Below are 288,358 nucleotides of genomic sequence, written 5' to 3'. Positions count from 1 at the left end.
AGTGTGCTTGTTGCTACTGGGGTGTCACTGCTACTAGGCCCTCTCAGCTGACAGGGAAAGGAAATACATAGGTGTATACTAACCCATATTGATGCATATATCTTTAAGTATTTCTGTATGTAACCATCATCACTATCTGCATCCATATAAGCTAAACATGAATTCATACTGAGGTCTCCAACTTTAACCCATTACTACATGGACCATTTGAGCCTTTTCCCTTTGCTTGACTGTAAATGATCACTTCACTAATAAGAAAGCTGTCTTCCACCATTCACCATTTATTTATTTAATTGTTTAACTTATGTACATATGTATAATGATTTCATAGGTATTAATTCATAGCCTTATGGAGAATAACATTATCAAGTAGAGTACGTTGTCCACATACAGTCCCGTTCGTCTTTGGTCTTACAGACTTGACTCATTTCCAAAGTCATTTAGGTGAACCCTTTCCTACACCTTGATCTCCTCAGCGATTCTGATTTGTAATACAGTGAAATTCTTTTGTCACATTCTGCAAGCCATCCTTTTATCCTCATGCTCCTAAATGATTTTTAAACCATTGCATACATTAAGATTCATGTTTTGAGCTTCCTAAAACATGCCTTGTACTTCATCTTCTGAACTCTTACATCTTGTACCTCTGGCAACCACTGGTCTGTTTATTGAGTCTCTGTAGTGTTTTCTTTTTCCAGAATATCATATAAATCACATAGTATGTAGCCTTTTCAGAGAAGAGAATTCAATTCTTGTCTCTTTTAGCTATGGAGACTGCAGGTATTCCTCAGTTTGTGGCCAAACAACTTTAATGTCTGTTTCCTGTGTAACATAAGCTTCTGCTGTAGTCAAGTTTCCCTCTGCCTCTCTCTTAAAATGACTTCTGTGATTATATTAGGCCTACCTTGCTCATCCAAGATAAACTCTCATCTCAACGTTCTTAATTACGTCTATATGCTACCATATATATGAGGTAGCATACATATGAAGTAGCATAATCGCAGGTTCTAGGTTTTAGAATTTGGAGGGTTGGGATCATTATTCAGTTTACTACCATATTTATGAAATATATTGAACTGTAATATTCTTCTTTGGTAATGTCTTTGTCTGGTTTCGATGTTAGGGTAATATTGACATTATAGAATGAGTTAGAAAGTCCTCCCTCTGCTTCTATGTTCTGGAAGACATAATTGGTTTTATTTCTTAAATATTTGGTAGAATAATCAGTGAACCCATGTGGATATGATGCTTCCTTTTCTGGAAAGTATTAATTGATGATTCAGTCTTTAATAGACACAGAGCTATTCAGGCTATGTGTTTTTCTTTGTGCGAGTTTTGATAGTTTGTGTCTTTCAAGGAAATGGCCTATTTCATCTAAATTGTCAAAATTGTGAAGGTAGAGTTGTTCATAGTATTCCTTTATTATTCTTTTAATGTTTATACGATCAATAGTAAGAACTCCTCTTTGATATTGCTAATTTACTTCTCTTTTTGGACTAGCTAGAAATTTATCAATTTTATTAATCTTTTTAAAAACCAGCTTGTGGATTCATTAATTTTCTCTATGATTTTCTTGTTTTTGATTTTATCAATTTCTACTCTAATTTTAAATGTCTTTTCTTCTGTTTCCTTTAGGCTTAAACAGCTTTTCTTTCTTTAGTTTTCTAAAGAGGAAACTTAGGTTACTGACTTTAGCTTTTTTCTGATATATGCATTCAGTGCTACACATTTTCCTCTCAGTACTGCTTTTCTCACTTTCTACAGATTTTAATAAGCTGTACTTTTCTCTTTATTGAGCTCAAATATTTTTTAATGTCCCTTGAGATTTATTCTTTTGCTTGTGGTGGGTTATTTAAATGAGTGCTGTATAATTCCAGATACACAGAAATTTCCATCTGTTTCTGTAATTGATTTACAGTTTAATTAATTCCATTGTGATCTATGGATATACCTTGTATAATTTATACTTTTATACCTTTTAAGATGTATTTTTGGCCCAGTATGTGAATGATCTTGGTAAAAGTTCTATGTATGCTTGAGAAGAATAAGTATTCTGCTATGGTTGGAAAAAGAATTCTAAAAATGTCTACTAGATCAAGTTGATTGATAATATTGTTCATGTCATCTATATCCTTACTAATTTTTGCTTGCTATCTTGCAATGACTTAAAAAGGAATGTGGTGTATAGTATATAGTTTCCAACTATAATAGTGGATTTATCTGTTTCTCCTAGCAGTTCTATCAGTTTTTGCTTTATATATTTTAACATCTTGATGTTAATTACATACACATTTAGGATTGTTACATATTTTTGGAGAATTGGCTCCTTTATCATTATTTAATGTCCAGCTTTATTACTGATAGACTTCTTTGCTTTGAATTCTGCTTTTTCTGAAATAAATATAGCTACTCCAGGGTTTTTTTGGTATGTGTTAGTATATTATATCTTTTTCTATCCCTTTATTCCTAGCCTATCTGAGTCTTTTAAAGAGCACGTTTCTTGTGGACAACATATAGTGGGTCTCGTTTTCTTATCAACTCTGTACTTTTCTCTTTATTTCTTAATTTCTGACATTTGATTGGTCCATTTATGGTATTCACATTTTAAGTAATAAAGTGATTATTCCTATAGTTATTTGTAACTAGCAAGGTATTTTCTTTTCTTTTTTATTTTTATTTTTGAGATGGAGTCTCGCTCTGTTTCCCAGGCTAGAGTGCAGTGGCGCGATCTCGGCTCACTGCAAGCTCCGCCTCCTGGGTTCACGCCATTCTCCTGCCTCAGCCTCCCGAGTAGCTGGGACTACAGGCGCCCACCACCACGCCCAGATAATTTTTTTCATTTTTAGTAGAGACGGGGTTTCACCGTGTTAGCCAGGATGGTCTTTATCTCCTGACCTCGTGATCCACCTGCCTCGGCCTCCCAAAGTGCTGGAATTACAGGCATGAGCCACCGCGCCCGGCACCTAGCAAGGTATTTTCTTTTCTAATTTCTCACTTTTTTCCTTCTCTTGTTTTAGTTGAACACTTTATATAACTCTGTCTTATCTCCATTTTTCAGGTGTAAATTATACTTTGGTTATACAGATTTTTAAAGTGCTTATCTTAGTTACAACGTACATTCTTAAGGAATGTAAGTTCCATTTCTTGTTACATTACACTCATTCATTTTATTTATCCCTATACTATATTTACGAAAACATTTTTACTATTGTTGTCTTGAACAATGTTTACATTTTAAGTCATTAAAAAAATAAATGTTTTATCTTCACTTTGTCTTTATCCAATGCTTTTCTTTTTTAAATATATAGATCCAAGTTTTTCATAAATATTATTTTACTTCAGTTTAAAAACTTTCAAGATTTCTTCTAGTGCAGGTATATTAACAATAAATTCCCTCAATTTGCGTTTCTGAGGAACTCATTATTCCTGCTTCAGTTTTTGTTGTTGTTGTTGTTGTTGTTGTTGAGACAGAGTTTTGTTCTGTCACCCAGGCTGGAGTGCAGTGGTGTGAACTCGGCTCACTGCAACCTCTGTCCCCCAGATTCAAGTGATTCCACTGCCTCAGCCTCCCGAGTAGCTGGGACTACAGGCACCTGACCTTAGGTGATCCACCTGCCTTGGCTTCCCAAAGTGCTAGGATTACAGGCATGAGCCACCGTGCCCGGCCTCCTGGTTCAGTTTTGAAGAATAATTTCACTGAATCTAGAATTCTAGATTGGCGATTTTTTTTTCTTTTAACTCTTTAAAATATGTCACTTCTCTCTCTTCTTGCTTCCATGCTTTCTAGTTAAAAGTTTGTAATTCTTATTTTTGTTCCTTTATAGGTAAGTTGCCTTTTTCTCTGGCTTCTTTTAAGACTTTTTCTGCCTTCCATTTTCTGTAGTTTAAATATAATATGCCTAAGTTTTTTTATTGTTGTTTTGTTTTAATATGTAGTTTAAGATCTATCATTAATCTTGGCAATTTTACTTCAAACATTTCTCTTACTTTGTTTTCTCTTTCTTCTCCTTCAGAAGTATTCCAATTATGTATTTGTTGTGCTTTTTGAAATTATCCCACAGTTCTTAGATTTTTTTTCATTATTTTTCTCTTTATATTTCAGTTTGAGTTTTTATTGACCTATCTTCAAGTTCACGGATCCTTTACTTGACAGTGTCCCATCTAAAGTGAGTCAACTGAGGGCATGCTTCACTTCTATTACTATGTTTTAAATTCCTAGCATTCCGTTTTGATTCTTCCTTAGAATTTCCATCTCTCTACTGAGATAAACCACCTATTTTTGCATGCTGTCAATTTTTCCTGCTAAGGTTCTTAACAAATTAATTATAATTATTTTAAATTCCTTGTTTGATCATTCCAATATCTGTGTCATTTCCCAGTTTGGTTCTGATGATTGCTTTCTCTCTTAAGATTGTGTTTTTTCTTGATTTTTGGTGTGATTTGTAATTTTTTGTTGAAAGTTGCACATGTTTTGCAACTGGGCAACTGAGATCAATAGACTTTCATTGTGAGGATTTAGAAAATCTGACTAGAAGTTTGACTGTGTTTAATATGTGCTGTTACCAGAGGTACCAGAGGTTCAAATTTCTCTATTGTTATTTATTTATTTATTTTTTCTCCCTCCTTGATTTTGGGCTTTTCTAATATTCCTCCTCAGAGAAAGTGTGTATCTTGCAGGTCTTTCAGTTGTAATGCATTGCTATCACATCAAAGCCCTATTGATATAGTGGTAAAATGTGGCGAAGGTGAAAAATTCTACTGTCTTCTGATAATGGCTTGGTGTGTCAGTGGGCCTTTGTCTTGGGGATGTGGCCTTCAGAAGTGTTTCTCTAGTGCTCTAACTCCCTCATCCTCTCCCCTCTGTTCTCTTCCCTGACTATGGAGTTTCCAGTCTATTTCCTTGAAGCCCTAACTGTTTGAAATATTTTCTTTCTTAGATAAAACAGGGAGGCTATAGGGCGTGAGGTGGAATGAATGCCCTGCCTCTGAATGGGATAAGTCTCAGACAAGATCTTTATTACAAAGAAGGCTCTAAGAAAATTTCATAAAGACTGCTCTTCCTCCTGCTGCCAGAGCTATGAGTGTAACTTTCAGATCTTTGTAGTGAGATACTGATGGGGTTCTTGGAAGTAAATCCCATCAAAGTGTTCCCAAAAATTAACTACTCTCTGGCAATCCAAATTTAATTCATGAAAATTATCCTTTAAGAATTTGTATTAGTTTATGGCTCCAGTGGCTTCTGCTCTGCTTAAGTACATCTCGTTGCAGTATCTCAGGATGTTGTTCTTCAGATATCAGGATGATGATTTTCCCTGCAACCTTGGTTGTCTGAGAAGTCCAAGGAAAGTGATGGATTTTCAGATTGGTCAGATTTTTTCCTGCTGTATGGAAACAGTGATGACTTTTATGGTCCTTATGTACTGGAGCGGCAATTAGAAGTCTGTATCTATTAATTTAATGTTTTTCTATATTTGTAATGCATGGCCTCAGTGATATAGGTTGGATTTATACCATCATGATTATTTCTACAGTTGTAATTTCTTTCTTACTTTTTTTTCTTTGCCCATGTTGGAAACAGAATATTTACTCATTAGAACCTCCATAAGACTTAATCTCTTTGCTCTGGAAGTCTTTTCATTTGATAGGTAAAAATCAGCTAAATAAATTCTAGGTGAGACACAAACTGGAACAAGTTTTCTACCCTAGAAGAGTTCAAGGTCTAGTGTTATAAATAGACAAGTACCAGGATAAATGAATGGGTAGGGTGCTAAGAGAGCAAGAAGGCATATAAGTTAGACTCCAGGTCAGGGAAAGGTTCTGGAAGAAGTTGATGGAATCAAGAGTAGAGCTTAGGTAGGTAGAATGAAGGTTGAGGAAGAAGGGAAGAGAAACATTTAGGTTTGGGAAACACCATATGGAAGCATGAAGGATCAACAAAGAAGCATGAAAATCACTAGGTACAGTGTGAAGAAGAGTACTATCTGTGGCAGAGTGGTGGGCTCCACCAAGGCATTTGAATTTTATCCTGAAATCTATGTAGGAGCCATTGAAGGCTACTGAGCTGCAGTATGCTTGACACTCCATTTTGTATTGAAGACTGCCTATCAAAGGGAGGACAGGCAGGTTCAGGGGCCAAGGCCTTTGTGGAGAATTCAAGAGGGTCTGAATTAAGACAGTGACAGGTGGGTGAAATAAGGGACAAATATATAAGATATTAAGGAGCACATATTGTGTATGTGTGGAAAGTGGGAAAAGAACGTGTATAGGGGTTTAGGTGAATCACAGGTTTCTGTGATTTCAGTGATGGGGGATATCATAGTGACATGCACTGAGATGGGGCACAGGAGGAGGAGCAGGTTCTGTTTGGAAAGTGAGGAGGAAAGGCATGCTATTGCCTTTGCAATATTATGTCTATATATTTCAAGAGTACAATAAGAATTTCTTATTTAAGTATTCTAAAATAGACTATAGGGTGAAGAAGAGGTATGAAATTGCTGCTGTCATTTTGACGAATCAAGTTGCACTATATTCTACTCTTGAACAGAAATTGGAAACCATTATCATAACTAAGTTCCAAAATCAAACGCAGTGTCTTATATCAGACCATATCTTCACAGAGAGGTCATGTCCTACTCATCTATGGTAACTCCAGGAAGAATTCTCTTTTGGACAACAGCATACTACTGGACTCAAAGACCTGCTTAAAAGGATAAGAAAATAGGCAATGGAAACAGCCACAGACTAAATACTTTCTTTGATTACTTTTTGACTGATTAATGAGGGAAACTAGATAAGAAAATTTCTGACTTTGGCAAAAATTCCATCAAATACACAGAATTGTGAAAAATCCACCTAAAACTCTGAAGGGCATCTAATCTAGAAAAACTAGACTTTTTACTGATTAATGAATAGAGTTTAAGAAGCACTTTTTTTATAGTAAATGATAGGTACATTTCCTACCCACCAACCTCCCTGGTAACCGTCATTGTAATATTGCTCATATAGCATTTGAGTTTTCTTCTTTGCTTTATGTTTATTTTATATATTAGTCTTATTTTCATTTTTAGACTATGAGCTTCCTAGGAGAAGGAATGAGTAACACATAATAGGTATTTAGTTAAAAGTAATCTTTTAAACAAACATTTACTGACTATTCATAATGTGCTTAAGAAATATGCCTTTAATGGAATGGCATGTTAGTGAGTTGAGTAAGTAAATTTTGATTGTGATGTTTTTAAATAATCAATGCCATCTTTTGAAGGAGATCTTATTAAGTAAATAATTAAACCAGATTCTCATTCTTTGAAATTGAGAAAATCATCATTTGATTTTGATCCACCAGAGAAAGTAGACCTTTTTGTTTTAAAAATAAACGTATTTTTAAAAATAGACAAATTTTTGTAGACAAAATGCAAACAGAAGTACATAATGGGTCATTGTAAAGAGATAGAATAAACTTTTAAAAACCTGAGAGTACTGATATTGGAGCACACAAACTGTCGTCAAGAAGATAAGTCTCATTTCAGAGTGATACACTAACACATAAACAAATGTCAGTTAGGGACATATTTACACCTAAAGTTATAAGGTTTTTGTGCCATAATGAGAACTTATATGTCTAATATTACTTCATATTGGTCAACAACAATGAGCTCCCTTTTACATGGAGCTACAGAGGTGTAGGGTTTTACTGACATTCATTTTCAGTTATGCATCAGCAGGTTCACCTCTGTTTTGTTTAATTCACAGAATGAATGGAAACCATAAACTAAGCATATACTGTATCAGTTAAAGGTTTACCAAATGAGTTCCCATGGTTTCCTTTTCTCACTAAATGCATGCCTGCATGGTGGAAAAGTTCTCTGAAATGGAATGCATCCTGGCCTTTAGGCCTGGGGATACATTATTTCAAGCATATCAGGCTGCTTGGTCTAGTGCCTTTTACATGGGAAACATCTAAAGACCTTGTTCCCTCACAAAGATTTTAATAAAAATCCAAATAAAATTGATTCTGTGTTTGGCTTTGTTTTGATTTGGGGGATAGAAACTTTGATATGTTTATTCATTTATATTGTTTTAGCTCCCATAACTAACCACAAGGAAGAGGAAGGGACCACAGATAGTTTGTTTACATGAATCATGGCTTTAAAAAATCATGTGCCACATTTCATTTTTATTAAAATAAGTGTATTATAAATCTATTAGTAGGAACTATGTGTATGATCTACCAATTATTAAAAATAATATAAAATAAAAGTAATCGTCTCTTGCAAACATTTAAAGTGTCATAATTTTACAAGACTAATGAGTATAACAATAGTGTTCTGTAAATCAGATAAACACCGTGTTTCAATTTCATTATTTTTCCTAAATCCCTGTTTTCTTTTCCTTCCTTAATTTGTGAATAAAGTCATATATCATGCCTTAAACTTCCAAGGTAAACTTGTTGGTTAATTACATAAACTGTGATATCAGATTAAAGGTGATTTGCCTGGTTTGGGAACGTCATTTGATGATGTTCTGATTAATGCGCTACCATGAGCAAAGGCAACAGATTAACTATAGCATGAACAGTAACACACTAATTCCTCACTGAAACTCTCAACAGTTGAGTCACATGCAGATTCAATTGTTTTACATGTTTTGCAATCTTTTTTTCCCTAATGGAACAATAAACATTAACTCATTACTCTGAAAGCACCTTAAGAAAATCTGGCTGACATACATCACTATTAAAATTTTTTTCTTGATTATAGTGCCAACTTTCCTTTTTGCAACACGATAGAGTTGTATTTTGTTTTAAAAGAAACATGATTAAACTTCCCCACAAATATTTCAGATTTGTTATGGGCCACTAAAACGTCAGATCTCTGATAGTTCTGTCAATTCATTCTTTTTCAAGATGATACATGAAACATACTGGAGAGTGGGGTATATTATAATCTGGAATTTAGCACTTGAACAGAGACTTTTTTAAGGCACTAAGATTACTTAAAAAAAAAAAAGGCACAGTGCCTTTTTGTTCCAAATGTGTTTTCCAACACCAAACATTCCTAGAAATACTTAAATCATAATCTCAATGTCCTTGCAGTTACAACCATGATACTTTTAACGTGGAAGTTCATGCTACATTTTTCCGTTTTTCAGTTTTACTGAAAACACAGAAGAGATCAGTGGAAACTCTCTGCAGGCTTTTTAGAGGCAAAGCTGAAGTCCAGGAAAACTTTGGTGGGAGGCCTTTGCTGCCCAAATCCCTTGTGAAGGAACCTTCTGTCCTGTAGTGGGATTGCAGCTTCTTGGAAAGGGGAGCCATTTATCACAGTCCTAAATGAAAGCATTCTTTAAACACAAATGTCTTTTTTCCCCTTTGTCTAATTACTGAGAGGAAAAGTGAGAAGGAAATGTCAAAACAGAGAAACAGTGGTGTATAGAGAGAGCAGCCACTCTGGAGCTCAACCAGCTTTTGTGAGGGTCTGGGCGATTTGTCAAATGGTTGTGGCATAAGTCAAGCTCTGAGGTTGAAAGGTCTTGACCTAAGGAGTCCTGGAATCAGACAGTGTAAGCAAGGGGTCTGCTACAATTTTCAGCTGTAGTGGAGATGAACAATGATGGGAGCTGGACATAACAAAACCTCATTTGCATAATTCAGGTAAGTAATTTTATTGAAACTGACAAGGATGTGACAGGCTAAGAAAGAGAAGAGAACACACTCTTGCTGGGAACCACTAAGGCTCCTCAGTTAGGTATGTGAAAATAAATGACAGCTAATCTCTTCACTAAGAAATCTGTAAACAATGCCATTTTACCCAGGACTCACCCATGACCTTTGTAGAGCTGGCTATAGATTCCCTAGTCCAGTCTTCCAGAATATAGCAGATGGAATGGGCTAAATTCAAATTATGTTTTAGGCTTTAAATTATAGTAATTACTTACCTAAATAGAAGTTCCCTCCAAAGCAGGTCTACATTGAGAAAGAAAGAGTAGAAACTTTTCAAAGTGGAAGGTGATCAAATATTTGAGATCGATGCTATATAAAACAATATTTTTACTTAAGAATTGATATTTTGGGGGGAACAATTTTAACTTGAGTAGCTTGTACAAAGAATGAATAAAGGTGAAATGCTTTCAGAGCTTTAGTTTACTGATGTGTGTTACAGATATGACTAATCTTTACCAGTTGATTTTTTTCAGCTGTTTTTTCCTTTCTATTGTAAAAGGTGTGGATTTAAGCAAGGCATGAATTTAATATTGATGCATGTTATTTAACAATTAAAATATTTAATGCCTAATAAATACTGTCATTGAATTTTGATAAAGTCTTATAACATCAACAAGATCTACAAATTAGATTTTATGTAGCCAGGATATACCTATCCATAAAAAAGTATCACAAATGATAAGGTTATCAGTAAAAGGGTTTCCTCGTTTTAGATAAGAGAAACTAAATTCTTAAAAGCACTTTCCATGTTTTTTATATTTGGCTTTGATTTTGTGTGTGGATTGCCAGGAGATAGCTACATATCTTTTGTAATCCAGGCTGCTTACCAGTCATTGGTGACTTTTATAGGCAAGGGCAGTAATGGATGGAAATAGTAATCAGGCTAGGGAAGAATGCTACTCTAACCTCGTTTTACAGAGGAGAACCATGTCTGCAATGCCCTTCAAACAAGCAAAAAATATGAAACCCACTTAGTCAGATGTGAGGTGCAAAATCTCCAAGCCTTTTTGATGGCAAATATACAGGCAGTCCTTCTGCAGTGTATGGAACACATGTACAGTTTGACCAAAATGTGGATCGTTTCGTTGAATGGAAAGCAGAGAGTTCTGGCTAGATTAAATGTGGATCTCAGGATTATAAGCAGGCTAATGCATAATTCATGAGGCTTAATGAATATTCCAATTCATGACAGCCAACTGGCTCCATAGGTCACACCTCCCAGTCTCATATAAATAAAGAATGAGATACTGGAAAGCATACCAGCTGAACCAAACTGAGTGCCAAAAACATGCATATTAATGAGGCACTATAATAGATACTTGACTCTTTGGAAGTGCCTATATTGGTTTCCAACTACAGAGGGAAAGAAAGTTCACAATGTACCTTTAAACACACCATACTGTGCACCATAAAATACAGCTCTTTCTATGAAATATGGAATCAAATTATACTGATGTGATTTCAGATTCAGTCATTAACTCCATAACATCCTCTGACACTCCATCAACATTGAAACATTCTGGAAAGATCCCCACCCCCTGCTCCCATGTGCCTTTGCAAGTCTCAACTTGGTAACTAGGGAGAGGAAGTCCTTCAACAGTGCCGTTCTTTTATGTGTTCTGTTTAGACCTTGGATCAGGATGAATGGTAGCTCAGATGAATGCATTTGTGCCATTTTTCTTGGCCCCAGACTATGTTTCCTCACTACCATGACATCTGAACAGAAGGAGAAAACATCTCCCTTTTGTAGCAGTCTAATTTAATTTGTACCTTCCACCTAGGGGTAAATATGTTTGTCTGTCTGTCTGAGCTTTTTGCCCACTTTCTTTTCTCACGGGAAACCCTTCTGAGTAGAAAGCAGGAAATTGCTTACTCCTCTAACTTTATTTTACAGTAATTTAATTTTAAGCCTTCTCACATCCACCCTAAAGTGAAGCAACTGTTGGAACTCCCTCGGGATACCCTTAATGACTTCTGCATGTCTCCTGTGTCACAGATGTCAAAGGCTTGTTGTTTCCAAGATATTTTATCTTTTGGTATAGATGGTTTAAAAGACACTGCTTTGGGCTGTTTTACCCGCAGAAGATGTGCATTCGTTTTAAAATAATGAAGAAAAAAATCTTGCAGCTTTTACATTGACCCACGTCCTTTCAAATCCATATTTCAAGTCATTGATCTTTACTAGATTTTTAGTTGATCTGGGGCATTATTTGTGGCTTGACCTTATTTGATGTGGAGAGTTTGTCAAAGATCTAAATAAGCAACCAACAAACACATCTTTCCCTAAGTAAAATAGCAGTAAAAATGTCTAAGTATTTGATGTAAATATTGTTACTATGTCTTAAGGTATACAAGATATGGTGAACCTCAAATTAAAATTATGGCTAGTAGCAAAATAATCTACTTATTCATAAAGTTTAAATAGGGCCAAATTTCTTATTTACATTAAATGGATTTATCAAAAGGCATTCTGTTTCCCTTAATTCTTGTAATAGTTTTTAAAGAATTTTAAGGGAAAAATTGCTTCTTTTTCTTATGTTTGTGAGTACACATTTAAATTGAATTCTCTTTTATGGTACTTATATCTCTCTAATAAATATTAAACTTCTTTCAATATTCAATTCACAATTAATAATTACACATTACAACAAATAAGACTTATGCTTGACATTGCATTATAAGCACAATTATTTGTTTAGAAGAGAAAAATAATTTTTCTAAAGTTATTTTATTAATTTCTATTTAATATAAAAGATAATTCCTGAATATAATAAAACATTCCTGTATTGCAATATAAAAGATAGGTATTTTTTATATTCCTATTGTAATACAGGAATCTTTAGCTACCCATGGCCAGACTAATCTTATTTTTTGGTTTCATGCTATAATTTAGATTAATATGCATTTAATTTAATATGAATATTAATTATAATCATGTTAATGATAAAGTTGTATTAATCGAACTTGAATTTTGAACTACATGGAGTTAGTTCACAAGATAGATAAGCATAGTAAAAGGATTTTGTTTTATTGAACAAGTATTTAAATTTCTTAGATTCAAAGCATTTAGGTATTTTTATGTAAAGCTACATCTTAAAAATCATATGAAGAGATTTGTGTTTTTTTCTGAAGAAGAATTAATGAATTAATGAAAAAGAATATTACAGTTGGGTATAAGAATTTTTCGTTGCTTTCAACAAATATCAGTTTTCACCTCAGATCCATGTGTCTTCTAAATATGTCGAATGAATTGCTCAATTCTAGAATATCCCTAGATGACTACATTTCTAAGGCATTACTTTTGATAAAGGAGCAAATCTAGTTAGTGTGATTTTGAACGTTTAATTTGTTGCTAGGGAAATTTTTCATGTTTTCAGTACAAATGGACTGTACCAGAAGAGAGCTGTTTTTAGTAAAATGACATGGCATTTCCAACTTAATCCAAAACTGCACGTGAAGGCTAGCTACCAGTCCATTAGAATGTAAATCTGGGGTTGGGAGAGTATTTCTGCAAATGGCCAGATAATAAATATTTTAAGGTTTGGGTTGGGGGGCCTCATATGGTTTCTGTCACATATCCCTCTTTGTTTTGTTTTACAGTCCTTTAAAAATTTAAAAACCTTACTTAGCTTGAGGGACACGCAAAAACAGACTACTGGCCAGATTCAGAGATGGCCAGTTTGTTAACCCCTAATCTAAGGTTTTAAGACTTTGTTTAACATAGCAAAACATTTTTTCTCAGACATAGTTGTTTTACAGATGCTAATTTCAAGCTCAGGGTTTCTTTCTGAGTTGATTTTATACTGTGCTATGATTAATGCAAGGATATTTTGATCGATAAGGCTCAATACAGGTATTCTAACTGGTGGAATTTAAAAAATATAACTTCCAGTAATTATTCACAACAATCCCAGACTGCTATTATGTATCTTACTATACATGATATTCTTCTATTGGAAAATAAATTTGTTGTTGTGATGGTGGTTGGGCATCTGGACAGCTTTCCACAGGACTTTTGCTTTCCCATGTTGCTGCAAAGTGAAAAATTCTATGTAAACATTTCCTCAATTCACTTTAAGGTAAAATAACTAAGATATTACACCATATGTTTTGTACTTTTGAGATTTTTCTTTAACACACATTTAAGGCCAAAGACTTTTAATACTAAATTACCATAAGAGTTTAAATAATTCAGGGTATTTTGCCAACAATTACTCTTAATATACCAGTAAAATGTATATATTTTTAAATTTTCTGACTAATGTGATATAGATTGTTCTGACATATTCAAAATAATACGTCTGAAAAGGCAAATCCCTCCTGTTTATAAGAATGACTTTCTTTAAATAAAAACAGTTTGATGATGTGAAGACTACCTTTAAAATATCAAAATGCATAATTCAGCTCACCTTTCCCAACTTCCCTGTCAAAATAGTGTATATTTAATGATTGTGCTTTTGGGTCAAATTTTTGAAATCCACAGCATTTAGATCTTTCTGCATTGCCTCTCTCGAAGGTTCTGTACTCAGTATGTTCTCATGGTTCTCTCTCAGTGTCTGGGGATGCAACATGCACCAAACAAGTGCTGAATGTGAAATAGACATTCAGAGTGTGATGGGAGGAAGAGAATTTTGCCTTTAGGCAGGTTGTTATTTTAAACGCAGTGCCAAGGATATTATTTCATTTTACAGCAATACTTAAGCTCTAACATTTTGTCTTAAGACAAAAGAGAGCATGGTCTCATGACCTTAGGGTTGAGCCAAACCAACAGTAGCAATATGAAGACTACTCAGGCCCAGCCAGTGGCGGTTGAGAATGCAAGGGAATGGATCCAATGGAGAGTCTTTACCTTAGAAGTATTATAAGAACCATTTAGCAGCAGGCAAAGAACCATGGACATGAATATTTAGTTGGTGGCTTATCCTGGACCTTTGCTTTTTTTCAATGAAGGTCACTTTGCACCTATATCTATGCTGGGGATTGCTTTTGGACACAGGGATGTTAAGATGAAAAAGGTGATCCTTGCCCTTAAGTATGACAGAATTATTTTTCTTTTATCTTCATTGGCATTTTAAAAAAGGACATTTTCAAATCCTACCTTTATGGTTATTATAAAGTGGCCTAAGATCCTAAAGTGTGTGTAGTATATCCCAAGTCTTCTAAATATCGCAATCTTGCAAGTAATAGCATTTACTGTATTTTTCTGTAATCGTTAGTGAACTTGATTGTCTCCTGTATTAACCAGAATAGCAGTTTAAAAATCCTCTAATTGGCCAGGTGCAGTGGCTCATGCCTGTAATCTCAGCACTTTGGGAGGCCGAGGTGGGCAGATCACCTGAAGTTGGGAGTTCCAGACCAGCCTGGCCAACATGGAGAAACCCCATGGAGAAACATGGAGAAAATTAGCCGGGCGTGGTGGTGCATGCCTGTAATCCTAGCTATTCGGGAGGCTGAGGCAGGAGAATCGCTTCAATCCACGAGGCGGAGGTTGCAGTGAGCTGAGATCACGCCATTGTACTCCAGCCTGGGCAACAAGAGGGGAACTCCATCAAAAAAACAAAAAAAAATTTCTAATCTGTATAAAAATGTGTGTAAATCTGTATGTGCACTATTCTATAGAGGGGGACCCACAACTTTATTTTGTGTTTCAGAATTCCATGATCCAAAAGAGATTAAGAGACAATGAATTTGACCAAATATTTCTGAAAGGCAGACTCCTTAACAAAAATAATTAGAATGTCAGTTTACTTATTTACCAGTAGAAATATATAACTATAAAAATACTACATTTTTGAGTTTGTAGTTTATAGTATTGTACTATAGGTATATTAACCAAGGAATTGAAATTATAATTATCCTCTATGTAAACTTTTACATCCTCAGCAATTTCATTCCAAAGTATTTTCTTAATGACTTAAGTGAGACTTGTGATGTTTTGTTTCAAATTGTATTTTAACAGACTGACAAAATAGTATAAAATTCATATTACCTTTGAAAGGTGATCCTTTCTAAATGTTCAAAAAATATTTGTCAGTAATGATAAGTGGCATTACATAAAAACCTTCATTATCTATTGTAGACTTTTAACATAAGATGGATATTTTTAGCTCTGGATGCTGTTAAAAGGGATATTTTAAGCCCAATATTCACTGGGGAACAGGACAGAAAGCCTTGTCACTGGAGTGCAAGCTGTGTGAGGGAAGAGACATATTTCACTCATTTTAATAAGCTCAATATCTAGCACTATATTTTAGACACAGTGGGACCAAAGCAAAATCCTTTTGGCTTATTGAATAAAAGAATGAATAAAGATGTTCTGCCTAAAGAAAAAAATTAGATGGAACTTCTGAGTGAATTTCAAGTTCCCACAGTGAAATTTGGATATTCATTTGAAGGGGAATACATTCTCTGGAATGTCTTTATCTTTTAAAATTCTGCTCATACAGTAAGACAAAACAACAAAAAGGTGATAAAATGAGTGAAATACGTGCCTTCCCTCACAGAGCTTGCACTCCAGTGACAGAGCTTGCTGTCCTGTTCTCCAATGCATATTGGGCTTAAAGCATCCCCTTTAAAGAGCATCCACAGTTAAAAATATCTGTCTTATGTTAAAAATTTACAATAGATAGGCCAGGCATGGTGGCTCACACCTGTAATCCCAGAACTTTGGGAGGCCGAGGTGGGTAGATCACCTGAGGTCAGGAGTTCGAGACCAGCCTGGCCAACATGGTGAAACCCCATTTCTACTAAAAATACAAAAATTAGCTGGGTGTAGTGGCATATGCCTGTAATCCTAGCTACTTGGGAGGCTGAGGCAGGAGAATTGCTTGAACCTGGGAGGCAGAGTTTGCAGTGAACCGAGACTGCACCACTGCACTCCAGCGTGGGCAACAGAGCAAGACTACTTCTAAAAAAAAAAAAAAAGTTTACAATAGATAAAAACAAACAAACAAACAAAAGGCTACAAATTGCAAATTGAAACACAATGAAAACATCTTAAATCCCCTTTGATGTGGTTTGGATCTGTGTCCCACCAAATCTCATGAGTTCTCATGAGATCTGGTTGTTTAGAAGTATGTAGCACCTCCCCACTCACTCTCTCTTGCTCCTGCTCTTGCCATGTAAGATGTGCCTGCTCCCCCTTCACCTTCTGTCATCATTGTTAAGTTTCCTGAGGCTTCTTCAGAAGCCAAGCAGATTCCAGCATCATGCTTTCTGTACGGCCTGCAGAACCATGAGCCAATTAAACCTCTTTTCTTTACAAATTTCCCAGTCTCAGGTATTTATAGTAATGCAAGAACAGACTAATACCCCCCGCCTCTTTGAAATCTCCCTGATAGCTTCAGCTGGAAGTGATTCTTCCCTGCTTTAATATCATATAGTATTGTGAATGTCTCTCAATGCATTTTTTTCTTATTTACCATGTGTTAGATTTAATTGTGCATGTAGCTGGCCCAGCTGAAGTCTCCTGTTTCCTCTGCCATCTTGGTAGATTTGACTAGAACTCTAAGTTCCACAGCCTATGACTGGTCAAATTAATCCAACTTTCATGGATTTCTGAGGGTTTTCGTTTTGATAAGATACTGAGTACTGCCTCCTCTATCTTTGCCTGCTCTGACAGCTGCATGTGATATCTCTCTTTTACCCTGAGCCAAACTGAGCTTAAAATTTGTTTCTTTCACTGGTTTCCACAAAGATCCACACACATACAGCTTTTGGCAAATTGAAAATATTCCACAGACTAACTGAAGGTAATGGAGAGGTAGGCTTGTCATCTTATAATTTTTTATCTTGAACCTTTTCTTGAATCTCTGCTCCTCTTTCCCTCCCTCAAAGATTTCCTCCACCTGCAGTTGCATGTTCATCTTATCTATGATACAAAACAGCTTCCTCTTCCTTCCATGCCCTTTTCCTGCTGACCCTCAAACTTAGAACACTTATCAATGCATTTTCCCAGAGAAATATAACCCTGTGCCTCAGAAGAATTCTGGTGTCAGTTGCTCAAGTCATTATACTTTCAGCCCTGTGCATGTAAACTTATCCTTTATTTGTATTTCTCATCTGCAAGCTTCTTATGGCTTTATGTGGAGCTTCTCAACAATGTCTTGCATAGATGTAACACAGTCCATTAAGTGTGTTTGCATTTGCTGCCTCCTTGGATCCTTCAAATAACTATGTAATTGACAAAGATATCCTACTTTAAAGCAACAATTACTGTCCGAAACAGGTTAAATGAACTTTTACAAGGTCACATGACTTAATCAACAGTAGAGCAAAAATTAGACCCAGGTCTTAGATGTCACATTAAGAGCATTCTCTTACATCAAGCTAAAATTAATGTTAGCTGGATAAATGAATATTTAAATATAGTCACCAGAATACATCTACAGCCAAATGAATGTGGTAATTGAAAAAAATATTTGATTTATTCATTCTCTACCTTCCTTTAGTGTAGACAATAATTACTTCACTATATTAATACCAAAATCCACACACGTGGCACAAAAGAAAACAAATGCTTATAAGTGAATATAAAATCACTTTCAGATTTGTTTATTTTCAATGCCAGCTAGTGCCAGACTATTTTTGGTATGGTCAGAGTAATCAAGCTTCTACAAACAGCGTGTAGAGATTGATAGATTTTTAGATATTGGCACATGTACATTTATAGCTATTGACAAAGCTTAACTCTTTTCAAGAACATTTCAACTAATATTGGCAATCTGTTTTATCCGTTGACACTCAACATGATGTACTGTGGAAGACTTTAAGACTTTCAATGTTTGACTAAGCTTCACAGTCATTAATGTTTAATCACTTACAATTCGGAAAGCATTGTGCTTTCATTTTTTATGTGGCTTGTTTATCTATGTAAAGTAAATCAACAGTGCCTTTCTGATAGTCTCCCAGTACATTTATAATCAGTCCCATTTGATGATTGGTGATGAATATGGATACAACTGCTATTTGGAATTACTTTATCATTCTATACAGATTCTAAATTCAATTTTTTTCTTTAAAACAATTATAATACATGGAAATACCAGCCAAAAATTCCAAAGCTATGAATATCTTGGGGAGGGGCAAAGATAATGTCATCCTTTTTTGTATAATGTGCTACTCAAAATGTCTGGTATTGGCATGCAGCATTTCTAGCCTATAAATAAGAAAATGGTTACATTAAAACATCTCTTGGACTAAAGAGTTTTTAGCTATGGAGAGAGTCAAAATTCTGTGATGTCCATCCTTAAGGGCAAATAAACTCACTCCTTGGAATGGTTATCCCGAGGAAGCAATGAAGAGATCTTCAACTACAGCTCTGTACATGCCACTGCAATGAATGCACACCATTGTATCATCATCATCAGGGCAATAGTGAGAGACAAAATGCTCTTGGCCAAGGTTGGGGGAAACAGGGACACAAAGAACCCAATTCAAGCAAAGCATAGTGGGTAGTGGACACATTTGTAGAATTTTAACAGATTCCTGGCATTTGTATTTACTCTTTGTTTACATTTGGGCTTTTAACAGAAATACTGAAGTGATTTTGCAAGTCCTTTTGGTATACTGAAAAACTGGAAATGTAGATAAAAGATAATGTATTACTTAAGAAAATTTATTAAAGTTCTCAGAAAATTTTTTTAAAACTGGCTTCAAAAGAAGCTAAGAAACAATAGAAAACTATTCAGATAACAAATAAAAATGTCCTCTCCTTTTTACAGCTCTGCAAATGGAAAAATACACTTCTATTATTCCTGTTCATGAAACTGGCCTGAAGTGTGAACAAACAAGCCACAGCCAAGTTGACAGATACTCAGTTATACTTTATTACAGCCAGTGTCCTACAGTCATGTCAGATATCATATTCCCCATTCACCTGTCTACATCGTCAGGAAAAAGGATTCTTAGGTACAGCTTTTAAAAATACAAGTCTGAATTCATTCTTTCTTTTGTGCCATAGAATTTGAATACGTCCTCATCCTTTACTGACATGCAATTCATGGTCACAGAGAACAGCAGGAAGATGTGGCAATAAGGAGTTCAGAAAATTGATTGCATGTGACTTTTGAGAGAATAAGGCAAAAGGCTGATGCCAAAGTGGCTTTGTGCCTACCCAAAGGGACAGCCGTGAATGAATTGCCTATAGGGGATGGCACATCTGGTCTCCTACCATCCTTACCAGATTTGGCTGGTGACTACCTCTACCTCTGGCATTGTCTGACTGCCCCCACTTTAGCCTCAGTTCTTACAGCTATCTGGGAAGTCAGCTGCCAAGGTTAAACCCAAGGTCTATTCTTGGAGGCCATCCTCTGGGCTCCAAGGCTGATTTCCCCAGGGCCTTTATAAGTGGCAATGCCTTACTTCATGTGCTTGCTGCTTTACAGATGTATGTTCTTGAGTCATGTCTATGACTCCTGATGTATGCCAGTCATGGATTAAATTTTTCTGTTTCCATCCCCTGGGAAGGTAACTCTCAAACTTGTATGTATCAGCAACTACTGGGAGTTTGTTAGAAATTCAGGTTCCCAGGCTTGACTAGGTCTGGGTGAGATCCAGGACATCACTGGACTTTATTTTGTGAAATTACTCCCCGGACCCTGTAATCTATGCTAATTATGATAAAGAATTTAAAAAATTCTTTTTAAAAATGAATTTAGGAAAAGCAACATCAATTATCTGAAGTACTGGCAAATGACTCAGATAATAATTAAATCTTTACCCATTATAGACTAAAATATTGATTGAAGTCACTTTAAATTAATTTCATTTTGTATAAGGATAAGGTTGTGGAGGATTTTTCTTTGTTATGAAGGGGACCCTGATTTGGTAAGAGCCATCCTTTTATGAGAGAAACTCTCTAAGGAAGCAATGTCTATGGCACCAGATTATCGCTGTCTCACTAATCACTCAGCAGTACTGATGAGGAGTGATTTTTTTTCTTGTTCGTTTGTTTATCTGCTAGGCTAATACAGGGTTTGATGGCTGATTTAATTTTTATTTCTTTTATTACTAGAGAAGTTAAATATTTCTTGTGCTAATTGATCATTTATTTTTCTGCCTCTTTAGATTTTATTGCTTATTTTTGCCCACTTTTTCACTTTCCATGGAGGTGATAGAGTTTTAATTATTGGTTTGAAAGAGGTCTCAATATATTAAGGATATTAATCCTTTATTATATTTCTTGAAAATTTTGTTACTCTTACATTTTAAAAAGACATTGCAGATGTTTACCAAGATGAAGTTTTGGAAACATTGTCAACACATCAGTCAGATGTGCAGTTAGAGTTTCTGCACAAATTGAAACAACCTATTTTATACTCTTGTTACACGGTTTTATTTTTTGCACTCTTTTTGTCAGATTTGTAATTAAATACCATTAAAATGTTCTAAAGCAGATTTGCTAATATGAGAGTTAACTCTTCTGTAAGTTCGAAGAAATCTTGAGAAAATCATTCTGGCTCTGGAATCTTTTGTGGAAGAATATATATTCTGTAACCCATACTTTTAGTAGCTGAAAATATTGTAGGTCTACTTCTGCAGTCTTACCTTTTGGCTGACTATCATTTGGTTCATTTGGTTCTGCTTTTAACAGTGGCGGTTTCCCAGTGCTACCAACTTGGGACTTTTTTAAATTAATTTTTGACATCCTTTTTGTGGGGAGGGGAAGAGCATACATATCATGTTCCAGCCATCTATTACTACATTAAAATGACCACAAAACCTAGTAACTTAAAGCATATATATTTTGCTCATGATTTTGTGGGTCAGAAATTCAGGAAGCGTTTATATGGGTAGTTGGCCTCTGATTCCCATGGTGTCATCTAGGGCAGCTAAAGCTGGAGAAACAAAATCCAAGAATTTTTTTTTTTTTTTTTTTTTTTGTGCTTGGTGTCTTGGTCCTGGTTGGCTTTTTTAAATTTATTTTTATTTATTTTTTAAATTTCCACAAGGCTCTAGGACCTCTCCATGTGTTTTTTTGCTTCTCCCAATGATGGTCTCAGAGCAGTTGCTCCTCTTTAATGGCAATAGGCTTCCAAAAGATAGGAAGCAGAAGCTTCCAGGCCAATCAATGGTGATATCCAGGACTGGAATAACTTCACCACTGGTAATCCTACTGGCTAACATAGTTACAGGGTCTGCTCAGATTCAATGGGTCAGAGAACTAGACTTGACCTTTTTTTTTTTTTTTCAGACGGAGTCTTGCTCTGTCACCCAGGCTGGAGTGCAGTGGCTGATCTCGGCTCACTGCAAGCTCTGCCTCCCAGGTTCAGGCCATTCTCCTGCCTCAGCCTCCTGAGTAGCTGGGACTACAGGTGCCTGCCACCACACCCAGCTAATTTTTTGTATTTTTGGTAGAGATGGGGTTTCACCATGTTAGCCAGGATGGTCTTGATCTCCTCACCTGGTGATCCACCTGCCTCGACCTCCCAAAGTGCTGGGATTACAGGCGTGAGCCACCACGCCCGGCCTAGACTTGACCTCTTGATGTGGAAGTGGTCAGAAGAACGTGTGGGATGGGAGATATTGTTGCAGTCATGTTTAGATAATATTTTGTCACAGAGAATATGACTTCCTGCCCCTCATTCATGTGAGGTTGGGCTTGTTTTTGTGAATTCTTAGAAAAGACTGAGGTGAGACACGCTTTCTCACTATCTTCCTTAAAGGGGTGAGTATTTCTCTAATTTAATCCTGAAGGTGATCACCATCATGTCTTATCTTGACTGTAGTAATATTCTCCTAATTTACCTTGGTGCTCCCACTCGTGACACATTATTGTCCATTCTCCATTCAGCAACCAGAGGGATCTTTTAGAAAACCATATTATTTAATGCAATTCTTCTATTCTAAACCATCTAGCAAAGCCCCATTATACTCGGAATAAAATTATTTCAAGGACATATATGCTGTCAACTTTTATCACTAGCTGCCTCACACAACTTCTCAAGGCATAGTGGCCTTCTTATTGTTCGTAAAATAACCCAAATGCACTTCAGCATCAGGGCCTTTGCACTTGCTATTCCACGATCTTCCCCTAGACTTATCTTGCATGATTCAACCTATCATTTCACTGAAGTCTCTGCTTGAATTAGAAATTCCTTAGAGCAGTGGTATCCAACCATTTTGGCACCAGGGACCAGTTTCATGGAAGACAATTTTTCCACATATGGACAGCAGTGAGTTAAGGAGGGATTTTGGGATGGAATTGTTCTACCTCAGATCATCAGGCATTAGACTCTCATAAGGAGTGTGAATCTTAGATCCCTTGCATGCAGAGTTCACAATAGGGTTTGTGCTCCTATGAAAATCTAATGCCACCGCTGATCTGACAGGAGGCAGAGCACAGGCAGTAATGCTTGCTTGACAGCCACTCACCTCCTGCTCTGCAGCCTGGTTCCTAACAGGCCACAGACTCCTGCCTTAGAGCATTTTAAAAAGAATGTCTACCCATGTATTATTCTGCTTCACTTTTCTCAAAGCACTTTCTATTGCCTAACAATTCTGATATAATATGTAATTTATGATTTATTATATACATTGATTTATCTTCCTATGTTATATTCACTGTGGTATCCCCAGTTCCTAAAATATTTGTTGAGCTAACAAATGTATAAACAGATCAAAAGGAATAGAATTAAATTCTATATAATCTCTTACGGTCTTTAACTTCAAGTGTTACCAATTTGAGATAATATCAACACAAAAGGGAATGGGACAAGAAGTGTGAAGATCCTGAGTATAAATTTACCTTGATGCCTTGAAGCTCAGCTTATTATATCTAATGTAATTATAAAAAACACGTTATATAAAATAGTAAAATTACGCACATTAATAAAAACTAATGATAATAATGAATGTTATCTTAACAATTCATTAGCATCTACTTGATAAGATCATCAAGATGATTTTTAGCAAATAACACTTTCATTCTTTGTGTACCTAAACTCCTCTTTGTCAGTTCACGGCTCTGGGCACTATCCATGCATCTGCTAAAAGAGGCTATTGATTATACAATTATAGCTCAATTGTTACTTTTGTTTAAAATGATCTCCACCTCTCCCATAGCTTATTGATATAAGCTATTTCCCAGAAGCAAATTGTAATCTAATACTTGACATTGGGCTTCTGAGGCTATTCAGATTCTTGCTTGTACTAACTCGTTTTATGATCGGCTTTTTTCAGCTCATCAAATATAAATTGATTTTCTGAAGTTACTGAATATTTAGATAGTGGTAAAATGGCTGTTTTCTGACAGTTTACTATTTATCTTTATGTATGAATATGAGATGTTGTAGATAAAATATTAAAGAAATCATCTCTCTCATTTATACACACATATACATATCTAGTTCTGCATTTTTATCAGCTATTGAATGCTATTACTATTCACTTCTATGAACTCTGTCTCCTCTAAACCCCCTATTTGATTGCCTTTATTATTCATTTGATACTTAATTGTCTTCTGTTAAATATAGTTGCTATGTATTATTTTAACTAGATAGTTCTTTAAGGGCAGGAATCATGCTTCACTCTTCCTAATTGATATCTTCCAATGCCCTGTACAATGTCTAAGATGGTGTCTAACATGTGATAGGCAGTCAATATTTTTCTTGAGCAATTTGAGTTTGATCTGTAGTTTTGTGTCCCCATGATTCTGTCATTACTGCTACTGATATGATACTATTAATAATAATAAGTACTTATATTTGAGTGATTCTTATTTACCAGGATAATACAAAATGTTTTCAATACATTTTTTAGCCTGAATCTCACATCAACTTTATTATGTAGCATCCTTTTACAGTTGGAGAAACTAAGCCTTAGAGAGGCTGGCACTGAACACATAGGCTTTAAGTCTTGGTCAAGCTCTGATTACAATGCAAAAGGCTAATAGGGTTCATGAAACTAAACACTCAAGTTTTCTTCCTGAACACTTGAACCCTGTGTCTCTAAACAGAGAGCAGACTAATAAATAAAGACCTTGACACATACTGATTTTTCATGGTTCTGATGAACTGTTTCTCTATCTTCTCTCTTCTTTCTTAGCTTACATGTAAAACAGAAAATTGTTGTTTTACATCTTGAGAATGATATAGTACACAAATCAGGAAAAGGAATACGAAGTCAATATACAAATAATAGTGTGATAATAAGCATTAATAAAAGCTAATTTGACGATTAAGTCTTTCCCCAAAACCCTGAGTGATAAAAGAGTAATGGGTTAGCTTATGATAGGCAGGTTAAAATTGTTTTAAAAGAATTTTAATTAAAGTTGTAATCTTTTGGCATTTTTCATGGCAATACTCACAAAATAAAACAAGGACAACCTCAAACATGAAACAAATAGCCTTCTTTAAATCAGTAAGCTTATTTAAAATGTTCCTTTTATTGTGAATGCAATAAAATATCTTTGCATCTTTCCAAGTGTGTTTTTCCTACCCCAGGGGAAAATCACTTTGAAGAAAGCAACAAATTATTTTGTATACTACATCCAAGGCTACTGAACCAGAAGAATAAGGACATACTGCTTGTGAGTTCAGCTGGGTCAATAGCTCAGCCCTGGGATTTGCCTGTCTGCTGGATACTGGATGGAAAGCACTAAGCTGCCAGTTTGTACTGTGCATATTTAAGACCCCAATACAGCCAACTGACATTTTTCATAAGACAGAAAGTAACTTACCTGTAAAAATGTTTAGATATATGAGCACATATAATACAAAGACTATGAAATGTCTTGGCACACTATGTAGGAAATTTTCCCTTGCTGTCATCCTATTACTCAAGAGAAAGAGCACACACACACACACACACACTCACTCACACTTTCACACACACACAGACACATGCACACTTCTGTACCTAAAAATATGTATTTGTAGAATGCCTCAAAGCACTCCACAGACAATATGAAATCCATTCTTCCATCTTTTTCCTGCTAGAAAGCATTACACAGCTGGCCAAGCAGGCTCAGAAGCCAGTTTTCTTCATCTCTTACTTTCTTGATACACTCTCCACCACTGTAGACTGTCTGGGTGCATAATGTGTGATGTGTGTGCAATTTGATGAGTCATTACATCAGAGTTCTGATGAGGACTCATTCCTGTCTGCTTTTATGCCATTTCTAGTTTTTCCTCAGTAAGTATCCATGTAGGTCCTAATATCATAGTAGCAAGATATTCAAGCAGGCCTATTAGACAGGATGAAATTATCTGATATCTCACTAGAAGATACTAGAGACAGGCTTTTCTGCTGAGCTTGAGAGCTTTGTGGTACTGTCACTGTTCTGAACATAAAAGACTCTCCAAAATGGTATTTAAAAACTGCCACGAGAAAAGAGGCACTACAAACAAAGGAATTAAAAATGAAAAAATAAGTTATGCAGCTAAAAAACAGATATGCACTGAGGCAACAAAAAGTTTTAGGCTGTTGGCTGTACTTATTATTCTGTCCTTTCCATCCATACTCAGAGCAGAAGCTTGCAATCCAGAATGATAGGATAAGTGAAAGCTTTCAACATCTATTCAGGCTCAGTTGTCATTGTGAGGACCTAGCAGTGTTTTCCTGGCACATGGCCCAGCCAGGGTCAGCAAGAGAGGGAGAGCTGCCACTTGAATCTCTTTGTCATTGCAAAGTGGCCCTTGCCTTTGGTATTCCTCTAACTTCAGCTTCTGCTTCAAGCAGTGCTACAGTGACTAAACTGAAGGACATAAAAAAAGAATAATAATCTTTGGTAAGACAACTCCTTCCACTGTAGAGAAAAGGAAAATTCTGCTTCGATTTGACAAATTGCCTGTGCATTTGGCCTGGTAATAAACCAAGGAAGTCAGGAGGATTTTTTTCTTCTTCTCTCTTCTCTAGCTCTTTGTTTCTCTCTCTTTTTTCTTTCATATGGTGCTTTGATACTTTTAGGAAGTGATTAGTAAAAATTTGCTATACCTGTCCTGAGAAAGTTATTTTGAGTCACATAGCTCTCATTCTCTCTCTCTACTCAAGATGTCTTTTCAAGTAGAAGCATACCTGAATGGCCTCCGTGCAGCGTGACCAAGTGGTTAATGTAGCACAATCTCCGTAATCAATCAAATGTGAGTCCAGTTTTTCACTCACACTGTTAAGCTGTATGAGGTTGGGTAAATTGTGTCATGTCTCCAAGCCTTAAATTTCTCCTCATTAAATTACCAGTAATAATGTTTATATTATAAAGTGGTTGTGGGGATTAAATTAGAGACTGATGTGGTTTGGTTGTGTCCCTACCCAAATCTCATCTTGAATTATAGCTCCCATAATTCTCACATGTTGTGGGAGGAACCTGGTGGGAGATAATTAAATCATGGGGCAGTTTCCCCCATACTGTTCTGGTGGTAGTGAATAATTCTCATGAGATCTGATAGTTTTATAAGGGGAACTCCTTTCACTTCAATCTCATGCTATCTCTTGCCTGCCACCATATAAGACATGCCTTTAGCCTTCCACCAGGATTGTGAGGCCTCCTACGCCACGTGTAACTATGAGTCTGTTAAATCTCCTTTTCTTTATAAATTGCCCAATCTCGGGTATGCCTTATCAGTATGTGGAAAGGAACTAATACAGATACCGTATCTAAATAGCGAAATTCAGTGTCAGGCATTAATTAAGTCCTTAGTAAATGGTGAGCAATCAGTATTTCTTGATGGTCCAACATTGTTCTTTTCCCATCACCAATGAAAAGCTTTTAAATCAGTGGATTGCCAAAAATTGTTTTGCTCATGGCAAGGGAACATTGATCTGTGTAACATGACTGTTTGTAAAAGTTTCTCCTCACAGCTACAGTTTATATGGGATTATGCACGTTCATTTAGAGTATATCTTGATAGGAAACAAGGAAAGGCACAAAAAGACAAAAAATAATGGAAATTTAAAAAGAAAACAAGTTGAAAATAATTTCTAGGAATGGGGAAGAATAATGTGTAACACGAAATGTTACCTTATTAAAGAGCTAGTTCTATACTGAAGCACATGGTGTGGAGGTTAAAAACAAGGAGTAAAGATTTAGACCCAACTAGCTTCAAATTTTGCCTCTAACACTTACCGTTTGTAAGACCATGGGTAAATCATTCACCTTGTCTGACTTTACAGTTTTTTCCCTTTGTGTCATTGATATTAGAACATTAACTACTTCAGAAAGTGTTGGAAGTATTAATGAAGGATACTTTACATTGATTAAACTAAGAACTTTCTTCTCTACCTTCTCTGTTGAAAATAATAACCCTAAATACCCTGTGTAACCAAGCTCATTCAATCACTCAATACTGTAAAATAAAGATGTACACAGTGTTAAAAAAGTGGCTATATAAAAACATATTTAACACATTTAGGTATAAAATTATTTAAATATAATCTTAATATTATGTGTTCTAGTATTTGTTTAAATTCTCCAAACAAAATGAAATGTTCAATTTAATATTAAATATGAGGGTACAGTATTTCAAGCCTTCAACCACCATGACATTGTGTTTTCACAAATGAATTTGAAAGTCTATCCAAAGCAACTAAACAAAGGTATTTGTACCGACACCCATTTCAACACGGTTGTTGACTGAGCATGGACTGTTTGATTTTATTGGGAAGTGGGATTGAGGTTGTAAGAAACAACCAGCTCATCAATGCTACAAAACATTGTTTTTTAAGTGAATTGCAAATTGTGCTGAGCTCAAATACTATTTAGCCCAGTAAATGCTGTATAAAGTATAGCTTTTTTATCATGCTTTCAAATATCTGGAAGAAAAATGCTATAAATAATAAAAATATTTTAAATGGAAAGCATTGCAAATGTCTACCTCAGGTCATATCTAAAGAGTGAGCGCTAGAAATAAGAGTGTTTCAAATAGACTTTATTATTTTGCCTTATGGATAGTATAGTGATTTTTTTAAAGGTAAAACTATAGAAAATGGCCCTTAGCATTCCAGTTGTCTCTTAAGTTACCTGTTATCTTTGGAAGTACAAAAAGTTTTTATAGAACTACTAATGTCAGTATAGGTTTTAGGCATAGGAAATGATTAGATTTGATTACAAAGACTTGAGCCTTACTTTAGTTAAATAAAAAACTTCAGTAGTAAGTTGTAACGGGGATAAAAACATTTTCTGCTTGTTATTCCAAGTCTCTCTAATGAAACTTCTATTTCTAATTGATAACACATTTTCAAGCAGCCAGCAAAATATCACAGAAAACCTTTTCTATATTAACAAGACACATTCCAATTCTACAGAAATCATTTTTGATCATTTAAAACAAATATTCTAGTTTAGTTTTAAACTGGCATCATTTGAGGGGGAATTAGGAGTGTTTGTTTAGATCAGCTGACATTAAAAATAGGGAGATCTGAAAATAAGTCATAAATATTTTACAATAAATGTAATTAACTTTTCCAAATTATTTTTAGTTATATTGATAATTTAGTAGGAAAGTGGTACATGATAATTATAAATATAACCCAAGTGTTCGTGAGATTTCTGGTAGCCATTACAAAGCAAACCTTTTTAAAATGTCAGTTTGATCACCAGTATCCAAACATGTATCATGGCTAAATGTGGTGACTGGAATTTTCAACTTAAAATTTCCCCACATGCTATGGTTTTATCTCTCTGTTCTCTTACATTATGTGTTTTATTAAAAGAGCCAAAAGCGTTCCCCTAAAGTCCATCTCCCAAATTCTCTTACATTTTGGTTGCTTTAGGGATCTTAATCTGATACAGTTAGTCTATAAAGATGATGCATTTCAGGATAAAGAGTTGATACCCCTGCTTCTGATGGGACACTAAAGAGAGGACAATCTGTACCTTGAATGTTCGCAGATGTCTTCAGACTATCTGTGGCTTCCATAGTGTCATGATGGTTACCTTCCTGTCACTATATCTAGATAGTTTTATAATCCTCCACCGTGAATTTTGACCTTTAGTGAAGAGCTTGGCTTTTAGTCCTGATCTCAGGTTCTTTCTTCTCTCTCTAGAATGAAAGTAATTTTCTCTTTCGTCTTCCAGTTAGGTGGGAACTTGCCTCTGCCATGTTAGTTTTTCTTCCATCACTTTCTTTGAAATCCCCTTCTTTAAGCATTCTGGCTTGCTGTTAGTAAGAGAAAAAGTACGGATTTAATGTTTTCAAAATCGTATCCCCAAAATATTATAAATGTGTCTGATATTGGGATGGGTTCTAGAAAACCAAGAAGAAAAGGCATATCCCCTAACTTCAAAGAGGTCACTCCTTACCGACCAGACAAGATTGATTGGGGACACACTAGAAGGCTTATAGTAGAGAGCAGTGACATGGAAGGCTTTTCAGGGGTAGCATTTCAGTTGAGACCTGAGGCGTTTTCTCCTAAATTTTCATTCTAGGCAGAAGGAACCGAATTTCAAAAGTGCGGAAGGCATAAGAGAGCATGGGGTATGTAGGAAATGAGTTCAGTGCGTCTGGAGCTTAAAGCGTGAAGGGGAAATGATTAGAAATGAATTTGGATAGATAGGCAGGGCCCCTTCATAAGGTTTTCAGTATGTCATGGAGCCTGTTGTCATTAGAAGCCTCTGAAGTTTTTGGGGGAGATCAGATTTGCATACTAGAAAGAGCTCCCTAATGGTAGAATGAAAGGTAAGTTGAAGGTAAGGGTTGGAATTGGGTGGGGAAAATTAGACTTCGAGAGACCAGGAAGGAAGTCTGATCTGAGTAACCCAGTTGTGTGCTGATGACTGTCAAGACAGGGTAGATGTGAATTCTTTGGCAAGGTGGAATTGATAGATTCAGGGGTTAACTGTGAAAGTTAAGAGTGAGGAAATATTAATGATAAAGTATTGTATATTTCAAAATTGTGAACAGATTTTAAATGTTTTGACTATAAAAATGATAAGCATGTGAAATGATGAACATGTTAATTAGCTTAATAGAATAATTTCACAATGTACATGTATTTCGAAACATCACATTGTACCCCATAAATATGTATAACTATTATTTATAAATTAAAAATAAAACAAAAATAAATGAATAAATAAGAAGTTTTTAAAAAACACTGCTTTACTCTTCAAAAAATAAAAAAGAGGAATGAGACTGACTTCTAGGATTCTGGCTCAAACACTGAGTAGATACCTTTATTTCCCTTAAGATTCAGAATAAGTGAGGGGTTGTTGGGGCAGATTTGGTGGGGGAGGGGACTGAAATGAGTTTGGCATTGGATGTCTAGAATTCCATGTACATACGAAAGGACCCAGTGGCAGATAGAAGACTGATAGCTACCATGATACACATACTTATTTTTAATACCTATTGGCTGAGTTCTATAATTTAATGGTTATGATAAAGCCAGGACAAAAATCTCATCTCTGATTAGAATTTGTTAGAGTTGTAATTTTATACAAAGTACATAATCTCTCTGAACCTTAGTTCGCTCTAATGGATGTAATTCTAACTTTGTAGAATTGCCACAGGCTTGTTATTGTGTAGAGCCTAGCAGAAGGCGTATACATAGTAGGTACATAAAATGTTATAGCTATTACTATTAATAAAAGGAAATTAGGGCAAGAGGAAGAAAGCACATCTTTGTTACTTTAATCTGATGATTTCAGAATTTAAAGGTTAAATTTTTTCCTATATGTTGGTTTATTGCAACAATACATTTCTATGATATTATTCTGGAGTCTTCATTTGTATGTGATGGAAACCAATGCAAAGTAGTTTTAGGAAAAATAAAATCCACTGGCTCATGTAACTGGTGAACTCAGCGTGGGATTGCATTTGGCTTCTGTGGACCTAGAGACTCAAACAATGTTGTCAGGCTGCTCTAGCTCTCTTGCTCTGGCTCTAGCTCCCCTTCTCTCACTTGTTCTTCTCTGCTCCTTGTAAAGCGGTCTCCTTCCCTCCTATGCAGACAGACACCCTCCAGGTAGGTAAGGAACACACTCACCACCGGTTCCAGGTTTACATCATTCCAACTTGACACAGTGGAAAGAAAGTTGCTGTTTCCTGACATTTGTGATTAAATCTGCTGGGATTCCCCCTCACCCCCAATCACAGTCCAGCCAGCTTTCCTCAGGAGCACTAAACCCTAAAGCATCCATTGCATGTAGTAAATGAACTTGTCTCTTTTGCTTCTAAAATGGTGCAATTTTGTCACCTGAATTATTTTGTTCTGAGTTCTGTGGCCCAGGTGAGGAACTCTGAGAAAAGCTGGGTGCACATGCTGTGAATGCACAGGCCAAGGTCAGAGAGATAATCAGAAATATGAGTTTGAGAAATCTTCTCGGATATCCAAAAAACGAATAAATACCACCTATGCTTAGATGATGACATTTTAGAGAACATTGCCTGTGTGCCTCGAAGAACATAGATGTGTTGGTTTCTCCTGTAAAGATTCCCTGCCACCCTCCACCCCACAAGTGAAGCTGTTATCATCCCTACCTCCCCAGGCACAGAGGAAGCAGGGATATGCCAAGTACATTCTTCTGGCTGGCTTCCCAGGTCCTCTTCTTGAGCTCTTTATTGAAGCGCCTCAAAAAGCGGGGGGAGAATTTTGAGGTGAAAAAGCAGTAATATTCGGTTGGTTGCTAGAGTAACATTCACGCTCTGCCACAAAACGTCCCTTGGTGCCACTGTCAGAGCTGTAATAAGGCTCATTTGTCAGTTCCAATGTGACATTTCTTATGTTTCTATATAATGCTTCTTAGATTACGATCCTTAGACAATAATCATTGTCAGCGTGATCATCTTTAAAAACAAAGGAAAACATGAGCATCCAACGCCCCATATCTGAACTGTTCCATTTGCTCTAAGCAGTGTGCGCCTGCTAAGGTGTTAGCCTGCTGTCTTCAGTGTCCTTTCAGTGAGTAATGTGATTGACTATTCTTCTGCAATCAAAGAGGCCCAGATTTTACTTCACTTCTAGGGCTGTTGGACTGGCCTTCCTTTTTTCTTCTGTGTATATGTGTGTGGCAGGTTTTTGCTAAGAAAGCTATTACCCCTTTGATTTTGTTTTGAAATTTACAAGGCCCATTATGCAAGAACTGCAGATTTTGCCAGATCCTTGGTAAAAGGCAATCATCGCTGGTCAGTTTCCTTCATTGATACTTACATAAACAAAGAGGGTGCTTTAGCCCAAATTATGTTGTCTTGTTTGCTCCTTCATCTTATGCTAAAAATCCCAATTTTAGATATAAAAAAATCCAAATCAAGATAAAGTCCCAGAGGCCAGTTAGCAGGTAGTGATTTCTAGTTTGTTTTATTTTTAAATAGCCTCTTTTAAAGAAGGTAAATCATTTGTAGCCGGTCTGTGTCAGTCAACTGAGAAAAGCTGACAAAATTAATCTGACAATAGAGTTTTTAATATATACATATATATATATATATATTAGAGACTCTTTTGTATAAAAGATCTAGCTAATTTATACTAAAGCTTTTGTGTGGATATTTAATTATTCAGATAATTACCTTAATTTGCCAATGGAAATTCAGCTATGCCTAAATGGCGTTAAGTTTGGGAATATAGGCCAGTGCTTTTCATTTTGTTTTATTACCTTACTCAGAACATTGGTTTGTTCAGTCTTCTATTGTTCTTTTTACACTTTTATTCCAGGTTAATTTATTTTTACAGCTCCAAATTGCCCCTTTGTGTGAATAAAGTCTAAACTATGGATATTTTCCATTTTATCTTCTCAGACAACATCAATTCCCATCTTTTTAGATGTCTGCTGGACATTTCCTTTTAAATAGCTCATCACAATCTTGAGGTCCATGTGCCTAAAATCAAACTGGTAATCTAAAAATCACATTTCATTTTTTGACCCCAAACCAGCTAGCTTCACTGTGGTACCAACCTTCACTTTTCCTTTCACCCCTTTCTCTTCCATTCCTTTAAGCAAAATTCCTCAGAGTTGTTCATCCTTTCTGTTTTCAAACTTTCTTGCCTCTTTCTCTCTTTAATCCAACCTAATGAGGCTTTTGCTTCTACTCCTCCAAGAAAACAGCTATCATGTAAGACCTCCATGTTGTTAATTCAGTGGTCAAATCCGGACTCATTTTACTCTCATCTGAATCTTGATATGTTTTCTTTCTTTGGAATCTCCTGGTATCTTTCTGGTTGATCCTGCACAGTCACCTAAGCTGGTGTGTATCACCTGACACCTATAGTTTGGAAGTAGGCTCAGTGTTTAGACTTCTCTTTTATAATTTACACGTCATATGTGGATTTTTTTCTTTCAGTTTTATGGCTCCAATTACCATTCAAATGTTGAAAACTCCAAACTTACATCTCCAACCTGAAATGCTCCTTCAAAAACTCCAGACATCTCTATTTGGATGCTCTAGACATCCCACACTTTATAGATCCAAAATCAAGCTTTTGATCCTTCTTCCATAATTTTGTGTCTTCCATTCTTTTCCATCTTAGTAAACCTATTCTTCCAAGTGATCAGGGCAAACATTTTGGAGCAATCATTGACTCCTCTCTTTTCTCTCACATAATCCCAACTCCAATATTATCAGCAAATCCTGTCATATCTGCATTCACAATCAAAACTGCCTACATAATTTGTGGAGTCTTATGCAAAATAAAAATGTAGGATTATCTATTCAAAAATCACCAAGAATTTCAAGACTATGACAGCAGAGCATTAAACTAAGTGCAGAGCCCTCTGCAACTGCCTAGGACACCTTTCTATAAAAACCTGTATACAATACACTCATTCCAACTGCTTTTCACCTTTTCCAATATCATGGGGCCCAAAGCCACCATCATTTCTCTTTGAACTATTTAAATAATATCCTACCAGGTATTCCTGATCCCCCATTGACGCTCTGCATTTATTCTCAACTGAGCAGTCAGAGTGACCTATTAAAAGATAAGTCAGATCCTATAACTTGTCTGCTCAAAATTCTCTAGTGACTCCTGTTTCACTCACAGTGAAGCCTCCATTTCTCTTTTGCATCCTAAGTTAGTATGTCATAATTTCACACCTAGATAACTACAATATCTTCCAAGTCTACTTATTCTACTGTCTTCTGATTTTGATCTGCGTGGATGCCTTATTAAGGACAATCTTTATAAAACACTGTTTACATCACCTCATTTAATAATACACAATCCTTATCTCATAGTATTTCAAGCAAAGTCTCCTCTGGATCATAAGTATTCCACTGCCTACCCCAACTCTACAAAAGAATACCATTGTCTATTTTTTTTCTCCAAAAGACATCAATCACAGGTTGTTGTTCTTGTACTTTCTGCCATGTAATGAGACAACAAGAAGGCATTTCTACCATGTCATGAGACAAGATTAAGATGCCAACATCCTAATCTTTGACTTCACAGTTTCAGAACTACATGTATTACTGTGTTGGGTTGAGCAAGTTGGGAGCTAAGGGAATATTGCTTTCAATGCATTTTGTCATAGCAGCCCTTATTATAAAGAAAGGGGCTCAAGATGGTCGACTGTAGGCATCTGGTACTTAGCTCCTCCCCAAAGAATAACCAGAAGAGTAAGAATAGTAAGTAGATAATAGTAAGTAAGTAGATAATCACACTTAATAATAGATTATCTAAGAGAACACTGAAATCCAACAGTTAAGTGACAGAAAACACCTAAAGTGTGGACAGAAAGGAAAGTGAGGCAGCCTGCTTGGTAGGGATTAGTTGAAACCTGGAAAGACTCCTCAATGTGGGGAGAGGGTAAGTGAGAGTATCTTTGTAGTGGTCTAAATTCCCACCATAAACTCCTGCAATCCTAGCCACAGGAGAGCCCCTAAACCTCATAGGCTTTGAGACTAACATAGGAATCTGCCTGAATACTGTGTGAAGGCACTGCTCCAAGGAGGAAGCTCACACCATGTCCCACGTACCTCCCAGCCCCCCGAGTCCTACTCAGCTACAGTAAGATACCACATTGAGATCCCAGCCCCTACCAGAACACATTCTTCCCAGAGACCCAACAGCACTTTCATCTCCACAACCCTGAAGCCTTATTAACATTCCCTGCCCATGGCCATCACTATGGCTGACTGCTGATGCCAGGGCTGAAGTGTGAGCCATTGGTAAGGGCACTGCTCCCTCCAGCAGCAAAGCCACCATGCATTTTTATGTGCCCCAAGAACAAACTTCCCCACCCGCAGCCATCATGCTTCTGGCTGCCACCACCAGGGCCAAAGCATGAGAGAAGGATGAACTCCCCAGCCACCTAAATGTGCTGCTGCCACTAAAAGCAATGTCACCCTCCCCAGTAGCAGGGCTTCAGTGTAGCTTCTGCCACTCCCACTGGATTATTCTGCTGGTGGTGTGGAGATCACTGTGTCCCTGCCTACCACAGCCAATACCTGCATGCACAAGTAGGGGGCCTGAGGACAGGTCCACCTAACCTGACTCTGTCTCCCCAGTGCCTGAGCATGCCATCTGGGGACATGAGGACCACGTAGGCCACTTCGCCATCACTAGTGCTTGCGTACATCTCCTGGGGCCTGAGATTGGTCCCACCCAACCTACCTCTACTACCATAGCTGGCATCCATCTGCATGTGTGCCACCTGCAGGCCAGGGGATTAGCCCACTCAGCTCATTGCAGCCACTGTCAACATCAGTGCAGACTGCTTGGGAACCAGAGAATTCACTCACCTGCCTGGCCCGTTGCTGCTACTACTACCACCTAAGCTCAAGAATCAGGTCACCTAGTCCAGCTAATACTGGTTACGGCATATGCTACACTAGGGCCCAAGGACGAGTATGCTTGGCCTGCTGCTGCCATGACTGGAGCACAAGGACAAGCCCACTTGACATCCACATGCTCAGATAAACTTCACACAGCCTCACTAACAACCACACCCTAAGCCACTGAGGAAATCACTGACACTGTTTATAGCTGAAGAAATCATATGGAGACTACACTACTGCATGGGCTTAGAATCAAAGCAAATGTATCCTACTCAAACAACACCACAGATATATCTTCAGGGAAAACTTCTATCCTACAAAAGCAAATTCAAAAAATTGGAAGAGACAACTGTTATACCGGATGCACAAATATTGATTTAAAGACACAAGAAACATAAAAGAGCAAGAAAATATGACACCTCCAAAGGAATACAATAATTTAATAGCAGACTACAATCAAAAAGACATTTATAAAACCCAGCAAAAATAATTCAAAATAATACTAAAGGATCTCAGTGAGATACAAGAGAATAGAGAACAAAATAAAATAAAAAAATCAGAAAAACAATTCAGGATATGAATGAAAAATTTACCAAAGAGATGCCACAAAAAAGAACCAAACAGAAATTCTGGAACTGAAGAATTCATTTTGTGAAATACAAAATACATTAGAAGACTTCAATAATAGACTAGATCAAATGGAAGAAAGAATTTCATAACTTGAAAAAAGGTATTTTGAAATAACCCAGTCAAACACAAATAAATAAAAAAGAATTGAAAAGAAGGAGCAAGGCCTACATAATTATGGAACACAATAAAGTGACCCAATATTCAAATTTTCAAGTGTCCCAGAACACATAGAAAAAACAAAAAAGATAGAAATCCTATTTAATAAAATGATAGCTACAAATTTCCCAAGACTAGCAGGAGATTTAGATATCCAGATACAGAAAGATCAAAGATACTTAAAAACATGCAGTTCAAAAATATCTTCATGGCACATTATGGTAAAACTGTCAAATGTCAAAAAAAAGAAGAGAATTCTAAAAACAGCAAGAGAATAGTATATAGTTACTTATAAGGGAACCCCCATTGGACTAGTAGCAAATTTCTCAGTAGAAACCTTACAAGCCCAGAGAGAATAGGAAGATATATTTAAAGTGTGGAAAGAAAATAGTTGGCAGCCAAAGATACTATACAAAGCAAATTTGCCATTCATAAATGAGGGAGAAATAGTTTTTCCCAGACAAGCAAAAGCTGAGAGAATTCATTACCACTAGACCAGCCCTATAAGAAATACTTAAGGGAGTCCTACATCTGCAGTCAAAATGTTGGCATCTACCATCATCAAAATTCATGAAAGTATAAAACCCACTGGTAGAGCAAACACACAAATAAGGATGAGAAAGGACTAAAGTGTTACCACTACAGAAAACCACCAAACCACAGTGATAAAAATAAGATAGGAAGAAAAGAACAAAGGATATACAAAACAACCAGAAATTAATTCATAAAATAATAGGAATAAGCCATCACATATCAATAATAACCCTGAATGTAAATGGCTAAAACTTTCCACTTAAAAGATATAGACTGGCTGAATGGATTAAAAAATAAAAACCATAACCCCACTGTATATTGTCTTCAAGAAACTCATCTTATATGTAAAGACACACATAGACTGAAAGTAAAGAGATGGAAAAAATTATTCAATGCAAGCACAAAACAAAAGGGGGCAGGAGTAGCTATACTCGGGTAATACAGACTTTAAGTCAAAAACATTAGAAAAAAAGAAAGACAAAAAGTCATTGTATAATGATAAAGGAATAAATTCAATAAAATGATATAACAATCTAAACATATATGCACCCAACACTGGAGCAGCCCAATATATAAGCAAATATTATTGACCTAAAGGGAGAGATAGACTCCAATACAATAATATTTGGGGAATTTAACACCCCCCTCTCAACATTAGACAGACCATCTAGACAGAAAATTAACAAGGAAACACTGGATTTAAACTGTGCTTTATACCAAGTGGACTTACAGACATTTACAGAACATTTCACCCAATAGCTTCAAAATATACATTCTTCTCATTAGCACTGATATGGTTTGGCTCTGTGTCCCCACCTAAATCTCATATTGAATTGTAATTCACTTTGTTGGGGGGAGGAACCAGGTGGGTGGTTATTGGATCATGGGGGCTGACTTCCCCCATGCTTTTCTTATGATAGGGTGAGTTCTCCTGAAATCTCATGGTTTGAAAGTGTGTGGCACTTCCCTCCTTGGTATCTCTCTCTCTTTCTCTCCTGCCACCATGTGAAGAAGGTGCTTGCTTCCCCTTCACCTCCTGCCATAATTGTAAGCTAACTGAGGCCTCCCAGTCATGCTTCCTGTTGAGCCTGCAGAACTGTGAATCAATTAAACCTATTTTCTTCATAGATTATCCAGTCTCAGGTAGTTCTTTATAGCAGTATGAAAATGAACTAATACAAGCACATTGAACATTATCCCATATTGACCCATATGTTAGGCATGAAACAAGTCTTAAAATTTTTTAAAAAGTTGAAATCACATCAAATATCTTCTCAGATGACAGTAGAATAAAACAAGAAATCAATAACAAGAATTTGAGAAACTGTACAAAATACATGGAAATTAAACAACGTGCTCCTGAATGACCTTTGGGTCAAGGAAGGAATTAAGGAGGAAATTAAAAATTTTCTTGAAACAAATAAGAATTGAAACATGACATTCCAAAACCTATGAGATATAGCAAAAGTAGTGTTAAGAGGGAAGTTTACAGCAATAAATGCCTACATCAAAGAAGAAGGATTCCAGATAGACAACCTAACAATGTACCTTAAGGAATCAGAAGAGCTGCATAGTATTCTCTTCTGATTCCTTAAGGTACATTGTTAGGTTGTCTATCTGGAATCCTTCTTCTTTGATGTAGGCATTTATTGCTGTAAACTTCCCTCTTAACACTACTTTTGCTATATCTCATAGGTTTTGGAATGTCATGTTTCAATTCTTATGAAACAGAATACTATGCAGCCATAAAAAATGATGAGTTCATGTCCTTTGTAGGGACATGGATGAAATTGGAAACCATCATTCTCAGTAAACTATTGCAAGAACAAAAAACCAAACACCGCATATTCTCACTCATAGGTGGGAATTGAACAATGAGAACACATGGACACAGGAAGGGGAACATCACAATTCGGGGACTGTTGTGGGGTGGGGGGAGGGGGGAGGGATAGCATTGGGAGATATCCCTAATGCTAGATGACGAGTTGGTGGGTGCAGCGCACCAGCATGGCACATGTATACATATGTAACTTACCTGCACGTTGCGCACACGTACCATAGAGCCTAAAGTATAATAATAATAATAATAATAATAATAATAATAATAAAAAGAAAAAAAAAAGGAATCAGAAGAGCAAGAATGAACCAAACTCAAAACTAGTAGAAGGAAAGAAATAATAAAGATAGGAGCAGAACTAAATGAAATAGAGACTAAAACAAAAAATACAAAGGATCAATTCAATGAAAAGTTGGTTTTTTGAAAATATAAACAAAATCCGTAAACTGGTAGCTAGACTAATCAAGACATAAAGAGAGATGACTAAAAGAAATAAAATAAAAAATGAAAAAGGTGACATTTCAACTGATACTACAAAAAGACAAAAGATCATCAGAGACTATTACATACTGGGAAACCTAGATAAAATGGATACATTGCTGGACACATGCAGTCTACCAAGATTGGGTCAGGAAAAAATAGAAAACATTAATAGACTGTAACAAGCAATGAGATTGATTCACTAATAAAAAGTCTATTAATAAAGAAAAGTCCAAGACTGATGGCTTCATTGCTGTATTCTACCAAACATTCAAAGTAGAACTAACAACAATTCTAAAATTATTCAGAAAATTTGGAGGGAATACCCTCTAGCTGGGTCTGTGAGGCCAACAGTACGCTGACACCAAGAACAGACAAGGACACAACAACAAAAAAAGAGAACTATGAGTCAATATCTCTAATGAATAAAGATGCAAAAATTCTCAATAAAACACAAAACTGAATCCAACAGCTAATCAAAAAGATAATACATCATGACCAAATGAAATTTATCTCAGGAATGCAAGAGCAGTTCCACATACTCAAATAAATAAATGTGATATATCATGTCAACAGAATGAGGGACAAAAGTCAAATAATCATCTAAATAGACACAGGAAAAGCATTTGCTAAAATTTAATATTCTTTCATGTTAAAACTCCCTAGAAATTAAGTATAGTAGGTATGTACTTCAACACAATAAAGACCATGTATAACAAACCCCAGCTAAAATTATATTAAATGGGGGAAAAGCTGAAAACCTACCTGTAAGAACTGGAACAAGGCAAGGATTCCGACTTTCATCAGTCCCATTGAACATAGTCCTGGAAGTCCTAGCCAGAGCAATTAAGAAAGAGAAAGAAATAAAAGGCAACCAAATTGGAAAGGAAGAAGTCAAATTGTTTCTCTTTGTAGATGACATGTTTTCATATCTAGAAAAGCCTGAAGACTCCAGCAAAAAAAAAAATTTTTTATATCTGATAAGTAAATTCAGTAAAGTTGCAAGATACAAAATTAGCATACTAAAACAAATAGCATTTTGATACACCAACAATGAACTAGCTGAAAAAGAACTCAAGAAGGCAATCCCATTTACAATAGCTACAAAAAATTAAAATACCTAGAAATAAATTTAACCAAGAAGGTGAATGACCTTTATAAGAAAAACTGTAAAACACTGATGAAAGAAATCAAAGGGGACACAAACAAATAAAAAGATATCTCATGTTCATGGACTGGAAACATTAATATTGTTAAAATGACCATACTGCCCAAAGCAATCTACAGACTCAATGCAATCTCTATTAAAATACCAATCCTAAAATTTATATAGAAGAAAAATGAGCTTGAATATCTAAAGCAATCCTGAACAAAAGAAAAAAAGCTGGAGGCATCACACTATCTGACTTGAAAATATATTAAAAAGCTATAGTAACCAAAACAGCATGGTATTGGTATAAAAACAGACACAAAAACCAGTGGAATAGAAAAGAGAACCCAGAAATAAATTCATGTATTTACAGCCAACTGATTTTCAACAAAGGCACCAAGAACATACATTGGGAAAAGGACAATAAATAAATACACGTTGGGAAAATTAGATATCCATATGCAGAAGAACGAAACTGGAGCCTTATTTCTCACCATACACAAAAATCAATGTAAGATGGATTAAAGACTTAAATGTAAGACCAGAAACGTTAAAACTACTAGAATAAAACATAGGGGAAACACTTCAGGACATTGATCTAGGCAAGGATTTTATGGTTACAATCTTGAAAGCACAGGCAACAAAAACAAAAATAGATGAATGGGATAATATTAAACTAAAGAGCTTCTCCCAACACAGAAAACAATCAACAGAGTAAAGAGACAACCTGTTGATTGAGAGAAATTATTTGCAAACTATTCATCTGACAGGGGACTAATATTTAAAATATATGAGGAACTCAAACAATGAAACAGTGAAAATTTCCCATTAGAAAGTGGACAAAGGACACAAATAGATATTTCTCCAAAGAAGACACACAAATAGCCAACAGATATATGACAAAATGCTTAACATCACTAATCATTAGGGAAATGCAAATCAAAACCAAAATGAGATATCATTTTACCTCAGTTGAAATGGCTACTATTGAAAAGAAAAAAAAAAACAAAACAGATGCTGGCAAGAATGTGGAAAACAGGTAACTCATGCACTGTTGGTGGGAAAGCAAACTAGTTTAGCCAATATAGAAAATAATATGAACATTTCTCATAAAACTAAAAGAAATACCACATGGTCCAGTAATCTCACTACTGGGTATTTATCCAAAGGAAATCAGTAAATCAAAGGAATATCTGCATTTGTGTGTTTATCACACCACTATTCACAATAAGAAAGATGTGAAATCCACCGAAATGTCTATCAGCGGACGTCAGGATAGAGAAAATGTGGTTTATATGCACAGTGGAATACTATTCAGGAATAAAGAAAAATGGGATTATGTCATTTGCAGCAACATGGATGGAAATGGATGACATTATGTTCAGTGAAATAAGCCAGGAACAGAAAAATAAATATTGCATGTTCTCACTCATATGTGGGAGCTTAAAAAGTTAATTTCATAAATGAAGAGAATAGAATGATAGATACCAGAGGCTGGGAAGAGTGTGTGTGTGTGTGTGTTTGGTGGAGGTGGAAGGAGGATAAAGAGAGTTTAGTTAATGAGTACAAACACAGTTAGATAGAAGAAATAAGCTCTAATATTCCATAGCAAAGTAGGGTGACTGTAGTTAATAATGTATTGTAAATATCAAAATAGCTAGATGAGAGGACTTGAAATGTTCCCAAAACAGGAATGATAAATACTTGAGGTGATGGACACCCCAACACCCTGCCTTGATCATTACACAGTTTATGAATGTAACAAAATACCACATGTACCCAATAATTATGTATAAATATAATGTATCAATAAAAATATTTTTAAAACTCCATTCATATTAGTCAAGCCAATGTCAAATATACTCCATATTCACCCATAATCCTGCTAACATCATTTCCTTTAATAGAAAGTATGTCTCATTGCTTGACGTCTGTGTTACTTATACACATCCTCCAAGGTGTCCTTTATTTTCTACCTCCTCCCTTAAGCCTTCTCTGGTCATCTCATTCTCACTGATTTACCCTGCACTCTAATAGTTTTTTTTTTTTTTTATTGAGACAGGATCTTACTCCGTCGCACAGGCTGGAGTGCAGCGGTGTGATCTCGGCTTACTGCAACTTTCACCTCCCCTGTTCAAGCAATTCTCCTGCCTCAGCCTCCTGAGTAGCTGGGACTAAAGGCGCCCGGCACCAGGCCTGGCTAATTTTTGTATTTTTAGTAGAGGCAGGGTCTCACTATGTTGGTCAGCCTGGTCTCAAACACCTGACCTCAGGTGATCCACCCACCTTGGCCTCTCAAAGTGCTAGGATTACAGGCGTAAGCCACCACACAGGGCCTCTTATAGATTTTTGTACTACCTACTTTAACATAAAGTTTTACTCTCTGAAATTGGTCACAAATTAATTCACTTAATAAGCACTTTTTGGGTAGGGTCCATATATTTACTGTTCAATTTCCATTGTACTCTTAGCCCAAGGAAAGTACTCAACGTACATTTATTTATTGACTGATTGTAGACATGATCTTAGCTTATCTAATAGTTATTGATTTATTAAACACATTATATGTATTAACAAAGCACTAAATATTAAACAAACTGAAGTAGATCTTTCTGGAATAGTGCCAGAGAGGATATTCAATATACACAGAATAAGAAGAGCTATCATTTACTGGTCACTTGGCAAGCGCTTTACTAAGGATTTTACATAGGTAAGCTCATTTAATCTCAATAATCCTGAGTTAGACATCATTATGATTCGCATTTTATTTATGAGTAATCTGAAATTCAAAGGGACCCTCTTAAGGCACAAAGCTGGGAAGTGTTAGAATGGGTTTTAAATATAAGTGGTCTCACAGCTGAGCCCATACATTGAGCAGAATTTTCTCTCATAGTCTACATTTGTTTACTGTAAAATTTTAAGACCTAGGTCACTATCATAATTTGAATACAAAGTTCCCCTATATGCTTTGCTAAATACAAATAATAAATTTCCCTTTTTGCTTTATCAGAGGAGTATCAAGACTTTGTACTTTGTTTTCGTCAGATATCAGAGAGAAAACCACTAGTCAAATGTTCACCTATTTTTCAGTTAAGTCCACTTTATAAACAGCTCTTGGCAGCACAGAGGCCCACATGGTGAGTGCATAGTGCTGTCTTTCAGTCATTCCACCACTGGGACAAGAGTTTCAAGGATCTGCCAGTCTTACAAATTAGTTTCAGAAAGACTTGTTTTCAATAGTTGAGTTTAAAAACATTCTAAATTACATTTACTACAGTTTGTTTAAAGCTTTTTTTTCTGGCCTATCTTTTGGAGTTGCAGCTTAATTTTTCACTGTCTCATTATAATTTCTCTCTTTTTTCTGGATTTCATCCTCTCATTCATTATTCTTTGTCTCCTCTCTTGTTTCTGGCTTTTCTTCCTGCAGCTGGGCTTTGGTTAGAAGGGGTGGACGCAGCTGCCCAACCGTTTTCACATTCTTTACTGATATGATTTTCTTGAGGTAAAACATCATTTAAGAAGTATTACTCAACAATTAAATGTTTCTGCCCTCCTCAAATTCTGTGTGTGAAAGTCTGCCAAGAAGATCCTTTGCAGTTGTTTGTATTGGTTTGGATCCCTTCCTGTTATGCATTATTTTATTTGTTCTGTGCTTGTTTGCCTTTTATGTAATATTTTGTCATAGTTCTAATTTCCTGTTTCTATTTAATCTTCACCACTGACTTGGTTCAACTGTTATCTTTCCTTTTTTTTTTCAGGAGGAAGGGGTTCAAAGGCTACTTTTCACTATAAGTTTTGACACTTATTAAAACTACATGTTTCTTCAATGTAATGGGCTAAATTTTTACAGAGTTCAGGGGCAATTGTGAAGCTAGGAGTTGTATTCCTGCTTAGTGTTGAAGAGTCTAACTTGTCCACTGTGCTCTTGGTTTGAAGCAGCAGCAATTTTTGTTGATATTACTACCTAAGAGTACAAAATTGTGCCCATGAGAAAGTGATCCGCTGTGGAAACCTTACACTATCTGGACTTGAGTGCTATTTCTAACTGGAAGTGCCTTAATCTTTCAAAAATTACAGTAGGTTTTTTCAGCATAGCATCTTAGCTGACTTTTCAATGGAACACTGAATAATTAAATATCAAGTTCTTCCTAAGTAATTGAACAAACCTTATTCATCATGCCTAGCTTATCTTTAGATAAATAGGGATGTATCAGGGTACTTAAATGCTGTTCTTCAACATTTACAGAAGGGAAAGGGATGGGATGGGTCCAGGGATAATAATAACATATTTAACAATTATAAGCACCAATAATCAGAATGGAAGCCAGTCTTAGAGAAAGAGTTGGAAACCTTTGTCATGTCAGTACTTCCCACCTTGTTCGCTGAATTATTGGGAGGCTGGGGTCTTAGCAGTGGGGAACAGAGGGTGCACTTAAGAGCCTTGAGCTAGTGTGGAATTATCTTAATACTTTAATAAGTGGCTACATTTTAGTCTTGGGTGAGAATGTGCTCATTGTTGATTTATGTTCAATTCAAATGCAGCAATCCCTTCCAATTTATACATTGTGTTAGATTGGCCCTCAGACACTATTGGGATGGCAAGTGGTTTTCTACAGTGGTTCCTGGTGAAATCCTGTGTGCAGGTCAAGTTTAGATTTTTATTAATTGAGCTTCTCGACTCTATGGGAATCAGAGCCTACCACTGTCTATAGAAATAAAATTAAATATATATATATATATATATATATATTTATTTCAAAATGCACTGAACTTGAGGTTGAGTTTTGGCCATACCAGTTATTAACTGTAATTTTGGGCAATTGCTTAATAACTTCGTTTTCACCGTCCTTCATCAGTAAAAGTGAGAGGATTGGATCAGATGAGTTCTAAGTTCCCTTCAAGATCCAGCATTCTCTAATTCTATTTAAATACCAATAAGAAGACTTCTTTTGCCTGATATTTAATAGATAATTGAATAAAAATCAACTTACATTTCAGGACATGCAGGAAAAAGTACCGCATGACAAACTTCTGGGCATATAATCCATTCCTGATAACTACTTATTCATTTCTCTCCACAGGTTTCCAACAGTGTTTAAAGACTATCTGGATAAACTTTTTTTTATTTGTATACAAAGGCAAATAATAATTATATAAAATAAAATACTTTTTCTCTATATGCTTAGCATCCAATTATTTTCTGAAGCATCACTATAGTCTTTCTGCAACGAAGGTGTCGTTATCCTAAACTCTTCCCCCGTCTCATATGGAAGACAGAATTTTCAATGTTTATTTCATTTTAAGAATGGGTTGAACTTTTTGAAAGTGCATTGCTAAGACAGCATTTCTCATTTTCAGAACAATGGCAAAATCTGTTGTTTTCACATTCATCAATTCATCATCATCAAAAAAAAGTGAGAACTTTTTTTTACTTTTTTTAAATTGTATTTTTATCTTAGTCACTAGACTACCAGGAACAGAACTATTAATATATGGTATAAACCATTCTTACCCAAACTAAATAAATAAACAAACAAGAAAGAGTAATTTCTTCTTAAACCTTAAAAACTGCTCTGAAATTATCTGAATTGCACACTAGATTTCTTTTAGCCTTTGGCATTTCCACAGGTCTCTGATGTGCAACAGCTAAATTGTTTAGGTCATATGGTTCTACCTTCCTACTGATACCTGTTTTACAAGACAGTAGTGTTAGTGCCTAATCATCACATTTTGATAATGCCCTTATTCAAAAGATAAATCATGTTCTTTCACACAAAACAAAAAATATTCCCCTTAAGCTGAAAAGACCAATTTTGCCTTTTCTAGCTAAAGTATTAGTTATCGTGCTATAGGTCCTCTGTGACAAATATGCCTCCCATGAGGGAAACAGCTCTAAGACAATGAGTGCCTTGTTTATGGTTGTGGTTCAATACATTTCTATTGACTTTAGGTGTAAGCTTTGTTGGTTTTAATTTAACTGGAGTGTATATGTTTATTAAAGACTGTCCAAACCAAACTGAGAGGGAAAATAGGCTAGAAACTAGAAAGAAGAACTGGGGCTAAAAACGAGAAAGAAGAACCAGGCCAGGAAGAGATTCAGCCTGCTGGTTTGGTTAAAAATGTATTCATTTGTTTTTCCATCTATTTATCCATACAGCACCAAAGAAATATTTATTCAGGGCCTAATATTTCCTAGGAAAACAAATGTTGGTCCCATGTAATTCATCTATTGAAGATACACGAAAGATATAAATTATTATGTAATATATATAATTTATTAAGATATAAATTTTTTATTCAGATTTGTGAAACTAGAGGAATATAAAGTACAGTGGTGATAATAGTAACAAAGATTTATATAGGTCTTATCTATGCCAGGCAATCTTCTAATCAGTTTACATTTACTCTTTACAATAAGACGTATTAGGCAAATAATTACAACTGTCATTCCCATTTTACGGGTGGAAAACTGAAGCACAGGAGGGTCCCTGTCTAGTGTCAGTGAATTCTGGGTCCGTTGAGAGAAATCACTTCTCACAGAGTGGAGACTGAGTTATCTCAGAGAAGAGATTTCAGTTACAAAGGATCTTGTGTGTGGCAACCACTGAGCCAAGCAGATCTTTCCAAAATCATGCCCCATGGAAGGGCATTTTTATCCGGAAAGTCCAGGATATCACTTGTACGCCTGAGGAAAGCTGCCATGGATACTAGTCCTACCATCACATTTCTCTTCCCAGTTATTAGTAGGCCCCACTTGGTAATTTTTAAAGATTGTTTCTTGAAAAGAGCTCAGTTACTGACAAATTCCCCCTGTATCCCGTCTTGATTAATCCTGATGCATGAAGCATCTGATCAGAGCCCCTTTTATCAGGGACCTAAAGAGGGAGAGGCCCAGAGCCGCTAGCAGGCTTCCAGGTATTCACCTGCCATGCCACCGGCATCTTTGGATGGTTCCTGTTGCTTCCTCTTACAGTTTCTGACTCTGAGGCATTGCTAGAGAAACCTGTCCTGCCAGTCAGTAAAAAAAAAAAAAAAAAAAAAAATTAAGAAAAATTACTATTCAGGCCAGGCGCAGTGGCTCACGCCTGGAATCCTGGCATTTGGGGAGGCTGAGGCGGTGGATAACGTGAGGTCAGGAGTTTGAGACCAGCCTAGACAACATGGTGAAACACTGTTTCTGCTAAAAATGCATAAAATTAGCCGGGTGTGGTGGTGGATGTCTGTAGTCCCAGCTACTTGGGAGGCTGAGGCAGGAGAATCGCTTGAGCCCAGGAGGTGGAGGTTGCAGCAGTGAGCAAGACTCTGCCTCAAAAAAAAAAAAAAAAAAAAAGAAAAAAGAAAAAGACTATCTAGCTCATATGTGTGAAAGTTTACCTGGTATATATGAAAGCAAGACTTATTTTGTGAAGTTTAAATTATTACACAATCTATTTTTTCACCTAAAATAATTACAGAGAATGATTATGTCCAATTTTGTTGAGAATGCAGGGAAATGAATTTGCTTATCACAGTTGTAGAGCTGTAAATTGGCACAACAATGGGGATATATTTTGATATAATAAGATATAATAGATGTGTGCAAAGATCAATGAACAGTTGTTAATTATAGATACTGTATTGTAAAGAAAAAACTGGGAAAATTTACCTAGTAATAGGGAACTGTCCAGTTAAATTATGTTATCTCCAAACAATGAGATACCATGTAGGCATTGAAATTCACATTGTGAAAGATTACTGATGGGAAACAGTTAATTATGTATTTAGTATTGAGTTAAAAAATTGACTATCAAATAATATATGCAGTATATCATTTTTATAAAGCATGGTAAATATATATAATGCAAATGCATAGGCATGTAAAATTGTACTTATAGATAAATATGTGTGTATGTGTATAAATAGATTTAGTTTAGAAAATTATTGACTAACATTTTACTAGTGATGGAATTATGAGAATTTTTAAAAATCTGCATTTAGCAATTAGAGCAAAGTAATTACTATATAAGATTGTTACTAGATAAAGAGTAAGAAATTCAGATAAAATAAAATGTCTCACTCTCTTCATAACATCACTTATTATTATTATTATTTTTAAATAAACCTGGCCCTTTGCATTCACATTTGATCTACAATTTGCCCACATCAGTTACCTGTCCTTTGGCTGATACCCTTCCCTAAGGTCTTTATTAAGGGATATTATAGATTTTTTAAATTGACTAGTCTACATTATTGCCATCCTGTTCACCTATGAGAAAACAGCTTAGATCTCACAATTAATGAAGGGTAGTGATCCAGCAATGGTATTTGTTTTATTTGAATATTATTCTAGATCAGAGGTCATTATGTGGCAGTGCTTAGGCTGAGGCTGGGCCATAGGTGTTGGGCTTAGCTTCCGTAGTGTTCTCTAATATTTAAAAAGCATAAGATTATTTCACATAAAAATCCAGATATGAGGATTCCTTTGAAAAACAGATAGGCCTTATAATGCAGAACTTGAATTTCCACCAGACAGTGATTAGCTGGAGACTAGTAGACATTTTCCTTTATAAATGGGCACACATGCTCCAGTTAGCCATGGCTGCAGCCACTCCTTACTTTACCTTATTTTGGCTAAAATTCCTTGTCTAAGTTTATAGGCATTTTTGTTGCTGTCTCTCTTTTGGATCACCCCTATTTTCATCATATTTAAAGATTAAGATGAAATTAATAAATTGATAACATAATTTGATGAGTATTTTCTTTATCATCTTAAGTAGCATCATCCAGATGACAATTGACCCTCTAATTTCAGAGTATGTTTCTATTTTATTTCCCTAAAAATAATAAGAGAGAGAGATATAGAAAGCAGGGGCTAGACAGAGAGAGAACATAGCAAAAGCATTTATCAGAGGAACACATGTAATGTCAAGAAAACTGGTAATTGAAAGATTTTGGTTGTCTGGTTTACAATTTTCTCAGCCATAAAAAATTACTTTATTTGTATTTGAACAACTCAATATTCAGTTTGTGTTTTAAAGTAAATTACTGAGCCTTTTTTCCCAACTGCCTCTGAGAATAGGAGAAGGAAATTAATGAAATATTAAAAAGAAACTAGCTTCACAAATTTATAGAAATTAAAAAAAACAGAAAAACAGATTTGCTGGGAATATTACAAGGGTGCAATGATCCCCTGGCCTGTTAGGACATGAGGTATCAACTAATGTGCAATTAAAAAATAAAACCTGTGAGAAGGCAGTGTGGGAGAATAAAAGCCTATTAATGCACTCCTAAGAGTTGAGGTTCTTGCCAGCAGAGCCATCTGTCAAGAGATTACAGAGAAGGAAATTTCTGCAGGAATCTTCCCCTGGGACCAGATAAAGTGCCAAGAAAAGGTGTGTGGCATCAGGAGTGAGGACAAACTCTGAGAGTCCTCTGCAGTGCTTATCACAGACAGAGAGGAAACCATCTACCCACTGGTACTCAGGGAAGAGGAAGAGAAGAGAGGGAAGTCTCTGGATTGCTTTTGACCAGAGAAGTGAGGTCGTATTGAAAAGAGTTTACAAAAACAAATTCCTTATAAGGTAAGTTAAACTTTGTTGTACTACACTCTTAAAATTTTCCAAAATACAACGTTTTATACTAAGGGCACTAATGAGAAAATGAATATTAATTTTATGAGTCACATTACAGAAGATGATCAGAAATAGTTGAGGAAAAGTAAAATGTCATTTTTCTTGAAATCTTGAATCTTTGAAGTTTGTGAAAATGCCCAAGATATTATTTAGATAAAATGTTGTACTAATATGCTATTTTCACTTATTTCTTCAAAATAAATGCTGTTTAAAAAGTAATCAAGACAAACTCATGATTATTTGCCTCTTGAGAATTAAGAACATGTCATGCTGTGAAATAATTAAAAATCATATGACCATGAAAGTTACAAGACTTGATAATAGAGAAACATATTTTTTAAAGTTTCTAGAATCATGGCAGGAAATGATACCTTAATTTTAAGATTCTAAATAGATCTTAGTTCATTTCCTGATCTATGTTTCTATATGGTAGCATTCTGTATATTTTAATAATTATTATTCCTATTTCCTTTGGTGATTGATTTTATTTTTTTCTAAGATGAGAAAAAATGTTGATTATAAAGCAGGAAAAAATATCACAAATTTATTATCTTGAGAATTAGATAAGCATTATGCATTTTTTCTTTCAGACTTTTGTCAGAAAAAGAGCCATCTGTTTAAATGCAATAAAATAAACATGTTAGAAGGTATGTCTTGTGCTAATTTACAAATGTTTTTAAACTTATAATATTGGTAAGAAATTGTTACTCAGAAATTAGGACTAAACATGCTTTAATTAAATTTTATTTTGCATTGATCAAAATGGAGATATTCTCCTTAAGTCACTGGTCACTTAAGGAAATGGAGACGTGCAGACATAAACATAAGTTCTAGACAGGGAGAAGAAATAAATCTTATCTGTTGGGAAAGAACACAAAGTCAAATAACACAGTGCTAAGTCTGGCTGATCACAGCGATCCAGTGTTCATGCTGGCACTGTGCCCATAGCAGATTATTGCATTTGTAATTGGAGAGAAATTAACCTGTGAATTTAAGTCAAGTTATTCTGTGAATTCAATTAGAGTGGACAATTAATTTTAATAACCCAGGGTTTTGAATCTTCCTTCCACTCCTACAAATGAACAATTTTTCCTGATTTATCAGAATATTATTTAAATTCTACTTTCTATTTAATTATTTTATTCATTCCTCCATTTACTTGTTCATTCAACCAATATTCAATGAATAATGTCCAGGTGGAAGGCACTATTTGCCTAGGCATGAAATAATGAGCTGATGTGGTCCCTGCTCTCAAAGGGCTTATAGACCAGTACACTGCACACAAAGTTTCCCTTTAGCTTCATAATAATTTAACAAACAAAATTTAAATCTATTTTACCAACATGAATTTGAGGTTGACAGAAGGTAAGTGATAGCAGTAGGAAGTATCTATGTTAACATTATAATTCAAGACTTTCAGTACACTGGTTTTATTTGTTCTTTAGTATTTTTTTTTCCTGATAGATTTTTTTTTTATTATACTTTAAGTTTTAAGTTACATGTGCACAACGTGCAGGTTAGTTACATATGTATACATGTGCCATGTTGGTGTGCTGCACCCATTTACTCGTCATTTAACATTAGGTATATCTCCTAATGCTATCTCTCCCCGCTCCCCCCACCCCACAACAGGCCCCAGTGTGTGATGTTCCCCTTCTTGTGTCCATGTGTTCTCATTGTTCAATTCCCACCTATGAGTGAGAACATGCGGTGTTTGGTTTTTTTGTCCTTGCGATAGTTTGCTGAGAATGATGGTTTCCAGCTTCATCCATGTCCCTACAAAGGACGTGAACTCATCCTTTTTTATGGCTGCATAGTATTCCATGGTGTATATGTGCCACATTTTCTTAATCCAGTATTTTTTTATTTGTTTAAAGTAGCAAGGACTGAGCATTATTTACTCTGCTCTTGGGTTCTCATTAAATTCGTTACTTTAATAAACATGAAACAGATTAGTTTTTACATAGAAGAGGACAAGAATTCTTGTGCAACAAAATGTCCTCTTCTATGTAAAAACCAACCTCTAAATATTGTCTATTTAAAATTGGAAAATAGATTCTTACCTACTATATTCATTGTTATTCCTACAATTAATTTTGGGTAATGTGCATTTCTATCATTTTTGGCAGTATTATGATGGCTTATCCTGAACAAAAGTGATATTTAAGTTTTTGAGTTATGAAGATCCTCTCTGGGATCCTTGCCAGAAATAATGAAGTTCTTGCTTGGACCAGAGGGTCCGGAAACTGTCACTTCAAATAAAATGTGTTTATAAGAGAGCACTGTCTTCATATCTTTTCCAAATAATAAAGTACTAAATTCAATAGCCAATATTTTGATAATGCAACATATGTACTATAATATAAATATAGTATCCTTGTCATAGAAAATGAGTTAGTCAAAATAAAACAAGTTGCAGTAATATAAGTGTGCAACTATTAGGAACAGAATCTTTAACATTAAAATAGTATAGTAGTTCAAAGGCACATAATAAAAGAGAACAACTGATTACTTTTGACTCTTTCTATCAGATGAGATCTATATTAGGCTTTTAGTTAGAGTTTGATATTTTTAGACTTCAAAGAACATTTACTGGTCACAGAACATTTTCTTATATTATGTATTTTTGAATATTGATCCTTTTTGTCTCTTTATGTATATACAGTTGGAGAATACATTATTTTTGAGGTTGCCAGATAATTAAAAGAAATTCTCACAGTCTCCTGTCTGCCTAGTACCTAAATGCTTTTTATCTAGAAAGTGACAGATCCCCAGCCAAAACAATCTCTGAACTACTGTTGAAGTACAGTCACATGAAGGGATGTGGACACACAGATGTACAGAAAGCTGAGCATGAAATACCAGACCTCCTGGGTTTCAGTCTTAACTCTGCTGATTACCACTTTGTGGGGACAGGTCTCTTACTCACTTTCCCAGCTGTAAAATAGAGATAATAATAGCACTATTGTTATTATGTGGATCAAATGAGATAATGTATGCATGCCTTTATCATATTGTGGTGGTGGTGATGATGATGATGATGATGATGATGATTGTGGTGGGGATAATGATGAGATTCTGAAGAAATTCAAGCATTTCCAGGGCTTGTGTGGATTTTTACATTAGCCCTTCACTGTGTCCAGTTTTGAGTTTCTTTATTGCATCCCATGCAAGCCACCAGAGATAGCTTTCTAAAGAGCAAATCTGGTTGTGTCACTTCCACAGAGTGGCTCTCCATCACCTTTGTCTAAAGACTCACACTCTTTAGTGTGGGATATAAGGCTCTTCTCTCATGCCCCTTCAGTTTCTCACACCCTGAGTCTTGGCACATATTCTGGTCTCTCTGCCTGGAACACCTACTCTTTGGTCCCACCTGTGTAATTTGAATTTAACCTTCAACACTGAGCTCAAGCTGCCAAAAAGACTTTTCTGATTCCAGCTTCACCGACCTCCCTCCATACCCAGGACTGTGCATAGGTCTATCTTGGCTCAAATTTTAGTCGGTCAGCTTGTCATTTCCTTAAAAAAAAAGCCTTGTGAATTATTTGGAAACAGAGGCTGTATCTTTTTTTCATTAACTAGGAATTACAATTTCTACCACATAGAAGGTGCATAATAAATGTTAATAGATACCTGGATGTTCTAGTGAGCAGGTAGGAAGCCTCTCCTTTTACAACTCTGTGTTCATTTTCTGGATACTGATGTCATGCAGGGGTGTTGATATAAAGACAGAGATTCATGAAAGGTAAGGCAAGAACGTCCATAAGTACGACTTGTGGATGTGGCTTTTGATCTTTTAAATAAAATTTTAAAATCTGTTATTTTATCTTTTTATGCTACTTGGCTGGAATAAGAGAATTCATTATAGTGTTTTTAATTTTAAACATAATTTTCAAAATAGTACTTTACCAGTAAAGAATGAATTATTTTTGTTGAAATTTTTGATCAAACTACGTGGCCCATTATGTCACCAAAGTGGTACTAAGAAAGTTCTGGGTCTTTGCTGTTCACTCTTCTCTGTGGAGGTGTTATGCTGAATCTTGTACTTGGATGTCATGATTGTAATGGTGCTTAGAATGATTTTATCAGTCTGGGGGTAAAGATGTGGTCTTAGGAAATGAGATTAATATCTCCAAAATACCATATCAGGTTATTAGTGTTGTTATGAATAATTTCAATCTGTTTATGGAAATATTGAACTGTGTTATGAGACTCTTTTAAAAATTTCCATGCTATACTCAGAGAGGTGAAGCAAGACAAAAATTTTAAAGGAAAAAATGAGGAGGATTAACGTAATTGTTTTGAGATCTTGGCTACAAAGGTCAATAACAAGGGTGACACCAGTCTGAACTTGGACAGGCAGTTGTTGGGCAGATGCCCTGGCACAAGTATTTTTGGTGTGGGATTGTGACAGCCTTTGTGCAAGGTTGTGCACTTTGTGGAGTCTTTTGTGATAGTTTAAAAAGAAAATTCCCATGCTACACTTACATTTTCAATATGAATTGGAATTTTAATGTGGTTTGCATATGTTTGAATAAGCAAATGTACAGAACTTAGATATGCTCTCCATCCCCTCCCTATCAATAGTGAGCTGCTTTCAGGAGCTTTAATCTTAAATTTCTTGCACTCTGAAAGAAAAAAATGTTTTCAAAGAACAATAAGAGCTTATGTTTCGAGGTTCTTTCCAGCTCTCTCCTTTAGCACCTGTGTTGTTCGGGGTCTTTTCTGCTGCTATAACTAGAAAAGCGTAAGAGGAAAAATACCTTATTACAGCCAGGTACTCACTGCCTCACTGCTTTTTCTCCTGCCAGATTCTGCTAATGTGGCTCTATCTTCTCTTGCTGTCCATATAGATAAGACCCTTCTTGGAGTCTCCCTTTTGAGGTTCTATATCCTCATTACAGTGCAATAAACCAAAATCAGCACTAATTAGTTGCATAGGTCTTGTTCTAACACTAAACTTTTTAGACAGCTGCGCTGTCCCCATGGATTTTCTTAGTTGGTCTTTTACTTAACATGTAAAGCAATTGTGGCACAAACTGATTTGGGATGAAAATAGAAGCACAACCCCAAATGTAAGTGCTATGTCAGTAAGTAATACTACAGTAATAGTGAGTTAGCATAAAATTACATTACTTTCTAGATAGGTGTTTAGTTTTCTTCTATTCTTTATGCTCTATTCAGGTACCAAGGATTCTTTCTTATTTGTATTTTTTTCTTTCAACAATATTTATTGAAGTTCTACTGTGTAGATGCATTATGATTCAAATTATACTTACTGAATAAATGAATCTACATGGTGAATTTTTAAAATGCTTCTTTGTGGTTCTAGGACCTAGCATAAGTCTTGGCGCAAGTATATACTTAATCTTTGTCAATACTTGAATACACCAAACAAAGTTGGACTACATGCCATGAGTAGGCAGCTTGGAGAAAGTAAGTAGGTCCTATTTAATTTTCAGGAAGAAAGATGAACAACTTCATAAAATAACATCCATCAAACCATTGAGTTTCTCTGAGACATTTTCAGGGGAGGATAATCACAGGAGGAAGCCTTTAAGCCCCATTCTGGGACCTCTGAAGCTGTCAGTTTTAAAGCCTGCCTCTAAGGTTACACAGGAACACAACTGTAAGGGAGAGTCACAAAATTCTATTTAATTCCATGGAATGCAATTCAACATTGCCTAGGAAAAATATCTAAATAAAATAAAATACTATGATAAAGTAAAATTCTACATAAAGTAAAATACTGTTCTATGAAATTGAAAAGTCTAGATTAATAGAATAACGATTAAAGTGAAAAATTGGGAAATCAAATGACAAATTTCAGCTATGTAAATTCCTATTTCTTTCTTTCTTTCTTTCTTTTTGTTTGTTTGTTTGTTTCAATAGCAGTTTTCTTGTTGCTGTTTCTCAAAAAATTGCTGAGGTAAACTCCTTACCATTAGACAGTATATTTTGTGGAGCATGTAGTTATAGAATTACTTTATTATTATTACTAATGAGGAACACCATAGAAGTTCACATTTATATAACAGTTTATTATTTCTTAGTCATAAATGTTAGCAACGTAAGGGACCTTAGCAGCATTCTAAATAAATTCCCTTCTTTTTACAGATGAGGGAACCGAATGATACAGTGATTAACTTATTGGTTTTATTTCAGGGAAAAATGAATGAAAATTGTCATTCAGAATTATGTTTTCAGTTATATGAAAAGTGGTTGTCAATGAGACACTCAAGGTCGAGTTGATATCTGGCTTTATCTTCTTTTAAAAATGAATTTAATAACTTCATTAAAATCTAAGAATATATAAAGGCAGCAATACCATTATTCAGTTAACAGAGATTTACTTATCATAATTTCAAACAAGGAATTCATCAAGTTGAAAATTCTTTCCAAGGAACTGTCCAGTATTCAAAGAACATGAGGGCCATATCACCCGTCACGCCCTTGATGAAAATCCCGACAACGTATTCTATATGTGGCTGAAAGAGGGCTGTTTTATGTCTCAGCTAGCTCAAGGTATAGCTGAACAAGAGACAGAGTTAAAGACTTCCTTCTTTTTAGAGAATCAAGATGTGCATAGTGTCCTGGGGTGTCTATTCAGAGTCAGATTTCCATAGTCTCAAGTTAACATGTCTAGACGTCCTTAAGGCTGTTTATCCTAGGTGTCCTTAAGCTTGAGAACCGGTCTTTAGAGGAGAGTCAACTCTCACAGTGGCTCAAGACCCAAGGCCATTTGAGAGAAAAAACAGAATCAAGCACAGGAAGACAGTGCCTAAGACACTGACAGACAGCCACGGAAGGAAAAGCAACACACACATACACACACACACACACACACACACACACACACACACAAACATATATACACACACACACATAATTTATGGACAGAAGGAGATATACTATGGCAGTGACATCTTTATCTTTAATAAGGTACTAACTTTTTAAAAAATATATAGCATGATTAGAATAAAACTATCTTGACTCAAATAACGAATATTTGAAAACATTTTCTTCCTTTGCATCTAGCTTAAGATAGCATTTCTGAATATCTGTACTGTGGGAACACCAGCTTTATGGAATGTCGTCCTACAATACTTCCCCAACCCCCACATTCTAAGAATTTGGTGATCACATAACTTTGGGAAATATTGGTTTCAACAAAGACAGATAGCCATCTTTGGTTTGGGGCTTAAAAAAATCATTGTAAATTTGTAAGGGAAGTATTTAAGATGCAGAATTTTCTGTATCAACTACAGAAACTTTTGTGGTTTGAAGCATCTCATAGTACCAGTGTTCCATGAAACACACTTAGGAAGTAGTGACTTCCATCATTTAACGATGCAGTAGGAATTGAGGTTAGCCAAGACATCTTTTCGTCTTGTGTGGAGCTTACATTTTAATACCATGAAGAGGAGTCCTAATTTGATAATTGTTATGACTGTATAAGTAGTATGACATCACTAATGATCTCTGTGTTTATTCAGAATAGACCGCCAGAAGTCTAATGAGTTGTTCAGAACTTAGACAACCTAGGTTACCAGTATTTCAACTTTCTTAAGCAGCAGCAGACCTTTTATTTAAGCACATTCTTTTATAGACATTCAATATGCAAAAGAGATAAAAGACAGGCTGGTTTGATTGATTTGGGGGTAGAGTGATAGACTTTGGTCCTTTGACTTCTATAGTGGTCTGTGATTTGTATATTTGAAGATCAGCAATTACAAGAATTTTGCATAAAGTTCTCCTCAATAAAAAAAATTCTGGATATTTTAACAATTTTGGTTCATAAAGCACCAAAAAGCAAGGGTTATTTTTATAAAATATTTGATTCAGTTTGATTCTTTTTTTTTGCAATAAAGTTTCTATGTTATAGCAAGTGTTCAAGAATTATAGAGCGGGTTTATACTTGTCAGTCTTCTTGAAGTGAATTTTTGAAGATTCAAACAAAGTGAGATTTCTCTTATAAGTTGTTCTCTTACATTTTTTTAAAGTAAAGGGTGTATAAATAAGAAGAGAATGACAACTTCTAAAAAAACTTGTGTTGGTTTTCTATTGCTATTGTAACAAATTACAGTTTAAAACAATGCAAATGTATTGTTTTATAATTCTATAGGCCAGAAATCTCACATGGGTCTTACTTGCCCATTGATCAAAACTTTGGCAAGGCTATTTTCCTTCCAGAAGCTCTAGGGAAGAATTTTTCTCCTTGTTTTTCTTTTGGCTTCTAGAGGTTTTCTGCATTCTTTCACCCATGTACTCCTTCCTCCATGTTCAAGACCAGTAAATTTGCCTCTTCCTGACCCTGCCTCCCTCGTAACATCTTTCTCTGATGACAGCCAGGCAAAGAACTCCACTTTGAAGAACTCATGTGATTACATTGGGTCGCTTGGATAACCCAGGATGTCAAGATCTACATCCATAAACACATCTGCAAAGGCCCCTTTGCCATGAAAGGTAATATTCACAGATTCTTGGGATTAGGATGTGAACATTTTTAAGAATCCATTATTCTGCCTATCAGAGTATTTTAAATTCCTTCCCAAAATGCTAAATCACTAAATGTATTATAGCTTCATAAAATTAAATAAAGTATGAGTCTTTTGTTTCCTCTTTGCATGTGAGCCCTTTCCAAGTGACCAGGAAGATACTACTCATTCTTCAAGGTCCTGGACCAATAAGCCCTACTCTGGGACCTCTTTCTCTACCGCATCTAGTTGCTGCCCCTTCTGAATTTCTTCTCCATTTATAGGTGGTAGCTTCTGTGTCCATCTCCAATGTGTCTTCCAGGCTCCTGTCAATAACAGGAGCTCATAAAAACAGGGACTTAATCCAATTCAGCTTTTTAAAAATGGCAGACATTGTAGGTGATATTCCTAGAGACACTTCCTAGGGGACCCTCCCACATTTTAGACTATCATCCATATGCCCATGACTCTCAAAATCATTATCTCCTGTTTTGATTCCTCCTAGAATTCTCAATTCACTTAGCCAACAGCCTATAAAATATCTCCTCTTTGATACCCAATAAACATGTGTTGTGGGTCTCCAAATCTATTCTCAGATTCAATGGTTTTCCAGAAGGACTCATTGAACTCAGAAAAGCTTTTGTACTCATGGTGACAGTTTGTTACAGTGAATGGATAAAGATTGCAATCAGAAAAAAAAAAATGGTACACAGGGCAAAGTGCAGAGGAAATCAGATGCAGCTTCCAGTTGTTTTCTCTGGGTAACATTGTATGGCCAGCACTTAATTCTCCCAACAATAATGTGTGATAATACATGAAAAGTACTGCCAACCAGGGAAGCTCACCTGAGTCCTGATGTCCATGGTTTTGACTGTGAGTCGCTCATATAGGCAAGCAGCACCTATATGATTAACCTTAGGTCAAACGGATATAGTCTCAGGGACCCAGGAAACAAAAGCAGGTGTTTACCATAAATCACATTGTTAGCAAGGCCCCAGGTATACAAAGACAGTCTTATCACACAGAATATTTCAAGAGCTTATAGCTCTATCTCAGAAGCTGGTCAAGAGCCAGTCCTTTTTTGGAAGGTGAAGGGTTTGAACACCACAAGTCTGAGTTAACCCTTTACTGAACAGTGTCTCCAATTCAACATGGCTAAATCCAGAACACTTCATTTTCCCCCCAAACCTGCTCTTACATGAGTCCTTCCCACTTAGGTAAAAAGTATTAGTATCCATCCAGTGGCTCAAATAAACAAAACACAAACAAAAACATCTAAAATTATTATTATCATTCTCCTCATCCTTTATGTCAGTTTCATCAGCAAGTGCTAGCAATTCTCCTTTTAAAACTTTTCTAAAACGATCCCCAAATTTCCCACTTCTTTGTATCTCTACCATGATCATAGTCCAAGCCACTTTGGCTATAGTCTCCTAAATGGTTTCCTCTTTTAACCTCCAATCTTTTCTACACAGAGCATCCAGAATGATATTTTAGAATAATGGAGATCGTGCCATTACCATGCTTAAATCCTCCAGTGGCTTTCCATCATCAGACCCAAAGCTTTCTCTGAATTAAAAAGCTTTATTCTAACCCCTGCTTGCTTCTTTAACCACCCCTCAATTACTCTTTATATCTCCACCTATGATCCTATCAAAATGGTCTTCTTTTTATTGCTTGGACTTGGAAAACTTGTTTTGCTTCAACTGTTCTGCTACTTGAAATACTTTCTCTATTTTTACATGGCTGACTTCTTGTCATCATTTGTAATTTTCAGCTTAAATATCAACCTCCTCAGAGAGGCTTTTTCTGCCCATCCTAAAGCAGGTAGCTGATTACTCACCTGACATCATCCAGTTTTAATTCTTTGCATTGCATTATAGTTATTGATATCTAACCGTTTCTATTGTTTATCTTTAAAAAAATTTATGTCTTAACTTTTCTTTTCTTGTGCATAATATAAGATCCCATGAAGGCTTGGTCTTGCTTGTTCCTTTTGTATTTCTTGGTTGACATATAACAGACACCCAATGAATATATTTACTCAGTGGATAAACTTTTTAGCATCATCATGAGAGATTACAAAGTTGCTTGGGATTACAACTTTTAGTGAAAAGCAGTTTAACTGAATTTTTGGTCTAATAAGAATCAGAAGAATTCCAATAAAGTTATCTGCCTTTAACTCTCATAATTTTTTTTTGGCATTTTCTTTCCACTTACTCATTTGTATGCAGCAGCCTTGATTTTTGGTCTTAGCTATTTAAAAACACCAAAATGATTCTTACATCTTGGTGAGTTTTAGCAACACGTTAAAAATTTGATTTTAAGGCTGAGATAGTTTCTACATATTTTATAGTTGATTAAAAATCAACCAGAACAACATTGAAGAGTCAGGTTTATAAAAATCTCTTACTTTTTTTTTGATATGGCTAGGCTTTTAGACTAGGAATATCACCTTTGTACTAAGACTGTCATGCCATTGTTTGTATATTGTTGTGTTGCATATTGCTTTTCTTTTAATTTTATTACTCATGTTGTTTACTTCTACTGAATGACAATGATAGAGGAATGTCACTGGAGCTTAATTCAGAGTTTAGTTATCATGGATTTGTGATGATAAGCAGAATCAGTGACAAGCAAGCTAACTTATTTTCATACTGAACTGAATTATAATTGCCAAACATTTATTTATTCTTGGCAAATCTAGTAAACTTCTAAAATAACCTCACTTTGAAAACCTTCTATTGACATTAAGAGCACATTGTGGCATCTGATTCCAAAAAGTATTGAGTAATTTACTTTAATATGCTGACAACAAATGCACACCAATTGCTGAAAACACTGGAAGCAGATGAAAGCTCAAGAAATGAAAAGAGGATATATGGGTAGCTATAACACACCTCATTATCAAACCTGAGATTGGCACATACTAAAAAATGTTGCTAACTCAATCTTCCATGCCAGTATGTTTCAAAATATTGCATAACCAATCACTAGCTTAGGAAAAACTTTCTAGGTCCAATCTCTTTCTGCCTATTAACACACATGCCTGTGAGTTGATCCTGATGCTGCTGTTCTTGCAAGAGTATGACAAAACACAAACAAACAAACAAACAAACAAAACCCAAGTGAGGTGCACTGTCCTCCACTGCACCCTGGCTCCTGATGTCCAGCCAGATTTTGCTGACATTAAACAAAGTCTTTAGAGTTCAGGAAGGCTGGGCAGGTGCACCAGACACATCAGAGGCAAATGTATAACAGCATGGAGCATTTCTGCTGGGCCTGTTGGGTTTGACATGCCAAAATAGCCCAGAAGGAATAGCAGTGCCTTTTGAAGTAGCTGAGATGCTTCCCTGATGTCACTTCTCTGAGTTTTAGATCAATGGCTGGAAGATGAATCAGAACATGTGAGGAGAGTCACTGAGGGGAAAGGTGGTAGAAAGGTTGCAGGAGTGAAGCACCCAAGCCCAGAGAAAAGGTGCAGTGAGTTGTGCAAGCAGGAAAAACAAAGGACTGAGTCATTGGAGGCCTAATTGACAATGGCACAGCTGTGACAACAATTTGCCGGCGGCCTGGCCTATTTGATGAAAGGGCCTCTGCTTTCCTTGGAACCCTGGAGTTGCAGTGGCTCATAGGAACGCGCCATTCATGTTTCCAGCTGGCTTAGCCTCATAAATACCTAAACTCACAGATGACATTTTTAATGCTCTGCAATTGCTATTCTGCATTTATATTTATTGCAATTCAACATTTCCATTAGTGAATCTATCACTGATAAATTTGTCACTGCTTCAGGAATACAGTCCATCATGCTGCATCAATTTCACTTTACAAGCTATTAATGTACTATAATGCAGCTTAAAATATCATGTGGATATATTTGATTAGAGAGGTACCAGAGTCAGTCAGATTGAACTGAGAATTGTCAGAGAATCCAAATTCTTAACTTATTTATTGTAAAGATGAACAGCCTCGGTGATCAGTGAATGTGTTAATATAACAGGTGTATCTCTTTCACTTTTTCAAACAGGCACTGGAAAGAACAAATTTTAGGAATCTATTTTGACTCAGTTAGTTTGAAGCACAGCAGACTTACAGTATTTTGTTGACACTTGACATGTTTATTCTTTTAGCAGACTCATAATCATATTTTAATATTTTCTGCATTCAATTAGCAGCTTGATTCAAGAAACAATGATGGCATATGAGTCCAGGAGATAGGACCAACTATGGCTTTCTGAAATAGGGTAAATAAAAATATTAAACCTTTCTAAATAAAACACAGATTTTTCAATACAAGATGAGATATTTCTGGATACTCTAACAATTTGTGTTAAAAATAAACAAAAACAAAAGGCACCTGTGCAATGAAACTTTGTATAGAAATTAACAATGCTCAGGAATATAGACTACATTCGTTCATTAGCAGTTAGAATCTGGCAACTCACTGTGTCCACAGACTCTAAAAGCTGAACTAGAGCAGGTCAATCTGAGCAATTTTAATATTTCTGGCAATTGTCAAATGCTCAAACCATTTTCTAAATCTCATTTTTCCTATTTTAAAATATAGAGGAAGACCTGTTACATACTTAGAAAAATCTGCTTGTGAAGTGCTGTGAAATTCACCAGTGAAAATTATTTTTCTAGAGAGGTGATTAATAGCACATATGTGTAGAATGATATGCATTTCAAACCTTACTGAGTTATTTTCAAATGAGTGGCAGCAGGCAAGGTAATAATTTTTTAAAACCTCAGTTTTCTACATGTTTAATGAAGATAATAAGATCCAATCTGTGGAAATTTTCTTAAATTATATGAGATGCAAGTTGTGGTACGTTCACAAAATGACATGCAGGCAGATACTCATCCGGTTAAGATGGCTCTATGTGTGATGTGCAAAATGATTACCAAGAATTAGTTAGACTAAAACATTTAAGACCAGAGTACTATACATATAATATATAAACTAGGTATACAATATATATGCACAGAAATTTTGGTAAGATATAGGAAACACAGAAATCTGCAGTTTCTGTGGGATAGGAAGGTGAGACATATTTTCATATTATGTCCTTTTAGGCTATTTGATGCATTGCTGTTTGTTCATATTACTTTTATAATAAAATTAACAGTTTAATTTTTTTCAGGGTACAATGTCTTAAAAAGATTAACACATTGTCTAGCATGTAACTAGGGCTCAATCAATGTTGGCTCTTTGTATAATGCCAATAATAATTGCTCCTTTCTCCATGAATGTAGTAGATACCTTTGCAGCTGCTCCAATAACTATGTTAAGTTTGATTCTGAAGTTAAAGAAGAAGGCTGCATGGAGACACATGGATTTGCAAAGTCCATTTGTTTCCAAATGTGGGTACATTATAAACTCAGGAAGCACCAGTAGTATGAAAGTCTGCTTAAAAATGTGGCTAGCAATTTGAAGGTGTCTTCATAAACACAGAGTGCACGGAGTGAGGGAAGCAGTAGTTCCTGTCTGCTTTCTATCAGTCATAGCACTCAGGAACCCTGTGTTGTGGGTGGGTTTTCTATGTTGTGGGTGGGCTTTCTATGTTGCGAGAGATCTGAGGAGTTAGAGCCTGGGCAGAGGAAAATGACCAGGACAGTGCAAGGGAGCAGACTCCACATCAACATGAATAGCTAAAGGAACTGAGGGGGCGCTGAAGAACTCAAGGGAGCCCTTATAATGACAGTTCAAGGGCTGCCACACAAGAGGGATTCAACTTAATCTGTGTTAGTTCCTGAGGGCAGAACTGGGACCACTGGGTAGAAGTTAAAAAGAGACATATTTCAGCTTAGAGCCACAGCTAAAACCCAGCACGTCATGATTTATAGCAACAAATGACACCCTAGGCAAGGATAGACTTTTCTGTTAAATTCTGAAGATAAAAGGTACCAAAGCATCTGGATTCTCACAAGGATAATGTCCCAAACCTAAACTAAATAAATAATCCCTGCATGTACAGCTTTACAAAGGTTAGATACATATGGTGGATGAACCTTGTGTCTGCTGCAGTTAAGCAGGCTGCAGAACTCCTTGCTAACCTTGGCTCCATCTCGTCGCTGCCCCACCTGTATGCAACAAAACACATCATCCTTTTGATTTTGCCTCTTCAGTGCTTTTAGCCCCCATAGCTTCATTCTAGTATCACAAACCTACAGAGTTTAGATATCAGGCACCACTCTGCTCTGATACTGGACTTGTTTCTTTGCCTTCAATTTTATCCCTTTTTTCATCCTCAGTGCCCTTATGGCTGTGCGCTTTTGCTTCTGCTGTTATATTTAGCTTCTGCCTTGCATCAACATTAGTTGGGTAATATGGGTTTCCTCTCACTGAAATATAAGCTCCTTGAGGGTTGAAGAGTGATATATTATTGTATCCTAGAATAGAGTAATCCTCAGTAGATTAAATCACACCCCTTTATGAAGAGTAACAGGAGCAAAGACAAGTAGATTTAAATGTTTATTAGTAAACTATTCACCACCAGCTTCCAGCCCTTAGTTTTTCCACAGATCATCTATCTCTAATGGTTGTAAGCAACAACAAAATACAAAATACAATACATAGTTGGAAGACAATCTTTAGATAATAATGCATGTGTCAAACTTGTGTCATTCATTAAGGAAACCTACAATCCACATGTATGTTATTTTCCAAATTTCTGGAATTGCTATTATGGGTAATTTTAGATTTATCCAAGGGTGATATTGCAAATTTTTTGCAGCCATAGCTGCATAAGAACTAACAAATAGTCTTTAATGCTGCAGCAGAGTTTGTTTGGGGGTCCCCCGCTGTGCTAGACATTAACCCTTTGACTTAGGAAACTCTTTATCAGCACTGGAAGTACCAATTGAGGCAAACCTCAAGAAAACATGGTGGTATGTGCTCAGATTACAATGGGTATTCAAACTACTTTCCTAAGGGTTACTGAGCCCTTCAGATGTGTCATTTATCATTGTAGGCCAGTGGAATCCTATGGGGTGTCAGGGCTTTTCAATAGGTGGCTTCAGTTTTCTCTCTGACTTCTGGTACCCTGTTTAAAAGTATATTTGATAGTTTTAAACAATAAAAGCATGTTTCATAAGCACATTGCCTAAAATGAGAGAAGCAGTATAGGATTGCAGCCTCCGTATCAAAGAGTGGGACCTCAGAGTTAAGATCATTGTTACAGTGAACTATACCAAATGTTTGCCCTAGATTTCCAAAAGTATAGCTCAAATCTGAAAATCTAGCACACTAAAAATAGTCTGTTTCACCAAGAAATATTCATTTTTCTAAACTTTCAATACTACCGAAAAAATGAAAAGCAAATATGTTGATGGGAGGGAAAAGGCAGTATTACAGAAATTTCACAAATCAAATTATTCTTAAAATTGTTTTAACAATCTTACAAGAAATTGTTCTTACACTCATTAGCTCAATTTAAGAAACTATTGTTTATTAGGCATCTGCTCTGTGCCAGACATAGTCCTGATTGTCACTGGATATACATAGATGGGATGAGTCAGTCTAGACAAGGACTACAGTCTAGGAAACTGGCATTTCTTCATAACACTTATCAGAATTATAATTTTCACAGCAATTTAGTTAATTTTTGAAACGTCTATCATTCTGAACTGTGACTCCATGAAGGCAGGAATCTTTTCTGTCTTGTCACCAACAGGTAACACCTAGTACAGTGACTGGCACATGATAAAAGTTCAAAAAATGTTCACGGAATGAATCAATTAGTGGATGAAAAATTACTATATTTCAAAGCAGAGTAATAGACATTTTGTGAGAAAAATACTCATGAAGTACCGGGATCCGAAGATAAGAATCTTACCTGTTAGGGTGGGAATTCGTGAGTGTGTCATTTGAGATATCCACTAATTATATATGCTGCATTTAAATAGACTTAATTATATTGAGATTATACCCACCCCAACACTTCATCCAAAAACATTCTAAAATTAAGGTTTCATGCTTCAGTCCCCAAAACATCTCATGAAGTGCAGGCAGGGAATGTTTAAAAAAAACAAACAAACTGTGCTTAATTATTGCCCCAACTTTCATCTACCTGCAAATCCTGTGCAGTCATTGTCACTGTCCTTCCTAACCACAGGGAGAGGGAGTGATCTTGGTTTGTATTTACAGATAACAGAGCTGAAGGAATTTCAAGCCATGTGTGAGTGCAGACCACAAGATCAATGGAGCCCTGCAGAGACTTCCACAGGCACAGCATGAATGACTTAGTCCTTTCCTAGCCTAGGAACTGCTGGTGGGGAATCTTTTTGCTGTCAGCAATCCTACTGTGTGTTCACTCTTGGGCAGTGTGACATTATTTCTATAGTGTGAGCCACCCCATTTCTGATTGCTACATGCCAGCACGCACTCCTGTTGCTATCCAGAAAATGACAGCTTTTCCTTGTTGCCTCTGGTGGTGTCTCACAGCATCCCTATCGCTTGTGATCAACAGCTTTAGCTCCCCTTCCTACTGTTTCTTTAACATCTGTCTCTGTCAGTCCTCCTCACACTCTTAGTTCAGCAGTCCTTGGTGGCGATGGGCTTGGCTTTGATACCAGTTGGCTTGCAGAGTAGGAACTCAGTACTGCTGACCCCTTCTTGTCATTTGAGGTTATACACAGTTGTTACTGACAAAATGAACACAAGATATCCTGAACTGGAATGTGACTCTGGAAGTGCTATTCACTGCAAGGCTGGATCTAGTCAAGAATTTGGGGGTGATTCCATTTTCTAGGAGTTAGGAGTTTGAACCTTGTGCATCAGTGCATCTTTTGAAAGGATCTAATTAGCTCTGAATTGCCTATTGGTATTCTGAATATATGCTACTCCTCTGATGAATGCAGATAATATATATTTCCTTTAGATTTTTGAAGAACAACACCTTGTAAACCTCACAAACAATCCATAGTCACGGATTGATTCTTCTCTTTCTGGAGATTAATCAATATGTATTGATGGTCATTGAGCTTTAGAAACTCACACCCTAATGATATGGAAGATCGCTTGATGAATTTTCAAGTGGCATTTCCATGCTCTTCGTCATATCTTATAGCACAGTCAACAAAAACTGCACTTCACTTTCTAATGCCATTTTGATATCAAAGTAAGGGTCATACTAAATTTAACTCAGAAACGTAATACCACTGATAACCACAGTCTCTACTAATATTGGCTTCAATTATACATTTTTTTAATTAAAAATCTCATTTTGTAATTTTTTTTTTTCCAAGACACAGTTTTGTTTTGTCACCCAGGCTGGAGTGCAATGGCATGATCTTGGCTTACTGCAACCTCCGCCTCCCTGGGTTCAATCAATTCTCCTGCTTCAGCCTCCTGAGTAGCTGGGATTACAGGCACATGCCACCATGATCAGCTAACTTTTGTATTTTTAGTAGAGATGGGGTTTCACCATTTTGGTCAGGCTGGTCTTGAACTCCTGACCTCGTGATCTGCCCACATTGACCTCCCAAAGTGCTGGGATTATTTTGTAATTTCTAATGATCATTTACTAATTAAATCTATTTTCAGCCATGATAATCAGTGTTAGAAAGTGCCATCATTGATTATGAAATTCAGGACTGTGTGTTTTTCCAGAGAATTTACTATATTTCACAAAGTTCTTTTTCCTATCTGAGTCAGTGAAGTGGTTGAAGTATGTCATTGTTTGGTGGTTGACAAATGTAATTGTTCTGTCAGGAAAGATGTGTTCAGCTTGGATAATTTTAAATGTTAAATCCAAATGTGAGCTTTCGATTTATTTCAATGAGCAGTGCTATCTCTTTAATATCAAACTATTAGCATATTTGAAATTGTGAAAAAGGCTAAATATGCAATATTTTAATCTACTTAAAATTCTTCTTTTGACCTGGTATTGAATGTCCTACTTATATTAACTAGACCTCTTTTGATTAAGTCCAGTGGATACTCATTTAATCTGCTTCCACATAACCAAATCTCTAGATTGATAGGTACCCTCTATTTCCCTTATAAAATGCACCAATGCCACCAACATGCTAAATGCAAGAATTAGGTTGTTATTCTCTAATATGCTGATGCACTGTTTCTCCTACCAGTGAGCTGAATGCTTAAGAATGAATAATTATGTAATTTAATTTAATATCTATTTCCTTATGAATTATCATTGTGAAAAAGAGTTGTCATGGGTATTAAAACTAAATGAGTATTTGGGAAAATTTGGTAATGGCAAATCATTGAAAAATGCTCAGGAATCGGGGTGTAGGTAAAACAATGAAAAATCTGGAAATAATCCTTAAAATTTGAAAGGGTTCTTTATCCACATTGCTTTATAATTAGCTTAAAATTCCCATTTCACTTTGAAGAAATTTAAACTGGAAATCACAATTATTGTATTTTGACTGTGGTTTACACAAGAATAACTATGGAAATTTTAATTAGAATATATAAAGTTAATTTGGAACTATGTATACATTTCCTTATTTCAAATAAAAATAAAAGGTTTGAAGTGTTCAGCACTTGTACGGCTTCCCACTTGAAATTAATGATTTTTAGATTAATCAATCATCTACTGATCTAGATAATTTTGGAAAATACTTTTCTATGGTAGCAAGAACTGACTCTGGCTAGAGGATTTACTGGAATAATACTAAGAATCTTACTGTATCCAAGCATGAGCTGAACCAAGGCCCTGCAAGGGAAGGAAGCTCTGGAGAGCTCAGAAGCAGGAGTTTGTGACTACTCTTATTGCATCTCTGCTCATGTTGAGCCCTGGCAAATCTCAGTCTGTGTCTCTAGATTATAAGTTTCAAGTTTCTGAGAAAGAGAAGCTGATTCTACCAGCTTGGATTCGCTACTCTTGTATCAATCAACCATCCTGGACCAATCATCTATATCCCAGAGGAAAGGCCTGATTTGACAGTTATGAATCAAATAGCCACCTCTGGAAAGAAGGATGTGCTACACTCTTAAAATGAATGACTTGAGGATTCTAAAGAAAAATTGGAAAGAAGTTTTAGTGGTAAATATATGATGACGATGGGGAATTTTATCCACTAGAATTCTGGAAATCTGCTTCCAAAGCTAAGGGAGGTCAGAGTAGAATATTCGAGTGTAATTCCTGAAGACAGGAGAAGCAGAGGGGGTCACACAGAGGTGAAGTAGGGCTTTTGGAGGGGTAGAATATGAGCAGCAATTGTCTAGAAGGAGGGAATAAAGAAGACAGCAAAAACTGAGGAGAAAGGGACAGAGGAAGAGCGAGAGAGATATCTTGACATCTGTCCTGTATACGGGACACTGGAGAGAGAGAAGAATTATGTTTTCATAACATTTTCAGGATGAAGCACTACATATATACTGTCTCCTCTATTTCAAGAAAGCCAAAACAAATGTCTACACTTTTTTAAAGGATTTAGTTGTTAGATTGGACAAATACAAGCCCATCTCAATAAGGCAGTCTAGAATTTTTCATGTTTAAATATCTATACTGTAATAAACACTTTAAAAAAGATTTTAGATTTAGTATTGCTTTTGGAATCATTTCTATTCTTCTCTACTCATGCTGATATGAAGAAGAAAAAGTAAAAACAAACACATTTATACCATTCAAGGAAAAGTGGACAGTTAGAAACTCAGGTTCTAGTCTTTGCTTCTCCAATTAATGGATCTATCAAGTAGTAGTTATAAGCCTCATTTTTCTGACTCATAAAATGTGGTGCACTAATATAAATATTAAATAAGGTGACATATACAAATACGTACAGTACAAAAGCAAAATACTATTCTAGTGTGAAGTTATAAATGGCTTCTTATCCATATATCCTTAATCATTACAAAACCTGAAATTCTAGAGAGGTAGAATAAAACAAATATTAATAAGTATTATTAATAAAGTAATATAATTTCATTTTGAACCTTTTACTTTCCTGCCCTTTATTATTTCTTCTGGAAGATTACGATGATTACTTATCCTTTTTTTTTCTTCTCCAGCATCCCCCAAACATTTAGATCTTCTAGAGTTCCTCCCCACGCACCTCCATAATATGATAAAAATGTGGTTCTCTCTTTCTCTATTACCCCAAAATAAATGTGTAGGGACCTTTTGTTTTGGGCTTTTACTGTTAAGGACTACCTGGAAATAAACACTAAAAGCAAATATAACTCATATTGAAGTTACCAATCCTTAAGACACCTCGACATATTTTTAGGACATTTGGGCCCGGACTATAGGGAAGTGTACATGTGGCTAGCCCTTCACCATTTCCCGTGATCTCTTCCCTAACTTTAGAAGGTCTTGGGGATGTTATTATTCCTTTAATGTTTTATTTCCTTATTTTTGGGCTTGGTTCTCCTAAAGATATCAATGAAAGATTTCCAGTTCTTGAAGAGAACATCGTTTGAGGAACCTCCTACTTGCTTTCCTTTGTCCTTTCTCTCCCTGCCCCAATACTCTTTCTATCTCTGGTGTAGAACCCTCTCATTCCAGAAGATGATCTGAAAAACCTATTAGGACAAAACTAAGACATCCCAGTGCACCCAGAGTCAAGCAGATCATTTATAAATTAAGCAAACTCTTGGCAAATACCTGCAATTTTAATATTCCCTTGTTCCTCTCAGAAAAAAGAAATCACGTTAGGTCATTTCTGACATATAATTTGGGCCTCCTGTATATACCCAAGATAAAAAGAAACATGCATGAGTTAGTTTATATTACACTCTGTATTGCAGAAAGATTATAGCTTTCCATAAACTCAACTCATAAAATGACATTCAACATAAGTTCTTTCTTTCTAGAGAAATTCCCATGGAATGCCTGTAGTTTTAAAATAGTACTCATTGTGTATTGAACTACTTAAAGAAATCAAAAGTGATTCTGCTTATGTTTTCTTAAAGAAGAAAAGAAGTTAAGTTTTCATCTATCCATGTTTCCTCCATGAGAGTATGTTCCAACTGAGAAATGGGACAAAACAGGAAAATTTTATAGTTTCTAATGTGAAAGGAGGACTATAACCATCACTTCTGTTTAGCTTTCAATTTTTCAAGTTTTGCCAGCCTTTCATCTCCTCCTGATGAGGCATTTCTTAACATTCCTCATACATAGTTATACGAATTGGTATTAACAAGCAAAAATACATGAATTATTTACACAATACAAATGCTTTAAACATTGCTGTGAAAAATAATATTTCAACATTATCCTTATCATCTTTTGTGTGTGAAAAGCCAACATTTACTTACTCTGGGAGAAATAATATATGTTCTTATGGCAAACTCATTGAAAAAAAAATATATAAATATATGTATATTTTCTAATCAACTGAATTTTTAAATGAAATATTATGTCTATATATTGTATGTGTGAGTGGTATTTAAACATATTTAATTCCTCCATAGTAATTCCTTTCATATAATGTAAATTATTTGAACCACAATTGTTAAAGTGCTTTTAAACAGTAAGGTTCTATATAAGCAGGCAGTATTGCCGTTACTTCTATGGCTTATTTACACCCTTATGGACTGTTTTCTGCATTTGATATAATTTTTTATTTTTAAAAATTATTGACAACACAGTGAAATTTTCAAATACCACCAACTATGATGTTTGCAAGCACTGAGAATCATTCAGAATTTTTGAATCATAAGAAATGAAATCAACCCCTACTTGTGCAAATTCCTAGTATGTTATGAATGCAATGCGATCTTGGTATTTGCTTATCAAAGGAATGTACTAAAATATTGCAGAAAAGGCCATGGGCCATGATGGACTTCATTTTATTACTTCACTTTCTTTTGCCTATTAATTCCACATTCCTCTCTCTTCTATTGGTCTTATTAATGGACTTTAACAATGAGATAAAAGTCTTCAGTCCAGTGTTTAGCAAAAAATTGCCGAATTTCAACATGAATGAGACTTCATTTTATAGAAGATATTGTGGTTAATGAATTGTCTGCATTTTGATGTTTTCAGATCTTATTAGGAAAGTCTAACTCAATGAATAGTTTCCTTATTTGATGATTACTTTATTTTCTTATGTAGTCCTTGAATTCAAAATTAATTCAACAGATATTGATTGAATTTGTATATAGGCTTCTGATGTGGTCCTTTAAAATGATTGCTTTTAGTCTTTTCTTCTGTGCTTGTTCTTGTATTCTGTTCTTGTATTTTCCTGTTCAAGATTTAAAGCCCCAGTAAAGAGGCTTCATTTAGCCAAGCTCACATGAAGGTAAAGCAAGGTGAGAGGAGAGTTTTGGAAAAGAAAGAGATGAAGGAACCCCTGATTTTCTTACGGGTAAGACAGAAACCTGGGTTTTTTCCATGAAAACTGCACTCATTAGGGAAAAGACAATCTGCAAAAGTAAGATGGAGTGTGGTAAACAAAGGGGGATAAAGAATGGGTTCTATAATCAGGAAGTGTATATGGAGCTGGTGGAAATATACCGTAGCCTTGATGAAAGTGTGGGTTTCAGATTGGTGTAGACAGAGAGCCAAAAGCATTTCAAGGATGAATTAATTTGGAACACTGATGTTCAATTGTTCATTTTCTTACATTCTGTTGAAACAGGCATGAATCAAACAATCACAGAGACAATAGCATTATGAACTATAAGAAGTGCTTTTCCTTGAGTGTAGTAAGTGAAGCCACTTTGCAGCATGAGTCTTGGTAAAAGTCCTGGTTTACTCTCTTTATCTGAATTTCACTTGGTCATTACTAGCCTTATTGTGAAATACTAACATATGTACAATTTTTTACCTTCCTTACAAGGAAACTGAGATTACTGTGAGTTTATTAATGACTCTGATGCCCTCAGAGGGAGGTTCAAAGTATTGCAAACAAGGGATATAAGAAAATGATTTTCTCCAATTGTTTTTCAATTCAAGCTTCAGTTGTGTCCTTTATTTGTTATGTGACCTTGAGCAAATGTCTTAAATTCTCTGAGTCTTCAATTCATACATGAATACATAATATTCATTTTGATTGCTTAATGTTGATATTGAATATAATAGTTTTTAAAAAATTATTTGTAGAACTAAGTATGTTGCTAATTACATTCCTTACATTAAACTTCAGGGGAGAAATAAATGCATTCTGGAAGAAAAATACCCCAATTTTGAAAATTCTATGCCATTTTACAGGAAAAACAAACACACCATTCAACATAAAATATACATGCACAGTATAACAATGAAGTTGAGGCTTTAATGTCTCAAAAATAATTTTTAATATTTATCTTTTAATACTAAAAACATATTCATCAAAATTTATATAACTGCCATCTCTACTTTGTCCAGTGTTTTGTAGGCCAGTAAAATGACAACTCATTTTCAATTATTAATAGTATCAGATTTCTTAGTTTAAATAACTAGTGAGAACAAATAAACATATAGTTTTTTCTCAATTATCTTCACCAAGGAAACAATGATATGAACACTCTAAAACAGCAGATAACACAAGTAATGCTGTTATCACTGGCTTGGCAAGCCTTGCTGCAATCACATTTTAATTCAGGTATTTCTGAACTTCGGAGAATTATTAATCAGAACTAGATTTCCACAAGTGGGTCAGCAGTTGATAGCTTGGTTATGTGATGTAATTTGAGGGGGCAAATCCCGAAGTATCTCCCTAGTGTACATAGTACCTGAAAATCTCACAAAACTCATTGAAATACCTACCTGGTTGATAGAGTTTGGCTCTGTGTTGCACCCAAATCTCATCTCAAATTGTAATCCCCGCATGTCCATAGAGAGAAGTGATTGTATTATGGGGGAGGTTTCCCCTATGCTGTTCTCATGATAGTGAGTGAATTCTCATGAGATCTGTTGGTTTTATAAGTGGTAGTTTTTCCTGCATGTTCTCTCTCACTCTCTCTGTCTCACCTGCCGCCATGTAAGACGTTCTCGCTTCTCCTTCCACCATGATTGTAAGTTTCTTGAGGCCTCCCCAGCCATGTGGAACTGTGAGTCAATTAAACCTGTTTTCTTTTTAAATTACCCAGTCTCAGGTACATGTCTTCATAGCAGTATAAGAACAGACTAATACACTGGTTATGAATTATAGCTTTATCACAGAAGAGCAGAAAATTAAGTCACTAATGGCCAGCAAATGTTTTTCTCCCTCCCTTCCTGGGCCTTCTCTTTACTCCTTTCCAAAAAAAAAGCTTCTTTCATTCTTCCCCAAATATTCCTGTAACTATCCAACTTCCATTTCTTCTTATTCTGGAATTGGCTCTCCCTTTTCCTCCACTTGTTACCATTCTACATCAGCCTTTAAATTTCAGTTTAAAGCCCAGCTTCCATAAAACCTTTATTACCAACTCAAGTTGAAAGGCACTGTTCTGTCTCTGAACACTTACAAGCTTTGTGGTCTGTGTGATTCATTTGGTGTTTAATCATTTGGTTTTGCCTTCTGATATTTATCTGATTACACGTTTGGATTTTTAAAAATTGTTCTTTTCTCCTTCTTATTTTTTTTATTTTCTCCCCATTTTTCTGGTTCAAGTCATTCTTTACACAACTTCCAGAAGGGTCATTCTAAATGGCACTCTTCTGCTTAAAACACATTGCATACCCAGTTAAGTCTACATTTCTTACTTTGACTTGTGAAGTCACATGAGTCTTCCTTCAAATCATATAATACAATGAGCTACTTCTTGCCATAGGGCCATTGCCAATACTCTTCTTTCAGCTTAGAATTTTCTCTGCCTGTGTCTTTGCATGGTTGGCTCTGTTCTTCAATGTTTCACCTATGTGTTATCTCCTCTATATTTTTCTCCAACTTTATTACAAAAATGAGATCCTTTCTGGGCTCTTTATCTTATGGCCTTATTCCTTTTTTTTTATGTCTATTCTAGCATTTTCCATTTATGTCTCAGAATCCACTCTTCACCATTCTGCATCCTGCTCTCTGCTCTGGAGACTCCCTGGGAACTGTATCCATGCTCTCCTGCCTTCCAGACTGGGGTTGGATTTGTCCATTGTGAGGTGAGGTGAAATACAGAAAGTGGAGAGTGAGGGCTGGGCATTTATTCTCCTGGCTCCCTTCCCTCCACATAATCCAGTGTTGGTTGTTTCCTGTAAAGTAGTTACTATTTATTTTTATTTTACAGATGAAAAAAGTGAACTCAGAATAGTTGGCTGAATGCAGTGGCTCATGCCTGTAATCCTAGCACTTTGGGAGGCTGAGGTGGGCAGATTGTGTGAGGTCAGGATTTCAAGATCAGCCTGATCAACATGGCGAAACCCCATCTCTACTAAAAATAGAAAAATTAGCCGGGTATGGTGGTGCACACCTGTAGTCCCAGCTATTCAGGAGGCTGAGGTACAAGAGAATTGTTTGAACCCAGGTGGCAGAGGTTGCAGTGAGCTGAGATTGCGCCACCACACTCCTGCCTGGGTGACAGACGGAGACTCTATCTCAAAGCAAACAAAGAATGGTTAAGAGATTTATACAATTAACAGCGACTGAGTGGCACTGTCAGGATTTGTATTTCAGCATTTAAAAAAATCACTCTGCCTCATTTAACAATCGGATAATCACAAGTTATTTCTCAGACTAGTTAGAAACATCAGTCTGAAATTAATTTCTCTACCACTGAATTCATTGTTTTTTTAAACTTATGCTCACAGCAAAGGATGAGGAACAAGTTACCATAGCATTTACTCCATGCATGTTGAGCTGTAGAATCCTACAGAATTTGTTATCCAATGTGTTAAAAATCATCTAGCTTTATAACAAAAAACCAAGAGTTGACCACATTTTCAAAAAAGCGTAATAACTGTCTTGAAACATGTCCTGAATACAACTATAATAAGATGTCTTAATTATAACTTACTTTAAAGAATTATTTGAACTTAATTTTTAGGTTAAATAATAAAAATTTGTTAAAGGTCTTAACAATATTGAATTACATGTATTGTCTAACTAAATAATGTTGACCAAACTCTCAATGAGAGAGTTTTAAAAATCATGTGGCAAACCCTTTAGCAGAAGTGTTTCTGTATTATATGTGTTAACTAGAAAAAGACACTACTTTACTTTATTAGTTTAGAGAACAAATGCAAAAGATAGAAAGTAAATTTAGGCACAATGCAAAATGTTGAGGGGTTTTAAATCTTAGGAATAGTCTTGTGGGAAATAATTGTTTAGGTCTTGAAAATTCTTCTACACATTTTGCTAAAACATGATATGTCCAATATCTCTACTCTTCCCTCAAACATGAGTAGCTTCATAAAAAGGTGTTCATTCACATAAGGACATCCGTGAGTTTCCTTAGATATGAAAAGGCAAAAAACGTGAAAGATGAGAATGAACTCCAGTGTAAATACAGATAAATATGGCGACAGCTGTTGCTGAATAGTTACAGAATTAGCTTGAGAAATGAAACCTCTGTAGTTCACACACATACACACACATGCACACACATACACACACACACTTTGGATTTATTTATGAAACAGCATCTTCTAAACACAGAATCTTGCATTGCAGAAAAGGCAATTAAATAGAACAGCATGAGGTTGTCAATCACTTCAACAACTAACAAAAGCATTGACTATCAAAGCAAATAATGTAAATGTGCAAAAAGGTACCTTGCTATCAAAGCAAATAATGTAAACATGCAAAGGCAAAGAATTCTCTGTATCAAATGTCACCATTTTAATGTTCACCATTTTTGTGACTGTTTTTGCATATGCATGATACTACATCAGTAATTCTGAAATTTGATATAGAATTGGCCATTATCATTTCTTAGAGGATTTGGTCATCCTGTGATGCTTTTGTAAGAGGTGGGGACTTTCTTTTTCCTTCTTTTCTTTCTTTTTTGTGTTGTTGCTAGTGTTGTACAAATAAATGGACAGTCACAGCTTATCATCATTTAAAGATGCATGTGCATGCTGCAGTTTACTGAAACATGATTGGCTGCTACATAAATCAATCTGATAGAGATCGGTTCCATGAAGAAGAGATAAATCATTAGCCAGAGCTTTTAGAATGTAATTCATTTTAGATAGTGATTATTGATGATTTAATTTTAGCAGTACATGTACAAGTCTAGACCATGGTTTTATATAAAATGTTAACACAGAAGAATGTATTCATCTTAAAAGTGAGTATAAAGAAACCAATTAGAAATTTACATGCAAAACATGTTAATGAAGTGGCAGAGTTGTGAAGTCCACAAAGTTCTATTTATTAAATAAGTTAGAATGTTAGCATATTTCTCGGGAAATTTTTAAGAAATATTTCCTTAAGACTCAGTGGTACAAAGAAGTGTCCTCAAACTTCATTTGACTTATCACACTCAGATGACTGAAGCTCAGGAATATTTTAGATGTACATCTTATGCATCTTGGCCTCTAAAAAACAATAGTTCTTCGTGCCCTTAGACCTACCACTTCTATTCATTTCAATTGAACGGCGTTTAGTAGGAGTCCACCTGAGCCAAGATCCTGTGCTTTGAGATGCACTTTTTATTTTCTGTCATGTAGATAAGCAGGGAAGAAGGTATATGTGTTCAATGGTACTAACATCAATAACTCCAGGAGGCACTGGTATGAGACTGGCCAAGTCATATTGAGAAGTGAACCAGCTGGGCAGTGCCCAGGGCTGCTGTCTTTAAGGGTACTAGGACATTATTAGAAAATTAACAAGATGGAAGAATTATATTTATCAGAAAAATTCCAAGGAACATAATACATGTACACTTTTGGGTGAAATACTTTGAAAAGCCACTCGGAGTGAGGATGAACTGGTCAAATAACAGTAGCTGGTCAACAACATATTTTCCCAGAAATGTCTTCAGTTTACTGAGTGGGGTATTTGAGTTCTAGGTCAGAGGTGAAAGCTGCTTCCAATGGGACTCTTCTTTCTTAATCTTTCCCTCATGAAGTCCTACTCTGAATAAATGGGAACAAATATTTTAACTATACTGGTTTGCAGAGAAACCAAATTATTGCCCTGTCCGAGTGCCTACATGTTTAAGTCCCTGCAGACAAGGGGAGGTAAAAGCATAATGACAGACTTCAGAGAAACGTTTTATGTCATGTCTCTCATCTTTACCCCAGGCTAACTCAGAGTTAACCTTCCCGGATTTTTCTAATCAACCCCTAGTCTTTACAAAGAAAATTCCATTCCACCAAGGAGACATAATATATGTTAAAAATCTGAGTTTCTGATCACTTTTGCAGTTTTCTTTTCCATCTCATGTCTCTCCATACACAGTCACTCGCTTTTCCCCCAAAAGTGTTGCTATCCTCAGTCTACACTGGCTAAGGCGAGAACTAGGGGACTCGTCAGCCTGCAGACTCCAGTTCTTGCCTTATCCCTTTATACTTGCAACTTTGATATTTGCATATTGCCTTTGATTCTGAGTGATCTCAAGATGCCAGGACCTCTCCTTAAATCACACTGGGTGCTTCATTTTAGACAGGAACTTACCAGTGAAACAGGGTACCCAGGTGGTCACCAAAATTTGTTTGAAAATTCACTACTGGAAGAAAGGAACATCCTGTCCTTTAAACTGCATAGCTTTTCCTCCCATCTTGATCAAAATAAGATAAAGCAAATATTTTATTTTGAATGAGAAATTTTGATATATTGGTGAGATAAGCTGCCATATATGATAATACAAATAATCATATTCTTTGCAGATCACATCATGTTTTCTGTCAAGAAAATAAAGTTTCCCCCTGTGGAGGTCACAAAGAATTTGAGGGTCTTAATTCTAGATGAGACAGAAGCAGGCTAGCCAGTTATAACGTGAAGTAGGAAGGGTGTGTGTGTGTGTATAAAGGAGAGAGACGTTTAGTAGGAAGCTTCTGGAGGTGTGCACACTTGGGGAAGTCATATAAATCTAGTGTCTTATTCTATATTTATTTTCTTTCTTTTTTTTTCTTATTATTTCTTTCTTACTGTTATCCCTAAGCCTTCAGCAAAATTTTGTTAGATATTTGAACCTGCTATTGACTGTGCTGTGGGGAATAATGAGACAGACTCATGTTCACACTTAGCACAAAATGGCATGAAGGGAGCAGAAATGGCTTGAGGGAAGTCAGACTCAGGCAGCCAGAGGGTGCCGGCGGAGGGTGTGACTGTAGACAAAGACAGATGGCTGGGAGGGGTGAAAGCGACCACCAGCACAGGTTCTGAGACATATAAGCAGTCTCTGGAATTCTCAGAGTTACTAGGGCACGAGAAATTGCTAAAAGACTAAAGTCCCTGAGGGTGGGGGTCTCATAATATTGTTGTATAGTCATTAAAGGGAAGGGTGACCCCTGGAGGCGAGAGCAGCCTACAGCGCAAGCTGTCTTCAGTAGCAAATTCCTTCAAGATGCATTCCTTAGTAAATAATAAAAATGCCCACCCCCTCCCCAAATGCCAGCTAAGCATTTTGAAAATACATTATTTTATTAGACTATCTTATTGAATTAATGCACAGATACAGCTAAAGGAATAAATGCAGACTTAGCAGTGTTTAGCCTCCCAGGCACCACCTGCTCCTTGATTCTCCTGAGCTAGGGATTCAAGAGCCCCACTCTTCCCGAAGACACTACAAAACATTTGCAATGGCACACTTATCCTCTCACCCCTCTCCAATCCTGTCTACCACCAGAGAGTCTCGGTTTGTTAATGCAGTACATTTTCTGGAGTTAATTTTTTTTTTTTCCCTTATAGTCTAGTGAATAAGCTTCTTAACAAGATTGGAACATATTACGTACTTTGGCTTCCCCATCAAGCCTATTGCAGAGAATTCTGGATGCAGTGGTGAGACTTTCTGAACTGAAACTGCACAGCTAGGAATTTATATTTTCAGCTTGATCTCAAAGTTTGTAAACTGGTCTGTTCACAGGGATGCAGAGGTGTCCACAGTAGCTCTAGTGAATGTAGAGCTGTATCCAGGCCTGGTAGAATATCTTTGAACCTTTGAAAATGCGTTAGTCTCTCTCTACTAACATTCTCAATTTCACCAGCTCAGAAACAGATTTTGTATCTTAAGCATAAGTTATGATCCCCAACTGTCTCACAACTTAAGTTCTGATCAAAAGTAGATTTGTTCTATAGCCTGGCTACCGAAAAGGCCTGCTTCCTCTGTATCCTCATTCAAAACTTAAAATAAATAGTATAATGTATGTGTATGCAATTTCTAATGGAAGTATTTTCTGAAAGGCAAAACTCAAGAATTATTTGTTTAGTTTTGATTAAAGTTGTTAAAGGCATTCTACTGAAGTAAAATAAATTATATTTATATAATATTGATTGTTTTAATCTAATAATTTTATTTTTAAAATGTTGGTCAGTGCAGCTGTTTAGGCACCAAATGATCAGGTAGTGATGATTGTCTGAAACTTCAAAAATAAGAGCAAGAAATTGTCATTTATTGTGTTCTGACTTTATGGAAGTCTCAATGAATGCTACAAACTTTTCCAAGTGATGTTTTACAGAATTGCTTTTAAAAACCCCAGAGGGTAAACAGTATTCTCAGAATAAACAGAAAAATGCTGACCTTGTCAGATTTAGCTGCTGAAAGCCAAGCTGTTTTAAGACTTGGAAGATCAAGGGTCACAGTTATAAACAACACAGATGAAAAAAGAAGAAAAAAGAGGAAGAAAGTAAGAAAGCTGAAAGGAAAAATATAGTGAGTTACACCACGAATATAAGTAATAAATACATTGACCTTGACAAAAAGGGAATGAGATACTTATGTGGAAATATAAAATAAAAACAAGGCAAATTTTTTTTTAAAAACTCGCAGCCCAAAACTACTTGAAAAAGATGTTTCTTAGAGTATATTTAGAACCGGAAATGAGTCACTTTAACTTCATCTGTTTTTGGTTTCAGAAGGGGAGAAAGGTCAAAGCTTCTTTGTTTTAAGTGAGCTGGTCACTCCTTCTGAAGTGTAACATGATAGGGGTCAGGAGTCCTAATGAAACAGGCATTTCCCAGACACCCAGAGCTGCAGAAGAGGTCTCCATAGTGGCAGGCCAAGAACTGGGCTTCAAAAAGGTGTTTTAAACAAAGGCAAGGTGGAGCTTGACCCTTTCTTGACTTTCACCATATGGACAACAGGATGTAGAAATTGGCCATTCCTTTCTATATTTTCATAAATTATCACACATTATAGCCCCACAACCAAACCATTATAGTGCCATTCACACCTAGACCCTAGACACAGAGATATATTTTTTATGTTGGCCTGGTACAGGTGATGTTTTCCGTTAAGCCTAGATGAACTGAAACAATATTAGGGAGAAATTCTCATTGCTGAGAACAAAAGTATGCACTTATAAAAAAAAAGTGACTGTTCCTAAACCTACTGGATTCAACATCCTTTGAATGGGAATGTTAAAATATAATACATCCAAAACAGTGTTGGGCTCAAGCTGACTGAAGAGACAGATTTTAAGAAGTGAGCCCTATCTTTACTGTGAGCCCGGAAGGCCAAAACAATCTGTCTTCTTCAGCAAGAAAGTAAGAATAAATTTCTTTCTATGTCTTCACCAGATTTGTCAAGGTAAAGAGGTCTGGACTGTGGAGAAGATGGAGTGTGGAAGGATATGCAGCTTATAAATGCAGTTAGACAGAGAGGATTTCCATTGCATCTCCAGTTTGTTGGTGGCTGACTCCTCCTTTGCTGGTCTCTTTTATTCCATCTGGAAGATTCTGCTCATGTACACCTCTGAACTCTAAACTAGTTGTTCCTAACTTTGACTCTGCAACATTTTTTCAGGCCTGTTGTATTCCTGACCTTGCTTCCTCTGTGTAATATATTTACTCCAGGTCATCTCTACCATGCCTGTCACCATTTTGCTTAATGGTTGGGGTTTGATGTTTTTGACCCTGGGTTGAACCCAGGAAAGAATAACTTCTCTATACTAGCTCAGTGGCTGAATTATCAGTGTCTTTCCCTCACAATGTGCATGTTTTCAATGATTAGAAATGCAGCCTCCAAATAAGGAAAAAGGATAATATTTGCATAGGCTGTGCTTAGTTACAGGTTTTGGAGCCGGAGATGTTCCAGCATAGATGCCAGTTCATAGAAGTGCTCCAAAATTGTATTTAGTGTAATGACACATCCTCTTTAAAACCTTTATAATTTTCTTCTTCCCTGGCCCCTTAAGAGGATAGAGAAATGTGTCTTGGCCATTACATGCGACTCTTTACAGGTTATCATATTCATCATGTCATTAGATTTACCACAATCCTGAAAACTTAATAGAGAAATTACTATCTCTAAAAGTTATACCACTAGCAGGTGGCAGGTCTGGAACAAACATCCATGCCCTATTGACTACAATACCAGTACTCTTAGTAACATGCTGTGCCTCTCTCCCATATTATTATAAGAATAATAAACCTATAGTTGCAGAGTTGTAGAGCTAGCTGTATGAAGCCTTAAATATCATCTAACTTAGCCACATTATTGTTACAAAAGAGCAAATGTGACTCTGAAGAAGTGGCTTACACAGAATTATTGGCAGAAAACATCATATCTTCTGACTTCAAATCACACACACACACACACACACATACGGGAGATGACAAAAGGAAAAGAGATTGAGTCAGAAACTAATAAAACTTAGGAAACACTAATGCAGCCAGGTGCAGTTGTTCATGCTTGTAATCCCAGGACTTTTGGGAGGCTGATACAGGAGGATTGCTTGAAGCTAGGAGTTCAAGGAAACAGAAATGAGAAAATTTTCAATATAGTCATGGTTTCATGGTAGAAAAGTTTAGTAAAGACTAGATTCTGTATAAAAAAACTTCAAAATCATTAGTTTAATTTTTCTTAACTACAGAGACTATGAAAAAAAGGCTAAGTTTTTAATAATTGTTTTCAAAGCTAATGCCTTATTGACTCTTTTAAAAATTATTTATTGAGTATCTTCTGATCTATAAGATGTTGTTGATGATATAACTGTGACTAGCATATAGTGTTCACTCTCAAGGGATTCTTTGTGTCATAGAGGATTGTGGCAGTTTTAAGCCATGGCTACAATTACTTGACACTCCACCCATCAAAAGATGGGCTCTATGTCCCCTCCCATGCACCTGAGTGGGCCTACAATTACTTTCCTTCTGAGGCTGAGTAATATAAGGTCATGCACTTGGGAACTTGAGCTAGTAAGAAGCCCAACTACCATGACGTCACCATCCTGGAGGGACAAGACACATACTCCATATGTAGGCGATGGCACTCTTACTGACACTCCCATCCATGCCCAATATTCCCACTAGTGCTGCCAAGGCACCAAACATGTGAGTAAAGTTTGACTTTCCATGTCCATCTGCTGGGTGAATGCCACCAAGTAACTCTGTCACTTGTCAGTGACCTGGAATAGAAGAATCACTCAGCTATGTTCTATCCAAATTTTTGAATCACAGAAATTACGAGACTTAATAAGATGGCTGTCATTTAAGTTACTAAGTTTTGCGATTGTATATTATATAGCAATAAACAACCATAACAATGAGATAATAAATATATTTTAAGGAATTCAGAAATAATAGAAGGCATGATCCCTGATCTCTATGAATTTACAGTTCACTTGAGGGAAAGGGGTAAGAATCACTAATGAAGCAATTAGAGAGATCAATAAGAGCCAGAAAAATCAAGGAAGTATAGGAACAAGTCAAAATTGAAATGGGTCTTAGAGAGGCAACTTGCCCTAGTGATGGAGCAATTCAGAAGAAAACAATGATATTTAGTAAACTTTAAAACTGATATTATTAACAGTAACAATAACAGCAATTGTGCTTATTATGAGCAAATAACTCTCCAAGGTTCTTTATATATTATTTCAGTTGCCTTTTAATGAACTTTCAAAATACGAATTAGCATGCCTTTTGTACCTAGGAGGAAATAGAGCAGCTTCCCAGGTAACATAGGTAGTGTGGCAAGACCATGATTCAAACGGACTATGTTGTGACTCATGATTTTAACAGGGGTTCTACACTACTCCTGTGAAATCACTTTTCACCAAATTAAGAAATATAACTGTATTATATCCATAGCTTACATAGAACTTGATTCATATTAACAAAATTCAAAATAAATCCTTTAATTTTTAAATACTTAGTAAGTAAATAAAAGGGCACATATTTTTACCTTGTCTTGAGTCCACAATACAAATATGATTATTAAAATTCTTTTATCAATATTTCTGAAAAGTCATATAAATGTGTGATTCATTTTACAGAAGTTTCAGTAAGTCTCATTTTTTTAATTGCCACATTTCAGGTTTTTTTCAAAAAAATAATCTTTTATTTTAATGGAGACATACTAACATTTCTAAAAGGTACTCTTTTGGGAATTTTCCTTACAAATCCTAAAAAAATACCCTCTGTTGCATAGTAGAATGAGTACAAGATTGGTTATTTCATTGAAAGTATTTTAACCTCTATAAGCAATTAAACCAACGTGAAATAAGTTGAAGGAGCTCAAGTTTTAACAGACCAAAATAAATGAATAATCAAAAACATATTTTTTTTGTTTTAACTTAAAGAAAACACATGGGAAAAGGTGCAAAGATCTGCAGAAAAATAACATTTAAGTGGCCACCCGATGTAGATAGGATATCAGTGGCTTGGTCAGTATTGTTCTCTGTGATTTAAAGTGCCAGTAAAAACAGTTTCAATTTTGAAGCGATAATCACAAACTTTATATCACTTTCTCTGAAACCTCCTCTCTCGGGAGGAGAAGGAAGAGCAGTACAATGTGCTCATTGAAGAAGACAGCTCTGTACAGGCAGAAGAAGAAGCAGAGTCCTATGCAGCTTCATTCTAATGTAGACTAAAGTGCACGGCACTGTTAGTGAGAAAAGTTCTACAAATAGAGATAATGCTTTATCCAGGAGAAATGAAAAGAAATTACAACATAGCCAGCATAGGAGTGTTTCAAAAGTAGAAATCTGTGATGCACACACACACACACACACACCCCCAAATGTCAATGGTCTATTTTTCATTAAATAATTGAATTAAGAATACTTGAAAATAGATTCAATGTTTGTTGAAAGAAGTAAAATACCTGTAGTTGTATTATTGTTTGACAACATGGGTATTATCAACATTTATTCTTTCATTATTTATTCTGTTATATGGAAATATCAAAATTTATTAATTTAACCCTCTACTAGTTGGGCATAGATTATTTTTCTTTCTTTCACTAGTACACATAACTCAACTGAATAAAAATTTTTGTGCACATTCATAATACTTTCTTTAAATATATTTTTATAAATTAACTGACTGGTCAAAGGCACATTTTTCAGGCATTTCTTAAATATGCCAATTTGCCTTAGAGGAAGGTTGTGCCACTTTATAATCCTATAGCCTAAGAGAGCACTTGTATTTTTTTCCAATGAGTATAACAATTTAAGGCTTTTTTCTAATGTGAAAAATATCTTATTTTAAAAATGTGTAAATTTACTAAACCTCATTCTTTCATATGTTGTCTTTTAATTTTCTAAATGCATTTTTTCTGATACATTATTTTTTAACCAATTGTTTTAATATGCTCCTTAAAGTTTCTCACTTTGTTGTTATAATAAGTCAGCTATAATTTATTCTGTATTTTTATGGTTTAATTATAAAAATACATTTTTAGTTCACCTAGATTCCATTTTGATGTATAGTGTTTGAAAAAAACCCTAGTTTTTTCTCCTTTTAAAAAAAGTACATTAAAAGCTATACATCCAAATGAATTTTTTCTTCAAAGTCATTATCTTAGGTAGTTAATAACATATTTTAATGATACTCAGAACATATTTGTAAGTTTTCTCTAAAATTGTCTTTAATGCCAGTAGAAACTTATAAAGCCACATAAACACGTCACTCTGGGATTTATAACCATGCTTTGATTTTGATCAGAAGTGAAAAGACTCAGCTTGATCACTTATCTCATTCAGCAGACTTGGCTTTGATTGGCTTTCTGCTCTCTCTAAAAATAAAATCTGACCTCAATTGATGAAGATGCACCATCACTAACAATATTTCAAAGGGTCTATGCCAAAGACACCTAAGAATTCCTGAAAGAGGACTTCCAAAAATATTCGGAACAGTGGAATAAGGGTCTGCCCTCTTATAGTGACTAACTTGAAATTGGCAATACTCATTTTATTGTATCCATTCTGGTTTTGTTGTTTAAACTTTGTTTTCATTATTTAATAATTTTACTCTTTATATTTCCTCTAAGAATCAACTTGCTAAGTGAGCAATCTTGTGTATTAAACATCTCTTGTGTGATTTTAAGATGTCAATATACTTTTAAAAAACAAAACAATCCAAAACATATTTATACCAAAGCAGTATGTGTGTGTGTTTTAACCAGTAGATCTTGGACATATATAGCACAGTATCTCACACATAGGAATACAATTATAAACAACATTCTTATTAAACATATATTCTTCTTCTAGTACATTTAGTAATGAGAAACAGCAGTAAACATAGGACAAAAATAATACGTAAAGCTAGTTAATAAAATATATATTCTAACAATACTTTTTTGAGGCAGAAACTTCATTTCCATAAATATTAAATAAAACATAGGATATGTTCTAAGATTTCAGAAAAGGAAAGAGAAGTTTTATTCAAAGATGACAAACTAGTGGACCTGAATTCTTCCTGTGCACTTAAATTTACTTTTCTTTAATGTAAATGCTATTGAGTGAGCCCTATACCCTGAAGCCACAGCTGGACCCTTACCTGGCCCCCAAGGTATTTGAGTTTGCAATTTCCAAATTGGAATTTTCCAAAAACATTAAGCACAAATTAAATAAGTAAAACCTCATAAATTTGAGAATTCTTTTCATTCTTTTGAAAAAGGGGCTGTGATTTAAAAAGGAGAGTACAGGATTTATCCTTTTTTTCTTTATTTTATTTTATTATTATTATACTTTAAGTTTTAGGGTACATGTGCACAATGTGCAGGTTAGTATGAAATGAAGGATTTATTGATTCTTGATTTTTGGAGTACACTAACCTTATGAACTATAGCTGCTTAATCCCTACGTGGAAGTTCAAGCACACCTCAGGCTTGGGGGTCAAATTTCTCTTTGGTCAGGGAAGTTTGAGGAGCACCAGGCCAAGAGCACAGATGGAATTCCCCTGGCCATCCCTGCTTCTCTTCCCACTCCTAGCATCATTCTGCACCTTGAAGGGTCTTGTGTGTCCATGGATGGATATTATAGTCACATATCCAAATTCAAGCTCTGTTCATCTTTCGCCTTTCTCCAACAGCCACCTCACAGCTACAGCTCAGGACTAGCGGTGCCCACACAGGTGGTGCTGTCAGTTTCCTTACGATAAACCAAGACATTGCTATTCAGGCCCCAGAAGTGGGCTCAAGGTCATTTGAGCAGAGTCTAGAAGGATGACTGCAGGTTCTAAATGGACATGTCTTCTTGGCATGGTCTGGAAGGCTAGACACAGGCCCCAGATGAGTTGTCTTAGCAGGATGTACCCCTTACTCCATGGGAAGCCGCATGGCTGGAGGAAGGCCCAGAGGAGTTCTCTAAAGCACAGGATTCAGGGCACAGGCCCTTCTTGCTTCAGTATAAGTTTTATTCATTTTATTTTATTTTATTATTTTTTTGAGATGGAGTCTCGCTCTGTTGTCCAGGCTGGAGTGCAGTGGTGTGATCTTGGCTCACTGCAACCTCCACCTCCTGGTTCAAGTGATTCTTCTGCCTCAGCCTCCCAAGTAGCTGGGATTACAGGTGCCCGCCACCATGTCCAGCTAATTTTTTGTATTTTTTTTTTTTAGTAGAGACAGGGTTTCACCATGTTGGCCAGGCTGGTTTCAAACTCCTGACCTTAAGTGATCCGCCCGCCTTGGCCCCACAAAGTGCTAGGATAACAGGTATAAGCCACCGCACCCAGACAGTAGAAGTTTTCTTGTTTCCATGAATTAGAAGCCTAGTCTTGGTTCTCAAAGCAGCACTTTCATTCTGCTGTGTTCTTCTCAGAGACCAAGTTTTGCCTGGGACGCTCATTCTAAAGATTATGTCTCCACTTCTTTCTTCTGATGACCTGGATTTAACAGGGTCTCAGTTCCTTCTGAACCTATTCTCCCTAAGTCATTAAAAGGCCAATGCAAAAAGAGGACTTTTGTCCCTTCTGAGCATATATACAATTATCCTAAAAGAAGTCCAGCAGACTTACCTTCAGAGTTGGCCTTACTCTCAAAAGGAAGGCCAATTTACTTGGAGATGCCCAAAATTCCTTTAATGGAGTTGCAGTATTTTATTCCATAATTAGAGACAAAAGGATTAATATAACTGGACCTGACCATGGTTAGACACTTACAAAAGCTCATTCACAATCAAGGGTCATTCTTCAATCAACCAGTTAACATCTATAACTGGCAGACTTTAGAGCCCTTCCTGTTTCGATGAGTGGGTGGGGGTTAGATAATAGAAAGAATCTTAGAAAATCAAAGCTTCTGCATATACGGGTAGACTAACCACTGAGATGGGGAAAGAGGAATTTAAACGGAAAGTTGAAACACTGAAAACTTCACAGATTTGCCCACCTTGTCATTACCAGACTGAGTGTGGAAGGGTCACACAATCTCTCTAAGGACATAGGATTCAAAGAACATAATCTAGGGATGATTAGTCAGTGATGCCATCATGTTTGAAGAACAGAATATTACACTACAGATTCTGCAGCCAGGAGGCAATGGATATCTTTGATTTACATTTTGAAGAATGAACGCATAGATGTAAAGCAGCTATTCACATTGTGTGGAGTCTGTGGGTAAGTCACAAATCAAAGCATGGAACCTCAGCTGTGGTACCATGACTAAAGATCTTGTGGCTACTCTGAATAGTTACCCATTATCTGCTATTATCTTTAGTTGGCAGCTTAGGGTAAACCAGTTTTATAAAATAAAAATAATAGTATCTAACAATTTTTGAACAAAGTCTTGAGCTAAACAAGCTACTTGGACTACATTATTTAATCCTTATAGCAACCCTAGGAAACAAGTTTGAGGAAACTGAGGGGTAGAAAATTTACTAACATTTGAGGGTCACAGAGAGAACCCGACAGCACCAGAATTCTAATCTGGGCAATTTGATCTCATGAAAGCTCGTGGAAATTTTCATTGTTCCCCACTAAGCATAATAGTAAGAGCTGTACTTGGTGGTTTCTTCTATGTAGTTTTCTGCTCATGTCATTGTTTGCTTTAGGACTTTGGGTTGAAGAGAGTGTTTTGCAACAGTAAAGGGATGACTAGATAAGCATCATTATTGCCTATGTTTTGACAGTTTCCAGTATAACATGTTTTCAGCTGATATGACTCTTCAGTAAGTGGAATAAAAATAAGTGGTACAAAACTATCCTTAACATGGCTAGCAATAAATGAATGCAACAAGAAACTGAATATGGTCTCCCTATAGGAAACCAGGCAGAACCACTTACTTGAAATGCAAAGTATTGGAGCATGCAAAAAAGTTTGATTTAAACCTGCTTTTCTCAGAATCTTTTCAAGTTTTTATTCTTCATAAGTAAACAAGCTAGAAGGCTCTGATTAGAAGTAGGCTAGACTCCTGATAGAACTTTTGAGGGAAGCAATATTTTTGTCATAACAGCCTCATTCCTGGAACTTCAGCTAATACTACAGTTATTGTGGGCATTGAAGGGTTATTGAAAAGTAGCCATTAATTTATTAATTACTTTGCTTACTAATTACACAAACATTTATTGAGCATCGATGAACTTGACAATGTAAAATGTACTATGCTTTGATCTATGGAAGATACAAATATTGGCCATATAAAGGCTAAATTTTCCTGGTTGTATCAAGAGAAACTAGCTGAAGCTAACATTGATTTAAGGGCGATTCATTATAAGGATAAATGGAAACCTGAGAAAGAAAGTATACAAAAGCTGAGGAAAGGATATTCCAATAGTCCATGGAACTTTTCCTTTTATTATTGTAGCCATGAATAACAACCTAGTGCCTTGGCACTTTGTTTAGAGTTGCAGAATAAATTAAGGGCTGACCCAGGAACAGAAAAGTCTGCAGCAAGAAACCCAGAAAGCGGCCAATTTCCAGGTTTCATCTCTTTACCTTTGCATTTGTAATCTCTCTATTCACTTGACAGAGAATATGACTGCTCTACTATGCCTGGAGCTTAGATATTGCAATCCACCTATCCTTAACTGCTTGTCATTCTAATAGGCTCAAAGAGGATGCCCAGTCATAAGAGTTGGCTTACCAGTAGTGGCCAGGTGTGAGAAGATGTGGAAAAAATAGGGCTGCCGGAGGCTTACCTTAGAGAGAAGGAAGCAGTTCTGAGGGTGATGTTTATTGCAGACTTGGCAAGTAACTTAGTATTTATTCCAAACTAAAAGTGGACACTGCAGTAAGCAGAGCCTTTGGATATGTACATAAATATACATTGTTTCTCAGTGTTCTACATTTGAAACATCTCACTGTATTCATTCTCCTTGCAAATATGCTGCTTACACCCATGTTTTTAATAACCTCTTATAAACTGATAATTTTTAAATCTATATTTTCAGCATAAACTTCTTTCCTGAGCTCCAGGTCCAATATTATACTTCTTAACAATGCATGACTCCTATGCATGACTCTAAGATATCACAAATTCCATATGTTCAAAACTGAAATCATCTTCCCTCCAAAATGTGTACCTCCTTCAGTATTCTCTCTCTTTAGCATGTAAAAATAATATTTTTAACTCACAGCAAAGACCATAGCAGATATTGGGAAATCATCCTCATTAGAGGCAAAAATATGAGAGTCCAAAAAGGGCATCTTGAAAATTGGAACAGAAAACTAGAATCTGAAAACTGCCAGGAATACTACACATTAATAAAGTGTGTGTTCATACATAGCCTGAAAACAATGCATAATTGGGAGTCCAAATAAATTAATTTGGCCATTGGAGTAAAATTTAGTAGTAGGGTGACTGTATATCCTAGTCTTCCTGAAATAGTTCCAATTTATTTTATGTTGGCCCAGCATTCTGTCTGGTTTCATATTTGTTTCCAATGTTTTATTTATAATGAAGTATTATTAGCAGTTTAATTAAAGTAGTCTTGGCTGGGCTTAGCAGAACTTCACTTTTTTATCCAAGCTTCTGCCATAGGCTTGCCCACTAATGTGGAAGATGCATGTACAGTGAACAGAGTTCTCATTCTAATATGTGGTAAAAATAAGATAAGGCTAGTGATTACCCATTTCTCTTTACTAAACTTTTTCCAGACACAGTATGGCTAAATTCCCCTTTCTTCTCAGGGCAGATCACTCCATGTGGTATCAAGTGGTAATGGGAGCAGGTATTCTACCCTAATGCCCTTGATGACACTTGCTATATTTATCAGTTGTTCTAGGGTCCATAGAGCGGTTGATGAGATGTAAAAACACATCAGTCAGTGGAGTCAATGAGAAACATGGAAATTATAAGCTGGGTATACATGAAACATAGGCAGGTAATAAAGGCTGAGTAGCCCAGACATGGAGGACATGAAAAGTAATTTAAATACTGTTTCTAGAATGAGTTTGGCATTTATGTACGGTGCAAATCTAAATATTCAATTGTTTTACTTTTGGTAATGTCTTTAAATGTTGCAATATATTCTCTTTTAAGCAAGAAATTAAAATGAAAAAATAACAGTACATGTTTATTGAACAAATAAGTACTGGTTTTCCATATCTTAAGCTATTTTGATGTTGAATATATAACTTGCACAAAATGTTGACATTTGCCATCAACCATCATCAGGAGACATAATTGAACATATGTAAATAGAAGATGACAAATTTGCTAAGGCAGCATCATTGTGTACTACAAAAGTTAATACATCTCTTTCAGAGATTGTGTCCAAAGAAAACTCTTTAACATTAGCACATGCAGTCGAGTGTGTTTTTGTATCACTCTTTGAAAAGTGACATTTCATTCAGATTAGATGACTGCTCATCCCAATTAATTTCACTTATTTTGATCCCAACATTCCTTTTGCGTATAAAATAAACTGATAGCTATTATCTTTGACCCATTAGTAGAAGCAAAATTGCACAAACAATTAAATATGTCAATTTTATGTCATGTCATCAGATACTTCAAATAGAAAATTCATTCCAAAAGTGGTTTGATTGTTTTTTCATTCAATTCATGGAATCTAAGTGAAGCTTTTGGAAGTACGTTTGTCATAGATGAAACACATGACATTATTGGAAATGCAATTGTAAATATTTTACAAAGAACAACAATATTTTACAAACATTAAAGATAAAATTATTTGTTTTGCAGTGATCATAAGTCAATAAAACTTGGAGTAGTTCAGCATCATAGTAAAAACCATGTTCTGAACAAACTAAGAAAGTTAGGGCAGAAACATATTTTGAATTGATCATGGATATATTCACAGTTATGTATAAATAGGCTTATATATTCTATAAATCAAAATGTAAGTGGTAATTTTTAGAAATAATTTTATTTTTGAAGTTCATTTTTGAAGAGAACTATTTTATGGTTCCACTAATAAAATAAAAACAATTAATTCATCAATGTGAAATAATTTTAAAATTCTAGACTTTTCATTATTTTTAGCATTCTATTTGGCTGTCAAATCTATCTTGGTTTGGATGACCAATTATATGGTTATTCTACCTATTTTAGATAGGATATGTATTGCCCATTCATTGAATCAAGACATAAACCTGAAAGTCATTTGAGACTCTTTCCCCTCACTGAAACATCCAGTTACTAAGTAATCTTGATGAACTAAGTTCCAATTTCTCTGTTACTATCTGAGTTCAATGCTTTAGTGCTTATCTCCAAAATTACTTCAAAAGACCTCTGCCTAGTCTCACAATCCCCAATCTTTCATCCTTTCAACCCATCCTTCATACTTCTGTCAAAGTGATAGCTCCTTAAAATCCTTTGAAAAGTCTCAATTTCCTACAGAATAAAGTTCAAACTTCCTGTCAGAGAAGGTTTCTGCCTACCTTCCACAGCTTATTTCTTGCCTCTTCCCTCCATGTACCCTTTACTCCTGTTTTATCTATGCATCACATACATTATCCTCCCTTAGGACATGAGGCAGATGAAATGTGCTTAGCCTATACATATATTTTTTCTTCTTCTTTGCTTGTATCTCTTACCATAAGTTACCATCCTCTACCATAGCAGTCAATATGTACCGTACTTAACTCCACTAGAGTCATGAATTTGTTATCTTCCTCTCTAAACTGTGACTTTTATGAGAACACAAAGTCTGTCATTCCTTCCACATTCCCAGTACTAAAAGTATTCCCTTACACATCAGAGACATGAAATAAATATGTCTTGAATACAAGGTAATTCAAGATTGATTCAAGTCCTGAGGCACGGGTAAAGTGTTATATTTGAAGAAGCAAAGGGATAAAGTATTTCCAGTTAGGAGGAAAGAGGGTGAGAAATATTTGAAAGACCTAGATCAAGATTCCTGAATGACAGCTATCCTAAAATTTAGACATTATTTTCTTAATAATGATAAATATTCTGAGTTTTTTGAATAGGAATAATGTGTCAACACATAGAACTATATGTGAGATGGTTTGCACAGAAGAAAAAAAGGAACCTAGTTAGAAAATTATTGGGCAAGCTAGGTGAACGATAAGCAGGGCTGTCCTGGAACCAGTTTGTACTGGTTTGTGAGAGCCAATTGCTAAGTTTTGGAAGCGTTGTGAGCCAGTTTTTACATATAATCATTATTAAAAGCTAAATCATGTAAATTTATAATTAAATAATTTATATAAAAAATAAACATAATAAATACCCCTGAACTACTCACTTTATAATTATTTTACTATATTTTACTGTTATCTATGTGCTCAAGATAACATGTACCTGTATGGTGGAAATAATATAAAATGGGGTACTCATGTACATTTCTTCCCAATTCAGTGTTTCGTAACATTATGATGGTAGCTTGAAATTGGTCATGATGAGAGTATTTACACTATAGCAACTGGCAACTACTACAACTATGACTTGAGTTATTATTTTGTTGATTGTCTAGATTTAAGGAAAAAAGAAGACAATTATAAAAATATGGATTAAATTTAAAACTGTGTCATGTTTATACCCATTCCTTTCTGAGTAGCACAAAAATTTATGGAAGTCTTCTATTATAATGTCAAAAATTATTATCAAGATGTTGATAATGAACAAAATTTTAACACATATCTTTACATTTACACAACATTTATGTTAGGACTGCATTTATTCATCAATTGCAACCATAGATTGGTTGCTATAGGTACAAGGACTTGGCAAAAATTGATAAAAACATTGTATAAGAATAAATTGGATTTATAAAATTTACATTAAACAGTATTGTGTATTTTATCATAATTTTTAAATTGTGAGCTACACATCCTTTACATCAATAAAACAATATTATAGCTGTCTTTTTTTTTTTGGGGGTTGTATTTTATTTTTTTATTTTTTATTTTTATTTTTATCTTTATTATTATTATTATTATTATTATTATTATACTTTAGGTTTTATGGTACATGTGCGCAATGTGCAGGTAAGTTACATATGTATACATGTGCCATGCTGGTGCGCTGCACCCACCAACTCGTCATCTAGCATTAGGTATATCTCTCAATGCTATCCCTCCCCCCTCCCCCCACCCCACAACAGTCCCCGAAGTGTGATGTTCCCCTTCCTGTGTCCATGTGTTCTCGTTGTTCAATTCCCACCTATGAGTGAGAATATGCGGTGTTTGGTTTTTTGTTCTTGCGATAGTTTACTGAGAATGATGATTTCCAATTTCATCCATGTCCCTACAAAGGACATGAACTCATCATTTTTTATGGCTGCATAGTATTCCATGGTGTATATGTGCCACATTTTCTTCATCCAGTCTATCATTGTTGGACATTTGGGTTGGTTCCAAGTCTTTGCTATTGTGAATAATGCGGCAATAAACATACGTGTGCATGTGTCTTTATAGCAGCATGATTTATAGTCCTTTGGGTATATACCCAGTAATGGGATGGCTGGGTCGAATGGAATTTCTAGTTCTAGATCCCTGAGGAATCGCCACACTGACTTCCACAAGGGTTGAACTAGTTTACAATCCCACCAACAGTGTAAAAGTGTTCCTATTTCTCCACATCCTCTCCAGCACCTGTTGTTTCCTGACTTTTTAATGGTTGCCATTCTAACTGGTGTGAGATGGTATCTCATTGTGGTTTTGATTTGCATTTCTCTGATGGCCAGTGATGGTGAGCATTTTTTCGTGTGTTTTTTGGCTGCATAAATATCTTCTTTTGAGAAGTGTCTGTTCATGTCCTTCGCCCACTTTTTGATGGGGTTGTTTGTTTTTTTCTTGTAAATTTGTTGGAGTTCATTGTAGATTCTGGATATTAGCCCTTTGTCAGATGAGTAGGTTGTGAAAATTTTCTCCCATTTTGTAGGTTGCCTGTTCACTCTGATGGTAGTTTCTTTTGCTGTGCAGAAGCTCTTGAGTTTAATTAGATCCCATTTGTCAATTTTGGCTTTTGTTGCCATTGCTTTTGGTGTTTTAGACATGAAGTCCTTGCCCATGCCTATGTCCTGAATGGTAATGCCTAGGTTTTCTTCTAGAGTTTTTATGGTTTCAGGTCTAACATTTAAGTCTTTAATCCATCTTGAATTGATTTTTGTATAAGGTGTAAGGAAGGGATCCAGTTTCAGCTTTCTACATATGGCTAGCCAGTTTTCCCAGCACCATTTATTAAATAGGGAATCCTTTCCCCATTTCTTGTTTTTGTCAGGTTTGTCAAAGATCAGATACTTGTAGATATGTGGCATTATTTCTGATGGCTCTGTTCTGTTCCATTGATCTATATCTCTGTTTTGGTACCAGTACCATGCTGTTTTGGTTACTGTAGCCTTGTAGTATAGTTTGAAGTCAGGTAGTGTGATGCCTCCAGCTTTGTTCTTTTGGCTTAGGATTGACTTGGCGATGCGGGCTCTTTTTTGGTTCCATATGAACTTTAAAGTAGTTTTTTCCAATTCTGTGAAGAAAGTCATTGGTAGCTTGATGGGGATGGCATTGAATCTGTAAATTACCTTGGGAAGGATGGCCATTTTCATGATATTGATTCTTCCTACCCATGAGCATGGAATGTTCTTCCATTTGTTTGTATCCTCTTTTATTTCCTTGAGCAGTGGTTTGTAGTTCTCCTTGAAGAGGTCTTTCACATCCTTTGTAAGTTGGATTCCTAGGTATTTTATTCTCTTTGAAGCTATTGTGAATGGGAGTTCACTCATGATTTGGCTCTCTGTTTGTCTGTTATTGATGTATAAGAATGCTTGTGATTTTTGCACATTGATTTTGTATCCTGAGACTTTGCTGAAGTTGCTTATCAGCTTAAGGAGATTTTGGGCTGAGACAATGGGGTTTTCTAGATATACTATCATGTCATCTGCAAACAGGGACAATTTGACTTCCTCTTTTCCTAATTGAATACCCTTGATTTCCTTCTCCTGCCTAATTGCCCTGGCCAGAACTTCCAACACTATGTTGAATAGAAGTGGTGAGAGAGGGCATCCCTGTCTTGTGCCAGTTTTCAAAGGGAATGCTTCCAGTTTTTGCCCATTCAGTATGATATTGGCTGTGGGTTTGTCATAAATAGCTCTTATTATTTTGAGATACGTCCCATCAATTCCTAATTTATTGAGAGTTTTTAGCATGAAGGGTTGTTGAATTTTGTCAAAGGCCTTTTCTGCATCTATTGAGATAATCATGTGGTTTTTGTCTTTGGTTCTGTTTATATGCTGGATTACATTTATTGATTTGCGTATATTGAACCAGCCTTGCATCCCAGGGATGAAGCCCACCTGATCATGGTGGATAAGCTTTTTGATGTGCTGCTGGATTCTGTTTGCCAGTATTTTATTGAGGATTTTTGCATCAATGTTCATCAAGGATATTGGTCTAAAATTCTCTTTTTTTGTTGTGTCTCTGCCAGGCTTTGGTATCAGGGTGATGCTGGCTTCATAAAATGAGTTAGGGAGGATTCTCTCTTTTTCTATTGATTGGAATAGTTTCAGAAGGAATGGTACCAGCTCATCCTTGTACCTCTGGTAGAATTCGGCTGTGAACCCATCTGGTCCTGGACTTTTTTTGGTTGGTAAGCTGTTGATTATTGCCACAATTTCAGCTCCTGTTATTGGTCTATTCAGAGATTCAACTTCTTCCTGGTTTAGTCTTGGGAGGGTGTATGTGTTGAGGAATTTATCCATTTCTTCTAGATTTTCTAGTTTATTTGCATAGAGGTGTTTGTAATATTCTCTGATGGTAGTTTGTATTTCTGTGGGATCGGTGGTGATATCCCCTTTATCATTTTTTATTGCATCTATTTGATTCTTCTCTCTTTTTTTCTTTATTAATCTTGCTAGCGGTCTATCAATTTTGTTGATCCTTTCAAAAAACCAGCTCCTGGATTCATTTATTTTTTGAAGGGTTTTTTGTGTCTCTATTTCCTTCAGTTCTGCTCTGATTTTAGTTATTTCTTGCCTTCTGCTAGCTTTTGAATGTGTTTGCTCTTGCTTTTCTAGTTCTTTTAATTGTGATGTTAGGGTGTCAATTTTGGATCTTTCCTGCTTTCTCTTGTGGGCATTTAGTGCTATAAATTTCCCTCTACACACTGCTTTGAATGCATCCCAGAGATTCTGGTATGTTGTGTCTTGGTTCTCATTGGTTTCAAAGAACATCTTTATTTCTGCCTTCATTTCTTTATGTACCCAGTAGTCATTCAGGAGCAGGTTGTTCAGTTTCCACGTAGTTGAGCGGTTTTGAGTGAGATTCTTAATCCTGAGTTCTAGCTTGATTGCACTGTGATCTGAGAGACAGTTTGTTACAATTTCTGTTCTTTTACATTTATTGAGGAGAGCTTTACTTCCAAGTATATGGTCAATTTTGGAATAGGTGTGGTGTGGTGCTGAAAAAAATGTATATTCTGTTGATTTGGGGTGGAGAGTTCTGTAGATGTTTATTAGGTCCGCTTGGTGCAGAGCTGAGTTCAATTCCTGGGTATCCTTGTTGACTTTCTGTCTCGTTGATCTGTCTAATGTTGACAGTGGGGTGTTAAAGTCTCCCATTATTAATGTGTGGGAGTCTAAGTCTCTTTGTAGGTCACTCAGGACTTGCTTTATGAATCTGGGTGCTCCTGTATTGGGTGCATATATATTTAGGATAGTTAGCTCTTCTTGTTGAATTAATCCCTTTACCATTATGTAATGGCCTTCTTTGTCTCTTTTGATCTTTGTTGGTTTAAAGTCTGTTTTATCAGAGACTAGGATTGCAACCCCTGCCTTTTTTTGTTTTCCATTTGCTTGGTAGATCTTCCTCCATCCTTTTATTTTGAGCCTATGTGTGTCTCTGCACGTGAGATGGGTTTCCTGAATACAGCACACTGATGGGTCTTGAGTCTTTATCCAATTTGCCAGTCTGTGTCTTTTAATTGGAGCATTTAGTCCATTTACATCTAAAGTTAATATTGTTATGTGTGAATTTGATCCTGTCATTATGATGTTAGCTGGATATTTTGCTCGTTAGTTGATGCAGTCTCTTCCTAGTCTCGATGGTCTTTACATTTCAGTATGATTTTGCAGTGGCTGGTACCGGTTGTGCCTTTCCATGTTTAGCGCTTCCTTCAGGAGCTCTTTTAGGGCAGGCCTGGTGGTGACAAAATCTCTCAGCATTTGCTTGTCTGTAAAGTATTTTATTTCTCCTTCACTTATGAAGCTTAGTTTGGCAGGATATGAAATTCTGGGTTGAAAATTCTTTTCTTTAAGAATGTTGAATATTGGCCCCCACTCTCTTCTGGCTTGTAGGGTTTCTGCCGAGAGATCCGCTGTTAGTCTGATGGGCTTCCCTTTGATGGTAACCCGACCTTTCTCTCTGGCTGCCCTTAACATTTTTTCCTTCATTTCAACTTTGGTGAATCTGACAATTATGTGTCTTGGAGTTGCTCTTCTCGGGGAGTATCTTTGTGGCGTTCTCTGTATTTCCTGAATCTGAATGTTGGCCTGCCTTGCTAGATTGGGGAAGTTCTCCTGGATAATATCCTGCAGAGTGTTTTCCAACTTGTTTCCGTTCTCCCCGTCACTTTCAGGTACACCAATCAGACGTAGATTTGGTCTTTTCACATAGTCCCACATTTCTTGGAGGCTTTGCTCGTTTCTTTTTATTCTTTTTTCTCTAAACTTCCCTTCTCGCTTCATTTCATTCATTTCATCTTCCAGGGCTGATACCCTTTCTTCCATTTGATCGCATCGGCTTCTGAGGCTTCTGCATTCTTCACGTAGTTCTCGAGCCTTGGTTTTCAGCTCCATCAGCTCCTTTAAGCACTTCTCTGTATTGGTTATTCTAGTTATACATTCTTCTAAATTTTTTTCAAAGTTTTCAACTTCTTTGCCTTTGGTTTGAATATCCTCCCGTAGCTCGGAGTAATTTGATCGTCTGAAGCCTTCTCTCAGCTCGTCAAAGTCATTCTCCGTCCAGCTTTGTTCCATTGCTGGTGAGGAACTGCGTTCCTTTGGAGGAGGAGAGGTACTCTGGTTTTTAGAGTTTCCAGTTTTTCTGCTCTGTTTTTTCCCCATCTTTGTGGTTTTATCTACTTTTGGTCTTTGATGATGGTGATGTACAGATGGGTTTTTGGTGTGGATGTCCTTTCTGTTAGTTTTCCTTCTAACAGACAGAACCCTCAGCTGCAGGTCTGTTGGAGTACCTGGCCGGCCGTGTGAGGTGTCAGTCTGCCCCTGCTGGGGGGTGCCTCCCAGTTAGGCTGCTCGGGGGTCAGGGGTCAGGGACCCACTTGAGGAGGCAGTCAGCCCGTTCTCAGATCTCCAGCTGCGTGCTGGGAGAACCACTGCTCTCCTCACAGCTGTCAGACAGGGACATTTAAGTCTGCAGAGGTTACTGCTGTCTTTTTGTTTGTCTGTGCCCTGCCCCCAGAGGTGGAGCCTACAGAGGCAGGCAGGCCTCCTTGAGCTGTGGTGGGCTCCACCCAGTTCAAGCTTCCAGGCTGCTTTGTTTACCTAAGCGAGCCTGGGCAATGGCGGGCGCCCCTCCCCCAGCCTCGCTGCCGACTTGCTGTTTGATCTCAGACTGCTGTGCTAGCAATCAGCAAGACTCTGTGGGCGTAGGACCCTCTGAGCCAGGTGCGGGCTATACTCTCCTGGGGCACCGTTTCCTAAGCCCGTCGGAAAAGCACAGTATTCGGGTGGGAGTGGCCCGATTTTCCAGGTGCCGTCTGTCACCCCTGGAAGGGGAACTCCCTGACCCCTTGCGCTTCCCGAGTGAGGCAATGCCTCGCCCCTGCTTCGGCTGGTGCACGGTGCACTCACCCACTGACCTGCGCCCACTGTCTGGCACTCCCTAGTGAGATGAACACGGTACCTCAGATGGAAATGCAGAAATCACCCATCTTCTGCGTCGCTCGCGCTGGGAGCTGTAGACCGGAGCTGTTCCTATTCCGCCATCTTGGCTCCTCTCCCCGCTGTCATTTTTTTGAGACAGAGTTTTGCTCTTGTTGCCCAGTCTGGAGTGCAATGGCACCACCTTGGCTCACTGCAACCTCTGCCTCCTGGGTTCAAATGATACTCTTGCCTCAGCCTCCCGAGTAGCTGGGATTACAGGCATGCACCACTACGTCCGGCTAATTTTGTAGAGCCGGGGTTTTATTGTGTTGGTCATGCTGGTCTTGAACTCCTGACCTCAGGTGATCCACCCACCTCGGCCTCCCAAAGTGCTGGGATTACAGACATGAGCCACTGAGCCCAGCCATTCAGAAATCTTGATCTGGATAATTAAACAATAATGATCATATATATATGTTTTTATATACATATGCAGGAACGCTGACAGTTAAACATTTAGCATCACACTGCTTGTAATATGACCTTAGTAGTAGAAATGGGGGGGAAAAGGATACTTTTAAAAATACTTGAAGGTGTAAAAACTGATTAAATGTGATTCAGAGGTAAATATGGTTTTGAGGCCTATTGACATATGTAGTTTGGAGAAATATAAAGAACAAGAAGAAAAGACTTATGAGAAATAATGTTCAATTATTGATTATTGATTGTTGCAGCTTCCATTGGAATGTGCTCAGTAGATCAGGGTGAAATATTCATATTGAGGGATGTACAGATTTGGGAGTTACCTATGTGCCCTCAAAGTCATTGCAGAAATGATAAAAGAAAGAAATTGGCCTAGAAAAATATTTGAGAGAAAATCCAGTACTAGGGGAAATAAGAAAAAGGAGATGCAGAGAAGGAATCAGGAGTAGCCAGAGAAATAGGACGAGAATTGGAAAACCGGAGAAGCCTGGTGAAGAAAGAATCTCAAAAAGGACCTTATTGATAGAGATAATGACATGAAGAATTCATCATCAGGCCCTTGTTAGTGTTTTGTTTGAAAATAGCAACCTAGAGGGGAAAAAAAAAAGGATTTAGATTGGAACAGGTCAGCACAGTGGACACTAAAAGAGCATATGATGTAAATATTCTCTTAAAAGAATCAAGAGCACCCAGGTAATTTCTCTTTCAGAATATCTGTAGATTTGTCCTTGGGAGCTATCGGTCCACTCTTTAAACATTAGAACTACTAATCCCCAATAAAACTCTAGAGGGTTACATTTAGATTATCTTGGCAGAATCATGAAGGTAGGCTGTAGATTCGGAGACCGGAAGAGTCCTTGAGAGAATTTGCATGCCAAATACCTCAAAATTGAGTCATAGCAGTTGGCAACTTCTGGTATAATCTCAAATATTCACATGATAGCAAAATCCAGTAGTTAATCCAATTGCTTATAAGATAAAAGCCATGTGGACTGCACCTAACACAGACACATACTCAAAACTGCAGTGAAAACTTTAATTTGATAAGCGCTGTAACAAAAAGTGCATGTGGGTGCAGGGCACTGTGGATTGCTGGGTAGCCAGGACACAGAGAAGAGAGGACGAGCAGCTGGCCACTAAATAAGCTTCTTAAATGATGCCCACACCAGTTATACTGTTGGAAGGGGGGACTGATAGCCCCCAAAGCATCCCCCAGCTTGTGAGTAACATCAGTGCCTGACAGGTGATTGCTGAGGGTAGAAGAACCACCCTGGGTTCTCATGGCACAGACAAGCTTATTACGGATGGCAGAGGCAAGCAACAATCTTCTTGAAGCTTCTTGAAGTTGTCCATCCTGCAGCAAAGACTTCGATGGACATTGCCAAATATCAAGATGCCGAGGTGGGTGATGGCACCACCTCAGTGACCTTGCTAGCTGCAGAGTTTCTGAAGCAGGTGAAACCTTATGTGGAGGAAGGTTTGCACCCAAAGATCATCATTCAAGCTTTATGCACAGCCATCCAATTGGCAGTTAATGATAACAAAGAGATCACTGTGACCATGAAGAAGACAGAAAAAGTGGAGCAGAAGAAGCTGCTTGGAGAAGTGTGCCATCCTGCTCTGAACTCCAAGCTCATCTCCCAGCAGAAAGCCTTCTTTGCAAAGATGGTGGTTGATGCAGTGATGATGCTTGATGGTTTGCTGCAGCTTAAAATGATTGGAATTAAGAAGATACAGGGTGGAGCCCTAGAGGATTCCCATCTGTTAGCTGGTGTTGCACTCAAGAATTTCTTTTATGCTGGGTTGGAAATGCAACCCCTAAAGTGCCATGATCCCAAGATTGAACTTTTAAATTTTGAGCTTGATTTGAAAGTTAAGAAAGATAATGCTGAGATCAGAGTCCTCACAATGGGGAATTACCAGGCAATTGTTGATGCTGAGTGGAACATTCTCTATGACAAGTTAGCAAGGATCCATCATTCTGGAGCCAAAGTTGTTTTGTCCAAACTCTCCAATGGGGATGTGGTCACTCAGTACTTTGCTGACAGGGGCAGGTTTGGTGCTGGCCGATTACCTGAAAAGGATCTGAATAGGACAATGATGGCCTACAGAGGGTCGATCCAGACCATTGTGAATGCTCTGTCAGCAGACATGCTGGGCAGCTGCCAGGTGTTTGAGGAGACCCTGACTGGAAGTGAGAGGCACAATTTCTTTACTGGCCTCCCAAGGCCAAGACATGCACCTTTATCCTCCACAGTGATGCCACAACTTTGGAGGAGACAGAACAGTTCATGCCTAATGCCATCATGATTTTCAGGAGGGCCATTGAAAATGATTTGGTGGTGGCTGGTGGTGGGGCCATTCAGATAAAGCTCTCCAAGTACCTATAAGATTAGCAAGGACTATTCCAGGAACACAGCAGCTAGATTGGGGGGTATGCTGAGGCTTTGGAGATTATCCCATGGCAGCTAAGTGACAATACTGGCTTTGATACCACAAACATTCTCAACAAGCTGTGGGCATAGCATGCCCAGAGAGGCACATGGTATGGCATGGACCTCAATGACGAGGATATTGCTGACAACTCTGAGGCCTTTGTGTGGGAGCCAGCTATGTGCCAGGAAGAACACCGTCATCAGAGAAATGAATTGTCTTGCACCTTGATTTTGGACTTCCCAGCCTCCAGAACTGTGAGAGAAAATTTCCCCTTGTTTAAGCCATCCAGTCTATAGTATTTTGTTATGACAGTTCAAGCTGACTAATACAATATAATTTTGTTAATTGAGGTAACTCTGATAGTTTTCAGGGCACTCATAGGGCTGCCACAAAAAATATGACAAACCGGGTGGGTTATAACAACAGACATTTATTCTCTCACAGCTTGGAAGGTTAGATGTTCAAAAATCAAGGTGTTGACAGAGCCATGCTCCATCTAAATGCTCTAGAGAAGAATTCTTTCTTGCCACTCCCTGAGTTTCTGATGTTCCTTGGGTTGTAGCTTCATTGCTGTGTTCTCTGCCTCCATCTTCAGATGGCTTTCTTTTCTGTGCATGTCTCTGTGTGTCTGTCTTATAAGGATACTAGTCATTGGACTTAGGTTCACCGTAATCCAGTATGTCCTCATTTTAAGTTAATTATATCTATAAAACCCTATTTCCAAATAAGGTCACACTCAGAGGTTCTGGGTGGATATAAATTTTTGGAGGATATTATTCAATCCCCTACAGCTGATAGTGAAGTAGAAATTTTCAGTAAATATTAAAATACTTCTAAAAATTACAGATCTGAATTTTCTAAGTAATAAAAATTATATTCTGATTTATTTTGTGTCACATTCTAACTCATTTTTTCCATTTCATTTAATTTCTCTTTCCTTCATTGCCCCTGTCTCAGAAGGCTATGGCTTACCCATGAGAAACGATAAACTCTCTCTTGTGGTTGATATTTATGGGAATGCAAGCTGACAGGTAAGCTGATGCACTCTTTCTTAAATATTTGACCCACAAATGTAGCCAGACACTTGAAAAAAAATCTGTGTTTCCTAGCTGGTGTGGTTATATTAATATCAGACAAAGTAGACCTCCAGACAAGGAAAATTGCCAGAAATAAAGAGGACACTTCATAATGATAAAAGGGTCAATTCATCAGGAAGACATATCTTAAATGTGTATGTGCCTAATAAAAAAAGTTTCAAAATTCGTGAAGCAAAACAAGATATAATCAAATCAATAATCATAGTTGGGCATTTTTAACACTCCACTATTGGTAATTGATGGACTATCCAGACAAAGAATATTGATAAAGAGATAGAAAATTTGAACAGCATTGTCAACATATCTGGCCTAAATAACATTTACAGAACATTTCACTGAACACTGCAAAATACCCGTTCTTTTCAAGTTTACATGAGATATTCACCAATATAGGCAACAGGAAAGACCAAAAGAAGTCTCAACAAATTAAAAAAAAAAAGGAAAACTTATTGAGTATTCTCTAACTGCAATAGAATTACATTAGAAATCAATACAATATATAAAAATCTCCAAATAGTATAAAATGGAAAAAAATATGTTTTATCATCTCATATTTAAAAATGAATGTCAGTGAAAGCTCTTATTCAACTCTATGAATACCAAGTGGGTAACGAAAAATCTCCACTAAATTGTTCAAGAAAATTAACTCTCAAAACCAATTAATCTTTTTAAAATTTATTGTTTATAGAGCTCTTTACAGTTGTCTTATGTATTGCCATTGACCACTCGCTTGCTACATCAAGAAAAATGTATTCAGCAATATAAATAATGCTTTCATATAGCCCAAGATTATTTACATGAATATTCTATATTACTTTTCATGGTCTCATTTATTTAAAACCTCTAGGATCTCAAAGTCTTTCTGGAACCAGAGAGGGGATTGCTAATTGTTCTGGAAATGTGAAATAAACAATTTTTCTACATATGTTAGTGCCACTGTTTATTGACTATTTGCTCAGCTCTGATGTAATTGGGGTCACTAGGGAAGCAAAAACAGCTCCCATTCTGTCAGTACCTGACCTTTAAACTGGTCGTACATTCTGTGTTACTGGATGTTAAACAAGCTAGCCCTTTCATGGCATGGTAGCTGTTGTTGCAATGCAAGCAGGAGTAGAGAGGTGCCATTCCTTGTTGAAAACTTTTTTGGAAAAAAAAAGTCTTTTGCTGCAGACATGGTGTTCCAAAAATCAGACAAAATATATTTCATGGAAAATCTATTTTGAGTTCGACATTCATTTGAAAAGCTAAAACTAGCATCCGGATAAAAAAAGGAAGGGATGAAACATCAAACTGAAAATATCTTCCTATATTGTGACATTTTAGCAAATGTAAATGAAACCACCTTTAAGGCTGTCACAAGCAAAGAAATCCAACTGGGGTCTTGATGACTGAAGGAATGTTAAAGAATCTCTCATCAGCAGACCATAAAGAATAAAGCAAAAGCTATCAGTAATGTGCAGATGTTATCAGGATGTGACTACAGCACAACCCCGCATCCCGATGAAGAGACAAAACTGCAGATGTTTAACATATTACAGGAACTAACCGCAAATTCTGTTTTGCTTCTCCTACTTTATAGTGTTTAATTTTTTTTTTTTTAAAGACACATGAATTGCACTTTGGAAGAACTTCCTCCACCTCAATCACTTTGTAAGTCTAAATGCTTCCTACTAGAATGGAGGGAGTTCTGGGGAAAGTGGCATATAAATTACTACACGGGTGTGGGCAGTGGGAAATATGCAGGGAAGGGATGTGTTTAAGCATTTATATGGAGGTGGTGGGAAGAGAGTGCTCATCATTGTGTGATAATGGAAGCCTAGGTGTGAGATAGAGACCCATACACTGATTTGACAACAAACCTACTTTAAATCTGCTTCAATCCTGGCAAACCAAAAGAACTCATTGAAACTTCAATTTGTTAAACAAAGTAGAACACATTTGAAGATGTGAAGCCAATAATTCTGCCCAGATGACTTTTTTCTTTTAAAGTTATAGATAGAGTAACAGTTTGATAGATAATTTATTTAGCTTTCAAAGGAATTGTTTATCTTTCAGTAACTGCCCCTCCTTGGTGAGAATTATTTTAGTGGGACAGCTGGGTTTTCATTATGTTCTTGAAAACGGCCAATTATCAAATCATGAAAAGGTATACTAAGACATATATTTCTTCCATTCTGATTAGTTAGTTTAGACATACTCATGTTCCAGGAAAATTTTGTTTTCCAAAAAGAACCCAGCCTATCTCTTGTGCTCAGCTGCTGGTTTGATCCCAGGTCAAAGTGGGGGGTCAGCAGCTGGGGTGAGTAGGTCAGTTTGCTGGTGCCCTCTCCTGTCCGACACAGGTCTCTTCTGGCCTCTGTCCCCTCTGCTCTCCCTCTGCAGTTCTGTTCTCTCCCAAGGAGCCTGCATGACCTTGCCCTTCAGGGCCTTTATTCAGAACTGGTCAACATCAGCTGGGTCACATGGACTGAAGACTACAGAAGAAAAACAAAAAAAGAAGGGAGTACTTTTTTAAAAAGAACAAGATGACCTCTTTGAGATTAAAAACATAAAACACACTGAAACACACAAATCAGTTTTGGCGATGGGCTTTTACTTCAGTGAAAAACATGTAATTTACATTGGAAAAAATAAATATGTACCAAAGAATGACACTCTACTTTTGGTGAAAATGATTAAGTCTGTATGTTTATAAGGATGAAAACTCATAGATAGATATCACCTAGAACGAAGAGTGGCTTAATATGTATTCTCAAAATAATTTTCTTTGAGATTCAGGAAAGAATAAGGCCAGAAAATGGGAGTTAACATATTGTACTTTCCGAAGGAAAGAGACAGAAGAGATATACAATAAAAAAGATAGTCCTGTTTGATGTTACAAGGCTTGAGTAAGTAATTCCAAACCGATGATTTAAAAACAAACCAAATCAATGACAAAAACAATTTTCAGTTTTAAAGCACACTCATCTATTTATGTCCACATGGACTAAATACAGTAGAAAGTAAACACAGTTCATCTTAAAGGTTGTTTAATAATGGGCTCAATACATTCTGTTCATCTCTCTCCATTCCTAGTGCCTGGAACAGCATTTGGCACATTGAGAGTGTCCAATAATGTTGGTTAAACTGAATTATTGAACAAGAGTAAAGAACCCTGTTGTGAATACTGAACAAAGTAAAATATTCAAATATTTGAATATTCCAATGCTTTCTGTCTCAGGGACCATCTCAGCTTGTAAGAAGATTTCATGTATTTTTTATGCCAGGGTAGGCAACTACAGAGGGAATGAAAGAAATTCTTTAGCGTAAGGTTGTTCCACCTTTTGCCAAGTTGTGACCGGCTGAAAAACTCAAAACGTTTTGAGGAGATGCTATCTGCCATGGGGATTACCACAATACATGTAGGATCAAAGAAAATTCCACATTTTACCCTGGTGATTAGCTGTAATTAAATAAAGTAAGTCTTTTTAAACTTCATTAGCAGCAAGATGTTTGCTACAGCAGAGTGGGCACAAATCATCCATTCTTAATTAAAAGATAATCCACAGGATGGCCATAATCTTCTTCTAAAAATACACCATTTCCCCCTGAAAGATTTTCCCATCAAAAAGGATAAATAACAGTTTCTATGAGTTTCAGCCATGAAGGAAGGATGCTCCTCCCGTTTGCTTGAGTGAGTGCTGAATGTGGCTGATAACATCACTTTGGCATGCTATTATCTAAAATGGTAGAATACCTCACTTCAGCAAAGTCTGACATAAATCTTTGAAAACAAAGACATTGCATATGTATGAGCTGAAATAGATATGACAGTGTTGGAACATTAATATTCCTGTCACTAGGGGGTTTCAAACTTTTAAGGAGAGGATGGGAATGAATTCAGACTGTAGCTGGTAAAATAGGGCAACATACAGTAGGACAATTAGGCATGAGGAACCATCATAAAATACGCACAGAGAAGGATTCCCATGCTCCCTGCCTGTGGTTAAAAAAATGACTGTAGGATCATTTCTTGGGAATGCCAAGAATAATTAATTTGGCTTAGAGATCTGCATGGTTGTTCTAAGCATACTAATAGGAATATTCCACAAAGACCAGTCCCAATCAATAGAAGAGAGAACTGTTTTTTCATGTGTAGCCACTCTGGTGGTTCGTGGTAACAGATGTTTCCACTTATTCCACAACAACTGTCATTAAAAGTAACTGCGGGTCCTAATTGAACAGTTCTCCACATAGTTGGATCTGTGCAGAAATTAGTTCTGTTATTGTATGTCCTACAATTACTTTCTTTTCCTGCTTTTGATTGCTGATATGATAAGCTTTACCATGATCTTTATACTGAATTTCTCTGGAAGAAGTAAATGAATGAAAAATAAATTTGTTTTTAACTCCATCTTATCCTATAGAGTATTACTGTGTGTTGGAAAACCATCTACTTAGAGATGCCAACCATTTTTAGAATAGCCTTGTAAATCATCAAATTCTAGAAAATCACCACTTAACAAGGAAGATGACATAACTGTTGTATTAGATTACATTCTGCATGGGTAATTCTGTATGCTAAGAGTTATTCAACACTAGGTCTTAATGAAAAATAGTCACTAAGTTACAGTTCTGGTGTTTGAAACTTATGTTGAAATGTTAGAATTTTTCTTTTGATAAAACATATGTGTTGATCTGGTGAGTGGAAATGAGGGGCTGGACTGCTTAAAGGCTTTTTACCAAAAGCTTTTTGGACACAGTGCTCTAGCCCTGGGAGATTTGGTCTGAGCCCTGACAGCAGTCACCCAGATGGAGAAAAAACGCTTCAAAACCTCCCGTTTTGACAAAGAGACATGAAATAATATCTGACAAAGGCATCTCAAGCAAATATGGTGGCAAGCCAGCAATTATGTAGGCTACAAAGGAGAGTACATCTCACTTCCAAGTGTCTTTTTTTTCCTTCAAATTTTACTTATAACAACTCATAGAGGCTCTTAGGTCAGTATTTTTAGAAACAATTTAATATGTGACTGTGCTTTAGGTTTGGTTTATCTCCTTTATTACACTAATGCTATTTGTCATTTCATGCATATGTCAGCATTGTTTTTGAATGGCAAAATGGTTGGGAAGAAACCAAGCACAAAGAAAGGCTCTTGCAGCTCACTATATACAACTTTGTTTTAGAAAGAAAGAAATATTCCAAGGAGATATGTTATATGACACTTGCAAAATGTTGGGATCTCTTAAATGGAGTTATATGTTGAAAGAAATAAATTAAATAATATTGGCCAAAAAAATGACAGCAAAATTGACCAGGTCAAGCTGCATAGCTTCCCTCTTTAATCTCAGACTGTCTGCAAATGTATTATTCTTGATCTTGGAAAAGCTTTTCCAAAGATCTGAAAATACTTTGTTGTGTTAGTACAGTACTAAACTGTGAAGAATTTACATGTACAAAATGAATTTTGATTCAATCTTATACATAAATCATCATTAAAAGCATATATACCCCATGAATTGAAGCCCAAGTTTCAACTAGGATGAATAGTAATAATAATAATAATGATAAATGAGATGAAACACATACTTCACAAATAACTGCAACATATGCTTCCTCAAAATGTTTGCTTTTTTGTTTCGTAATAATCAAGCTGTTCCTGATGGAAGATACATCTCAAACAGGCAAAGTGCTCATGGTATAAAATTATTGATATGAACTGTAAATGAAAACAAAGCTACTTGGTCCTTTAAAATGTTCTCTTTCATGTTGATTTATTGCAGAAAAATAATAAATTGCAGCTTCTTCTTCTTCCTCTGACATATTTGGGATACTTTACATGACTTTGAAATGGCTTAATTATTTTACCACCCACTGTAGAATATTCTGAAGAGGGGAAGAAAAACATGTATTTACTTTCCTGTGGCCATTTCTTACTGTCTGATCCAGTACTTGGGAATACCAAAGAAGTACTGTTTAATGGGAAAGAAAAAAATAAATCAAAGGTATAAAAAATTATACTAGAAGTTACTTGATAAGAGGTAATCAATCCATTCACCACGTGGTCTGTAGTATAAAGACACTGCAAGTTCTCTGATACCCACATCTGCTAATCAAGTTACCACTAAAGGGGCTGTAGATAAGGATGCTCCTGAAATTGACTATAAATACTAGTTACCATTTAAAAAGCACTAGAAAGATGTAGTCTTTTCTACCACATTCACACAAAGAAGTTTCTTTATACCCTCACTATTTCTTTCTTGGGATAACCTCTTTTATTCTATCAGATTGTGCAGATTGAATTTGCTGTGAAATTATGTTTTCTGCTAGCTATGAAAGAACAAGAATTTCAGTATACCACTGATAAAGCCATCATATTCTTTTATTTATTATGTACAAAGCATCTATTATGGTTTAGACCCTTACAAAAGCTAGCATTTATTAAAACATTTCATATATTTACATATGTTTGGTTTCAAAGATAAAATATATTATATCTTGTTTGTTTGAATAAAATGTTTGTCTCACTTTTTAGCACAGCAGATGCATTTCCTTGTTTGACTTAAACAAAAACGGTCATGGGTTTGATTTTATATGGAGTTAAACATTTAGTAAAAGAGCTGTTTTATATGAAATGCAGAACACAAATATCTGCAAACAAATGTGAATTTGGTATTACCAATGAAGAATATACCCTAAGTCACTGGTACCATTTAATCTTATGTGCGATAGCATTTTCTTATCTAGCAAAACAAGTCCTCCATCATCTGTTACCATTTTATATAAAATAAATAAAAGACCAACTTCTTTTCTTATCCATGCATTGCTTATGCCTTGAAAAAACAGATACGTTTTATAAAAGAAGTTGTTATATTAAGATGTATGTCTGCTTTTCTTCAGAAGACAGATTAGAGTGCTTCAGCTGCCACTAAAGTTGTCGCTCTTTGTAACAAAATGTAATGCTGCATATATAAAAATGCAAAGTGTAATGTAGAGTCAAATGTCTCTCAGCACAAGAGTTGTTCGTTTTAGCACCCATTTTGTTGGTATTTATCAACTTACTAATTATAGGCAAATTGCTTCCAACACGAAAACTGTGATGATTAGCAGTTTTTTCTGCTAACTCTAGTCTACTGTAGTTCCGGTAAAGAATGTCAATAATCCAGATTCCTTTCTTTTTCCTGGCTTAGAATGTGTAAAAATAAATTCATCAGGCTAGCATTTCTCAACTTTTGGGAAACGTGGTTTTGAAGGACGGGGGTGGGAAGAGGAAAAGGAATGGATATCTAATCAAGAAGGTCTACATGCCTCTTCCCATCAATTGGGCAATCTTGAAGACATACTTGAGACTAATCTATCTATTACATAATGGAATTAGGTAATCCCAGTTTTACTAACAGAGTAATGCATTTGTGTATTGCAAGGGAAGTGCATCAATCACTAGAACCCAGCATAGAATACCTATATTAAAGAAGGGAGTAAGAAGAGTTTTAAGAACTAGCTCACATACTATCACTGATAACCAGAAAATGGCTGGCATATATTGTTTTAAACCTTTCATAGAACTATGCAGCAGAGCTACATGATATTGCTTGGTCAGACATAAAACAGTTTGTAACCTTCAGCCTTCCATTACAATCCTTTAAAGTGAGCTCAAGTGAAAATGGGAGTAACATGCCAATCTAGAAAATGTTTTCATAACATGCAACACAATAAAAGGTTGAATTTTCTATCACCATTGCTAATTTCACCCATTTGTTTCTCATTATAATAAGGAAACAGGATTCAATGGAAAATTTTACAGTTCACAGAATACATTACACTGCAGAAATGACTGTAGCAAATACTGACTTAGTGTCTTAACCAACTTACATGCCTCTAAGTGACTATTTCTCCCTGCTATGAAGTTTTTATAATTTTAAAGTTATATTGGCAGGTTCCAGTCAACAATGATATCTACAATGTCCTTCTTTCTCCAATACATTGCTTTTAGTCTAATTGCTTATTTGCAGTCTCAGCAAGCAGAGAGAAGAATTTTATCCTCTTTGCCTTGTCTCTGAATACTAACTAGCTGGCCAAGCCAAGGCTCTCTAAAGAGAGAAACTGCATGGGAGACACACTGCATTTGACACAGTCAAGAGGTAAAAGAAAGAGCAAAACAAAAGTCTATTCAGAACTGAATCCTGTGATATTCTCCCCCAACCCCCAACCCCTTTAAAAATAAAGAGAAAGGGGCGAAATACCCATAAATCCATGCCTGAATGCCTGAGGTTGTCAGAATAAAGGACAATGAATGACAGGTGACTGTCAGTCTAATTCTCAGTCTCCAAGTTATCACTTTTTGGCATTGTTGAACAAAAAAAGTGTATACATAACAAGGAAATATGTCATAAAAAAAGTTCTCTATGAATGCGCAGACAGGTTCAATATGGGAGAAGAACTTAAGTATTTCCACATGGGCACATGCATTTCCTTGCAGTTCTGTGTATTTTTCCTGGAAAATGTTCTGAAATTATTGTTTTTCTAATGACAAGAATGCTAAATAACTTTGGGGAAAATGCTGAAGGGTTATTAAACTGCTTGCCTTTTAATTCTTTTTTTAAGAATGGGAGATATAACTTGATATATAAAACTCCTTGCACATGTTGCTACATTTTTAAAAAAGAAATAAGAACCAACTGATGAGAGTTTTTCTGTTTGATTTTTAAAAGGCTCTTCTCAAGCTATTTTCCCTCAAGATCTCTTTATACTTTCATCCTTGCAGACTGCCTTAATCCTCCTGTCTTTGTTGTTCCAATGTCTGATCAGCTTGTTCTACCCCACATTTTCTAGAACTGAAACTTGACTTCAGGCACTTGCAGTTATAAATCCCTATAAACCTACAGGGTTTCCAGAGAAAGGTGGAGAGTGCTGGAGCAGGAAAGGTTTTGATGGTTATTTAAATAATGTATATTAACTTGTCTGTTGCATTTACTACAGGTACGGAGAGATAAATGTGGAGTGATGGAGTAATTTGTAATTAAAATAAGTTTGGCCTCTTCTCAGATTACTGGCACACTCCAGTCTGTTGACCATCTGTAGTAGGACAAAGATTCTATTCTGAGTTCCATTGGGCTGGGTAAGAGACACAACTACACAGAGCCCGAAGTTTCTACATCTTACCAAGGTGGGCATGAAGAAAGTTCACTGTGGCCAGCCTTCTGATGTCAGATATAACCAGGTGATTAGAGGAGTATAGAGACAGTAATCTGTATCACTGCAAACACATGGCACTATTCTGGGGAAGTGCCGCTGGTGGTATCACCCCAGCAGGTGTTACTAAACGTTCTAAGCCTTTTGAGAGAAATTAAGAAGGGAAAGTGTGTAACTGAAATGAATTTAAAAAAAAAACAGGAGTAAGTTATATCTTTTTTTCCTTTTCCTTGCTGTAAAGGAAAAATAAATCTTTAAAGTAGGAACATGACAGAATTCTATTTCACTGTTAAACATGAACAATAGTTTTTTCACATTAACAGTGAAATACACAGAATTCTCTCATATGTACAATAATTTGTTCATATTTAACAGTGAAATACACAGAATTCTCTCATGTTCCTACTTTTAAAGTTTGGAAATTAAAAGTACTTGATAGGAAACCGTCATCTTAGTCTTCAAGAAATTAATTTGTATGGGAGGATGAGGCGGGCAGATCACGAGGTCAGGAGTTTGAGACTAGCCTGGCCAACATAGTGAAACCCCGTCTCTACTAAAAATACAAAAAATTAGCCGGGCGTGGCGGCGGTCGCCTGTAATCCCAGCTACTTGGGAGGCTGAGGCAGGAGAATGGCTTGAACCCAGGAGGCGGATGTTGCAATGAGCCGAGATCATGCCATTGCACTCCTGCCTGGGTGACAGAGTGAGACTCCATCTCAAAAACAACAACCAAATAAATAAATAAATAAATTAATTAATTTGTAGATTATTTGACAAACTGATAATATGAGAACCATCCTTGATTTCATATAAAATTTATTTTTGCACAGAAGTGAACAAGATTCCTGGATTCTATTTTTTTTTTTCCCCCATTAACTTAAACTGCTTCGTCTGAGTATTTGTTTCAGGAGTTCAAGCAGAAATGATTATGTCTAACACCTGAAAATGTTTTCATATATAGTTGTAATTATTTGTACTTATTTGTAGTAATTCTGTTTCTACCTCTTATTTATGATGGTTCTCATAAAAAAAATCTCCTGGGGAAACAGTAATTAAAAAATCTTCCTGTTATAATTGATATCGACAGGTTTACAGAAACTAAACTTGAAAGTCACAGATAAAATTGTTTTAAACTTCAGGATTTTAGTCTACTATTATTTTTGGTTAATAGAAAATACATGGGTATGAAAATTACATATGACCGGTGATATGAGGAAAAGGTTTCATTTGAGAAGAAATTGGAGGCTAACTTCTAATACATAAAATTAAATCTACGCACATTTAAAGAGTGTGTTTTTGAGGGGGGATCAAATGATCAAAAATCCAAGTTTGCTACTGAGTAGTTGCATGAAAATATTTTGTAATGAAAAGAGAATAATTGTTATTTTTAAACCAATGGTTTTTTTGTGTGGAATGTGTATGTGTATAGGGATGTGTGTGTAGGGGTGTGTGTGTGTGTGTGTGTGTGTGTTTGTGGTGGAATGATAATGAGAAAGTAGGAAGAGTTATGTTGGGAATAATATTGTTTCATACTAGAGACATTTCAAAATGAAGATATATAATTCTGCATTTCATTTATATTTAACAAGACCTACTATACAGTTGAGGGAATCCCAATTATTTTGAAAAATAATGACCTATGGGTCAGTCGCATCTTGACAACTCCTGATGAGGGTTCAAGGAAAAATTCAGGGTCTTAAAAATACAGAAATCTAAGTAGATCACCATCATCATGTGACGACAGCAAGTTTTACACATTTTCTGAAAGATAATTATTTTATGAGCTAGTTATATCTATGAAGACTGATAATTTCTTTTCTAATAACAAAGAACAATGTGGTCAGAAGGGATGAAATACTCAGCTGATCATCATTCTTAAATAGTAGCTAATAAATGCTTTCCTTCTAAAAGCAATTAAGCTTAAATGCATTAGTAACTGTATCTTAGCCAATATTTATCCTCTAGGTTGTAACGATGCAGTGTCAGGGATAAGAAGCGGAGAAATGATTACTATGAGCCAGATAGACAGGCAGCATGGCAGGGGTGAGGTTTGTCCTCTGGATAGAAGAATGGGAAGTTAACAATAGGTCTGGGAAAGGAGGAAGAGCATGGTGGAAGAGGAATGAAATGAGCAAAGACACAGATATGAGGATGAATATAGGTGTAAAATGTTCAAACCCTGACCTTCCCTTTGTAGGGATAGGTAGGTAGGTAGATAGACAGATAGAGATGGATACGTATGGAATGGAGAACCTCATGGTGGAAGTAAAATTCTGTGATGATATTTTAGGAAAGTCCATTCTTCTGTATTGATATTATTTACATTTTATAAGTAATAGAGTGACATCAACAATGGCTGGCTAGAGTTACCTGGTACTTGTCCTCCCCACAAAAAGGAACCAAAAAATGAGTAAACAACTATATTTTGAGTACAATGACTAACGAAGTAGGCTGGGGAACACCAGGGTAATGACAAAAATCCCTGTGTTGCACAGAAAACCAGAATAGCAACATAAAGAGGTGAGCAAGACATTCTGCCTTTGCCACACCGCCTTGTCCACTGGGCTCAGCTCAGAGTCAGTGGAGACATCTTCTTACGAAGGAAAGGTAAGCTGGAGTTACCAGAGGTCCCCATGGCAGCCACAAACATCAGCAATCCTGGGTGCAGGAGAGTCCCACAGTCCTCATAGGCCTTTACTCCAGTTTGTACAGTAGCCAGGAGTTGTGCAGCTCATTGCCTCAGAGTAGAAGCCCACCTTGAACAGTCTCCACCCCCATGGCCTAAGCTGCTATGGCTCAGCTTCATCTTGAAACTGGATGCACTACTAGAGTGCATTCTTCCCTGGGGGCCAATAGCAACCAATTCTTTCTATGGCTGAAGCCCCACTGTCTTATTATCATGTTCACACTGGTGTCTGCAATACCATGACCCTTGCTGCCAAGAGCCTAGGCTAGATGGAATGAATAAGACCCCAACATGTAAACCCATGTGGCACACAACCCCTTCAGGGAACAAGCAGAATGGTGGCCACTAAACAGTCAACTGGGTGCCTCACCCATGCACACTTGTGTTGAACAACTGACTGGCCCACTTATCCTGCACATGTCCAGCCTGAAAGCTGGTCCTATGGTGATCTGATCCACTCAACAGACCACTGCAAATAAACTCAGCCCTGCCATATTTGTGCTCACCTGTGTCCAGCTTGGCAGCTGGTCCAGTGGTGGCTACATGTCCCTGGAAAGACTTCTGCAAGGCCACCCAGTCCTGCTGCACCTGCATGCACCTGCATACAATGGCACCTGGCCTGACAACCAGTGCTGCTGTGGCTTGAACCTGTGGACAGACTTCCTCAAGGCTGCATGGCATGGCCATGCTCACATGCACCTATGCCCAGCACAACTAGTTGTCTGGTTGCAGCTTCATTCCCCTGAAAGACTGCTGCAGAACCATCTGGCCCTGCTGTGCTCATGTACACCTGACTCAATAGCAAGTCCAGTGGTATCTCCACTTTCCCAGAAAGACAGCCACACAGCTGCTCAGCCAGTTGTACCCTGTCCAACAGCCAGTCTAGCAGGAGCCACTGCCTTCATGGAAAGCCCACAGGACAGCCTGTCAATTTCTTTGCCTGCCCACATCTGCCCCTGCAACCAGCCTGATGTCTCCCCTACCCCCAGCAAAACTGCACCACAACCATCATAAACTCACATAGACTAGGCCACTGAAGCAATCACAGGTGTTGCTGACAAGGATTATAGTTAAATAAACTGACAGAGACCATGCTACTGAGTCCACCAGAATGAAAGTTAATGCATCATACCCAATTGACACCCTAAGACCTATCTACAGAAAAACTCCCTATGTAAGCTACTCCATAAAATTGGAAAAAGTGACTGTTTCTCTCGATGTGCACATAAAAATGTAGGAAATAAGAAAAGTTTAAAAAGAAGGAAACATGACACCCTCAAAGGAACACAATAAATCTCATAGTAACAGACTTCAAAGAAAGAACATTTATAAAATGACTATAAAGGAATTCAGGCATTTATGAAATGCCTTTAAAAGGTTATTATTATAAAATAAAAATCTTAAGAAAGAAAGATACAAGAACATAAACAAAAGACAACCAATTCAAGGAAATCAGTAAAACAATTCATCATCTGAATGAGAAATTCAACAAAGAAATAGAGATAATAAAAAGGAACCAACAAAAATCTTGGAGCTGAAGAATTCAATTAATAAAATAAAAACACCATTGAAAGCTTCAACAACTGACTAGCTCAGGCAGAATAAAAAGTCTCTGAACTTGAATACAGGTCTTTCGAAATAACCTTGTCAGAAGAGAAAGAAGAATAAGAAAGAATAATGAAAGCCTATTGGATGTACAGAATAACACTGAGCAAACAAAATTTGCATCAGAGAAGTATCAGAAGGAGAAGAGATGGTAAAACACACAGAAAACCTATTTAACAAAATAATAGCAAAAATTTCCCAAGTATTGAGAGAGACATGGATATTCAAACTCAGGGAGCTCAAAGACCCAAAATTATATTAAACGCCAAAAAAATCCTCTTCAAGATGCATTATAATCAAATTTTTAAAAGTGAGAGAAAGAATTCTGAAAGCAGCAAGAAAAAAGCATCAAGTCAAATATAAGACAATTATTATTAGACTATCAGCAGGCTTCTCAGCATAAATCTTGCAGGCTAGGAGAGAATAGGATTATATATTCAAATTTATATATTCAATTTAGCAAAGCTATCCCAGAAGTAAGGGAGAAATCAAGACCTTCCAAGATAGGCAAAAACCGAAGAAATATATAATCACTAGACTGGCCTTACAAAAAGTGTTTAAGGGAGCATTATAGCTGTAAACAAAAGAACTATAATTACTATCATGAAAATATAGGAAGGTATAGAAATCACCAGTAGAGGTAAATCCATGTATCAAACTAAGAATACCCCAGTGATGTAATTGCACTGTGAAAATTTCTCAATACTCTAGTATGAAGGTTTAAAATAAAAATGATGAAAAACAACAACAGCTACAATTAGGAGCTAAGGAATATATAATAGATAAGAAAGTAAATTAAGGCAACAAAAATACAAATTATAGGGTGGGAGGAAAAAAGTCTAGAGTACTCTTATGTGAGCAAAATTAAGTTGCTTTCAGCTTAAAATAGTCTATTATTACTATATGACTCTTGATGTTAGCCCCGTGATAACCAGAAAGCAAGAAATTACAGCAGATAAACAATGAGAAAAAAGGAAACTAAGATTAGCACCAAAGAAAACCACCAAGGCACTGAGGTAAATAAGTGAGGAAGAAAGGAACAAAGGACCCAGAAATATTCTTGGACCTAAAGGGAGAACTAGACTGCAATACAACAATAATAGGAGCCTTCAACACTCCCAGTTTCAACAGTAAACATATTATTTCGATTAAAAATCAACAAGGAAGCATTGGACTTAATTATACCATAGAGTAAATTAACCTAACAGATATTTACAAAACAACCAGAAAACAATTAACAAAATTGTAGGAGTAAATCCTTACATATTAATAACCTTGAATGTAAATGGATTCAATTCCCCAAATTAAAAGATGTAAAGTAGCTGAACAGATACGAAAAATAGGAATAAACTGTATGTTTCCTACAAGAGACTCACCTCGTTGTTAAAGACAAACAGACTGACAGTGAAGGGATGGAGAAAGATATTTATGCAAACAAAAAACAAAAGTGAGCAAGAATAGCCATACTTACATTAGATAAAATTGGCTTTAAGTAAAGAACTATAAAAAGAGACAAAGAAGTTCATTATATAATGATAAAGGGATCAATTCAACAAGGTAATATAACAATTGTAATATATATGCACCCAACTCCCAAGCACTCAGATATATAAAGCAAATATTATTAGACCTAAAGGGAGAAGAAGATAATAGGAGTAGGAGACTTCAAGACCCCACTTTCAAAATGGACAGATTATCTAGACAAAAAAATGAATGAAAAAACATTGGACTAAAACTACATTATAGACCAAATTAACCTAAGAGACATTTACAGAACATTTTATCCAGTAGTTGCAGAATACACATTTTCCTCAATTGCATGTAGAACAATTTCCAGGATAAAACACATGTTAGGCCACAAAACAAATCTGAAGAAATTTAAGAAGATAGAGATTATATCAAGTATATTTTCTGACCATAATGGTATAAAACTAGAAATCAACAATAAAAATCAATTCAGAAACTGTATAAATACATGAAAATTAAACAATATGCTTCTAAAAATCCTGTGAATAAATAAAGATATTATAACAGAAATTAAAAATTTCCTGGAGACAAATGAGAATGGAAACACATTATACCAAAACCTATGGGACACAGCAAAAACATTTCTAAGAGGAAAGTTTATAGCAATAAATGCCTACACCAGAAATAGAAGAAAGATCTCTAATAATAACAATAAAAAAAAACCAAAAGATTCTTCCTACCCATGAGCATGGAATGTTCTTCCATTTGTTTGTATCCTCTTTTATTTCCTTGAGCAGTGGTTTGTAGTTCTCCTTGAAGAGGTCTTTCACATCCCTTGTAAGTTGGATTCCTAGGTATTTTATTCTCTTTGAAGCAATTGTGAATGGGAGTTCACTCATGATTTGGCTCTCTGTTTGTCTGTTATTGATGTATAAGAATGCTTGTGATTTTTGCACATTGATTTTGTATCCTGAGACTTTGCTGAAGTTGCTTATCAGCTTAAGGAGATTTTGGGCTGAGACAATGGGGTTTTCTAGATATACTATCATGTCATCTGCAAACAGGGACAATTTGACTTCCTCTTTTCCTAATTGAATACCCTTGATTTCCTTCTCCTGCCTAATTGCCCTGGCCAGAACTTCCAACACTATGTTGAATAGAAGTGGCGAGAGAGGGCATCCCTGTCTTGTGCCAGTTTTCAAAGGGAATGCTTCCAGTTTTTGCCCATTCAGTATGATATTGGCTGTGGGTTTGTCATAAATAGCTCTTATTATTTTGAGATACGTCCCATCAATTCCTAATTTATTGAGAGTTTTTAGCATGAAGGGTTGTTGAATTTTGTCAAAGGCCTTTTCTGCATCTATTGAGATAATCATGTGGTTTTTGTCTTTGGTTCTGTTTATATGCTGGATTACATTTATTGATTTGCGTATATTGAACCAGCCTTGCATCCCAGGGATGAAGCCCACTTGATCATGGTGGATAAGCTTTTTGATGTGCTGCTGGATTCTGTTTGCCAGTATTTTATTGAGGATTTTTGCATCAATGTTCATCAAAGATATTGGTCTAAAATTCTCTTTTTTTGTTGTGTCTCTGCCAGGCTTTGGTATCAGGATGATGCTGGCCTCATAAAATGAGTTAGGGAGGATTCCCTCTTTTTCTATTGATTGGAATAGTTTCAGAAGGAATGGTACCAGCTCCTCCTTGTACCTCTGGTAGAATTCGGCTGTGAACCCATCTGGTCCTGGACTTTTTTTGGTTGGTAAGCTATTGATTATTGCCATAATTTCAGCTCCTGTTATTGGTCTATTCAGAGATTGAACTTCTTCTTGGTTTAGTCTTGGGAGGGTGTATGTGTTGAGGAATTTATCCATTTCTTCTAGATTTTCTAGTTTATTTGCATAGAGGTGTTTGTAATATTCTCTGATGGAAGAATCAATATCATGAAAATGGCCATCCTTCCCAAGGTAATTTACAGATTCAATGCCATCCCCATCAAGCTACCAATGACTTTCTTCACAGAATTGGAAAAAACTACTTTAAAGTTCATATGGAACCAAAAAAGAGCCCGCATCGCCAAGTCAATCCTAAGCCAAAAGAACAAAGCTGGAGGCATCACGCTACCTGACTTCAAACTATACTACAAGGCTACAGTAACCAAAACAGCATGGTACTGGTACCAAAACAGAGATATAGATCAATGGAACAGAACAGAGCCGTCAGAAATAATGCCACATATCTACAACCATCTGATCTTTGACAAACCTGAGAAAAACAAGAAATGGGGAAAGGATTCCCTATTTAATAAATGGTGCTGGGAAAACTGGCTAGCCATATGTAGAAAGCTGAAACTGGATCCCTTCCTTACACCTTATACAAAAATCAATTCAAGATGGATTAAAGACTTAAATGTTAGACCTAAAACCATAAAAACCCTAGAAGAAAACCTAGGCAATACCATTCAGGACATAGGCATGGGCAAGGACTTCATGTCTAAAACACCAAAAGCAATGGCAACAAAAGCCAAAATTGACAAATGGGATCTAATTAAACTAAAGAGCTTCTGCACAGCAAAGGAAACTACCATCAGAGTGAACAGGCAACCTACAAAATGGGAGAAAATTTTCGCAACCTACTCATCTGACAAAGGGCTAATATCCAGAATCTACAATGAACTCCAACAAATTTACAAGAAAAAAACAAACAACCCCATCAAAAAGTGGGCAAAGGACATGAACAGACACTTCTCAAAAGAAGACATTTATGCAGCCAAAAGACACATGAAAAAATGCTCACCATCACTGGCCATCAGAGAAATGCAAATCAAAACCACAATGAGATACCATCTCACACCAGTTAGAATGGCAATCATTAAAAAGTCAGGAAACAACAGGTGCTGGAGAGGGTGTGGAGAAATAGGAACACTTTTACACTGTTGGTGGGACTGTAAACTAGTTCAACCCTTGTGGAAGTCAGTGTGGCGATTCCTCAGGGATCTAGAACTAGAAATTCCATTCGACCCAGCCATCCCATTACTGGGTATATACCCAAAGGACTATAAATCATGCTGCTATAAAGACACATGCACACGTATGTTTATTGCGGCATTATTCACAATAGCAAAGACTTGGAACCAACCCAAATGTCCAACAATGATAGACTGGATTAAGAAAATGTGGCACATCTACACCATGGAATACTATGCAGCCATAAGAAATGATGAGTTCATGTCCTTTGTAGGGACATGGATGAAATTGGAAATCATCATTCTCAGTAAACTATCGCAAGAACAAAAAACCAAACACCGCATATTCTCACTCATAGGTGGGAATTGAACAATGAGAACACATGGACACAGGAAGGGGAACATCACACTTCAGGGACTGTTGTGGGTTGGGGGGAGGGGGGAGGGATAACATTGGGAGATATACCTAATGCTAGATGACGAGTTGGTGGGTGCAGTGCACCAGCATGGCACATGTATACATATGTAACTAACTGCACATTGGGCACATGTACCATAAAACCTAAAGTATAATAATAATAATAATAATAATTACAATAAAAGAAAAAAAAAAAAAAAAAAAAAAAACCAAAAGATACAACCCAAGAAACTAGAAAAACAAGAACAAACTAAATCCAAAATCTGTAGAAGGAAGAAAATATAAAATGTTCAGAGCAGAAATAAACAAAGTAGATTATAGAAAAACAATTTAAAAGATTAACAAAATGAAGAGTTTGTTTTTTGAAATGATAAACACAATCAATGATCCTTTAGTTAGATTAACTAAAGAGAAAAGAGAAGATAAATAAAATCAAAGATGAAAAAGGAGACATTACAACTGATGCCACAGAAATACAATAGATCATAAGAGACTACTATGAAAAACTGTGTGCCAATATATTAGATATACAGAAGAAATGGATACATTCCTGGATATACAAAGATTAAATTACGAAGAAATAGAAAATCTGTATAGACCAATAACAAGTGAGAAAATCAGTAATAAAAAAATATTTCATCAAAGAAAAGCCCCGGGCCTGCTGAATTCTACCAAACATTTAAAGAAGACCAATTCTCCTCCAACTATTCTAGGAAACTGTGGAACAGAGAATATTTCCAAACTCATTCTATAAGGCCACCACTACCCTGATTCCCAAACTGGACAAAAAAACACAACAACAAAAAACTGCAGGCCAATATCCCTGATAAACATAGATGGAAAATTCCTCAACAAAATAGTAGCAAGCCAAATCTAACAGCACATTAAAAAGGCCATTTGCTATAATCAAGGGAGATTCATCACAGGGATGCAAGGGTGGCTTAACATACAGAAATCAATAATGTGGTTACACCACATTAACAGAAATAAAGACAAAATCATATGACCACTTCAGTAGATGCAGAAAAACAATTTGACAAAATTTCACATCCTTTAAGATAAAAACTCTCTACAAATTGAGTCTAGTAAGTTATGTACTTCAAAACAATAAAGGACATATATGACAATCCCACAGTTAACATACTGAATGGGGAAAAGCTAAAAGCTAATCCCCAAAGATCAGGAACAAGACAAAAATGCCCACTTTGACCACTCCTATTCAACACAGTTATAGGAGTCAGAGCAACTGGCAAGGGCAAGAAATAAAAGGCATCCAAATTGGAAAGGAGGAAGCTGAAGTGTCCCTGTGTGCAGATGACGTGATCTTATACATGAACAACCCCAAAGACTCTACCAAGAAACTGTTAGATCTAATTAACAAATTCTGTAACGTTGCAGAATAAAAAATCAACATACAAAAATCAGTAGTGTTGCTATTTTCTAATACTGAATGATCTGAAAAGGAAGTCAAGAAGCCAATTTCATTTACAATAGGTACAAAACTAAGGTACTTAACCAAGAAGGTGAAATATCTCTACCCTGAGAACTATAAAACGTTGATGAAAGACATAGAAAAAGACACAAAAAAATGGAAATTTATTTTGTGTTCATGGGTTGGAAGAATTAATGTTGTCCAAAATGACCATACTTCCCAAAGAGATCTACAAATTTAATGCAATTCCTATCGAAATACCAATGATATTCTTCACATAAATAGAAAAAAAAATACTAAAATTCATATGGAACCACAAAAGACTTTGAATAGCCTAAGCAATTCTGAACAAAAAGAGTAAAGCTGAAGGTGTCACACTACTCGACTCCACTAAAGTCTGGAATAAAACAAGGATGCCCACTTTCACCATTCTTATTCAGCATAGTCCTGGAAGTCCTAGCCTGAACAATTAGGAAGGAGAAATAAGTAAATGGCATTCAAATTGTAAAGGAAGAAGTCAAATTATCTTTGTTTGCATGTAATATGATCTTATATTTAGAAACACCTAAAGACTCCACTAAAACACTCTTAGAACTGATCAGTTCAGTAAAGGTGCAAGATACAAAATCAGCATACAAAAATCAGTAGCATTTTTACACTAACAGCAATCAATCTGGAAAAGAAATCAAAAAAGTAATCCCATTTACAATAGCTACCAAAAATCCATAGAAAAATATTTAACCAAAGAAGTGAAAAATCTCTACAAGAAAAACTATAAAACACTGATAAAAGAAATTGAAGAAGACGCAAAAAGTGGAAAGATATCCCATGATCATTGATTGGAACAGTTAATATTGTTAAAATGTCTACACTACCCAAAGCAGTCTACACATTCAATGCAACATCTATAAAACTACCAACATTAAATAATCCTAAAATTTGTAAGAAAACCACAAAAGACTCTGAGTAGCTAAAGAAATCCCAAACAGCCAGGGGTAGTGGCTCATGCCTATAATGCTAGCAGTTTGGGATGCTGAGGTAGGTGGATCACTTGAGGCCAGGAGTTTGAGACCAGCCAGGCCAACATGGTAAAACCTTGTCTCTACTAAAAATACAAAAATTAGCTAGGCATGGTAGCACACACCTGTAATCCCAGCTACTCAGGTGACTGAGGCACAAGAATCACTTGAGCCTCCAAGGTGAAGGTGGCAATGAGTGGAGACTGTGCCACTGCACTCCAGCCTGGGTGACAAAGCAAGAGTCTGTCTCAGAAAAAAAAAAAAAAAAAAGAAAAGAAAAAAGTCCTGATCAAAAAGAACAAAGCTGGAGGCAGGCATCACACTTCCTGATTTCAAATTATATTACCAAACTATAGTAACCAAAACAGCATGGTATTGGTATACTAACTGACACATAGGCCCATAGACCTATGGAACAAAATAGAGAAGCCAGAAATAAATCCACGCAGTTACAGCAAACTCATTTTTGACAAAGGTGCCAAAAATGCGTAATGGGAAAAGGACAGTCTCTTTAATAAATGGTGCTGAAAAAATTGGGTATCCATATGCAGAAAAATGAAACTGGATTCCTATCTCTCACCATATACAAAAGTCAACTAAAAATGGATTAAATATTTAAATTTAAGACCTGAAACTATGAAACTACTGAAAGAGAATTGAGGAAATGCCACAGGACATTACTCTTGGCAAATATTATCTGGGGTTAAGTTGCAAAAAGCACAGGGAACAAAACCAAAAATACACAAATGGTATTATATCAAGCTAAAAATCTTTGAAACAGCAATGAAAACCTTAGCAAAGTGAAGAGATGACCTACAAGATGGGGGAAAATATTTGAAAACCATTCATCTGACAAGGGATTAATAAGCGGAATATATAAAAAACTCAAACAACTCAACTGCAAAAGAAAATTCGATTAAAAATGAGCAAAAGACATGAATCAATATTTCTCAAAAGAAGACATATGAATGATCAACAGGTATATGAAAAAATGCTCTGTATCACGAATCACCAGGGAAATGCAAATCAAAACCACAATGAGATAATACCTCACTCCAGTTAGAATGGCTAGTATCAAAAAGACAAAAGTCAGGAAGTATTGGCAAGGATGTGGAGAAAAGGGAACACTTACATACTGTTGGGGTTGTAAACGAGTGTGGCCATTATGAAAAACAGTATGGTAGTTCCTCAAATAATTAAAAATAGAACTGCCATATGATGCAGCAATCGTACTACCGGGTATATACCCAAAGAAATGAAATCAGCATGTAAAAAATATAACTGCACTCCCATATTTATTGCAACACTATTCATGATAACGAATATATGGAATCAACTTAAGTGTCCAACAAGGGATGAATGAATGAAGAAAATGTGAGATATATGGAAACTATTCAACGATTAAAAAGAATGAAATGTGTTATTTGTGACAAGGATGAATCTGGAGGACATCATGTATAGTAAAATAAGCCAGGCACAAAGAGACATATGTCACATGTTCTCATTCATATGTGGAATCTTAAAATTTTTTTATATCATAGAAGTAAAGAGTAGAATAGTAGTTACCAGTGATTAGAGAAGGGAGGGGATGGGGGACAAGGGAGAGTTTATTCAATGGGTACAAAGTTATAATTAGATAGGAATAATAAGTTTTCATAATCTATTGCACAGTTGGGTGACTATGGTTAACAGAAAAACATCGTATATTACAAAATAGCTAGAAGAGAGGCTTTTGAACATTCTCACCCCAAATAAATTATAAATGCATGAGGTGATGGATAGACTAACTAGTCCGATTAGATCACTGTACAATATACATAAGCACTGAAACATCATATTGTATCCCATAAATATATACAATTGCAATGTGTCAAAAAAAATTAAAAACATTTAAAAAATAAATTTTACAAAGGAGACGTTTTATCTTATAACAAATACTGAGAAATAGAGATTTAAAAGTCTTGCAATTTAAACTAAAACAACCCCACTTTTCTAGCCTTGACAACGTGGCAAAACTCTGTCTCTACAAAAAAAAAAAATACAAAAATCAACTGTGTGTGGTGGTGTGTGCCTGTTGTCCTGGCTACTCAGGAGCCTGAAATGGGAGAATCACTTGAGCCTGGGAGGTTGAGACTGCAATGAGCCATGACCATGCCACTGCGCTTCAGCCTGGGCAACAGAATGAGGCCCTGTCTCAAAACAAACAAACAAACAAATAAATAAATAAATAACTTTTCTGATTGATAAATGGAAATTCAGATTAGACATTCCTGCAACAACTAAAATGACCCACTCATGTTCTTCCTTCCCCTGGGATCCGGGACTCAAGTTCAAAAGACAATATAGCAGTAGCTTACATAGTACTAGATTAAATATAAATTAGTACAAATATTGTGACAAGAAAAAAAGCTAACAAATTCTCTACAGGTTAGAAGCCTTGAACGTGTGTATATACTAGCAATTCTGCTGCTTGGAATTTATAAAAGATAAATAATCAAATAACCCAGGTAGTTAAAAGGGAACCAACCTAAATGTGAACTGTAAAAGTTTAATTAAATAAATAATTTATATTCAGAGAGCCATCATTGCTTTTTTTCAAACACACATACACACACACACACACACAAATCAACATTGACAGTTTTTCAAAGTTAAGGTGAAATGGAACAGTTCCTCCTGATCAGCACCCTTTGGATCGTATATGGGTAGTCTATGTGGGTAGTCTAGACTTCTACTCATGAGATGGTTAAACAAGTACATCTTCTTGATTATGTCAGGCAGGGAAGTTTTTCACTATGCTACATATGACTGTTTGCCATCCTTGTCCCTACAGTGGAAAAGTTCAGTTTGGTTATGGAGTAGAAAATCACTATTTACAGCAAGAGGAATTTAATTATCAATAGTATAGTAAAATATAAAAAGAAGATGTAAATGGTGTTAACATTAAGATGGCCTGTAGAAATTATCATTGCTTTACCTGTGCCCTAAACAGAAAAAATGACAAAAATTCTAGCTAAAATCTGTCAGAAAGAAGCAGAGTTATGAGTAAGGATTTTTCAGAGAAGTATGTGAAGCAATCACAATTGTAAGATTAAGTTTTACTTCGCATATAGGTTATATATATATATTTTTTACAAATGGTTTTACACTTACTCAAAGTGTTAAAGTGAGAATCAATTGAAGCTAGAAATTCTCACAATTTTCATGGAGTGCTACCCTTGAAGGTTTCAAGCGTCTGCTCATTACAATTTTAAATGCATTTAGTTAAGTCTAGCATTTATTTTGCTTTTTCTACCTGTAAATAATACACTGGTAACACTAAAAATTCACTTTGGAGAAGATGCTATTTTTCCACAGAACAGAGTTAGGGCAGTGGTCAAAAATCATTTTTAACAGACTCCAAGTGTATCCCCCTCTATTTAAAGAGCAAGGGCGGGTATCTGGTCTTATCAATCTCCAAGTTCCTGAGTGTCCAACAGTCGAAGATACTAAGCAAACGTGTGTGGTGCAAAGACCACTCTGAGATAATCCCCACTCCATAGAAGTTGATGCATTCATTGTTCCCTGAGTACAATTGCCGCTTTTCTCTGCTTAGAAAGTTCTTATCCAGGCCAGGTGCAGTGGCTCATGCCTGTAATCCCAGCACTTTGGGAGGCCTAGGCAGGTGGATCACGAGGTCAGGAGTTCAAGACCAGCCTGGCTAATATGGTGAAATCTCATCTCTACTAAAAATAAATAAATAAATAAATACAAAAATTAGCCGGGCATGGTGGTGCGTGCCTGTAGTCCCAGCTACTAGGGAGGATGAGGCAGAAGAATCGCTTGAACCTGGAGGCAGAGGTTGCAGTGAGCCGAGATAGTGCCAATGCACTCCAGCCTGGGCGACACAATGAGACTCTGTCTCAAACAAACAAACAAAACCAGTTCTTATCCATTCCGCTGTGCCTGTTGAAACCTCGTTCTTCCCCGGGTCACTGTCTCTACTTTCTTTTACTGATTAGCTGAGACCACCATCATTTCCTTTTTCTTTAATACTGGTATTTTTGTCTGTTTCACTCCCAATATTACATACGTTATCTTAATTATAAACTATCTTCCATAATTACACACTTTATGCATCATAATGTTTCTTCCTTGCAAGCAACAGAAACCAACTCTGGTTAACAAAAGTGAAAGGAAACTTATTGGAAGAATATCAGGGTAGGGGTTAGGGGCTCATAAAATTAGTAAGAAGTTGGTAGATGAGGCTTCAGACCATGATTCAAGGGAATTCGGGAAGAATAGGATTTTGTAGCAGAAATCACAGTAACAATCCAATAGCTAGAACAGAGGTGAGAACATCATCATGGTGATGGCTATTCTTGAGTCACTCAAATTCCTTTTAATATCTTAAAAACGAGGACCCAAATGGTAGATTCAGGCCACAGATAAAACCTCTATTAGTGGCCTGGGGGAGAAAAAATGATTTGACCCCTTTGCTTTTCTTTTCCTTTATTTTTATTTTTATTTTTTTGAGACGGGAGTCTCACTCGGTTGCCAGGCTGGAGTGCAATGGCGTGCCATCTCGGCTCACTGCAACCTTCGCCTCCCGGGTTCAAGTGATTCTCCTGCCTCAGCCTCCCGAGTAGCTGGGATTACAGGCGCCCACCATCACTCCCAGCTAATTTTTGTATTTTTAGTAGAGACGGGGTTTCACCACGTTGGCCAGGATGATCTCTAGATCTCTTGACCTTTTAGAAAAGCCCCCATTTGCTTTTCTAAAAGGAAGGGAGAGGCATGGAATTCACACACATGAGGAGAGAGAGCGGATTTCCAAAAAGAAAATTGGAGGGGGGGTCATTATGAAGAAGCATAAATGAGGAGCAGCCACCTATTTATTAAACTTTAATTGGATTATTAGTTCGTGAGGCACAAGGAATACCTTCCACCCCCAACCCCCGTCCCGAGACGGAGTCTTCCTCTGTCGCCCAGGCTGGAGTGCAGTGGTGCCATCTTGGCTCCCTGCAACCTCCACCTCCCAGGTTCAAGCAATTCTTCTGCTTCTAATCTGCCTCTCCTGCCGGCTAATTCGTATTTTTAATAGAGACGGGGTTTCACCTTGTTAGCCAGGATGGTCTCGATTTCCTGACTTCGCGATCCGCCCGCCTCGACCTCCCAAAGTGCTGGGATTACAGGCGTGAGCCACAGCGCCTAGCCAGGAAAATCTCTTACACTACTTTTTCAGCAGAATTCAATAGTGCCTTGGACAAGTAGAAGGTCAGGTTTTAGCTGGAGAAAAAGAGGGATGGAGACAGAGGTGATATTATTTACTGAAATCATATGACTGGGCTACATGTGGTCCATGAATGTGGTCATTATTCTGATGCCCGTAAGTCAAAACCAGGTAAGCAGCACTCATTCTAGAAGGCTGCCTTAATGAGACTTGTGCACGGAGACTGCACAAACTGGAAAGTTCACACATTAACAAAGAATACATGTAATAATGCTCTTACTATAGTACATGATTAAAGGTATTCAGTAAGTTATAGTTAGTTTTAGTATCAGAGTTAAGTCTTCTCCACTGGTACAGAGGAGCGTACTATCCTGGCCTTTAAAAAAGATCCCCTTTGTTGATCATCCAGCCTGTCCAAAAGCTCCACAGAGGAATGATGTGGCCCTATATTTAATATCTACCCACTGGTAAAGTAAGAATCAGTGATTCTTGAGTGATGTAGCAGATATCAGGCAGGCTCAGTTAAGTATTTGTACCATTTTAAAAATGATACAATGAATAATCCTGTCCAACGATTGTTTGAAAAACAAATAAATTGCTAATAAAATATATTAACTACAAAATTCCAGTCTTCCCCAACCCAGAAAATTTGATAGGAAGTAAAAGCATTCACTAGACACATTGTGTAAGGAATATTTTCAGTGTTCTGGCTTTACTTAGTTATTTCCTCATTTCCAAGTTAAGCCAAACAAATACGAGGAAGATGACAATGCCAGGAAACTTGCCTCCATCCTCCTTTCCTATGACTGCACCTGCTGTCAGGGTGCTGACCAAAGTTGAAAGGTCAGTATTCACCTGTGGCAGATGTGCCTTATTATGATAAACACTTGGATGTTGGAAATGGTTCTGTTCACAGATAGTTTGTCATTCAGGTGAGAAATAGAAATGTGAGAGAGCTTCACTGCTGGGAATCTTATTTCATATTTGAGTGCAATTAACCAGCTGATAAACAGGCTTTTGTTTTCCATCTGAATGGCCAATGCCCATTCATTTGGGATACTATCTTGTCAAATGAGCAACAATAACAATAAAGTTTATGTATTTTGGCTCTCATTTGCTCTAAAACCTGTAGTAACCTCCTGCATTGGAATCAAGAACCTGAACTGAGTGTGCAAAATAATTATCTTCCAGAATCCACCTGATGGTGAGGATATGGAGGATTATCTTGTTTTGAACTGGAAATAAGGAGTAAATAATGCATTTTTATTTCAATGGCTCTTTATTTTAGTGCAATCAGAACACGCTTGTAAGCCCTAGTATTCTATATTCCACATGCTTATATCACTTAAACACAAAGAAGATGTACTTCACCACATTTCTAAACACATTCTAATTTTAAAAATCCTATGACAATATCATACTATCTGAAGTATCTTGTAGCCATTTTCTAAACACTTATTGTTGATAATGCTGAGGACATTCTGTCATTGCTTAATTTTGACCATAAACTCTAAATTTTGCATCTTCACTTTATTTTCCCTCCTCATCCATATATTTTCCAGCACACCATAGTCATCTCCTTTTTAAAAAATAAATCTAAACAATAAGATCCTCTCTCCCTGTTTTGGCTTAATGTGGTATTTTCACAAATGTAGATGACACATGATTTCACTGTTTTTTTTTTTTCCTCACAGTGATGATTGAAAAGAAAAGCCACCTATATCCTCTTGCTTAGTTTCCCTTGAGAAAAATGATTAAAGTGAGCTGTGTAGCCCTGTAACCATGGAACAGATTTCCTGTACAATGTTCATAGCTTTGGCAAAGTAATTATTATTGTCGCACAACTTCTGGTAGAATTTGTGAAATAATAGAAATTACATTATTAGCTGTTATGTATTGACTCAGACATATCTAGATCAGTGTAAGAAGATAAATCAATGGAGATTCTCATTTATTCTCCCTATAACTATTTACTAAGCATTACTACATTCTATTTCCTTGATGATAGAAATATGAATAATGTGTGGCTTCAGCCTGAAGGATTTAACAATGTAGTATTTTTTGTTATACTGGTAGAAATGGCATAGATGGTGATTAGTAATGATTTGGTTTGTTTTGGGAAAGAATTACTGGGAAACAACAGAGACCTGTATATATGTCACCTGGGAAATCCACACTAGTTTGATTTTTTACCTTATTTCGCCTACTACCACAGTTTTACCTAAAAGTGATATTGCTTAATTATTGATGCCTATCACCCAAATCTTATTTATATTTTAGAGAGCATCTAGGTTGTCAAAAGGTTTCAAAAGACAGACATAGAATAGTGGGATCAAACTTTAAGCAAATGTAGAAGACTTTTCTTAGTTACTCCTCTGTCTGAAAAAGTGTTACGTGCGCTTTATAAAATATGCTCATTAACATAAAATATATGCTTTTCTTGTAGGGTTGGCACATGCGTATATATTAGTTCCAGATAATATACAATACACATATATACACACACATACTTATGCACATTTATACACCAGTGTGAATCATGTGGTATAGACCATTTTTAAAAAGTGCTACCTCAAATCTACATAATATGTCACTGTGGAGTGGTGTTAGTCATAGGGAAAGATGATATGAAATTCAATGTAGCCAGGCGCGGTGGCTCACGCCTGTAATCCCAGCACTTTGGGAGGCTGAGGCGGGCAGATCACGAGGTCAGGAGATTGAGACCATCCTGCTAACACAGTGAAACTCCGTCTCTACTAGAAATGGTAGCGGGTGCCTCTAGTCCCAGCTACTCAGGAGGCTGAGGCAGGAGAATGGCGTGAACCCAGGAGACGGAGCTTGCAGCGAGCTGAGATCGCGCCACTGCACTCCAGCCTGGGCAACAGAGCGAGACTCTGTCTCAAACAAAAAAAAAAAAAAAAAGAAAAAGAAAAAGAAAAAAAAGAACAAAAAAAGAAATTCAATGTAAAATGAAATATGGAATTTGCTTTAGTAAAAGGAAAGGAGAAGGATTATGTATGTCCCTAACAAGAAAAACAGGGAAAGGTAAAAGAAACAATATAGAGGACTTAATTTGGTTGATAAATTTAGGAATTGTAAAATTCACCCAGTACTTTCACTACAGCCAAAGAATTGGCATACGGTACTATTTTCTGTAGGCTGAAATATTTATAATGAAAAATGACTGCTCTTACTATAAATTTATTTTCTAGCAGCAATTACTTTTACAGTGTCAATGACTCTTGATTTTTCTTGTGTAACACTGCTACAGTTTACTTGTTAACTATATTTGGTAAATAGCTATTATCAAGTAAGAAGTATTTGTTGACTTTTGTATTACTAGCCCTGGGCCAGGTTTTATACAACCTAGCAGAAATATAAGACATGGATCTCTTTCTGCAAGGCTGCTCTAATATTATTGGGTAGTCCACTCTCTGGCATCACATTTGAAGATACAATTACTCATAATATGGAAAGGGGCATGTGCTGTTGCTACAGGAAGGCAGAGTTTGCCTCTAAGGGCTTTTTAGAAACTTCATAGGAAAACATAGTACTAGCAAGCAAAGCCCTTGCTCCTGTCCTGCATCTTAGGGAGCTCTGTCCTTTGGAATGCCTTCAACCAAAATTTTTAAGGTGCTTTCTGGGAGCTAAGACCTACAGAAGCCAGCAGTGCCACCTAGACAAGGTCTACGAGCCTAGATCATAATATTTTTTCATACATTTTTGAAATATTTAGAATAATTTCTAAACTTGAAGGGAATTATTGGATAACTAGAATATCTATGTCAATGTCCTTTGGCTAGTAAAGGCCGTTTTTGAAAGGAGCTACTGTTGCCAAGATAGGCCAATCCCACAAACATATATGCATAAATAACCACAAGGTAGTGACGTAATTCAGGCATTCAGGATGGTCATTGTTCATGCACTGAGTGCCATGCTTCATGCTCCATATTTAGACAATTTTAAATTGTTTAGAATTAGTGGAATATACAGCATTGCTCTTGTTTCTGTGCCAGTTTACTATAAAAGTTGCAATTGCTCTTTGAGTAATTATCACTATTATTACTTTAATACTTTACCTTACTGCAAATGTAAAATTTTACCTATCTTAAATACTATTAAGAAAGTCTTTTCCCCAAAATTATTTAGATATAATTAATATTCCACCACAAGAAGAAACGATAATCTTTGATATTATCATCCAGTGAATTCAAACCTATATGCTTTCTGCATGTTTTAGAATCCTGGCCTGATAGTTAGTGAATGAATATGGTGATAATGTAATGTCAATAAACTAATAACTTAGTAATAGCTCTAAATTTGAAATCAATTTCTTACAATAATTAATATTTAAATTTCTTATTAAATTAAAAATGTCTTTCCTTTTACCTTTTCTGTTTTACTTTTCTTATTTGGAAGAAAGCCTAAGAAATTATTTGTGATCTCAGCTTATAAACTTCACATTTTAGTGGGAAAGTAAATGACAAAATAAAATTGTGCATGAAATAAGTGGTTCAGTCTAACGTATCTTCTATCATAACGTAAAGGAATTTTTTAGGCACCCAGCTGCCCCACTAATTATTTATTGTTTTAAAATGACCATTTTTCACATTTTAATTTTTGTGTCATAGGCCTCATAAAGATGGATAGGCTCTTGTAAAATGGCCAAGAAAAAAATTCTCTGATCATACTTGATTCTTGTAATCATCAAAGGGTATTTGCTTTCAAAAGAATTATTATACTTCCAGCTTGCCTGCCTTGGGGAATGTTAATTAAGTCCAAATTATTTTATGACAGAGATTTTGCCATTTTTAGAGACAGAATAAGTGAAGTAGAAGTAACAAAAATAAAATGAGAAATGAAAAAAATAAAGTTGGTGTTTACCTGCAAATCGCTTATCTTTCAATTAAGCATTGGTTTACCTTTGCAGAAATGTCTCCATTTACAGATGCCTACTAAATAATAAGCTGTTTTCCTTTCCTGCTAGTTCACAATTCAGTCTTTTTAAATCCATGCTTGTGCTCAGCGCTTTCTTAAGAGCTTTGTGTTATCTCTGGTATCTAGTACTTACAAGGAATCACTTTCAGTGTGTGTGGCCCAGTTCCTAACAGTCTATCGATTCATTGAATTTCCTAAATTTCAGAAAGAGACCAGTTGATTCTTTATGCTGCTTGGCAGAGCGATTCTTACTTTTTGTCTGTTTCTTCTCAGCATCAATCTTAAGAAGAAAAGATTTTCCTTGCATCCCTCTGAAGGGTTTACTAAATCCTACATCATCAAGAACATTTTAAAGCTTTATTTTGTCTGTTATTTAAAGTGGAAAATGCTGTCCCTTAAGACACTGGCACTCTGCCATTGCCTCCAGAATATTTAATGGTTTACTGTCAGGACTGCTGCTTTTTCTAGAAGAACATATGGGCCATTTTGGAGACGTATTCTGCAATATTCAGATGCTGAACATGTTATCTATTTACATTTCGTCTTCAACAAATAATTTTTCTGGAATTTTAATATCTTGTGAGTTCTTTGAAACTTTCTGAAATGTATATTGGAACATGATGGCGCCAAAGGAGGCTCGTGATTTGGAAGTAGAAAGCACTACATTTCATGGGAGCAGAATTTAGTAACATTAGAATATATTCCTGTGACGTTATTATATTTCTTATTGAAGTGTTACTCTTTTTAAATTTTTTTTAGTGATTCCAAAGAGTTACTATAAAATATTGAGAGTAAGAGGAAAAAAATCTTGTGTTCTGTGATGTTGATAAATAAGTCACTGGAATGCATTAGGAGTTGGTGCACACTTGAGGATGACTGTGTCATTAAAATTGCATCCAGTCAATCTGGGAATACCTTACCTGAATTGTTCTGTAAACACTCTTCTCACTGAAACACCTATTTGGTCTGTGTGTTTTGAGTCAAAGGAATCAAACAAAACACGGTTAAAACAATTAAAATTGAAGTAAGGCTACATTCTGAAAGGAAGTGCTAATTCCAATTCTAAGAGATAATTGTTTCCCACTTTTGCACAGTATTTTGCATCAGTGACTAAACCTGAGCACATTCTAGTAGAAAGAGATTGATTCCTTATCTCACTATTTTACAGGATTATCTCCATACTGGTAATTCAGTGAGAGACTCATTGATTTGCTAAGTTATGGAGCTGGCTGCCCCTTAAATGAGAGCTAGTCTGCAAATGGTACTATAGTGATGAAAGAAGAATGTAAAAGTAAAAGAAAACAAAACAAGGGAGTAACAGCCATTCTAAATTGGAGACTGTTAGAGACTCCATAGTCAGAAACCTCAGCACAGAAAGTCTTTTGCCCAGGTAAATATGGAGTCTTTCCAGATCCTGAGGAGTTGAGAAATTAGGCAGAAGGACACAGGTGGTGATGGTCAGAGCAAGATAAAAAGGAAAATATTAACACATGGAAGAATTCCTGTGTCCCTACATAAAGCATGAAATCAGAGACCTTAGCGAATATCCCCTTTAGGGAAATCCAAGGTAAGCATGGCTGTGTGTCTTATAACTTCAATTATTTGATTCTTCTCATCTGCAAATATATGCACCATCTTGTTGTCATCTTGACAGGAAAAAGAGAAGCTTGGGAAGGACGCAAATAGATGATATCTGGAGAATTAGTAAAATCCCTAATCAACAAAGCCACACAGGATGAATAAGACAATCATACAGACTCACTCACTATCATGGCAGGACAGCAGATGGAAGAGACAAAGAAGGAAATGACTTGCTCACTCTCATTTTCTGAAAAGGTCATAGAAAAAAGCCAAATTTTCTGAAAAAGTTTTAGGTATTTACTAAATTGATTAATGACTAATTAGTATATTTCATTTTCCCACAGACCATAATGCAATTACTTATATATGACTCACATTATATAGAAATGACATTTGTCTTTTGGATTAGTGCATTCTCCTTAAAATTTAATGAAAGAATACATAAAGTGTCTGTATTAAATCTGCAAATAGATATATTCTAAAAATGATTTTGTTTTGAAACAAGATTGCCCAAGCTGGAGTTCAGTGGCTCATTCATGGCTCACTGCAGCCTTGACCTCTTGGGCTCAAGCAATCTTCCCCTCTGAGCCTCCCAAGTAGATGGTAATACAGTCTCCCTTCACCGTGATTAGCTACTAAAAAGGGAGTCTAGAGGAAGAAAAGATAATGTAACATTTTGATACGTTTACTATTAGCTACCTTCCTAACGACCACCTCCCTAGTTCTGATTTATCTGATCCATTTGATGCTTTCATTTTTACTTACCCGGAGACTATAACTTGGAGTTAGAACTTATGGAACAACACATGGAAGTGTCTCACGAGAGTGCTTACCAGATACAGACAATAATTTCAACATTTCTATTCTGGAGACACACCTTTGAATTCTGTGTTTGAATATGTGTTATAAGCAACATGTTCCACATTTACCCAAAGATTCCCAAATCCTGAAACTTATTACATAATAGAACTGAACTAATTTTAAACCTACCTCCACAGAAAGCTGAAGATAGCCATAAGATCCAAACCTAGGATGTATACACATACCTGTACTCCCTCATCCAGAAGCAGAATGATCCTCAAAATGTGTATTTTGAGAGTGAAATAATGAGAAATGGGGAGGGGGGGCAGAGTCTGCTGTATTTAAGTCAGTATAGCATATTGACATCTTAGATGTTCTCAAAGGGGGTTACGTTTCCAAAATACTATGAAGACCTTGATATAGTGAAGTCTCACCTCTGACGTGGTCATTTGGTATTTTAAAATTTTTGCCCTTCACATTCAAAAGTCACGTTTCTGATGGTGTCAGTGTATTTGTCATATCTTTGTCCATCAATAAGGCTCATGCTTGGATTGTTTATACAAGACAGACTTGCAGGGAACATTGGCAGTCAAAGAACACAAGGAGAAGGCTGTGATAACTACAGAGAGAGAATGTCACTGTGCCTTCTATTATACCCAGGCTATATGCCCCACGTTCTCACAGGGAGAGAAATTAAATGAAGAAAATAACATTAGTGAAATCTTTAATAGGCCATTAAGTCAATAAATTAAAAAAATCAGTGACTCTTAATTCTTCATTCTTAAAGGAGTACAAATGATGACCCTTGTTTTTGTGTCTAGTGGACACAGCATCCTAGACAGCCATCAACATTTCTTTTTAGGCCAGGCATGGTGGCTCACACCTGTAATCCCAGCAATTTGGGAGCCGAGGTAGAAGGATGACTTGAGACCAGGACTCCAAGACCTGCTTAGGCAACATAGTGAGACCTCATCTCTACAGAAAAGGAAAAAAGAAAAAAAATAGATGGCTGTGGTGTCTCACACCTGTAATCTCAGCTACTGAAATTGAGGTGGGGAGGATCTCTGGAGTCCAGGATTTCAAGGCTGTAGTGAGCTGCGGTCACTTCACTGAACTCCAAGCCGGGTGACAGAGAGACATCCTCCTCTTTAAAAAAATTATTTTCTTTTTAACAGTTTATAATGATAGTTATTTGCACTTCATGCTAGAAAGGCACAAATATGCTTCTCCATTCACTTGTGACTTAAAGGAGATAAGCTGAGTCACAGCTCAGCCCCAGGGTCCAGACCTTTTCCTTCTGTGGCATTGTACAATCTCTGCAGTACTGGGCCATAGGAGGAGCATGATGTGTAGTATTGTATCATCATGAAGCTTGCTCTTATACATTTTGAAATATCATGAGCTCTAGGCTTCTGGCAGAGAATAAACAAAGATCAATCATGTACATTGATGTTCCTGTACTTAGATATCATCACTGGAAGTAATTCTTTTTTCTTCAAAGAACAGCTTTCTAGTTTTTGTTGTGTTAGTTAACACCTTAATAAGTAGGGCCCTACCGTACTTTGGTATGAATGCTAACCACATTAGAGTGAAGCTTTATGCTAATACTGCAGCTTAAGTGTTTTCTTTCCACAGTAACCACTAATCTAAAAGCTATATAGCAAATCTTGGTTGGATTGAAGTATATGGCCCAAGTGCTATAGTATGGAAGAGCCACCCTCATCTTTTATCTCTTATCCCTGTACTACTATCATTTTTTAGCTGCTAAAAGAGAAAATTTTGATTTTGTTTAATTGGTGACAATTTAAAAAATTAAACCAGTCTTCAGTGTCTCATAAGGCACGTGATTTCTATACCAACATCCACTCATATATTTTAAATGGTGAAACCGGCTTCCTCTTTGACATGCTTAGAAGAGACCCTAGCTTTGACTTTTTATGCTTTCAAACGCACTATGAATCATCCTGCCAAACTCCTGCCCTTCATGTGAATGATATATTTTATTTACACTCTTAGAAAAAAATCTATGCATGGCCATTATTAATCACTCACACCTTTAAGAATGATCTTACCTTTTAGCTATTCATCAAGATCTGTATCCTTCCCGTTAGAAAGAGACACATCATAACTGATGTACAATCAAACTGTAGATGGGTTCAAGTAGACAGCTATTACCAGAATAGATGCCTCTTCATTTTAGGATTACATACACACGCACACACACACACTCAAGTCTCCGTATGCTGTATCCGTTTTGGCAACTTTCTTTAAAATACCAAACTGCTGAAACTATGTGTTAGCTGTTAGGTAATACATCACTATGATATTGAAGAACAGGAGACCATTTCCAAAGGTTGCTCTCATCTGGAGCAAGGCTAATAAGACATTGGATGAGTAGAATTAACAAAGATTCAAAGATCACGTCTATGATTTTTTACAAAAGCAAGAGAAGAAAAAAATGGCTATTTAGAACTTTTAAGTTATCTCTGATTGTGTACTAATCTCAAGAGAATATTTTATAATTGAACCATATCACCATTTAATAATCAGGAAAATACTTTTTTCTATCTTCAGTAATAGCTGTGATACATGTTTTCGTTAGTGAAGAAATAGTAAAAGCAGCCATAAAATGTTTTAAAATAATCTCACTTTTTGGTGGACATTCTCATTTGCCTCTGAAAATGTTGATTGGATATTGGAAAGATGATGCTCATGTCATCCCAAGGGGTAAACCAAACCAAACCAACCAAACCAAACCAAGCTTGACATATCTTTGATTCTCTCTTTTTCTTTAGATACTATATGATTTTGTATTGCAATGAGAATTAGAAAGGGCCAAAAGTTCAGATAGCTTCTAAAAGTATATTAAGATAAGATAGCAAAATGAAGTGGAAAGTGCTTCAGAGTTAGAGTCTTCTTATGCAACATCTGTTTGCAAATATGTGTAACCTTAGAAATATCACTGAAATAAATTTATCAAGAGAGAGACATTTAACTACACAGGTAGCACTTTAAAATTACAAGATCAAGGAAAACATTGCAGCAAAGCTTTAAATCTTAGAAAATGATAAGTACTTCCTTTCCATCAGAATGTTTAACTCCCTGGGCGTTAAGGAATTACTCAATAGAAAAGAAAATAACCCTAGAAGAAAATGTAGCCAGCAGCAAAGCTGCTTACAATTTTTAATGGGCCCTAATATATATAGTAGAAAGGCAAATGATTCTATACTCACTCCAAAACTTGTCAGGAATTTCTAGCTTCTTAAAATTAAAAAATTCTTTAATTTGTATTTGCTGGCATTAAAATCTTCCAAAGAGAAAGGCTGGGATATTAAGTCTATCATGGGGAACTTTCTTACTAATTTCCTGACTTCATAAAAGGCAGATCTGCAAGACACAAGACCTTGTCTTAATTTAGACCTTATAAGTAAACACCAGTGCAAAGAAAGGCAGTCTCATGATAGAATTTATTACAAGTAACAAGGATATCTATCTATCTATCATCTATCATGTAACTGTCTATCTATCTAATCTGTCTCACTAGTAAGTGTCTTAAACACAGCATAGCATTCAATCTTTCTTAAGTTATATTTAGTGATTGCTTACAATGTGCCTGGTGTTGTTTAGAATATTGGTGGGAATAAAAACGTTGCAATTAAAGGTTCCTTTTTTTCAAGAAGCTCACAGTCTAGGTATAGGAGACTGATGAAAATAATAACATTGTCATGTGACCTGGGCCACAGTATAGATGAGGATACAATGTTGCTGGAACATTAAGTATAATTCTTCAGAATTATACTCAATGTGGATTTTAAACACATTGTGGAAAAGCTATCCTACTTCTTTTAAAAATATCTTTCTGAGAGTCTATGTAATTCTGTGATCTCATATATTGTGCTGCTTTAAAAAGAGCACCCCACTTTTTTCATCTCAAACTGGCAGTCTCATTCAATGAGGATGCTACTCTAAGTCATGATGAATTCAGAGCAGCCAGATTCATTTTCTCCATGTTTCAGGAAGACAAAGACAAAGACAAAGGAATACTCCTTTAGGATCTGGATCACGTTAGCCTGTTACATCTCAACCATCAAACCTGCCCAAGATGCACCCAGATTAGTCAACAAGCGGATGATTAGAGATAAAACCTCTCATCTTGGGATAAATTTAATCCAGGCAGCATGTGCTCTTTGGTCATTTTATAAATATAGCATTTTAGAACAGCATTCTCAGAGATCCAGCAGTGCATATCCAGCATTGTAGCTAAAATATTCAAATAGAAATAAAAATAACTCCCCAGAAAGTCGCTGGCACTCATGTTTCCGTTGGAGAATAATTACAGAAGTCAGTTTAAAAGCTAGCATAAGAGATGTCGAAACACCACCTCTCACCCCCACAGAAATGCTAATGACTAGTTGTATTATAGACTTAAAGAAAAGGTTCCAAAACCTTCTCTTTCCTGGCTTTATGGTGTCAAAATTACTGGCCATTCCCAGGCTCTTTGGAAGAGAACAGAGATTCCCTGGACAGTGAGGCGATCCATCCACATACCTCTTAGGGCAGAAGAATGTATCCCTGAAGGGTTAGTATTTATTACTCTGTTATTTTCTAATCCTATTACTGTAACGTTTAGGTGAATTGAATATATTTCCTTATTTATCTCTGTGCAATCTCATTTATTTCCTGCAATAATGACTTTTGGCTGACCCTACAATTTTGCTTCTTCAATGTTTAAAAAGAATATATACAAAATTTAGGTAAAATCTGTTTATAATAACATGGAGTGCTGTCCCCTTAGGATGCCTGATAACAAAGCTGGTGATACAGTGACTACACATCCAGCCCATGATTTCATGTATTTTATTAACCTAACTTATTATTACAACAAAATCATGGTTTCCATTGACTACATATTCAGCACACACATATTCGCACTAATGTGTGTGTTTATATGTGTGTGTGAAATAGCTACACAGTGAATTATTGAATTGTATGTGGAAAATATGCTAGGCAACTGCAAATTACAAGGATTTAATGCCATCAAGGGGTTTAATGGTGACATCATAAATCAACAGAGCAAAGCTTAAATGGACTGTGGTTCCCTACAACTCTAAGATTCTCCTGGAGCTATGATTTTAAAAGTCATCTACTCTCCCAACCATCATTCCCTTATACATGGATAATTTGTGTTATAATTTTCATCTTCTCCAATTCTCTCTACTTTTCCTCACCAACTTCAAACCTTTTTAAACCCAGAAAGAATCTGTTGTTCCCCCCTGTGCTATTAGAGCAGCTATATTTAAATGTAATACCTAAGTGTCCCAAGTTTAAATCTAACAATTCTAAAAATCTTGCCATTCTGGGCTAGGTGTCACACTCATGCAATATGACAGACAGGTGACAACACACCCAAGAATTAAGAGATTTTCTCCTCTTGAATAATAGTGTGCTTCGTGCACCTATCCCCTTTTCCTCGGAGACTAGGAAATCTAATTACATATAATACCCCTGTTATAACTGCAAACATAAAAATAATTTTACAGTTTTGCTTTTTATTCATATCTGAAGTTCAGAGAATTCAAGTAATGTTCTAATTATTTCTTATGTCCTAAATAATTCCCCTTTCTCTCTGATGGAGTCTTACAGGGGAATATATTAACATAAAATAATAACTGGCCCAAATTTTGTCCAAATTTAAATATGTCCTAGCAAAGCCAGCCCCATCGTAATTGCTTTTATGTGTCACTTTAAAGCTAAGAGACCCAACCTCCTGGCAGCTTTGCTTTGGGTCTTAATTAGCCACTTAACTGCAAATTGGTTGGCACCCTAGTCCTTTCATCAGTTATTACCCAAATAGCATCACGGACTTAGGATAAAGAAAAGAAAGATCCCACATGTAGCAGGTCTTTCCATCATTATTGCCCTTTAATACAAAGAGGGGGGGTTCCCAACTCTAATTAAGGCTACGTTTCCAATAGGTAATTGGCATCTTATTTAACTCACTCTCAGTGCGATGTCTTAAAGGGAAAACAATCACAGTAATGTGTGGACAGTGCCATGGAATTTACAAAATATTTTCACCTACTTTATTACTTTTACATAGTGTCTGATATAGACACATATGAATCAATATGTTTTTACTGGTCACCATGATTTAAGATGTAGATTTTATTTCAGTATTTATTCCATTTGCCTGCATATCCATTAAGTTATTGCATACAATTAACTAAGTCCATTTCCAATATATATAAAGGGAGTTAACATCTTTATTGTTTGTCACACTTCTAGAAAATGAGCTCACTGAGAGATATACTGTATGGATTGGTACTCATTGATAAAGCAAGCCTAAGTGGTTACTGGGAATAAAAGTCACCACCTTCAAAGAAGACTTGACTTAGTTATGAAAGAGCAATTAGTTATGGGAAAAGAGCAAGGGAGGCTATGCTCTGTGAATACAGAAATAAACATATAAGTGAAAAAGAGACTATAGATACAGGTCAGATCCCAAAACTTTCAAAAGTAAGATGAGAATTTGAAAAAAACGTGAGTCTAGAAAATTAATTATTTAGTGTTTTAGCAGAATAGCATCAAGTGGTGCTTTACATACAATATTACATAACATACTTTGTTTCTGCTAGAAAAGAAAGTAAATAATAATGGTGCCTTCTTCATAATCAACACTGAGTGTGTGTGTATGTTTAAACCATCTTTTTATTCTAGTCCCCTTAACTTATCCTGTAATACCTTTTATATATTTTAAATTCAGGCATTATTTTCTATTCTGTTGTTTTAAGTCATTATATTACATTTGGTTAGGTAAACTCAAACCTCCTCTGCCATTCTAAAAGACAGAATGGTTAAGAATTTGCACATCCCAAATTTCCTCTGCTCATCACAGCTTCTGGAGCTGACAGCTAAATCTGCAGGCTGACCAAGAGTAGAATTCTTTCAGGCTGTGTGTTGCTGAAAACTTGGAAATAGTGAATTATGTTTATGAGATTCATTTCTAAACTGTACCAGAGCTTATAAAATATTAGTATTTATAATAACTTGTAACAACAAACACAGCATGGAGGCAGCTGTTTCATCAGAGAATGAGCCACAATGATCTCAGACATTTGTCTATTTATCATGGATTGGATTTCCTTGGCAAACAGTTCAATAAGGAAGACAAGCACACCAGCACTACACTATGCTTGACACTGCCCAATACTCTGTTCAAAGTTATGTTGAAATTTTCCCCTACAGTCACCCAAAACCCTTAGTACTTATATTTGGTAAACCTGTTGCCTTTCAATAGAAATCTGAAGACTCTTAATGTGAAACTGAGGTTAAATGAAGTAAGGCTTTTGATAAAATACCAAATGGGAGGTGTTTTGAAGAGAACGCAGATATTTTTCTTTTTGGTCAATATAGGCAGTATATGCGAATAAATCCCCAAAGGAGCAGATGCATGCTTACAGAAAAGATTTGAAAGAAAAGTCATTACAAATTATTTTGCTTTAGTAATCTAAAAACAAACCTGTTCCTATAAAATATGAGTTATTAACTCTGGGAACTGTGGAGCTTTTTTTCTCCCATTATGTGATTATAGAGTATCACATTTTATGTAGATTATGCATTTGAATTTTTCCAATGAATTCTCTTCCCTAAATAAAAATGCAACAATCTCCTGGAAGAAGCATGATAATACTGTAATTTCTATGAATGACTCATCTATTGAAATATTTTATTTTTCTAGATCAAACAAACAAATGAAGCACTTTACTTAGTATCTTTCACATAGTAGGTACTGAATAAAATGTCTGAACAAACAAAATACATGGGAAGAAAGAACTAGATCTAAGAAGAGAATAATTCTAGTTAATGCTGCATGGTTCCATCTTCAATATATAAGGAACTAATGTTCCTTGTATATTATATCAACCACTTCAAAAGGAAAAGCATTTTATTTCTGTTTTCCACCAAGAGCCTTGGATAAAGGAGTGTCCACCTGAAATTTGTGCGCAGCCAAAAATGTAAAAAAAAAAAAAAAAAAGAAATCTTGGTTATGTCTGAGTGTTGAATAGGCTTTGCATGTGGTAGGAATTAGCCTGAAAAATGAAATGGACAGTCTCTTTCTCTCCCTTTAGATAAGTTTATCCTGGCCACAAAACATATTCCAGGGTTTTTCTAATTTCCTTATTGGTGGGTTCTTTGGGGTGAGCAGCCACAACAGTTGGTCTAGGTGAGCAAGTCAGGACTACAATGTTTCAAGTCTCTTGGGAGATGTAATTTTTATACCAAAATGGAAGTTATTCAGGGTGTTTTCTTCCCCAGCTGTTTTTAAGCAGACAGTATGCTGACCACCCAGGGGATAAGACTGGGATGGGTGGAAGTGGAAGAAACCGTTCAATGACTTAAAAGAAAAATTGCCAGTTTTTTGGGGAAAGTTGTATCATGGAAAAAGACCATTAAATCCTGGTCTTAAATGATTTGTTTTTATTTTTTACTCTAGTTTCTAAATCTCTCTCCTATGAGTACCCCTTCTTTGGAAAGAAAAACATTATAGAAGGCCAGCACTGAGAGATGCTGCAGGAAAAGTATATATTAAACTTATGTCAAGTTCACGGAATAAAGACAATGGGTGAGTCTCATCTCTTAGTTAGTTTTGGTTTGTTTTTTCCACCCTATTTTGAGTGGTATTGAAAATTCAATGAATAATTTACTATTAATTGAATAAACTTATGCAAGCTATTTTATCCTCGTAATTTTATAAGACTGGATTTACAGAACTGACTTGTATAAATAAACTATCCAGTAGAATTACTATTTCAAAACTAATGAAAGATTGGAAGAATCTGATTTGATGGTTTTGTTTTAATCAATAATGAATTTGTAGGTTTTCCTCAAATGATTCATCCTTGGCTATATGGTGAACAGAACTAAGTTGACCATGTTGCCATTAAGAATAGGAACATAACGATTTTTATGATGTTGCTTAGAATATAAACATCATGAGATTAGGAAAGCAAGCTTTTTCACTACTGTATTTCTAGCACTCAGAACACTTCCTGACAAATATTAAACATTAAGCTATTTGCTGAATAAATGCACCTAAGTCCGTGATTCCTCTGACCGAAGAGATAAACTATAAAACTGAAACAAATAAAACAAAATCACACAAAATCAAGAATTCAAGAGGCAGATCCAGATCACAGAAATTTGAACATTTTAGTAGATTGTTCAGTAATTTTTGTCATCATCTAATTTCAGTAACCACCAACTATTGTACAGCTTGGTGCCATGTATTAGAATCCAAAAATAAGTTCACAGACATGTATCTCATTTAAAAAAAGAATTTGATTGTCTTTAAAAGAAGCACATTCAATCTGATTCATTAAATTTTTATATCACCCTATCACTGTCCACTAGTTCCATTTTATTAATTTTCTTTATTTATCTGGCCACTGAAGACATTTTGGTTTCCATTTCCTGAATTTTACATGCTTATAACTTAAAAGTTTTGACAGACTCTCAATTTATATGAAGATTTAAATTTGATCCTTATTTTTCATTATTTTGTTTTTATATTTCTTACAGGAAATGGAGTAAATTTTTGAGATTAAAAATAGAAATATCAAGAAGAAACTTGAAATAGATGTCCTTTAACGTACCCTCCAACTATGAAATATATAAGGCCACTGAGGATAAAAGCCTCGTGTGTTTAGTACATTTGTCAGGTCTCTAATATCATTTTATGGAGCGAGGTATGCAGGCGACACACAAAAAAAGAAGAGGTTTATGCCTTGAAGGCATAATCCGCCTTCAAATGAAGGAATCTCATGCTTTATCTTAGAATTTAATGTTGCTTAAAAAAAGAGGCATACTGAAAAATGATATTTATCTCTTTCAGGTTGTCAGTGTGATAGGGGACCCAAAAATTCCTTTTTGGTTTGAGGGACTCTTTAAGGCTTCTTGAACTGGTTTTTGCTTCTCTTCTCAGCCTCATCTCTTACCATCTCTCTGAACTTTTATCCAAACTATTTTCAGTTGCTGAAACAGACCATGAGCTTTTTTACACTTGGAGTATCAGTCACAGGCAGAGAAGTAAAGTTGGAGAATTAGAAATAAGGAAGCATTTCCTTACCTTCTCTCATATTGATACTACCGCCTAGAATATTTCCCTCACCTTCTTTTCTTCTCTAATTCCTCTCCTAGATTCTAATAAGAAGTGATTGCTTATGCCTGAAGGAAACAGAGATTCAATTTAATCCACCTGTCACTGAGTGGGTGGTCGCTTTAAGAAATGGTGCTCTACCACAGGTTCAGGTTAAGTTCCTACTGCTCGTAGACATTAAGAAATGACAATAACTAGAATAGCCTTTGTGAGGAGAAGGTCATGCATAGCCTCCAGCCCTGCCACCATGACTATTCTGTTCATGGTTCCATTGCACAAGCACATTTAGTAGTCAAGGAAACAAGCTGGCTGATATCCACAAGACAAGTCATCCTATCCATCTGTTACTGAGTGTCTACTCTGCACTCAAAATGGTGGACATTTTTAGGTAAGGATTAATGGGGGACACAAAGAGCTACAGGCTTTCTTCCTATCCTCAAAGCCTATCTTTATCTATACTCAAGCCTTCCTTATCTATAATTCTCCAACTTTACTTCTCTGCCTATGACCAATGTACTTCACACTATCCATGAGTTCATGTCTTACCATACATCAGGTCACTTTTCTCTATTATGTGAATGACCAAGCCTACTGCTTTTATCTCTGCCAGCGTAAGCTTTCCCTTAACACTGTCCTTTAGACAAATTCTAAGTGGAAATGTAATATAATGGCAGTCCATTTTTGACTACCACCAACATATATGAAAAGCCCCAAATTCTTGTATTCGTCATCATTTGGTTGTAGCAAACCCCTACCCATGCAATAGGTCATAGTGAGCTGAAAGACAAGTGATGTATAAAGTGCTGTCAGGATGCACATACGTGATGCTGGTCAGAGCCCATTCAGAGCAACTGACTCGGAGGCAGTACTACAACATTTGCTGTTTTTATTATCAGCAGGATACCATCAACATTGATGGAGAAAATGAACTATTTTGAGATGTTAAGGAAAGTAAATCTTTAGGAACTTTCTAAATGGAGGGAGATGAAATTAAAATGGCTGTAGGAGATTGGAGGAGAATGCTTATGGGATGGCTTCTAGGCAAAGCATGATCAACAGATGTAGTCAATGTAAGCAACTGTGCCCAAGAAAAGAAGGAGGGATAACAGGGTAAGGGATGAGGACAGGGAATTCTGACAGTTTTGAAACAGAGTATAAACATCTACATGGCACAGAATCCCCTGGAAGACCTAAGGAGCGAAGAGAGTAGTGGTACTCTTAAGACTGCTTTTTTGCTGAGAACTAATTTATAGCAGTTCTTATGGATTCTAAGTACAAGCTTTTGCAGTGAGAGCTGTAAACTTCAAATCTAGTTATAAGTGCTCTAGTTCTGTCTTTGTCACCTTGAGATTTTCTCTTTTTCTGCAGGGGGGTGGGGGGCAGGGAGCTACAAATGTGAGAGACAGTGAGAGATAGCATAGAAGGATTCCAACCCTCTTTCATGCTCAGCCACTATGCAGTTATGATTGCAAATTAGAACCATAGGATTCTGTAAATATCCCAAACAGGTATCCTCAAAGTCTGACAAAAGACAGTTATGGTGTGAGATGTGAGCAATGCTATATAAAACATAAATTCATTAAATGTGCAAGAGATTAGATAGCTAAGTGATTAGACGGCAAATAGTGTGGTGGAGATAATATTTTTCATTAGTGTACAGGGTAAGAACTACAAAAAAACTGTATTTTAATAATGTCTGGTTAGGGATGTCTGTAAGGCATTCCATTTGACTGGAATGAGAGAAAATGTGAAGAATAGCAGGTAGATTTTGGTGATATTTGCATGTAGATGTATCTGGTACCTGGATCCACATGAGTATTTAAAGCTGCTTAAAATCTTTACCTAAGCATCTTAAGTTGGGGTCACATGACACTTCCTTTACAAATGAGTTGTATGAGGTGAAGTTGAAGGAAATTCTGAAAGAGCAACTGAGTAGTCAACGCAGCAACACAAAGCAAAACAAAAAACTGTGGAGCTGTTAGGTGACTGAGGGGCTTAAGAACACCCAAGAGTAATAGTTTAGTCTTGCTAAGGTTGAAGCGACATGACAAAACCATTGTTTCATACAGGAATTTATATTGGTGACATATAGTACGACAGAAAAAAAATTAGACAGCTTTTATTCAGCATTTCAGTATGCAAATTAAAAGTAGCACATCTAAAACATTGCTTTTGCTCTCTCCAAAACTGCTATCAGTCTGATGTGGGAGGTCCTCTAACTATTCTATCATGAGACTGACCTGATTGTGATCTGAACTAGTCTTATCGTATGTCTAATAGAATGACTAGCTATCTTTTGCACAGCACTAGCTGCCCCCTCTTTCTTTTTAACATTTTTGATGTAATATTGTGTAAACAATATTTTATTTGTGCATGAATTCAGGTTAGATGGCATTAAATCAGAGAAGAGTTCAAACATTGTTTTTGTTCAAAAGATGTGTCAGTGATGGGATGGCAGATGACTCCAGTATACAAATATTTTGGCTTTCATGGAAACAAGATGAATTCCAGCATAAACTACTTCCACTTGCAGAATTATATTAATAAAAATAAAGTCATATTGTTTTTTGGCCCACTTTTTAAATAAAGACACAATTTTCTTTATTTCAGTATAATGGCTCAGAGATGCATTCTCCATGACTAAGGTTAAGCTGGGGGATACAGATGGAACACTGTACTATAAACCCGTAGTTTCATCCATCTGGATAAACTTCTATGCTACTATTACCCATATGGGAAATTGCAAAGAGAGCAGAAATATGACTTTCATTAGATTTGTAATATATATTAAAATAAAGCAGAGATTATCTATCAATTTGTTTATCATTTGGACAAAAGAATGTGCCAATCATCCAACTATATACATTTCCATATATAATTGAATACCCTAGATATTTACATCTGGATATGTTGTCTTGTGTAAAAATCTTTTAAAATGATCTATTGTTTTTATTCTGTTCTTTTCTTCCCACAAGTATGGCATATTGTAAATTGTCTCAGAGAGTCTTGTTACAATGTTTAGTTCTTTAATCTCATGTCAGACTGAAGGTTAGTTTGACCCATATTAAATAAGGGTAGAAAAATAGAAGAGAAGACATTGGTGATAAACAGTGTTTAATTCCATTTTGGAGGAAACAATCAACTCTCTTTCCGTAGGATAAAGCTGAAAATGGCAAAAGCTCACACAAATATACAGTGCTGTATCGTTCTCAGGTTAATAAAAACAATTTATATGCAGGGTAGTGAACAAGAGAAAAGTTATGGAAAACATTTCTCAACCAAGGACAGTGTACCAGATGTGCTAAGACTTATGGGAGCAATCAGAGGTGACCAACTCTCTGTGGCAGGCCTTATTAAGTTAGACTGTGACCCAGCACCTTCAACTTATTAAAACGTTGAGAACTTCAGTGATTAAAACCAAACATAGGTCAGATACAAACCTTCAGAATGTCCCCGCTCTGATATTTTCTTATGGGCATTAGGCCCTCATGGAGAGGCTTCTCTTGATCCATGGATTTTAAAAAACTAGATATTTGAACTGGAGTTACCCAGAATTTGAGGGTAATTTTAGTACATGATGCTTCTTCAGTTTTTCTCAATAGTTTCATTACCTAAAGAAATATACTTACAAGGTAGTTTTTGCATGTCATCAGAACTGTGATCAGAGGAGCAGATTCATGGGGATCTCAACACATTCAGTTAGGTCCTATATGAGAAGTGAGAGTGTAGCAACAGATAGAGATGCTAGGAATAAACTTTCAAAATCTTACAATTAATGTGTGTAAAAGATATAATTAAGTTAACACCAGTTGAAGATTTAATACTGCACCAATTCATATCCTAGGCTTTAAATATTGTATGAAATTAGTTAACTTTTCCCTGATCTGGGCTCTTCCTCTCCTCCAAATGTATCTATCTCTATAATATGATAAATAGATGTAATAAACTCTGAGTGCTCTTGTATGTAAATGTATAGATGTATATGGGCATCGTGCATACATAAATATCTACTATGTAGGTGTTTAAGATTGTGCTAAATGTTACCCTTCCTGTTGTCTTGGAGATTAAGCAGAAGTCTCAATTTAATATACACCAAAACCCTGGACATCAGGAAGATGCTGCATCACCTCTACAGCATGTGCAAAAAAACACTGAAACTGGATCTGCAAGCTTTAGCCTGTTGTTAATCTCTAGGTTACAAAAGAGAAGTTGTAAGGTCCATTTACTCCTCTAATCCCACCCTCCTCTTTATGGTATTTTCTCTTACCTCTTTGCCAAGCAAAGGGATTGTCTTCAAGAGAAGAGTTTTGTAATTTGAAGAGTTTGAAGAGCTTTACAATTTCCTGGAATGTAAGGACCATACGACCTGGCCACTGCTTTTTGTAGGAGAATTCAGAAGGCAGCACAGCACTAGAGAAAGGGCAGAATAGAAAGTAAGCTACAACTCCATCCAGTGACAAGAGCCAATGGGAACAAAGGGAGCCTTTCCCTCTCGAGGTATTGGACCATTTCACAGAACCACCTGTGGGGCAAGGCACAATGCAGAGGCTGAATTGACACTAACAGAGGTCCTTGGAGGAGGAGTCGATGGCAGCCAACTGCAGGAAGCTTCTCAAAATCTGCAAAACTCCTTATGAGAGAGTGGAGAATTCACTAAGGGAGAATTCATTCACTAACGGAGAGTGTTTATTCCTTCTCTTTATCTCATGATTTCAGTGAGCTACAGAGAAATGCAAATTTTCATAGAAATTTGCAGTTAGGTGATTTTTGGTTGAATGGACTTATATCTAAACATAATATTAAAATCTGGAGAATCTGTCTAACATTTTTGTTGAGGCATTTCTATATACTGCTTACAAGAATGTAAATGAGAACAATCTTTCTGGGGGGAAAAATGGTAATGTATATTAACAATTCTCCAGAAACTCGTATTCTTTGGCCTTTTATTTTTCTTTCTATAAACTACCCCGTAGAAAACTAATGAAAATTCAGACAATAGGATGTATTGTAATTTTATTTCTAATAATAAGTATATATAAATGACTTGTATTTAATAAGAGAGTGGTTACGTATGTTATAGAATATCTGTTATTGGAGAGATGCTACATAACTAATTAAATTGTTATTTTCGGAGATTATATATGGTCATATGATAAAAAAATGTTAAGTGACAAAGTAAGATGCAAAATTATATATTTTCTGTAATATCAATTTAAAGTATTCCTGGCCATATGAAATATATATACTTAGATAAAAAGATTGAAACTTTAAAATATTAACAAGGGTTAAAATTGATGGTTGGAGTATGAATGGGTGATTTAATAACTTCATTTCACTTTTCTAAATTTTTCAAATTAAATTAACATCGTATTGTTCTTATAATTGGAAGCCACAAAATATGATGTGGTTTATTTTGGTGAGTCAACAAGCAACATTATTTTTCTTGATTTACCATGTTGATAATGCTAGCATAACAGAACACACTTAAAATTCCGTAATTCAATATATTTTATCGCACTAATTCCAAGCCTTATTTTAAAACTATACTCTTATATAATGATACAACTTTAGATGAGTGACCTCACCAAAAAAACATAGATTTGCTGTAGTTTCTTAAAAAGTGTTTTCGAATGCTTTTGAATCTTTTCTAGTCAAAAACAAATGTTTTTTTACTGATATACTATTTTATATATAAGATTTTACTATTAAGATAGTTGATTATGTTCTTTAGACAGTCATCATATTTCATTCCCTGCAAATCTTAAATCCCTGCATTTCTAATATGCCTAACATGAAGAACAGTGTTTTGGAATTCAAGTACTTGAACATGAAAAGTTGCAGCTCGTTGCATGTGAGAAAACTGCATAGAAAAGCATTGTCTTTGTATGGAGACACAAAGCTCAGATCACTTTTCAGATTCCCACATGTTCCTTCTTTTTCCTTGATCAACATTCTGCCTATGATGTTCTCCCATTCACTTTTTGACTTGAATGAAAATCCTCACCACACGTCTTCCTGTATGGCTACGCAAGGGTTGGAAGATGTAGCTTGGAAGTGTGAGGAACTTGCTGTCTGTGAAGTGAACCTTGACCAGTACATAACAGGGGACTGAAAGCAGTCAAGATACATAAACTTCTTCCTTTTTCTTTCTTTCTCCCATGGGCTCCTCTAATGCTTACTTTTTTCTTGCGAAAGTTACAGAGAAGTTCTGAGTGCCAAATAACGCAAGACTAGGTAAGTCACCATGTCTTTTTGAAGCTCATTGGTAAACAGTAACGAGTGTGGTACAACATCATAGCAAACTAGTTTCATTTTCCTTTGTCTTACTTCTTTTCTCTCACCTTCACATGACATTAGGGTTAGCATCTCCCAAAAAGTTTTAATCATTGCCTTGTGCTTTGCTTTCTTGAAGAACCAGTTTAAGATACTTTCCCCTTGAGATGATTTCTCCTACCACATGTAGACTTGGTATGGCTTGGGCTATCAGCATTTTGAGAAAAAGTTTTGCTACTAAACTTGCCCTTGCTATTGTTTTGGAAGATAAAGGGAAAAATAAAAGGATCTGAAGAATAGGAGCTTATTTCTTTAGACACCTAAAATTGTGACAGAAAAGATTATTCTGTCCAAGTCAATTCTCAGATTGTGGTAGTAATCATAGGACTCTGCCAGGAAGAAAAAGAGAGTTAGTCCACTATAGCCTAGAAAAACATTATTACCTTCAAATTCATCATTTTGAAGATTGTATAGCACAGTCTAGATTGCATGAAAATTGAGATTTTCCACTCAGTAGATGATCTTACATATATTGTCCAAAACTCAAGTCAACAACCCAAGACCTTTGTGATTATAAGCAAGTTTAAACCAGATGCTATGCATTGGGATATTTTATGTCTGAAAATATTTGCATTAATCCCAGTAGCTGCCCTGGATGGATTTGGGAAGATCACAGTAACTCAAGTGTGGCTGTGTGAAGTTAAGTGAATGTGGCAATAACTTTGCCATAAAAATTGAAGTTGGAAATGAGTATAAACATTGACAATTAAATTTAGGAGATAGTCTATAATTTGGTGAATGAAAGTGCCTATGAGGTGTTAAAACTGAAAGAATGCATGAATGTTGTTATTGATGTAAGTGTGGCTTAGCTAATTGAAGCCACATTTAAAAAAATTTCCAGGTTCAACTAGTATCAATAATAATAAAAGGTCTATATGGCATTGACAAAAATTCTTCTGAGCCTTTTTTGTGTTCTAAATGCTCAAAGATTATCTTTTGTTATTAACAGGAATTTGATGGTAAAGATATTTTGACATCCAGAAAGGTCTAAAACAACCATAATATCTACATTTTTTGGTGAATAAATGTAAGGACTCTAATGTGACTAACTGGACATTCAGTTACCATTCATGTTCATGAATCATATTTCTTTCTAAAGCAAGAGATTGGTTCCATGGTAGCAGAATACATTAATAAAATACTTTCATTTTAACCTAAGAAAAAAATAAACTAAGTAGCATATGTGCCAAAAAAAGAAGAAAAGTAAGACAACAATATAGAAAATTTAAAAATTGCATGGGTCAACCTAAATCTCGGTAGAAATATGCAGGAAAGTAAACTCCCTCCAATGAAACAATCAGAATCTGCACACCAGACAACATTCCCTTTTATAATGTGTGTCTGTGGTCTTAACAGCATGTTCTGGGTTATTTTTTATAAATAAACAAATATTCAATAAAAATAATGAATTTGTTGAATTTCAAAATCATAAAAGTAATGTAATTTTTAGTGTAGAGCAGAAAACATGTAAAGAAAAGCATACTAAGGGAAACAAAATTTGTAAGACCGTGAGAGCCACTGCTATTGGTTCACATTTTTTAAAATATTTTCACAAACATACTCCTGAATAAATATAGGACTATATAAGCAGTGATGTATTGTTTTGTGTTTTGTTTTTAGTCATCAATTTTCTCTATATTTTCTCAACTCTTACTTTTCTTTGAAAACTCCATTTTTAATAGTCTCATATGAGTAGCTCATATGGATATAGCTTATCTTATTTACTCACTAGCCCAATGATGAATATTTAGGTGATTTTTCCATTTTTGTAGTAGAGAAAACTCTGTACTGAGAATGATCTACATATTATTTTTTTTGTGTGTATGAATCTCTTATTCTTTCATGAGAAGTATAATTACTGGGTCAAAGGGCTTAAACAACTTAAATTCTTTTGATATATATTTACTAAATTATTTACAAAATGCTATCTGATGTATTTTCCATTTATATTTTTGACTATTCATTGATGTTTAATTTTTTATTTATTAGCAATTTGTATTTATTATTTTTGAGTCTTAATGTCTTTACCTATTTTTCTGTGCAAGAATTTATATTATGTACTGGGTTATAAGAACTCTTTACATTTAAGGATTCTTACAATGGGTGCACTAGACCTGAATAAAGCTGAAAGGAAGAGGACCTACTTCCAAAAGCTTATTTTAGCATTCAAAGACAGAAAATAAATAAGCAAACAAGAAAACAAGACTTTTTTTGTTTCTGACAAACACATTCCTTTGCATCTGATATTTTAGATAGTGGGATAAAAAGTGTGATGATGCCTTCACTAATGTGGCCAGAACATGATAAAGTTCTCTAGTTTCTGAAGTCTTTATTCTACTTTATTTTTATTTTATTTTATTTCATTTTTTGAGACAGAGTCTCGCCCTATCACCCAGGCTGGAGTGCAATTGCACCATCTCAGTTCACTGTAACCTCTACCTCCTGGATTCTAACAATTCTTCTGCCTCAGCCTCCTCAGTAGCTGGGATTATAGATGCCCACCACCTCGCATGGCTAGTTTTTGTATTTTAAATAGAGACAGGGTTTCACCATGTTGGCCAGGCTGGTCTTGGACTCCTGTCAAGTCTTTATTTTAAATAGATATATAGTTTTATAGATTTCCAAATTTAGGTCTTGCCCATTTCTTGTTAATTTTTTTCTTTTGGGTGAGGTCTGTTTGCATTATGTCTCCTAGCTGGTTATAGCAAGCGACTTTTCAAGTACGATATTGATAATTTGAGCTATTATTCCAATGTTAGCATAAGAGTGAGCCAATTACCACAGAGTGGTACTCAAAATTTTCTGTGAGTCCCAGGACTCTGTTTCCCTAACTTCCTAAGCTCATATTTGGTGTGGAGGTGTTAGAGTTGGAGAACCTGTTGATGACCAAAAAGCTTATGTCTCTTAGATAGCTTATTTCTTGAAATTATACTAACAAACTTATTCTTTATCAAACACCTTAATTTGTGTCTTTGGTTTCTACTCAGAATTAATAAACTTCAAAAAGGTATTTATACATTCTAAACACTCACTTAATATTACCCAAGTTGTATTATAGTTTTTGAATTTATTTCCACATAGATTTTCACTTAAAGAGCAAGAAAAGGTTGATTCATCATGACTAGATAACACTGAAGAAGACTGAGAAACTGCCTTTGCTTTCTAACTTTGCACTTGGCTGGGGAGGGTGTGAGAGGCTGTATGATCAACTGTTAACTGTGGGAGCAATCCCCAGGAGCCATCTATCTTTCTGTCTTACTGAGTATCTACCTGTGGATTTCCATGACACTAATTACCACATGGGGGCTCTGACAGTTCACATTAACCCAGGGAGAATACAAGAGTCAAGGAGAGGCATTCTCATATAACTCCCCTAAAGGTCTGCCTAAGGTTAACTGGTAAAGGTTTGAGACATTTTTTCTTCCAGGCATTCAAAATATTAACTATAGCATTGCATTTTTACAGTGCACTAATATTCCCTGATATAGTTAATGTTTCCTACTAAATCTGAAGACTGACTACTTTGTGTTTCGGGGTCAATTCTATATGCTTATTATTATATTTTGTTCATGGGCTTAGGTGAAAAAAGTTTATGTAAGAGAACAAGAGAGAATATTGATACCATTAGTTTTTTCCTCCCTATGCACCAACAATCCAACTTAAGGGTAGAGATAAATTTTTGCCTTCGTATAGCCTGCCTCAAACCATCACCAAGTGCCCTCCATATACAAATCACTTGCTTCTGTATATTTTCGTATCATTTCATGTTTGACTTGATTATTGTGCTTAGTACCATGATTTAAAATATTTATTTATCCAGCTTCTCTTTACTGGATTATAACTTTCATAAATACAGGAAACTGGTATTTGTGTGTGTGTGTGTGTGTGTGTGTGTGTGTGTGTGTGTGTGTGTCCTTCAAACCTCTGTACAGGGCAAAGCATATGGTAGTTGCTTATTGGATGAACCAATAATCCATTAAATAATCATTCTATTTTGTTCTCACATTGCTTCTGAACTTGATCAACATCAGAGTCTGCCAAATGCTTTTATAAACTATTTACATTCTATATTGTTACTAAAATTTAAACAATTTTCTGTTAAAAATGTTTTCACTGTGCTTCCCTTCATCTTACAGGGTAAATTCATGTTTGGTTTGATGAGTAAGTGTATTTAGACATTTATCTGGCAAACTTGAATAAATTCTTCTGGGATGATAGATCAGTGTACTGTGTTTTAAAGTAATACTATAGCATGTGGAATTTACTACAACAGCTCCTAGAAGCAGCAATAGCTAATATTTATATAACATTTACTATGTGCCAGGCTGATAGTTAACTCAAAACTATTTTCCAGGCACTATTTAACCACTTAATGTAGATTAATTTATTTACTCTTCTCAATAGTGCTATGAGGCTGGCATTATTGTTCCTATTTTACGTATGAGAAAACTGAGGCAAGGAGAGGTTAAATGAAGTGCCGAAGGTTATGCACCTGGTAAGTGGTAGAGTTAGCATTACTGGCTTCAGACCATCGGTCCATGATCCTGACCACTATGCCAAAGGGTCTTCAAAGACTGCTCTTCTAGATAACATTTAGAACATGACCCTGAGGGGGAAAAATTAAGTGGTAAAGCTACAATTACAGAAAGGTAACCTATCTGGAATGCAGTAACATCAACATTAGGCTAACAGAGTTTTACTGATGGCTATAAACTCCTAGGTTATGAATCATGTGCTCATATCTTAGAAACTTTGAGATGAAATGGTATATATAGTGCCTGTGGAGTTCTAGAATGGCCAAATCTAATCCAAAATCTTTGAACAAACAGCACTATAAGATCTGTGGTGTTCCTTCATGTAGAACTGAGGTTTTTCAGCCAAGACTGTTAATTAGTGCTAGTTAGGAAAGACTGTCCACCTGGGTTTACCCTCCTCTTAACACCCCCACATCTCCCTGAATCTTGGCTAAGAAAAAGGGGTACTGGAGCTGCCAGCCCATCCTCTGTGCCTCTCAGTTTTCCCCTACTATCTGTCCAACAGCACTGCCACCTCTCACCCAATGGCCATGCCCTCCAGCTTTCAGTCAACCTCAATGGCATGGCCATTCCTTCAAAGTTGCTCCCACTCTTCATTTAGTCTGGTTAGAAAAAATGACACACGAAAGCATTTTGATAAACAAATTAGAACATAATGATAGTTTTCCATATTGTTATATGATGTGACATAAAAAATGAAGCAAAGTAGGAGTTGTTTTAAAGGGTGGTAGGAAGAGGCTTCTTACCTGCCAGCTGTGTTCACCAAGTATTTACCTTCACCTAGATATTGTCTGCAGGACCATGTTAGTCCTATAGAGATGCCTTTAAATAGTACTAGTCATTAATATAAATTGATATCAACTTGGAAGCAGCTACTGTTTCTTTAGTGTTTACATTGGGTGGCATGTGCCTTGTATATATTATTTCATTTAATCCTTAGCAATCATGCTCAGGTAGGTGTTATCCCTTTACACATGGCTAGAAACAAAGCAAAGCAAAACTAAACTAAACTAAAACTAGAACAACCCCAAACTGTAATATTACATTTCTCTCAAGTCTTAGGGCGAGTAGGTTGCAGAGATGGGATTTGCTATTAGTGTATTCTGACTCTAAATCCCAAATTCCTCCCACACCACCATGATAAAAAAATAAGTTTTAAGGAGGGACTGGAGAAGCAACAAAGAAAAATGTTTAGAGGGGGAAGACCCAGATGAGAGACAGGCAAGCCACAAGGTAACACAAAGTCTAAGAGAGTCTCTGAATGTTGACAAACTGATGAAGAATAAAAAGTTTCCTGGAATTTCATAATGTTCTCTCCTCGCCATGTTTATGCAAGCTTGCTGTTTATGTGAGGCCAGAATGTGAGACTGGAAAGGAGTTCAAAGTGGATGCTGAAATGAAGAAACTCCAGCTTTAAAAATTTGCTTGCCATATTCAGATATCAAATGATATGCTTTAAAGAAGTACTGTATAAAAGGTATTGTTGGAAGGGCCAAGATGGCTGACTAGAAAAAGCTGCAGTTGGAGGCTCCCACTGAGAAGAATGAAAACTGTGAGTGAATCCTGCACCAGAAACTGAGGTCTCCAGGTTCTCTCACTGGGACTGACTAGGTGATTGGCACGACCCATGGAGAAGGAGGAAAAGCAGGGTGGAGTGACAGCACACCTGGGAGCTGCACGGGGCAAGGGGCAAGGGGCAAGGGGCAAGGGGCAAGGGGAGGTCCCACCCCCAGTCAAGAGAGGTGGTGAGTAAGTGTGCTACCCCACCTGGGAAACCATGCTTTTTCCACAAATCTGTGCAACCTGTGGATCAGGAGATCCCCTGGTGAGTCCACGCCACCAGTGCCTTGGGGCCCAAGAACAGAGCTGTGCAAATTCTCCATGGCCGCTGGGCTGGTGATTGCCTAAGACTACTGAGTTACTGAGTTCCTGGCGGGGGGCGGGGGTGGGCAGCTGCCATCGCTACAGCTGCCAGCTACTTAAGACAACTGGGCTTCCCAAGAGAGAGGCAGCCACCATCACTTCAGCTGCCTGCTGCTTAAGACGACTGAGCTCCTGGAACCAGGGGCGGCAGCCATCATTGTAACTCCAGCCTGCCGTTTTCCCCTGGTGGTGCTTGGGGAAACTGGTTGGTGTGGAGTCAGGAAGAATTCCCCACAGAGCAGCACAGTGCCTGTGGCAGATTGTGGCCAGACTGACTCTTTAGGCTGGACCCAGACCAGGTCTCCCTGTGGGAATTTCAGCAACTCTAGCCAGGGGTTTAGGGACAGAACTGTGATCTCCTTGAGATGGAGCCCCTAGAGGGAGGGGTGGACATGATCTCCACAGATCAGAGAATTTAGTCTTTCCGCCTGCTGGCTCTGAGGAATCAAGGCAGTCCCTGACGAGTGGGATTTCCTGGTGCCACCAAGTGGCAGCCAGAGTGCTTTGTTAAGCAGGTGTCTGATCCTGTGCCTTCTGACTGGGTGAGACCCCCCAATAGGGGTCACCAGACACCTTATACAGGAGTGTTTCCGTTGGCATCAGGTCGGTGCCCCTCTGGGACAGAACTCCCAGAGGAAGAAGCAGGCAGCCATCTTTGCTGTTCTGCAGCCCCCACTGGTGACACCACCAGGTGCGAGAGGGACCCAGGCGAATAGATTTTGGAGTGGACCCCCAGCAAACAGCAGCAGCCCTAGGGAAGAGGGTCCTGACTATTAAAAGAAAAACAAACACACAGAAAGCAACAACAACAACAATAGCATGAACAAAAATTTCCTCACAAAATCCCCATCCAAAGGTTAGCAACCTCAAAGATTGAAGCTAGAGAAACTCATGAAGATGAGAAAAAAATCAACCAAAAATGCTGGAAATTCAAAAAGCCCAAGTGCTCTTCTCCTCCAAATGATCACAACACTGCTCCAGTAAGGGCACAGAACTGGGCTGAGGCTGAGCTGGATGAACTGAGAGAAGTAAACTTCAGAAGTTGGGTAATAATGAACTGCACTGAGATAAAGGAGCATGTTCTAACCCAATGCAAAGAAGCTAAGAACCATGATAAAATATTACAGGAGCTGTTAATCAGAATAACCAGTTTAGAGAGGAACATAAATGACCTGAAGGAGCTGAAAAACACAACACAAGAACGTTACAATGCAACTACAAGTATCAGTAGCCAAATAGACCAAGCAGAGGAAAGAATTTTGGAGCTCAAAGACTATATATCTGAAACAAGACAGGCAGACAAGATTAGAGAAAAAGAATGAAAAGGAATGAACAAAACCACTGAGAACTATGGGATTATGTAAAAAGACTGAACCTATGACTGACTGGGGTACCTGAAAGAGACGGAGAGAATGGAACCAAGTTAGAAAACATACTTCAGGATATCATTCAGGAGAACTTCGCCAACCTAGCAGCTTGGTCACCTACAAAGTGAAGCCCATCAGACTAACAGCAGACCTCCTAACAGAAACTCTACAAGCTAGAAGAGATTGGGGATCAATACTCAGCATTCTTAAAGAAAAGAATTTCCAGCCTAGAATTTCATATCCGGCCAAACTAAGCTTCATAAGTGAAAGAAAAATAAAATTCTTTTCAGACAAGCAAATGCTGAGGGAATTCGTTACCACCAGCCCTGCATTGCAAGAGCTCCTGAAAGAAGCACTAAATATGGAAAGGAAAAATTGTTACCAGCCACTACAAAACCACACTGAAGTACAATGGCCAATGATGCTATGAAGCAACCACATCAACAAGTCTGCAAAATAACCAGCTAGCATCATGATGATAGGATCAAATTCACACATAACAATATTAATCTTAAATGTAAATGAGATAAATGCCCCAATTAGAAGACACAGAATGGAAAGCTGGATAAAGAGTTAAGACCCATTGGTGTGCTCTATTCAGGAGACCCATCTCATAAGCAAAGACACACATAGGCTCAAAATAAAGGGATGAAGAAAAATCTACCAAGCAAATGGAAAGCAGAAAAAAAGCAGGGGTTGCAATCTTGGTTTCTGACAAAACAGACTTTAAGAAAGATCAAAAAAGACAAAGAAGGGCATTACATAATGGTAAAGGGATCAATTCAATAAGAAGAGCTAAGTATCCTAAATATATATGCACACAATACAGGATCACCCAGATTCATAAAACAAGTTCTTAGAGACCTACAAAGAGACTTGGACTCCCATATAGTAATGGGAGACTTTAACACCCTACTTTCAATATTAGATCATCTAGACAAAATTAATAAGGATATTCAGTACTTGAACTCAGCTCTGGATCAATTGGATCTGATAGATATCTATAGAACATTACACCCCAAAACAACAGTATATTCATTCCTCTTGGTGCCACATGGCACTTTAAAATCAATCATATGATTGGAAGTAAAACACCCATCAGCAAATGCAAAAAAACTAAATCATAACAAAGAGTCTCTCAGACCTAAGAGCAATCAAATTAGAACTCACGATTAGGAAACTTACTTAAAACAACACAACTACATAGAAATTGAACAACCTGCTCCTGAATGACTCCAGTAAATACTGAAATTAAGGCAGATAAAAAGAAGTGTTTTGAAACCAATGAGAACAAAGAAACAATGTACTAGAATCTTTGGGATGCAGCTAGAGCAGTGTTAAAAGGGAAATTTATAGCACTAAATTCCCACATCAAAAAGCTAGAAATATCTCAAACTGACATTCTAATTTCACAACTAAAAGAACTAGAGAACCAAAAGCAAACAAACCCCAAAGTTAGCAGAAGACAAGAAATAACCAAGATCAGAGCAGAACTGAAGGAGACAGAGACACAAAAACAGTTCAAAAAATCAATGAATCCAGGAGCTGATTTTCTGAAAAAAATTAATAAAACCAACCGTTAGCTAGATTAATAAAGAAAAAAGGAGAGAAGAATCAAATAGACACAACAAAAAGGGGCTATCATCCCTTGATGATAAAGAGGATATCACCAATGACCCCACAAAAATACAATTATCAGAGAATGCTATAAACAGCTCTATCCAAATAAACTAGAAAATACAGCAGAAATAGATAAATTTCTGGACACATACAGTGTCCCAAGACTGAGCAAGAAAGAAGTTTAATCCCCGAACAGACCAATTACAAGTTCTGAAATTGAAGCAAGAATAAATAGCCTACTGACCAAAAAAAGCCATAGACCAGATGGTTTTGCTGCTGAATTTTACCAGAGGTACAAAGAAGAGCTGGTACTATTTCTTCTGAAACTATTCCAAACAATTGAAAAGGAGGAACTCCTCCCTAATTTATGAGGCCAGCATCATCCTGATACCAAAACCTATCAGAGATACAGCAAAAAAAGAAATCTTCAGGCCAATATCCCTGATGAATATCAATGCAAAAATCCTCAATTAAATGCTGGAAAACTAAATCCAGCTGCATACCTAAAAGCTTATCCACCACAATTAAGTTGGCTTCATCCCTGGGATGCAAGGCTTGTTCAACATATGCAAATCAATAAATGTAATTCATCACATAAACAGAACTAAAGACAAAAACCACATGGTTGTCTCAATAGATGCAGAAAAAGCCTTTGATAAAATTCAACATCCCTTCATGTTAAAAACTCTCAATAAACTAGGTATTGATGGAACGTAACTCACAATAAAAAGAGCCATTTATGACAGTCTCACAGCCAATATCATACTAAATGAGCAAAGGCCAGAAGCATTCCTCTTGAAAACTGGCACAAGATAAAGATGTCCTCTCACACTACTCCTATTCAGCATAGTATTGGAAGTTCTGGCCAGAGAAATTAGGCAAGAGAGAGAAATAAAGCGTATTCAAATAGGAAAAGAGGCAGTCAAACTGTCTCTGTTCGCAGATAAAATGATCCTATATCTAGAAAACCCTATCGTCTCAGCAAAAAATTAAAGCTGATAAGCAACTTTGGCAAAGTCTGAGGGTACAAAGTCAATGTGCAAAAATCACAAGCATTCCTATACACCAACAACAGACAAGCCACGTGTCAAATCATGAATGAACTCCCATTCACAATTGCTACAAAGAGAATAAAATACCTAGAAATACAGATAACAAGGGAAGTGAAAGGCTCTTCAGAGAGAGCTACACCACTGCTCAAGGAAATCAGGGAGAAAGCAAACAAATGTAAAAACATTCCATGCTCATGGATAGGAAGAATCAATATCACGTCAATGGCCATACTTCCCAAAGTAATTTACAGAGTCAATGCTATTCCCATCAAACTACCATTGGCATTCTTCACAGAATTAGGAAAAACTATTTTAAAATTTATATGGAACCGAAAAAGAGCCCATATAGCCAAGACAATCTTATGAAAAAAGAACAAAGTTGGAGGCATCATGCTACTAGACTTCAAACTATACTACAAGGCTACAGTAATCAAAACGGCATGGTACTGGTGCAAAAACAGACACATAGACCAATGGGACAGAATAGAGAACTCAGAAATAAGACCACACATCTACAACTATCTGATCTTTGACAAATCTGACAAAAATAAGCAATGGGGAAAGGATTCCCTATTTAACAAATGGTGCTGGAAAAATTGGCTAGCCATATGCAGAAAATTGAAACTGGTTCCCTTCCTTACACCTTATATGAAAATTAACTCAAGATGGATTAAAGACTTAAATGTAAAACCTCAAACTGTAAAAACCCTAGAAGAAAATCTAGGCAATACCATTCAGGACATAGATATGGGCAAAGATTTCATAATGAAAACGTCAAAAGCAATTGCAATAAAAGCAAACATTGACAAATGGGATCTAATTAAACTAAAGAGCTTATGTACAGCAAAAGAAACTATTATCAGAGCAAACAAACAACCTATAGAGTGGGAGAAAATGTTTGCAATCTATCCATCTGACAAAGGTCTAATATCCAGAATCTACAGGGAACTTAAACAAATTTACAAGAAAAAAAATCAATTAAAAAGTGGACAAAGGACATAAACAGACACTTCTCAAAAGAAGAAATTTATGTGGCCAACAAACACATGAAAAATAGCTCAACATCGCTGATCATTAGAGAAATGTAAATCAAAACCATAACGAGATACCATCTCAAGCCAGTCAGAATGGAGATTAAAAAGTCATGGAACAACAGCCACTGGTGGCTGTGGAGAAATAGACACACTTTTACACAGTTGATGGGAATGTAAATTAGTTCAACTATTGTGGAAGATGGTGTGGCAATTCCTCAAAGACCTAGAATCAGAAATACCATTTGATCCAGCAATCCTATTACTTGGTATATACCCAAAGGAATATAAATTATTCTATTATAAAGATACATGGACATGTGTGTTCATTGCAGCACTACTCACAATAGCAAAGGTATGAAATCAACCTAAATGCCCATCAGTGATAGCCTGGATAAAGAAAATCTGGTACATATACACCATGGGTTACTATGCAACCATGAAAAGGAATGAGATCATGTCCTTTGCAAGGACATGGATAGAGCTGGAAGCCATTATTCTCGGTAAACTAATGCAGGAACAGAAAACCAAACACCATGTGTTCTCCCTTGTAAGTTGGAACTGAACAATGAGAACACATGGACACAGGGAGGGGAACAACACACACTGGGGCCTGTCAGTGGGAGCTGTGGGAGTGACAGCATCAGAATAAATAGCTAATGCATGCTGGGCTTAATACCTAGGTGATAGTTTAACAGGTGCAGCAAACCACCTTGGTACACATTTACCTATGTAACAAACCTGCACATCCTGCACATGTATCCTGGAACTTAAAATAATAATTTTTTTAAAAAGGTATTGTTCACTACCCAATGAAATGTAGTGAAGAGGGTGTTGACAGAAACAGAGTAGTTATTGTCTGAGATCTTATGGAGGTTGCGTCCATGGGATTTAAAATCTATTTATATATGAGGAAAAAGGAAGATATTGCAATCAAGGTGGCCCAGAGTTGAAATTAGGTGATCTGAGAAAGATTTTGGGCTTAGTTTGTGGTGCTTGCAGGGCATTTTGGTGGAGGTGGACAGAAAGTAGTTTTGGTTCAGTTTTTTTTTTTTTCTACTTTTATTCTATAGTCAGGAGGTACATGTGCAGGTTTGTTATGAAGACATATTGTGTGATGTTGAGGTTAGGAGTATGAATGAATCTGTCACCCAGGTGGTGAGCATAGTACCCAATAGGTAGTTTTTCAACCCTTGTCCCCTCCTTCCCTCCTGTCTTTTGTATTCCCCAGTGTCTCTTGTTGCCATCATTATGTCCATGTGTACTCAGTGTTAATCTCCCACTTATAAATGTGCACATGTAGTATTTAGTTTCCAGAAAGCAGTTTTGAAGTGAGAGAAAGCTAGTGATGTAGGTGATGGTTAATATACAGATTAGCTTAGAAATGGTAACTAAAGCCAGGCTACTGTAGGATACTTTTTGGGGAAAGAACAGAGAGATAAGGAAACCAAAGATCAAAATTTTGGAAACTTCTGTTTAAGAAGCAGGATGACGAATCATAGTCCACAAAGATGTCCTAGAAGGAGCGATTTGAGAGCAGCATCATGGGAAAGCACTGGAGAACTGCGATGAAAACAATGCTACTGAGCAACTGAAGATGAGGATGGAAGAAAAAATTCTTAAATCTGGGTGCTTATTACTATTAGGGGTGTTATTAAGAAATCATTTTAGGCAGATAGAGACGAAAAGGGGTCCATGGAAAATTTTCGTTTCTTTTTAAAGCAGCTCCAGAAACGTTTCTCCTCTAGCAGTAAAGCCTCGGCTCTCAGGGCTGGCAACCTTTGATATGCAAATACAGGCCATTAGAAACTGGGTCCACCCAAACATGGCGATTCCAGCTCTCTTCTTGCCCTTGGTCCAACATGTGCCTGACAACATGGCCGCCCACACATTTCCGCATGTGGAGCACTTCATTTGCATATTAGAAGGCTGGGGTGGGAGGGCCATTTTTTTCCTGGGGTATGTGAGTGACATGCCTGAGCAAACTGATCCCCTAACCCTTATGCCACGTTCCCCACCGCACCCCCCTGCTTCCCACCACACTGGGAGTTTCCTTTATCGGCTTTGGAGCCCCACTCTCTCTGTCTCTATACGAAAGTGCTTCTTCCTTCCTTCTTACCTATTAAACTCTCCACTCCTTAAAACCACTCTACGTGTGTCCCCGTCATTTTATCCAAACCGACCCAAGGACTAAGAACCCTGGTGTTCCTCCACTCATCGGAGTCCTATCATTACTACACCACTGACAGATTCACTAGATCAGCGGAGAAAATGGTGAAAGATAAAGCAAGGAAACTGTTCCTGTTATGATAGTTTTTGTTTGTTTGTTTGTTTAGAAATCTACCAGTAAAAGGGAGCTCACAGATTAGAGAGTGGTGGGACATGAGCAAACACGTTAGCGTGTTTGCAGTCTTAGGTAAAGGATGCAGTTGAGAGAGAGAGATGTGTGAGAGAAGAGGCAGAGTATGTAATTACTGGGACAAGTTCTCAGAGGATGTGGAAATGATGGAATGAGGTCACCCATGAATGAACCCTGAAGTTACTTCATCTGAGATGGGAAAAACAGAGGAGAAGATAAATGAAGAAGCTGAGGAATTTTGAGAAGAACACTGAGAAAGCTCATTGCCACCAGTCTTGATCTCATTTAAGTAGAAGGTGAGATTATTTGCAGAATAGTAAGTGTGGATTGGGCTGTTCTTAAAGGAATAAACAAGTTTATGCAAATGCAGCCAACTTAGAGACAAATGAAAACATTAGATAGTAGCAGCCAGTGAGCAGCTGGCTTCTGTTGCGTTTCTGATCGAACTAGTTGTCTTGATATAGAGATCTCTCCAGCATAACCAGAATCCAAGAGCAGAAAAACTGTCCTGAGATATTTATCTGAGTTAGGGAATTAGCATTTGCCTTCCTTCCTATTGCTGCTTCCAAACTTCTTTCAGTACCTTCAAAAACTCATCTATTTTCTTTATCTTTATTGTGCTTGTCTACCAATGCCAACAGATCTGCTTCTGTGATTTTAGTACATGGGTCACCGTCTTTCAGTCTTTCTCTCCTTACATCTTGACCTCATCCTCCCACTGTTTCCTGATCCATATTAATAACACTCTGGCTTCAGAGTCCCTTAACTTCCTTGGTTTTAATTAACTATATCTTCATTCCATCCAAGCAACCTATGAACATACCTACAGCTCACATATCACTGTCGTTTTTCATAGCTGCTTCCCTACCCTACTCTTGAGTTGTGGCTTCATATTTAAGAGTCACAATTAAGAAGTAAAAATATACTTTAATTTTTGGGTAAGAGATTGCACTGAAATTTGATATCACATATTTTGAGCTGAAAAATAATTATTCTGCAATACAGGTCATCTAAAAGTCTAACACCTTTTTTTCTGAATGACAATATGTAAGTATGATGATTGGTGAATATAAGTGAATGCACGTTATTTGTAAAAATGTTCTCCTGAATTTCAGTATGAAGACTACATTATCCATTTTAGTAATAGCTGTTATTTAATAGGTGCCAACACTCTGGAAGTTTAATAAATATCTACAGTGTGATAACAGTCACCATTTTAATTAATAGGCATTCAATACACATTGTGTCAGCTCCCCCTAGTAGTACTGCCTGTAGATAACAAAATTACGACTCAGAGATGCACAATCATCTGGCTAATTAATACAGAATCATTATTTGCACCTGGATCTGATTCTAGATCTTGGGATTTTACCTTATAATTCTTATATATAAATAACATTCCATTGGAATGTTTATTTAAAAGACAGTGTAAACATTTTTAGAACATTACTAATCTTTGAGAACTTAAACCGAATATATATCAAATAGTATTAGATAGGTGTTTTAACCAAAAATACTGGCTTTGTAGTTGTTCAGTTAGAACTTTAACATTGCCACTTACAAATGATGGGATCTTAGGAATTTAAGTCAAAGTTTTGGTGAGTATCAGTTTTCTTCATCTGAAAAGTTTCTTCTCCCACTTACAAATGATGGAATCTTAGGAATTTAAGCCAAAGTTTTGGTGAGTCTCAGTTTTCTTCATTTGAAAATGGGAAAAAAATAAGATTATACATTTGCCGTTAGGTTGCTGTTAAAATAATTAAATGAAGTAATATATGCAAAATGCTTAGCACATCTAAAACATAGTAACTACTCAATATGAACCAAGTATTAATATTATTACTATTAAAATTATTATTGTATTCTTCTATTTTTTAAAGAGTTTTAAATATTTCCAAGCATCAGTTAATTTTACATGTCATCAGAATACTTCACAGAGATAGCAAATAAAGACATTCCTGACTAAAATATATTTCATAATATTAAACATATTAAAAGTATGTTTTTTAAATCACAATATTTTATTGGTGCTTTAGTTTTCACCACAGGTTGCTAATTCCTTGATAATATAGACTATTTTTCCTCATATTAAACAATTTCCTTATATCTTTTTTTCTTTCATCTACATGGCAAGAAGGAAAATAAAAGATCTTACTATTCAGATATCAAAGTCACACGGTTCTAATCCCCAGCCTGGATGTTTCCTCCATGTGCTGGATTGCAGAGCCGTGGTTGGGAGGCTGGCTGCTTTAGCAACCATGCATGCGACCTACCATGAGTGCTTTCATCCTTGTACCCAGCACCTTGTAATGAGTCCCTGGTGCTGCTTGGTTAGGAACTGGGCTGTCATCCTCCTGTTGGCATGCGCTGCTTTCAGCAGGGTTGCTTCTGAGGATGTGTTTGTTAGGGGGAACATTTGCTAATACCTGATGAAGTATCACCAGCATTAAGCTTCTTGAAAATGAGCTTGCTTTGTTAGTCTAAGGGCTGTGGAACCTCTGGGATTAGGGTGCATAGTAATGACTAAGTTTGGTTCCAAACCAGCTGTCTGTGACAAAGGGCTGGGGAGTTGAGACTTCCCCGAGACACACTCTGCACAGAAAAAGAGGAGGGAGAGAAATAAGCCTCTCAATGCAGATTTCCTTCTGTGTCAGTGACAGTTTACCCCCAAGGGGCTCACAGCCTGGCAATTTTTTTCAATGAGTATTTTGCTTGTCTCACATTATCTCCAGATGAAAACCAACACCTTAACTATGAGTAGCATTTATCATGAAGGTTAAAACCAGTGTACAGTGATAAATTGAAGAAAATTGCCTAGAACTTTCTGAATTTTATGACTCCAAAAAGCTTCTAGGTCAGTAGTTCTAAAAAAAAGTAAAACAGAATCACTAGGAAACTTGTTGATATTTCCAATTCTGGGTCTTACCCTCAGAGATTCTGACTCAGTAGGCTTGACATAGTGCCTAGAAATCTGCATTTTAACATGTAATAATTCCCATGCAAATGTTCTTAGGAAAAACACTTCAAGAAATACTGACAAAGTTTCTAGAAAGAGACTTGGAATTTAAGCTTTAGTCACCATCATGGCCCTGTTATATTCAGACAGTAAGGTCCACATGAAAACTCCAACTGTTCATTCTCTTTCCATGCATGGATTATCATTCATGTTTCTATCCGTTAAGTCCATAACTCATTTCCTTTCCATGCATTGAATTGTTGGAGGCTTTGCATTTGCCCTGCAGATCCACTCTCCACCTTCTCTGGCCTGCCTTGTATGGATTGCAGGAGGCCAGCCTGAATGGACTGCATGGGCTAGCATCCCTTGCCCTCAGAAGGCCACGGGAGCATGAAGTCAGGGTTTTTATTTTCCCATGCTCCCATCCAACTTAGCCACAGTTTGTCAGTGGCTGAATTCCTCTACTAAATACTTTGTAGGAGGCGTTATAGCTATAGCGCATGCTGGATTCTGGTAACCGCTTCCTTATCTTGCCTCTTCAGGTCAAGGTGACTGACAACTTCTTAAGATCGTCAACACAGGGAGCTGCACTGCCCCCATTTATGTAACTCTGCCCATATTTTGTTAAAAGTCCCATGGGTTAAGCTCTCTTCACATACCCATTTTGAGTATGACATGATTTTCTTGAAGGGACCCTGAACAGCATATTGAGTAGCCTTATAGTGGCTTCTGAGAAGGCCTTGGAAAATAAAGGATAGTAATGTCATGGCTTTTTGTTCCTGTAGTTCAATGAGTGGGAGGCAGTGGCATCCAGTGGCTTTTCCACTCCCATAGTTCAGCAAGCAGAAGAGAGTGTTACAGTTCTTTTCACTCCTGCTGTTCAGTGGGTTCCAGGTTCTTGTCCTGTGACCAAGAGGAATGAGGCACACTGACACCACACCAGAGAGTGAGCAAGGCAGAGTAGAATTTCACTGAGTGACAGAAAACCTCTCGACAAAAAGAGGAGACCTGAAGTGGGGAGCTGTCTTTGAGGCTGAGTACAGGGTTTTCCTGGGTTTAGAATGGGGAGTGCGTGCTGATTGTTTCATGGGTGATCTTGGAAAAAGCACCATTCAATTGGTTAAAAGGCATTATCCAGAAGGAACCAATCAAGAGACAGTGGGTAACATGGGGATAGAAGTTCTCACTCTGGTCAGGGATTCTTCCGGAACTGGCAGTTTGTTCCTCAGGTTGAAGGTTGAGCTCTACTAGGAACCTACCCCTGTCTGCCTAGGAATTTGCCTGTCTTCTGTCACCATCAGTAACAAATCATTATTCTGAATTGGGACAGGTACAATGATAGGACTATGTACAGAGTGATAACGGAACACAGTGGAGAGAAAAAAGAAAGACTTACTATAGGGCCCTGCATAATATTTAGAAAGTAGAAAAGCAGGGTCCACAGAGAGTTCCCCTGAACACTCATTGCCATCACATTACCTCAAGTCACTGTCAGCTTTCACAAAAGCTAACACTACATTTTCCCATCATTACCTCTTATGCTCCTTTAGTCCAAGCTCCACACAGCAGAGGAGTGATGGTTAAGAAATGTAGAGAATAATGTATACACATAAGTGTTTATTAAAGAAAAATATTTCTGAGTTTTTGTAGTTTAAAGATGGAGTACATAGGAGGTAGTGGTAGAAAGTATTGTACACATTCTAAATGAGAACTTAGACACTGAAAAATCACAGACAGTTTTAGAAAAGAGGAGTGGTATGATCAGATCTTTACTTCAGAAACTCTGGAAGCAATGTGAAATATGAACTGGAGGAAGAAGAGACCAAAGAAAGGAAAAATGTATTAGGAGATTCTTCTCACATGATGGATTCTTACTGATCTTGTAGAAGTGACTGTTGTTCATTGGAAGCAGTCTAAAGCTGATCATTTTTCACAACACTATTATCTTCTGGTAGAGTGGGAAAGTCCCTATGGACAACTCACACTTAAGATTTCACAATTGCCTAGGCTAATTGTCCTGAGATAATGTACAATTCTAAATTGCTTTAATGTGTTTTAGAGAAAAATTTGTCACAACAATATTTAAATCTCAAAATTATCATAGAAATGTCACAATTGTATTTTAAATCTAATTTTTGAATTTGTTTTCTTTTTTCTTTATATGTATGTATAATTTAATTAAATTATTTTTCAATAAATTTTGATGTACATATTAAATGATTAAATGCACATTACAATAATGATAATTTAGGTCACTACATTCTGATGAAAAGCCTCAAGTGTGAAATATTGGGCCTGAGTTATTTCTGAGCATAGTTAATTATTTACTTAAAAAATAAATGGGGAGGAAGTTTATATGAATTTAGCACCAATACAATGGAAAGTAGTGTCATATTCACTGCCAAAAATCCCTTAAATTAATCTTGATTTTTTATTATTAAAGAAGCAAGTGCAAGTTAGAGAAAGAGGTGAAGAGTGAAACCAAATTTAATTGACCTCATCATGTGCTATCAAATCATATTATAAAAATCTTTTCTTATTGGAAATTGTCTCTTGTATCCTTTAATTATATGCAATTTTTAAAGCAGCTTTATTCATATATAATTGACACACAATAAACTGAATGTATTTGAGGTAAACAACTTGAAAAGTTCTCATAAATATGTACACTCATGAAGCTATTATGATAATCAAGATGATGAACATTTCCATTGCCCCTAAAATTCTTCCCATACCCTCTGGTAATCTTTTCCTTCCAACTCTCCCTCACCCCCATATTGTCTCCAGAAAACCACTGATCGGTTTTCTGCCACTACAGATTAGTTTATATTTCCTTGAATTTCATTTAAATGGAATTATATAGTATATACTATTGTTTGTTTAACTTCTTTCAGTGGCATAATTATTTTGATTCATTTATGTCATATAAAGGAATATTTAATTCCTTTTTATGGATGAGTAGTATTCCACATTGATATACCATGATTTCTTTATTCATTTATATGTTGATGAATATTTGGGTTGTTTTCATTTTGGGGTTGTTACAAATAAAATCTCTCCAAACATTTGTGTACAAATCTTCACATGGGTATATACTTCCATTTGCCACAAATAATACCTAGGAGTAGAATGGCTTGATCATATGGTAGGTATATGTTTTAATTTTTATTACATTATCAAATTGGCTTCCAAAGTGAATGTGCCATTTTAGATTCCCACCAATCATGTATGAAAATTTCAGTTCCTGTATATTATTGCCAACACTTGGAATAATCTGTTCCTTTCCTCTCCTTGGGAGCTCTAACTGCATACGTATTAGGTGGATTAATGTTGTCACATGGCTTATTGAGGTTTTGTTTATTTTTTAAATTATTTTTTCAGTACTTTCATCTTAGTAAGTTTAGTTCAGGTCTTTTATATCATCATATCTCTACTTACCTTTTTAAACATATGTAATACAGTTATAATAAACTATCTTAATATCCCTATCTGCTAATTTTAGCACCTTTGTCAGCTCTGGGTTGACTTCAATCATATTTTTTTTCCTCTTTATGAGCCTTATTTTCCTGCTTTTTTGCATGACTGGTATTTTTTAATTAGATGCTAGACATAATTATACCTTATTAGCTGCTGCATATTTTTGTATTCTTATAAATATTTTTGTGCCTTGTATTACTTAAACATAGTTTGATCCTTTTGGGTTCAGCTTTTAAGATTTATTAAAGCAGAACCCAAATAATGCTAAGTTTAAGGAACTCCACTACTGAGGCAAAACCCTTCTAATTATTCGACTCAATGCCTTGTGAATTTTTAATTTTCCATCACCTGGTTTTGTGGGAGTTCCAGGCATGATTATCTCTACTCTTGGATGTCTTTTCCCCTGGCCTACTGTAGTTTCCTCCGATGCTGTGTGGCTCAGAACCCAAGTGAGTACGTGAGGCAGACTCTGCACATCTCCAAGGTTCTCTCTGTGTTCAGTTCTCTCCTTTGTGGTACTCTTTTCTGTGACCTTTGGCTGCATTGACTGCAGACTCTCAGCTCCATCATCTTAACTCAGGTCATCTGCTGAGTTACTCCTGGGCTCCCCATTTCTGCACCCTAGGCTAGAACCTATCTCAGGCAGTGAGTCAGGGCAATCAAAGAGCTTGCCTCATTTGTTTCCTGTCTCTCAAGGATCAATGTCCTTTTTCATCTTAAAAACCATTGGTAGTGGCTGTTATTTCATGGGGAAGGTAAATCTGGTCCTGTTACTTTATCTTGGTGAGAAGATGAAGTTTCCAATTATATTATAATGGATGATTTTCCTTATTTAGGTATATTTCTAGCATTTTGGTTTTCTTGAAAAATGACTTCATGTGTGAGGAAAGAGAATTTAATTGCAAGAAGTATCTATGACTCCAAGCTTAATTTTGCAAAGTGTTAGAAATAATACAACATTGATTTTTTCTAAGATATTACAAATTAATTTAATAAAAATTTCTGGTCTATTCTCTGGAATGTTCTATTTCTTTTTTTCCAAAACCCCACTAATAATGGGTAAAATATATTGAAGAAATATCTATACTATAACCACCTTTATGACTACATTTAATTTAAATATAAAATATTTGCTATTGAAATATACATGGCCTTGGTGCTGTATTATTATTATATATTATATAGTTATATATATTATTATATTTTAGAATGTATTCATCATTCTGAACAGAACAAATTCACCATTTAAAAGCCATCTATATCTCTTGACATACAGGTATAGTCATGCCCATGAGAACAAGTTTATAGGGACATCAAATAGTCCAGATAAGCACTAGAAGAGGGACATGAAGCATGGAGGCCATTTGGGTAAATTTTGTAAATGTCATCTTGTTAAGGTCCTCATTAGTCTGGTGTGGTCAGTATAATGCGTGTGAATCACTCTCACCATCCATCAGTATTAATTGTCAAGGTTCAAATTCTAGTTCTGCTGGTTACTAGTTATATGATTCTGGGCAGGTGACTCAGCCTCTCTTTGGCTCATATCCTCATCTGTAAAATAATGTTAATGACATATATCTTAGAACAATGCCTGAAAAATAGTAAGTACTATATAAACTCTTATTGAAGTAAACAATTAATGAATGCAATTGATATTGAACAAAGCTTGCTGGAAGAGGGACATCTGATAATAGTAACACCTGGTAAGTTTACTGGGTTTAGAAGCACCAGGGACCCATGGTTTGCTTCCTAGAGGAACTCTGGGTTAGCAGCAAACCTGATGCTATGGTCCTCTAAAGCAGTATGGAACAACAATGCAGTATGTCTTGAGAAGAGGACCTGAGATAGCTCTCAAGTCTCCTGCAGCCATGAGCATCATGAGAGAACACCCAATAGTTATTTTGCTCCCAAGACGTCCAGAGGAGGGGTTAAAAGTCAAATAGGTACCAAAGGGACACAACAGGTACAGGGTGGACTGTGTGGCTGGAAGCTACAGAAGAGTCTCAGGAATCAGCCATGAAGACAGTGAGACCAAGGTCAGTGTCGAAAGCCTAGGCTGGCTAAGCCACATCTCTCCAATGCAATGCAGACAGGGCCCAATGACTTTGGGCCAAGCACTTTCACACTTGTCGTGAGAGCACATAGGCCACCATGCCAAGGGATGAAAGACAAAATGGCCCAGAGAAAAATAAGACAACTGGAAGGAGTTTACTCCGAATGTGTTGTTTGAGTAATCAGGAATTTGACTACATTTTCCTAAATGTGACTAGATCGTTTTCTATACTCAGGAAGGACTTAGGTTTCAAGGAAAAAAATAAGTTCAACTATGACAAAATAAAGTTGGACTTTGGAACCTCTGAATTTTTTGACTGAAATTTGTACTATTAACTTTTAAACTATTACTACCGATGTACATAATAACATATGAAACTTTAAGCTTTGAAGCTCTAGAAGTACCGTCAGGAGACTTGAATTCTAGTCATGATTTTGCTGCTTACAATTGTGATAGCTTGAGTAAATCCTTTAATCTAAAGACTTGTGTTTTTTTAATGGTAAGATGTGCATTATAACTCCCACCTCAGATTTCCTATGAGCATCAAATGTGTTTATGTAAAAGTGCTTTGAGAAACTACAAAGTATAATATGATCACAAGAAATTATTATGAATTAGAATATGAACAATGGTGAGTTTCAGAGGCATCATGGAATGCAGATTTATATCAAAATAAGTTTCCCCTGAGGGGGTATGGAAGTGAATACGTAGTGAATGAAGGAAGTCAATATACAGAGATGTGAGTGAATATATTAGTCTTCAGAATAAGAATAAAATTATTTAACCTTTTTAAGTCTGAACTTACTCATCTACAAAATTAATTTATGGTAAAGATTAGAAATTACCGGTGTTAAAGGACTTGGGCATATCACCAATAAATGATAACTTGCTCTTTTTCTCCTTCCTTCCTTCTTTCCTTCCTTCCTTCCTTCCTTTTTTCTTTTCCTTTATCTTTCTTTCTTCCCTATCTCCCTTCTTTCTTTTGCTCCTTCTCTTTTTTCCTTTCCTTTCTTCTTTCTTCTCAAAGGTTGTTAAGCACTTTAACAAGACAGGTGGAGAGGTGGGGGTAGATAAAAATGTGGGAAAAGTCGGGAATGTGCACAGAGGTAAGTCATAGGATTGTAATGTTCAGTGATTAAACACTGTATATCATCTTTGCAATTGTCATGTGAGGACAAAATCAAAACGATCGTTTGAGGAGAAGGAGAACTGAATTAGCTCCTCTCTCTGTATCTTGGGAAGGCATGGGCAAAATATGGAGTAATCTTTAAAACAAGCTGTAAAGACGAGGACTGCATAGACTCAACAATGATAAGGCTTCAATGGTTCACTGTGGCATCCGATCAGTCTCAGCACCTGAACAGGAATAAGCTTACAATCTATTGGGACAGAATTTTTTTAAAAAAACTCCCCTCCCCACTCAAAAAAACCTTTAAATTATTCTTCATATTATTAAAAGGAAAAAGGGCAATTTTTGTTCTATTACTATGAAATAAAAGAAAGGGTTCAGATTAAAGGCAAGCTAGAAAGGTGAGATTGGGACAGAGTAGAGATCATAGTGTCACTAAAACAAACACACAAAAAATCCAATGAGCAGAGTGTTTACTCAAACTGAACAATATAGGACTTCCCCCTGCAATTAAGTAATTGTGAAGAGTAGCATGTAGAGATGAAGCCCCATGAAGGGTCAGGCTTGAATCAAATGACCAAGGGGGATGAGACTTGACCCTCTTGGGAATCAGCTAATTAAAGATGGTTTTGTACCCTGTAAGAAAAATCTGTTTCTGAAAACCCTGGAGCATAGGAAAAGGCAAGGGGGAGCTAGGAAGCCGTGATTGGTCTAAAGGCTAGCAAGAAGAATTTTGTGCATCTTGAGCAGATTAGATTTTTACAAGCAAACTGGAATAATAATAATAATAATAATAATAATAATAATGGCATCTATCTCTTTCTCTCTATATATCTACGTAACTATCTTCACAGCTATCTAATAATTTTCATATAAATTATGTCATTTTAATCTCCAGACTATCCTGAGAAGTAGATAAAGCAGATATCATTAGAGTCAACTTGCAAGTTAAAAATACAAGGTTCAAGGAGAGCCAGTGACTTGCTCACAAGGTCACATCATAAAAAATGAAGTGGGGACTAGAATTCAGGGCTTCTGATAAACAGTCCAAGTCTTCCTAATACAACATATGGCTTGCATCTCTACTCAGATACAAAACATGACTTTAAATAAGAGAATTACCTAAAATCTATGGAGAAAAACTAAACACATCAGGCTAAATTTAGATACTAGGATTAGATCTTATATTTAGACGTTGCAGTATATCCCAGTTTCAGACCTCTTGTTTATATTTTAATATACAGTTCTGTGATGATCTAGATATACTTTAGTTCTCAGTTTCCCAATAAAGGAGTTTCCTGAAGTCCCAATAAATGTTTTTATGAAGAATTTCAGCTTCTGCTTCCCCCTGCAACCCCAACCCATACCCTTTTAAGGAGAAAATAGAACTCTGTGCATTGGCATTTTAAATCAAAAAGTACTTAATTAGGAGAAAGACTTCTACTTTGGTGAATTTTTTTTTTTGGCATAGACCTGTGAGAGAAAACAGCATATCAATAGGTCAAGAATATTTCCCATCCTTGAGATAGTAACCGGATTCATTTGGGGCATTAGAGAAATTTCCTGTTTCCAAATATCACTTATGCAATACCTTAAAATGAGCTGCATTATGAGATTGAGGGATCTTGTCATATTTTAAGGTCATTTTGCCCTCAGGAAACCCACATAGGGAAAATTAAAAAAAAGGTTTTCTCCATTCAGTCTGGTGATGTATACTGTTACTCTATCATCTAATAATTAAAGGCCCACAAAAATTCACGTTTGCATTATAAACTATGCATTTTTTTCTTTTCTCTTCTTACTTTTAAAATTCTTTATTCATAAACTATTTGATTAATTTTCTTAAGCTTATAGATATTGCCAGAGGTTGTAAGAAAGAGTTTCCAGAATTACACAATTGAGTCAGTAGAATTACACCGGTTGAGTCAATAGAATTACGCAGGTTGAGTCAGTAGTTACTACTGGTTCTGAAAATTAAAAGGAGAGGATGATATCCTACTTCAGAGATACATTTCTAGAGACCTAGGAACCTAGGAAATTCTGGCTGAAGTGTTTACCCAAGATCTGTGCAGTTCTGATCAAGCCTGATTACATCAGGCTGGATTGTGGATGATGCCATATATCCAGGAGGGAGGGTCATGTCCCGTTTTTATTTATGTTCCATTTCATTTAGTATGCATAGTGGGCATGGTGCCACTCTGACTTTTAACCCTAATGGAGAGAGCACACAAGTTGACTGGGAACCTCTAGGGAAAAATGAGCTTTAATGACAATTTGAGTGTAAAATCTGGTCTCTGGAAGAAAGGTCACCACATCTGCATAGCCCCTGGAGTCAGGCTTAGAGCCCTGTCTGCCTTCAAATAAAAAAGCATTTTCCTGTGTCTTAAGGCTGCTTTAGTTTGAGGTACAAGGAGCACATGACAGAATCAGGGGAACTGAGTGATGTTTGTGCATGTTTGACTGCACTCTGCATCCTAAGAGAAGACTTTGGAGAAACCCAATCAATACTACAAGCATGTCCTGGACAGCAGCAGTGCTGTTTTCATTCTGTTACAATAATGAATTGAAGTCTCCCAACAGCAGGTATAATAAGCACTACTCAACCCTTGATATTCAATCACCTTTAACTGGTTATATCTATCTAAAATTCACTGTTAACTGTGGTTTTACAATACCCCATTGGCAACCTTTTATGGCTCTCTCTGCACAAAAATGCAAAAACATCAAAAATGCCTCTTAGTGCCATATACTCAGTGCTTCCCTATATTTGCTAAAATTGTTTTCCATTTTTTATTTAAAGTCCAGTGGAAGACATTCAGACATTGTGCACAAAATGAAGTGGTTTTCCCTTCAGTTGGAAATTATTTTTGCCATTACTGTTAGCCTAGAGTTCATATTTTCATCGTCCTGGTTGTGAAGTGATTTCGTGCTATCTAGATGCCCTAAAGCAAGTTAATCTTTTACAAATAAAAATGGAGAAACCATTTTTTTTTAATCAAGGCCCACTTGCTTTTTTTTGGGGGGGTATATAGTTACTTTTTATTTCCTTAAAGCATTCTTTTTGCTATAGAATAAAAAGCAGATTAACAAATGCAGTTTATGCACGGTAGAAACGAGCAAGTGTTTCTAATTTACTCTTTTAATGCAAATGAGACAAGAAATTAAGGGCTCATGAAAAATCCTGGTAAAAATCCACATTCTAGAGAGAATCCAGGTTTAGAATTCACAGTCTGAATATGGATAACTACATCTCCTTATTTTACTAGCTTTCATTTGGTTTTCAGTTTAGTTTTAAATACCAAGAATCTATTGTTTCAGTGTTAATTCAACATTTGAACAAGAACATCTAGTCAATTCAAGCTATGTTATAAGGTCATATCAAATTATATTGCTAAACTTTAAGATTTCAATTTGATCAGTTCTGGGTGCTTCATGCAAATAAGATACATTTGACCCAAATAGGATCTTTGATAGGCAGGCAAGCTAGTGGCCTACATAACTACCTTTGCCTTACTCACCAAAATTGGCTTATACTCATTTTTCATTTATTTTCCATTTAATCCATGGGCTTTGTGGATGATTTCATTGGATTCTTTGAAACATTCATTTTTTTTCTGTGTAAAATGCAAAACAAAGCAACAATAATAGAAGCCCAAACTGGTTACCATAATATAACAAACATGGCTTAAAATTTTTTAAGATTTCATTATGCAGAATCAGCAAAAGTATATAATCTATTTTTATCTAAATACCAAAACATTTGCAATATGTAAGAAAGATAATAATGGAAGTTATTCTCATGATAAAACTCATAAATTTCACTATTCCTAAAAATATGAATATATGACTAGTTCAATAATGATAAAATATTTTATACACAGATTAGATTTTACAGATAAGATTTAAAATAATAAACCATTTTTTTATGTCTTGCATTCAGAATAGGCAAACTTCTATTTCAGAACAAATAAAAGCTAAAGGTTTCCATCAAAGCAAGCGTGGTAAAACTAAACTTAGCTTTTATAATAAAAATAGTGTCAAATTCAATTTCCCATTCTACTACCAACTAATTCTGAAATGTTTTGAAGTAGCACCAGGCTGTGGAGTAACGCAATCTGCAAAATATCACCAATATTTTACAACATGTGGTAATGATTTTTCTCACACTTAAAAGTGGCCCCAATTCTAACAATAAGCACAGTTCTTTAGAAAAAAATGTTAACTTTGACAGGTTTGCTAGCAATTTTTCTATTATGCTTAATGACAGATCACTAACTTTTTCTAATACTTCAAAAGATCACTGCATTTTGATGAAGAGGTGTTTGTAATCATGATAAAACCTTATTGCCCAGGCAAATAACGGGGACACTAGGCTAATATACTAATGAACCCGGCTACCTATATTTAAGATAATTATAATGTTGACAATTATTAATTCCCAAACTGTGGAATCTTTATAACTTATTGTATGAAACAGATTAAGAAATATCTTATTCTCACAATATCTACAGTGTAAAATGTAGACTTTAGTCTACATAAAACAAGCTCAAAATTACGAGCATGCATATTCCTGATAAAGCAAGAATTATTTCTCTTAAATTGTAAAGAAATCTAAATTCTATGAAAATTTGAAAATGCATTACAATTATTCTCAAGGTATTATAAAAATCTCAAAATATTATATATTATAAAAATTATAAAATTTTATTATTGAACTGATACAATGACATTTGTAGTGGTGAAATGAAAGGGTTTGGGAGGAAAAATATTGAGATTCAGTATCATGACCAAATTCCTTGTTTTAATAGAAACACAAAATATATGTATTTTATATAATAAATTAATGACTAGAAGCACAATAAACTTTTGAAAAATATTTATTTTAAGATAAACAATATTTGTCTTTTTGACATGCCTCCATGTGAAGTAAAATTCATTGAGGTTCAGCCACTGTAGAAAAATGTTTCCTAGCTAGAACGCAGAAATGATTTAATAAGTTCTATGAAAAGTCTATTTGCATGAGATCAGCACCTCGCCTATAACGGGTAGTAATGGATTGTTGGCTTGATTTTATACCACTTGACATCAGATTACAATACACTGAATAAATGTTAACCTATAATCCCTTTAGTGAAAGCAAGCATTGTTTGTCTTCCCTTGTAGAGACCACATTGATTTTCTTTTATTGGATGCTCAACCACTGCACCTTAGATTGATTACTTTGAATTAAATGTGCAGAGAACATTTTTATTATTCTAAAACAGCAATCTTAACATTAAGGAGTTGCACTTCCTCCCCATCCCCTTTATACTACAGAATGTATATTCAGCTATATCATTTGGATTTCTTTAGTTTTCCCATTTTGTTTCAAGTCTGCTCTGATGCTGACCTCAACTCTGCCCCGTGACCCTTGACCCAGACGCATCTGACCAGTCAAGGCTCTGGGGGTGGCAAATTAATAGAAGCCCTGCTTGTTAATTGCATAAAAGAAAAGCCAAAGAATTCATCACCTCAGTCATGGCCATTGCTTTCCTTTGACCCATTCTCCCATAAGGCTTTTGCTGGTGGTCACATCTGTGGTTTTCCTATAGCCTACATATTTGCCATATAATTATTCAGCATCAAACCTTATTAATCAAATCGATGCTGTGTTTTAAATGGAAATTGCAGGATTAATACAAGCATTCATTTCATCCTGAAAATCTTGATGGCTTTAGCACATGGAATCCAATTGGAATATAAAAGAAGGGATGTAGAGACCTGATTGAATTAGGGGAGGCGTGGTGCACATTAAATTACATATGCCAGCAGGGTTCCATGCTTTTATAGTAAAATACTGCTTTGGAGTCCATACGTCATATACCTCTTTTGACTTTCTGTTACTCACTAGCACTCTCAAGACAAGCAAGCATATAAAAGGTTTCCGTATTTTAAAAAGATGTTTTTAAAATATCCAATATGTTTTCCATAGAAAAAAATATGTCCTATGACTATCTCATTGAATCTATAAAAGATTATCTCAAGAAGATATAGCTAAAACTGAGCATATTTTCTATTAAATGGTGCTAGACATCTCTTTGCATAAGGGGAAAGGATCGGTAAATCTATAAAATCAATTTCAATGTACAGCTTTTTATTCTAAATGCTTCACACAGAAGGTCAATAAATATTAATTAAATCAATAAAATAAAAAGTATTTTATATGAGGCCTGGGAAACTATTCATATTTATTTTATATTATTATACAAAACACTATTTGAGATTGAGACTTGAAGACCAGTGCTACAGCCGGACTGTTATTGACAAGTACCATGAAGATATTAGCAAAGCTCGATAACTTATTCTTTGGGGTTAACCCTGACCTCGTGTAATATTAGCATTAGCATATCGATAACCTAAGGAAATAAGGTCAAATTATGTTCTTTAGTTCTTCAATTTGAAAATTCTGGTATATTCTAGAAGTTATCTTTTCCCACAGAGATAGCCTCAGCTCAGTTTTTGTTTTTAGTCTTCGTGAACATAAGAGAAAAAGTGAGTGTCTTTGTTTTAACAGCTCTAATATGGTATGAATAAGCTGTTGACACATTATTTGTGACCATTTGAAAGGGATTTAAATATAATGGAATTACAATAATCATGAAAAGACAACTACAAAATCTTAAAGCAATTTAGTTAAGGGTGCTCAGTAATGGGGAAGTGGTATTGCCTCATTCAGAAGTTAGGTATCCTAGAAGATATTCTTTCTAAAATTTCCTAATTCCATGCCACTTAAAGCTCAAGCTTTGTCTCATCTAAAACAAATTTAAACTCACTTTTGAGACTGGCTATAATTTTGTTTTGTTTTAACAAATGAAACTTAGATCTTTCTACAAAGGCCTCTGATAATCCCCATGTATAATTATGTGAACTAGGAAAAGGTATGCCCTTTAGACAAACACAACACTCTGCATGCCCAGCTTGGTAAGATTTTATCTTACCAAGGTATAGACAAAGAAACACCTTGCCAGGGTGCATTTCATGTCTCCTTATGCTCACGGTTAGGTATCCTTGTGTGGTGAACAACTTGTACCAGTATATGCGGCAGACTTGCTTTCTATGAATATCCAAAGCTGTATGGAAAATCTGCCTTGCTTTCCATCAGTTACCATTAGACCACATTTAGTATCTATTTAAAAGTCGACTTGAATTTAAATAAAATTTAGGAACACAATATGGAGAAAATTCTGATAAAGGAGAATTTTTCTATGGGATATGTCTAAATGCTGATTATCTGCCAGACTTAACTTTGTCACTCTTAGAGAATGGAAATCTGCACTTGGTTCACTTGGGTACAGGAAGAATGCTTTTGAAGGACCCTCATTGTGGCAGCTCCTGTTAACCTGCACTGTCATTCTGGAGTCATAGCTTGAAGAATAAGGATATTTTTCCATTTCTAAACACATTTTTGAAATTTTGAGTGATGCATTCTTCTATAAATCCCATCTTACCATAGAAAAAAGTTACTCAAAATATCTTTATGGCAATGTATTTATGAAATTGCATTTGACAATCGTGAACAAGCTGCTGTAGTGTATTTTATGACACAAATGCTTTCATTTTAATATGTCCCTTGCCAAATTAGATGATTTTACTTACCAAACTTTATATATACTTCATGCTTAGTGGTAAAAGACAATTAGTTGTAAAATAAGTTAGCGTAACATCCAGACAGAGGATTTCAATAATAATTTGATATACAATACTGCCAGGGGTGTCTGTTATTTAGAAATAAATAATGCCGCACATCTTTCACTGTAATTACCGTCTTTCGCTATTTATATATGACCTGGAGTTTGGTTCATCTTAGAATAGACTCAGAGTTTATAGTTTTTCATCAGGCTTCTAACAGGAGCTTAGATTAAAATGAAAATCTGCAGAAAGAATGAAACATTTTATCCAGCTATTTTACCTGAGCTTGGTATAATTTTGTATATGAATAAACTTGGACATATAAAGGCTGTATACATGTGTAGGTATGTGCAAACATATGTTTCCATGTTTCAGAGAGGGGTGGTAACAGTGATTCTGCACTAGGTAGATTCTCCAAGTTGTTCTGCCAATTTTTTCTTGCTAATGGTCTAGAAAGTAAAATTCTTTAGAATCAACCCTTCAGCACATAAGAGCAATGAATCACATTGATGTTGTTCTTTATTAAATTTTTATTTTACTGGAAAAACCTTATTTGCCCACTTATGACTAATGTTATTTTTGTTAATAGGCAAAAGGGGTCTGCTAAATATATATTTGATGCATTATAAATGTTTACAAGATAAATGGATGGAGAAAAATGAAACTTGCACACTTGCGAGTCTAAGATAACTTTTTCTGGAACAAATCATGGAATTAATCCCTTTTGCACACCAGGATATCCAAACATTTTGTGTCTCATTGGGGATGTGCATTCTGTTTTCTGGAGCAAGTTCAGTCCTTCTGTTTTTGTGGGGAAAGTAATTATCTGCTGTACCTAAATCAGGAGAACTAGCACGGACCAAGAAATACTTAGTTCTTTTCACCATAGCACATAGAATCTGAAGAGAAATAATCCTGCCTGATTCTATCATGTATAGATCAGATGAAAGCAAAAACGAGTAAATACACAATGAGAAAAAGCAAACAAAAATCATTTTTGAGGAGAAGAGGGGAGACAGATGTGCAACAAAGAGATAGGAGTTGAGGAGAAGTTTGGGTAAGAAAAGGTGTGTAAATAACTAGTCCTTGAGTATATTCTCCAGAATATAGTCAGAGACACCTACATTTGAGCATTAAAAAAAAAGAAATCGTTTTTTATAACAGAAACCAATTCTATTTGAAGGAAGAATAAAATATTGTTTGAATTCATTTATGCTGTCAATATATCTTGTTGAAGAAAAGAAAAAATCTTCGAATACTATATCAAGTTAGATTATTTTTACTGAAATAATTTGTGAAAAAAACTTCATTGATATATATATGGAGAAATAACCTCTTAGCTTTTATTTAAAAATAGGTAACAAATATCTGTAAATACAGTTTTTAGGAATCTATTTGTACCCATATTCAACATTTCCCCCTCAAATTCAGTTAAAAATAAATGATTAAACTATCCAAAGTGTCAAATAGTTTTGTTTGACGTTGTTTTATTCAGTTTTTGCCCTCGGATTGTGTAGCAATAATTTAATTTAATCCACTTTGCTTGTAGATGAAAATCTGCATTTTGTGATAAAACCTGGACAACTGTTTATATATTTTGGCTAAACTTTCTCAAAACTATGAGAACTGCTCTATTACAATATGCAATGCACATTTGAAGATGCTGTACTTTGCCATGACTGAAGAAAACACATCTCTTTTTGTCAGTTGGCTTATAAAACAAAGAAAGCTCTTTAACTTGTTTATGTATTGACCTGTTAAGAAAGTAAATGATCTACATATTATTCTTATTATATATATAACACACATATATATGTATATCAGTTTGTAATATAAAAAATTCCATTAAATAAATAACAGTTAAAGAAAAATGTTTTCTTCCCTTAACGGTAAAGTACAATGATAATAAAAAGCATGTTCTAAGAACACAGTCACACAGATAACAAGCCATAAAACATAGCACGATTCAGTGAAATCATTCTAAAACAAAAAACTGATAAAAGCTAGGCATTTTTCAAAGAATACATTTCCCAATGTACAGATGATGCTTTATACTTAAGAAGAGCCTTTTACAAAGTGTAAGTGATAGATTTTCTCAAATTGTACATACTGTTCAAGTCTCAATTGGCTGTACAGTGTGCAAACTTGAACTGTGCAAAGGGACTCTGATATTTTACTTTATAGTCATTGAATGACCATAGGAATTGACAAGCCCAGAAAAGCAGGTCTTTATTTTAAAGTGGGATTTTAAAATTAGGTTTTAAAACATTTAAGAAGCAGAATTAAAGATAAATCCACCCATTCAATAATCTTTCTAAAGTCTGTATTTAATAAGGAGCCAGATGCTCTTTAATGAAAGCCCATCACACTAATAATGCATTCCATACTTTTACCAACCAAATAATGCCATAAACTAAAGATTCAGTCCAAGATGATATCCAACCTTCCACCAGCCCCTCAGATAGTCCAGGACATCTCAACATACACTTGAAATGCTACCAAACCCAAGCCGCCACTTCACATGATTTATGATGTCATTAATGTCAAGCTATCAGTGGACAAGAGTAAAAGAGACAACAGCAAAGCTGACTAAAAACAAATAGTTTTGATTAAACTCAAGGACGTTCAGTACAGCTTTCAGCAAAAAGGCATTCATCATTTCCGAAGCTGACCTTGTTTTTTTTCTTTTTTTTCCTTCGTTTTTTAAAATCCTACATGCAAACGTAATGCATGTTGGTATTCTTGCAGCCGCCGAACCCTGTTGTAGCTGTATCCACTCTTTAAAGCAAAATGAATGAAGAAAAAGCTACAGCACCTTTTTTCTATGGAGCTGATTGAGTAGCTAATTGACCCTTTTCCTTAAACTCTCCCTTCCCCTCTCCCTTTATTTCCCAGAAGAATTCTGTCACTCTCCTTCTAAATCATTTCAAAAGAATAGTCTCCTCTTTTTCCTCATTTTCTGATTTTTATGACATTTTTGTGTTCAAAAGAAAAAAAGGCTAAAAATTAGAAATAACAAGAAAGTTGAAAATATATGTGCAGTAAATGAGAGAAGCAAATTATTTTTGTGTAAATAGTTCTAGCTACTAACCTTGTTTTCTAGATACGGTAAGATTATTCCTCAGGCATAATGCTCCTATATCTGACAGAGGCTCAATTTAGAATATACTAATTTTTAAGGCAATAATTAAAATATAAAAATGTAAAGAAGAAACAGTATTTCAGAGATTTTGCTCTTCCTCAACATCCAATTGGACCAAGTCACCTCAGGAAATCTTATTTCATGCCCTTGTAAAAGCTGCCATAACTCACTCAAACAACAGAAGGAAATTAACAGTTCAGGCTTTAAAAATGTATGTTAAAAAGCTGCCAGTGACTCTTTTTTTTTTAAGGTAATGAAATTTTTCACTCACGTACAAATTTTAACCAGCGGTATTCTCACCACATATTTCTGGTATCTTCATGAGCATTTGGGCTTACATTCTTTTATTCCAATAACTGTTTTATTTGTTAATATTAAACACTTCAAATCCATGAGGTTTTATCAGTACATATGGCTTTTACAGACTTCAGTATAAATTGTTATATCTCGATATCAGAATAAAATTATTTAATATAGTATTTAATATATCATTTAAATATAAATAGTATTTATAGATAAATTAACTATACATGTACTTAAATAAATTTTTAAAACTCGGTATCACATAGGCTTGAGATAAAACTGTAGTTTTGTCTTTTTAAATGATTGGAACACTTTCTGAAATATTGCCCATTTTCAGTTGGAATCATTTGTTCATACATACTTAAACACTCCCCCCAAATTAGGTATATTTACTCTGATTTAAAAAATATTTTCTGCTGAGATTTTTTTTTAATGGGAAATAAGACAGCCTGTTTTATAAGTATTAACTGTGCATGAGAACATTTGTAGTATCACCCTTGGAGAATAATAAACAGATACTAGAGATTGAAATTCTGACATAGTTTACAGAACAATAATCCAAACATCTGTTATAATGACAAGGGATTTGAACAGAATAAAGAGTACATGGGAAAGCTACGCTACTTTTAGTACAGTTATAACGTTAAATCAAAGCATTGCAGCTCAAGGCAGCTTGCTGCTAATATAAACAATTTTCTACATATTCCTGGGCCACAAGCCAGATCTCAGGATTCAGTTACAAGCCCAAGGTCAAGAGGGAATCAACAGTATGAAATTACTGCCTATGAATCAAAAGAATAAAAGGATAATTAAATATGAAAACAAATTAGAAGGTATACTCTCATTTAACTCATCAAATGAATTTGTCAAGCAACTTTATGTTTGGAATTTGTTGCAAGAGCAGGATCAGGAGAGGCTTTAATGTATTTATTGATTAAACCTTAGCTATTAGCATTTTCCCTGGGTCAGGCTCACCATGTCATTTTTCTACATATATATTTGATTCTAACATAAATCAAACATACATTTAACCATAATCGTACAGATAAATACATTGTTATAATTTTCTTCATGGAACAAAAGAAATGATGCTGGAAACTATATACTAATGATATAAGCCAGTTTTCGTAAACCTGAACTTCTAAAAGACACAGTGTTGCATAGAGAGATCTGTGTCCCAGATGTTAAATGATCTAAAATATAGTCTAGCTTTTGTTAATACCTATATGCTCTTGGCCACATTGTTGTACCCCTCTAAAATCTAGTTTCCTGTAAAATTCAGTTTAAATAAGATAGAATGTGTAAGACACTGTCTGACATCAAAAAAGTATATATACAGTCAAAACCAAAAACTCTGACATATGAACTTGATATATGGTCATTATGGGATTCCTTCATTGTACAAACGTCATACAATGTACTTAGAAAAAACTAGATGGTATAGCCTACGACACACCTAGGCTATATGTTACAGCTCCTGGGCTACAAACATGTTACTGTAATGAATACTGTAGGCAATTGTAACACAATGGTAAGTATTTGTGTATCTAAACATTGAAAAAGTATATAAAAATACAATGTTATAAGCTTACGGGACCACTATTTTATGTGCAGTCCATCATTGATTGAAACATTATTATGCAGCATATGACTGTATGTGAAAAAGGACAACAATGGATTGAATCTCTGGAATTAAAGTTTCTAATGAATTTCTCAGAGAAATTTATTATATATATCTGACTTCAGATATGAGTAGAAATAGTTATCAGGTGCTAGTTAGAATTTTTGATTAGTGGCTACCTGAATTCTTTCTTATGGAGATAAATGTATCTAAACTCAACTTCAAATTTGAAAGAAAGAAAAATACTTAAAAATAAATAATAGTAAAATTTGTGATGGAGGGAAAGAATGGATGTGTGTGTGTGTGTGTGTGTGTGTTTTAATTCTTATAAAAAGAAGAGTAGAAATGCTCTGAGATGAAAAACCTATGAAATCTCCACTTCCCAGCAGACATTTTTGAAGGCTAGATCTCTGGACTATACTCAAAATGAGCTTATGTGAAGGAACAGCAGTCTTGGGGAGTTGAAACAAGAAATTGAGAAGATATAATTTATTATAGAAAATATTCCATATTAGTTTGGAATTAGTTTATAAGATTGGTGTATTATTTCAAGCATATTATCAGGTGGAAATTTGTCGTTCTTGATTATTCCAGTCCAAATAAAGACAATCTGAAACCCCTCCCCCACAAAAAGTTTCACAAAAGGTAAGAAAACAAATGACTAAAGTTTAATGATGCTTTTAAAATGTTCTGAAATGTCAACTGTACAAATTATTAAACAATTATCTTCCATTTCCAGTAAAAATAACAAAAACACACACCAATCCTTCTTTTCTCAATGAATGCAACTATCAAAGCTGCACAAATTGCATGAATAACCTTTGAAAATACTGAAGCGTAAGTATCAGTGGGGAAGAAAGGGAAAAGCATCTGAATTTGTTGTACCACTAAATGGACCATAAGTTTGCCTTTTTTTTTTCTTCTAGCTATCTCTTGACCTGAACCCAGTGCAATTTGGAAGTTGGAAGTCAGCATTGTGGTTCAGACAGATCAAAGAGAAACCCTCCAGTTCAGGCTTGAGGAGCAAAAATGGCAACTCTGAAACCTCAGAGAGAGTGAGGGAAATCTCTTGAATTTTTTCCTCTTCTTATTTTTCTGTTCTATTGCACCCTCCACCCAGGGGGCCCTGCAGCTAAAACTTTAAGGAATAAGAAATTTATTTTCCCTTAGGTGGAGGTGTGTGTATCTCCAAGTGGATGGGGCAGACTCTGTTGGATTTTCTCCTGTCTTTCTCTCCTCCTGCCACTTGATTCTAGAGGCAGTGCAATCACAGAAGAGGACAGTTTCTGACCAGAGGACTGAAATCCAGTGGTCTGAAAAGTACTAGTGAGATAATAAAGAAAATAGCTAGGAAAAGCAATGATTCTGTTTATGAACTCCTGGGTTAACCCTTGACTTATTTGAGCATTAATGTGATCCTAATTAGCATATGAAAGACTTGAAGAACTAACCTTTGGTCGGATCTCAGGCTGACCACTTGCATATGCAGGAGCAAAAAAAAAAAATTCACTGCAACGGCTTTGAAAACTGAATTGACATTGGAACCATGGCCTATAGAAGGCTAAAGGAAAATTATCAACATTTTCCACAGGATATAAGTAAAGCCCAAAGTATGATAATATAGTATTCAAAATGACCACAATCAAGTAAAAATCACTTGGCATATGAGGAGGCACAGTAATCTCAATTCATATGGGATAATGAAATTAAGAGAAACCCATGACAAGATGACAGAAATGTTGGATTAACTGACAAGGACTTCCAAGCAGTATTATAAAAATGATCCAATAGGCAGCTATAAACACACTTAAATATTAAACTAGAAAATGTTGGCAAGTAATAAAAGACATAAAGAAATCATATACACATGTATAAACCTAAATTACCTGCACCTAAATAAATGAATAAAAAGCAGACAGAATTGAAGGGAGGAACAGACAATTCAACAATAATAAGGGGAGACTTTAATAGTCCATTTTCTTTTTTAAAATTTTTTATTGACACATAATAATTGTACATATTTATGGGGTACATATAATATTTTGATACAGCATACAATGTGTAATTATCCAATCAGGGTATTTAGGATATCCATCACCTTGAACATTTATCATTTCTTTCTGTTGGAAACATTTTAAATTTTGCTTTCTAGCTATTTGGAAATATACAATATATTGTTGCTAATTATAGTCCCCTTACTTTGCTACCAATTTTTAGAACTTATTCCTTCTGCCTAACAGTATGTTTATACCTTAACCAACCTCTTTTCACACTCTGCCTCACTCTCCAGCCTCTAGTAAATATTCTACTCTCTACCTCCATGAGATCAACTTTTTAAGCTCTCAGTTAACTAAGCAGAAGCCTCATAAGGAAATAAGAGACTTGAAAAACATTTTTAACCAACTAGATGTAGCATATATCTACGGAGTACTTCACCAAACCATAGCTGCAGAACATATAATCTGAAGTGCACAGAGAATGTTTTGTGAGATGGACCATATGCTGAATCATAATACAAGCCTCAATACACTTAAAATGATTGAAATACAAAGTATGTTCTCTTCTCCAATCACAATGAAATAAAATTAGAAGTCAATTAAAAAAGGAAATTGGGGAAACCGCAAATATATGAAAATTAAACACATTCCTAAAAGACTTATGGGTCAAAGAAGAAATTGCAAAGGAAATTTAAAAATACTATGAAAAGAATTAAAACAAAACACAACAGACCAAACTTATAGAATACAGTTAAACAATGCTTAGAGGTATATTTACAGTTATAAATGAGCATATTAAAAAAGAAGAAAAGTCTCAAATCAATAAACTAATCTTTCATCTGAAGAACCTAGAAAAAGAAGAGTAAATTAAACTCAAAGCAAGAAGAAGAAAAAAACCAATAATGATTAGAGGAAATAAATAAAATAGAGGATAGAAAAATAATAAAGAAAAACAACAAAAACAAAAATGACTTTGAAAACTCAACAAGCCAGGTGCAGTGGCTCATACCTATAATCCCAACACTTTGGGAGGCTGAGGCAGGGAGATCACTTGAGCCCAGGAGTTCGAGACTAGCCTGGGCAACATAGGGAGACTCTTTCTCAAAATATCAAAAAATTACCCAGGGATAGTGGTATGCACCTGTAGTCCCAGCTACTTGAGAAGCTGAGGCAGGAGAATCACTTGAGTCCAGGAGTTCAAGGCAGTAGTGACCCATGATCATGCCACTGCTCTCCAACCTGGGCAACCTTTTTTTTTGTCTCTTGTTGAGGGAAGTCAGGGACCCCAAATGGAGGGACTGGCTGAAGCCATGGCAGAAGAACACAAATTGTGAAGATTTCATGGACATTTATCAGTTCCCAAAATTAACACTTTTATAATTTCTTACACCTGTCTTTACTGCAATCTCTGAACATAAATTTTGAAGATTTCATGGACATTTATCACTTCCCCAATCAATACTTTTCTAATTTCCTATGCCTGTCTTTACTTTAATCTCTTAATCCCGTCATCTTTGTAAGCTGAGGATGTGTGTCACCTTGGAATCCTGTGACGATTGCTTTAACTGTACAAATTGTTTGTAAAACATGTGTGTTTGAACAATATGAAATCAGGGCACCCTGAAAAAGAACAGAACAACAGCGATCTTTGGGGAACAAAGGAAGATAACCTTAAGGTCTGACTGCCTGTGGTGTCCAGCAGAATGGAGCCATATTTTTCTTCTTGCAGAAAGTGAGTAGGAGAAATATTGCTGAATTCTTTTCCCAGCAAGGAATAACCCTGGGGAAGGAATGCATTTCCAGGGGTAGGTCTATGGATGGCCACTCTGGGAGTGTCTGTCTTATGCTCTTATGCGGTTGAAGATAAGGGATGAAATAAGCCCTGGTCTCCTGCAGTACCCTCAGGCTTATTAGGTTTGGGAAATTCCAGCCTGGTGAATTCTAGTCAGACTGGTTGTCTGCTCTGGAATCCTGTTTCCTGCTAAGATGTTTATCAAGACAATACATGCCCAGTGGGACATGGAACCTCATCAGTAATTCTAATTTCACCCTGGCCTTGTGATTTTGCTCTGCTCTTCTGCCCTTGTGATCTTTTATTGCCCTTTGAAGCATGCGATCTTTGTGACTTACTCCCTGTTCATACCCCCCTCCCCTTTTGAAATCCCTAATAAAAACTTGCCGGTTTTGTGGCTTAAGGGGCATCACGGAACCTACCAATAGTGATGTGACCCCTGGAGGCCCAGCTGTAAAATTTCTCTCTTTTATACTCTTTCTCTTTATTTCTCAGAATGGCCGACACTTAGGGAAAATAGAAAAGAACCTATGTTGAAATATTAGGGGATGGTTCCCCCGATAGTCTCTGAAAAAAAAAAGAAAAGATAAAAAATATTAACTAATCTTTAGCTAGAATGGCTAAGAAAGAAAAGAGAGACTACTAAAATTGTTAAATTTTAGAATGAAATGAAGGAAGGCACATCATTACTGATCTTACAGAAATTTAAAAAATGATTATGAAAATATATTATGAAATCTTACTATAAGGAAATAATATAAATAATTATATGCCAACAAATTAGGTAACTTAAATAAAATGAACAATTTCTAGCATGACACACACCAAAAGTGATTCAAGAAGGAATAGAAAATCTGGATTCCTATAATAATAAGAAAAAAATAGAAATGGATATTTAAAAACTCTCCACAAAGAAGCCCAGATAGCTTCACTGTTTAATTCTACCAAACATTAGAAAAAAATTAATATCAATTCTTCATAAACTCTTCCAAAAAACAGAAGAGGAGGATAAATATTCTAACTCATTACATAAGCCCAATATTATTCTGATACCAAAACTAGACAAAGATATCACAAGAAAACTACAGACCAACATCTCTTATGAGTATAGATGCAAAAATTCTCCACAAAATTACAAGCAAACCAAACCCAACAACCTATATAAAAGGATTACACAACATTCACGATCAAGTAGCATTTATCACAGCAATGTGAAGTTGGTTTAACAAACAAAAATCCATTAATTAGTTATACTACAGTCATGAATTTGGGGAAAAATATAAGTATCTCAATATATAAAAGTAACACATTTGAGAAAATTCAACACCATCTTGTAAGAACACTTAACAAGTTACAAATAAAAGAGAACTTTCACAAACTACCAAAGGGCCTCTAAAGAACCCTGAGGTAACATTGTACTTAATGGTGTAAAACTGACTGTTTTACCCCCAAATCAGGAATAAGACAAGAATGTCAGCTCTTACCCGCTCTATTTTACATTGTACTTGAGATTTTAGGAAGGGAAATAAAGAAAAAAACAAACAAACAAACACAAAAGGCATCTAGATTAGAAAGGAAGAGAAAAGTTGTTATTTAGTCATAGATAACTTGATCTTATACACAGAAATTCCTGAGGAGTCTAATGAAAAACATATTAAAATTTATAAATGAACACAGAGAGATTACAGGATAAATCATAAATAGCAAAATCAATTGTATTTCTATACACTAGAAGAAATCATTCCCAAAATAAATTAAGAAACCAATTCTATTTGCAATAGCATCAAAAATAATAAAACAATTAGGTATGTATTAAACAAAATAAGTGTAAGATGTGCATACCAAAACAAAATGTTGCTTAAATAAATTAAAGAATATCTAAATAAATGGAAAAAAAAAAAAAACGCGTGTATGTGAAGTGAAAGACTTATATGGCTAAGATAAATTGGTTCCCAAATTGATCTACAAATTCATTATAGCCTGTCAAAACCCCAGCTGCCTTTTTCTGCAGAAATTGAAAAGCTGATCCTAATGTTTCTATCAAAATTCAAGGAACTCAAAGTAGATAAAACAAACTTTAGAAAAAAGAACAAATTTGGAGGACTCTCACTTTCTAATTTCAAAATTTTCTACAAAGCTATTGTAATCAAGAAAGTGTGGTATTTGAGTGAGGATAGACATATAAGTCAGTTAAATAAAATTGAGAATCCCCACATAAACTCTTTAATCTATGGTGAATTGATGTTTTTACATGAATGCTGATGCAATTCAATGGGGAATGTCTTTTTACAAATGGTCCTTGGTAGGAATACTGGGTATCCACATGGAAAGAAAGCATCTGGACTCCTATCTCACAAAATACACAAAAATTAAATTAGAATGTATTATAGACCAAGTATAAGTGCTAAATTTATAAAAATCACAGAGCAAAAGATAGGAGTAAATCTTTTTGAGCTTGGGTTATGCAATTTTTCTTGGATATGACACAAAAAGCACATGAGACAAAAGAAAAAAATTAAATTACATCAAAATTGAAACATTTGTGCTACAAATGACACTGTTGAGAAAGTGAAAGACAACCCACATAATGAAATAAAATATTGTCAAATCATATATCTGAGAAGGGATTTGTCTTAACGTGTTTTCTTATAAGAAAATACTTGAAACCAGGTAATTAATAAAGAAAAATAACTTATTTCTTACAGTTATGGAGGCTGGAAAGTCAAAAGTTGAGGGAGCACATCTGGTAAGAAACAGCCTTCTTTTTAGGGGGAACTCTCTGTAGAGCCCTGAGACAGTGCAGGGCATCACATGAATGTACTAACATGATAGCTCAGGTCTCCCCTCCTGTTCTTATAAAACTACTAATTTCCTTCCCACAATAGCCCATGAATCCATTAACCCATTAATTAATTGATCCATGATGATGGCAGGACCTGCTTAAAGACCCTACCTCTCAATACTGCCTTATGGAAGATTAAGGTTCACATGCGTTGCAGCCTTAAGAGGACTGACTAGACACAGCCAGAAGAAACATCTCTCACAAAGGCACCGGGACAATGGGAAGACTGGCACACTCCTAGGAGTTCTTCAGAGGGAAGGCATTGAAAGTGGACAGAGGGAAGACACAGATGCTGGGCTGGTAGGGGAGGAAGCTGGGAATCCTGCATGGGGCTACTGCGCACCAGGACCGTTCCTAGCTCACAGTGATTCCCGGGGAAGAGGTGAGTTGAACAGGTAAAGAGCAACCCACTCTCACCACAGGCCTCTGGAGTCCTGGCAGGTGAAGATTTTACAACCATCATGGACATTTGAGTTGGCTGGGAGAGCTGCTTAGAGAAATGGTAGGGGTAGAACACCAGCTGGTGCAAAGCCCAGAGGGTCTGGTGCAACAGCATCTGTAGTGAAGCATGGCCAGGGATACCAATTTTTCTAAGCTTCACTTGCTCCCATAGCAGCCTTGAACCCTGGGGGAACTGTCTAACTTGAAATCTGCAGGGCGGTCTTGCCTGTGAGACACAGCCAGTCCAACCTGAGCACTCCTAGGTCTGCTGGTCTCTCCTAGGGCTGCAGCCCGGCAGGCCTGCTTGCAGTGCAACCAGGGTTCCTGGTTGCTGTGGGGAGTACCTCCTTGGGGCCCACATCCTGGCTCCTACACTAGTGGAGTGACCCGCTGGGAGCTCCAGCAGAGGAGGCCCATGCACATGCACAAGCCTACCTGTACCTTCCTCTCAACTGCAGCCTCTTTGACTGCATGCACTCACCCATGGCCACCCCCTATATCACTTTGCCAGCATGTGTATGCATGGGCAAACATTGCCTCCCCCTCCCCACCTGCATGTGTGTGCACTTGGACCCTGCTGTGCCAGTGCTGCTGCCATGAGCACACCCCTTCCTACTCTCCCTGCCACACTGACACTGCTGTTAGAGCATTGCTGGGCACACAGCCCACTTGCACAGCCCCCACAAATGCCCTGCCCTTGCCCCAACACTACTGCAGGACCAAAACTAGGTGTGAACAAGGGACTTGCCCCCACCCTGAGCAGTCACCACTACCTGCATGAATGTGCACAGAGCGCACACAGTCCTGCACCCACCAGCACCCACCTTCATGCTAACATCACCATCAGTTAGAATACATACCCTGATGCTGGTCATGCATCCCTCACCCCCTTGGGCCATGCTGCCACTGCTGTTGCTATGAACGCCCACAAGGAGGCCGGCAGTGTGGAACCCACTCACATCCCACAGCAGCTGATGATGGTGTACCCTGCATGCTGTCACTGCTGCTGGGACGTGTGAATGAGAATGGGTCCTGCTGCCACTGTTCTATGAAGTGCTTTGGCTAACACCACCCATCGGAGTGTTGTGACCAGCGGTGGGGAAGCACATCAGCCTCTCCAGTGTAGGAGGTTCCTAACTCCAGGGGCCAGAAAACAAAGGCGGGGCCTGATGCCAGTCCCCCAGAGTTAGAGCTCAACTGCAGCCTCCTTAATGTCACTTTGACTGCATGCCCTCACCCATGGCCACCCCCTATATCACTTTGCCAGCATGTGTGTGCATGGGCAAACATTGCTTCCCCCTCCCCACCAGCATGTGTCAGGGGTCCTGAGCTTTGTATTGGCTCCCTAATATCTTCCAGAAACAAAGCCAGTTCACTCAACCCACTTTATACCACAATCAAACCCCCAAGGTCAACAAAAAAGATAAAGGAAAAAAAAATCAGCCCACAAAGATGAGAAAGAACTAGTGCAAGAACTTTGACAACTCAAAAAGCTGGAGTATCTTCTTTTCTCCAAACAACCATGCTAGTCCTCCAGCAAGGGTTGTTAACCAGGAGGAGGCTGAAATGACAGAAATAGAATTTAAAATATGGATAGGGATGCAGATCATCAAGATTCAGGAGAATGTTGAGACCCAATCCAAGGAAGCTAAGAATCACAGTAAAACATATAGAAACTTACATAAAAAATAGCCAGTACAGAAAAGAATGAAACCAACCTGAAAGAGTGGAAAATACAACTATGAGAATTTCATAATTCAATTGCAAGTATTAATAGCAGAATAGACCAAGCTGAGGAAAGAATCTCAGAGTTGAAGACTGGCTTTTTGAAATAAGACAGTCAGACAAGAATAAAAAAAAAGAATGAAAAATAATGAACAAAACCTCCAAGAAATACAAGATTTGTAAAAAGACCAAATATATGACTCACTGATGTCCCTGAAAGAGATAGGGAGAATGAAAGCAACTTGGAAAATATATTTCAGGATATCATCCATGAAAATTTCCCCAAACTAGCTAGAGAGGCCAACATTCAAATTCAGAAAATGTAGAGAACTCTTGCATATTTCACAAGACGATCATCCCTAAGACACATAATTGTTAGATTCTCCAATGTTGAAATAAAAGAAAAAAATGTTAAAGGCAGCTAGAGAAAAAGGACAACTCACCTACAAAAGGAAGGACGTTGCATTAACAGCAGAGCTCTCAGCAGACACCCTACAAGCCAGAAGAGATTGGGGACCTATATTCAACATTCTTAAGGAAAAGAAATGCAAACCAAGAATTTTATATGTGGCCAAGCTAAGCTTCATAAGTGAAGGAGAAATAATATCCTTCTCAGACAAGCAAATGCTGAGGGAATTTGTTACCATCAGACCTGCCTGACAAGAGTTCCTGAAAGAAGTACTAAATATGGAAGGGAAAGACCATTACCAACCTCTACAAAAACCTACCTAAGTACACAGACCAATGACATTACAAAGCAAACATAGAAACCAATCTGTATAATAAGCAGTTAACAACATGATAACAGGATCAAATCCACACATATGGATACTAACCTTGAATGTAAATGGGCTACATACCTCAATTAAAAGGCACAGAGTGGTAAGCTGGATAAAGAAGGAAGACCAAATAGTATAATATCTTCAAGAGACCCATCTCACATGCAATGACACAAAAAGGCTCAAAATAAAGGGATGAAGAAAAATCTACCAAGCAAGTGGAAAACAGGAAAAGACAGGAGTTACGATCCTAGTTTCTGACAAAACAAACATTAAACCAACAAAGATCAAAAAAGACAAAGAAGGGCATTACATAATGGTAAAGGGCTCAATTTAACAAGAATACCTAAATATTCTCAATATACATGCACCCAACACAGGACCACCTAGCTTCATAAAGCAAGTTCTTAGAGACCATCAAAGAGACTTAGACTCTCACACAATAATAATGGTAGACTTTACATTCCACTGAAAGTATTAGACAGATCAATGAGGCAGAAAATTAAAAAAGATATCCAGAATCTGAACTCAGCACTGGACTAAATGGACCTGATAGACATCTACAGAACTCTCCATCCCCAAACAACAGAATATATATTCTTTGCATTGCCACATGGCACATACTCTAAGATAGACCACACAATCCTCATGAAACAATCCTCAGCAAATGCAAAAGAACCAAAGTCATACCAACCATTCTCATGGACCACAATGTAGTAAAAATAGAAATCAAGACTAAGAAAATTGCTCAAAACCATACAATTAAATGGAAATTAACTTCATTTTGAATTTTTTGGGTAATAATGAAATTAAGGCAACAATCAAGAAATTCTTTGAAACTAATGAGAACAAAGATACAACATACCAGAATCTCTGGGACAGAGCTAAGGTAGTGTCAAGAGGCAAGTTTATAGCACTGAATGTCCACATCAAAAAGTTAGAAAGATCTCAAATTAACAACCTAATGTCATAACAAAAAGAACTAGAGAAGCAGGAGCAAACCATCCCCAAGGTTAGCAGAAGATGAGAAATAACCAAAATCAGAGCTGAAATGAAGAAGATTGAGACATGAAAAACCATTACACAGATCAATGAATTCAGGAGTTTGTTTTTCTGAAAAAATTAGTTGTACAGATAGACTGCTAGCTAGACTAATTAATAAAGAAGAAAACAGAGAAGTCCTAAGTAAACTCAAGTAGAAATGACAAAGGGAATGTTACCACTGACCCCACAGAAATACAAATAATCATCTGAGACTACTATGAACAACTCTATGCACAAAAAGTAGAAAATATAGAATAAATGGACAAGTTCTTAAGCATATATACCCTTCCAAGACTGAACCAGGAAGAAATTAATCTCAACAGAATGACCAATTACGAGCTATAAAAATGAATCAGTAATAAATAGTCCATCAAACAAAAAAAAGCCCAGGACCAGTTAGATTCACAGCCAAATTCTGTCAGAAGATCTACAAAGAAGAGCTGGTACTGTGTCTACTGAAACTATTTCCAAAAAAATTTAGGAGGAAGGACTCCTCCCCAGCTCATTCTATGAGGCCAGCATCATCCTGATACCAATACCTGGTAGAGATACAAAAAAAAAAAAAAAAAAAGGAGAAATTCAGGCCAATATCCTTGATGAGCGTTGATACAAAAATCTTCAGCAAAATACTAGCGAACTGAATCTAGCAGCACATTAAAAAGCTAATCTACCATGATCAAGTAGGCTTTAAATCCTGGTATGCAAGTTTGGTTCAACATATGCAAATTAATAAATGTGATTCATCACATAAACAGAATGAAAGACAAAAACCACGATTATCTCAATAGATACAGAAAAGGCTTTTGATAAAATTACACATCGCTTTTTGTTAAAAATTCACAATAACCTAGACATTAAAAGAACATACCTCAAAATAATAAGCACCATCTATGACAAACCCCCAACCAACATCATGCTGAATGGACAAAAGTTGGAAGCATTCCCCTTGGAAATCAGCACAAGACAAGGATTCCCTCTCTCCCCACTCCTATTCAACATAGTATTGGAAGTTCTCACCAGAACAATCAGGAAAGAGAGGAAAATAAGGGGCATCCAAGTAGGAAGAGAGGAAGTCAAAATATCCCTGTTTGCAGATGACATGATTCTGTATTTAAAAAACCCACAGTCTCGGCCCAAAAGATCCTGCTAAACAACTTCAGCAAAGTTTCAGGATACAAAATTAACATGCATATGTCACTAATATTTCTATATACTAACAACAGCCAAGCCGAGAGCCAAATCAGGAACTCAATCCCATTCACAATTAGCATAAAAGGAATAAAATACTTAGGAATACAGCTAGCTAGGGAGGTGAAAGATCTCTACAATGAAAAGTACAGAATGCTGTTCAAGGAAATCAGAGATGACATGAACAAATGGAAAAACATTCCATACTCATGGATACAAATAACCAATATTGTTAAAATGGCCATGCTGCCCAAAGCAATTTCAGATTCAATGCTATTCCTGTCAAACTACCAATGACATTCTTCACAGAACTAGAAAAAACTATTTTAGAATTCGTATGGAACCAAAAACCCAAACAGCCAAGACAATCCTAAGCAAAAAGAACAAAGCTAGAGACATCACATTACCACTTCAAACTCTACTGCAAGGCTATGGTAACCAAAACAGCATGGTACTGGTACAAAAACAGATGCATAGATCAATGGAACAGAATAGAGAGCCCAGAAATAAGCCACACACCTAAAACAATCTGATCTTTGACAAAGCTGATAAAAACAAGCAATGAAAAGGACTCCCTATGAAATAAATGGTGCTGTGATAACTGGCTAGACATATGCAGAAGATGTAAACTTGACCCTTCCTTACACCATACACAAAAATCAACTCAAGATGGATCAAAGACTTAAATGTAAAACCCAAAACTATAAATATCCCAGAAAAAAACCTAGGCAATGCCTTTCTGGACATAGGAACTGGCAAATATTTCATGAGGAAGACTCCAAAAGCAATTGCAACAAAGACACATGCACATATGTGTTCATTGCAGCACTATTCATAATTGCAAAAACATAGGACAGGCTAAATGCCCATCAGTGGAAGACTGGATGAAGAAAATGTGGTACATGTATACCATGGAATACTATGCAGCCATAATAAAGAAGGAGATCACGTTCTTTGTGGGAATGTTGATGGAGCTGGAGGCCATTATCCTTAGCAAACTCATGCAGGAACAGAAAACCAAATACTGTATGTTCTCACTTATAAGGGGGAACTGAATGATGAGAACACATGGAAACAAAAAGGGGAACAATAGACACTGGGGCCTACTTGTGTGTGAAGGGTGAGAGGAGGGAGAGAATCAGAAAAAATAACTATTGGGTACTAGGCTTCATACCTTGATGACAAAATAATCTGTACAATAAACCCCTGTGAAACAAGTTTACCTGTATAACAAACCTACACACGTACCCCTGAACCTAAAATAAAAGTAAAAGTAAGTTTCACATGAGTTTTAGAGGGGACACTGAAACTAGTTTTATGGTATCCTTAGCCACTATATTGCTAATTGGGTATTTTTCTCTCCAAAGACACCAACTCAGCTTTATGTGTGTGAAACTTCTAGGAAAGTTTCAGACAGGGAAATGTTGGGGCATAGAAAACAGTGCCCCAAAATATGACACTCTGACATGTTGCGCTAAAGAAACAGCCTTAAGCTCTCTCTGACCTTCCCTGACTCAAATCCCTTCTGTCTCTCCCAAAGCGGAGGATGAGGCTGTATAGCCCTTCGAGGTGTTGTCCAACCGGGATATCCAGGATGCTGACAGTTTGAGAGAAGTGTATTAGGATATAATTCTGTTAGAAGCTTTCACAAATACATATAAAAAACATAATGAGGCTGGGCGGGGTGGCTCACGCCTGTAATCCCAGCACTTTGGGAGGCCAAGGCGGGCAGATCACAAGGTCAGGAGATCGAGACCATCCTGGCTAACATGGTGAAACCCCATCTCTACTAAAAATACAAAAAATTAGCCAGGTGTGGTGGCGGGCTCCTGTAGTCCCAGCTACTCTGGAGGCTGAGGCAGAAGAACGGCGTGAACCCGGGAGGCGGAGCTTTCAGTGAGCCAAGATTGGGCCACTGCACTCCAGCTTGGGTAACAGAGCGAGACTTGTCTCAACTAGAAAAACAAACAAAAAAACAAGAATCAGTATTACTTCTTCCTTAAATATTTGATATAATTCACTAGTAAAACCATCTTAGCCTTTTTTGAAGATTATTATCTATTTCTGTTTTGGAAAGTTATTAATTATAGGCTTTTTGAAGGTTATTAGATAATAATTTCTATTATTTTAAATGTGCCTAAGTATGTTTCATGGCTGAGAATGTAGATTATCTTGGTGGGCTTTCTATGGGAACTTGAAAAGAATGCGTATTCTGCTTATGTTTGGTAAAAACAACCTATAAATGTCAATTAGATCAAGTTGATTGATAATTCTGTTCTGGATATCATATCCCTACTAATATTCTGCCTGCTTGACATGTAAGTTATTGATAGAAAGGGTTTAAGTCTGTAACTCTAATGTTGGATTTGTCTATTTATCTTTTTAGTTCTGTTAGTTTTTGCTTCATGCATTTTGACAATGTTATATGCATACATACATAGGATTCTTAAATCTTTAATGAAGATGGCCTCTTTATCATTATGACATACTTATTTTTTCTCTTTGGTAATCTTTCTTGCTCTGAATTCTGCTGTCTGAATTTTTTGTCCCTCTTTTTTTTTTTTTTTTTTTTAATAGAGACAGGGTCTCACTATGTTGCCCAGGCTGGTCTCAAACTCCTGGTCTTAAGCAACCCTTCCCACTTCATCTTACAAAATGCTGGGATTCTGTGCGTGAACTGCCATGTCTGGCCTGTCTGAAATTAATGTATAGCTACTCCAGCATTCTTTAGTTTAGCTTTCCTGTGTTATACTGGTGTGGATTCTTTTAATTTTTTTGTTTGTTTGTTTGTTTGTTTTGAGACAGAGTCTTGCTCTTTCACCAGGCTGGAGTGCAGTGGCTGGATCTCAGCTCACTGCAAGCTCGACCTTTCAGGTTCAAGCGATTCTTCTGCCTCAGCCTCCCAAGTAGCTGGGACTACAGCCGTGCGCCACAACACCCGACTAATTTTTGTATTTTTAGAAGAGACAGGGTTTCACCATGTTGGCCCGGATGGTCTTGATCTCCTGATCTTGTGATCCGCCTGCCTTGGCCCCCCGAAGTGCTGGGATTACAGGCGTGAGCCACTGCGCCCATCCTCTTTTAATTTTTAACAGTGTTGAGTCTTTATATTTGAAGTGAGTTTCTTTTACATGAGATAAAGTTGCCTCTAGATGATTTTTCATCTACTCATTCAATTTCTATCTTTTAATTAGTACTTTTAGATTATACAGTGATTAATATGTATTAATATGTAATAAGTGATTAATATGTATTATAATTATAACTTATATTTAATCATACTAATTGTTGCTTATCCTACCCCTTTTATGCCTTCTCTGATATTAAGGATTTTACTTGATTCTATTTTATCTCCTTCAGAGTGTATCAATTATTCTTGTTTAACAAATATTTTAGTTATTGCTCTAGAGTTTACAATATACATTTTAATTAATCTAACTTAACCTTCACATAGCACTATACTCATTTATAAGTAGTGCAGGTAACTTACAGCAGAGCATTCTCAATTAATTCCTGTGACAATGCTGTTTTACATTTCATTTATTCATACCAATAATTACCTAATACATTGTTACCATGATTACTTTAAATATACAATTGTCCTACAGATCAGTTAAAAATAAGAAAAACAAACTCTTGTTTTATCTTAATACACTTTTTCTCCGACACTTTTCTTTCTTTAAATGTAGATCCATGTTTTTAGCCTATTTAGCTTTCCTTCAGCATGAAGAACTTCCTTTAACTTTTCTTATAAGGTTGGTCATCTGGTAACATATTTTTTCCAGTTTGTTTGAGGATGTCCTTATTTCTCTATTTGGAAAGATAATTTTGCGGACAATTCTAGGTTTTCTTTTTTTCAACATTTTAAATATTTGACTTTTCTGTCTTGTGTGCATGGTTTCTGATGAGAAATTGTTTAATACAGGCAAGGTATCCTACCTTTATCTCCTGACCCTCAGCTTCCTTCAAGATTTTCTTTCTTTTGGGTTTTCTGAAGACTGAATATATAATTTATTATATCTAGGTATTTTTTTTCTTTTTGTATTTACTCTACTTGGTGCTCTCGAAGCTTCCTGGATCTGTGGTTTTGTGTCTGCCATTCCCTCTTTACTTTCTGAAGTTTACTGAAAATCAGCTGACAAAAAGCAGATTAATAGGAACAAAAGCCATACAAAATATGTTTTAATATACATAGCATAGGGAAATCACAGGAGAATAATTACTCAATAATTCAATGGGATACAGAATCTTATATTCCTTTCTTCACAGGGGAGGGAGGAGTTGAAAAATGTCAACAATTTTTTGAGGGATAGTAAATGATTATTAAGGACAATGAGTGGACCCAGGTGACAGAAGTAAACTTTTAAATTATTCTCTTTGGAATTTAAATAAGCTGAGAGGCAGACCTTAGCTTTTAAAAAATCCATCCAAATGTGGCTACATTTCTCAGTCTTGTTTTCTGCAGTAAATAATGAGGTTTCAGAGAGGGAATGGAAGATAGTTGTGCTCCTCTTTGGGAGTCCAGTTTTTAGGTAAATAAGGAAACTTTAGAGAACAGCCTCATCCTCCACTTTGGGAGAGACAGAAGGGTTGAGATTTGAGTCAGGGGAAGGTCAGAGAGAGCTTAAGGCTGTTTCTTCAGTGCAACATGTCAGAGTGCCATATTTTGGGGCATTGTTTTCTGTGCCCCAACATTTCCCTGTCTGAAACTTTCCTAGAAGTTTCGCACACATAAAGCTGAGTTGGTGTCTTTGGAGAGAAAAATACCAAATTAGCAATATAGTGGCTAAGGATACCATTAAACTAGTTTCCCCTTTCTTTGAATAAGTCAGTTCAGTTAAATAGTTGTGTCTCATTTAAGGAGATGGCATTACAGATGGGCTCTCACAGCTAGGCCTCCATATGAGGTAGGCAAACAGATTTTTAATAAATGGCATTTCCATAGGAACAGAAGAAAAACAAGGTTAATGCCTGGAGTAATCTATAGAGTAGTTTCTTTAGCATTTGGAGGGCAGTCAGTTGAAAAGATTAATGGCAATCTAACAGAGTGTTTGGTTTATTCTCTCCATGTACAACATTTGTTCAAATATAAGCTCTGTGTTGATTTCTCTTTAAAGCGTGGGAGACTAGCTTCAGTTTTTAGGGCCTCAGAAAAAAAGGCAGTTTTAATTTTTAGTAATTCCAAGTGAGAAAGGGGGAATGAAAATTAGAAATGTTAGTCTGGTGAATCTAAGATAGATATGGGAAGAAACTAAAAATTTGGGATTCAGTCCAGATAATGAAAAAAACTAATTAAAAAATAGATGGTACTAGAACCAAGTAACATGTATACTATAGGTCTTCTGAAACATAATTTTTCTCTCTCCAGTCTTTCATTTCTACCAAAGATGTTTTCAGCAAGACTAATTTGTTCATAAATAAGTTCAGTTTCATTAACTCAGCCTGATTATTTACATAAAGTGCAGTAAGAATAATGATTTATCCTATAGCCTCCTCGTAAGTGGCAATTTTGGTACCTTGTATAAGAAATTAAAAGCCTCCTGAGACTAGGAAGCCTGCCTAGGATTAACCTCACTCTCAGATCGTGTCTGTAAAACTTATACAAATTAAATAAAAACCAAAATATCTTGAGGTCCTTGGGCCACTCAAAAAGTGGCCATTTTTGCTTACTGCAAGGGCAGGAACTCCGTAAAGGAACCATGCAGACAAGGTGCTAGATCAGTTTTTCCAAGGGGATTTTTATTGTCTCCATTAAAGGCAACCTCAATCCCTCAAAGTAGTTTGGTCATATCTAAAAGTATGATTCCAGTCATAACCTTGGCGAAATAAACAGTGTCTGCAATTGTGTCCTATTAACAGAAGAGAGCAGATTCTCACTGAACTTATGTAAAAATACTATATTGCCATCAAATAAACAGATGCATAAACAGTTTCTGAATTCTGGAGAAATCAGGAGGGAAAAAGGTAAATGTTTCAGTTCTGCTCACAAAATTATAATTTACCAAATTGCTCTAAAGCTATAGACAATTCAAGGGGATTTTTTAAAAGAGTTTTAGAATTTTTAGCCAGTTCAATTGTATGGTTTCAAATTTGTCTGAAACCTGTATTTGTCATTTTTTTTTTTTATCCCTTCGCTGAACCTCATTGAAGACACAACATTTTAGGATTTGCAAAGAGCTTTCAGAAAAAAAAGGCATCAGAATAATGCATTTGACAGCGGGCAACACAGCTTAAAATGGCCATGGTTAAAGATGAAACTGACAAAAAAATTTGGTTATTTTCTGTGGCCTTCAACAATTTAGCATAATAATCATAATGGTGATGGATAACATAAACCAGAGCTAAGAGGAACCTTCCTACTACTCCTGGGGTTCCATGAAGAAGACAGGGGGTCCCAATATAAGGAGGTCAGTGGCACATTTTTGTGTTTTTCAAGGAGTCTCAGAGTTGCTAGAAGTCCCCTCTAGATCCCTTCATGTGGTATCAAAAGTGGCAAAAAGAAACAGGGGCAGAGCAAGTGGAAGAACAAGTCTTAGAAGTCAATTTGGGGAGTTTTAAAGACTTCAAAAGGCTAATGTAGTTCTAATTAGCAAGGGTTTAAGAGAAAGGGTTCTAATCTCCTAAAAAGTTTCCTGGGGAGAAATGATTTAAAAGAGAACAGAGAAAAATACAAGCTTTTAATTAAGCTGACTTTTGACCTTAGAGCTCTATTAAAAATAAATAAATAAATAATTAAATATATAAGCAGCAAACTTTCTGTCACACAACCAGCCAGCCTTTTGCTGGACCCAAGAGGACGTGGTGGCAGCAGCAGGAGCAGTGTGTTTCCCTGCACTGCCTGAAGTGGGGTCTACCACACTTGCTCACTACTTTGTCTGTCAGTGGTGCTGCGGGGTGTGTCTCTCCAGCTCAATAGAGAGGGAAAGACAAATGAAACCAAAAAACCAAAAAAACCTAAAGAACCGCTTATATCACAGCCTGAATACAAACTGATTTTAAACCAGAGATATAGCTAGACAAATGATCAAAACCAAAACAAATAAGCACACATGAGACTAAAATCAAGAAGCCTTTTATGACCTTAGCCAAGTTTTCCAAAGAAGGAGCGAAAGCTGTAACCATTCCAAAATTCAGATAACTCCCAATGATAGTATAAAGGAAGAAAAATTTTGCTAGCCACAAATGGGATACAACCCACATCTCTGTGTGGTCTCATTTTCCAGGACCCCAGTGTCTCAGCTGACCATCTGTACACAAAGGCCTGACAACCCATGTGCTGCATGGACAGAAAATTAAAGGAGACAAATGGTTTGACAACAGGAAATTAAAAAGCTGTCTATGGGAGAAGAAAGGATTATAAACAAATGGATACCCCCAAAGGTCAAGAGTCATACAAATATAAATTAAAAACAATGTAAACTAATTTGTATGAATGTTTTTCTTTTCCTGAATCAAAGGATTTACATTTCCAAGGAGCTGATTTCATGACCTGGAATCAAACCTGGGTTGCAGTGGTGAAAGTGCCCAATCCTAGCCATGAGGGTACAGAGTGCAGTGCCTTTCTTGCAAATCCCACAGAAAATCCAAAACAGGCAGTTTGAACTTTCAAAGGATTTTAACTTTTGTTCTGGGTCAGATTTATGCTCTTTAATTTTGTATCTTTTATCTAATTTGATCTTTCTTTCCATAAATAAAAATAAGGTAATTGTTTAGAAAGAGATATCTGTAATTTATTTTTTTCTTACATAGGAGTCTTTTTAGCTTAAATATCCATTGTCTGGCCACTAATGACTTGAATATCTAATGATGTACTTATTTTAATAGTGATTCAATCTAATAAGGCTCTTTATGGAAAGACCAGGAGGAAATTGTTAGGCTTAGAATAAGTTTTACCATATAAGCAAAAGGAGTTCCTGGAAAGGGTGTCAAAGAGACGGTGCCCATGATCACCCAAAATTAATGCCTATAAGTAGACTAAGAGAGCAAAAAGATGGTTAGTCACAGATGGTTGAGAACAGTGTTTTTGTGTACAGTGTCTCCAGTATCTCACAAATTTGTGGGGGGTTGCCAGTTACAGACCCGTTAATCTGTAATATGGGCAGGTCCTCCTGGAACTGGACTTTCCCAGTGCTAATCGGGCAATGAGAGTTGAGACAGCAAAAGCCCTTTATGGATGGTACTTTTTATTAATATAAACACCCCTGAGAGCTTGGCACATAGGAAACAAAGAGAGTGTTGTTTAAAATTGCACATATCTTGAGGTTTTTAGTCTTTTCAGAATATCTTGAGGTTTTTAGTCCTTTCAGACTGGCCATTGGATGAAACCCAAACCCATCATGCCCCATGATTTTAAGCAAAAATTTAAGCAAAAATGGTCACTTTCTGAGTGGCCCAAGGACCTCAAGATACTTTGGGGACCTTGTTAACATAGGTTTTTATTTAAAAACCCTCTATTTTAAGGTGGAGACGGACAGAGTGCTCCCACTTGGTCACAAGTCAAGCCCTCAAGAACATGAAACAAGACAAGAGGAGAAACTCATCCAGTTTTTATTTCAGTGACCCACAGCACAGTTTGTCTTAAACAAGTGCTGATCTGATAAGAACTGTAAAGCTCACAGTCTACAGAGGCTGGCTCAAACAACAGACTGACAGGGATTTTAGGCCTGTATTTTATTCTATGGTAATCCTCTTTATGATGAAATGACAAAAGAAGACAAAGACAAAGGAAAATCTGTCCTCCAAAAGACCACTAGAGTAGCTAAATAGAAGAGAGTGCTGTAAGATGTCTATTACTGGCAATATCGGTTTGCAAGCCAGGAAGAGGAAATCTCCAGCATGAACTTGAAGGTGCTCTCTTCTCGAAGAGGGGAAGGACAGGTTGGGTTTATGCCATTCGGGGCCTGTATTCTTACTTATTTAGCAGGTTTAGTGGGGGAAAGTTATACAATTTTTGTATATGAGGGGAGCTGAATGCATGTGCATGGGTAAACACGTGTGTAATATACACACCATGTTTATTTGGGCAGTGTTTTAGCATTAACATGAGGTGGAATTTGGCTCCTTACATTAGAAGGCAAAATGTAGGCCAGGCGTGCTGGCTCATGCCTGTAATCGCAGAACTTTGGGAGGCCGAGGCAGGCAGATCACGAGGTCAGGAGATTGAGACCATCCTGGCTAACACAGTGAAACCCCGTCTCTACTAAAAATACAAAAAATTAACTGGGCGTGGTGTCATACGCTACTCGGGAGGCTGAGGCAAGAGAATTGCTTGAACCTGGGAGGCAGAGGTTGCAGTGAGCCGAGATAATGACACCGTACTTCAGCCTGGGTGACAGAGCAAGACTCCATCACAAAAAAAAAAAAAAAAAAGGCAAACTGTGGGACACAAAGACAATTTGTATATGCAGCTTCTATAAGCTGGCTGAAACTGGTTTAAGGACTGTAATAGCTTATCAGGAAAGAATGTAAGGTCAGTCCTTTGTCCAATCAGAGTTGTAGTGGTCTGGGTTTAAGCCAGTTGATAGCTCCTATTGTTAGGGAGCTGAGCAAGGGTGTGGGTTTTCTTATTGTAATAGGAATTTAGAATTTGCCATGCCAGCCAGTCCTTGAACCCTCGACCTGTAGATGGCTTCTTTTCCCTTACATGTAGGGCCCATCTTACTTGATAAAGGGGTATCTATTTTGGTCTCTCAGATCACAAAACAAAGGTATTTCTGGGAGAAAAGGGATCAGACAGTGTGAATATTTATACCAAAAAGACACCAGAGTTTTTGCACCTAAGACTAGTCACAGAAATGCTTTTCTACTATGAGTCTTACATTTGGAAAGGAAAAAGAGAAAATCAGTAATTTTTACTGTCTGCTTCACTGGATTCCACAAAAATACATGCAGAAATCTGACTGGTAAGAAAATTTTACTTTTTTTTTTTGTTTTTTTGGCCAACTTGTCAGGTCCCAGTTTCTCTAGACTGTGGCTTCTAGAAGAGCACAGCTGTTTGGTTACCCTGCTTGCAGGACCAAAACTGTAGGGACCAAGAGGGAAAGCTTCCTCCTTTACCTTCTGAAGTTCACTGAAAATCAACTAACAAAAGGCAGATTAATAGGAACAAAAGCCATACAAAATTTATTTTAACACTCATAGACTGGGGGAATTGCAGGGGAATGATCACCCACTAACCTGATGTAGTACAGAGGCTTATATTACCTTCTTAGAGGAAGAAGGAGATGGGGAATGTAAGCAATTCTTTTGAGGAATAGTTAATAATTATATATGCAGCCTCTATAAGCTGGCTGAAACTGATTTAAGAACTGTAATAGCTTATCAGGAAAGAATGTAAGGTCAGTCCTTTGTCCAATCAATGTTGTAGTGGTCTGGGTTTAAACCAGTTGATAGCACCTATTGTTAGGGAGCTGAGCAAGGGTGTGGGTTTTCTTATTGCAATAGGAAACCAGGAACCCAGTTTTCTTATTGTAATAGGAACCCAGTAGACAGAGTAGACAGAAATTAACTTGCAATTGATTGTTTTTGGACTTTGAATGAGCTGAGAGGCAAACATTGCTTGAAAAAGGCTGTCCAGGTATGGTTGCATTCCTCAGTCTTGTTTTCTGAGATAGATAATGAGATTTCAGGGAAGGCATGGAAGGCAATTGTGTTCTTTGGGGGTCTGTTACTTAGGTAGATAAGGAAGCGTTAGTTAACAGCCTTATCTTGTGCTATGGGAGAGACAAAAGCGTTGAGACACAGGAGTAGGGGTGAGGTTAGAGAGAACTTGAGGTTGCTTCTTTAACTCAGCGTGTTAAAGAAAGTGCCACATTTGGGGACACAGTTTTCTCTGTGCCGACGTAGCATGCCTTGTAATTTTTTTTTAAAGCTGGAGTGTTGAATTGTGTAATAGGAACTGAAGTAAGTAAGCTTTTTGTGTGTAATTTTGATATGGTTTGCCGCTGTAATCCCCAGTGTTGAGGGAGGGACCTGGTGGGAGGTGATTGGATCATGGGAGCAGATGTCCCCCTTGCTGTTCTTGTGATAGTGAGTGAGTTCTCAGGAGAGCTGGCTGTTTAAAAGTGTATAGCACCTCCCCCTTTGCTGTCTCTCTCTCCTGCCGCCTTGTGAAGAGGGTGCCTGCTTCCCCCATTGCTTTCTGCCATGATTGTAAGTTTTCTCAGGTCTTATGTGGCCTCACAAGGCCTGTGAGTCTTTAATTGACTCACAATTTCAAGCATGACTTTAAACTATGAGTCAATTTAACCTGTTAAGCCTGTGGAACTTGCTTCCTGTTAAGTCTGTGGAACTGTGAGTCAATTAAACCTCTTTTCTTCATAAATTACCCAGTCTCAGGTAGTTCTTTATAGCAGTGTGAGAATGGACTAACACAGATTTTATGGTAATCTAGCTAAGAGTTTGACTGTTTAATGTGTGCTGTAGCTGTAGGTGCCAAAACCTTCAAATTCCCCTAACATCCTTATTTTTGGCTCCCATCTTTGCTTGGAGTTTGCCTTTGTTCCGCTCCTCAAATTCTGTCTGTGTCTTGCAGCTCTTTCAGCTGTAACCCACTGATGTTTTGCTGGAAGCTTGTTGTCATGGTCCTAAAGTATGGGAAAAGGGAGTCTTCTATACTCTTCAGAATAAATCGCAGTCTGTATTTTGGAGCTGTAACCTTCATATGTGTTTCCCCACTGGTAAAAGTTTCCTTCCGTTGCCCTCTGTTCTCTTCCTTGGCTGCAGCGTTCACCATCTATTTCCTCGAAGCTCTGGTCCCTGTGATCATCTCCCATAGGTTACACAGAAAGATAAGAGAGAGCTGCATTTGGGATGAATTATCTTCTCTCTGCTTGGATAATGCTTTGGAGTTGAGTTCTGGCAATGTCCTTTCCCTGGATGCAAGGCCTTTATTACAGAGAAGACTCTAGGCACATTTCCCAATGGTTACTCTTCTTCTCCTTTGCCAGAGCTATAAGGGTTCCTTCCTGGATTCTCATTTTGAAAATCTGGTGGGGTTCTCAGGGGAAAAGCCCACAAAAGTGTCGCATTCTTCATGAGACTGCAGCCCCTGGAGGGTTCTCACTGTCTTGCTATTTTACCTTCATTCTCTAGTCATTCATCAAAATTACCATTTAAGTGTTTTCACCAGCTCACGGGTTAATTGGCTTCTGCTCCACATCAGCACCTTTTAGCTGCTCTGTCCCTCTGGATGTGACTTTCCAACCAGATTTCAAGGTGGCCACTTGCCTTGTGACATCAGTTCCGGGAAGGGGCAAAAAAGAAGATTGATTTTCAGCTTCTCAAATTTTATCTTATTTTAAAGATGAGAGTGACGACTTCTAAGCACTAGCAGTGTTTCACAGCTGAAACTGGATATTCCTTCTCTGCTCATTTGCTTATGTATTTATTGCAATCTAACAGGTTTTATCCATTTATTTACTTGTTTATAGTTTTTTTGCCCACAAATTGGCATAAAAAGTTTAGTGCAGGCATGACTTTCTGTCTTTTTAAAAGATTTTTATTGCTGTATCATTAAAGTTTAGAATAGTATCTGTTTTATAATATTACTCAACGATGTTTATTGATTTAATGAGTTTATGTTATTTTAAATACATATATATATATTCTAAGGTTGTCAAATAACCCTACTTTCAATTAATCTCCTTTTCATTTCCTTCTTTTGATATCTCTTTCATATGCCATTCTGTCTCTGTAACATTCTACTTATTGGCAGCAATCCAAGATGAATGCCTGATCATTCATGAAAAAACAATTGGTTGGATGGTGGTTGTTTAGGTAATTCAATCATTTCTGGAATAATTGATTTCAGAGATGAGAAATAATTTTCATCTCATGTACCAATTCTGTTAGATTGGTAGTAATTGCTTAGAAAGCTGTGCTATGAAGTCAGATTGAAAATTTCATTGTCAATGAGGTTTGTTATTTTACTTGATAGGAAGAAAGAGTTATAGCTCTCTTGGTCTGTATGCACCATCTCTGGCCACTGGCACAAAACCATAAGTTAATAATTTTTAAGTAGGTGGCACATGGCTTCCATAGGCCTGTCTTAGCTGTGCACTTTCTAAATTAGTCAATCCCTACAACTATGTGTATATAATTTTAATAACATATTAAATACTATTAATATATAATTATATATCAAATAATTGCTTATTTAAACAAATAATTTTAACTTGATTTTAGTTCTTTCCAACAAAAGAAAACATCTTTATTTAATTTTTATTTTATTTTAAAATTTTATTACTATCATTTTTGAGACAGGGTCTCTCTCTTTCTCTCTCTCTCTCTCTGTTGCCCAGAGGTCTTGATCTCCTGAGCTCAAGTGATCCACCCACCTTAGCCCCCCAGTAGCTGGGACTACAGGTGTGTGCCACATTGTCTGGTTCAGAAAACACCTTTAATTTCCAGTAACTAGTGAGCTTTCTATAAATATGATTAATCTTAATTCATCTTACTTCATTTAACTTGTATTCTCAAATAGCTTATATATGTTAGATTTTTCCATTTGAATCATATTTTCATTAGACCTATAATATTACATTCACTAGGACCAAATGCAATCAATTTAAAAACTATTTAGATAGATGTGATTTCTGGGAATTCATATTCAGACAAGTGGTTGGAATTTAACATCTTTATTTTAAATGGTAAAAATTTTCAACAACTGGCAGTCTAAAGTTATGAATATAATCACTTAAATCCTTAGGAAAGCCTACCAGATAGCATATCCAACCCAAAATAAGAAGGTGGGTTTTTATATCTTGTACAAGAGAAGTGTTGAATAGAATATTTGAAGCATTTTCTTTTTTCATATTCTTACAACACTATCAGTAAAATCATTTGGACAAAGATCTTCTAAGTTTCATTTTTAAGTCTAAAAAGTACTAGGAAAATTTTTTCCACTACACGTTAATTGCAGAATGAAACATGGTGGCTACTTTTTCTCTTTGTAAAAGCCTTGACACAATGTAGTCTGGCTTCTTGTCACTGAGATATTTATTATTATTATATTATTTGATAATTTTATATTTTTTTGAATTAAAATTATTCAGATTACTGGTAGTATTTTCAAAAATTAACAACCCTAAAATAACCTTAAAACAGTTAAATTCAGGGGACTAAACCTGTATTATCTGAAAGCACTGTAGGTTTGATTTGCTGAAAGATAGAGATGAAGCACAGTGAAGTACAATAGGATGTATACCATTGATGTATTTGGATTGAATCCAAGTCTGCTCTAGAAATTCCATTATTTTTATCCCATTGAGTAGTTCAATATAATTGTTTGATACCCTGCCCTTACTGACCTTCTCCTACATCATGCCTGTTTTAGTTCTTTGGGCTGGCATTTAAGGCCTGAGAGTAAAGCATGAAGTAAAATTAGACCTGGTTATATGTTCTAAAATGCCTTAATGCAATTGGATACATTAAAACCTAGCTTAAGAACATTAGAAGTACATTTCAATTTTAAAAGTCACTAAACTAGAGCTAATCTCTCTAATATGTCTAGGGACAAGCAATACCTTCCTTTTTCCCTCTCTTGATTTACTTTGCTTTGCTGCTATGGAGGTATTAATTTTGTTCCATCTAGTTTTTAAATATTAATTGCACGTGTCAAAACAAAAAGTTTCTCCTGGAACTGGATGTCATATAAAAATGTCATACTGAAGGAAATTGAAACATGAACTCTAAAAGCTTTGGTTAGCTAAATGAATATTGGCTGGCAAATACTACATATAATGAAAAGCACTTTATAGGATCTCAATTAATAATATGAAGGCTGTGTCTCAGTTACCAATGTTTTATCACATCTAGAACATCAACAATTTAACATTATTAAGATGGTCAGACTGATCTGAAGGTACCTGTAACCTCCTATTTAGTCTATCAGATGTGTAAGGACTAGAATAGAGTTAAATATGTAATTCTCTTCACTATATAGAATTTATTGTGATGGCTAAAGTGCTAGAGCTTAAGCATTTTCAGGTATTTTTTACACTATACAATGAAGAATCAAAAGAAGTTGCATCATGAAATGATTACATCCAAAAGTTATATCACTGGCAACTTCTTTCCTACAATGTTCATTTAACAGCATTTTACGGAATATGTTATGTACAAAAAACAGTTCCAGTAAAGATAGGAGGCAACATTTATTGTATACCAAAGATGGTACTAAGCACTTTGCATGGAATAAAGCACTTAATCTTCAGAAGTACTAGAGAAAACATATTTTTATCACCCCCTTTCCAGGTGCAAAATACCGAGAAGGCACAGAGAGTTTAAGTCACTTGCCGGGCCCCCTAGGGCCACATGATTAGTAAACGGATGGTGGAATTTGGATGAATCCCAGCATATTTTACCCTCCGCCCTGTTCTCAAATATAATAAGCTATATTCTTAGAAACATAACTAGAGGCAAAAGTAATTAAGGAGAGATTTGAAACATAGTTCATCCACTATGAGTATTAGGTCTCCTCGCCCTGATTTATTTCTTTTGTTTCTGCTGTGTAGATATGGTAGGTAGGCAGAGTAGCAGCTCCCCAAAGATGTCTTTGTCCTAATTACCAAATCTGTGAATATGTTACCTTACAAGGCAAAAGGGACTTGGAAAATGTGATTAAGGATTTTAAGATGAGGAGATTATCCTGGGTTATCCTCATGAGTCCAATGTAACCACAAGGATCCTTACACGTGAAAGAGGGAGGCAAGAGAGTCAGATGATGGAATGTGGGAAGAACCCAGTCCATCATTGCCGGCTTTGAAGATGGAGGAAAAAGATTATGAGCCAAGGAATTCAGACAGCCTCTAGAAGCTGGAAAAGGCACGGAAATAGATGGTGCTCTAGAGTCTCCATAAGGAACACAACCCTGACAACATTTTGATTTTAGTCTTTTGAAAGCCATTTCAGATTCTTGACCTCTAAAACTATAAAAGAATAATTTTTTTTTTTTTTTTGAGACAGAATCTCCCTCTGTTGCTCAGGCTGGAGTGCAGTGGCGCAATCTTGGCTCACTGCAACCTCCACCTCCCAGGTTCAAGTGATTCTCCTGCCTCAGCCTCCCAAGTAGCTAGGACTACAGGTGCCCACCACCATGCCCAGCTAATTTTTGTATTTTTAGTAGAGATGGGGTTTCACCATATTGGCCAGGGTGGTCTTGAACTCCTGACCTTGTGATCTGCCCGCCTCACCCTCCCAAAGTGCTGGGATTACAGGTGTGAGCCACCCTGCCAGCCTGATTTGTTGTTTTAAGTCATTAAATTTTTGGTAATTTGTTACAGCAGCAATAGAAAACTAATATATAGGCCAAAAGAAAATCTTTACCAGAAAGTCTCCCTCCCTCTGTCCCTCCCTCCCTCCTTCCTTCCCTTCCCCTTCCCCTTCCTCTTCTCCTTCCTTCCTTCCTTCCTTCCTTTCTTCCTTCCTTCCTTTTTCCTCCCATGCCCCATATTCTATAAAAGACTTGGAATGTTTGGGCAATGCATACTTCACTGAACTTTATTACCAACCACCTTGTTTAAGAGATAATCAAAGCACCAATCACTGCATTGCATGCTTTAAATATGCAACGTTCTGTCACCCCAACCCCCTACCGCCCACCCTGATCTCTGATGTTCTCAATGTTAGTTCATTCAAGGCAAAAGATGGATTTTCATTTCAGTTGCCATGCTGATTATGATCAAATGCTAGTGTAATCTTGAAGTGTAAGTTTGAGAAAGATTCTGAGGCCGTGATGAGGTTCAGTAGAAAAAAGCACTGTGGTCAATTATCAATGTAAATATTTGCCATGAGCCCAGGAGGACAGAAACAATGCCACAACCAGAGGTGAAAGAGTGAGAAGGCCCACTTTAGAGAAATGAAGGAGAATTGAGTCATCGGGAACTTTTAGAGTTTATAAAGAATCTTGGAGGTATTGAGTAAATGGTGAGTGAAACACCCGAAGGGAAAGATCTTGCCTCATTTCAAATATTTTTTCTCAGAGATTAGTTGGAATGGTATGTCCTGGACCTCATGACGTGCTTAAGAATGTGCATGTCACTGTGTATTTGAATAACTGACTTCCACAGCCTTCAAGGTTTCTAGCTGACTGTAATCCATGCATAATAAGAGTCCCTTTGGCTCAAGAAGATTTACAGACTGTAAAAAACGATGAGTTTTTTTACTCATTACTACCATTGATAAAACTACTGTCAGCAACTTTTTGTAGCTACCAAGTATCACAAACTTAAAAGGCATATGGCCAAGGAAAAACTGAAGATTAAGTGGCACAATTATGAACTTTGGATTGTGTTTGTTGGGCCATAGTTAAATATCAGATTAGTGATTTTTCTCCCTTATCTATCCTAAATCTAGTAACTGGAAATCTATTCATGTTGAGTTTATGGCACACAACTTGTCACCAATCAAATGATTCTTGTTGTCAGGTTAAAAAATAAGTGCTGTGTGAGTATTCCAAAATATAGATTCCTAACATATAATAATCATTTAAGACTCAATCTAAATGTCTGTGGTTACATATAAGTAGGGCATAACACATAGAGAAGTGGAAAGAGAGCAATGTTTTAGGATTGATATACAGTGAATAGCTTTGCATGAAAAATTAAGATTCTTCTGAACCTACCTTAAATAAAGCATCCGGCACATGATAGAGATGGATCACTTGCTCTCATAAATCTGGCATTTAAACTGAACTAGTTATGAATATTCCTGACAGAAAGATTTAGCTGTATGCCTCATCCCCCCCACCAGCGACTAAATAATTAGTCTTTCAGTTAATCTTCATTACCATTGTCATCTTCCACCTTGTCCTTTGAAAACAAGATTGAAATAGAAGGATATCTAGAAATTCATGTTGAGAAATATGAGGGCTGTAAGCCATTCATATGACAAAGGTGCTTAGAAGAGACAGCAAAAGTTATTTCATCTAATCTATAGATACACCAATGTTAAATTGATTAAAATTTCAAAGGAGATTTCAGCTCATGGTAATTCTGATGAATAGTCCATAGACAGCAAAGGGTAAGATGAAATGCAGGCTGGGGGAAGCACTAAATTGTCTTTCACATTCTTTGTAGCTCTCTATTGTTCCTGCTCCCTGCCTCCCAACATATCTAGCTATTATTTCAATCTTACAACTCAAATTCGTTAATGGAAAGGAGCTTAGGTGGTATGAACTAAAGTCACAGATATGTCTTTTGATTCTCTCATGGGTTCTATAAGAGAACAAGAGGCTAGGCTTGGTGGCTCATGCCTGTAATCACAGCACTTTGGGGGGCCGAGGCAGGCAGATCACGAGGTCAGGAGCTTGAGACCAGCCTGGCCAACACGGTGAAACCCTGTCTCTACTAAAAATAGAAAAAATTAGCTGGGTGTGGTGACGGTCACCTGTAATCCCAGTTACTCAAGAGGCTGAGGCAGGAGAATCGCTTGAACCCAGGAGGCAGAAGTTGCAGTGAGCAGAGATTGCACCACTGCACTTCAGCCTGGCAACAGTGCAAGACTCTGTCTCAAAAAGAAAAAGAAAAAAAAAAAAACAACAAACTAGAACAAGAGAGACTGATTGAAACTTTTTCTTAGGAGTTAAATACTTCATCAACAGAGGGCAACTTCATTTAAGCACTATTGGCTGGTAAATCACCAGAAGTAGAAGTCTGTTTATTTACAACAAACAAAAATCAAAACTAAAACTAATTATAATACCACTTATTTAGCATTTACTAGGCACTTGGCAATTTGATCACATGTTGTCTAATTTTCACCACCATCCTACCCTATAGGTATTAATTTCCTTTAATAGATGAGAAAATTAAGGGCAAAGAAATAAAGTAACTTGTTCAAAGTAATTGCAAGTTTGTCATTGAACAGGAGCTTAAAATGATATTTGTAAGATTTTAAGCAAAAATTGTCAGATGGTTTTACTTGTTTGAAGCACATCACAGTGACCTCTTTTTTTGGTGAATCAAGGAGGAAAAAGGGGTATTGAGAAAAATTAAGCTATGTGGAGAAAATTTAAAGTAAAAGGAAATAAACTTAATCAAAGGAATATAGTGTTTTCTTAAGGTTAGATTGTTAACCTGCAATTATAATACTCATAGCCGTTTTATTAATTAAAATAAACCTCTTTGGCTGCACATCTGTCCAGGAATCACAAGTTTCTGTATAGGCAAGTTGCATTGGTATTAGCTCTTATAAAATACAAATTAGAGCTATTGTTAAAATACCGAGGTTTCATCCTTTTTTGTTTTTACATTACAGACAACTTTTTAAGGAGGTTCTCTGAGCTCTTTACCTGACCTCCATTCTTTGTTTGCATGAGTCCATAAACAGAAGCTTCATTGGCACTCAACCATAATGAATCTTTTCAGGGAAATTTAGAGAATTCACCTTCCTGTCAATAACAGATTTAAGAAAGTTTTGTTTTCAATAGTCTTACATAACCTGAGTCACTTATTTTTCGATACTTTCTTTCAGGACCTAGTATCTAAATCAAGCAAGAACATCTTGTATTGTCACCAAGTGATAAATTTATTTATGAAAAAAGGTGTTGCTCTTTTGTTTTTCATTTAGAAATAAATAAATGCATTTTTCTTCCTAGACATAAATTAATTAGTGCTTTTCTGTCCCAGACATCTATGACATGAGAAGAATGTAAATCCACAACTATCAAGGTGATTAACATTGTAAACAGAAGAGTTGCACTAGAGAAGTCCAGCAATAAATTTATAAACTTTTAAGTCTATCATAAGCTAATAAAATATGTTGTGAATTAAAAGGAAAAAGAAAACTCATTTGATTTCCAATGAGTTACTCTCTAGTTATGCTGTGTTATCTTCCATGTATCTTCCTGTCACAGTAAGCTATTAAAACTGAAGTAATTGGTTACTTTAACACACAAAATTGTGACATTTTCAGTGCCCAATCTGGAAGAAACTAATGCCTTTGCTCTTAGGTGCCCCTTCCTTGGTGGTGAAGTTTCTTCTAATCAGGTTAGAACATTAGTTAAGATCATTATGATTTAAAAGTAGAAAGCTTTGGCATCTATTTTAGAGATGTAAATATTTTGAAACTAAACAGCAACACAAAAGCATAGAAGTTGGGCTCTTTTCAAAAGTTAGGTTCAGGGAAGCATTCAGTCACTCCTTCTTAAGATACTTTTAACTCAAAACCTGGATTACTGTAAATCACCAAAGAGTACCTAATTAGGTGAAATTAGTTCAAGTCAGGAAGGATAAATATGGGGTGCTTCATCGTGCTCCCAGTCAAGGAGGACATTGCTATTTGAGGCCACACCGATTCTAGAACCGGCTATAAACTCGTTTTGGAGAGTATTGTGTTTGTTATGTTCCCTGGAATCATATTCATAAAGTTGTATTTTAATATTACGTTGCTAAGTTTTCTTAGAGGATGTTTAAAAAAACTCATAATAAAATTTCTGTTTGAATTGGCCATACAAATTTTGAGGACATGAATCTCAAGAATAAACCTTGTCTCTCCCTGATAAATTTAAATTCTTCCTCCTTTCCAATATGATCACATAACTATATGCTATGGTCTGAATGTGTCCCCCAAAATTTATGTGTTGAAAACAATCTCCAGTGCAACAGTGTTGGGAGGTGGGGCCTACTGGGAGGTGTTTAGGTCACAAAAGTTCCATCCTCATGAATGGATTAATGCTGTTATGAAAAGGTTTTTGGGAGTGGATTCCCTCTCTCCTACTCTTTTGTTATGTGAAGACACAATGTTCCTCTCCATTTGCCTTTCCACCTTCTGCTATGTGAAGGTGCAGCAAGAAGGCCCTCACTAGACACCAGATGTGTGCCTTGATCTTGGACCTCCCAGCTTCCAGAACCACGACAAACAAATTTCTATTATTTTATAAATTACCCAGTCTCAGGTTTGGGTTATATATAGCAGCATAAAATGGACTTAGACACAATGCATTTCATTTTTATTTCACTACTGGAAAATTCAGATCCAGATTTTTTTTTTTTTTTTTTTTTTTTGAGATGGAGTCTTGCTCCATGTGGCGTGATCTCAGCTCACTGCAGTGGTGTGATCTCAGCTCACTGCAATCTCTGCCTCCCGGGTTCCAGAGATTCTTCTGCCTCAGCCTCCCCAATAGCTGGGACTACTGACATGCACCACCCTGTCCAGCTAATTTTTGTATTTTTAGTAGAGACGGGGTTCACCATGTTGGCCAGGCTGGTCTTGAACTCCTGATCTTGTGATTTGCCCACCTAGGCCTCCCAGAGTTCTGGGATTACAGGCGTGAGACACTGCGCCTGGCCCAGACTTTAAGCAAGCACAATCACTTTGGATATGTTTGGGCCATACACTATCAGCTAGAAAAATGCCTACTATTTTTTCAGTGATGTTTTCATTGAAAAAAGAGAAATTCTTGTTCCAAGTAAACTTTCACATATTTGAATGCTTAATATTTTAAAGCTCATGCAATGCATTAAATATTAATGATGACATAAGAACTTGGGTTTTTGAGGTTCTTAATCCCTTGACCCAAATCCATTTGCATAGACATACCTCTTCGTATTGTGCTTTACAATTATTGTGTGTTTTACAAATTGAAGATTTATGACAACCTTGCATCAAGCAACTCTCTTGGCACCATTTTTCCAACAACATTGTGTCCCTGTGTAACATTTTGGTAATTCTCACACTTTCAAACATTTGTATTATTATTATGTCTGTTATGTTGATCTGTGATTAGTGATCTTTGATGATATTATTGTAATCATTTTGAGGTGCCACGGACCATACCATAAATATATTTATAAGACAGTAAACTTTATAAATAAATGTGTTCTGATTGCTCTATTAATCAGCCATTACCCCATATCTCTCTCTCCCCTCTGGCCTCCCTATTCCCTGAAACACAATATTGAAATTAGGCCAATTAATAACCCTACAATGGCCTCTACTTGTACAAGAAAATGAAAAATGCTACTCCAGTGAACACACAAATCATAAGAAAGTGAAACAGTCTATTTCTTATATGTAGAAAGTCTGAATGGTCTTGATAGAAGATCAGACCACCTACAACATTCCCTTTAGCCAAAGTTTAATCCAGAATAAGGCCCCAACTCTTTTCAAACCTATGAAGGCTGAGAGAAGTGGAGAAGCTGCAAAAGAAAAGGTGGAAGCTAGCAGAGGCTGGCTCATGAGGCTTAAGGAAAGAAGCCATCTCCATAACACAAAGTGAAATAGCAAGTTATCCAGAAGATCTAGCTAAGATAATTGATGAAGATGGCTACACAAAACGATAGATTTTTAAAGTAGATGAAACGGCTTTCAATTAGAAGATATCATCTAGAACTTTCATAGCTAGAGAAGTAAATGCCTGGCTTCAAAGCTTGAAAGGAAAGGTTGAGTCTCTTGTTAGGGGCTAATGAAGCTAGTGATTTTAAGTTGAAGCCAATGCTCATTGACCATTCAAAAATCCTAGGGCCCTTAAGAATTATGCTAAATCTACTCTGCCTGTGCTGTATAAATGGAACAAAAAAGCCCAGTTGACAGAACATCTATTTACAGCATGGTTACTCAATATTTTAAGCCCACTGTTGAGACCTACTGCTCAGGAAAAAAGGTTCCTTTCAAAATATTACTGCTTATTGACAATGCACTTAGTTAATCAAGAGCTCTGATGGAGATGTACAAGGAGATTCACGTTGTTTTCATGTCTGCTCACACAGTATTTATTCTGCAGCCCATTGATCAAGAGGAATTTGTCTTTCAAGCATTATTATATAAGAAGTGTATTTCATCAGACTATAGCTACCATAAACTCCTCTGGTGGATCTGGGTGAAATATATGGAAAACCTTCTGGAAATAATTCACCATTCTACATGCCATAGGAATATTTGTGATTCATGGGAGTAGGTCAAAATATCTACATTAACAGGCGTTTGGAACAAGTTAATTCCAGTTTTCATGGATGACTTTGAGGAGTTCAAGGGTTCAGTGAAGGAAGTAACTGTAGATGTATTAGAAACAGCAAGAAAATTAGAACTAGAAGGTGGAGTCTGAAGATGTGACTGAATTGCTGCAATCTCATGATCAAACTTAAATAGATGAGGAGCTGCTTCCTGAGGAAAAGCAAAGAGAGTGGTTTCTTGAGATGGAATCTACCCCTGGTGAAGATGCTGTGAACATTGTTGAAATGACAACAAAGAACTTCGAATATTACAGAGACTTAGTGAATAAAGCAGTGGCAATTTTTGAGATTGACTTTAATTTTGAAAGAAGTTCTACTGTGGATAAAATGCTAACAAACAACATCACATGCCATCGTGAAATCTTTTGTGAAAGAGTAAGTCAATCAATGAGGCAAACTTTATCTTTGTCTAATTTTCAGAAATTGCCACAGCCATCCCAGCCTTCAACAACCACTACCACCCTGATCAGTCAGCATCCATTAACATTGAGGCAGTACTGTCCACTAGCAAAAAGATATGACTTGCTAAATACTTAGAGAGTCATTAGCATTTTATAGCAAGAATGTATTTTTTAACTAAGGTATATAGATTTTTTTATACATAATGCTATTGTGCATTTAATAGACTATGGTATAAACACAATTTTTATCTACACTGGAAAACCAAAAAATCGTGTGACTTACTTTATTGTGATATTTGCTTTATTTTGGTTGTCTGGAACTGAACTCTTAGTATCTCAGAGATATCACTATATATACGGATTTAGCCCTATTTAGCATGAGCTTCCCAAAATTCTCATGCAATTTAGGTCTTGGGTCTTATAATTTGATTGTTACGCTTTAGTTCTTTAAAACTTACTTACAACCTTAGCTGTGAAATAGAAGCAGATTTTATTGTCATTTCTGTTCAAAATTGCAATGACTGGCACTTGACTATAGAAATCAGGTGATGGAGAGATATTACATTTGCCCAAATGAATAATTTCTCATTTTAGGGAAAGAGAAATAATGATAAGTTCTAAAACTATACAAGCATATAGAGTTTCAAAAGCATTACAAATCTGTTATTCAAAGATTAGTTTATTAACTTTAAGAACGACATTTCATTGTTTTGTGTCACATACATGCTTATTAATGCATCAAACATTTTATGATAAACATACTTTCAAACACCATATAAATTCAATAGGAATTTGCAACTGAAAACATAATATATTTCATTTAAGCCTAAAAAGATTTGTTTTTCAAAGCAGGGAATTCCTTTTTTGGCCATTCAAAATAGATAATATTCCCTAAGTTTTGTTTTCCTGTGCTTTTGTACAGTAACAGTCGTCCAAGACAGTGATTGTGAGATCGTGACCCATAACAATTAATTTGTACCCCGAAAATAAAACAGTAACAATTAGCATCTTACTATTTCATAAACTAAAATTATATTCCTGTGTATTTTTGACAGTTTAAAATTTATTATTGTAAATCCTTATACTTATGTGACCCATTTCCAAACATCTCCAACAAATAATCTACACTCTCTTTTACACTATACTTTTAATGCATGTAAAATATGGATAAGAATTATTATTAAACCTTTCCTCGCTGTGTCTTAAACTGAAATAATTTCTTTTATGAAGAGTAGTTAACATTATAGAGATGCAGAACAGACAATGGTTGCCAAAGGTTAGGACAGGCGAGACCGCTGTGATTATCAATGGGCAGCATGAGGAGCTCCTTTGTAATCACGAGCCGGTTCTATATCTTGATTGTGGAAATGGTTATAGAAATACACACATATGGTAACATGTCATATAATTATACATGAAAATAAAAAGAGTGCATTCAAAAATTGGTGAAAATGAAGTACGACCTGTAGTCTAGTTAATTGTATTATGCCAATTATTTTCTGCTTTGTATAATGCACTTTACTTATGTAAGATGTCAACACTGGGGAAAGTCAAGTAATGAGTACCCAGGACTTCTTTAAAGTATGTCTGTAACTTCTTGTGAGTCTAAATTATTTCAAATAAAGAGTGTTTTTTTTTAAAGTAATTATGTTAGCTGAGAAAGTAGGGTAGGTTTTGGTGATTTTGTTTTCAGTAGACAATGACCTAATACATAACAAAAAGAAAATGACCTATGTGTCAAACAGGAATAAATACATAAAGGAACCATGTTTAAATATTTTTGAAATCAATTTCCTACATTTTGATTTTAATCTGATATTATAATTGCATAAAAATTTATATTCTGTTCTATTCTATGTTACAGAATGTAAGGTTTCCAATTCACGTATGTCTTAATCTAGATGAGTGTGAGGCTGCTTCAGATGTAATACCATTGTTCCTGAAGAAACTACAGGAACATCCAGACTCTGTGCCACACATTCTCAAAAGGCTATTTCCACATCTCCTTGGGGTATGTGATGTAATTTATGGAGAATGTCCCATCAATATTCGACAGTAACTTTTCCATGTACTTTATGACAATAAATAGGTAACATCTATTGAGTACTCATTATAGTAACAGGGACTGTGTTAAAAGCTTTATAAATTATCTCATTTAATACCCAAAGTGAGCCAGTGAGATGATAGGTTATTGTCATTCTAGTTTTACAGATAAGGAAACTGAGGGTTAGTATTAAAAGAGTAATCTGTAGGTCAAACAGTTAGTTAAATTACGGAGCCAGAACAGCTAGAAAAATGGTGGTGTCAGAACTTCTGTCTAGGTCTTTCTGGTCTGGAAAACAAATCTAGCCAGTGAAGCCAATATTTAAAGTCACCATTCTTCACTAACCAACTCTAACATTTATGCCCAGTTATAGGTGCATCTATGAAGGGATATAACCAAATTCCTGGTGAAACTCTTTGAGACCTTTAGAATAAAAGAAATCTATATTCTCATGTTCAAAATTATGTCTATAAAGCAAACATGTAGAATGTGGGGCATATCTCTTCTCAGTTAATTGTATAGATGCTCTATTGAAAATGTTTTTCCTACTGATTAACCAATTAAAGAAAAAATAATGGTGTTATAAATGGAAGAGAAAATGCTACTGTACTCTTTATGGAGCAATAGAATACAACACAATCTGAAGAATGTTTCAACTTTCATTAACACAAGATTGGCATAAATATGGCTGAGGTTTTCTTTGTAAACATGGTCTTTGTAGGTACTGTATTGAGGGTTCTAAATGTTTGCCATTAACCTGTATCTACTAAAGTGCAGACTTTGATCTAAGGTCCACATTGTCTATTTTGAAACAGCATCATCATCTCAGGCTAGCCCACAAAACACTGCAAATTTTCAAAGTTCTCTAGCACTACATTCAACTCATGAAGTTCTTCCCACTCATCAATGAAACTAATGCATTCAGCCCAGTTTATAGTTCAGAATTCCAGAATGAGGTACTATTGGCAGCATCAGCTACCCCAAAAGGTGTGTCTCTTATCTAGTAGTTGAAATTTCTGTTTCCACAGTAAGGGCCCAATGAGACTTGCACAGTTGCCATGATTTATAAAAAGTGCTTTATTTGTCTAGACTTCAGAAGGTTCCCAGTTCAGTGTTGCATAATTAAGGCAGGTTTTACAAAGCAAAACAAAACAAACACTTGTTCCAAACTTTATGCAGATTCTTCAAATTTTAAAATGATGATGATGATGACATGATAAAAATGTAACAATAACTACACAAAAGATCTACTCATTTTTAGTGAGGAATTTATTGACTTACCATGTATAAATCAGTATAAACTAGATTTTTGTAGTCGATTTCAGCACAACACAAAATATGTGAGAGCCAAGTAAATCTTGCTATTTCTTATTATTGTTAACCTTAACTCATCATTTTGAAATTTAATTTTTTACAAGTTTAGCTCTTTAAAGTTCTCTGATAGCAGTAACAGTGTGATCTCACTCCCACAGTAAATTTCTATCATATGAAAGAACCAGTAAGTATGTGATTAATTAGTATTTGTGGATAAGAAGTATAACTGATTTTTTTAAGTGCTGTAATACATCAAAACCATTCAGAATAACTGAATCATGATATCTCTTCAAATTGCCACTAATAAGAAAAATTCTGTATTTCATATTTCTATTGTTACATGTTTCTATAGGGTATAATGTGTTATGTATTATATATTTGATATAAATCATTATAAATATGTTTATGTACATATATGTTACATATATTCATTATGTATATACATTCAAATTATTCTCCTTAAAATACTAAAACTTTTAGTAAAATAATTACAAGTAAAAGTTAAATTAGCAGCTAAGTTTAAAAAATGGTGTTGGGGTCAATTCCTCTTCAACAAGTAAATTAACTATTATAGTACTATTTTTAAGATAAATTTTGGAAAATTTACAAATTTTCCAGTTCTTTAGCCTTCTACAGAAAATCAGCAGAATGTCTTGAACATGCAGAGGAGTAAGGATGCAGAAAATAATTGCCATGCAAAACAATTCAATTGGGATCTAAATTTCTAAACAAACCTGCTGTTTCATCATTTTATATTAAGCCCTGTTAAAAATAGTGCTTTAATCCTAATTCCCCCTCCTGAATTATGAAGGCATAAACACACAGAGAAACGTATGCAGAAGAAAGTGAAAAGCACTTATAATCCCAACATCCAGAGATAATTGCTATTAACGTGTTGGCATGTAAATAATGATCCCGAACCAAAAGCAACCTAAATGTCCATTAGACAAAGTGTGTAATATCTATATGATGGAATACTATTCACCAGTTAAAAGGAACAAACACTGACATATTTTAAGTCATAAACGAACTTCAAAAATAACATGCTAAGTGAAAAAAGCCAGAATGAGAGATCACATACTGCATGATTCAATTTATATAAAATGTCCAGAAAAGCCATATTTATAGAAACAAAGTAGATTGTTGGTTGCTAAAGCCTGGTAATGGGAAAGGGGATTAACTAACTTTAAGAGGGCAAGAGGAAGGTTATTGGGGGTAATAAAATATTCTGAAATTGATGTACACTGATGGCTTTACCACTACCTGGTAAAGTTACTGAAACCATTGCATTGTATATTTGAAATCAGTAAATTTTATGATATAAATACCCGATAAAGTGGTTAAGCATATATATGTTGATATAAAACTTTCTCAGCCTTCTCTAATGCATATAAAGGCCCATAATATATATGCTGGTTTACTACACACACACACACACACATAAACATGTATATTTATTGAGCATACACAACAGACATTTTCTACTTTAGCATAGTGCTACATCACCATTTTTGATGAAATATAATACATTATTGTACAGGTATACAATAATTATTATTTTTCTAGTGTTCATCTTTTACATTCTTGTAAATAACAAGAATGTTTTAATTTATGCAAATAACAAAACCAATGTGTGACAGTATATACATATATCATTTTTCTGAATTTTTCTTTTATGTATATCTATATATCTTTACACATTGTTTATTTGCATAAATTAAAATCCTATACTTTGAAATTCTGAGAGTAGCAAAATTATGTATATATTCATACATAAAATTATGTATTATTCCTATCTATATCTATTTTGCTATTAGCAGGTTGCCCTCAGAAACATTGTACCAATTTTTATTTCATCTTTATATAGTGGGAATAGCCATTTACCTTACCCTTAGAAGGAAATGGATATTGTCAATCTTATTAAATCTAAGCCTATCTTTAAAATATTAATACAGTGCTACATTAATTTCTAGTATCTACATGGAGAGGTTAAACATCTCTTTACATATTGCATGTTCATTTGCATTTCTTCTTTTGTGAATTGCCTATTTGTTTACCATTACCATTTTTTCAATTAAGTTGTTTGTTTTTAATTTATTGCTTGGTAAGATTTATTTATTGATTAACATTATTAATAATACATACTTCATATAGTTTTCAAATATTGTTTATAATTTTTTCTATTTAACATTTTAAATATTTGTTTGTGATATGAAAGTTTTAGATTTTTATGTAATTAAATCTATTAAATTTTTGAATTGGTTTTTCTTTTTGGTGTTATGCTTAGGAAATCTTCCCTCTTCCAAGGTTATAAAAACATTCACCTAATTGTTTTTCAGTACTTCTTTGGTTTTCTTGTTAATTTTAACTTCAATAATTCATAACTTAAGGTTTGTGTGGTGGCTCCCGCCTTTAATCCCAGCATTTTGGGAGGCTGAGGTGGGCAGATCACTTCAGGCCAGAAGTTTGAGACCAGCCTGGCCAACAAGGTGAAACCCTTTCTCTACTGAAAATACAAAAATTAGCTGGGCGAGGTGGCACACACCTGTAATCCTGGCTACTCAGGAGGCTGAGGCATGAGAATCACTTGAACCTGGGAGGTGCAGGTTACATTGAGCTGAGAGTGCACCATTGCACTCCAGCCTGGGCAAAAGAGTGAGATTCTGTCTCAAAAAAATAAAGAAATTTGTAATTTAGTTCTATATAAGTATTATGCAAAAAATCCAACTCTACTTCTTACCTTTATGACTCAGTCTTAGCAATAGTGACTGAAATAATCTGTTTCTTCCCTAACTTAGTTTGAAGTCCTCATATGGGTTTCAGCTAATTTTGAGAAAGTACAAATATTATAAATCTCTGGCATGGTATTCTAATTCCTGGGAGACAATTTTGCAGCTGTTAGTTATTGTCACCAAAATCAATAAAAATTTAGGGCAATGTTTTCTATTTCAGAGATGAACTGGGAACCTTGTCCCTAGAGATGCAGATTGGCACTTGACAGTGAGTTGTCTAATAGGAGAGATGCAATGCCTTTTGTTACTTCACATAAACTTCTACTTCATCACTGATTTGGAGTGAATTCTCTCTGTGTATCACTCCTTTCTGGATAGGGGGTATTTTAATTTAAAAGAAAATGTACAAATCCCTATGAATTATGATAGATATAATAAAACTGTAAATATAAAATAAAAGATTTTATTTTACATTTATATAAAATAATATGGTACTTAAAGTATAGCATTTAGAGCAAGCACAAGTTGCCATGCTTTATGATGTATCATAGAATATGTGCATGTATTTGAAGACAAATTATAAAGAAAAATGTGAAGAAACCACTTGCCTTCTAGCCCGGGGTAGAAAGGGCCCGTGGCTAGAAATAATAAACACTGGTATCTATTGAGTGTTTTCTAGTTGGTAGGCACTGTTCTAAGCAATTTATACATGTTGACTCCTTTGATCCTCACAATAACTCTATTATGAGTCCATTGAAGCACCAAGAGATTGGGTAACTTGCTCAAGGGCTCACACTTATAAAACGCAGAGCCTAGCTTAACTCCAAGCAGTCCGCTCTCAAGTCCACGTCCTTAACCACTACTTTGCCTCTCTCCAAAGACTCCAGTGATTCCCAGCTCTGCCTCCTTAATGGCCTTGTGCTCTTGGAATGTCACCCGCTTATGCAGACTTAAGTTTCGGCTTTTACTAAAAGGGGTGATATATAGACTGATTTCTTCACAGCATAAATACAAAAAACAAATTAAAATGTTGAACATACTGTTAACAAGTTAAAACACAATGCAAAAGATGAGTTTCTATCAGCATTACAAAAAAAAAATTCCTAATCATTTTGTGCTGTTCATAATGAAAGCCCAGAGTAATGGCTGTAGACTTTATACTTACATATACATCCCACACTTACTCATCTATCATTCATTCAAGTAATAAAAAAAGAGAGCTTATTATGAGTCAGTCTTAGTAAGTGTTGAAAATATAGTGATGAACAAGATAGTAAAAGTACCTTCTTACATGGAGCTTTCAAGAAGTTTGGGTAGGAGAGGGGGGCTTTGCAGAAAATAATCAACATTTTAAGAAATGTAGAGTTCCAAGATGATGCTGATTAAATTAATCCAAAAGAAGCATAATTTTCTATACTTAATACCATGAAAATCAATTCAACTGGAGAAAAATTTTATGAAATTCTTTTCAAAATTAAAACCATATCATGTTAGAAAGCAGAGTAATTCTGTAATGTGGAAAAATGTTTTAAAGCTGCTACATCTCAAATCACTATTGATGAAAGTTATGTCACTCTAGAAAAAGATTCTTAACAAAACTAAGACTGAATACTGTGTAATATCAGTGTGCAATTTTTTCTATTTTAATGCTGGGTTAAAAGCTAATACTTGAGAACTAAGATTTTGAGGCTGACTATAAACCAAGGATAGAAGTAACCAAGTAAAAACTTTCAGTTTCCTGTTTCTGGAGGAAGCAGGCAACAGAATTAGCCAAATTGCCAATTAAGCGTTTTGTCAATAACTGAAAACGAAATATTTGATTCAGCTAATCTTAATAATTAGCCCGGAAAAACAACAGAACTTCCATCAAGTAAGATAAATAGGATTTGTAATACCAGTAGGTCTATTTCACTGCAAGATCAGTAAGCCAAGATGTTAATCTAAGCCTAGTCTTTGGTTTTATTTTATAGTTGTCAATTTAGCTAGATAGTGCCCCAAAACCAATGTGACCAGAAAAGGAAGGAAGCTAAGTAGAAACCATACTCCAAGACAAATTGCAAGATGTTAGTAATCTTTTAAATATTAATACCTTGCTAAGAGATATCCTACATGGTAGTGAGTCTGTCCTCTTAGCTCCTCACGGGCTTCCTTACTGTAGTTCATTTATATGCATTTCTATATTAATGTATGTATTTTTCTAGATACCCCAGCAGTAACTTCTTAACACCAAAATCTAATGAACAAGGTTAAGCTTTGAATTTCTGAATTTTCATATGAAATATTAAAACCAACTCATTTAAAAACACCCCCAAATATCACCATCAGCCATTATCCAAACTGGATTAGCTGAGTCAACTGTTTCCAAGATCTTCAATTCTCATATCTACCATTTTCATGTTTTCTGTCTCCCAAATATGACTGAGGTTAACTCCTTAATTTGGTATCTCAGTATCTTGTGCTTTTCCTGATATTGGCCTGTCTGCATTTTGGACTAGAATACCAATGTCCTCAGAGTATAACTGGTGCCTTTTTATTCACCATTGCATCATCGTCTTATACTGGGGCTGACATAAAATAAGTGTTCAATAAATCTTTATTTCATAAGAGAAATAAAACAATAAATACATATTCCTAGTAGTCTGATGTGTTATTAGTGATTAATATTTTGAAAACGTGAATTCAATCTAGTAAGATGAGTTAGAGATTTCAGAACAGGAAGAAGTACATCTGCAATGTTAAGAGTTGTATTCTGTTAGTTTTTTTAGTTTCACATCCACATGATGTATGGGATGCTGTTTAATTAATTAAAATACTTTCATCTTTAAAGGTCCAAAAACCCAATCAAGATAATACTTATAAGAAAACTTAAGATTGCTGTTGGCACTAACAATTATTCCCTCTTTGTCCCCACCCCTCCCACCAACACACATATACACACACAACAAAAACTTGGCATTCAAAACACACAGCAAAAACATGGTGTTCACAACTTCCAACTAATTCAACAGTACTAAAAGTTTTAGGAGGAAGCTTTTCAGAGATGGAGCATGTAGAAACTTTCCTCCTTGTCTTTTAATCAAAGGAAGGATTCATTCCCAAAAGCTGTCCATCTGGTTCCTTTCATGAGCTCTAAATTTACATGATAAAAAGGCAGAAATATAATTAATATATTTTTCAATAAGAGACAGTTTTAGGCATGTACTTCAGCAATGAATTGTGAAAGATTTGATACATCTAATTTTGAAATAGATGTTTCCACCCTGAGAAGGATGAAGGAGAAGGCAGGGCCTGAAGCCTTTTGCTTATGCGAAGATCTTTTTAGTGATCTATAGCTGCAATCCATGAGAGGGTAGTTTCAATTTGCTCTTGAAACATGTATCAAGCCCTATTTCCAACATAGTCTTTCCTGTCACACATTTCGCTGATTCTAAATCAGTGAAGGGGCTATGTCTTCTGGCAGGATTACTGAATTTGAATCTCTTCTCTTTCAAATCCAATCTGCAATTGCTAAACCTGGCGATCTGCATTTTAAGAAAAAAATGGCAGTGATTGTCATAATTTTATGCCATTAATATTCCCAAGAAGTGAAATTACCAGAAAAGAGCCCACTATAGTACAGAGAAAATATGGGAGAGAAGCCCATAGTATATTTTCAAAAGTGAAAAGTCTAGGAGGAAGCAAGATATGATTGTCAGTCTTTGAAGGTTAGATACATTGATTTCACTGCAGAAGTTCAGTCACAACATCAGCATGTGACTGACACATACAAAAAGAGAAAGAAATGTATAGTTGCTGAGTAATATACTGGAAACTTGAGACCTCTGGGTCATAAATACCAGATTTACTAATAACTGTTGCATGGCAAACCACTTAATTTCTGTCAGCATTTTGTATAAAATATTAGACATCGGTTGAATCTACCTAATGAAATTCTTGTGATTAGTGCCTAAACTGGCACTAGGAATGATATTACAGGAATGAGGCTTATAGTTTGGGGGTTTGTTCTTGCTCCTTTTTCATTGATAACAGATGCCTATAAATTGAAAATTAATTATTCTTACTGTATAGCCCTTCAAGGTGTTGTCCAACAGGGATGTCCAGGATGCTGACAGTTTGAGAGAAGTGTATTCGGATACAATTCTGTTAGAAGCTTTCACAAATACATATAAAAAACATAATGAGGCCGGGCGCGGTGGCTCACGCCTGTAATCCCAGCACTTTGGGAGGCCAAGGCAGGCAAATCACAAGGTCAGGAGATGGAGACCATCCTGGCTAACACAGTGAAACCTCGTCTCTATTAAAAAACAAAAAATTAGCCGGGTGTGATGGCACACGCCTGTAATCCCAGCTACTCGGCAGGCTGAGGCAGGAGAATCATTTGAACCCGGGAAGTGGAGGTTGCAGTGGCTGAGATCGCACCACTGCACTCCAGCCTGGGCGACAGAGCGAGACTCTGTCTCAAAACAAACAAACAAAAATAATGAACCAGATTCTTCTTCACTGGTTAATATGAGTTGGTAGAAAAGGTTTGAAAACAAGCATTGTTGTTAGAATATATTTATGGAAAGAAGAGAGAAGTCACTTACGCCTGCATATCCGTGCCAACTGCATATTTTGAGTAGTGACAAGTTATTGTCTCATATGGCTTAGAAAGAACAGCCTAGGCTTCCTAGGCTGCCATGTCCAGAGAATACTGCCTGGTATGGCAAGAGAATTTACTTTTGAATATAAGCTGCAGTCCATCCAGGAAACACAGACATTCATGGAAATTTGAACCCAGTTAACTCTTGGCTGAAGGTACGGAAAAGTTGTAATGTATAAGAAAAGAAGACATTCTAAATAGAAACTAATCATAACTATTAGTATAGTCATTCTATCAAAGAACCAGAAGTTTTCACCTAGAATCTTTTTAGTGGCTCCTCTCCTCTCCTCTCCTCTCCCCTCCCCTCTCTCCCTGCCTCCTTCTCTCTCTCTTTCTTTCTTTCCTCCTCTCCTCTCCTCTCCTGTCTTCCTTCCTTTCTTTCTTTCTTTCTTTCTTTCTTTCTTTCTTTCTTTCTTTCTTTCTTTCTTTCTTTCTTTCTTTCTTTCTTTTCTTTCTTTCTTTCTTTCTCTTTCTTTCTTTCTTTCTTTCTTTCTTTCTTTCTTTCTTTCTTTCTTTCTTTCTGTCTGTCTTTCTTTCTTTCTTTCTTTCCTTCCTTCCTTCCTTCCTTCCTTCCTTCCTTCCTTCTTTCTTTCTTTCTTTTTCTTTTTTTCAAATCAGAAGGGGATTGACCTGTGTATTCAAATCAGCCCCCTTTCAATATGTGAACAATTTTGTTCGTTTTGAGTGCCTAACTCAATTTTCTCCATAAATGTCCAGTCATAAGCAACACTTTAAATTAGTGTTCGAAAACCATATTCCCTGCTCATTTTATACGTATTTACATTGAATCTCCAAGAAGGACGTTGGGAATCTGTATTTTTTTTTTTTTTTTTGAGATGGATATTTGCTTTTGTCACCCAGGCTGGAGTGCCATGCCCAAACTCGGCTCACAGCAACCTCTACCTCCCAGGTTCAAAAGATTCTCTTGCCTCAGCCTCCCCAGTAGCTGGAACTACAAGTGCATGCCATCACTCCTGGCTAACTTTTTGTATTTTTAGTAGAGACAGGGTTTTACCATATTGGCCATGCTGGTCTTGAACTCTTGACCTCAGGTGATCCACCCACCTCAGAGTCCGAAAGTGCTGGGATTACAGGCATGAGCTACTGCGTCCAACCGGGAATCTATATTTTAAAATAAAAATCCCAAATGGGATTCTGAGACAAGTTAGGGAAACAAAGTCCCAAATTATTGCCTTTTTCTAATACCTGTGAGTGGTCAGAATTCCACATATTGGATAAATATATTTACTCTTCTGTGTGTTTTATACTGAAGGCAATGTAGGGGCTGATTCCTTGAAGGTGACAGTAAGTGACAGTCTATGTTAATAATTATGTTGTTGAATGCTAACATAATTTAGGTAAAAAATTCTGAATAACCCAAACTATTTGTGCAATTTATGAGAAAAATGATTTGTCCTTCTTTGGACTCACTATGTAATTTTTAGCAGATGTTCTGAGTGACTTGCATTTCTCTGGTCAACCAAATTACATGAAAAATGTTAAATTGGATCGGTGATCTGTCATCACATTTTAATAGCTCTTAGGCACTTATGAATATTTTTATAATCTTGTGTTAATTACTAACTGCCCTATTTGTGGGAGAAAAATAACTAAGGGAATGAAGACTAGGAATTAGTTTTGGTATTTAGTCAATGTTTGATATTTGATGATATTTGTCCTTAGGTTGCTAAATACATTTATTCACACACTATTATAAGGTAAACAAACAAAACCAAAAAAGGGTGAGAAGGTGGAATTTAATCTTTTAATAATCTATTTCCCAAACAAAAGTTTGTAATATAAAAGTGTCAGCTATATTTTCTTCTAAAAATTTCCATAATGTCACCTACCACATGATGAAATTATCTATTAATTAAATCACTGGTGATTTAATGAAAAATTGAAAATCTACTGTGGGTTAAAAGCTGGAGAAAATAAGTCAGACTCAGCTCTTACCTTCCTGGAGTTCATAGTCAGGATGGAGTCAGGTAGTGGATGGGGTTTATTACAGATTTGCAAAAGTTCTGAAGCAAGGAAGAAAGTGATGCTTTTACAAAACTACTTCCAGGGCCATGGATACAGCTATGGGTGCAGGAGGGAACATAGTCTTGAGGCTGACCTACCTCCCTGTTTTCACTGAGGGCACACTCCTCCTTGGAATGTACATTTCTGTTCATCACACATTTTGTGGATGTCCCAGTTTTCTAGGTCTGTTATTACCAGGATAATCAGACCTACCATGCAGTGCCCATCCCCCAGCCTAATGTCTTCAACTTCTACAATGCTCTGATCCACAAAGACTTCCAATCTATAGTAGTCTAGGCTCTTCAGGCCTAGCTTCATGAACATACGACCTGCCCTGCATAGACAGGTCAATGCTTACTTTAATGCTTCACTGCCACCATCGTGAAATTTTAAATAATTTACTCTTGAAATTTAAACAATTTTTAAACAAGGGGTCTCACATTTTCATTTTGCATTGGACCCTGATAATTTTCTAGAAGTCTCGATTACCTGCCCTGTAACTGATGCATTAGATTCTTGAGATCTGAGGGATTCATTTTGGCCTACAATTGTTAATTAAAAATTAATTAAAAATTAACAATTGTTAATTCAACTCTTCAAACACTGGTGCATTTTTAAAAGATCTTAGAAATTTTACCTTCTCAGAGAAGTTTTACTCAACTACCATTTTTAAAGTTCCATCTACTCAGTCACTTTCATTCATGTCATTGCTTATTATCACTAATACATCTAGGATAATATTGAACTATTTTGCCTTTTAAAATTTATTTCTCTGCTGTAAGTATGCTTCATGAAGGGAAGGACCTTATTTAGTCTTATTCACTACTTTGTCTCCATGCCTTATAGTATGAGCCAATATTTATTGATTAAGTAAACGAATGTATGAAGTTCAGTGAATCTGAAGGCTAGGAAGCATGAGAGTGAGTGAGACGAGATAAAGCTGTCAAAGTTAGGAAGAAACACAAATAAGGGCTGTTTGTCCTTAGCCTCTCAAGGAGGGAAGATATACATTGGAGTGATTTTTTTTTTTCAATGTTAGAAAGTTTGAAATTACATTTTTGTTTAAAACTGCCTTTCCTGATAAAAATCTATTTTTCATTATAAATCATCATATATCCTGGTACTTTACATAGAGGAAAAAATAAGAATAATTGATATTTTAAGCTTTTTGGACTTCAGAATATTTTAATACTCTCCTTAAATGTGCAACAAACACTATATTTTGAATATGAGAATAAAACAGACCAATTATCCTCAGTTTGGTGCTATTTAAAAAATATAGCTGCCATTTTGCTAGTATTTCTTTTTTTTCTCAAGAAATATAAAAAGGAAGAAGAAATAATATCTAAATTAAAATCTCAGTGGTCAATGTGTGTATCACCAAATTTCCACATCATTCAGCACATGATAGTAACTGTAGTCCAAAATTATACTATTTTTTCTTATGAACATCTTTTCTTTCTTGGGCATGTATTCTTTTCTCCGAAAAAAATTATATATTCAGTTAAAATGATCTTATAATCAAGTGAGTAGGCGTATAGAAATGTCAAATAGGAATGATAATATTTCCCACCTACTTGCCTTCACAGGGTGCTATGAGAATTGATATGAAAATGTCTTTGAAGTGTTTTGAATTCCTTGGAAGAAAGATATAATATAAATACAGAGTTGTATTTTTGAAAGTATGATTCCAGTGGTCCCTCTGATAAGTCCCATCACTTTTGAGCTAGAAGAGTTATAGTCACTTTCTTGTCCTAACTTCTCCCCATGGACTTGAAGCCTAGAGAAATGATCTTTTTGCATGCCACTGTGATACCTTTTATTTTTCAAGCAAGAGTGGACGTTGATTCAGTGGTTACTTAGCATTGATTTCATAGGTTTGGGCATTAAAGATGCTGTACTGACATCTCAATGTATTAGCTGGCTAAGGCTGTCATAACAAAATACCACAGACCAGGTTGCTTAAACAACAGAACTTTATTTTCTCACAATTCTAGATACTAAAAGTGTGAGATGAAAGTAACAGTACGTGTGGTTTCTCTGAGGCCTCTCTCTTTGGCTTGTAGATGGCCATCTTCTCCCTGTTTCTTCATGTGATCTTCCCTTTATATCTCTGTGTCCTAGTTTTCTTTGGAAAATCAGTCCTGTTGGATTAAGGCTCACCCTAATGACCTAATTTAAACCTAATTACCTATTTAAAGACCACATCTCCAAATACAGTGGCATTCTGATGTACTCAGGGTTAGAACTTCAAAATATAAACTTGGTGACAATGCAATTCAGTCCATAGCACTGGGTTTGGGCCTAACATGGGTTAGGGCTTAGCATGAAGCATGGGCTGAGCCTAGCATAATGTTGCTTATTAGTTATTCTATATACCCAAACTATGGCCTTTTAATGCTTCCCATTCTTGGAATAAAATGTAAACCCCTTCCTACAACCCACGTGGACCTGTAGCTCTGGCTTTGGTCACGTGCCATTATCCCTTCCACTCGCTTTTTTTCCAGACACACTGTCCTCCTTTGAAGTTCTCAAACAAATCCAGCCCTTTCTTTCAGGATCTTCGCAATTGCCTTTGTCAGGTGGGTTCTTTTCTTTTCTTTTCGTTCTTTCTTTCGTTTTTTTTTTCTTTTTTCTTTTAAGACCGAGTCTCACTCTGAGTCACCAGGCTGGAGTGCAGTGGCAGATCTCAGCTCACTGCAACCTTCACCTCCCGGGTTCAAGCAATTCTCCTGCCTCAGCCTCCCGAGTAGCTGGGACTACAGGTGTGCGCCACTTCGCCCAGCTAATTTTTGTATTTTTAGTAGAGACAGGGTTTCACCATGTTGGCCAGGACGGTCTGGATCTCTTGACTTTGTGATCTGCCTGCCTCAGCCTCCCAAAGTGCTGGGATTACAGGCATCAGCCACTGCACCCGGCAGACAGGTTCTTTTCTAAGCTCGTCATATCACCTCCCCTCAGGTCTTAGCTTAATGTTATCTTCACAAAGTGGTCTTCTTGGCCACATTATGTAAATTAGTCCTAGTAATATTTATCACCTTTTTCTGTTCATTTCCTGTATAATCTGTGAGAGAAAAAAAGCAGTAGCTTTTGATGCTTAAGAACTGCTATGACACTCAAACCGAAGCCCCAATATTATTATTAGAATATTATTAATACAAATTGATCTGACTCTTATAGCTAAGCCATGTTGTTCTCCTGTTGAACACAAAATTCTCACAGAACATTCCCATCTGGGCAAATGGGTCACTGGGTAATCCACAAAACAACAACCAATCCCCTTTCTTACAGAGTGGCTACTACTTTTCCAAACCAGTTACAGTTTTAACCCTGCTCTAATCTGCCCTTTCTGCAGATAAGATTTATTGAGATATTCAAGGGCATAAAATCACCCCTGCTCTATGACAGAACTCAATCTAGAGTGATCTTGTTCCCTTAACCTCCTCCCAGTGTTACCCAACTAGAGCACAAATCCCTTAATAGTTTTTCTCTGATGTGCTCTCACTGAGATGCACCACACTTCCCTAAGGCGTATGCTCTCCCTCCCTGCAGCAAGTAATACACACAACGTGCTCACCTGCAGGTGATCCTGGTAATCTTGGGCTGAGTTAACTGGAGTCTAGGTTGCTTATTTGGAAGTGCAAGCTACCTGAGGGAAAGACCTAGGCTTTCTTCCTCACTTCTTCATTGCTAGAAGCTTTCACAACTTTCACTTTGCCAGGCACATATCAGGACCTCAGTTAATATTTGATAAATGAATGAATCAATCAATGCCAGAATATTTGTGACTTTAGTTTATATACCCTTCAGTGCCTCTTATAAATTTTAGGCTTTTCTGGTAATATTATTGTACTATGAGGGGCAGAATATTTCTTGATAAGGGACTGACATATCGTAAATGGTGTATGAGGAAGTTTATTCCTGCTGCTGGAGAAAGAACGGATTCCACAGAAAAGAAAATAAAGATTATTGTGTTAGGTAATGAAAATGAGGTTTCAGATGGATGCTAGGGTAAAGTAAGCACATGGCCTGTTTGAGAAATATATTATATAGTAGTGTATCTTGAACATATATTGGTTATAAGGAGCCAAGATAATACGTTAGATAAAATAACTACAAGATTGTGAGTCTTCAGAATTATCATTACATTTCTCATTGTTCTCATTCAATATTCACTGTTTGTACCTGTGATGGAAATCTACAAAAACTGTCGACTGTTTTCTTAGTCATTGTAAACTTACATTGTATAAATGGCTTGTATCTATTTTTTTAAAGTCATTTTTATGTGGGATAGGTAGATGAATTGTCCGTATTAGATGTCTACACTTTATTATATGAAAACATTTGGTAATTTATGTGTCATGCAGTTTTTGGTTTTTAAAATTGTTTCCTTTCAAAAAACTAAATTATAGCTACACAATTCATGGAAACAAGTCAACACAAAACACTTGAGCTCAATTTAAAGATCTTATTAGGAAACAAACTATATCCTATCAAGTATGAAATATTATATTAATAGAAAAATATTTAATTTTACAAATATTTTTGAGAGCTAAGTTTTTGTAAAATAATGTACAACGTGGGAATAACAGAAATAGAGGACACTTAATCTCTGTTTTGTATCTAATTGACATGGGCAATCCATATAGTAAATTCTAATTCTAAATTTTAAATTCTAGATCTATTGCTTCAATGCATTTTGGATAATCCTACAGAAAATAGACGTTCTGAATTTTATAATAGGATTATAATTTGCTCAAAAACTTAAAAATATTGGATTCAAAAAATAATAAAAATGTGTATTGTTTTATCTAGCATAGTATAAAATGTTAATTTAAATTTCTGGAAGTAATGATAATATGTATCCAGATGTTTTAATTTCACGTAACCCTTGTTTTGGACTTAGTGCAAAGCAAAATAAAATAAAAACAAATAATCAAAAATAACAACAACCACAAAACTTCTGATGATTGAATTTAACAATGTATAATTCTATATGAAAATTACTTCTGAAGAAGTAAATGTATTATATTTATGTTTTATAAGAATAAACATAGACTCACTTATGCAGTATCTACTTATAATCTGTTACATTTTTAATTTATGAAATCAAATTTGTTTTCGTGACCAATAATTAAAACTTCTAAGAAATAATTATACTTCTCCTAATACATATGTCTAGATGTTTCATTTCTAAATATGTAAGTTGAAAGCTTAATGCTTCCTTTCTATGGTTTAAGCTTCTAGGGACTTTTCACCTTTTACCATGAGTTATTATATTTAATTTCATGTCTTAAAGTCTTCTGAGCTGTGAGTTACACTTTAAATCTCCCAAAATGTAAGCTTAAAATGCATTGTTTCTATCAGACAGGTAACTTTATTTTATGGAGTGTGAACAGCTGTGCTAAATACTGACTCAATGTTAGAATCACCACTGAGAACAAAAGTGTAGAGTTTTTGTTGCTTTAATTATAAAACATATTGTTTTCAAGTTCCACTTTCATACATGTGACACAAGAAGAAAAGTAAGAATAAAAACCAACAGAGATTATCTTATTCCTTCATAGGACTGGAAAACAATCCACCATAAGGATTTGCAGTATCCCACCGTGAGTTCTCTCATTATAATTTTTTGTTTGTTTGTTTATATCTCTGCATGCAGCATCATGTACTCAAGTATATACTTGTTAAAACAGGTGTTTTTTTTTTGTTGTTGTTGACTCAGATAATTTCTGAACTAGTTAGTTTTTTGGTTCTCATCTAACTAAAAAAGTTATAGTAGAAAAGGGACTCTGGTGTGACTTTCACCTAAAGAGGCAAGGTTAAGGCAGCATCAAGGGAATGCGCCGGTGGGTGGATGTTTCCGTCAGGAATTTATCTCAAATGGTGTTTGTAGTCTCTGAGTCATCTTGCTTGAAAACAAATACAAAGAGCTCCTTAATCTGAGGAGGACAAAAGAATGGTAGTGGGAGAGCTTTAGAGTTTTTTCTTCAGCGAGTCTCCAAAGGAAGGCTATTTGCTTATTTTCACCAGAATATGAGATGAGAGTGGCTATAGTAGAGAAGGTTTATTTTCCCCTTTTTAAGAGTTAAACATGGGGCACTCATGTCCCAAATCTGGGCAGAAAGAATTAGCTTTCCACTTGGCCATTTTCTCCTTCCAGACTTCCAGTATTTTGGGGAAAGAGCGACCAGTAGCCTTTATTTTTATGATCCATAGCTACTGTTAGAATTAAAAATGAAAAAAACCTGTATAGTAATCTATTTAATCCAATTTAAAAGTATTTGGTTCAGAAATTTTTGGGGAGGGTTATATTTTGAAGATTGGAATAGAATGGGATAATATTCTCATTTTGCCTCTATCTACTAAATAAGTGCTCTACCTACTAAGTCCCCCATTCTTTTATACTGTCAACATTATTGGACATGGGTTTTCCAAAAAAATAATAAATGGATTCCTGAAGCACAGCCAATTAACCGCTAGGGACTTGTAGGATAGTCCTTGTTAATGCTCATATTTATGATTTTTTTAAAAAGGACCAGATTCTTGCTAAATAACATTTTTATCTTAAACATTCCACAATTCATGAATGTTCTTCCCAAAATTACTCCATCTATTTTACTTGTATTAGTTCTGGTACATCTTCTACTTTTACTTTGTTTTTTTTCATTTCAACAGGATTTTACTTGATACTTTCTACCATGGTTTTCACATAAATATATTTCTGAAATTAATAAGTAATCTCCTAGAGATACAGTTCTCTGAATTGTATCACGAATATTTACACCTTTTCAGTATTTATATAAGTTCTAAAAGCAAGAATATATAAATAAATTTGTTTGTATTTTGCTTCATCTAATACTTTATAAGACACTATTTGACAACCATACAGCAAGTCAAGTTTTCTTCACAAAATTAGTCAGTTTCTGGGGTTCTGCATAGGTCTCACAGTGGCATTTTCTGACATAGATATTAAATTTTATCAGAAAAGGTATTAGAATATCTCAAATTGTACCACTGGTAAAATTATTTTAAACAAAAACAACAACCGTGTTCCCTAAATGCTTTCAGATAAAGGCGAAGTATTCTGGAAAGTTCAACTTAAAAAATGGTGGACTTCCTCAGGTATCAGAACACGGAGCACAAGCACACAATGAACTCATCTTCTACATTTGGATACATAATCATTAGGACTTACCAGTCTGCCAGTCTATCATCTGTGTTTCTTCTTTTAAGTAAGCACTAGATAGCATGCCATCGATAATGCATTAGAAACTGGAAACCTAAATGCATACTTATACTTGTAAAACTTTCTTCTTTTCTCCTTTCACTTAAGCTCACTCATCTATTTCCCTAATAATTAATTTCCAGAACTGTGAAATTCCATTTCTTCCAATAAGCTATATGAATACTTTAGATAATATTAAAAATATGTTAAATTCCATTCCTGTCAAAATAGGTGTCTGTATATGTCACTAAACTGGCATTTCCCAAACTCGTCTCATCATCAGAGTTATACGGGAAAGTAGAAAGAAGGAGAAAGGAAAGGAAAGGAAAGAAAAGGAAAGAAAAGAAAAGAAAAAGAAAAGAAGGAAAGGAAAGGAAAAGAAAAGAGAGAAAGAAAGAAAATGAGAAAAAGAAGAGAAGGAAAGACAGAAAAATCTTTAAGTAGATATTTGGATTCTATAAATCTGGATTGGAGCTTAGGAAACTATTTATTTAAATACCCTAGCTTATTCAAATTCTTGTGCATGTTTGTGACAACTGTACTTGATTTATTTATTGATCTTCACTCATATTTTATAAATACTTATTAAAATCTAATTTTCACTTAATGTTTTTGATAGCATTTTCTATTATAGATGATGATTTCTACTAGAAAATGAATTAAACTGACTATGATTTTTATTACTTTGTATTCTTACTATCACAGTCAGTTACTTACACACAGAAATTCCAATGAAGTTTAGTTGGCTAATTTATTAGCTACTTCCTAACTTTGGCTCCTCTTCTTCCCTTGTCCATTATTTGTGGCTCCTCAGGGTGTTTGGCCTCTTTGCCCTTCTGCTACATTCCCTCAGTTGAAGATGTTATCTGCCTGCTTATATTTAATAATCATTTATCAATAAATATCTCTTAAGTCTGAATCTTGAGCTTGAACATCTTCATGCTCCCTGCAATTTTATATAACTCCAAATCCAAAGTACAATGTATGTAAATTCAACAAGTGCTCAACAAATATTGAATTTATTGAACATTGATAAACTGTTTATATTTTTGTCCATATCTGGCATAGAATTTGTCTCAGATAAATTTATAAAGGAAATGATGCTGACTTCTAGAGACATCAACGTATTTATCACTGTAAGACACCAAAGCAATCTTTACTAAGCTAGGAGTATAGAAGAAAATGATGGAGTAGCACAAGCTAGAAAATTGAAGACACCGGGTGTAAATTTGAATCCTGGTTTTGCCATTTAGTACATTAACTCAGGCTATCAATTTCTCCAAACCTCAGTTTTCTTATTTTATTTAAAAATAAAATTGTATTTTTATTTAAAAAGAAGATAATAATGACATACAGGGTTGTTGGAAGATTAGACAAATTCTTATGTTGAATGAGTATATTGTACAGAACTGTAAAATGATATTTAATATTATTATTGATGTTGTTATTACTACTCTATTTTTCATTACTTGCAAGGAGCCTGATTTTAACAGAATAAATATCTGCTTATGCTTTGGGTGCACTAAGCATACAGGATGAAGTTGAATCAAGTCTCCATTTACTTCTTATGGCAATGGGACTGACTGATCCTACAATCTTTATAGCTCTTGACTATTGTATCTGAGTACCTATATAATCATTCCTATTGGTTTTTGGAGAAAGACTAACAACTTGGATTTAGTGGATTATACAAGAATACATGCAAGGAGGAAGAAAAAGATATTTTTACATTTTAAAGTTTTCATTGAGAAAAGGCCACAAAGTCAAAGCGAAAGCCATCCAAAAGGCAGTAATTATCACCCCTTTACAGAAACATGCCTGGAGGAAAAGTACATCCTCAAGATTTAAGAGTTGGTTGCATCCTAAGTAGTATTAGCCTGTGTCAGTAGTCTACAAGGTGTTTGCCCAAGGACATTTTGCCATCTCTTCCATGATTTTCACAGGCTTCTGATGTACTTTTGAAAAATCAAAGTTCTGTTCAGTATTTGATATTTGTAGCTGACTCTGTGTAAAAGGTAAAGAGAAACCATTAGACTGATTTCCACTTCCTTATAGTTTTACAATATTCTATTCTGAAGAGTGACCATGCTATGCAGAATATACTGTTGTCTTAGTTTTGCTAAATACGTTTCCAGAAGGTTAAGACATTTTCAGTCTTTCTCACTTCCCAGCCCACTTTCACATGTTGTCTTTTTCTCCTGTTATGTCACCTGCCATGTGCTCTTCTGAGATTTATAGAGGTATATGAGGTAGATTTAATTAAGAGTAATTTAAACCAGGCCTAGAAATGGCTTAGGGAAATTAAGGATAAACCTGTAGAATTTGTTTTGTTTTGTTTCTTTAAAGAGACTGGGTCTCACCACGCTGCACAGGCTGGCCTCGAACTCCTGGGCTCCAGCAATCCTCCTGCCTCAGCCACCTGTGCACCAAATCAACCAGCCTATAATTCATTGATTTTTGGCTGCCTTGGCAATGCATCAGAAATGAAAATCAGAACTAGATTCTAGTATCCATACTCTCAGTGTATGTTACAGATTTTTTTCTTTCATTTTGATGTTTTGAGTGTATTACCCATCTGTCCATACTGCTGCCTTTTCTAATTATTTTTTTTTTTCCATTTCAGTGTGTAGAATACAATCTCACTGCTACAAAAGTTGTACAATATATTTTATTAATCTTGAGGAGGATAACTAGGAAGGTAGAAACAAATGCCAGTAGAGTAATGTTTTTTTTCAGCAAAGAGGATTACTAATGATAAATTTCTTTTCTAGGGAACACTTAACAGAAATAAAAATGTGAGTATGTCTGCCAAGATATCAGAAATGCTGAAGGAGCAGAAAAAGGGGATGTCTGTTAGCCCCAGAATCAGCCCAAGTACCGTCACTTGGGTCATTTCAATAGGGAATTGGCATGGGAAAAGAGGAGTAGGATTGGAGGTGGATGATACATATGTTTTGAGAAACGGTAAAGTAGATAAGAGGAGAAGTTCATCAAAGATTAAAACTCGTTCTCCACTTCAGCAAATGATCCTGAAATTTTAATCAGATTTGTCTTTAGGTTCTCTTCCAAATGCCCACAGAACCACTGTCAAACAATGTAACCAATCAAGCAAAAGCATTTCTGCCCCTCTACTTGAGGATGCCCTGAACTTTATTATGGGGGAATCAAAAAAAAACTGTGGGTTCAAGCCCAGCTCTGATTGCTCCAAGACCTTGGGAAGTCACATACCACATAGTTCTCATGGGAAGTCACATACCACATAGTTCTCAGTTTAATCAATCACTGTAGAAGCAAATCATTGAGTAATGAGTCCAATCAACATAATGCTTGAAAAATGACCAGATCATTCCTGTTTTAATTGAGTAATAGGATTTTGAAAATAAAATAAGGATTATGCCTAGATGAGTTAAGCCTTCAGGTAAAAAATGCTTTGAACTAGAGACAAATTATTAGACTTCATGATTCCTTATGGCCTACCCTGTTTATCTCAACCAATCTATGCTTAGAAGTATTTTTGTTATACAGTTGTAATTGCAAATAGTAACATTTTACATAACATCATTGTTTTGGCTTCTGGATTTTTGACACTGTTGATTTCTTATGGGTAATTTGTAAATCAAGATATCACTATAAAGTAACACTAAAATCTCTATCACCAATCATAAGCCAGCACAATAGAAATAAAATACAGATACTGATAGAGAGAAATAAAATAGAAGTGTAATATTTATTATTGACTGAAAATTTCTGTTTTTTGTTAAAGAATATGTTTCAAATTCCCAGTTGAATTCAATGATAAATTCTTCCTTAAATGCCTCAGATACTACTTTTGATAAAAGGAGTGTGACTGTTAATGGAGACACTAGGTTGCTAAAAAATACAAATAATTTAATATCTTCTTGTATGAAACTAAAAGCTTGTACGAAAGACTGTAAGAATGAGCTGGAACTGTAAGGAAGATTGATATATAAGTCTGTGTTTTAAAAATAAATTCAATATTTAAAAAATTCAAAGATTTTAGGGCTTAACTGCATTCATAACTAATATTGTCACTGTTGCAGCAAAGTTTTAAAATTTACTTAACAATGCATGGATGACCATAAGTTCTGCCCATTTTAATGACACGAGAGCAATATCTTTTGACATATTGTATTCTTTTACTTTTAAACGGAAAATAAAATGATAGGGAGGAGCTGGAAAGAGAAATATGTAAATGTGTTTCAGATTATTTTATGATTACTATGCCTATGAAATATTCAGAAAGAATTACATCAATATTTTTATTCTATTATTTAGGAACCACAATTAATATTTCTAAAATGTACTTTCTCTTGTAATACATTTTCCAGTACATCGTCTTTTAATCTCAAAAATGCATTTTATTTGTAAATCAAAATGGTGACAGAGATTGCTTTTCTTTCATTGTGATTGTTCAGAAACTAGAAATTACCTGATGGGTCTGGTGACTAAGAGACAAAGAAGTAAATATGATCCAAGTTTCATTTCTTAAAGTTTGCTTTCCAGCTATGTATTCTGATTCCTCTAGTCAAAAGTTCATTTTACAGTTATAGAGGGCTGGGCCATATCCAGTGGGTGGTCATTTGATAAAGCAAGCTGTTTTGTGACAGGAGAGTATTTGCTATAAAAGAGTCTGTAGGTGGGGAGGTGGTTTCATTTATTGGCCTATTTGTAGTTTTCAATGGAAAAAAATGTGTAGGCAGTTGTTTAATCTGCCCTAGGAAATGTAGAGTAATTAGAGGCTTAAGGAAGTTCTCATTGATGGTATTTGTGAGTATAAAGTAAGGCAGAAAAGCCTCATGTCATTCCTTTTTATATTTTGTTATTATTATTATTTGCAGCTGTTGATATGGTCTTTAGGTCTCTGACAAAAGGTGGACTCTTACAAGGACTGGAAAGTAGTATACCATAGGGGGCAATGTATTTTATACTTAGCAATAGCAATTCTACTTTGAGTTCTATGAGGAAAAAGGTTTAGGTATTGATCCAATGGACCAGTTAGCTTGTAGTTTTTGGAAGGAATTGAGAAAGCTAAATAAGAATTCAGGTTTTGACTGCAGTTACTAAAATGTTGTTACCTGGAACCATCTAATCTTTTTTTTTTTTTCTTAATAGTGGATTCATTTAAGAAAAAAACAACTCTCACAGAATCTCTATTTTATCTGGAGAATTAGTCATTGTGTTTTGCCTTTTGATGTACTGTTGCAATAAGGATCCACACATAGATTCTATTAAGCTTTGCTAATTTTCTATCAACTCTGGGACCTGCAGATTTAACCTATAGAGAGAATGTAGCTTTCACTGCCAAAATCAAGTTTTCCCTAAAGCACACATCAAACTTCCACCTTCCACTCTAGGGCATTTCCTTTCCAGAAAAGATCCCCTAATGGATATTAGACTAAAATAATAGCATAGCAGCTAAATGTGTTGTTTCTTTACAAATGTTTCAATACAGAGACAAAGAGAGTGTGTTAATTTCCCTCCTTTTAGTCTCACTTAAAAATCCATATGAGCTGAGTACCTGGCAATCAACACTCAATCAAACAACCAACAGAGAAATTATTTGTAAAATAAATGTGATCTAAACAGTCCCTGTAAAAAGGCTGAAGTAGAATTAATTTTATGTAGACTTCAAGCAACTCAACTTAATTTCTGAAGCATGATTTTAATGGTGGCCTTTACTAAAATGCATATTTTAACAAGGCATATTTACAGTACATAATAAATGTTTAAATTAGATTAATTAGTATGTATAGTTGAGGCTTTCTTACTGTTTAGAATTATTTGCCTTGCTAAAGTAGTAAATCTAGACGAGCTGAGCACTCAAATGATTCTAATAACAACACTTGGCATTTGTACAGTGCACTGTATTTCCTAAGTACTTTATAATTACAGTATTAATTAGTTAAGTGACACAGTGATCTTGTGAAGAGGTCTGCATCATTATCTCCTTTTACAAATGAGGAAACTTTAAATGCAAAGGACACAGCAATTCACATAGCAAGTAAATCAGGTTAAGAGTAAAAAAGCTTTTGCTTGACTTGTGTATGTCTGATGTTGCATTTAATCAAGAACAATTTATTTTGATGTCATATTCTCTTGGCTCAACATAGCTGGGTAATAACCCCATATGGTAGGTAGAGATTTCATCCCATATATATATGTATATATATATGATGAAAAAACATATATGTGTATTTTTTTTTCAGAGAGCTAGTAGATTGAAGAAGAAATAAAAAAGAGAAAGTTCTTTAGTTTCATTATAGTCTGTCTCCATAATAAACTCTCATTGTATCCTTGAGTCTGAGTTGTTGAGCATGGTGCCTTGATGGAGCATTGAGTAGCCTCCTGAAAGGGCTCTTGGTAACTTAGCAGAAGGAAGCATAGGCTGTCTATTTCTGGAGCATTTCTAGTGTTTCCTGGCAGAAAAGGGGAAAATAATAATTTTAAAGGCTAATGAGGTTTAAAAATTTATTGGAAATGTCAGAGGCATTTATTTGAACCATAGCAACTCCATCTTGAATAGGAGCTGGGTAAAATAAGGCGGAAACCTACTGGGCTGCATTCCCAGACGGTTAGTGATTCTAAGTTACAGGATGAGATAGGAAGTCAACACAAGATACAGGTAATAAAGACCTTGCTGTCAAAACAGTTTGCAGTAAAGAACCCAGCTAAAATCCACCAAAACCAAGATGGCCACAAGAGTGACCGCTGGTCGTCCTCACTGCTGCCCTTCTACCAGTGCCATGACAGTTTACAAATGCCATAGCAACATCAGGAATTTACCCTATATGGTCTAAAAAGGGAAGGCATGAATAATCTATCACTTGTTCAGCATATCATCAAGAAATAACCATAAAAATGGGCAACCAGCAGCCCTTGAGTCTGCTCTGTCTATGGAATAGCCATTCTTTTATTCCTCTACTTTCTTAATACACTTGCTTTCACTTTACTCAGTGGACTCACCCTGAATTATTTCTTACATGAGATCCAAAAGCCCTCTCTTGGGGTCTGGATCTGGACTCCTTTTTGGTAACAGAATCTCTTTGTCTTATAGTCTCAATGCAAATTAGGTAGGGTTTCCAAAATATTATGAAATAATTTTAGGTTATTTTAAGAAAACAACTTCAATAAGCATTAATTAATCACTTATTTATATTCTGGTTAGGCTTCTGGACTCAGGTTACTTGTAGTTGAATAGGATATAAATATGTAAACAAATCAAAGCAATATCCAACAAATATTTACTAGGCACTTGCTGAATATCAGGCGTAGTTTTAGAAAATACGACAATAAACAAAACAGAAAAATTTCTGCCTTAGTATAGTATACACTCTAGTGGGTAAATTAAAAATATAGGCACTGTGATACAAGAGGGATGGAATACTAACAGGTAAGACGTGAAGGAAAGGGTGGTCAATATTTGTTATCTGAGACATATTGTCATCAGCAAAGGCTTAATGGTGAAGTGGCACTTGAATTTAATATTATATAATGAGTAACTTTTATTTGACAGCAAAGGAGAAAAACTTTAGGGTAGCCAAAGGGATTGGAGGATGTGAGGTGATTCAAGTGAGAAAAGGTTAAGTGTAGAGAGAACATACTAAGCAGAGAAACTCTAGCAATAAAAAGGCATAGAAAACAGTCAGGAGGCCTGCAAGTATTTGACAAAGCTAGAACTTAGGGTATATGGGCAATTGGCTTTGAGAATTAGTAGAAAAACTACAAACCCACACAATCTAGAAAACTAGTAACACCTCAATTATGACTGTCCAGTACATTGGCAGAGAAGATAGCTGAGATAGGTGGTGCTGGCAACTAGTTGCCTGGGGGGTAAAGGAGAGTGACAAAGAAGGAATAGGTGAGGTTAATACATTTTCCATCTTTATCTGACTTTACAAAGGAAGCACTAAATAATATATACGAGAAAACAAAGAAAACTAAACTGCAGCAGCAACAACAAAAACTTTTCTCCTATAACCCTTTATTTGATTATTCAACTATTTCTTTTTCTTCCTCCACTTATATGTATTAAGTGATCAAATGAGCATTACCAAAAGCCAAGCCAAGCCAAGCCAACCAAAGACCATTGAAATTCACAGGGTAAGATTAAAAAAATAATAAGATTCAACAATGGATAAATATTAAACATGAAAGGGAAGCAGGTTACAGACTATTTCACAAGTGTCTTTGTTTTTGAGTTATAGAAAGGTTGAGTGGTTTTCCACATTTCTACAGTACATGAAGACCTCTCTTTATTTGGATTTAACGATTTCAAATACTCACAGTGTCCACTAACAGGCTATGAGAAATGTAATATACTTTTTTTTCCCTGTCATTATGGCTACTCCCACTGTTCAAACAACTACTCTTGTTGTTTGTGGACCACTTTTTATTTTTATTGATATATCTAGTACCTAGTCCAAGTGCCTAGTACATAGCAAGACTCAAGCGTCATTTATTTGTTGAATGAATTATAGATAGTTTTACAAAATGTTGCCTGAAAAGAATAGTACTGATGCTGAATAGAGGGATTAATGGGTGTTAAGCAGTTTTAGTGTGCACTGGTTATTAGCTTGTCTGAATCCAGTGAGACAGAACACCCACATACTTAAGTTACCTAAAGAAGGTTTATTATTTACAGACAGGCAGTAAGGAACAATAGAATCATAGGATACATTATGAACCAGTCTTACAAGGCTCAGGAAAGCTGCTCAGGGCAGACAGAGTTTCATTTGTGCATACCCTAAAGGTACTGAAGCTGAGGGGTGCTGGAAAGTTGTCCACTCTGGTTTTATACCTTGGGGGTCACAAGACATGCTGGGTTAAAGCCTTGAGGGACATCCTGATTCCAGGGTGGGGACTGGAAGACTGCCCGAGTTGTTCTGACCAGCTTTCCTCATCTCAGGATGTTGCATTCTCACCACAATCTAAAGCTATTCTTGAGAACTACAAGCGAGAAAGGGGAGAGAACTGGGTTGGTACAAGGCCACCTGGAGAACTGTTCTGTGATGGGGAATTAGTACCCCAGTGAGATTTTTATCCCCTTAACTTTTATTTGTTGAAAGAATTGAGAGATAATTATTACACAGGGGAAAAAAAACACTTTCTATAAAACGGATTTTGAGTAGAGGTCTAACCTAAGCATTTTCCATATTTACTGTTCTCATGAGTGAGGAAGAACTGTTTTAGTATTTCTGATTCTCTTAATCTGTAATGTATATTTGCTTCTAAAAATCTGGTTTTCTGAGAAAAACAAGCAATGGGGAAAGGATTCCCTATTTAATAAATGGTGCTGGGAAAACTGGCTAGCCATATGTAGAAAGCTGAAACTGGAACCCTTCTTTACACCTTATACAAAAATTAATTCCAGATGGATTAAAGACTTAAAAGTTAGACCTAAAACCATAAAAACCCTAGAAGAAAACCTAGGCATTACCACTCAGGACATAGGCATGGGCAAGGACTTCATGTCTAAAACACCAAAAGCAATGGCAACAAAAGCCAAAATTGACAAATGGGATCTAATTAAACTCAAGAGCTTCTGCACAGCAAAAGAAACTACATCAGAGTGAACAGGCAACCTACAAAATGGGAGAAAATTTTCACAACCTACTCATCTGACAAAGGGCTAATATCCAGAATCTACAATGAACTCAAACAAATTTACAAGAAAAAAACAAACAACCCCATCAAAAAGTGGGCAAAGGATATGAACAGACACTTCTCAAAAGAAGACATTTATGCAGCCAAAAAACACATGAAAAAATGCTCACCATCACTGGCCATCAGAGAAATGCAAATCAAAACCACAATGAGATACCATCTCAGACTAGTTAGAATGGCAATCATTAAAAAGTCAGGAAACAACAGGTGCTGGAGAGGATGTGGAGAAATAGGAACACTTTTACACTGTTGGTGGGACTGTAAACTAGTTCAACCATTGTGGGAGTCAGTGTGGTGATTCCTCAGGGATCTAGAACTAGAAATACCATTTGACCCAGCCATCCCATTACTGGGTATATACCCAAAGGACTATAAATCATGCTGCTATAAAGACACATGCACACGTATGTTTATTGCGGCACTATTCACAATAGCAAAGACTTGGAACCAACCCAAATGTCCAACAATGATAGACTGGATTAAGAAAATGTGGCACATATACACCATGGAGTACTATGCAGCCGTATAAAATGATGAGTTCATGTCTTTTTTAGGGACATGGATGAAATTGGAAATCATCATTCTCAGTAAACTATTGCAAGGACAAAAAACCAAACACCGCATGTTCTCACTCATAGGTGGGAATTGAACAATGAGAACACATGGATACAGGAAGGGGAACATCACACTCTGTGGACTGTTTTGGGGTGGGGGGAGGGAGGAGGGATAGCATTAGGAGATATACCTAATGCTAAACGATGAGTTAATGGGTGCAGCACACCAGCATGGCACATATATACATATGTAACTAACCTGCACATTGTGCACATGTACCCTAAAATTTAAAGTATAATAATAATTAAAAAAACAAAAATCTGGTTTTAAAACTAAAAGTCCAAAACCCTGCATCTACAAATATCATCAAAATCTATGTGTATTTGCTTTCTACTCATTATTTTTCTTCCAAGTATAATATAATATTAACAACAAAGTATTTAATAAGTTGTGTCCAATAACACAGTTTTTTTTTTTTATTGAAAATAGCCTTATATATTTTCTTTACCATAGAATAATTTGTCTGGATCTAATTTCCTTCCTTCCTTCCTTCCTTCCTTCCTTCCCTCCCTCCCTTCTTTCTTTCTTTCTTCCTTTCTCTCTTTCTTTTTCTGTTTCTTTCTTTCTCTCCTTTCTTTTTGAGATAAAGTCTTGCTCTGTCATCAGGGCTGGAGTTCAGTGGGGCAATGTTGGCTCACTGCAACCTCCACCTCCCGGGTTCAGGCAATTCTCCTGCCTTAGCCTCCTGAGTAGCTGGGATTACAGGCATGCATCATCACACCCGATTAATTTTTTTATTTTTAGTAGAGATGGAGTTTCGCCATGTTGGCCAGGCTGGTCTCAAACTGCTGACCTCAAGTGATCCACATGCTTTGGCCTCCCAAAGTGCTGGGATTACAGGTGTGAGCCACCACCCCAGCCCTAATTTTTTTCTCATGTAAAAAATAATGAATTAATATTTTCATTATGAATAATGAATAATGTATCAATTTCCATCACTATGTTTTAATAATGGTCTTAGAGTACTAAGCAATGAAATTAGACAAGAAAAATATATAAGGTAAAAATGCTGAATAAGAAAGAAATATTATCATCTGACTTTAGGACTTTATACCTGAATAGCCAATATATTTTACCCCAAAACTATTATAAACATTAAGACAACAGAGCAGGGTTTCTCATTACAAAACCAATACAAAAAGTTTATGGCTTTCTTATGTAAACAAAATGGAAAAACATCCCATTTATAATAGTAACATGAAAGATGAATATGCTACGGACTGTATTGTCTTCCCTCAAAAGTCATATGTTGAAGCTCTAACTCCAGTGTGACTTTATTTGGAGTAAGAAAGACATTAAAATGGATCATAAGGATTGGGGCCTAGTCCTATAGAATTAGTGTCCTAATAAGAAGAGACAACAGAGACCTTGCTTTCTCTCTGTCTACAATGTGAGGATACAGCAAGAAAGCAGCTGTGTGAAAGCTGGGAAGAGAGTCCTCACTAGAAACCAAACCTTGCTGAATCCTTGCTGTTGAAGTTTCTAGCCTTCAGAACTATGACAAAATACATTTTCTTTATTTAAGCCACCTAGTTTATTATATTTTTAATGAAAGCCTAAACAGGCTCATACAGAACACTTAGGAGTAAAATTAGTAGAGAATGTGTACGAAATAAACATTTGAAAATAAGCGAACTTAAATAGATGGTAATGTTACCTTATTTGAGAATAGCAAGACTAAAATACTATAAAAATGAAAATAATCTCTAAATTAGTGTACAAATTCAATGTTTATGAATGAAAACATCAATGAAAATTTTTTAGCAATTAGAAAACTGCTAGATAATATATGAATATATGTTCTAATATATAGAACATATATGAATAAACATAAAGAAATATATAAGACAATTGCGATAAGTGAGAATATTGAAAGACGAGTAACCAAAAAGTAATAAAATTTAATAAATAAAACTCTGGCCCTTGGAAAAATATAGACAAAAGAAATATGGAGAATAATTATATGATAAGAATGTCATTCAAATTACTTGGGGAAAATGTAATATTCATTCAATTTTTCAGGGTACCTAGCTAGCCATATGCATACAAAATGGGCTAAATGCCCCAATTAAAAGACTCAGACTGGCAAATTGGATAAAGAGTCAAGACCCAATGTTGTGCTGTATTCAGGAGACCCATCTCACGTGCAAAGACACACATAGGCTCAAAATAAAGGGATGGAGGAATATTTACCAAGCAATTGGAAAGCAAAAAAAGAGCAGGGGTTGCAATCCTTGTCTCTGATAAAACAGACTTTAAATCAACGAAGATCAAAAGAGACAAAGAAGGGCATTACATAATGGTAAAGGTATCAATGCAACAAGAAGAGCTAATTATTCTAAATATATATGCACCCAATACAGAAGCACCCAGAGTCATAAAGCAAGTTCTTAGAGACCTACAAAGAGACTGAGACTCTCCCACAATAATAGTGGGAGATTTTAACACCCCACTGTCAATATTAGACAGATCAACGAGACAGAAAATTAAGAACATTCAGGGCTTGAACTCAACTCTGGACCAAGTGGACCTAATAGACATCTGCAGAACTCTCCACCCCAAATCAATAGAATATACATTCTTCTCAGCATCACATAGCACTTATTCTAAAAATCGACCACATAATTGGAAGTAAAACACTCCTCAGCAAATGCAAAAGGACAGAAATCATAACAGTCTCTCAGACCACAGTGCAATCAAATTAGAACTCAGGATTAAGAAATTCACTCAAAACTGCACAACTACATGGAAACTGAACAACCTGCTCCTGAATAACTACTGGGTAAATAATGAAATTAAAGCAGAAATAAATAAGTTATTTAAAACCAATGAGAACAGAGACACAACCTACCAGAATCTCTGGGACATAGCTAAAGCAGTGTTTAAAGGAAAATGTATAGCACTAAATGACTACATGAGAAAGTGGGAAAGATCTAAAATCAACACCCTAACGTCACAATTAAAAGAACTTAGAGAAGCAAGAGCAAGCAAATTCAAAAGCTAGCAGAAGGCAAGAAATAACTAAGATCAGAGCAGAACTGAAGGACATAAAGACACAAAAATCCCTTGAAAAAATGAAGGAATCCAGCAGCTGGTTTTTTGAAAAGATTCACAAAATAGATAGACTTTTAGCCACACTAATAAAGAAGAAAAGAGAGAAGAATCAAATAGACACAATGAAAAATGATAAAGGGGATATCACCACTTACCCCACAGAAATACAAACTACCATCAGACAATACTATAAACACCTCTATGCAAATAAACTAGAAAATCTAGAAGAAAAGAATAAATTCTAGATTAAATGCATCAAACATGCAGATAAAATCTGCACATTCTGCACATGTATCCCAGAATTTAAAGTATAATAAAAATAAATAAATAAAACAACCTAATATATACCACATTACTATAACAGAATGAAGGCAAAAGCCACATGATCATCTCAATTAAAGTGGAAAAAACACATGACAAAATTCAGCACTTTTTTATGATAAAACCACTCAACAAATTAGGTATTAAAAGCAGAATCCTCATGTGATCTAAAAATTCCACTTCTGAGTATGTGCCCAAAAGAAATGAAAGCAGAGTTTAGAAGAGCCATTTGTCCCCCCAAGCTTTTGGCAGCATTACTCACAACAGCCAAGAAGTGGAAGCAACCCAAGTGCTCCTCAACTGATGAATGGATAAAGAAAATATGGTGTATGCATACAATGGAGTATTAGTTAGCCCTAAAAAGGAAGGAAATCCTGCATCATCCTACAACATGGATAAACCTCAAAGACATTAAGTGAAGTAAGTTAGTTCTAAAAAGACAAATACTGTATGATTGCACTTATATGAGGTACCTAAAGTAGTCAAATTTATATAGACAGAAAGGGGAATGGTGGTTGTCAGGAGCTAGAGGCTAAGAAGGAATGATTTGTTGTTGTTTAAGGAGTATAGATCTTCAATTTTACAAAATGAAAAGAGTTCTGGAAATTGATTATATAACACTGTAAATGTGCTTAACACTACTGAACTACACATGAGTATATGCTTAAGATGAAAAATGTTTTATGTTTAATAAGCAAAAAAGCAAGGTACAGAATATTGTACCATTCATACAATCATAACTAAAAATTGAACTGGGGCAGAAGAGTTGAGGATAAGGGAGAAATAGGAAGACTAATTTTGTGCTTTATTTTTACCTTTTGGTGTATTTTGGAATTTTTTTCATGAGTATGTATTACCTTTAAGAAAAAATACTTAGGAAGGTAAATTGATATAGATGGATAGATAGGTCAATGGATAAATACATAGTTGGGTTGGATCAAATGAAATTGATCAATTCTGATGCATGACAATGGCAATCTCATAAAATTCAATAAAATACATGAATTAGTAATAGAAAACAAGTAATTTATTAGTAAATTTCTTTTCGGTTTTGATTTTATAAATTAAAAAAAAGCTTCAAAAAGTAAATCTCAATTTAGTGTTAATAAGTTGGAAGTCTATTGAGTTTTTGACATCAAAGCCCAAATTGCTTCATTTGAAATTCTGCTTGCAAAGTATTGGATTTTTTTTTTAGGCATTTTAGCTCATTGAGTTCTAAGATTAAAAATTAGGCCTTACTATATAGTTTACACATGGCACATTTATTGAGACTTAAACAATGCAGACATGTGTAGCATCTTAAAGAATATTTTTAGACACTCTTTGTTTGTTGATTATTATAGAATGTTTTCCATGCAATAATTACATAAAGAGAAAATAGTTGCATGTTTTAGAAATGGCATTGCTCTTGTTGAATCCACATCAGCATAAAAGATTCAGCAGAAAAACCATGATTGTGAATGGGGAGAAGCTCATAGGGTCTGGTTCAAACATTTTTTTTTTTTTTTTTGCTGGTGACGCAGCTCATGTTCCTTAGGCAGATGATGTATAGTAATAGTTGAAGCATATAATAAATATCCTTTCTTACTAATGTATTACATTTTATTAGCTAGATCAATATTGCTGTAATTTCCACCCATTAGCATCTCATTGCTCTAAAGTACATAAAAATATTTACATTAGCACTGATCAAAATTACAACAGCGTATATTAAAATATGAATGACATATAATCAGAATTTTCCATTTCTACTGCCTCCAGTTATTTGTGACCCCAGATATGAAGTTCAAGTTTATACTTAATAGCACAATTATGTAAATCTGTAATTCTAACACTGAATTACAGCTGGTAATGATCAATAATTATATTTATGTATGATGTGAAGTTAATACTGCCACCATAGATTAATGTAAACAACAAAATTATTTCTGCAGTCAAGAGCTAACAAATCATTATAAACAAAGAGAACTAAAACAATTTCTACAGAGCCTAATTTCTCCAGCAGAGTAAACAGATTTTTTATTCCCAATGAATCTTAAAGCCCCGATTATAGAGAACATGACTCCACCATAAACATCACAATGTCTGAGTGTTTCACTACACTTTTTAATTCTTATTTCAGCCTTCAGAGAAGGGAAAGTGTTCTGAAGTATCTGATAAGGCTTTGTTGAGAAGACTGCTGGTAAAGGTGAAAGACAGAGAAAAATAGAGATTTCAGAAAAATACAAGCAGCCAATTTAGCAAACCCATTGGCAAATGTATATATCTTTTTGGTACATTATAGATTTAAAGATCTTTTCACTAAAAATTCATTCTTTGCAAACACAGCATACAATTATATAGAGCTATGATGATGTCAAGTGTGACCTTTATTTGAATTTGAGCCATGAATGAAAGGAAAAAAAGCAGGACATGTTCCATGTGAGACAGAGTTTAATTTTCAACAATTAGGAATTTCTGAATCGGGGGAAGACATAGGAATTAGACATAGGAATCAGGTTATCCATTCTTTCCATTACTTAGCATTCTGTAAACAGTACACACCTCATAAACAGACACAGTTGTAGATTAGCCATACTGTAGTACAATGAAATGCACTGAAGAAGAACAAATCCAATGTTATAAAATAATTATGCTCCTCGCTAGGACTACACTCAATGTCATATTTCCTGTTTCACCACTAAGGTTAAAAGAGGAGGAATTGACATAGAAAGATAGGCATTTTATGTCTGTTTTAGTCATTCATCATTTACTTAACGTTTAAATTATATAGAGTGTTTCCCATGGGCCAGACACTATTCTAGGCACTTTGCATACAATGACTTACTATTTCCCACAATTACTCTGAGAAGTAGATGCCACCAATATCTCTGCTTTATAGATGAGAAAACTAAGGTACAGATGGGCCCAAGCTCAGGTAGGTAATAGGTGGAGGAGGTAGGATTTATACCAGATTTGCCTAAAACTAAAATTATGTTGTTTGCTTCAGATTATGCTACATAATACAAATTGTCAGTATTATGTAGTGGAACTCTGTTAAATGCAACTTTTGGTTTCCTCATTTAGGCCAAGTTAGAGGTTATGCTTCATCCCCCTCTACTACAGGGCATGTCATCCACAAAAGTATTGATACTTTGAATCAAATAACTCTTTTGTTTTGGGGGCTGTCCTCTGCATTGTAGGATGTTTGGCCTCATCCTTGACTTCCACTCATCAGATGCCAGTAGCACCACCCCATCCAGTTGTGACAAGCAAAATGTTCCCATGGGATCAAAATCACTCCCAGTTGAGAGCCAGTGAATCTTAGACAAATCTTAACAACTGTGGATAGTAAAATGGATTTTCAATGAATGTTTATCAGTAGCATTCAATAAGTGTCAGATATTATCCCCATTCCCAAACTGCCTAGAAAAATTAATATCTTAATTTTATCAAGGATGATTCTGGGAAATGCAGATTGACCATAAGAATTAGTCATTTCAGTGTTATAACTTCTCATGATGATGTTGCAGGTGATGGGTGGCCTCCCTGTTTGTTATGAATTCACATCTCTGACATATCTTATTTTTCACTTGTGACTATATTGAAAATCTAGAGAAACAATGGGAAGGAGATAATTTCTACTCCTTTTAACCCATTGACACAACTACTTCGTATATCAAAAGACTGACTGCTTCTAAAGTAGTAAGTTAAAACCTCCTTTACAATGTATTTATCTTATTTTAGGTAAAGTTCTGGTTTCTTTTAAAGATAGTCTTAACAGCATAATTCCATTCGCTCTCATGATAAATACACATTTCTTGAGTTGGCAAGGGGATTATTGGCTGAGAGCTCAAATCTCTGTTTGAACAATCCCAGCTACCATATAGCAAAGTGGAAAAAAGTGGAATAATTCTAAGCTTTCTTGCAGAATTTCTTGTGGCATGATACTCCTCTTACATTGTAAATTTTCATCTAGTGACCTAGCCTGATAGATTTGTATATTTTACCTGGTCCCTGTGGGAATTTCTAGGATTCTTAATGAAGGACAATTGTGTTCTTTCTAGCTTTTCACCATAAAGATGATGCAAAGACAGTGCCTTTACAGGAAATTTATTTATTCAATAAACATATATATAGCATTTATTATGTACCAGTCACTGATCTAAGAGATTCATAGAAATTAGCTCATTTAACTCATAAAGCACTTATAAGGTAAGTCTTACTATTTTTTCTAATCACTTTCCTTTAGAAACAAAGAAACTGAGGCACAGAAATTTTAAATAACTTACCTAAAGTCACATGGCAAGTAAGTAGCCATGGGACTACTAGAATTTGAACATAATATATTCCTATAGTGGGCCTGCTCAGCAGTGGCCATGCTGCTGCCCCAGAATTTTATGAATCATTTTTTCATAACAACTAGATGGGGAGGTGCTGCTGGTATCTGGTGGGTAGAAGACATAGATGAGGCCAAATATCCTACAATGCAGAGGACAGTCCCCAAAACAATAAGGGAGTCTATTTATTTTCTAACTCAAAAATATCTCTACATTTCTGCCAAGAAAGAGTTCCCCCTTTTTCATATTTTTATTCTTATAAGAATTTTCATACTGGAGACCCTAGGCCAAGGTTCTGACTGCAGGAGTGTGTGTGTGTGTGTGTGTGTGTATGTGTGTGTGTGTGTGTGTGTGTCATTTTGGACCAAAGTTTTTATTATTGCATTAGTTCCCAACATTTAAAAAATTGGAAAATTTCTCAGAATAAATATGGATTTCTGGTTTCTCTCGGAATAATTGGAAGACCAAAAAATAACAGATTTAGTTTTCTTATATGGCAACAATCTGTCACAGCTAAAGCAGTTGTACTTTTTATTTGGGACATGCAAGTCCAAAACTCTCTAGTGTCTTACATCTTGCCTGTCTCATTTACTGTTCCTGCCTGGCCTCTGGATGAATTTAGACTGAGCCCTCTACACTAGTCCCTGAAAGGTCTGACAGGAGCAAGGCAGAACTTAGTTCTCAGAGGACATAGGAGTCCAAGAAGGGACCAATTTCTAGAACTTGAGAATAAGGTGGATTCTTAGGCCCTCTCAGATAAATGTCCAGAGACTAATGATTAAATCTGGGTTACAAATTACAACATAAAAATCAAAGTCAGACATTATGTAAAATTACTATGACATTACTCTGGAGTAAGTACCATATCTTCCTTTTGATGAGAATTAGGAATTAACTGTATTAACTTAGCAAGTGGGGCAGAATTGATTGATAAATTGGCCCAGATGTGCAGAGTGAAGGTTTGCAAGAGAAGTCTTGTCTTTCTATTACTGGACATGTAAAATGTAGTTTATGTTGATGAAAATTTCATTATATTTCTGGACTTTTTATGTTACTTGAGCTTGATTTTGGCTGAAGAATTATATAAAATGTAAATTTTTCTACACAATTTTCCAGTAACATATAGAGGAGCATATTCCTGGAATTCCATGAAAGGAGAAAATATTTAAGGATTTACTAAGTGGGAGAGGAGAGCTATTAAAAGTGTCTTCATTTTTACTTAGCTAGACACTGGAATTTCACAAAAGTCCAACAGTGGTAAGATAGTTTTTAATATGGAATCATGGACAATTAGTTAGGGGAAGCAGCTGGGAGACTTTGTAAATGATCTGTAAGTGAACATAAATGACTATGTAGCAAGATTTAAGTAGAGCAGTTAGTGAAATGCTTTGAATCTAAATTTGGAGCACTTAATTTTAAACAAAAAGGGACAATTAAGAAAGAAAGGACCTATGAGTAAAGAAATCTTCAATGTCACACTCAGTCTATTACATTGTTTTTTTTTTTTCTATAGAAAGGCAGAAACACCGTAATACCTCTAGGGTCATAATTGCACCAGTCACTTCACGAATGCCATTTTTAAAGAAACATTTTGCAGAAATCCTTACACGTTATAAAAGCACTTATTGTAATTACATGGATGTACTCACTGGTCTTCTGGTATTCAGCATCAGAAATAGTTTATACTATGGTATCTTGATGGATGATATCTATGAAACTGAGACTAGGTATTTAGCAATTGCAGGTAGGCCAAGTTTACTCTGCAATCAGCAAGTAAGTCTGAAAATTAGATTAAAATGTGTTTATAGGTTAAAACCAAACCTTTGTGATAAAAGAGTGGAATTCAAAGCAGTATGAGTAAGGAGAAACTATTTGAGGTCTTCTAGTTAAAGATCTCACCAATTCCCAAATGAAGAAAGCTGGGTAGCTGCTGAACCGCAAGACTTTATATGTCAACATTGTATACTTTCTGGTATGTTTGCCCATACAGTTTACATTGTACATTATATTTATTCTTAAAGCATCTATTGAATAAATTCTCTGTAGTTCACTTTAAGGTATAAATTTTGTCCCTGTCTATTCATCTGTCTATGGCCATTCTCAAGTACAGAATTAACATAGTTTTTGTTTAAGAATTAAAGAGGAATCTTTCCAGGTGGATCTGACTGCCATCTAAAGATTTTATTCTAGATGGTCCAAACCCAGGTCATTAATCCAAGGGTGTGTTGGGAAAGAGAATGATTAAGCATCTTATCTATTATCTATTGCTGCCTAAGAAGCCAATTCAAAATTTAGGGGCTTAAAACACTAAATTTACTATCATGATTATCATCTATTATGATTTTGGACAGTTCATTTGCTGATTTTGTCTGCTGGTTTCTCAAGCAATTGTATTCCACTAGAGCAGCAGTCCCCAACCTTTTTTGGCACCAGGAACCAGTTTCGTAGAAGACAATTTTTTCACGGCCATGGGGTGGGGGTGGGAGATGGTTTTGAGATCAAACTGTTTCATTTCAGATCATCAGGCATTAGTTAGATTCTAATAAGGAGCACACGACCTAGATCCCTCGCATGCGCTGTTCACAATAGGGTTCCTGCTTCTATGAGAATCTAATGCCACTGCTGATCTGACAGGAGGCAGAGCTTAGGCTGTAATGCTTGCTCGCCCACTGGTCACTTCCTGCTGTGGGGCATGGTTCCTAACAGGCCATCGACCAGTATGGGTCAGGGACCCAGAGGTTGGGGACCTCTGCACTGGAGAATCTGCTAGGCTACAACAGCCAGAATGGTCTAAGTCAGATGTCTGGCATATGGTGCGGACTGTTGGCTGGGCAGCCTCCATTTTCCATATGGCTGCTCAGCCTCCAGGAGTCTAATGGACTCCTCTTCACATGGCAGTCTCAGGGCAACATTGTCAGTGGGGGTGAAGGCAGAAGTTGCTAGATGTTTTGAGGTCTAGTGTCCAGAACTTGCAGGACTTCAAGTTTGTTACATTTGTTACTAGTCACAAAACTAGTCTTGATGCATTGTTTGGGGAAATAGACTCCAATTCTTGAATAGGGAGAGTTGCAAAAAATCTGCATCCTTAAATATTAGACCAGAGGCGTTGAACCAATAGTGGGCATGAAAACGAGGAAATCACAAAAATGTTCATCAGAGCTAGAGAATGAGGAAACATAGCATAATCTTGAAGGCAAAATGGGGGTGCCCATAGTAGATATTTGAAGTTTAATTCCTATACCTACTTTGATATATGATTTGGGTATATTTAAATGTGTCTGGAGGAGGGAACTCCTATAGAATGTGACCTAAATATAAATTTTTCTATGGCAGAGTGGTAATTTTGTTTCCATATACTGTATATAATATTTGGCTGGAACAGGTATTTCTGCATTTCTTTCACTATAATAAGCTTTTAAATGCTTTGGTTATAAAATTTCCACTCAAACTGAACTTATTAATTCTAAACCTGCATGAACAAAGGATGTGTTCTACTGTTATTTACTTTTTGTTGAAAAACAAACTCAGAGAAGGATTGTTCTGTCAGGAGCAGGAGACAATTATGCATGAATCTTAAAACTCCAGGCATATTTTCTGATATAACGGAGTTGTAAATATGGAATTTCTGGTTTTTTGTTGATACTCAATGCAACACAAATTAAAGAACCCAATATTGTTGCAATATTGGTGGTGATTTCAATAAAGGAATCATGGTCCTTAGCACATCTTATTTTTAAAGGAATCTTATAACAGATTTATATAACCATGTGAATTGAAGAATGGTTAGTGTGGTATTTTGTATTGTCTACAACTGACCTAGGCTTATCTCTATGTGATCATTTGATTACTGTACAATCTAATGGATCATGTATTCCCACACAGCACAGTGTCCTGAATAAATTTAATGAATAAACGTGATGATCTGAGTTTATTCTTCACGTGTCTACTGTATTCATATGGTGGTCCAGATATTTTAGCCAATGAGATCTTAACTTATTTTAGTCTTAGTCTTCATTTGAGGTCTTAATTACCACAGATACTAAATCTAAACTGCCTTCTTTAAATTAGATCAGAGAGGTGTGATTGGATTATACCTATGATCAAAGCATCATTTTTCACTTACTAAGAAAAGCATGAACGAAGAAGCCTATGCCTCCACTCATCACATTAAATTCTAAGTTTATTTCCACTTTGCAAAGGTGAGTTTTATTTCTCTTTTGTATTTCATACAACAGCAAGTACACCCCACTTTCTATATTTAACATCTACTTGTATCCGGCTTAGGTGTGGCTGCATATTTCATCTCTCCATCCTAAATGATAGTGAGGTGGTATGTTGATTTTTCTCTCATGTTTAAAATGCCCTGAGGTAGGCAGAACAGGGCTGTTTTGACAGCTCCACTAGTTGCTTCAGGTACCAGCTTCCTTTTAGCTCATCCCTCTGTCATCTCTAGGATGTGCCCCTGTAATCCTAGATGGCTAGTGGAACTCCAGATGTCACATGCATGTGCATTCCAGGCAGCAGGAGGAGGAGGGATTTACTCTTCTTCAAGTAAATAGTACTTCATTATAACTATTTTTTTTGAGACAGGTTCTCGCTCTGTTGCCAAGGCTGGTGTCCAGTGATGTGATCTGGGCTCATTGCAACCTCCACCTCCCGAGTTCAAGTGATCCTTCTGCCTCAGCCTCCCAAGTAGCTGGGATTACAGGCCACGCCACCACACCCAGCTGATATTTGTATTTTTGGTAGAGACAGGGTTTAGCCATGTTGTTCAAGCTAGTCTCGAACTCCTGGGTTCAAGTGATCTACCTACCTCTGCCTCCCAAAGTGCTGAGATTATAGGCTTGAGCCACCATGCCCAGGCCATTATAACCTTTTGACCCAATCTTGGTCACATATCTACATCTGCTTCAGAAGCTGAGAAATGTAGTCTTTTAGCTGGGAGCATGTCAGCTTATTAAAAATTGAGATTCTATTGTTAAAGAAGAAGGAGAGAATGGATATTGGGAGGCAACTATCAGTCTCTTCTACCGTACTTAGTAAGAGTTAATTGAATTGAATAGAAATCATTATGTAGAGATGTCTGATGTGTGCTTTGAGAATCACTAAAACTCGACAAGGTATTTGAAATCACCTAACTTCATATTATTTGTTGCTTCATGTTATTCAAAAATGTAACCTCCATTTAGATTATCAGAAGATACTGTAACCTCTTAAAGTATAAATCTATTTATCTTCAATTTCTGTGCTGAAGGCAACAGCTGCATCTTACCAATGAACCCCATCTGATAGAAACATGTGTCTGATTTCTATTTTAGTCTTGGCATAGTAACTGTGAAAGACTTTGGTTGGCACTTGGTTATATTGCTAATATGTCACCTACTATTATTGCTGCTGCACCAGCTTTTCTGTCACATCTCTTATCATGTAACATATCTATAACTCCTATAAATAAGATAGAATTAATATGCTTTAATAAAAAATGTAAATCTTAATTCTATCCCTAAACATATACACACCCATTGACTTGTGCATTTCACATTTTGTTTTCTATTTTCACTCAAATTCTGATACCATTATTTAAAAACTGTCAAACACTCTAGAAAGACTGAAAAGAAGGAAATCAACTAGAAAATTATGCAGTTGGCAGCATTGTGCTAAAGAATGATAAAACTGTGTATGCTTATTACTTTGAAAACAAGAGATGATTATAATGTTTCCTTTTTTTGGTTTCTTAGACAACACATTAAATCTTAAAATTCTTGCCTGACTTATCCTTCACTACCTTTAGGTAAAGCATTGTCAATACCCCAAAGCCAGAATCTTAGAAGGTTTAAAACAATTTTTTTTTTAAACCAATCTCCTGCACTGGCCATAGTATTGATTTAATAACTTCCCAAGACTATTTAATAATTATAATTATTTCATTTCTTTCTTATACTTTTGAGACTTGTACTTAGGTAGACAGGCCCAATGGGTTGAATCTTACTTTTCTAACTGATTCTTAGTTAACTACTATTTTCCATCCAACCCATTGACCTAGGACTTAATTCTCAACTGGATCTATTTTTTAAAATGTAAATTTGAGTAAAGTATAAAATACATAGAGAAAAACTAATTATTCTAAATGTATATATTGATGAATTTGTGCAGAATGAACACAACTGTTTTACCAGCAAGATAAAAAACAAGAACAAGATGGGTGCAGTGGCTCACGCCTTTAATCCCAGCACTCTGGGAGGCTGAGGCGGGCGGATCACGAGGTCAAGAGATCAAGACCATCCTGGCCAACATGCTGAAAACCTATCTCTACTAAAAATACAAAAATTAGCTGAGAGTGGTGGCACGCGCCTGTAGTCCCAGCTACTCCGGAGGCTGATGCAAGAGAATTGCTTGAACGTGGGAGGCAGAGGTTGCAGTGACCTAAGATCACACCACTGCACTCTAGCCTGGAGACAGAAAGACTCCATCTCAAAGAAAAAAAAAAAAAGAACATTACTAGATCCCAGATGCCACTCATAGTCACCTTTTTCTAGACAGTGTCCACTCCTTGACTTGTAGCAAAATAATTAGTGTTACCTATTTTTGAACATTACATTAATATGATTATGCAGTAATATGATTTTGTGTCTGGCTTCTCTCATTTAAAAATATGTTTGTATATTCATAGATGTTTTGTATGTGGTTGTAATTCATTCATTTTCTGAAGATTCATTTTTAGTTTGCTTTGCTTTTTAGCAGTTTTGCTATGGTGTGCTTTGGTATCATATTCATTGTAATTATTCTGCATGGAATTCACAATATTTCTTGAATCTACGAGTTGGTGTATTTTATAAGTTTTGGAAAATTTGCAGTCAATATCTCTTCAAATATTGTTTTGCACCCATTCTCTCTCTCTCTCCTTTCCTTCTGCAAGTCCAATTTACACGTTAGGCTTTTTCATTTGTCCCGCATTTTTAATACTTTTCCGTGGATGTGTCTTTCCATTTCCCCCCTTTTCTTTGTTTATCAATTTTGATATACTCTATCGACCTAGAGCTATTCTATTCTGTTGAACAGTCTTCTTCTGTGTCTAATATGTTGTTATTTCCATTTACTATGTTCCTGATTCCTGATATTTTATTTTACAGTTTTAGAGTTTCCATTTGATTTTCTTTGAAGGTTTTAGTTCACTGTTAACATTTTCATCTATCTTCGCTTCACTTATATTTGTGAATATATTTATCATAATTATTTCAGAATTCCTGCCTGTTAGCACTGAAAATTGGAAAATCTGTGAATCTTTTTTTTTTTTAATTCTGTTTTTCTTTTGGTTTTCAGGCATGTGGTTTTGTCTTTGATGTGCTAAGTAATTTTTGATTGAGTGCTGGAAATTTTTAATAAAAATTGTGGAGCCTGCAGATGAATTTATCTTTGGTAGACAAAAGGGAGAAAAACTAATCTCCTTAAACAAATCAAAGACTGTGCTACTTTGATGCTGCATTGCAGCCCTCATATGGCTTAGCCTACCTCTTGTTCACCCTGGATCTTAGAGAGTTTTCAACTGAGTAGATGGAGATATCTTCAGGGTCTCATTTTGTTTTTGAAGATCTCATATTCTACATTTACTTTTAAAGCCTGGTGAAAATCTCAACCTACTTTTTAGAGATTTTATGTTAGATTTTAGTCTTCTGCTCTGCACAGTCCCGTAACTTAGTCATTCTTCTAAGGTAAAATCCCGTAATATACTTGAACCCACCTTTGAAATCTTACCAGAAAGGAGCCCTAAGGATTACTAATTCTTTTGGTTTTTCTGTTTCCTAGGAGTAGCCCTCTTTTTGTCCAAAGCCCAATTCTCAGACTCCTGCCCAACCTTAGAACTGGCAAATGTCCCATGATAAAAATCAACTATAAAAGTCAGCTGGCTCATTCAAGATTCTTACTTCTCTAGTGTCTTTGACTCTCCAATCTTGGTGACTTATCAGTTTTCCAATGCCTTCAAACAGATATTTTGAGTATTTTGTCATATTCTCCCTAGCTGTTCTCTGTGGGAACACTGGATTACTGAAAGCTTCTCAATTCCACCTGGTATGATATATATTTTAACTCATAATTTTTAAATTTTAGTTTAAATAGTATATTTTATTAGTTAGAAATTTGTCCCTCTATCTTTGTAGTCTGCCATTGGCAAGCTTTAAATATCAAGGGTCTGAATGTATACTTAGAGTATATCTATAGAGTTGATATGGTTTGGATCTGTGTCCCCACTCAAATCTCATGTCGAATTGTAATTCCCAGTGTTGGAGGTGGGGCCTGGTGGGAGGTGATTGTATCATAGGGGCAGTTTCTTATAGTTTAACACCAGCTCCCTTGGTGCTGTCACGGCAATAATGATTTCTTGTGAGATCTGGTTGTTTAAAAGTGTGTAGCACCTCCCCCTGCCATCTTGCTCCTGCTCCTGCCACATAAGATGTGCCTGCTTCTCCGTCAACTTCCACCATAATGGTAAGTTTCCTGACACTTTCCCAGAAGCCCAGCAGATTCCAGCATCATGCTTTCTGCACAGCATGCAGAATCATGAGCCGATCAAACCTCTTTTCTTTATAAATTACCCGGTCTCAGGTATTTCTTTATAGTGGTGTGAAAACAAACTAATACAAGAGCTATATCATTTCATGAATTAAAACATATAGAAAAGAGTGAATTTCATCAATAAATGTATATACTAATTAAATAATTAAAACTTTCTAAAATTTATTAAAGCTTTGTGTTATATAAAGTCTTTAAAAGTAGAATTTAACTTTAAAATAAATATATATAGATAAAAACTTTTTGAAGTCTTAGAAATCTTTATCTGGTGGTACTGGGAGGAAGAAATGGAGTATATCTTGTGTACGTTTGTTTCCCAATCCTTAATTTTATTTTTAAGTGCTTTTCTGATTAACATATGTTATCTTTATACTTGGATATAAAGTAGATTTTTTGAAAATTATGATAGATCTCATATTTTCTAATTTCTATTTACAGTTTTATCTTTTTCTCTCTCTCTCTTTTTTTTTTTTTTTTTGGAGATTGAGTTTCACACTTGTTGCCCAGGCTGGAGTACAATGGCATGATCTCGGCTCACTGCAACCTCTGCCTCCTGGGTTCAAGCAATTCTCCTGCCTCAGCCTCCTGAGTAGCTGGGATTACAGGCATGTGCCACCATGCCCAGCTAATTTTGTATTTTTAGTAGAGACCGGGTTTCTACATGTTGGTCATGCTGGTCTCGAACTCCAGACCTCAGGTGATCCACCCGCCTCAGCCTCCCAAAATGCTGGGATTACAGGTGTGAGCCACCGCGCCCCCTATCTTTTTCTCTTGAGGATGCTCATCTATGCCTATTAGTTCACATATTCCCACCCCAGACTACTCCTTTGCACCCAAGATCTATGCATAGGAAAATGTATTGTGATTTAAATATCACATAGAAACTTCAGACTTGCTAATTCTTCATCTATAACCCATGACTTGCAACTGCACTGAACATGAAGGAAACATATAATTTATATCAACTCACTGACTTATTGAATGACACCCCTGAACCTGCTCCAATTTTAAACCCTAATCTCTATTCCTTATCTTGGTTAACACAAGGGAGACACCACCCTCTTGAAATTATCCTAGGCTCCAAATATTACTTTTTATTTCTCATTGTAAAAATTGTCTCTCCTTTTCAATAAGAGATTTTCCTCAAATTTCTAGAATAATTTGTCTTCCTATACCTATTTAAGAATAAAGCACAAAAATCTATCTGGAAGCTCAGTGTCTATTGCTAGAGCTTATTGAGTAATTGATTTCATGCCAGTATGATTGGGAAAAGACATGTCATTTATGTTGGAGAAACCCTCAAATGTCACCCAGTTTTACCTCAAAGGTTATTTAGTTTAATCAGAAAAGAATCCTTAGGACTTCTTTCTGGGAGCTATAGAACTATAGACTTGATGGAATATGTTTTAGGATCTTTATTCTCTTCCTTCTCTCTCTCTCTCTGTGTGTGTGGGTCGAGGGGCAGTGGTGGTGACGGGATGAGTTCACTAGTAAGTATATAAACTTTTTTTTAGTATCTCAGATTTCTATATAGTAAGTCAGATTTAGCTTTTGGCATTCATTATGTTCCTAATCTATCAGCTCTCCAGTTGAATTTCTCCAAAGAATAAATCTCCAAGCTTCAGTCAGGTAAAAATCAGGCAACTAACTAGCATTTCCAGTCAGTGGAAAAGTCCATAGTTTAGGTGGTCCATGCTCCCATAAGATTCTGTGTGTAACTCTACCACAACATAAGTTGTAGTATATTTTACCATGGCAGATATCTCTGCTTTCTGCCTATGAATTCCCTGAAACTAGACACTACAATCACAGTGATAGTATTTAATAAATATTTAAAGAATTGAAACAGTTGGGTTAGTTAACTGAAAAGTTTAGGTTTAAAATAAAGGTTTGCCAAGCAAAACATAGAGTTTTTGAGACTTTTAATAAGAACTTTTTCAAAAGGATTTAAAATATATATATATATGTATTTGTAGGTTCATGCTTTTTTAAAACCACATTTCATTAAATTAATAAATTTTTATTGAGTAAGTGTTACACATGGATTTAAGAAGCAGTTATACATCAACAAGCCAACCGACCAAAAAACGACCTGTAACTTCTGAACTGATAATAGAAAACAAACATTAAACATAAATGTAATAAATAAATACATTATATAATGAGGCAGACGATAATAAATGCTATGAACATGAAGGCAAATTAGAAAAGGGTGAAGAGGACTGAGAAAGTTGGGGAAGAAGTTCAGTATGTAGCATTATATGTGTTTTTTTAGGCCTCATTGATAAGATGTGATTTGAGCAAAGACTTGGAGAAAATGTATTAGTTAAATAAATATTGACAGGAAGAATGTTTTAGATAGAGGAAATAACTAGAGCAGTGACTCTGATATGGTTTGGCTCTGTGTCCCCACCAAAATCTATCTCGAATTGTAATCCCCACATGTTGAGAAAGGGAACTGGTCGGAAGTGAATGGATCATGGGGCAGTTTCCCTCATGCTGTTCTCATGATAGTGAGTGAGTTCTCATGAGATCTGATGCTTTAAAAGTGTGGCACTTTCCCCTGCCTTCTTGCCTCCATGTAAAGAAGGTCCTTGCTTTCCCTTTCACCTTCCACCGTGATTGTAAATTTCCTGAGTCCTCCCTAGCTATGCAGAACTGTGAGTCAATTAAACCTTTTTTCTTTGTAAAGTACCCAGTCTCAGGTATTTCTTCACAGCAATGTGAAAACAGACTAATACAGACTCCAGTGAAGAAAACCAAGTAGTTCAGTGTGACTGGAATGGAATAAAGACAAAAAGGAAAAGTAATGGAAAATGAGATGAAATAAGCTCCAGTTAACATCAGGATTCTGAGGTCATTCTAAGAATCTTGGCTTTATGCTAAAAGAAATGCAGTCATTGTTGAGTTTGGATAGTGATATGACATGATCACAAGTACAGGTTATAGGATCACTCTGGTTGCTGTAGTAATAATACTGCAGGGGTGAAGAATAAAATCAGGTAGATCTCCTAGAAGGGTATTCAGTGGTGGTGGGAGAAGAGGATGGTTCTGATCAGGATGGTAACAGCAGAGGTAGTAAGAGGTGGTTAGATTCTGAATGTTTTAAGGTGAAACTGATGGGATTGACAGATTACTTAAGGATGGCTTTTGTCCTGAATAACTGAAGGAAAAAAAACTGTCAAAAGGTGGGGAGTAAAAGGCTGTAGGTAGACTGGCTTTTGTAGAGATCGTATTAGGTTATATATTGAATTTGCCTATTAGATATTTACATGACTATGTCAGGTCATCTGTTTAGGAGAGATATTTAAGCTAGAAATATACACTGAGAGTTGTAAGCATGCATATGCTACTTAAAAGCCATGGGATTATATGAGATCCCAAGGAAGGGGGCATAGATATGGAAAAGAGAAGATCAAAGAATGAGTTCTAAGGAAGATCCAAATTAAAAGCTTGAGAAAGGAGGAAGAAGAAGTAAAGGAGATGGCAAAGGAGGTACCAGTCAGGTAAGAGGAAAACTAAGAGACCATGAACTAGAAACCAGGTGAAGAAAGTGCACCAAAGAAGAGGGAATAATCAACTGTGTTGATTTCTGGTAAGTGAAATAGGACAAAAACTGGGAAGTGATCATTGCAGTGAGTATCAGGGAGTTGCAATAAAAGAGATGAATTTGGTGGTAGAAGTTGTGGTGGTGAGAATGCAGACTAGAGTGAATATAATAGAGAATGAGAAGAGAGGACACAGAATAAAGTCTGTTGAGGAGTTTTGCATAAAAGGGAACAAAAGATGAAAAAAAGGTCATCTTAAGATGTGAGAAATAACAGCATATTTGTGTTCTGATGGGAAAGGTCCACCAAAGAGTGAACGATGGATGCGAAGGATGGGTAGAATTGCTGAATCTATGTCCTTGAGTAGAGGGGAATGATGGGAACTTGTGTGAAATAGTTTTATTTAGAAAAGAACTTGGAAATGGCCTTGAAAATGACATCAGGCAGGAAAGCAGAGTATATGCATTCATGTTCTGGTAAATGTGAAGGGTAGATTCTTTGGAAGTTCTCTTCTGATTGCTTCAGCTATTTCAGTGAAGGGGAAAAAATGCCATCAGCTGAAAGTCAAGACAGAAAGAGGGGTGTGGAGACCTGAGGAGTGAGAAGATGTGAACTACTTGTCTAGGAGAATAGAAATGTGAATGCACTAACGACATATTTAACATCACGTGACATCATTAAGGGCCCACTGTAGGCCATGAACATGAATATAAAATGAGACCAGTCCATATGATGGTGTGTTTTTCACTAGCCAGATTCAATAGTATGAGTGTGGGGACAGAGGAGGAAGAGATTTGGATTTAATAAGAATAAAGATGGGGCAAGAAAATTAAGGGTTATATGCAAGGTAATGACTATAATGCTTGACCACCATGGAGGTTTTTTTTTGTATGTTTTTAAATTTCAGGTTAAATATAAAGAAATCAAACAATTATTATTTTGTATAAACAAAGATAATATTTCCTGGAAATGGGAAAACAATAATGTGTTCATTAATCATATTAAATTTTTAAAAATTGAAAATTTAATTTTATTACATTTAAATGTTTTGTCTGAAGTATCATCATCTGTTTTCAGAACTTCAGTGGTATATCACCTTTCATATTTCAGCAATTGATTATTTTGTATCTATTCTCTGAATGGAAGTATATTAACTGCATGGCAAGTGAAGTTTAAAAACAAACTCTCTGACTTTCCATCCATTCAAAGAGTCTTTCGCATCAGGTAATGTTTAAGGAAACAACTGGAATAGGATAAGATAATAGATAACACATTGAAGAGCATTGAATTCACTTCTAAATCTCATTTCCAGAATTAACATTAGAACATATACATGTATACATCTCCATGATTTGGCTGACCATTGAAATTATGCTGAAAATCTAGAAAAAAGAAAACTGCATGTTGGATGAAATTAATACATCTTGCAAGTAAGTACAAAATAGCCTTTCAATGATCCTGATACTAGAAGAAGCAACGCAAATGAATGTGTATATTTCTTTTGCAATATTGTCTATTTGATTTGGCCCATTATTTGGAGAAAAATATTTAATTGATCTTTAACATGGTACCTCATTTGTTATTTCCCATATGATTAGTTAGAAGACTCATTTCTCTCTAACTTAGCATTCTTAGGAGTATTAAAGGAAATTTATTTCAATATAATTATATTGCAGGGTCTCTTAACCTGAAGTATATGAACTCCCTCATATTGTTTGCAAAAGTGTTGTGTGCATCTGTGTGTATGTGTATGTGGGTACTTATATACACACTTGATGTTAGAGATGCCTACTTTTACAAGCTGCTCCAAGGCCTCTTTGTCCCTCCTAAATAGTACTGACAATTCATAAGTTCATGATAACAGAGCCACATATGTTCCTATGATCTAAAGAGAAGTAATTTTATTTCATCCTAAATCTATTACAGAAAGGGTAAAAAATTGTCTGGACTATTCTAATTTGCATATAATGAAACTAGGTTACTAAAGGAACAAGCAGATTTACCCAAGTCACCCAATAGGCAACTGTGTTAAACATAAAAGCCACATTTGAAAAATTCCCTCTCCAGTGGACTAACCAGGAGGATGCAGTTTTTCAGCTGTGAGCAATTGGCTGCTGATAATCTTGTTCATTAACAAATCAAGCAGCTGTTCTGATCTGCAGAAAAGCCCCTATGTTGTCCCTAAATACTCCAGTACAAAATCAGTGTAAACCAATTAAGTTACATGATGGAAGAAGCACGAGATGTATAACTGATGATTCACTTAACCTCAGCCCACTCTTCCTTCAGCTTTCTCAATAATCATCAACCTCCAGAAAAATGATAAGCTTTTTCATCAAACTTGAATATATATGTGTGTGTGTGTATATACACACACACACACACACACACACACACAGACACACTACGGCGAATTCTATCATTTAAAGAGAAACATGCATTTAAAATAAATTTAATTTTTTGTGGCTACCTGAACTTTAATCATTTTTAACACTGAAAAAAATATTTTATATCAGTGATTGAAGGTAACCTATGGCTAAAGATTTTATTATTTGTGTTAGGATATCTGTTTGCACTTTAAAGGTATAAACAGGCAAAAATGGCGGAGATATTATTTTTAAATTATATTATTATAATTGACTCAAGCTACCAAAATGTGCTTAATTCATATATGTCAAAAAGAAAAATCTAAATTAGAATTTAAGAGGTATGTCAAATTTAACACAATTATACATATTGTTTATATTTTTCATACAAATGGAATAAGGCACATGTTCTATCTCAGCCTTTTTAGCTATTAGCATTTTAGAAATAATTCAGATCTAAGCCCACTATGTAAGAGCTGAAATAATTTTATCTATCCACAGCTTTTTAATTCACCTTTACAGTTTTTTCTTTCTGTTGTTCAGATAATATCAAAATTTCAGAAATTAGTCACACAACATACAAAATTTTAAAAGCTGATTATGAAAATATACTTTAAAAATAATAACCTTTTTGTAAAGAATATACATTTTTAAAAGATATTTGCAAGAGGTGTTAATGCTGATAGTTTTAAAACGTTAGTTTTAAATATTGGTTTTAAACACTGGCTTATCTACTACACTGGTTTTCATCTTGCCAAACTACTTTGAATTTTGGTAAATATTAATTTTAAAATCATAGAATTTTTAGAACTTCAAAGGCCTCTCAAGTTTCTTGGTTCCAGCTGCTTTATTTTGCTTTCCTAATAAAAGCTCATTAAGAAAATAATCTGATTTTTCACATTTATTTCTAAAAGGAACACACATTTCTATGCTTGGTCACTCAGCCTAGCTCTCTCAATGAAAGGAATGACCTTGAATTGAACTACAGAAAGTAAATGGAAGAAAAGTTTACTGAAAAAAGTTTAGGAAGGATACAAGAGATTAATGCCTATATTTGTGTTGGACACCCTTCCTTGTGCTACATATTCAAAGTGATGGGATCATGTTATTTATTGTATTTTTCAGATCATTTGCAATGTTAATTTATATGAGTTTGATATCGCTTTTGTCTTTTAGTTGTGTGTTATTCTGAGAAATCCCTGGGGAAGCAAAGGATTTATATGCTTTGTGTACACGTTCTGCAGACTAAGCGCTCTGGCATAATTATTTTTGGCACTCGCTAACTGATTAAAACATCCAATTTAACTCATGATCAGTAAGATTAAACCTTTTTAATATACCTCAAAAGTAAATTATCATTTACTACTCAAACATCCCTTTCTGCACATGCCCCAATAAAGCTGTTCTTTTTTCGTTAATGTACCTTTTAACGAGGATTCCCTTTTATTTCTTCCTTTGGGCAAAACTGCCTTATCCTTCATAGAGAGGTAGGAACAAAGATGAGAGATGGAGGCTGACTAGATAAGTACATGGATTTCTAATGTCATACCAATTACAAGTCTTTATTTTGTGATATTCTGTAAAGAATTTCCTGCTTTGTGTTTATTTGAAGTACAGATAAATGTGAATGGTTAAGAATAAATAATATTTGGAAAAAATTATTTACATGATGGGTAAAAAGCTTGTGTCATCCTTTATTTAATTCTACATCAGTTACTTTTTAAAATTTATATTCAGTCTTGCCATGAAGCCCATTTAGCAGAATATTCAAAACATAGTTCAATATTAGAAGCATTTGAATGGAGAAAAAATGTTCCCAAGGATTAAAAAAAAAGCATGGTATGATCCTAAATTAGAATAATTGCAATTTGCAAGTCCCCTAACCTGCTGAGGATCCTTGCAGGGGTTCATCACCATAATGAGAGAGGAGGAAAGTAAAATGTAATAGATAACTTGCATTGGTGAAGTTAGGGCTTCATGGAGCTTTGAAACAGTCATAGGTGTAAGCACCTCACACACTGAGGGACGTAGGAACAAAATCAGATTAGTAGAATCCTCCTGTGTGGATGCTAGAATTTTTTTGTGTTCAAATATCCTCGTTACTGTCTTTTATGCATAGGATTAACATCAAATGAAACAAGAATTATGGAATAGAGCTTTAGATAGAAAATAGGTCAAGTCAACACAATAAATATCCTGTCAAAATTTTGATCCAGATTTACAAATACTTCACCAGATTGCTAATAAGCCTGTAACCGTGCATGTAAATATTTGAACAGTATGAAAAATGCATCTGAGTTAAACAACACTATTATGCTCCAAATAGGTTGAACTACTGAAATATTGTCATAAACCAGGCAGAAGGGACACTTTTCTGGAATACGTGCTAGATAGACCAAAACCACTGCCAAAAGTTGCTTTATAAATTGTCAGGAAATTAAAATCTCCAAGTGGAGTAAATCAAGCAGTTGGTTACAAAAATTCTAAGAACTAGAAAAAGCAAGCTTACAAAAACTTAGCATAGATTTCCCAGTTTGGGATCTGTAAGTGTTGGAGTCTTCTGAAAGTACCAACGGAAAAATTGGCCATTCCTAAAAATACCCTTAAAATTATTATATCCACAGGGTGGTCTGCTCTCCGAGATATGTTCTGGATATGGGACTATCTTGAGAAGCCACTAATAAATGTGATCTTTTATTAGTTTGTGTTATATGTTTGTGCCAGCACTCTGAGGCTCAGGGGCTGCACGTATGCATAAGCTCAGTGGGCAAATAGTTTCTCCATCTCCTCATTTAACATAAAATTAGAGAATAATTTACTGTTGAGGCATGTCATACACATTTCTAGGTTAGTGTAAAGCTTCTATGAGAGCTATCAAATTTCCATTGTATCATAGGACCTAATCTATGATCTTGATTTTTTTCCTCAAATTATTTATTTGGCCAAATATGAGAATAAAGACTTAAAATGTTTGTTGAAAAAGCAAAAACAATAATAATAAATGTTCCACTTTCTTCTGATTCTGTCCGCCATTATACCTAGTTTCTAACACATTTTCTTGATACTAATTGATGAAATAATAATTGGCATTCTTTTCTAAGAAGAAGCAAGTTAAATTAATGATAAAACCATCTGTGAAAATGCAATATTTTATCACTTTCCAAGGGTGTTATCTATTTTTAACCAAGAATTAAAACTTAACTTTGAACATGGGATAGGGTAAGCTTGTTGTGCTTATATTTTCATAAATTGGTGACTTTTGGCACAGGTGCCAAAAAGAGAACAAGAATAAATGTCTCAAGCCTTGGTTGTTAGGGTCTGATCATAAGCATTGTGGTGTAGAATTCATGGATTATTCATGTGTAATTACAGATAGCTATTGTGCTCCTTTAAATCATCCCTATGGCCCATTATGGCTCATAACAACTGAAATAGCAATTGTCATAGTAAGGTTTGGGCTCTGTCATAGAGTGTGGACTCTAATCAATAATGATGAATGGTAAAATTTTACATCAAGCAGTCCAAAGTCTGGTTGGCCCTCTCCATAAATCTGTACAAACACCAAACAGAGCAGCTGCAGAGTCTAGAAATTTAAAAGCCAACACTCGCCTTACCCCCTACAAGCATTTACCTTTGTAAAAGTTAAAAAAAAAAAAAAAAAAAAAGGCGGGGGAAGGAAAGGAAATGCTCAATACATCAATTCTAATAATTCACATGCTGTTAGAAGAATTTCCCTCCTTTTTAAATGGGAGTGAACCCTACGTTGTTTTCAAGGTCAATTTCAGGTGAAAGGGGGGTCATCTAGAGGTCACTTCTGCTCCCATGCAGGTCAATAACGCCTCTTCACTTCCATAGCAGACAAGCTGCTCACACCCAATCAATCCACCAACGCGGCTGCTGCACCAAGCGTAATGAACAGTGAATAAATGTAGCCTATCATCACAAAACATGCTTTTTAAGTACCTTTCCTTTTCATGTAAAACCTCTCGCTGTCAAATTCTACATTCACTCATCCAGCAGTGAGTAGCAAAAGTGAGAAATCAGACTCTCATTGGGGTTGGTAAAAGGTCACAGCTGACAGACACGGAGGTTAAACTGCCGAGTTAAAATACTGTTCATTACCCACTGCAGCTTTTTGCTAACTACACTTCTTTGTGTTATAGTCAAGCAGTACATCAATATGCCCCTCCTCCTAATTTATTAGCAATTGTTGAATTGTACGGGGTGGAGGCTAAAAAGAAATTGATGTCTTATATGTGTGCGTATATATATTTTTTCTTTTGCTCTTTGAATACTTCTAATTCCTTATCTATTTTCATACTCAATACCTTATGTGACAGCATGTCTACTTGAGATGCACCTTAATTATTAGGGAGACATAAATTCTAAGATCAGAAGAGACTAGACAGTCTAAATTCCAAAGGGCTGGGGTCAGTTGTTTGGAGACTTTTTTTTTTTCCATTCAGATTTTTCTCTTAAAATAATTGCATATGGGACATTTTGATTTTTTCACTTAAAGAAACTTCATTAAATATATGGGGACCTATAATTTATACCAAAATTGCAAAAAAAAAGCATATTGAATGAAATGTTTGAAATTCAATGCATTAGAAATTGTAAGATATTCTTATGCTGCTAAGGTTAGCCCCTATGAAACACGTTGTCAGTCCAGAATACAATCTGTTATTTTTGAGAAAAGGGGTTAATACCTGCATTTTTAAAAATTAATTCTGATATAGTCAAAGGAGTCTTTAATAGCAGTGAGTAATCACCGGAGATTAAGTGGAAACAGTACTTTTTCTGAATTCAGTTGACTAAATGAAATGGTTGGGTATGAAATCTGAATGGATTAGAACACTTTTCCAAAAATAAAATTTTATTCTTTGATTAATCAGTACGTAGGTGGAGTTCCCTTTATTGAAACGCAGAGGCTTTATATTTAAGGATACCCACGTAAAAACAAGTCTTAGAGTGAACCAATACAAAATCACAAATCACGAATTAAATAAAGGTTTATTTACACGCTCTCTACAACAATAATTTGACTCAACGAAATTACCAATATCTGTTTACATCTTTAAAAAATGCATTCTGAGATTTATCCTAGAAAAATATATCTTTCCCCCCTCCTGTATGCCTTCTCTCTCAGTGGGACTGAAAATAAAATGTTATGACTTAAATCACAAGAGGCTAACATCATTTTTAGCAACAAGGGCTGCATAATTTCAAGACTGTGAGTGAGTGGCTGACTTTAACTAAAATGTTTCAGTTCTGTGCGTATATAGGTACATAAATAATTCAGAATTAATCCCTGCAGAGGGGACAATGGGAATCGTAAATTATCCATGTGCCGTCCTCAACATTAGAGGCAATGAACCTATAGTAACAAACTATGAGTGTTACTCATTACATACATTTCACAGACACCTTAACCTTTTGAATATTAATTTCCCTCTGCAGCTTGTAGCTAGGCAGTATCATTTTTTTAAAATTTTCCTTCCCACTCCTCTTGCCTTCATTTCCTTCTCTCTCTTTCATGAAACCTCCCAAACCGTAGTTAAGCTACAGCTACTGAGTAGATGTATTGGAATACATTGATTTGTTACTGAAATGATTTTTTCTTAAGCTGCATGTTTTTTTTCTATAAAAATCTCTTAATATTACATGTAGCATTTCTGCAGAGTGCAAGGTGAGGTGTAACAGACAGACTGTCTTTATGAAGACAAACGACGTTGCAAATCTGGGCCAATCTAACTCCACTGGGGTTGACAATGTCCTTTGAATTTCACAAATATATATCATGCTTTTTGTTTAACTAGGAAGATATTGCAGAATTGTCATACATTTCATCTGAAGAATTAAAATAAAGATAAGTTTAAAAGATCAAGGTAGTTCTCAGTTATAAAATTTGGTAGGTCTTTGTAAATTAGAGAGTTTATTTTTAAAATGATTTAATGAGCTAAAACAATTGGTGTTCTCTTTTTGTCTCTAAATTACACCCCTCACTAAAAAACATTCTAATAAGCTTTATAACTCTTATTTTGAATAATACTGTAGAAAGAAAAGGAGATTTTTTTTCTGGTATAATGCATTATGCCTCATTCCTGTCTATTAAATAAATTGAAATTTTTGTCATGAAAAAAATTTTTGTGACAAAATTTACAAAACAAATATGAATATATATTTCTTTATGATTATATACACATATATATACATGCATATATGTATTACATATAGACACATGAATTTATAGGAACAGAGTTATAAATCCCAGCATTCAACTGAACTATACATAATATGAATGAGGGCCAACGTATGTAGCTGGAGTGAAATTGGATTCAGCATTATGCTTTTCAGATATTTCAACAAGCCCTTCCCCAGCAAAGCTGTGTGGCTCACTCCTTCATCTTTCTATACCTTCCACCAATGCCCAATTTAAAATTAGAAACCCGCCAACATTCTCCTAGCTTTCTTTCCTTTCTTTCTTTATCTCTGAAGCTCTTTTAATTCTGACATAATATATTTTTAGCTGATATATTTATTGTCCAGGTTGTACGTTCTTTGAGAACAGAGAGTTACGTTGATTTTGTTCACTGCTTTATCTTGAATACCAAGAGAGATAGTAGAAGCTCAATAAATGATGTTGAATAAATGAATCATGGTAGTAAATTTGAGGTGTCTAGAACTATTTGAGTTCACTCTAATCACTCTGGTACTAGCATGTCTTACTAATGAGTCTAATAAGGACATTCATCCAAGACAACACTCTCTTTCTGTGGCATCACCTTACCCTCCACCCCATCTTTTCCCCTTATATGTTACTTTAGGGCATCCCTTGCCTTCAGACTCTCCCTGACACTGCTTTTATTAAAATTAAAGCTTGCTCTCAGTAGAAGTCTAATATCATCCATTTCAATTTGTTCCATAAAATGCAATTGCATTATCTGATATTGCACAGTTTAAAGAGTTGTTCTCTATTAAGGAAATTTTCAGTAAGGATAATTAAATTAGGTGGAGTCTTTATTTTTTTCATTTTGGTTGAGCACACACTTTTTTTTAGTCTTGTTTTCAATTCATATAATGTAAATTTCCATTTCCTTCTCATACATATAACGGCAATCCTGTCTATGGTTCATTTAAACAAATTGGAAATAGCCTTACCAGTAATCGGGGAGGGGCTACCAGGCATGTGAACTCCCACACTTTTTCAGGAGAGGCAAGTTAGAATTCTTAATATGTTGAATGAGCAATAAATTACATTTTCTTATTAAAACAAGACAGCTCTTCCTAAAGTACAAACAGTTCTTTGAAGTGACCGAAGACTGGGTTTAGAACTTACTTGGGAAAAGGTGTTTGTATTTGTCAAGGAAAGTAAAGAAAAATTTTTACCTTTTAACACAGGAGAGGGCTGAGTTGTATGTTTTATGGCATTATGCTGGCATCAGGGATATGGATGCAAAATTATGATTAGGAAATCACAATTCATAAAAAACAACATATAGATTCTTTCATAATGCAATTTTATGAACAGAACATGGTTAATGCTACAATGTCTGATTAAACCATTTTTCCCATATTTGTGTGAAGGTCTGAAAGCAAAGGCCCCATACATAATTCATGGCAGCTTTTCTACACCACGTTCTGAGCATGTCATTTACATATAACTTTGGGGACTGTTCTTCTTTGTAACCCAATCCTTTGTCTATCCATTTAGCAGAAGTTATCACTTAGTGAAGAATGACAATGCTGTAGCAGGAATCAATCTCAGTCCTTAATCAGAGTTATGTAAAAAATGTAGTATTTTAGGCCGGTTGTGGTGGCTCATGCCTGTAATCCCAGCACTTTGGGAGGCCGAGGCGGGCAGATCACCTGAGGTCAGGAGTTCAAGACCAGCCTAGCCAACATGGCGAAACCCCATCTCTACTAAAAATACAAAAAGTACCCAGGCGTGGTGGCAGGTGCCTGTAATCCCAGCATATTCGGGACGCTGAGGCAGGGAGAATCATTTGAACCCTGGATGCAGAGGTTGCAGTGAGCTGAGATCGCTCCATTGTACTCCAGCCTGGGTGACAGAGCAAGACTCTGTTTCAAAAAAAAAAAAAAAAGTGCAATATTTTAATTTTCTATAACTGAACTTAAGTTTTAATTCAAGCCATCATTTGGAAGATAAAGTCAGTCAGGGTGTCCTCTACCCATCTCTGTGTTTTATCTACATTTCTGGGTGTTATGCAATGGTAAGGTTTTGGAGTATGGGAGTGTTGCTCACCACCACTGCTGTCACCTAACCTGGCACCTGCTGGGACATCTATTTACCTAATGGGCTTTGGCTTTTGGATCAAGCCCTTATCTCCTGTATTATTCCCCTCTGCATTACTTGGCCTTTCTTAATGTCCAAATGACCACCTTTTTCTACCAGCTACTTTACCCTCTGTTGCACAGAACACTGTAATATTTTTGCCTCTTGCTGAGGCCACAGGAAACTTCCACCTGTCCCTATGACTTTCTGGATCATGAAGCTTTTGAGTTTGTGTCAGTCAGAACCTTCTGATAAGACATGCCACTTAGCCATCTTTAATCTCCCTCTCCTGGACTATCTATACTGGATAAGAGCATAACACCAGGATGATGTAGTTGTTCTCATCACTATATTAAATGCAAGCAGTGAGCACCAATCCTCTTTGTCCTTTGATTTTTCTATGCCCATGTCAACACACTTTTCCCTCTGCCTTCCTCTTCTCTTATTACTCCTATAAGGAGCAGGACACTAGAATCTGTTTGTGAAACAGACATCTAGAATACAGTTGCTGAAAGTACTTACAATACTTGTAGTAATCTCTCAGGATGCCATCAAAATTTTCAGAAAATACTGTTATAAAGTGGGCATATATACATAGCCAAGAAGCTAGTAAGGTGAGTTATCAGTATGATAATTTGTTGCCCCACAATGAAATATGTGATAAATGGGACAATTACTACAGTTGGAAGCAGAGGAACCACATCTCTTTCTGTAGAAGGTAATGGGAGCAGAAAAAAAAAAAGGCAGCCCTCTCTGCAATCTATCACATTATCCCCTTGAAG

At 35.9% G+C, this 288,358-nt stretch overlaps 1 pseudogene; it reads left to right on the top strand.

Annotated features, from left to right (window-relative positions):
- The first annotated feature begins 103,258 nt into the window (after nucleotides 1-103,258).
- Nucleotides 103,259-226,940, top strand: LOC129036212 (T-complex protein 1 subunit eta-like; annotated as a pseudogene).
- Nucleotides 226,941-288,358: the final 61,418 nt, after the last annotated feature.

Source organism: Pongo pygmaeus, chromosome 4, assembly GCF_028885625.2.
Source record: "Pongo pygmaeus isolate AG05252 chromosome 4, NHGRI_mPonPyg2-v2.0_pri, whole genome shotgun sequence".
Classification (NCBI taxonomy): domain Eukaryota; kingdom Metazoa; phylum Chordata; class Mammalia; order Primates; family Hominidae; genus Pongo; species Pongo pygmaeus.
Note: the sequence above shows the minus strand (reverse complement) of the source record. Positions and strands in the feature narration are given on the sequence as shown.